This window comes from Thamnophis sirtalis, unplaced genomic scaffold (genome assembly GCF_051295495.1).
Source record: "Thamnophis sirtalis isolate CommonGarterSnake01/CBP01778 unplaced genomic scaffold, rThaSir2_p1.2 scaffold_14, whole genome shotgun sequence".
Taxonomy (NCBI): domain Eukaryota; kingdom Metazoa; phylum Chordata; class Lepidosauria; order Squamata; family Natricidae; genus Thamnophis; species Thamnophis sirtalis.
In genome coordinates, this window is record NW_028261394.1 from 37,164,606 (window position 1) to 37,421,072 (window position 256,467).

Genomic DNA, 256,467 nt, shown 5'->3' on the forward strand with positions numbered 1-256,467 from the left:
GAATGTGGCGTTTCAACTTGCTAACCTGAAACCCAAGAGTATCAAAGGGAGATTAGCAATGCGTAGATCCCTACAGCTAAAAATAATGATCTATGGGCTTCTGGAACGATAAAACGAAAAGCCCTTTCAATGGGAAAACAAATGCAGGCAGTCGTCAACTTAACATCATTTGATTAGGGACCGTTCAAAGTCTCAATGGCACTGTGACCGTTTTTCACACTTACGACCATTGCAGCACCCCCCAGGGTCATGTGATCAAACTTGGGATGCTTGGCAACTGGTTCATATTTATGACATTTGATATTTGTCCTGGGGGGGGGGGGGTCACATGATTGGCTTTTGCAAACCTCTGACAAGCAAAGTCCAGGGGGAAGCCATATTCACTTAACAACCGGGTTGCTGACTTAACAAGTGCAGGGATTCATTTAACGAGTGTGGCAAGCTAAGTGGTAACATGGGGCAAAACTCACTTAACAAATTATCTCACTTAACAACATAAATGTTGGGACTTAATTCTGGTCAATAAGTTGAGGACTACCTGCAGTATTAAGAACGCCTTGTGGACCAGTCCGATGGGATTAAAAACAAGCCTGAGAATTTCCCCCTTTGCACAGCATGATGCAGTATTCATTTATTATTTGCGACACAAAAGGATACTCTTGAAATATTAAAAAAATAGTTCCTAGCTATCAAAGAATGACTCATATTTAAAAGAGGATTCCTTTAGAATATGATGACCCGAGCAAGGAGTAGCCCTTTATATGATAGAAACAGGCAAGAGATTAACTAAGATTATTCAAAAACTCAAATTATTAATATTGTAAAAATGCTCTCTAGAATTGAATTATGGAATATTAAAAAATAGATGAAGCTGCTTCTCGAAAGGGGCAGAGATTGTGAGGGATCAAGGCCTTCCTCTTTGGAATTATCTATCCCTTGAAACATTATCTGTCTCCCTCTGGTCCACAAATTCAGAAGTTGGCAGCTCTCTTAACTTTGAGCTCTTTATCCGAAGTCTTCTGCTTGAACGTTTCATGTGAACGTGCTCGTTTAAACCCTTTACCTTTAAAAATATTATTACTGTGTGTTTCCAATTTTACGAGTCATTTTAATCTGCTGCTGGTAGCTGACACGACACAACATTTTCAATATGGAGAAGCACTGGCATGAAAATAAATCTACTGGGGGTCCACAAAGACCCACCAGGGCATCCAGAATTATGAGCTCTTCTGTGGATAGCTGCGTTTGAGAAATATGTTTCATTTTCTGTAGTTGAAACACATTCTGCTCAGGAGGAGCCTCAGAAAGTCAACAGAAAATAATCAAGGCTTACAATTCTAGACTTGTAAAGAAGCGTTTCCTCTCCTCTCAAATTGCCTGTCACTCCAACTGGTTATAAAACCTTTCCATTTTGAAAGGTTCTCTGTAACCCCTCTTAGCAGACCCTAAGAGATCCTTTCTGTGGGGTGACATGTTCATTCCTTCTGGGGTGAAATTATGCAGGTATGTTTGATAACAGAGTTTATATCACGAAGTAGATCTGCTGCATTTCTCCTGCTCAATACATTATCAGAAACTATAATGATGTAAAATACAGGTAGTCCTCAACGTACGAGCATCATTGAGTCCAAAGTTTCAGTTGCTATGTAAGACATCAGTTAAACGAGTTTTGCTCCATTTTACATTCTGAAACACTGCAGTTGTTAAGTTAGTAACATGGTTATTAAGTGAATCTTGTGTACCCACTGACTTTGTTTATCAAAAGGTTGCAAAAGGGGATTATGTCTCCCCAGGACTCTGCAACTGTCATAAATGAGTCAGTTGCCAAAGGTCTCTATTTTGATCACATGAGCATGTGGGATGCTGCTTACATCATAAATGTGAAAAATGGTGATAAGTCACTTTTTTGAATGGCTACTAAATGAACTGTTGTAACTCAAGGACTGCCTGCAGTTGTCCAATAAGTTGCTTAGTAAAGATAACCTATCTTTACGTACTGTTTTTATATGTCATTGTGTGTACTCCCTTCCCTATACGTTGTAAGCCGCCCTGAGTCCCCTCAGGGAAAAGGGTGGCCTATAAATAAATTTACCTAAACCTAAACCTATCGTGAATGCAAGAATGAAAGGATTAAATCAAAATAATAAGCGCTAACAAGAATTTATAACTAATCTGAGACAGTTCAGCCTTGACTTAATAAATAATCAAACAAAATCTAGTGCTTTAAGATCTCATGTTCCCAGAAACCAGTTTTGGATGTTGCAAAATTTTAATCCATAAAATGGTTTCCAAGTGACACTGAAATTAAACAAGGTAGATTTGCAACAAATTTCTACGCCGGAAGAGGCAGCACTGAAGTTCCACTTTATGTCAACCACAATGTACCTGAGCGATGGAGCCACCTGAACACTTATAAGATACGGAAATGTTAATGATGAAGGCAACTCTTTCAAAGCTCCAAGCAAAACACTGAATGGGAAAATCGGGTGTAGCTATCGCACAACAGCGATAGACAACTAGACACGAAACGCACCTCCACACTGGCGTAGTCACACATGGAACACTTGAATGGCTTCTCGTGGGTATGTTTATAGCGGCGATGTCGAACCAACTCTCCGCTGGTCACAAAGGCCATGTCGCAGTCAGGGCACTTGTGAGGACGCGTACCTGGAGGATTACGGAGATCGAAGAAAATTCAAACGGCTTCATTTGACTGAGACCACAATAACATGCAAGTCTCAATTGGGCTGCTTTATTTTGAAAAAGGAGATCGCTTTATATGTAATATTTGTGTTCTGGTTACAAATAACGGTATTTTTAAGACAGCAGTCTTCAAATCTTTCCAGCTCCGCAGTGGTAGTGGAGGGGATGGCTTCGCACATGAATGCCGCTTTCACAAATTTAGCTTCGCATTCATGTGTGCTCAGCCACCACTTATGCAGCCTGGTTCCAAATGGGCTACGGCCAGCCCCAGGCCACAGACTAGGGTAGAGGTCAGCAACCTGCGGCTCTGGAGCCACCTGCGGCTCTTTCTTCCCTCTGCTGCGGCTCCCTGTCTCCGGTTGGTTCCACAATTGATAGGGCTTTCGGTTAGGACAGGTAGAGGAAAAAGGACGCCACGCTACGAGAAGACTCTATGGTAGGGAAACCGGACTTCCGGTTGGCTTCAGAATTGAATGGGGTGGGGCCTTCCGGTTAGGACCTTTGTGGCTTTGAGTGTTTAAGGTTGCTGACCCCTGGACTAGCGGTTGGGGACCCGTTTTAAGATAGGAACCAACAAGTTATTTCTATACACAAACAATTTATGTGCTATATATTTCTGATACACCACAAATGCATGTACATTCACAGCAGGGGCTCGATCAAGCGTTCCATGTGTCCCTCCCAAATCAGCCTGTTAGAAAATGGCATGACAGCGTCCCCCCCTTTCTCGGTACCTGTGTGAGTATTGAGGTGATTTCTCAGCAGTGTGACTGTCCGGAAGGCTCGGCCACAAAGGTGGCACTTGTGTGGCCTCTCGTCCGTGTGGCTTTTCATGTGACGGTCCAGGTTCGAACGCCGGGGGCAGGTGTAGCTGCAGAGTTCGCACTGGAATGTCTTCTTCACCCCTATTCAGAAAGGGACGTTCATTGCTCTGAGGAAGAAACCTGCTGTCCGTCATTCCCCCCCCCACCTCCCGATTTCCGTTCCTAACAGACAATATTTGCCCAATTAAAGGAATAAATGTGCAGCGCATCTGAGGGAACCGAGAGAAAACTTCAGTCGTTATCAAGGACAACAACTTGATTTGTATCCTTATCCTTCTGCCTAACAGGCAGAATGTAGAGGATCAGCTGCATTAACTAGGCCAGTGTTTTTCAACCTTGGCAACATGAAGATGTCTGGACTTCAACTCCCAGAATTCCCCAGCCAGCATTTGCTGGCTGGGGAATTCTGGGAGTTGAAGTCCAGACATCTTCAAGTAGCCAAGGTTGAGAAACACTGAACTAGGCCATAAAACACAACAGAAATCACTTGGGGGAGCAATAATCCTCTTGGCTGAGGGGAAACGGCTTCTGGCTTCCACATCTGGCGCGTCGGTTAATGTGAAATCTACCCACCTGAATGTGAAACTTGGGTTATGTGAATCTCTGCGCAGAGAATCTTACCTTTCAAAGGAAGACCTAGTTCACAATTAAGCCATCCTCAAGACTAGTCTTTTTGAACCCGGCTGGGTTTTTAAATCAATTAAACTCCTGCCCTGGATATGTTCAAGAGCTGTGGGATAATTAATGTGCAGGGCAAATCGGGAAGGTCTGCCCACCCAGCCTCCAGGCTGAGCTGTTCCAACGTACCTTTCTTTTTAATTTTTGTCGGTTTGGGGGGCTTCATGTTGCCCACCACTTTCTCGGCGTTGACGTCCGAAAGCAAGCCCTCCTGCTGCTCCTCTTCAAAGTCATACACAGACACGTCCACGTCTTTGCCCTCCTCGGTGTAGCGGAGTTTGCTTTTTTTGGTCTTCTTTGTCTTTTTGGTGGGGGGCTGATAGTCGGGGTCTTTCTGCCAGTTGGGGTCCTCCTGAGGCTGAAGCTCCCCCTGCTCCAGGGTCTCCACCTCGCCATTGGCCCCAACCTTTACGACCTGGAAGCCTTCGGGCAAAGGGAGCGTGTGGCAGATCATGGGCTCCCCCTCCTGGAGGCCGCCCTTGGCCACCTCGTTTTCGTAGGCCCCCTGAAGTTCTTCCACAGAGGTGGTGGCCACGGGGACAGACACCGGGACGGGCACTTGGACAAGCTGGAGTTCGCCCAGGTTGATGGGCTGCTCTTCCATGTTCACAACCTGCAGGGTGATTATTTGGGTGTCGTCCACAGTGGCTTCTGCGTCTTGCGACACGGCACCTTCTATGACTTCTGTCTTCATCTGAAGCAGCGTTGGATCCAGCTGTTCCATCATGACCATCTGAACACCGGCGTTAACCTCCTGCACCACCTCAGTGCCGTCTGCTTGGTGGGGCGGCATCGGGCAAGCATCCTCTTCCTGCCCGCCTTCCCGGCGCCTCTGATAGGTCTTCCGTTCTTTGCCTTTAATGAACGTTTCAGATTCTTCCACAATAGTTTCGACTGCTTCGGCTTCCATGTCACCTTCCTGGGGAAGAAACAAAAGGAGAAGACCTTGCTTAAGCATTCGCTTTGGCACCTTGCATGAACTGATGGAGCAGATTCTCAGAACCCTTAAAGCAATCGGGGTCAGATAAATGCGAGTTTGCAGCTGCTGAAAAAATGATCAGACTTCTTGTATTGTTCACCACTGCTAAAATCACACAGGCACCATTGAGCACGGTGACTTCTGTTGTGGCCCACCAGTGTCCAGTGAAGCTGGCAGCAGATTTGGGCAGTGAGAAGGTTGGGGAGGAACATGGGCCAGTCCTGGAGTCTGGGGAAGGCTCTGATGAGGGCTCTGTGTCGGAGGCAGAGATGGGGCCAGAGCCACATGCCAGTTATCAGCTGCCTGAGTCAGACATCAGTGAGGCAGAAGAACAGCTGGAGCCTGTTCCCAGTGTGCGCATGAGCAGAGTTGCCAGATGAAGGGGATAGCTAAGGAACAAGGGTCGACTTGGGAGTAAAGCAACAGGCGGACGGTGAATGGCCCCTCCCATAGGGAATAAAAGAGCAAAAGGGGAGGGGTGTTTGCAGGTGACAATTAGTTCATTCCTGCATTCTTGTGGCGTCTGAAAGATATCGGCCTGGCCACTCTCCAAGCCTGATAAAGGTCGGTAATTGTGAACTATCTTGAAAGACTGTGGGCCGGGACTTTCTGGAGAGGAATTCACTGTAAATTAAATAAAAGGGGTTTATCGGGATGAGGACTCGGCTTCGTACAGCTGAGGAAGCCTAGGTTGGAACATAACTGCCAACCCCATTGCTCTTGGGCAGGACTAGAAGAGAAATGGGTTCTTGTAGAACAGATTTACTTTATAACTCCCTCAATGAGAACATGCCAAAAATGATGTTTCTTAAAAGTCCTGTGCCGCTTGCAGTAAGAGGATCCAACCACTAGGGATCAGTAATGCGACAGTATCTGCTTCAGAGCAGCGCCTCCCTGCAGGATCCAGCTCTTTCTCCAATGAAAAATTAGAAAAGCTACTAACGAGACAGTTTGTAGACAGGAACAGGGAAGTGATAAAAGGACAGAGGGAAGAAACAACACACGCTTCCCATATCCATGGCCACCGAAGCTATTCTTGGGTACAGAGAACAAGAAGGGCGATCACTGAAATGTATTGAGTTGCAGAAGGACAGGCTGTGCTGGGGGTGGAGCCAAGGGAGGAATCAGCCTGGAGTCATTATGTTCCCACAAGCAATCTAAACCCAACCCCCTTGAATTCCATTATCTGGCATCAATTTAGAGCTGACCATTAGTTGACTAGATTCTTGGGTATAGGCATTGGCAATAAATCAGTTTAACTGGAATTTAACTTGTGGTCCTGCTTTTTCGTGCTTGACAAGAGCCCCCAGAAATCAGAAATGTTAATATCCAGCTTCTGAACCAGGGACAACAGACTATTTTCTTTGCAACCCAATATTACTCTTTAAAAAAAATAATCCACACATAAAAGCAAACAACCTGCTCCTCCCATTCATTATACATCTGGAAAGGGGGGGGGGGCTTTTTTAAAGAAAAGGGGTGAATTAAGAATAGGAGTGGGTGATGATGTCATTTTATTTTAATGTTCTGATCTTGGAATTGCTGAGGTGATATCCAAAGGGAACGGGGGAGACGTAAAATTGGTATTGCAACATAGAATGTTCCTATGGTATTAACTAAATTCCTAGATATGTCTTTTAAAAAATATATGGAAACAGAAGGATTCAGATCTGTGAAGAAGCCTCTCTGAAAAACAGCTTATTTGTTTTAGTAAATCCCTTTTACCAGATAATAGCTGCTCACCATTGTGGCACATCAGTCACATAAAACTATCTTCTTTGTTTTCTTTTTCTCCCAAGATAATTTCTTTTCTTATTCTGGTATGACTTGTTTCGCCACAGGCATTGTACCCTGGTCTGGTTATCTGCAAAGATGAAGCAAGGCTTAGAAAGACTGAATAGCAATACACTTTTGGTCAAGAATAACTGACATAAAATGTAGCAATAATTATTTAGATATCTTTGAAAACAGGATAAGATCACCAATGTAAACTATAATTAAGTATTAGCCATGGTAATACACTGAAAACTGTTTATTTCAAATAAATATAACTCTAAATACCACTAAACAGAGGGAGATAATTGTGTCCAGAAGCCCTAGGTTTTTTGGTCACTGTTTGGAAATATCAGCCTTGCCAATGAAGAATCTTTTCCCTACTCACCCCATAAAATCAGCCTACGATTCCTGCAGGTTTTGTTTTCAGCCGAAACCTGGAACAACAAAAACATTTCAGGATTTATTTCTGCCAAACCAATCCAATCCAATGAAGGATGCATTGTTTATTCCATCCAAAACAAAATGCATTTTCCAAATGAAACACATGTTCTATTTTAGGGCTGTCAAACTCAAGACCCCCAGGGTGCTTAGATCTGGCCCGCAGGGCTGCCCTGGAAACAGCAAAGGACCAGCCCGTGATGCCCCTGCCAGCAACAATGGAGCTCGGGAGGGCACGGGTTGCAGGCAGCCATCGCAGCAGAAATTGCCAGGATGGATGGACCTATTGAGCTCCGTTTTCGCTGGCAGAGCGCTTGGGCCACCACAGGCACCCACAACACGAGTGGCATTGAGCTAGCCACGCCCCTCCCGGCCCCCTTGTGATGCAGCCCTCGATGAAATCGAGGGTTGACACCCCTGTTCTATTTGGTGTGTATTTTCATTCTCATTTTTTGGGGGTATGCAAATCTATTTGAATAAAAAACAGAATACGCCTAGCACTTGGTAGAAAGATGAGTGTGCATATGTAAAGATGGGAATACCACCCAGCCACTCATTCCCCCATTGTTTTTCAGCAGCCACACATGCTGTTTTTAGGAGAACAAGTTGAATTAAGGGATATGTTGTTAAAGCCGAAAGTCAAAGCTGGAGCTGCAACCAGAAGATACAGAAGGAGAACTTGCCTGAAGGTGCACCATTTAACTTATGGTACTCTCAAGTCTCCCTGTCTAGAATTGGAAGGGAAGGGAGGCCAAGCAGAGGCAGTCCAATGAAGAAGTGCCGTGATATTAAGGGGTTCAATGGCCAAGGGCCTGAAAGAGGACAATGGCAGACCAATGGTTGGTATGGGTGACCTACCAAAGAGAACCTAGCAGTCAAGTGTGACTGAAGAGGCCACAGTGCCGCCACCACCAAAGAGGGCCAAGTGGCTGCCAACTTCAAGATTTTGTCCATTATTGTAAACAAATAAAGAACTGGATCCAGTTGTACAGGTTGTCCTCGACTTACAACAGTTCACTTAGTGACTGCCTGAAGTTACAACAGCACTGAAAAAAGTGACTTATGACCGTTTTTGCTGACAGAGGGTTGCAGGAGGCCGTCACAGCAGAAATTGGAGCTCATGAGGACCGCGGGTGGCCTTATTGAGCTCTGTTTTTACTGGTAGAGGGTTGCAGGAAGCCGTTGCAACCAAAAACAGAGCTCGGGGGTCCAATTTCACTGGCAGAGAGCCTAGGTGGCGCAGTGGTTGGAGTGCAGTATTGCAGGCTACTTCACTGATTGCTAGCTGCAGTTCGGCAATTTGAATCTCACCAGGCTCAAGGTTGACTCAGCCTTCCTTCCTTCTGAGGTGGGTCAAATAAGGACCCAGATTGTTGGGGGCAAGAGGCTGACTCTATAAAACCGCTTAGAGAGGGCTGTAAATGCACTATGAAGCGGTATAGAAGTCTAACTGCTATTCCTGTTTTTCATACTTATAACAATTGCAGCATCCCTGTGGTCATGTGATCAAAATCTAGACATTTGGCAGCCGACTCATACTTACGATGGTTGCAGTATGCCAGAGTCACATGATCTATCTTTTGTGAACTTCTGATGATGTCAGTGGGGAAGCCGGATTCACTTAACAATGGTGTTACTAACTTAACAACTGTGGGGAATCACTTAACAACTGTGGCAACAACTGTGGAAATTGTACAATGGGGGAAAAACTCACTTAAAAAATGTCTAACTTAGCAACAGAAATTTTGGGCTCAATTGTGTTTGTAAGTCGAGGACTACCTGTAATTTGCTGTGTGTCTTTGGGCTTGACACAGCCTGAATTGGTTTTCCTACTCTAAGAATTTATTTATCGATCTGTTCTGACTGTACCATGTAAACAGTACCAGTTGCCTGTGACTTACATGCAGTAGTTCAATGCAGTTATTTATATGTGTCAAAAGGCTCATTTAATATTACAATGTAAAATAATATATTCGAATTTTTAAAATAAAATACTAAGTGGGATTTTAAACTACACATCTCATTTTCAGTCCAAATATTTGTACAGTAAATTCCTAAAATATTATTTATGGCTTAAAAGTATTCCGGATATTTCAATTAATCAATACATCCACTACTGTCAGAAACACTCAGGGTACATTCAGTCTTTTACAGAGCTGCTAACCGAAAAGCCAACACAATTATGTTAGAAGTACAGATTGATACTAGATAAATCCAGACATTGAATGTAAGACTAGATAAGTATCTGATTCCATGGCAATGTGAATGCAGCTAACCAATTGACAGGAGAGCTCAGGGATTTTAAAGGCCTACACAAAACCCAGGAGATTATTTCCGAAGTGAGGTAGAACATAACAGTTTGTAATTCTGAATCATATTTCACAATATGCTGCTATAATATCAGGTCACATGAAGAAAGTATCTCCAATTACTGTGAACCATTCAGCAAAATGTAGTAAGGAATAAGCCTCCTCTAAAATCAATGAAACTGCAATGCAGGTTAAAATTCTATTTGTTACGGTAATACAGAAGCCATGTAATACTTGCTAGATTGATTCAATCGCTTCCAAACTTCAACCAAGCCCTAACCTTTTGTTCTTGTGTGTTTTTAAAAATTCTTTATTGAAAGGATAAGTTACAGAATATAAGCAAACTACCAAGATACATAACCATAACAAAATTAAAGCAAGCAATAAATAAAAATGATAAAAAGACAAGGAAAGCAAACAAATCTACATTCTATATATTAAACTACAGCCACTGCTTTCAAAAAAACACAATATAATAGCATTATCAAATAGACTCAATACTATATTAACAGTATATAAAAAGTATAAAATATAACATTTATGTAAATGAACCTATTGATTTATCCTCTAATTAGTAGAAAAATATTGCCTTTTCTAAGACAGAGAAGTTATAGATTTCCAGAACCTAACCTTTAATATTTGGAATATAATCAGTTCTCAATTCTCAATATTGTTCTTTCAGTCACCACTACCATGCACACTAAAACAATGAATTCTCAAAAACAGAGATTCTGTCTATGTAAGTCAGGTTGTATTTATATAATATTACTTGGTACATAATTCAACATCACATATTTAACATTTAAATATTTTCCTCATTATTCATATACATTATTGAACTTCTGATAAAGATACGTTGTGGATTTAACTTTTCAACATTTAACTTTTTTGTACAATTCAGTATTAGGCTGAAGAGTTCAGAATTGTAATTTAAGGATCATATGATGCTCATGGTAGCCAAAGGATTAAAATGAAAAAGAAGCCAAGTGTAACAATAAAAAGAACAATTAATTTAGTTCTTTGGCAATGAAGCACACTTTAGAATAGTTGAGGAAATATGAAGAAATGGATAATATTTGAGAACTGTATTTTTTAATACAAAAAAATAGGCTATCTGATGAAAAGATCATATATAAAATTATCTAAAGGTAATTATCTAAAATTTGGAAACTTTTAATTGGTTTTTATATGTCAAAAGCAGAATTGTAAACCTCGGGGTAGAATAGCAATTGTTCCCACTGTCAAAAACCTGTTGAAGGTGCTGCTTTCATAATTATCCACCATCAATCTATGGATCCCTACTTTCACGTGTAACCTGGGCAACTCCAATAACTTCTATCCATCCTGAGACTTATTTTAGCCTCTTCATTCATTAACACACAAATCCTTCACTTCCCTGCATGTAATTGTATGTTTAATCCACAGTGCATCTCATTTTCCCTTTGGTTTTAATACTATTTATGCTATTCAGCTCACATACTGACTTTTTAAATTCCAATTCAGAGTATTGCCAGAGTGCCATGGTTATCACAGGGACCAACAGATAATGATCTCTTCCACTCTCCATGGCTTGGCTTAATTCAGGTTTTCTCCTAATACTTTTTAGTAATATAAAGTACAGATTAGATCATTAGTCACATCTTCATTACGTGCACATGTTTTGTGCTAATGGTAAGACAGTAATGCTTGATTTTGGCACATGTTGACTAGTATGCACAAAAGCAACTAAAGCCCAATTTTGCCCTAAACATATTAACAGAATTTTATGCAGGATGGGATTTCTATTTTCTAATCTAGAAATTATCTTATAGAACAATATATTGTGGCTCAGATCCCCTCAATCGAGAATTGGTATTTCCTGTCATACTGAAAGATACTAAATTCACGCTACATCAACTTATAGCCTAAAATATTCAAGGTAGTGTTGTTTTTATACTTCTAAATCGAATGCCAGTTAAAACGGGAAAGAACTGCTTTTGAACATGGAGGAACACCTTTGCTTCTCGGAGCAAAGCAAGCCAGTGATGTAACCCAAGATTTTATCAAAGGCAATTACCCTCCATCCTTCTCATGAGTTTTTCCCCCAGAAGCAACCTGCTGGCGATTGAGAAAACAAGACTTGAAGAGGCCCTTTGGTCTGATCCTGCCCAGCTTCTCCTGTTTATTACAAACGCTCTGGGCTATTATCATCTCTGATCTTGCCTAATTTGAGGAAGGGAGTTAGCAGGCCTACCAACTTTCCACCACCACCACCACCAGCTGCTTCCTTCCTGCCCAACTGTCAAACCTTCCAATCCAAAAAGCAAGGCAGCCCAAAACCGAGGGTAAAACCAAAAAATTAAATACCTGCATTTCTACCGAATCCCCGGCCCCAAACCGGGATCAATCCCTGCCCTACAATCAATGCAGAAAGGAGGAGGGGGCAGAGAGGGAAAAAGAGAGAGAGAGAGAGCGCACAGCAGATTTCAAGGCTGCCAGCATTAAATCCCGGGAACATATGGCACGAAGATGGGTAGAGAGAAAAAAAAAACCCCGAAGCAGTCTGTGCCTTTGCCTGGCCTCCATTTCCCGGCTGCATGAAATGCAAATCCAATGGATCCGAATCGAGGAAATGCAGATGCAACAGATCCGAATCAGGGAACTGCAGAACCACTAAGTCCGAATCGGGGAAATGCAGATCCAATAGATCGGAATTGAGGCAATGCAGATCCAATAGGCTCGAATTGAGGAAATGCAGAACTAATGAATCCGAATCGGGGAAATGCAGATCCAATGGATCCAAATCGAACGGGAGGGGGGGAGGAGGGGGAGAGCCGATGGGCCCGGAAAGGAGACGATCCGGGGTTCATTTGGGTGGGTGGTCGGGGGGGGCACACGGAGGAAGGGGATCCCTTCCTCCCCCGTCCCGCCCGCTGCCCTTCTCCCCTCGGGGGTCTCTCGGGAGGCGAGAAAGAGGGGGGAAAAGAAGGCGGCGGCGAGCGGGGCGAGCTCGGGCGTCCCCGCCTGGCGCTCCCCCGCGCTGCATGGCGCTGCAGCTCAGCCTGCCTTGCAAGAGGGAGCTCGAGTCCCGCTCTTGAGCTCGCAGCGCCTCTCACTCCGCAACGCGCACAGCGAGGAGGCGGCCGGCGGGAGCGGGCGGGCAGGGACGGACGGGCGGCCGGCAGCACCGATCGGGCGCCCCAGAGGACGGACACGGTCAGCCGGGACGGGAGGAGAAGAAGGCGGAGGCGGCGGCGAAAGAAACCCCGGTGGGGGGGGGGGAAAGGAGAAGGCGGCGGCGGGTGGAGGAAGCGGGAACCGGGAAGCCGCGGACGCCTCCGGGGAGCCAAGAGGGCGGTGCTGCTGAGGCGGCGGCGGGGAAACGGGGAAGGGCCGAGGCGGCGGCGGCGGGAGCGCCGGGGAGGCCGCCGTGTCGTAATGGCGGCAAGGCAGCGCAGCCACCTCCGGGGCCTTCCCCTCAGGCGGCGGGGAGGGATTGCGGGTCGCGCCTTCCTCGGGGCGGTCAGGGCTCGAGCAGCGCGGCCCCGGGGCTCGCCTGGCGTCGTGTGGGCGGCGGAGGCGGCCGGGGCGTCCTTGGCCAGGCGCGGCCTGGTTCCGTCAGAGGCGCTGCGCGGCGAGGCCGGTGGGCGGCAGTACCAGGCCGGCATCAGGGCGATGGGGACGGTAGAGGGAGACAAAGCCCCGCTCCCCATCCTCCTCGGCGGCGGCGGCGGCGCCGCGGCGAGTCCCAGCCCGAGCCCCATCGTGACACCTAGAGGCCGGAGAAAGCGACTGCAAACCCCCCGCGCCGCTTACCTGCCCCGGAGGCGCCTCCGGGCCGCCCCTGCTGCCCCGGGCCCCGCCCCGTTGGGCTCCGCCGAGCGCCCGCTGCCGCTGCCCCTGCCGCTAGCGGCCACCGCCAGCGCCCAGCACCAGCTCGCGGTTTAATCGCTCCACAGTCGCCTCGGACACAAAATGGCGGACGGGGCGCCGGGTGCGCCTGCGCGAGCCCCGGCAGCCGCGGCCGCCGGACCCGATCGAAGGGAGGAGGGAGCGGGAGAGGCGGCCGCGCGGGGCACCATGGGAGGAAACGCTGGGCGCTAAACTTTAAACGCCGACGGGGCCGATCGGGCGGCCGCCTTCGGGCAGGCGCGGGGAGGGGCCGTGACGTCACGCAACCCCCCCCCTCCGCACCCTCACCGCGGGCCGTGGAGGGTGGCTGTGACACGGGAGGGCCGCGCTCCGGATCCCTTTCGGACGGCCGCCTGTCCGCCTCTTTTTCCCTCGTGGGTCGGGGCTGCGGGGGCAAGAAGGGCCCTCTCATGACGGGTGTCGAGGCCGAGCGGTTTGGGCGGGAAGAGGGCGAGGCGGCAGTTAAAAAACCTGGAGGGCGGGGTGGGGGGGGAATCTTTCCCTCCTCGCCCTCTGGCGCCCCCTGTAGACGGTGCTGCCAAGCGGGCAGTTAACAGTAACAGAATTGGAAGCGGACATCATGGAGGTCATCTAGTCCAACCCCCTGCTCATGCAGGAGACCTATACTAGGGATTCGAACCGCCGATCTTTCTGATGGACAAGCTCAGCGTCTTAGTCACTGAGCCATCTAGCCAAGCTTGAGCCACCTCAAAGATGCCTGCCCTATTCCTATTTATTTATAAGTTTGTTTGCAGCTTATTTTTTATAAGGGGCGAACATACTCTTTATTTTCCCTACAACAACCCTGTGAGGTGGCTTGTGCATAGAGAGGGGGGGGATTGGGCTGGTCACACTGGGTTAGCATAAAGAAGCACCTATACATACATAAATGCCCATGCTACAAGTGTTTGTGTATGTGCATGTCTGTTAATTGTGTATGTGGATCTGTGTATGCATGGTATAGGGCAGGGGTCACCAACCCACGGCTCTGGAGCTGCATGTGGCACTTTCATCCCTCTGCTGTGGCTCCCTGTGGCTCAAAATATGCATCACAACTACACAATTGATCTTTTCGACCCCCAGTAGGCCAACCATGGATAAATCCAAGAAAAGAAAAGTTTCAGAAGGAAACAGAACGTTTAATTCAACTACATATGCTAGTTCTGTGGGCGCTCAGGAAATAGCCATGGGAAGGTTTTTGTGGCTCCTGGTGTTTTTTTCTGTGGGAAACGGGTTCAAATGGCTCTTTGAGTGTTTAAGGTCACAGACCCCTGGTATAGGTTTCCTTCTTGAGTAGGAAAGTTGGACTAGAACAGAGATGGTGAACCTTTTTCGGCTCATGTGCCATAAGTGGGGTCATGTGTGGGCGTGCTGCACCCATAATGCTATGCGCGATCCCCCAGTGTGCATTCGTGCACTACAGGCGCTCCCCCCCCATTTTTTTGCATGCTTTTCTCGCCCTCCCCAGGCTCCTTCCAACTGTTATTCTGTTATACCTCCACTTATCTTAAGCCACATGTAGTGCAGCTACAGACACATGGAATAAAACACACCCACAGACAATGCAGGAAGTCCTTGACTTATGACCACAATTGAGCCCCAACATTTCTGTTGAGAATTTGTCAATAAAGTTCTGTCCCATTGTACCTCCTTTCTTGCCACAGTTATTAAGTGAATCATTGCAGATGATAAGTTAGTAACCTGGTTATTAAGTGAACCTGGCTTCCCCGTTGACTTTGGTGGTCAGAACGACGCAAAAAGGAGGACCCTGGGACGGTCATAAGTACGAGTCGGTTGCCAAACATCTGAATTTTGATCACGTGATCATCCGGAAGCTGCCACGGTCACAAGCGTGAAAAATGGTCGTAAGTCGCTTTTTTCAGTGCTGTGGTAACTTTTGAAGGGTCACTAAATGAATCGTTGTTAAGTCGAGGACTGCCTGTATGTGCACCATTGCAAACTTTGGCTGACAAACATCAGAGATTGCCCACAGCAGGGCCAACGGAAATTTTGACCTTTCTTCATTTTGCAAGCAGATAGTCAAGATAAATGAACAAATCTGAGAGCAGCCTTGGTGGTTCAGCGGTGCCAGAATGGGTCTTAATTGTGGGCTACATGGTAGTTGCAAGACTATCATGCATATTTTGCCCGAGGCATAATACAGTAACCAAAAAACATGACCAACTGGTTGGAGGCCTTTAAAGGAGAGCGATTATTTTCCTTGAAATTTCCAAGGACAGTAGTACAGCATGTCCTTAATGGGCAGATTTCACATATCCCATTAATCCATTGATAATGTGCGGCTTTCGGAACAGGAAGTGATGGAGATTGGAAGGGGTTAAGATCCCTACCTTCATCTGCACCAATGAAAATCCACATTTCATTTGAAAGAGACCCGTCTTCCAATCATGTAGGAATTCATGCACCCGCTATTAGCATTTCTTAACCACTGAAAAGGTAAAAATGCCCGAGCTCCGGGATGGCGAACTTATGGCACGCATGCCACAGGTGGCACGTGGAGCCATTTGTCAAGGCACCCGAGGTGTTGCCCTGTCAGCTGAGTTCAGCCTTTTTTAAAGCCATTTTTCGCCCTCCCCAGGCTCCAGAGGCTTTATAATAGTCTGGGGAAGGCGAAAACAGCCCCTCCCCTGGAAGGCTTCAGGAGTTTTCCTGAAGCCTCCGGATTACAAAAAAAATGACTCTATGGGCAAACCGGAAGTTCGAGAACAGACTTCCGGTTTGCTCGTAGGGCTGGTTTAAGCCCTCCGGAGCCTTCAGGGAAGCCTCCTGAAGGCTCCGGAGGACTAAAAACGGCTCTACGAGCAAACCGGAAGTCTGTTCTCGAACTTCCGGTTTGCCCATAGGGCCAGCTTTTTGCACTCCGGAGGCTTCAGGGAAGCTCCTGAAGCTTTTGGAGGGCCTCCGGGGGTGGGGGGGAGGCTGTTTTCACCCTCCCCAGGCTCCTATAAAGCCTCTGGAGCATGGGGAGGGCGAAAAAAGCATGCAAAAAAATGGGGGGGGGGAGTGCCTGTCATGCGAGCATGCACAATGCGGGGGGCACGCATTGCATTATGGGTGTGGCATGCCCGCGTCTGACCCCCCCCTGCACTTCCCCCGCTTGTGGCACTTGAGCCAAAAAAGGTTTGCCATCTCTGCCCTAGCTGAAAATCAGTTCTTGGGAACATCATAGATCAGTGATGGTGAACCTTTTCGGCATCGAGTGCTCAAAACGGAACGTGTGGGCATGTGGGCACGCATGTGCACCCGTGCTGGAACACTGGAAACCTGAAGACCAGCTGGCGGGCGCATGTATACGTTGTCCAGCTGGTCTTCGTGTTTTTGGCACTCTGGCATGCGCAAAGACCAACTGGCAGGCCGAAACCAGAAGAGCAGCTGGCGACGGCGCACGTGCCCCCAGAGAGGGGCTCTGCGTGCCACCTCTGGCACACGTTGCCATAGGTTCGCCATCACGATCATAGACAAATCCATGTGGATTTCTTGTGGCAACATTACAGAAGCGGTTGCTGTTACCCTTTTCTGTTTTTCATTTTGTCAGTTTAGTGTAAACATCTGGAATCTGGTAGCACCCTTTCTAAAAACTGCTTTTTAAATTGCTTATATATTTTTTCTTCTTTAAAATACTTAAATGCTTAATGAAGTGTATTGTCTGGATCCATTTGTTCATACTAAGTATTAATAAACTGGTAATGAGAGTAATATTAATAACAGCCATAATTAAAACACTAATGCTTATAATAAAATTCTTACATCATTTACTTATAATATGCAATAGTAATATTTGTAATAATAACTAATATTGATACTAATGTTTGTTTGTATATAATACAGTTTCTTGCTTTATTTTTTTATATGTATTATTAATCTTTCATCTTCTAGTTTCCACCTCTTTTACCCTGTGACCCGTCAAAACCGCGGTCCACAAAAGCGCGATCGACGAAAGCGCGCATTTGACGTCATCACAGCGCGACGAAAAAAATTAAAAATTGAAATAAAAATAAAATTAAAGCAAGCTGATTCATATAAAGGTAAGGGTTAGGTTTAGGTTTAGGTTTAGGTTAAGGGTTAGGGTTAGGTTTAGAGCGTTAGGGTTATGTTTAGCGTTACGTTAAAGGTTAGCGTTAGGTTTAGCGTTAGGTTAAGGGTTAGGTTTAGGGTTAGATTTAGGCTTAGGTTAAGGGTTAGGTTTGGGGGGGTTAGGGTAAGGTTTTCACTTTATTTTTACATTTTTCGATCACAGCGCGATGTTTTCGTCGCGCTGTGATGACGTCAAATGCACGCTTTCGTCGTCCGCGATTTTGTTGTCCGCGGTTTTGTGGTGGAACCCTTTTACCCGACCATTGATAGAACATGGCCCATGTTAAAAAGTGTTGTTTCTTCCGTATCCTTTATAATTAATGTTAATCTATCCATCTCTGCACAGTCTAATATTTTTTTAATTATACTTTCATCTGGAGGCATGTCTTCATTTTCCCAATGTTGTGCAAATACAATTCTCACAATTTATTAAAGGGCATAAACTTTCCAAAGTGTAGATTTTTTTTAAAAAAAACCATGCTATTTGGAAAAGGCGCTGCTAGTCTTGACGGTTTGGGGGTGGGGTTTTTTTTTGCCACCATGTAGTGTACTAACTTGGATCTCCTCAATTCCTTCCACAGGCTGGGTCTTACAATTCCTCGGGTTTTCTTTAATTAGAAACGAATTTCTGGGTTTTACATCTGTCAGCAGAATGCACCTCAAAATGTCCTAAGCCAGGTTGGAAAAGGAAATCCATTTTACGCGGTTAAAAAATCACGATCTGTTTCTTTATTGCAACCAAGGGGTGATCAGGTCCATCAATTTGTGTAATTTGTTATTGCAAATTGCAGCGGCCAGTTATTTTAGGTGAAATTGTCCTCAGTGCTCACTAATTGGGAGGGTTGGATGGAAACCCCCGCTAACAGAATATCCATCACTGAACTCAAAGCAAGGGGTGAGCTGCTTTTAGTTATGATTCCCCCACCTCCCCATGGGCCCCTTGGTGGGCTGCATGTATTCCCGCAGGCCCCGTTTTTAGCTGCACTGGCCTCCTACAGTCCTCTGCCAGCAAAAATGGGGCATGGGGAGCCATGTGCGGCCCCCGGGCTTCATTCTCACTGGCAGAGGGCTGCAGGAGGCTGTCTTGGCTGAAAACCGCACACGCGCGGCCTTCCCAGGCTCCGTTTTTGCTGGCAGAGGCACCGTGATCGGATCCTTCACTGTTTTCAGGGGAGCCCCGCGGATTAGAGCTACGCACCGCATGGGCTGGATTTGGCCCGCGGGCCTTGTGTTTGACATCCCCGTTTTATAGCCTTTTGAAACACCCAGTTTAGTTCCTTCTTAACATTCTGTTCCCAACATTTTCCCTCCAGGCGTTGTTATTTATATATTTAATTGAATATATTAGCTGTCTAAATCCAATAGGCTTCTAAGGCCAGAACAGGAGCAAATGTTCTTGGACAATCTGAGGTGATCTTAATTTTTCTAAGTGACGGCAGCAAAGAATAGAGACGACGCTCAAGAATTCTCAGCCGGAGGAACCATTTTCCTTCATTGTTTTCCTTAGGATTGCTTCTTTCAGATCTAGTATGCAGGTAGTCCTCAAATTACAACTGTTTGTTTAGCGACCGTTTGAAGTTACAACGCACTTAACGGATGTCTCACTTAGCAACATAAATTTTGGGCTTAACTGTGGTTGTAAGTCGAGGACTACCTGTAGCAGCTCCTGAGTAGTTGTCTTAAGTAATCTATGAAATATTTTTGTAAGCGTGAATTGTGGTTCCCACCTCCCCATTGTTTTTTTTTTTTTTTTTGAAAACATTTTATTTCCATTTTCATAACATACAATCACATGTATACTATACATAGCCGGTATCATATAGTAAGAAATAATGATTACATCAGTTCCTCTTGTCATCAACGCCCCCCCCCCCCCAAATACCCATTATTAGGTCTTCTGCTCTCCATACACCTCTTTCTTCTACCTCTCTCCTACTTCCTATCTTCCCCCCCATCATCCTTTCCTACTCTACTTCCCCTTCCCTTCTCCTCCTCCTCTCTCTACATTCCACTCCTCCTTATCCCCATTGTTTTAATCTCTTTTTAAAAAACTATTTTGAATATTTTAAAGGAAAACTAGAAATGAATATTATACAGTTTTTCAGTCCTGAAAAATAGATATGCTAAGCTGTGATGTGTGTTCGATCCTCAGATTTGCCCACTTGCCTTCTGAGGGGAAAAGGAAAAAAAATATTTTTTTAATTTTTTGTTTAAATTTTGTTTAATAAATGATAAAATAAAGTGGTTATATTTTGCTGACCAAATTCATTTGCAGTACTCACTTCCTACAGCTTCTGAGGAAAGCTCTACATGGGGCTGCCCTTGAAGAGTGTTCGAAGACTCCAGTTAGTCCAGAACGCAGCCGCGCGAGCAATTGTGGGTGCACCCAGGTACACCCACGTCACACCTATCCTCCGCGAGCTGCACTGGCTACCCATTAGTCTCCGAATCCGCTTCAAGGTGCTGGTCGCTACCTATAAAGCCCTACATGGCATCGGACCTGGGTACCTGAGAGACCGCCTCCTGCCGATTACCTCTCTCAGACCAATTAGATCGCACAGGTTAGGTCTCCTCTGGATTCCATCTGCCAGCCAATGTCGGCTGGCGACCCCCGGGGGAGAGCCTTCTCTGTTGCAGCTCCAGGCCTCTGGAATGATCTCCCTGTCGAGATCCGGACCCTTACTACCCTCCCGGCCTTCCGCAAAGCCACCAAGTCCTGGCTGCTCCAGCTGGCCGGGGGGCCTGTGAAATATCCAGCCCCACGGAAATTGTGAATGTTGTGGTTTTGTTTTTAAAGTGTTGTCTTTGTCTAGTTTTCCCCCTTTCCCTTGTCTATTGTGAGCCACCCGGAGTCCTTCGGGAGTGGGCAGCATACAAGACAAATCAAATCAAATCAAAAATCAAATCAAGCTGCTCTCCCCCAAAAAACAAACAATCAAAAAGCCCACAAAACTACACACTTTCAACGTATATGCACAAACTTCTGTTTATTTCAGGCTTAAAGTCAAAATTAGCCAAACCTCTTGATAATTACATTATATATATATATATATTTATAGCTATGTAGATGTACAGATAAATTTATAGATACTTTGTAGAAAAGGACTTTTTGCTTCCATTTGGCGGCTGCATCCCTCCCCAACACGCACGCACGCACGCAAACACACACACGTACATAAAAAATATTAAAATAGCACAAGAAGAGGCAACTTCCGCCCGTTACGTTTCCATCTTCCATAGCATCGTCATTATAAAGACATTGGTTTCCCTTCCCCTCGCTGGGAATAAAGGACTCCTTCCTGTCGTCTTTTTTCCCTCCTCTCCACCTTTGCAATCCAGAGGAGAAATCTGCAATTTATCCAAAGTCCTAACATCTAGCTGGCCCCAATTTCCTGCAAGATTCACAGTCCCACAGGGTGGAGAGGACAGTGGACAACAGAACAGGTTAAACATTAAGCAGGATTTTCAACGGGCATCTTTCCCAGCGTATCTCAAACCGATGGCTTTTCCTACCGTTGCTGGGGTTTTCCCCCCCTAGCAGATCCAAATAGAAAGGGATCTATTTCGGTCCTGGCTATAATGATAAAATGCCCAGTTCAATACCATTCTCCAGATTCAGTAGGCTTCTGCAGGCGGAAGAAAACCGCAGAAGGGATCTCCTCCGTGCTGGAGTCAATGAGCTAAGGCTTTCTCCACATAAGGCAGCAGGCCAGCGGTGCTAATACTGTTGTGGGCATGCCCCACAAAGCGACGGAGCTGCCCACTCTGCCAGAGGCCGATTTGACTTCGGTTTGAAGGGCTCCGCTCAATTTTTGTGGCATGCAAGGTCCGTGCCCAACAAAGGATCAGCAGGTGGATTGAGGTTTCATCCTTCAGAATGCAGTACTGGCCATGCTGCCCGGGGCAAAGATCCGTGGCAAATTGTCCAGGGATTCTTCTAGCCTCCGATGAGCTGACTTGCCATCATCCCCTGAAAAACACAAACAGAAATCAGGTGCCCATCAGGATCAATTCTGCCTCAACTTGGGACACAAGTCCGTCAATGCTAAACTGCAGGCGCTGACCACAGGGTAGGCCAGGGGTGTCAAACTCGATTTCATTGAGGGCCACATCGGGGGTTGTGTTTGACTTTGGCGGGGGGGGGGGGAGAGAGGCATGGTCAGCTCGATGTCACTTGTGTCGGGGGCACCTGTGGTGGCCCAAGTGTTCTGTCAGCGAAAACGGGTTCCTGAGCTCCATTTCCTGCTGTGATGGCCTCCTGCAACCCTCTGCCAGTGAAAACGGAGCTTGCGACGGTAGCATGCAGCTGTCCCGAGCTCAGTTTCCGGCTGTGATGGCCTCCTGCAAACTTCTGCCAGTGAAAACGGAGCTCGGAAGGATTGCAGAGGCACCGTGGGCTGGTCTTCTGCTTTTTCCAGGGTGGCTCCGTGGGCTGGATCTAAGCACTCCTTGAGTTGGACACCCCTGGTCTAGCCATGTGCAAAAATCTGCCTTTCTTTGGCCATGTATAAAAATCTGACGTGGGTTTTTAAAAAAGTCCTACTTTCTTAGATGTTTCCTTTCCTAGCTGCTCACTTGCAGTGAAAATGGTGGCAGCTTTTCAGGAACATTGTTTATACCATATAGTGGTCTAATTGCCTCTTGAATTTTGACCCTGGTCCATGATCCAAGTATAATAATCGTTCACAATGTAAACGTTGACATGTCAAACTCCTTCTTTTAAGGAATTGTTTGTTAACTATGTTCTCAATTCTTAAACATTTTTGGTTTTGTTACCAACTCTCTTATTCTGTGCTAAGTCTCTAATATGCTGTACTTCTGACATCTCATTAGTCAGCACAAAATTTTGTTTGAATGGGCCCTGCCAAACATAATGTGATGTATGAAGCTCTGGAACTGTATTTCACTATATCTGCCCCTCTTACATTTCAGCCTGGGCTAGTCATATTTATCATTTGTTCCATGCTGATGTTTCTTTGAACCACATGCATGTAAATATGGGAAGGACGAGTGGGAGACATACATCATTAGGCTGACAAACTTGAGGACTTGGTGTGTAAAATTCACAGCAAGAGACATCTCGGCATGCTAAGCGGGTAACTTACATTTGAGAACACAGAATGGCTGGGTAGACATTGCCACAGAATCATGTATAGCATGTGGATTTAGAATCAGATGGCTGGTGTGCCTGCGCACACCGGTTTTCGGCACTGCCGCACGTGTGAAGGACAGCTGATCGTCGTGCACGCATGCATGCATGCCAGAAACCCAAAAGACAAACAGGCAAGGCCGCACGTGCCCGGCAACGTGGCTTTGCGTGCCACTTTGAGTATGCGTGCCATAGATTTGCCATACTAGATCCATGTTTGTTCTTCAGAGAGAAGGAATGTTCAGCACCCTCGCCCAATACTCCGATGTCTTCTGAGACACGTGAGCAGCAATTCTCAGAATTCCTGGGAACTCTGTACCTTTGAAGGTTTGCACTAGATTGGGGGAAGCCCATGGGAAATGAAATCATCTTGCTCGCTTTTCCGAATTCTGTAGAATTTGGGTGTAGCTCCATTCCACATTTTGAAAGGAATTAATGTCATAAACCTCTTCCGGCTGTCTTCAGACAACTTTTAAGAGAATTTGCAGATTAATAAAACAGTATGTTTTTAAATCCTGGTAAAATGATTATCACTAAGTGTTGTATCTTTTTATTCTTGATGAAGGTATTTTATTCTCCTTATGCACACTGAGAGCATATGCACCAAAGACAAATCCCTTGTGTGTCCAATCACACTTGGCCAATAAAGAATTCTTTTCTATGTAAAATTCAACCAGAAATTTTGGTAGATTTTACAGGATATTAGTCCGTGGATCAGATTTGGCTTTTGAGTGGTCCCACACCCTAAAAGAGCTGGGCAAGGTCGTGGAAAAAAAAATATGAATCCAAATTTACTTTAATTAAATATGGTCTCTTTGATAAGTATTCCTAGCATTGAGAAGCATGGGGAATTTCCACCCCATTGTTTCTGAGTTGCTTCTTGTTTAAACTAGCTTCTGTGGGTATCAGGATTGGGAGCAATGCAGTTGGAAGGAAGTGGTCAATTTCCTTTCCACTTGCTCTTCCACTCCTCAATAAATGAGGCATCTGTGCAGGACCTTTACTCTGCCAAACTTTTCAAGTTTCTTAAAAATGCAAAATACCCCCTGAGCTGAAAGGCCTGCAAAAAAAAAAAGTGCTTTCCTTAAAATCAAGGGACAATTGCAGAGAAGCCAATGAAAAAAACAATTTGCCTTCAAAAGAAGTAGGTTAAGACTTCTCTGATTAAAAAAATCAGGTGAAGGGAAAGGGAATTCTGGACATCTGAGCATGGCTTATTTCTTTGGCTCACTCACTTGCTCTGAAAAAATCTTAGGATCGAAGGTGAAGGTTCCCCTCGCACGTATGTGCTAGTCGTTCCCAACTCTAGGAGGTGGTGCTCATCTCCGTTTCAAAGCCAAAGAGCCAGCGCTGTCCGAAGATGTCTCTCTGGTCATGTGGCTGGCATGACTAAACGCCAAAGGCACACGGAACGCTGTTACCTTCCCACCAAAGGTGGTTCTCATTTTTCTACTTGCATTTTTTTTACGTGCTTTCGAACTGCTAGGTTGGCAGAAGCTGGGACAAGTAACGGGAGCTCATTCCGTTACGTGGCGTTAGGGATTCGAACCGCCAAACTTGCCAACCTTTCTGATTGACAAACTCCGCGTCTTAGCCACTGAGCCACCTGAGTCCCCTTCTTGGGATTCTACTGCAACCTAATTTATGATCTCTGATTCGTGCAGTTCATGAAATTGGCTCGTTTTATCGGGCCGAGGGGAAAGAGTCATCTGAAATCCTGAATCCAGCTTTAGATGAGCCTTCTCAGTGTGAGGGATCCTATCCAAAGCCATGGCAAGCGAAGGCTGCACAGCATGGGCAATGCAGTGCTAGGGGGACAAATATTCACACCGCATGCTAACCCTTAACAAAAAGCAATTTCCTGGGTTCATACCCGCATGCAAACACCTGAACAAATAAACCACATTTAGGGCGAACGGGATAGTGTGGTGGTTCACGTCTACTCAAAGACAGTTATTAAGAGTCACACAACACACACGGTTATTCCAATCTCGTTTTAGTCCGTCGTAGCATCTTGTGTGAACCTTTAATCTGGGACTAAAGCAGAGCCCCTCAACCCACGTGCCATTCCTTATGCAACAAAGACAAGAGACGTGCAGAGGCAGAACACAAGCACAGCTGGAAGATGCCTGCAAATCGGAGCCACGGGGAAGGCATCAACCCAACCACAACAGGTCCGATGAGACCCCAGGACAAAGAGACACCGGTTAAACATGCAACGGGGGGCAGGGAAGGGTAGCTAACCGACTGGCTACGAGATCCCGACCTGTGCAGTTGCTGTCCAGACCCAGAAGTCTACTGAGCCCATCAGAGGGATCTTTCAGTGCCATCTATCAAAGGATAATAAACAGCAAGGACTACGTAAGTGCCTTTATTCTCTTCCCAGGAAGCACTAGAACTTAAGATTCCTATACTGCTTCACAGTGCTTTACAGCCCACCTCTAAACGGTTTACAGAGTCAGCCTATTGCCCCCCAACAATCTGGCTCCTCATTTTACCCACCTCCAAAGAACAGAAGGCTGAGTTCCCCCTTAGAACTGAACTGCTGGCAGTCGGCAGAATTAGCCTGCAATACCGCGTCCTAACCCGTGACACGTCAAAACCGCGCTCGGCTAAGCCGCGCCCGATTAAACCGCGTCGCTGATGTCATCAACAGGGCGACAACAGCCAGCGCGGAGAAAGAAGGGCGCTTTAAATAGCGCTTTGAAAGCAAGCCGATTCAACTTAAGGTAAGGGTTAGGTTTAGGGTTAGGTTTAGGGTTAGGTTTAGGGTTAGGGTTAGGTTAAGGGTTAGGGTTAAGTTTAGGGTTAGGTTAAGGGTTAGGATTAGGTTACGGGTTAGGTTAAGGGTTAGGTTTAGGGTTAGGTTTAGGGTTAGGTTTAGGGGGGTTAGGTTTAGGGGTTAATTTTAGGTTTAGGGTTTACAGCGTGCTGTCTCCGCGCTGTTGTCGCCCTGTTGATGACGTCAGCTACGCGGTTTAGTCGGACGCGGTTTAGTCGAGCGCGGTTTTGTGGTGGAACCGTCCTAACCATGGTGCCACCATGGCCTGTGGTGCATCGCTTCTCCTTAAGCAAGCAGTACTGATACCGTGGGAAAGGCCAACCTCGGCTGTGGTACCAGCAGAGATCAAGGGAAGGACTGGAGATTTAGGAAGGACAGGGCTTTTATACAGGAGCACTGCAAAGCTATCTAGTATAGAATCAACTGAACTACCATGTTTTTTGGACTATAAGATGCACCAAGATTTCGAAGTAGTAAGAAAAAAAAAAGGGTTTTGTCCTCCTTGGCCCCCAGGAGCACCCTGCAGGCTTCAGCAGGGCTGGGGGAAGGCAAAAGGGCCCTCATTTTTTGCGAAAAACACCCCATTTTTCACAAAAATGGTATGTATGGGCGGGGCTTCGGGAGGCCAAAAATGGCTGTATTCGGTGTATAAGATGCACCAACATTTCCATGCTCTTTTTTGGGGGGGGGGGGTAAGGTGCATCTTATACTCCTAGAAATACAGTAGTTCTTTGTGTGCTGAGACCCCACACCCTCCGTCCCACCAGCAATAAGCCCTTCTCCTAGGGTAGGAGAAGATTAAGGCTGCCTGGAGAGAGAGCAAGGGAGGCACACACTTACCACACATAAGGAGGCTCTGTTTGGCTGCGTCCCGCACGGCTTCCTTGTCAGTTTGGCACAGGTATACCAGCTGTTCAATGCTCTCCTTGGCCTGTTGGTTGCGGGAGTGTTAAAATAAAGGAAATGACATCGTTCCTTAAGGATCTAAAAGGAGCTTGCACAGATCGCTTCCCTGATCCACCTTCCCAATTGCGGTTATTTGGGGTCACAGGTCCTCAGTTATGGGACACTGGGAAAACATTTCTTACAGGTAGGACACTTTGACACTGGAACCAATGACTTAACCTAGTGATGGAGCTCTTAAGCTTGACTGTATTCAAAGGGCAGCGGCCCCCCCAATTTTTGGGCACCAGGAACCGGTACCGTGGAGAGAGGTTTTCCCGCGGACTGGAAGCGGTATGGTTTCACATGCTGCCTGCACTCCCCAGAGGGGGCTTTGCTTGTTTGTGCGGCCCGGTTTCTGGCATGTCGCAGACCAGTGCCGGTCCATGGACCCCTGGCATAGGGCAGGGGGTCAGCAACCTGCAACTCTGGAGCCGCATGTGGCTCTTTCATCCCTCTGCTGCAGGTCCATGTCACCGGTCAGCTTCACAATTGATAGAGCTTTCAGTTAGGACAGGTAGAGGAAAAGGGGAGGTAGAGGTAGAGACTCTAAGGGGAACCTGACTTCTGATCAGCTCCAGAATTGAACGGGGGGCTTCCGGTTAGAACTTTTGTGGCTCTTTGAGAGTTTAAGGTTGCGAGCCCTGGTATAGGGGTGCTTTTCCAAGAGAAAAAGGAGCAAAATGCATCTTTCCCAAGGATGCTAAGTTAGTTTTTCGGTTCAGGCTGCTGCACAGACTGAAGTTGGCCGAGGACTCAAATTGAACTTGCAAGCTCCTAAAAGCTCTTAGAGAGAACAAGATAGCCACTGAAGGCATCTGGACAGCAAAACAGTTGATATCTACATTTTAGATATATAAATAGATGGATAGATAGATACATAGTGTAGATATAGATAGGTGATAGATATATAAATAGATAGATAGATAGATAGAGATACATACATACTGTAGATATAGACAAACAGATAGGTAGGTAGGTAGGTAGGTAGGTAGGTAGGTAGGTAGGTAGGTAGATAGATAGATAGATAGATAGATAGATAGATAGATAGATAGATAGATAGTTAGTATGATAGGATACGATACAATATGACAGATACATACTGTAGATAAAGATAAATAGATGATAGATATATAAATAGAAGATAGATAGATAGATAGATAGATAGATAGATAGATAGATAGATAGATAGATAGGCTAGATACATACTGTAGATATAGATAAATAGATGATAGATATATAGAGATAGATAGATAGATAGATAGATAGATAGATAGATAGATAGATAGATAGGCTAGATACATACTGTAGATATAGATAAATAGATGATAGATAGACAGAGATAGATAGATAGATAGATAGATAGATAGATAGATAGATAATGAGAGAGAGAGAGATAGACCGAGATACATACTGTAAATATAGATAAATAGATGATAGATATAAAAATAGATGATAGATAGATAGATAGATAGATAGATAGATAGATAGATAGATAGATAATGAGAGAGAGAGAGATAGACCGAGATACATACTGTAAATATAGATAAATAGATGATAGATATAAAAATAGATGATAGATAGATAGATAGATAGATAGATAGATAGATAGATAGATAGATAGATAGATAGATAGGAGAGATAAAACAATCTTCTTCCGAGTGCTGTCTCTACCCATCAAATTTATTGTGAGAATCGCATGGCAATAAATATCAGGAAAGACACAGAGTTACAGGTGATTCTGATCAGAAGACTCAGCCCTCACCTTAAGGCAGCCCAGAGCTGCACAGGCAGCCACCCGTGTCTGTGTCTCTTCATCCTCCAACTGCTCCAGGAAGCAGATAAGGGCCTGAGAAAAACATCAAACCAATCACTCTGCTTGGCCTCAAACAAAAACAACCTCTTCTTTCAGAGCGATGGGTGTCGTTGTGATTGTTTTAAAACCCTTGGCTTTGAACGTTTATACAAATAAAGAATAGGGGGGAACGGGTTTTTATAAATGACTTCCTTTATTCCATCATAAAACCTATTCCATGGAATCTGTCAACCCACAATACTGTTTCCTAAATTGATGAACAAGCCTCCCCATCTTGCCAAAATTGTGTTGTGGCCCACCAGCGGCCAGCGGAGCTGAGAGCAGTTTCGGGCAGTGAGGAGGTTGGGGAGGAACATAGGCCAGCCCTGGAGTCTGGGGGAGGCTATGACGAGGGCTCTGCATCGGAGGCAGAGAGGGGGCTAGGGCCGTCCGACATTTATCAGCTGCCTTCGGAGTTGGAGATCAGTGGGGCAAAAGAACAGCTGGAGCCTGTTCCCAGTGTGTGCATGCGCAGAACTGCCAGATGAAGGGAACAGCTAAAGAACGGGTCGACTTGGGAGTAAGGCCACAGGTGGACGATGAATGGCCCCTCCCAGAGGAAATAAAAGAGGAGTGAAAGGGGAGTGGAGTTTGCAGGAGACAATTAGTTTGCTTAATTGGTTTGTGACTCTCCGAGACTCCTTGCCAAGTTTTGCAGATATCGGCCTGGCAGCTCTCCAAGCCAGATAAGGTCTGTGATTGTAAATCCTCCCTTGAAAGATTTTGCTGGATTAAAATGAGCGGAATTCACAGTAACCTAATAAAAGGTTTTTTTGTCGGGACAAGTAGTCTGCTTCGTGGTTTGGGGAAGCCTCGGTCGGAACAAATTGCAGCCATCAAATTTCATCATAAAATCCCAAGAAATGAAACAATTCCATTAAGAAGGTGTAATGTGACTGCATGCAAGAATGAGTCATCTGTTCATCTATCCATTCCCATGCAACAGTAAAAATTAAAATACTTGCCCGCTCCCGAAAACTGGAGTTCTCCGACAGGTTGCGCAATTGTGCTGTTACAGCCCCAATAACTTTGGTGTTTCCTTCCACCAGAAGCAAACTCAAAGCTTTCAGTCCGTCCTTGCGTAGCCGGCTTTCGGGAACTCGCTTCAGCGCCTTCAAGACCACATCTTGGTCATCAGAATTCAGGTTCTGTGCTAGCAGCACTGCGGGCCAATTAAAGGACAAGCGCTGGTATTAACAGTACGATTCAAGCTGGATCTTGCCCAAAGCAGGTGATAATATTCCAACTGGGGAAATCTCAAACCCAATCACATTGCTTTCCTTCTGGATGGTTTTTAAGACGGTCCACATTGAAAAAAATCTCACTTTTGAGATCACACCCGAGACCAATTTATGGCACTTAATTCATGGCAGCTATTCACACAAGCAAATTTGTTTGCCACCATACCCTTAACTGGTGTCCAAGCATATTTGGGGATTCTTGTATCCCAAGAGAACTATCTGTGGTAGCGCCACCATATTTTAGGAGGGTCCAATCTTAAGGCTTATGAGCTTCTCAACTTCTAGAATTCCCCACCCGCCTGTAGTCCACAAGTCTTAAAAATTGCCAAGGTTGGACACTGTTAAAATATTCATGACTGGGACAGACATGGGAACAAGGTCAGCCAATGAATAGGCATAGCAACTAAGTCAGCCAATGGGAGCTTAAACAGATCTGAGTCTGTGCAGAGAATTGAAACAGAAACTTAAGCAGTCTGCTGCTCTGAGAAGTAAACTAGCAGTCTGTCTGGGCTTGTCTGCTGATATGAAACTAACTGTTTGTGTTTGCCTGTAACTCTCCTGCCTTGTGTTTTACTTGGAAGAACCACCTGTTGGTATTGTACATTTATTCATCTATTCTTATGTACATAAAGAAGTTAACGAATCCAGCTGACTCAGTTATCTGTGTGTGCTTTCTGGATTTGAATTTATGCAACAAACTCAGAACCACTGAAACGTAGGACCAACAGACTGATCTTCAGCAATACATTATTTTCTTTTTTGGAACTATTAGATCTTTTCCTGATGTCCCCCAGCTGCAAAACAGCTGCCCATCCCACCATAATGTTGCTAAACCCACATTACCTTCTTCAGCCAGCTCCATGATGTAGGAATCCAGTGTAACCACAGGCAGGACCTCAAAGTGGCTCCAGTATTGGAAGAGGGTGACTTGCTCGGCCTGATAACTGCCCTGACGCCTGGGCAGCCTGTGCCCCAGAAGTTCTTCCACCAGCTTTACGCACACTGCAACAGGAAGAAGGGCACACACAGAGATACTCCATGGATTAGTGTCATTTCTAGGAACAGAACTGTTTGATAATCTAGCACCACAGACACGAATCTTAGCCACAATGGAATAACTGCTTCTTGAGGAGGACTGAAAATATATAAATGATTGTGGATCCGCCCGCTTATGCCTCGAAACGAACAGTGTCCAACAAGTACGGATAGTCCTCACTTAGCAACCATTCATTCAGCAACGGATGGAAATTACGAAGCACTAAATTAAGGGACTTAAGACCAGTCTTTCAAGTTGCAAGTTTTCCCCCCACTGTCACATGATCATGTGGTTTAGATTCTTCGCAACTAGCTCGCAGTTACAGCCCTACAGTATCCTGTGATCACATGACTGCCATTTGTAATTGTCCCGCAAGTAGCAATAGCAATAGCAGTTAGACTTATATACCGCTTCATAGGGCTTTCAGCCCTCTCTAAGCCGTTTACAGAGTCAGCATATTGCCCCCCAACAATCCGGGTCCCCATTTTACCCACCTCGGAAGGATGGAAGGCTGAGTCAACCTTCAGCCGGTGAGATTTGAACAGCCGAACTGCAGAACTGCAGTCAGCTGAAGTAGCCTGCAGTGCTGCATGTAACCACTGCGCCACCTCGGCTCTCTCCCCAAGTCAGTGGGGAAGCCAAGAGGAAATCAAAAGTCATGTGATACCACACTTCACGACCTACAGTGATTTAGTTAATTGCAGTCAGAATCGGCAAACTTGACACCTGAAGTTGCACACGATCACATGTCTTTTCATTTAATGGCCACATCAATTAGCAATGGAATTGCCCGTCCCAATTGTGGTCAGTAAGTGAGGATCACTTATATTGGTTTAGCTGTACATTTAAGTCTCACGGGCTTCCTATATAGGTAATGAAACATTATTTTTGGTAGCAATGCGTTTTGGATGTGTTTGTTGAAATAACACTATGCCAGAGAGAGAGAGAGAGACTTAAAATTATCCTTAAGGTAATTCCTTTATGAAATCCGAGCTGACTACTTAATGTTGCTCATAAAAAAGGAAATTCATTAAAGGTAAAGGTTCCCCTCGCACATATGTGCTAGTCGTTCCCGACTCTAGGGGTGGTGCTCATCTCTGTTTCAAAGCCAAAGAGCCAGCGCTGTCTGAAGACGTCTCCATGGTCATGTGGCCGGCATAACTAAATGGCAAAGGCTTATGGAACGTTGCTATCTTCCCACCAAAGGTGCTCCCTATTTTTCTATTTGCATTTTTACATACTGTTGGCAGAAGATGGGACAAGTTACGCGGCACTAGGGATTCGAACCACTGAACTGCCAACCTTCTGATCGACAAGCTCAGCGTCTTAGTCACTGCGTCCCTCAGAAATTCATTAGGAAAGTGTAAAAAAGGTTGTCTCTAGCTCATAATTCAGCTCTTTGGGAGTCCCAGCTTAAAAGAAATCCCAAATATTCACTCCCTTAGGGCAGAAAATAAAATATCAAGCAGTTTCTTGCAAGGAAGGTGGCTGTGAGGGTCTTTGCTGCTCTCAAAGTTTGATTGTTTTCCTGCGGATGTTTCATTATCCATCAGTGACCAGTGATGTTACTTAGCTGTAAGGTGGCAGGCTGAACCAAAGTAGGCCTCAAGCCTGAACCAAACTAGGGTTTCACGATATTAAGCTTGAACTGTTCACATAGAAATTGCAAAGTTTGCTTTTAGGACTTAGTGTGGTTAGACATCGGTTAGAAGGAAGTCTGCACATGAAATATGCTGAAGTAAAACATCTGTTTTAGCCCATTTGCTGGCTTGGCTGTTAATCTGTTTGGTAGACACATATTGTTAGTTCCTCAAAATACGAGCTATGCATGTCCGTTAGCTGACCCATGTATTATGACATCCTGTAGACATACTTTCTGTAACTCAAGGGCAAATCTTGAGGGGTGTTTCCAAAACTAACAGATGGCTTTAGCTATCTAAGGAAGTTCCTGAATTTCACTCAATATTCAGGCCATTTATTCTGAACCTGCGCAAATTAACTTTCCTTCTCTGAAGAGCTGGCTTGAGTGTCCTGTCTTTTCCTACAACAGCTGGGCAATGCAACATCTGCAAGAAGACAACCAAGCTCAGAGAGCACCAAGAACCCCACAGTTCAACTCTAAGCTACACAAATATTCTCTCCTATTGGTACTCAGAAAGCTGCCATAGTGGCACAGTGGTTAGAGTGCAGTACTGCAGGCTATTTTTGCTGTTCACCGGCTGCCAGCAGTTTGGCAGATTGAATCTCACCAGGCTCAAGGTTGACTCAACCTTCCATCCTTCTAAAGTGGGTCAAATGAGGTCCTAGATTGTTGGGGGCGATAGGCTGACTCTGTAAACCGCTTAGAGAGGCTGTAAAAGCACTGTGAAGCGGTATGTAAGTCTAATTGCTATTGCTATTGCCTAGGAGTTAGCGATTTGTCCTTCCCATGTGACTCTGTCAATCATACATGATGTGTCTGTCTTGCCTCCCAAAGCAGATCTATGCTTTCACGGCAGACTACATTCAGCGCACAGAGCACTCCACCATTTGAAAATCTAGAATCTGGAGAAGAGAAAGAGAGAGAAATAAGCAGGAATTGTTTTGAATGTAATACACACTCACCTGAATCAGCCAAGCCCGGCTGACGGTCATTGATGCGTGCTGTGTATTCGGCCTTAAAGTTCTGCATGAACTTTTCTACGGCGCAGGTGTACACATTAGGGACAGCCACACATCTGTCCCAGAAAGAGAAAACTCCTTCCTTCCACTTGGAGAACTGGACCACTGAGAACAGAAGCAAGGACCACAGTTAACCCTTCTGGTTATCCCATCACCATCCGAAGGAAAGTCTTCGCCTCGATTCACGGCCTTGAGTTTATGAAACTTTTTTCATTGTCCCATGGAAGTAAGAAAGGTAAAGGTTCCCCCAGCGCATGTGTGGCTAGTCGTTCCCGACTCTAGGGGGCGGTGCTTATCTCCGTTTCAAAGCCAAAGAGCCACCGCTGTCCGAAGATGTCTCCATGGTTATGTGGCCGGCATGACTAAACACCAAAGGCGCACGGAGGTTATCAGCTATATATCCTCCCAACATCTTCTGATGGCTCAGTGTTGACCCCATCCTCCCCAAGCATCAGGGTATGCCAGGGCCTGATGTTGCCCCTGATCCTACCTTCCTCAGCAGAGCCGGCCATCCCTGCTCGGTCCACGATCAGACGACTGGCCATCTCTAGAACCTGCACATCTCTTCCCAGTCTGTCAAGGGCATACATTTCCTGGCAGCGGAGAGGACCAAAGTTGCCCAGTTTCTACGAATCAAGACACACATCGCAAAAGATGAGTCAAGAGAGAAGATGCAATGCCAATGTTTATGGGGCAACCGGGCTTTTAACGTACACCATTCTGCAAAAGTCAGGGTGAACAAAACCAGCATAGCGGTCTGAAGCGCTGGGATTGTGTGTGCCCTTCCAAACACTTAGCTGAGAACTTAGAGCAAAGACAATGTATATTTGATTATCCATGTTTAATAATATGTAGCAGCTAGAACTGTATTTGCACAAAACTGGAAAAGTGAAGAGATCCCTACCGGGAGAATGTGATTAGGAAAATATTAGAATGTGCAGAAATGAAGAGATTGACACGGGCAATTAGAGAGAAAGAACAGACTGATTATTATACTATGCAGGAATCATTTTATCGATGGTTAGAGAATTAATATAAGAATTAGAAGTAAAAGTAGATGAGTAAAATATAGAAAATGTATTACTAGAGTTAATAAGAGTTAAATAAATCAAGAAGAGGATTGTTATAGTATTAGACATTTAAGGTATTGGTATTAAGCTAGGAATAGATAAAATAATGAATATGATTGTAAATTCTATCTGTTATTGCACAAAATATTTGTACCCAGATGACACACTGTTTAATGGAAGATGGATTATTTATATTAAACTTTTTAAAAAAATGTAACCAAGGGGATGCTGCAACAGTCATCAATGTGAAAAATGGCCATAATGGTCACTATATGAACTGTTGTAAGTTGAGAACTTCCTGTACTTCATAACTTAAGATCCATGTAAAGGTAGTTGTCAATTTACAACCACATATTTAGTGGCCATTCAAAGTTATAACTTTGAAAATCTATCTTGGTGGGACCGAGAAAATGGAGCATTTCTGCTGTGCCCTCCCCCCCCCCCTGCTCAACGGAACACCATTTTCCCGTGTGAGATCGGCCCCATCCCTGCTTGTCTTCCGGAAAGCTCTCAAAAGATGCTTTTTCCACCAACCCTGGGGAGTCCCATGTGGAGCCAGCAAACAGTTGTGTGATGTCAAGTGACAATTGGCCTGCTGCCAATTACCTCCCACAGACCCATTAGATCTCACAGGGTTGGCCTCTTCCAGGTGCCATCTACCAGCCAATGCCATCTGGCTATTACCCGGGGGAGGGCCTTCTCTGTGGCAGCTCCGGCCCTCTGGAATGAACTCCCCGCAGGGATTCGGACCCTCACCTCTCTCCAGGCCTTCTGAAAAGCCGTCAAAACCTGGCTTTGCCGGCAGGCTTGGGGGTGATGAGTTCCCTCCCCTCTCGACATGTATGGTTGTGCGACTGTAGTTTACTTTTATTATTTGTATTTTGTTTTTTTTATGTTCCTCCTTTCCCCCTTGAATTGTTCGCTGCCCTGAGTCCTCCCGGAGAAGGGCGGCATACAAATAATAAAATTCTATCCTATTCTATTCTAATTATTTTCTTGCTATCTTGGGAGTTTGATAGCAACAGCACTTAAGACTTATATATCGCTTCATAGTGCTTTTACAGCCCTCTCTGAGTGGTTTACAGAGTCAGCCTATTGCCCCCCAACAATCTGGCTCCTCATTTTACCGACCTCGGAAGGATGGAAGGTTGAGTCAACCTTGAGCCGGTCAGGATTGAACTCCTGGCAGTGGGCAGAGTTAGCCTGCAATACTGCAGTCTACCACGGCTCATACTTGTATGTTTTCTATTCTCTTTGTTTGTTTTACAGTTGTACTGTTTCTTGTGAAATGGGTGGCTGTATGAATTCCCAAATAAACCGGCAAATTATGTCATTCCAGTCCATTGGGAAACTCCGATTTTAAAAAGATTAGGACAGACGCACGCCGGACGACAAAAACACATGTCTTCACACTCACTAGCAGCAAACGGTTGCAGTGGTTCAGGTGCAGGACCAGGGCCTTGTCAAGGAATTCGTTGCCAGTGGTCATGGGCTCCAAGCTGCCTTCGGAGCTCAGGCACCCAGCAGGGTCTTCAGACGCCGTGTCGGCAGTCCCTGGCACTTTGCCCACAGATGGAGCCTGGCCGTTGCTTGCCACCCTGTAAAGAGAGGCGGTAGATAAAATATAAGCCCCCTTCTTGTCTTCCATAAACCCCACCTGTGCTTGCCTATTGTACATGGTGGCCAGATCCAGCTTAGAAGGAAAATGCAAAGGCTCAACCTGAATAAATCTCGCCCGTGATTTCTGAGCACTTCCAGGGTGGAGAAGGCAGGATCAAATTGGTGAATATTAAGACAGTTGGTCAAAGCAGGTTTCGAAGGATTTCTAGCAGGACTACAGATTCTGTTAACAGCTTGGTTCCTTATGGCATCTGTCCGGTGAACTCACAAGATTCGTTTTTTCTTGCCATAAACATGTATAACTAGACTGTGTTGTTTCTCTGTGTCGTATACGTTGGTATGTACATAATTTTGTTATGCATTTATCTTGTCATGTTTGTGTAATGTAAAATTGGAGATGGTGACCCTTTAGGAGCTGTGTGCAATGAAATTTCATTTTTTTTAATGTATGCCAATTCGTATACATTCAAAATGGCAATAAAGTTATTCTATTCCATTCCATTCCACTCTACTCCTATTCCATTCCATTCCATTCCTACTCTTATTCTGTTCTGTTCTATTCTATTCCGTTACACTCCTACTCTTATTCTATTCTATTCCATTCCATTCCTACTCTTATTCTATTCCATTCCTACTCTTATTCTATTCTATTCCATTCCATTCCTACTCTTATTCTATTCTATTCCATTCCATTCCTACTCTTATTCTATTCTATTCCATTCCATTCCTACTCTTATTCTATTCTATTCCATTCCATCTCTTATTCTATTCTATTCCATTCCATTCCTACTCTTATTCCATTCCATTCCTACTCTTATTCTATTCCATTCCTACTCCTATTCTATTCTATTCCATTCCATTCCTACTCTTATTCTATTCTATTCCATTCCATCTCTTATTCTATTCTATTCCATTCCATTCCATTCCATTCCTACTCTTATTCCATTCCATTCCTACTCTTATTCTATTCCATTCCTACTCTTATTCTATTCTATTCCATTCCTACTCTTATTCTATTCTATTCCATTCCTACTCTTATTCTATTCTATTCCATTCCTACTCTTATTCTATTCTATTCCATTCCTACTCTTATTCTATTCTGTTCTGTTCTCACTTGCAAATAGGTGTGTGTGTTTGTGTGTATGTATTTGTCCGTGTGAGGGAGAGGGAGGGAGGGAGGGAGAACACAGAGAGAAAACAGATCTTGGTGGCAGTGTCAGCCATTGGCCACGGAGTGGTGCTGCTGCTGCATTTTCTGCCAGCTTCTACCTGTTAGACCAGATGGCTTTAGAATGGACTCCCAACAGCTGCATCAGCACCGTGGGAAAAGCCACTGGCATCCTGTGGCAAAACCTTGCCAAGATAATCGCTTGGAGGGAGCAGGGTCCAGCCAGACACAGGCGATACGGATAGTGCCGTGGGTAACTTTGAACGGTCCCCTAAATGAACTGCTGTAAGTCGAGGGCTACCCATATGCGGAGTTGGATATGGGTAGTTGCCGGCACCTTTAAACCAGCCTTTAGCCCAGCGGTCACCCAACTAGTGGTCCGTCGATCACTAGTGGTCCACGACAAAATTTTGGTGGGCCACAGAAAAATTATTTACATTTTTTATATTGCACTAAATCAGGGGTCAAACTACGGTCCCTGGGCCGGATACGGGCAATGAACGTTTGTGTTGCTGCAGAGAGTCTCCCCCTTTGGGGTCTTTTTTGTGCGGGTCGGAGGGCGGGCAGAAATTCCGACTTGGGGTCTGCTTCAGCCTCCTGGTGGGGGGGCTTTGGGCGAAGGCGGGAAGGAAGTTCCGCTGGTGGCAAAGAACCGGAGGGCCTCGTTCCAGGGGGACTGCATCATGGCCTGGAACTGGCTGACCATCTCAGCCCGCTGAGCCTCCAGGTGCCGATACCTGGCCTTGGACTCCCACGGGTCTTCCCTCTGCTTGGAAAGCCTATGCTCATAGTCTTCAGTGAGGTGTTTCTGCTGAGCCTCCTTCTCAGTCAGATCCAATTTGAACTGAGCTGCTTTGCCAACTGTTTCCGGTGGCGGCTGATTAGCTCCAGCAACTGCTTCCTGTTTGGGCCCTAAGTAGTTCTGGCGGGCAGGCGAGGAGTGGCTGGGAGTGGCAAGGCGCCCCTCGGGGGTGTGTGACATCGAGTTGGCCACGCCCACTCGGTCACATGACCACTTTGCCACGCCATTAGGGAGATCATATTAATGGTCCACGGGATTTAAAATTATGAATTTAGTGGCCCCTGAGGTCCGAAAGGTTGGCGACCCCGACTTTAGCCAGTTCACTTACTTGTCGTCCTCTCCTTCCGAGTCTTCTGATTCAGAAGCATTAAGGAAGCTGAAACTCTCAAGCGCATGTTCCACCGCCAAGCTGGTACTGGAGGCTCGGCTCAGGCACAGGCCTTGTTTTTGCTTGTGGGGTGGAAATTAAAAACAAGTATTAGACAGGTTCTCTTTTGGTCCCATTTGGGATCGAGCAATTCTCCTTACTCCTCTGCTTCTTTCCCTCCTGGGCCTGAGCATCCAAGTGCAAAAAGAGACAATACACCCACAACACAAAGACACAATCCGTGTCTAATAGAAAGAGTGCAGAGAAGAGCAACCAGGATGATTAGGAGGGGACTGGAGGCTAAAGCATATGATGGATGGTTGCAGGAACTGGGCCTGGCTAGTCTAGTGAAGAGAAGGACTAGGGGAGACATGATAGCAATCTTCCAATCTTTGAGGGGCTGCCACAGTGAGGAGGGGGTCAAGCTATTCTCCAAAGCATCTGAAGGCCAGACAAGGAATAATGGATGGAAACCGAACAAGGAGAGATTCAACCTGGAAATAAGGAGGAACTTTCTGACAGTGAGAACAATCAACCCATGGAACAGAAGTTGCCCTCGGAAATTGTGGGAGCTTCATCACTTGAGACTTTCAAGAAGAGACTGGACTGCCATTTGTCAGAAATGCTGTAGGGTTTCCTGCTTGGGCAGGGGGAGTGGCTGGACTAGATGACCTACAAGGTCCCTTATAATTGTTGACAAATGTATCTTGTATTTTTATGTATACTTGAGACCATCTGCACCAAAGACAAATACCTTGTGTGTCCAATCACACTTTGCCAATAAAGAATTCTATTCTATTCTATTCTATTCTATTCTATTCTATTCTATTCTATTCTATTCTATTCTAGGCTCAATTGTGGCCATAAGTTGAGGACTACCAGTATGCAAGCTGCCAAGAAACGGAAAGAAACGTAAAGGGAGGAGGAGGGGGGACCTGGCTTGGTAGCCAATATTCCCCCCTCCAAATTTGTCCCCCTGAAGAACGGTTACAGGAACTGGGCCTGGCTAGTCTAGTGAAGAGAAGGACCAGGGGAGACATGATAGCATCCTTCCAATCTTTGAGGGGCTGCCACAGAGAGGAGGAGGGTCAAGCTATTCTCCAAAGCACCTGAAGGCCGGACAAGGAATAATGGATGGAAACTGACCAAGGAGAGATTCAACCTTGAAATAAGGAGGAATTTTCTGACAGTGAGAACAATCAACCCATGGAACAGAAGTTGCCCTCGGAAATTGTGGGAGCTTCATCACTTGGGACTTTCAAGAAGAGACTGGACTGCCATTTGTCAGAAATGCTGTAGGGTCACCTGCTTGGGCAGGGGGAGGGGTTGGACTAGATGACCTACAAGGTCCCTTATAATTGTTGACAAATGTATCTTGTATTTTTATGTATACTTGAGAGCATCTGCACCAAAGATAAATACCTTGTGTGTCCAATCACACTTTGCCAATAAAGAATTCTATTCTATTCTATTCTATTCTATTCTATTCTATTCTATTCTATTCTAGGCTCAATTGTGGCCATAAGTTGAGGACTACCAGTATGCAAGCTGCCAAGAAACGGAAAGAAACGTAAAGGGAGGAGGAGGGGGGATGTGGCTTGTAGCCAATATTCCCCCCTCCAAATTTGTCCCCCTGAAGAACGGTTACAGGAACTGGGCCTGGCTAGTCTAGTGAAGAGAAGGACCAAGGGAGACATGATAGCATCCTTCCAATCTTTGAGGGGCTGCCACAGAGAGAAAGGGGTCAAGCTATTTTCCAAAGCACCTGAAGGCTGGACAAGGAATAATGGATGAAAACTGATCAAGGAGAGATTCAACCTAGAAATAAGGAGGAACTTTCTGACAGTGAGAACAATCAACCCATGGAAAAGAAGTTCCCTTTGGAATTTGTGGGAGCTTCATCACTTGGGACTTTCAAGAAGAGATTGGATCGCCATTTGTCAGAAATGGTGTATGGTCTCCTGCTTAGTCAGTGGGACTGGACTAGATGACCTACAAGGCACCTTCCAACTCTGTTAATCTGTTAATATTAATTTCCCTACCAATGTTCAAAGAGGAAGTGCCCAAAAGGTGCGTACACCTTTTCAGTTTTGGGCCTTAAATTTTCGGATGTAGAAGATCATCTGTTCATTTGGGAGATGCCTATATTAGAGCAGTTCAGCATCTCAGCAAACTGGGTTTTCATTAAAATTCAAAGATCGCTAGAAAACCGTATTTGCATCCTCATTGGTTTATGTGAACCCGGAAGCCTAAAACTGCAGTCTACCTGTTACAGCCTATGAACCACGCAGAATTCTCTGCATTTCTCTGCAAGGCTTTGTGTGTGTGTTATTTTCCTTCTCAAAACAACCAGTATGGGCCTCTAATGTTTAGGCAGGAAGTTAATCTTTAAAAGACAGCGGAAGCGTGTGTGAGTTGAAGATATCGCCTATAGTTTCCTTCCAAAGTTCACAGGCGCAGATGTGGTGAGAAATTTAACTGAAAATAATTTACTACGCACAGGAGGCATATAGCTACATCGTTCCCTTCCAGCTTTGTCTTCCTTCCTAGAACGGGTCAGAATTGTGCGAAACGTACATAAACAGAAAACAAAGATGCACAAATTGAGATAGCTTGCATCAAACCAGGTTTTGGATGGAGGAAGTCCAGAACTCCTAAAGGGGAGCAGTCATGCAAAATGGCAATTAGTAGATTGCAAAACATGAGTGGGGAATTTCCAAACTTAAATGCAGCCTTTGTTTTAAAAGCAGGAAAAAAATCTCATGGAATCGCTAACTCTCTTGAGATTTTGACAGATCTCGAGGAGGTGACTCAGAATCTTGTGATGTTTGGAATAAAGCCAAAAGAATGTCCCTGAGATAGAAAAGAGATTGCCAAAAATTGCAATGTTCAATTTGATATTTCTTCCACAATGGCAGCCAAACGATCCTTGTGATCTCCAGTGATTAATTGTTCTCACTGTCAGGAAAGTTCTCCTTAGTTCTAGGTTGCTTCTCTCCTTGATTAGTTTCCACCCATTGCTTCTTGTCTTGTCTTCAGGTGCTTTGGAGAAGAGCTTGACTCCCTCTTCTTTTGTGGCAGCTCCTCAAATATTGGAACACTGCTATCATAGCCCTTATTTTCATCAAGACTAGGCATACCCAATTCTAGCATCTGTTGGAATATGTTTTAGCCTCCAGTCCCCTAATCATCTTTGTTGCTCTTCCCTGCACTCTTTCTAGAGTCTCCACATCTTTTTTACATCATGGAGACCAAAACTGAATGCAGTATTCCAAGTGTGGCCTTACCAAAGCATCATAAAGTGGTATTAACACTTCACATGATCTTGGTTCTATCCCTCTGTTAATGCAGCCTAGAACTGTGTTGGCTTTTACAGCCGTTGCAGTTCACTCTCCTGGCTTAAAACACATCAGTATGAGAAGACCTCAGGGAAGTAGCGTTCAGTTTCTTTGCTGAAGTGCTACGAGAACCCCTCCGCTTCTGATGTGGTCCTAAGCTTTCTATCCCGCTCACTTACCAAGAGGATCTCCTCAAGATGCTTGAGTTCCTGCTCCAGAACTTGCAACTCAGGGAACTGGCCCCGATAGTCATCCAGAGCAGAAGCCAGTGTGTTGATGGCCTCCTCCAGGCCAGAGTCCACAGGTTTGGGCCTTGGAGCTTCTGAGATCCCTGATGGCTGAAGCTGTCCCGAGGCTGATGGGGCCAAGGAAGACTTGGGCTGTTGAACCTCTGGGGCTGGACCAGGCACGTCCTCACTCTCCTCTCCAACAGGGGCAGCCCCATCAGGCTCATCCTCTTGCTCCTCGTCCTCACAGATCTGAGCGTCCAGTGGCGAGCCCACACTTGGGGGCGTGGAGTTCATTTCCAAGGGTGGGGCACCCCAAGGGCCAGCCTCCTTGGGGACAGGACACTCCCTCTCTTCTGCGATGGGCGAGTCTACACTTGCTTCGCTGATCTGGCTGAGAGTCCGGGCATAGGGCACGTGTCCGTTGGCCATGGCGGCCTCCTCTCGGATTGCCGGCTCCTTGTCCTCGGGGTGGGTGAAAGCGATTTCAATGGCAGGTGCAGTGGCCTGCACTGCAGGTTGCACAATAGGCCTGGGCAATGAATGTCGGGCACCTCCGGACAGCTGCGGGCTGGAAGAGTCATCAGACGACTCTGAAGAGATGGACCAGGCTGCCCCATTCTCCAGTTCCTCCTGCTGCCGCAACATGTTCTGAAGAAAACAACGACATGGGTGAGATACGACTGCCCTGAGCATCGCACGTCAGAATGAGCTCACAAGCAGAACCTCTTCCACCCGCAAACACACTCGTTCACCCCCCCCAGGCCCAACTTTGCCTTCTTCTGGAACATCAACGGGTCTTCTTCCTTGACCTGATGTCAAGGAAACCCAAGGCTGCAGCTAAATTAACCAAAACCGGTTCCAGCTGCTGGGTCCCTTTGTGTCATCTTGCAAATGACCCTGGGGGGAGCAAAACATACATATTTGCATTTTTATAAGAGTGAAACCTTATGCTGACTATTCTTAATAACAGCCTTCATCGAACCTCTGAGAGGGTGAAAACTGCTTGCGCCAGGCTCCGGAGGCCTTCCGGGAGGCCCCGTTTTCCTGCGGGCCCTGCACATAGCTTGCATCCAAAACGGGCCGCATGGAGACTCCTGGGAGGTGAGGGGCAGGGCCAGCCAGGAGTCGGCTTTGGAGGTTCTCCGAACCGACAATAACGTTAGCTATGGGTTCTCCTGAACCCAGGCGGACTGTAGCAGGGGTCTGCACACAGCCCACTAACCCTAGGTTGCCAACGTCTTCTTTAAAGGAAGACCTTTCATGCTAAATCACATGATGTTCCGCCCCCCCCCCCCACCCAGTGGTGAAATTCAATTTTTTTTACTACCTGTTCTGTGGCCTTGGCTTGGTGGGCATGGCAGAGGAAGGATACTTCAAAATCTCCATTCTCACCTCACTCTGGGGCCAGCCAGAGGTGACATTTGCCGGTTCTCTGAACTACTCAAAATTTCCACTACCGGTTCTCCAAACTACTCAAATTTTCCGCTACTGGTTCTCCAGAACCTGTTGGATTTCACCCCTGCCTCCAACCCCCGGCCTGCAGGAGTAGCAGCTAGTAAACACATAATCAGGACTGACAACTACAAGCCGACAAGACAAAGGAAGCCCGTACAGTTCACTACTGTCAAGTACCACTCATCTACCTGAGCTCTGCCAGGTGCTATGGACTAAAGGAGAGGTTAAAGCCGAGGAAGCTCCACTGTGGGACACCAACGGTGCGGGCACTTACGCAACCCTGAGACGCCTTTGTGCTGAGCTGCACCGAGGAGACGTCGCTGCACGAACAGCTCCACGGCAGCCTTTCCAGGACGGTCTCTTGGAAGACGTCCATCAAAGCCCGCCTCTGCTTGGGGACCGCCTCCCAAGGCAGGCTCTTGAGCAGAGAGAGAGGGTCAACCATCAACACCCAGAACTTCCAACCTCGGTTGGGCTCTCTATTTTACTACCACTTATGGCAGGGGTGTCAAAACTCGATTTCACTGAGAGCTGCATTAGGGTTGTGTTTGGCCTTGGAGGGCTAGGGTGGGCGTGGCCAGCTCAATGTCACTTTTGTCAGGGGTGCCCGAGCGCTCTGCCAGTGAAAACAGGCTCTCAAGCTCTATTTTCAGCTGCAACGGCCTCCTGCAACCCTCTGCCAGTGAAAATGGGAGCCTGGGAGGGCCGCCTGCAGCCCTTGCGAGTGGTTTTTCACTGGCAGAGGGATCGCGGGCCGGTCCTTTGCCGTTCAGCCCCCGGGCCTTGAGTTTGACACCCCTGGTTTATGGGATCAAGGTGAAGAATGCCCTACTACTCTGCAATAAATCTAGCTGTCAGTTAGAAAGGTCGGAGTAGTTATTCTCCTTCCTTTTGGAGCGTTTCACGTATAAAGAGGAACATCCTTCACCTGATGAAACGCAGTTTGTTTTGGACTGCAAAGGAAAAGGTTTTGTTTTCTGTACTTTTTCTCCCCCCCCCTTTCCCCCCCCCTTGACGTGAATCAAAGCATTGACATCGTTTTTTCTGAGGTCCACATATGGAGTTCAAATGAAGTGCTGGAGATACACACACACACCGGAAATAGACAGGGCCAGGATTAAACGAGCCAGGGCAGATCAAAATAAAATTGGATTAAATCCAAGTAACTTAACCAGATTAGCACCATTTATTCCACCTATTTCATTATACGTTAAATTCAATTTTTGGAGAACAACTTTTTGAGATCTCTGGGGACTGCAGCCAAAGCATCAAGGGCTAGCATTAGTTGAATAAGCTCAGATTGCGTAAATCCCTGTCGTAATCAATCATTTCTAGAAGTGGTTAAAGCATAGATTTCTGGGTTAGCTGAAGCAAGAAGCTGTGTTTCAACCTCTGATTACAGATCGAGATTGCAGAAACCAATTCAAGATTACATCCTGGTTGTTTGGTTTGAATGCGCTAAGAGCTGTGATTTGACAAATTCTACCCCAAATCTAATGTCTAGAGCACTGATGGTGAATCTTTTTGGCACCAAGTGCCCAAACTGGAACTTGTGTGCATGTGCACGCACCAGACCAGCTGGCCGGCGTGTGCATGCCTGTTTTTTGGCCATTTTTGGCTTTTTTCGGGCCCTTTTCGGGCTGTTTTCAGGTCCTTTTCTGGGCCGTTTTCCGGGCCATTTTCAAGCCAAAAACAGCCCGAAAAATGTCCTGAAAACGGACCGGAAAACAGCCTGGTTTTTGGCTGTTTTTAGGCCGTTTCCTGGTGCCCCGGCACCTGCAAAAATCAGCTGGCATTGGAAACCAGAAGAGCAGCTGGCGACGGCGCGCATTCCCACAGAGAGAGCTCTGTGGCATGAGTGCCATAGGCTCATCATCACGAGTCTAGAGATATAAAAACACTTAAGTAGACAAACAAGTATGAAAATGTTCCGTGTTGCAGGATCCAGACTGATTCGGTCGCTAGGATGAAAGGTCTATTCTTCCAAATGGTCAAATTTGTGCTGAAGCCCATCATCAGTTAACTTCTCTCTCTCCAGAAAACGTGCATGGACTGTTGTATGTGTTATATTTGTATAAGTTCCAGGAACAAAAGACATCCAAGGGAGTCTGGGTCTGCTCTGACTTAAAACTTTTTTTTTTGAACACTAACAAGACTTTGTGGGTAAGACTGAAGGAGTAGAGTGATGCATAGTTTCTTACTGGACACAGATGACTTATTCTCTGGAAAAAAAAACCTTGGTGTATGTGTTCTGTTAAGATACAGCCTGTTGTGCCTTAAAATGGCTTCTATTGTACTGCTGTAAAATGGCTTCTACTGGGCAGCGCAGTGGAGTTGCCATGGTAACGGCTTCATAATACTCCACAAGGGGGCTCCCTCTGGTAAGGGGGGGAATATCCCACATTAGAAATTACGTTTGGTCTGGATATTTCCCCCTTATAATAATAAATAGCTGGGCAACGCCGGGTTATAGATTATTATCTTAATAAATGTAGCACCCACTGAAGGAGTACTCACATAAAAGGCTTGTTCTCTCATGGAAGGGGTATCAGGTGGGCTCTGGTTGTATGTGGAGAACCGCTTGTTGACTGTCGATGTCTTGTTCACAGTACTGGCAGAAGACGGCTGGTCCTCTTTATCAAACGGACTGATGGAAGGAAAGTGTCGTAGTTAGTGGAGAAGAGGGGAAAGTGAGCCGATGGGAGAGGTGGACCCACCTGCTCTTCACATCACTTGGAAGAGCTTCAAGGAGACACTATGGACGCTCTCACCGGAACCCTTCGTTCATCGTGGCCCACTTAAGACACCCAACAACGTCCTAACGTTAGAGGAGAACAGAACAAGCCCGAAGGCGCAGAAGAGCACTCACTTCCAATTGACCTCCAGGCTTAGCTTGATTGTGCCTAGGTCATTGATGTCAACTGCCACCACTTGGGGCAGGGCTGCAAAGAGATCCTTGGTCTCGCAGGAGACATTCCCCACCACTACATGGCTGGCCAAGCTCTTGAGTTCCGTCACCTGAAAGGAGAAAGAAAAAAGCGGAATTATCGTGAGTAAGGAAAAGACATCTTCTTCTAGGTAGGAGCTGTCTGACCAGGGAGACATCAATCACCTTGATGGACAGAAACTCTGTAATAAGAGGCAAGAAGATCATCTCCTCACTATCCCAGACTTGCTTGCTGTTGGCTTCAATGCGACCCCGTAGTTTCCATCGCTGGCGCCCATACCTCATGAAGATCTACCGAGAAGGAGGAGGAATTTGGGTAACAGTTAGATGACTAGCAATAAGATTCAGTCTCACAGTTTTAAGCCAGATTGACTGCAAGCCTTCCTGGGATAACAAACAGAAGGGACAAATTCACCCTATTCCTTAAAAGGTAAAGGTTCCCCTCGCACATATGTCGTTCCCAACTCTAGGGGGCGGTGCTCATCTCTGTTTCAAAGCCGAAGAGCCAGAGCTGTCCGAAGACGTCTCCGTGGTCATGTGGCCGGCATGACTAAACACCGAAGGTGCACGGAACACCGTTACCTTCCCACCAAAGGTGGTCCCTATTTTTCTACTTGCATTTTTCATTTTAAATGTGTTTTTATTTTCCATTTCATTTTCGTACAGTCACATATATACTGTGCATAACTGGGGCCCATATAACATTAAACAATAAACACAGCCATTCTTCTTGTCAACAATACCCACAAAAATAGAAACCCAATGTACCTCTTCGACCCTCCATACACCCTTTCTTTCGCCCCCCTCCAACTTCCCTTCTTCCCTCCATCATTCCCCTCTACCCTACTTCCCCTCCCCCTCTACCACTCCTCTCTCCCGATACGCTCCCTCCCTTCCTCCGCCCCCTCCCTCCAGTCCTCTCTCCCACCCTCGCTACCCCTCTTTCTTCTATCCCTCTACTCCTCCCTTCGGTGTATTTCTACAATCTATTAATATATTCAGCTCTACTTGCATTTTTACATGCTTTCGAACTGCTAGGATGGCAGAAGCTGGGACAAGTCATGGGAGCTCACCCCGTTATGCGGTGCTAGGGATTCGAACCGCCGAACTGCCGACCTTTCTGATCGACAAGCTCAGCGTCTTAGCCACTGAGCCACCTTCCCTATTCGCATTCCTTCCCTATTCCTTAAGTAATAGCAACTTTCCAACCTCTGGGGTGACTCTGATATGAACATCTGGAAGGCACCAAGGCAGCCACCCAGTGTCCAAACCCCCCAAGGCTGTCAGTGAGCAGAAAACAATCCCCTAACTAGCTCCCATTTGCAAATTCAACATTTCCCGCAACCCTACCCAATTCTAGAACCTGTATGTTCTATCCCCTCCATCACCCGTCTTGTTTTCACAAACCTCATATTGGTCGCCTGCACAAAGCCTAGCAAAGCCAGCCAATCCTGCAAGAGAATGACAAGACAAGGCATAAGACATAACAAGACAAGACACAGCAACATTAGGACTATCGAGGTGGCCCACCCAGGTAGTCCTTATGCTCCTTCATAAAGAATCAGAAAGCAATACATTATAAGGTCATCACCATCCCTGTTGTGGACCACCGGCGGCCAGCACATCTGGCAGCAGATTCAGAGGGTGAGGAGGTTGGGGAGGAACATGGGCTAGTCCTGGAGTCTGGGGAAGGCTCTGACGAGGGCTCTGCGTTGGAGGCAGAGATGGGGCCAGGGCCTTCTGACAGTTATCAACTGCCTTCGGAGTCGGACATCAGTGGGGCAGAAGAACAGCTAAAGCCTGTTCCCAGTGTGCGCATGCGCAGAGCTGCCAGGAGAAGGGAACAGCTAAAGAACAAGGGCTGACTCGGGAGTAAAGCTACAGGTGGACGGTGAATGGCCCCTCCCAAAGGGAATAAAAGAGGAGTGAAAGGGGAAGGGAGTTTGCAGGAGACAATTAGTTCAATTCATTAGGGTGAAAGATCTGTTCCTGACCTCTTGCCAAGTATCGTCTGCTACAGCATGGCGTTTGGAAGATATTAGCCTGGCAGCTCTCCAAGCCTGATAAAGGTCTGTAGTTGTCAAAATCTCTTGAAAGGCTGTTGGCTGGGACTTTGCTGGAACGGAATTCACTTTAAAACTAAATAAATGGGGTTTTACCAGGACAAGGAGTCGGCTTTGTGCTTTTGGGAAGCCCTGGTCAGAACAGTCCCATTGCTTTTCTCCAGATGCACATTTATGAGAAAACCTAGCGATCTGGAGGAGACATCCAAAGGCAAAAGTGTCTTCTCCTGCTGCTGCGCCAAACCATCTCCTATACTCCTCAAGGCTGTAGTGAAACCTGGCCCTGAGTTGAGGGGAGGATGAAATAGCCGAGTAGCCTTGAGTCCCTTGTGGGGAGGAAGAGACTGAAGAGTGATCGTCTCTAGAATTTCACAGTATTTCTCTAATCGTTATGCAATCTGTGCTTTAGTCAGGCAAGATTCCTGTCTACAGGCGAGCAGCAATAGACATTCCACTCTAATCGGCTCATTGTGTCATTTCTGATTCCTGACAAGGTGCTTTTAAAAATGGCAGATGTGGTTTGTCCTCTCCTACCTTTCATCTTGATATGGAACTCTCCCAACTGGCTTTCCAATTCACTCTCCAACAGACACATGTTCTGCATGGGGAGAACATCGACAACCAATTGTTAATGCCGTCAACACAGGAACTCTCCTCTTGTTTCCCCTTCCCCAACCGATTTCTCGCTCCCCGAGTGCCAGCCATCTCGACTCACTTCTGTGTACTCCTTGTAGCCCTTGCCAGCTTCAGCCAAGCTCTCCCGGGCCTCCTTGCTGCCAGGGGAACCGGCTGTGTAGGCCTTGACCATGTTGTGGGCTCCGTCCCGGAGCCGTCGCTGGATGCAATACGCCTCGTAGAGCTCATCGATCTATTGAAAAGAAACATTGGAGGGAGAACGGGCGTGAGGAGCTGCAAAGTGGTTGAGCAGAAAGGTGAGGCCGCTGTAAGGGCCCCTGCTGACGTATCCAGAAGGTTTGACTCGCAGACCACCCTGGGTTACGCAACAAACTATTTTGTCTTCAAAAGGCTCTTCCTTATCTTTACGGAATTACAACATATCAGGGGTGGAAGGTCTTCTTATCCATCCCCCTGCTCAAGTAGGAAACCCTATACCAGGGATGGCAAACCTTTCCGCCACCGAGTGTCGAAAAGGGAGCGCAGATGCGCACGCTCGGGGTCTCAACCTGGAAGAGCTGCTCAGGGGACTTGCGCATGCTGGCATGCCCAACGAACAGGCCAAGCAGTCTTCCAGTTACTAGCATGCATGCATGCGCGACAATCAGCTGGCCACGCGCATGCTCACGCCAGAAAATAGAAAACCAGCTCTTCCAGTTTCCTGCCACACGCACGAAGGCCAGCTGATCAGGGTGCGTGCATGCATTCCAGAAACCAGAAAGAGGAATGGGTGCCGTCGCACATGCCAGGCGACATGGCTCCGCGTGCCACTTCAGGCTTCGCCATCACGGCCCTATACCAATTCCGGACCAATGGCGCAGTGGTTAAATGCAGCACTGCAGGCTACTTCAGCTGACTGCAGTTCTGCAGTTCGGCTGTTCAAATCCCACCGGCTCAGGGTTGACTCAGCCTTCCATCCTTCCGAGGTGGGTAAAATGAGGACCCGGATTGTTGTTGGGGGTGATATGCTGACTCTGTAAACCGCTTAGAGAGGGCTGAAAGACCTATGAAGCGGTATATAAGTCTAACTGCTATTGCTATTGCTATCTTCAGTCTCTTTAAAATCTTCAGTGACGGAGTAGCCATAACTTTTGGGGAGCAAACCATTCCACTGCTTAATTGCTCTCCGGGATAGGAAATCCCTCTTTAGCTCTAGGTTGGATTTCTCTTTGATAAGCTTCCATCTGTTACTTCTTGTCCTGGTTTTTTATTTCTCCTTTTCCTTGGGAAAAGCCATGGCTCAATAGCTGAACCCGGATTTTACATACTAAAGAGACCTTAACATCTCCAGTTAAGAAGGATCAGGAAGCAGGGAAACCGCTTAGCCGGAAATCTTTGGAAAGTTGCAACTGAATCCCCCAGGACCACGATGGAGAACTTGTGGCACGTGTGTCACAGGTGGCACACGGAGCCATATCTGAGGGCACGTGAGGCATTGTCCTATGTCAGCTCCTGCACAAATGTGCACGCTGGCCCGCTGATTTTCGCCCTTCTGGAGGGCCGGAGGAGGCCGTTTTCGCCCTCCCCAGGCTTCAGGAAAGCCTCCGGAGCCTGTAGATGGCAAAAAAGGGGCCCAAATAGAAGCCTGGAGGCTTGAGTGAGGCCTGCCCACATGCGCAGGGGGAGGGGTGCTGTGCATGCATGCATGGGTGGGAGGGCATTGCATTATGGGTGTGGGCATGCATGCTATTGTGTGCGTGCATGCCCTTTTGGCACCTGAGCAAAGAAAGGGTCGCCACCACTGCCCTCGGATGCTCAAGGTTTCAACTAAGCAAAATAGGCCCATGTTTACACAAAGGCATAATTGATGAAGACAATTTTAAAAAAACGACAAGCTTTTCTTGGCACGGCAATGGTGGATTTCAGAAACGGCAGGTACCTTGCTAGCATGAAACTCCAAACGGCGCAGGAATCGCTCGATGGACTTGACTTGCTGTGAAAGTAAGAAAGGAACGTCATTTTGAAGGATCTGGAAACCCAACTGGGGAAGGAAGATAGCAAGATAAAAGGTTTCTATGTCCAGTCCAGAGGTGGGTTCCCTACCAGTTCGCACCTATTCGGTAGAACCGGTTCGTCAAATCTACCGAACCGGTTAGAAGAGGTTCCACCAGTGGACCCGGAAAGCAGGCCACACCTACAGAAGAGGTTCCAAACTTTTTTTGAAACCCACCACTGGTCCTTGGATATGATTATTCTACACTATCATGCTCATATTTATAAAACTCAGTGCTTCTGTGAAAGGTAAGGATGACTACTGCGTTTGTGGTGCAATCAGAACATTGCGTGTGTTGAAGTTGTTTTAACGCAAACCAAAGAGGCCTTTTAAAAAACAAGTTTATATCATATTCTTATGCATGCCAGTGCTGTGTGAGGTGATTTAAGTGGTTCTGACAAGTGTCGTTGGCATCTTCATATCCGGTCACATGGGCGGCAAGCCACTCCCATCCGGTCACATGGGCGGCAAGCCACTCCCATCCGGTCACATGGGTGGCAAGCCACTCCCACAAAGGAGGCCACACACACAGAGTAGGTTCGAACAATTTTTGAAACCCACCACTGGTCCAGTCGTGTCTGACTGTAGAGCGTGGTGTACTACGATAATGGCAGTGTGCAGCATCCTGAAGTCACACGCCTCTTCCTCCTTATTTACTGCCCAAACACAAGGAAGTTGCATGACTTAGTTTAGCAGAGTTACCCTGGCCCTCCTTCAGCTACTGATTCCAGGAGAGAGGAGCAAATTCCTACATCTTAGCTCTTTTAATCCTCTGAGGTTGCTTCGAGGAAGCAAAAGATTTGAGGCAGCAAATCCTAGAGGGAGGAGAGGGAAGGAAGGAAGGAAGGAGGGCGGAGGGTGCAGGGTTTCCACTGAATCAATGAACTGAACCAACGTCAGCAAGATCACTTGGCAAAGGCAGAGGGAGGGGAGACAGATCCAAGATCAGGTGGGACAACATTTTGTGCTCAGAAACAGACGAGATGCAAGAGGGGGCAATCCTGTCCTGCCTAACAGAGTCCCTTGGGTTCTCCGCTTCCTTCCCAGCGTGTCTTACCTTGTCAAGGTCATAGAGGAAGCCCTAAAAAAGAACAAGGGAAGAAGGAGACAGTCAGGCACTTGAAAGAACTGCTGAATACATGCCAATAGAAGAGAATATTTGTAGCTCAGGGCTGAACTGTGGAGTCCTTGATGCTCTCGGAGTTTGGTTGTCTTCTGGCAGACCTTTCATTATTCAACTAGTTGAACAGTTGGGTTATGAAACTGAAGATGTTCCCTAGCTGGGTAATGAAACCTCTGCAAGAAAACAACCAAGCTCCGAGAGCACCAAGGACCCCACAGTGAATACACGGCATCATATTACGCATTGCAACATGCTCTTCTGAGCGTCTATTTTAAAATTGCACCTCTGATGTTATGGAAAGATGGTTGGAAGGACCATCTTTCCATGGGCAGTGGGAAGTATGTACCGTGTAGGCTTTACTCATGTACATATTGGGTATCTGCACCGAGGTATTTTTGTGGGTGTCTACTGGGGAGATCCTGTGCACAAATATTCTGGCCAGCCAGCGGCCAGTGGAGCTCAGACAGTGGCAGACTCAGACAGTGAGGAGGTTGGGGAGGAACAGGGGCCAGTCCTGGAGTCTGGGGAAGGCTCTGACGAGGGCTCTGTGTCGGAGGCAGAAATGGGGCCAGGGTTGCCTGACAGTTATCAGCTGCCTTTGGAGTCAGACATCAGTGGGGCAGAGGAACAGCTGCAGTCTGTTCCCGATGTGTGCATACACAGAGTTGCCAAGAGATGGGAAGACTTAAGGAACAAGGGCCAACTCGGGAGAAAAGGCACAAGTGGACGGTGAATGGCCCCTCCCATAGGGAATAAAGAGGAGCAAAAGGGGAGTGGAGTTTGCAGGAGACAATTAGTTCATTTAATTAGTGTGAAGATTTGTTCATGACTCTCAAGAGACTCCTTGCCAAGTATTTTCTTGTACAGCAGTTGTGTTTGGAAGATATCAGCCTGGCAGCTCTCCAAGGCTGATAAGCTCTGTGGTTGTAAATCCACCCTTGAAAGGCTGTTTGCCGGGACTTTGCTGGATGTGAACGAGAGGAATTGACATGAGCTTAATAAAGAGGGGTTTTGCCGGGGCAAGGAGTCTGCTTCGTGATTTGGGGAAGCCTAGGTCAGAACAATAAAATGCATGCAAACCAGACATGTAGCACCATCACCATCTGGTCCACAGAACTGACTGGAAGGTCAGCCTATCTGCATGACTGAGGACTGGAGACTCTCTATTGAACCCTTACAATTTGCAGGGAAAGTCTTGCGTCCATCAGAGCCGGGCAGTGTCCGACAGCTACTACGCTGGCTAAGAGCCAAGGTGGCGCAGTGGTTAAAATGCAGCACTGCAGGCTACTGCTAGATCAGCAGGTCAGCGGTTCAAATCTCACCGGCTCAGGGTTGACTCAGCCTTCCATCCTTCCGAGGTGGGTAAAATGAGGACCCAGATTGTTGGGGGCAATATGCTGACTCTCTGTAAACCGCTTAGAGAGGCCTGGAAGGCCTATGAAGCGGTATATAAGTCTACTGCTATTACGCCACTCACCAAGCGAGAATTCCTCTTGGATTCACGGATCTGGATGCTCAGCTTCTCCAGTTCCTGCTGGTGCACTTCCAGGTAAGCACTGCAAAGAAGGAAGGAGAGGTGGAAGGGACTGAGCACGGAACGCAGAATAACACTCCCCTGCAATCGTTTGGAAGATTAGAGACAGCAGCAGCCTGGCTCCCCAATTCAAGGGATCGTTTGTGCAGGATGTTATCCTTGGCAGGAAAAGCCGAGAACAGAATATTTCCTTCCCGTCGATTCCCACCGCGCTATCCGCACTCTTGATCTACAAGTTGAACTTTAGGTTGGAAGGGGGGGGGGGAATCTGTGTCAACTGCATGTACACAAAGCTGAATTGCCTTCGAGTCAATGTTGACTCCTGGCAACCAGCTGGACAAGTCCTTGCAGGATTTTTTTGAAAAGTTTTTTTTAAATTTGTTTGTTCTCTATTTACAATTCTAGGCATACGACGACATAGTTATTATTCTTTTTTACATTCGTCGTTCTTATACCTTTGTCATTCCATTTAACAGGGTTATAAACATACCATTTGGGTTGCTTTGTTTACCATCCCTCGCCTGTTTTGACACCACCTTCTTTTCCCTTTCTTTTCTCCCTCCCTCCTTTCTCTACTTTCTTCCTCCCTCTCTCCTTTCCCTTCCTTCTTCCCTTACCCCTCCCCTCCTCCTCTCTTCCTCTTCCCCTTCCTACCCTCCCTCCTTCTCCCATCTTCCTCTCCTCACATCTATCTTCCTTCCCTCCTCTTCCTCCCCTCTCCTCCTCTCTTCCCCTTCCTACCCTCTCTCCTTCTCCCTTCCATCTTCCTCTCCTCACCTCTATCTTCTTTCCTTCCTTTTCCTCTCCTCCTCTCTTCCTTTCTTTTTCTATTGCTGTAAGTGTCAGTTTTCTTGACAAGATTTCAAAAGCGCTTTGCTGCCTAGGACTGAGAGAAAGGGAGTGACTGGCCCAAAGTCACCCAGTTGGGCCTAGGGCGGAACTAGAACTCCAAATCTCCTGGTTCTATAGCTTGGTGCCTTAACCTCTATAACAGTGAGGACAAACCTTTTCGGCACCGAGTGCTGAAAAGAAAGCATGCGCGAGGGGGGGGACCAAGTACCAAAAAGGGAGCACTGTGCATGTGCACGCTTGTCTGGGCCACGAAAAGGAAGAACATCTGCCCAGGGGACAGGCACGTGTTGGAAAATACACTTACAGTTTCGCGCGCATATGCGCCAGCCAGTGAGTCTTCCGATTACTGCCGCACATGTGCACTGCCAATCAGCTGGCCGGTGCACATGCACATGCGGGAAAATGGAAGCTCTTCCAGTTTCTGGCCCTGCCGCAGGCACAAAGCTGATCAATGTGTGCGCACGCGCACCAGAAACCCAGAAGAGGAACGGGTGGTGCTGTGGAGCTGACCTGAAAACCCATCACTTGCCATAGAGTCTCCTCCTAGCGCGCCCTGCCTCCCCCTCCCCCAAAACCGGAAGCTTCTGTCAAAATTGTGGTGCCAATTGGCGACAGGGAGCCGCAGCAGAGGGATGAAAGAGCCACATGCGGCTCGAGAGCCATGGAATGCTGACCCCTGCACTAGATCAAGGGTCTCCAAACGTGGCAACTTTAAAACTTGTTGACCTGAACTCCCAGAATTCCCGTGGCTGGCTGAGGAATTCTGGGAGTCGAAGTCCACGAGTCTTAAAAGTTGCCAAGTGTGGAGACCCCTGCATTAGACCCAAATGGTTCTCCAGGTCCTGCTGAAGACACTCCCCTTTTCACAGTTACTCCTCACAAACCTCCTCCGGTACCAACATGGGTTAGAAAAGCAAGCTTAGATGTTTGTGAATCGATGAACAGGTATCACCGCATGTCACAGGTGGAGCGTTTGAGAGTTGCCGGCAGCGAAGCTTACCTTAGGCCTTTCTTCAATGCTTCGTACACTTCATCGAGTCTCTCTGGCTGGGGCACCTTGGGTGGAGGGGATTTATGAGACATTGAAAACATCCTACTGACCCTGGAGCCAGACTTCCTAGAGACGGTGGGTGTACTGAACGCAGGGAAATTCCTACCAAAAAATAATAACAATAAGGATGATTAAAGCAAAAGAGGATATCGTAAGAGAATAGGCTGGCTGGCTGATTCTTAATAATGCAGGATGGTATTCTGCGTAGTTTGGGTGGGGGAAAAAACGGTCACTGCACACACACCCTGCATTAATACCAAAAAGCCTAAAAAAAAAACATGTTTCAAGGAAAATGCATCAGTAGAGAAAGGATGTTTTCCCACGCTTGTCATTGCTAAGTTGATTGCACAATCTAGAACAGGGTTTTTTTTAAAACAACAACAACAACAACAACTCTGCTCCGGGGAAACCTGGGTGAACTTGATAGGGTTTGTGCGGGGACTAAGAAAAGAAGGGAGGGGGAATTCCTTCAAATGTAGCAACGGGCTTCCATGGAAAGTTTTTTTTAAGGAAAAGCAATCAGATCCCACTTATTGAAGCTGGTGAAATTCAACTTTTAATTTTGGGACCGTGGAGATGTTTGAGGTTTAGGTTTAGGTTTATTAGATTTATATGCCGCCCTTCTCCCAAGGACTCAGGGCGGCGTACAACATTAAAAGAAACACATAATACAAAAGTTTAAAAAAAAATTAAATAGAATAGCCCAAACCCAATTAAAATTGACAATGGCATTTTTTTTAAAAAAATTCAAATTAAAATTAACAGTAATCAATAATTTATTTTGTTTTGTTCAGACCAGGCTGGCTTGCTGGAAAAGCCCATTTTTTAGGGCGCGTCGGAAGGACCGGAGGTCGGGGATTATACGAAGCTCCGGGGGCAGCTCATTCCAGAGGGAAGGCGCTCCCACAGAGAAGGCTCTCCCCCTGGGGGTCGCTAGCCGACACTGTCTGGCCGACGGCACCCTGAGGAGGCCAACTCTGTGGGATCACACTGGACGATGTTTAAACTGACATGTCTTCTTTTTTAGACATTATTATTATTATTTCTTTTATTCATTAAACATGAAAATCCGTCAACTGAACATTGGAAAATGCATCACAAATACCATTGACTGGTACCGATGGTTGATATGGATTGCTGCCAGAGTCCTAGGCATCAGCCAAGTATCTTCTTAAAATATAGGATGTTCCTAGTACCACAGTTTTTTTGCAGTTTCACTGGTGTTATTGCAGGAAGCTGCAACTTCTTGATGTGTATGGTAAAATTCCTGGACATAGTACCAAGTGCTCCGATGACAGTGGATATCACTGTGATATGTTTCATCCACAGCCATGTAGTTTCGATGGCCAAGTCGTGATATTTCATCTCATGATTGTTGTTATTGTTGTCATTCTATGCAATGGATGGAGGAACATTCTGGCATGCTAATTGGGCCATTGGCTTTTGTGAAATCCAAGTAATTTTAATATACCAATTTAATTAAAGACACTTCCTCACGCACGAAGGCTTTTTATGGTTAATTTTTTCTAGGGTTGATTTTTTTTCTAAAGTTTTACTTCTTGATCATGGGTTTAGGAATTTTTCTTTTCAGGCTTTGAGGTCTGAACAAGTTTGAAAACCCCATCATCTAGGAGACTGCATGAACTAGAAAAATAGCTTTGATCCCCTCGAAAACCTGTCATCTAGGAGATTGCATAAACCAGAAAAGTGGCTTTGGGCCCTTCAAAAATCCATTAAGTAAAGATCACACATAAGTGTTAGCCGTTCCCGACTCTAGGGGGTGGTGCTCATCTCCGTTTCAAAGCCGAAGAGCCACCGCTGTCCGAAGACGTCTCCGTGGTCATGTGGCTGGCATGACTAAACGGCGAAGGCGCATGGAACGCTGTTCCCTTCCCACCAAAGGTGGTCCCTATTTTTCTACTTGCATTTTTACGTGCTTTCGAACTGCTAGGTTGGCAGAAGCTGGGACAAGTAACGAGAGTTCACTCCGTTAGGCAGCCCTAGGGATTCGAACTGCTGACTGCCGACCTTTCTGATCAACAAGCTCAGCGTCTTAGCCCCTGAGTCCCCATGTCCCAAAATCCATTAGTGACAGACATAAAATTGTTCCTCCTTGTGTTGAAAAGCCAGCCATGTGGTGTGTTGCAGGGAGAAGCAACTCAGAAGGTAAGGACTATCAACAGATCTCCATCCCACACTTGGCTTTGAAAGTTGGTGCCAAATCGGCCAATGTTTTCCTTCTCAAACTAAGAGAAGAAATGTAGGCCTGAAGATGAGGGATTCCCACTTCTGCTTAAAAGAAAGCCATCCTCATCTCCAAAGGGCCCCAATCAAATCACTCCTCTAGATATTGGCCAAGTCTCATTCACCCATAGTTTGGTTTTAGGCCAGGATTTACTTCTCATCCCAATCTTGCTTCCACAGTAATTACGAGGGAAGAATCTTGTGTGCCTCTTCAGGCTTCTGAAGCAAGACAGAAAGGATTAAAAGATAATAGACAACTGCCAGGCATCAAGAGAGTTTCTTCTAAAGATGACACTCTCCAGAGGCCTTCAACCCCAGGTTTTTCGTTGGCCATTGGAGATTCATTATTCTCTTCTTCAGTCCAAACTAAAACCTGGTTTCTCCCAACAGTCAGGCACACCAACTCATCCTAAGCCGGTTTTACAAGCCACACTAGTTTAAACTGACATACCACTGTGCCTTTTCACTGATTCCAACCCCCCCCCCCCCCCAAATAAAATAAATTGTTGGCCATCTAGCTGTTCATTCATTTCCCAGATTCCCTCCTCGGAGAACACAGGCCTCACAAAAATTGAAAAAGGACGCAGGAAGGTGTTCAAGGATTTTGGGAAAAAAGGCCCACTTGCCCAGAGGAATAAACAAAGGTTACGTAAAGGGTAAAAGTTCCCCTGGCACATATGTGCTGGTCGTTCCAGACTCTAGGGGACGGTGCTCATCTCCGTTTCAAAGCCAAAGAGCTAGCGCTGTCCCAAGATGTCTCTGTGGTAATGTGACCGGCATGACTCAACGCCAAAGGCGCACGTAGCACTGTTACCTTCCCACCAAAGGTGGTCCCTATTTTTCTACTTGCATTTTTTACATGCTTTCGAACGGCTAGTTTGGCAGAAGCTGGGACAAGTAATGGAAGCTCACTCCGTTACACGACCCTGGGGATTCGAAGCGCCGAACTGTCGAACTTTCTGATCGACAAGCTCAGCATCTTAAGATACTGAGCCATGGAGAACAAGCAGAGCAAGCTTCTCTTCTTACCCAGTTTCATTGGTTTTGTCCCCAAATATCCGATGTCTACCCTTCCCCAGGCAGTGGTGGGTTTCAAAATTTTTTTGAACCTACTCTGTGTGTGTGGCCTCCTTTGTGGGAGTGGCTTGCCGGCCATGTGACCTGGTGGGAGTGGCTTGCTAGCCATGTTCTCTCTCTCTCTCTCTTTCTCTCTCTCTCTCATTCCTTCCTTTTGTCTCTCTGACCCTTTTTCCTTTTTTCTTTCATCTCTCACTCACTTTTTCTTTCTTTTTTTCTTTTTTTTCTTTCTTTTTTTCTTTCTTTCTTTCTTTCTTTCTTTCTTTCTTTCTTTCTTTCTTTCTTTCTTTCTTTCTTCCTTTCTTTCACTTTCTGTGTGTGTGTGTGTGTGTGTCAGTGGTGGGTTTCAAAATTTTTTGGAACCTCTTCTGTAGGTGTGGCCTGCTTTCCGGGTCCACTGGTGGAACCTCTTCTAACCGGTTCGGCAGATTTGATGAACCGGTTCTACCGAATTGGTGCGAACTGGTAGGAACCCACCTCTGTCCCCAGGGCTTCCTTAGTGCCATTCGCCAGCAAGAACTGTGCAGGAAATCCGAGGCTACCCTGATGACCTCCATCGCCCAGAGACGTTTCTGCTAAGCCTACCTGAAAGATTTGTCCTGGGTGGAGTTGACCCCTGCAAACGACTGGCTCCTATTGATCCTGACCACCAGGCTGCGCCGCTGGGGTCGTACAGAGAGGGACATCGTGGAATTCCACCGGGAGGGACTCCCTATAAAGAAAACAAACCAAGGAAGATTGAGCTGAGCTTCCAAATCGGTCACAACATTCCCCAGCTGTTTCTCCACGTGAGAGCTTATGTCAATAGCGATAGCGCTTAAGACTTGTATACCGCTTTGCAGTCCTTTACAGCCCTCTCAAAGTGGTTTCCAGAATCAGCCTATCCCCCCCCCCACCCCCAAACAATCTCATTTTACCAACCTCGGAAGGATAGAAGGCTGAGTCAACCTTGAGCTGGTCAGGATTGAACTGCAAAACACCCCATCCCGTCTCTACCAACATACCCTCAGACACCTCATGCTGTCTAGCAAATTTGGATTTAACAGGGAGGAAGATGAGTCAGTAACAAGGAAGGGACCAAAAGCACTCCATGATTTTCCCATCAATATTTATAATCACTGAGAGCCAGGAGAGTCCCACCTCTTCCAGAAATATCTGCTGGGTGGGGTTGCTAAGAAGCAAAGACAAGGCACAAGATGGATAAAAATAAGATCCAGCACTCCCATCAACTGGCTTTCACGCAGTCCTTGATTTAAGGCCAGATAGTTCCCATAGCTAAGCTTTGTTAAGTGAGGGGTGCCCAATTTTACGACCTTTTTTTGCCATAGTTGCTAAGCGAATCACAGCAGTTGTTAAGTGAACCATGTGAGTCAAGCAAATTGGGCTTCCCCACCCCCAATTGACTTTGGTTGCCAATGGCGATCACGTGACCCCCCCAGCAATAGCAATAGCAATCTTAGACTTATATACCGCTTTACAGTACTTTCCAGCCCTCTCTAAGCGGTTTACAGAGTCAGCCTCTTGCCCCCCAACAATCCGGGTCCTCATTTTACCAACCTTGGAAGGATGGGAGGCTGAGTCAACCTTGAGCTGGTGAGATTTGAACTGCCAAATTGCAGGCAGCCGGCAGGCAGAGGAAGTAGCGTGCAGTACTGCGCTCTAACCACTGGCCCATTCTGCAACTATCATTAAATGCACACCGGTTGCCTGAATTTTGATCACATGACCATGGAAAAAAATTAAAGGGCCACTAGTTACAATTTGAAGTTACTCAAATTGCCACTACCCGGATGATTGTAAGTTGAGGACTTGCTTAATTGGATATCCAGATTGTCCTATTTCAGTACTTGGTCCACGTGACCTGACAAATGTGCGCACGGCAAAAGCACGCCGACAAAACCACGGTGCTAAAACCGCAACATCATCAATGCGCCAACAGCAGCGTGCCGACAGAAGCGTGATTTAAGTTAAGGTAACGGTTAGGGAAAGGTTTAGGGTAAGGTTTAGGGTTAGGTTTAGAGCGCGCTTCTGTCGGCGCGCTGTTGTCGGCATGCTTCAGCGCTTATTCGTCAGCGCGGTTTAGAACTTGCGGTTTTGTCACTGCGCTTTTGTTGGGCGCGCTTTTGTCGGTGAACCCTTGGTCCATACTCTAATTTGGAAATGTAGGGGTTTTTTCACATCCAAGCACGAGACATCCTTTTGGTTTCTATTTTAGTTTCTAAAATAAAACAGCTACCCAAAGTTAAAAAGGCCAGATTCTGTATCCACTGGTATTGTGAGTGTACAAAACTTACAACACACATTCAGCCATGCACAACCCAAGCAGTCCAATGAGAACACTATTGCCCAATGGCACGAACCGAAAGGCAAAATAAAACAATGCAATGATGATTGATGATGTTCCTGTTTAGAAACAGACTAAAGCAGACCGATGACACAACAGGAAGTAATATCGCTACAGTTTCCTATCAAGTATAACCTGTAAATCGAGTCTAATTATAGACAAGTCGGATTTATTTTATGTATTCCTTACATGTATCCACTGAGGTGTTTGCTTAAACTGAATTTGTTTCAAGTCGATACTGGTGCTTTCTGTATCACTTATTTTACTAAGGAGTCAACTGATCAAGTGTTTCTATGGAGTGTTTTTGTTTTGCTTCTGTTCAGAAATATTGTTTCATTGTTTTCTACTGACTTCCCTTTCCTTACCAGTTATTTTCTTTCGATAATGCTGAGAGAGAGAGAGAGACAGAGACAGAGAGAGAGACAGAGAGAGAGGCAGAGAGAGACACACAAACACAAAGAGAGAGAGAGACAGAGAGAGAGAGACACTCACACAAAGAGAAAGACACACAGAGAAAGACATACACACAAAGAGAGAGAGAGAGACAGACAGACAGAGACACACATACACAAAGAGAGGGAGACAGAGAAAGAGACACACACACACACAAAGAGAGAGACACACAGAGAGACACACACACACAAAGAGAAAGACACACAGAGAAAGACATACACACAAAGAGACACACACACACACACACACACACACACACAAAGAGAGAGACACAAAGAGAGAGACACAAAGAGAGAGACACACATACAAAGAGAGAGAGACAGAGAGACACACACACAAAGAGAGAGACAGACAGACAGACACACACACACACACCAGAGACAGAGAGACAGAGACAGAGAGACCCACAGAGAGAGACAGAGAGACAGAGACAGAGAGACCCACAGAGAGACAGAGAGAGGGAGAGATGGAGAGGGAGGAAAAAGCCAGCCATAGGTTTGACATCTTTATTGGGTCCTTTATGAGATGGCATTAAGAAGGAAAGTTGTTCTACCAAGGACAAATCGCTAAGTATTTCCTTTTTCCAAGTGGGAAAGAAGGCCAACAGATAAAGAAGGCCATTAATTCAGGTAAAAGCACCCCGCTTTCAAAAGAAAAAATAATTTGGAAAGGGAGGCAACTGAAGACGAAAATCAGTGTGTCTTCTAGTCCAGAGTGGGAACTGAGACAGTGGCAATGCTCTAAAAACAAGGCTCAATCAATCAAAACACGCAATCAAAACCAAGTGGCCTACTCAAACAGATGGATTACGTGAAATTGTTCTGAATCTAGCTCTTTTTTTAAAAAAAATACTGACTGATGGGGAGTGGGGGGGAAATACACCACACAACAGAGTAAATGATACACAACCGACACCAAAGTCAATTTACTTTTGCCCCAGAGCTTTGAGAGCTGAATAACACCTTCCTGGTTGATAGAAGGAAATGAAGATACAGCAAACCATACCCCTTCTCCTCCCCCCTTCCCCAAGTTTTTATTTTTTACAAACATATCAAATCAATGTGTGAACAGTGTGGTACCTGGGTATCATATATTCCAATACAAGTAAAACTGATAAGGTTAATCACCATTATTACATTCAATCAACATGCTTTTCTGATAATGATACACATTTATATGAGGTTGCAATACGTTGTTACTCAATTAGTCCATATTTTCTCTTGTTGTTGTTTTTAATTTATGTTCTAAAAATGCATACACTAATATCCCCCCTTCTCTTATTTCTATCACTTATTCCAGCTTTCGTCCTGTCACCCTTTACTAAAAGGCTTTATCTAATTTCTAATCATGCCACCCACCTAAAAAAGAAAAGAAAAGAAGAGAGAGAGAGAGAGAGAGAGAGGGAGGGAGGGAGGGAGGGAGGGAGAAGGAAAAACAGATCAGAACGACAAAAAAGAAAAATCCCCCGCCCCACGGATTTGAACGACATCCAAACCAGGTTAACCCAAGTACCCAAGCCAATATACTTTGTTCAACAAATACTTCAACTACCACATTGCCAATTTAGCAGAGACGGGGCCACCACCGATATGCTAGCCCCCACTCGAGCCACCGAAAACAAGGCCCTAACAGAATCCGTGAGCCAACACCACCTCATTCTCGGTTTGGTTACAGAGCTGTAACCAAGAGTTGAAGACGTGTTGGGTCACAAGTGCAATCCTGGCTCAATTAAACAATTAAGGAGGAGTAGCAATTCCGAGCCAGGTTGACAAATGGCTTTCTGGTAGGCCCTTTAATTAGATCAACTCCGCAAATGGTGCCTGGCTTCTCCATCCTGTTACTCCTCATCCCAACCCCTCCAATTTCCCTCCCCCGTTTTCCTGAAAATAAGACCTCCCCAGATAAGAAGCCCAACCGGGCTTTTGAGCGCATGCGCTAAAAATAAGCCCGCCCCTGAAAATAAGCCCTCTCCGAAAATATTGCAACACAGCAGCAGCCGTGAGGTGACCACGCTCGCTGCCTCCTGCACCTCAAAAATTAACAAGACCTCCCTGAAAATAAGGCCAAGCGCTTATTTCGGGGGTCAAAAGAAAATAAGACTCTGTCTTATTTTCGTGGAAACGCGGTCATTTCAACTGGTCCTCAGAGGCTACAAGTTAAGAATGAAAATATTACAAAATCTTCATGATCTCATTCGCTGGTCTTCTCTGGGTGCCCGAAGGTTGCGTTGTACAGCTGATAGCAAGCACAGAAAACCAGCTTTTTTACATCCAAGACTTTATGGGCCCAGCGTGTGAAAGGACAAGGCAGTACCTGTCAATTCCAAAGACCTACCTGGAGGTTGAAAAGTACCTGTCAGATCCCCGGAGCCCCTTACGAATGTTGTAGGACCTCAATCTCAAGGAGGGGAGGTCCTAGGCTTTCCTGCGCTCTTCCCATTCAGCGGGGAAAGGCATTTTCCCATTTCTGAACAGGCAGTCTGCATACCGTTCAGCACGCAAGAGGCTTCCTGGTGCTTTCCGTCCAGGGCTGGGCTCCACTCGTACATTCCTAGCATTTCATAGATAATCAGCAACTGGTACTGTCAACAGCAGAGGTGTGGAAGGCCAGGAGGTCCTCCTGGCAGGCTGATTAAGAGGCAGGTGAGTAAAGCACCAGCACTGTAGTTTACTACACTGAGAATATGTTTCAGAGGAGTGGAGTGGATTCCTTTGGGCCTCGCGGATTTCTACATATTTCTTTTTTTATATATATATAAAAAGTTCAGAAAATGCTAGCTACAAACCTACTTGTGTCAGGATACCTTAGCAAAAAAGGGACGCGGTGGCTCGGTGGCAGTTCGGCGGTTCGAATCTCTAGCGCCACGTAACGGAGGGAGCTCCCGTTACTTGTCCCAGCCTCTGCCAGTTTGAAAGCAGGTAAAAAATGCAAGTAGAAAAATAGGGACCACCTTTGGTGGGAAGGTAACAGCGTTCCGTGCGCCTTCGGCATTTAGTCATGCCGGCCACCTGACCACGAAGACGTCTTCAGACAGCGTTGGCTCTTTGGCTTTGAAACGGAGATGAGCACAGCCCCCTAGAGTCGGGAACAACTAACAGATACTGTGTGTGTGAGGGGAACCTTTACCTTAGCAACAGCAGCTCGTAACCTGACCATCACCTCTTTAGACCAGGGGTCCCCAACCTCTGTGCCACAGACTGGTACCAGTCCGTGGTATGTTAGGAACTGGGTTGACAGCTGGAGGTGAGCGGCAGGCAAGTGAGCCACGTTTCATGTTTATGACGGTTGCAGTGTCATGCGACCTTCTGACAAAGTCCATGGGGAAGCCAGGTTCAGCTAAGAATGAAGTGTTGCTAATTTAAGAACTGCAATGATTCACTTAACGACTTTGGCAAGAAAGGTCGTAAAATGGGACAAATCTCAACAAATGTCTCACTTAGCAACATACATTTTGGGTCCGCTTAAGGTCGTAATTCGAGGACCACCTATATTGTAGTATTTTCCCCGTATGGGCTGCTGGCTGAGCACTGCTTCTGAATTCCCCTTGCTTCTCCCTTTTACCACCAAAGGAGACACCTAGATTTTTATCTGCTGAAATAGTAGTTCCACCTTGCTCCACTCTTTTCTGACACATTGTGGCTTCAATTTGTACCAGGCTTCAAAGCCTTAATTAAGTCAACGCAAACCCTAAAGGCTGCTGAAGTTAAAAACACACACATGCACGCACACACAAACACACACACACAAACACAAACACACACACACACAAGATGTTTCAAAAGATGTGCAAACAAAACTTCAGAAGGCGCGAGAGGCAGCGTATCTTCAGATGAATGCTGTCAAACCAGCAAGCTATGTTTGCTGGCACTCAATTAATCCCAAGAATTAATTGCTACTCCAGGCTAGGCTGGGGGAAAAAAAAAACCACGCAAGCAATTTGGGGACAAACTGTGAAAACAAAGCAAATTTAAAAACCCCACACCTTTGGTTTCAAGATTTGCTGTCTTTTTTTTTTAAAGAAACATATTTGTTGTCTTTAACATTGCATAATCACCACAAACATTGAACCGGAAAGGAATACACGGAGGCTAAACCACAGTGGAGTTTCTTAAAATTTTTCACCTAACATCTTACATAAATCCATGGTGGGCAAATAATGGGTTTATGGTTTACCGTGCCATGTGAACTCAGCTGACTATAAAGCAAACCATGGTTTAAGGCAGGGGTCAGCAACCCGCGGCTCTGGAGCTGCATGTGGCTCTTTCATCCCTCTGCTGCGGCTCCCTGTCGCTCAAAATATGCGTCACAACCGCCAATGTGCGACACACGATTTAGTATTTAGTATTTAGTATTTATTGCCACTTATAGGCCGCCCTTTTCCCTGAGGGGACTCAGGGCGGCTTACAACTCAAGGGAAGGGAGTGCAAAACAAGACGTAAAACAATATGTGAATACAAATACAAATAATAATAAAACACAACATTCATTCAACATTCGGGTGGGGTGTATAAAATCCTATCCCCAGGCCTGATGGGATAGCCAGGTCTTAAGGGCTATGCGGAAGCTCTGGACTGTGGTGAGGGTGCGAATTTCTACGGGGAGGTCGTTCCAAAGGGTCGGAGCTGCTACTGAGAAGGCTCTCCTCCGTGTAGTCGCCAGTCGGATGGAATTCGGAGGAGGCCCACTCTGTGCGATCTGATGGGACGAAGGGAGGTAAGATTTATTGAACCTTTCAACCCTGGGAGGAGAACCATGGATAAATCCAAGAAAAGAAAAGTTTTAGAGGAAAACAGAATGTTTACTTCGACAAGATATGCTAGTTTTGTGGCTGTTCAGGAAGGTTTTTGTGGCTCCTGGTGTTTTCTTTTCTGTGGGAAACGGGTCCAAATGGCTCTCTGAGTGTTTAAGGTTGCCGACCTCTTCGTTAAGGCAAAAAGTGGGCTTATCTATAATTATCACTATGCCTAAGAAACAATTTGCTTAGAGCTTTATAAGGGGAATTAAGAAGGAGAAAGGTTTTTAGAGACCAATATGAGCTGCAAAAAACAATCATGGCAGACAGGAAGACAAAGAATAATTTTCCTAGATATTCCTACTGGCTTTTTAGCCATGGAATATGAGTTTGGGCAACGAAAGAAATCCATAACTTTTCTAAAATGAACCCACCTATGGGAAGAATCCAAAATTGATCCTATCTTCATCTGAAAGTGATACAGTCTATTTTAGGACTACTATATATCTCAGGAATCAGCAATCTGCGGCTCTGGAGCCGCAAGTGGCTCTTTCATTCTTCTGCTGCGGCTCCCTGTCACCGGTTGGCTCCACAATTGATAGGGCTTTCGCTTAGAACAGGTACAGGAAAAATGATGCCCTGCTTCCGGACTTCGGGTCGGCTTCAGAACTGAACAGGGGGGCTTCCGGTTAGGACCTTTATGGCTCTTTGAGTGTTGAAGGTCGCCGACCCCTGGTATATCCCCTCATCCTGAGGCTTAACTCAGGATTTCGAAGCATCCTAACTAAATCTCAGAGGGCAATAAGAAAAACTTCCCAACGGCTGGCACTCTACTAACAGAAGGAAGAGGAAAGCTGATTAGGATGAGATTTATACTAATTCAGCCTGCTTCTTTGCTCATTCCAAGTTTAGCTGCTTGAATAGATTATCAAAGGCGATCATTTGGAAAAAAAAAACCTGGTGTAGTTTTTTTTTACTAAGTCCAATGAGTCACTGATCCTGATTTAATCAAAGACTGGCATGAATCATCCAGGATTTTCTTTTCTTTTCTTTTTAAGGAGTAGTGGGGGACGGCGAAAGGTGGGGGTCAAATGAGGAAAATGTGAGAAGAGCAGGCTAAAGGAATTCTTGACAAATGTGGTGGGGCAAGTCCTGAGCTGTCTTTCCATCCACACCCAGGGGCTTCTCTTGTGAGTCCTCTGGGGGTTTGCACGTAGGCTGTAGATAGAAAGTATGAATTTATTTCCAATGTTAGCAAAGCAAATGTGAACCAACATGTCTATTTTTATGGACATCAAGAAGGAGAAATGGGAAGCTGGAGAGAAAGTGTCTCCAAAGAAGGGGTGATCAACCTGACACAGATGCAGCTTAACAGAGTTGGAAGGGACCTTGTAGGTCATCTAGTCCAATCCCCAGCCCAAGCAGGAGACCCTACACCATTTTTGACAGATGGCAATCCAGCCTTTTCTTGGAAGCTTCCAGTGACGAAGCTCCCACAACTTCTGAAGGCAACTTCTGTTCCATGGGTTGATTGTTCTCACTGTCAGAAAGTTTCTCCTTATTTCCAGGTTGAATCTCTCCTTGTTCGGTTTCCATCCATTATTCCTTGTCTGGCCTTCAGGTGCTTTGGAAAACAGCTTGACCCTGCTCCTCTCTGTGGCAGCCCCTCAAATATTGGAAGGATGCTATCATGTCTCCCCTGGTCCTTCTCTTCACTAGACTAGCCATGCCGAGTTCCTGCAACCGTTCTTCATATGTTTTAGCCTCCAGGCCCCTAATCATCCTGGTTGCTCTTCTCTGCACTCTTTCGAGAGTCTTAACATCTTTTTTATAGTGTGGTGACCAAATCTGGATGCAATACTCTAGGTGTGGTCTTACTAAGCTTTATAAACCAAGCCCATCTCAGCGTATCTCCAAGTATTTTCAGTGAAGCCCATCATGTTCTTATTTCATAGATTTACAGTATCAATAAAATAACCGGAAGCTAGCATCTGCAAATCACCAGCTGAAATTTCATCTTTCTAAATTATTACCTCTGAGCTTTATGTAGCTGCATTCTTAAAAAAATGAACAGAATAGTGGTTGCTTTAAATGGTGCATGTCAACTCCCACAAGAAACATCAAAGTTGATTTGGGGAAGAACCCCACACAAATGGATTGATTGAGAGACTCTAACAGAAGCTGATCTTTGCAGTTACATGGACTACTTGTTGTTAGTTACAAAGTCGTGTCCAACCCATTGTGAACCCATGGACAACTTCCTCCAGGCCTTCCTGTCCTCTACCATCCTCTGAAGTCCATTTAAGCTCACATCAACTGCTTTAGTGACTCCATCCAGCCACCTCATTCTCTGTTGTCCCTTTCTTCTTTTGTCCTCAATCTTTCCCAGCATTAGGCTCTTCTCCAGTGAGTCCTTCCTTCTCATTAGGTAGCCAAAGTATTTGAGTTTCCTCTTCAGGATCTGGCCTTCTAAAGAGCAGTCAGGGTTGATCTCCTCTAGGACTGACCGGTTTGATCACCTTGCAATCCAAGGGATTTGCAGGAGTCTTCTCCAGCACCAGAATTCAAAGGCCTCCATTATTTGGTGCTCAGCCTTTCTTATGGTCCAATTTTCACAGCTATCCATTGCAACTGGGAAAACCATAGCCTTAACTATACACACTTTTGTTGGCAGGGTGATGTCTCTGCTTTTTAGTATGCTGTCTAGATTTGCCATAGCTTTCCTCCCCAGGAGCAAGTGTCTTTTAATTTCTTGGCTGCAGTCCCCATCTGCGGTGATCTTGGAGCCCAGGAAAATAAAATCTGTCGCTACCTCCATTTCTTCCCCATCTATCTGCCAGGAATTGAGAGGACCGAAAAGCTAAGAAATCTTAGTTTTCTTAATGTCGTGTTTCAAGCCAACTTTTGCACTCTCCTCCTTCACCGTATCAGGAAGCTTTTTAGTTCCTCTTCACTTTCTGCCATTAGAGTCTTTATCATCCGCATATCTGAGGCTGTTGATATTTCTCCCGGCAATCTTAATTCCAACTTTTGATTCATCTAGCCCCGCCTTTCTACTTAGCACCAGCAACAACAGGTTATCTATACAAACCAGGTCTTTGACTTTTCCATGAAGACTCAGGAGAGCCATTTGAGTTCCTAGTAGTCCACGAGAAAATTATTGTAGTCGGCTGGATGGAAATCTTGTCACAGGGTCTGAGGAGAATGATAGGGATTAACTTTGCTGGTTAAATAGTTGGGAGTTTTCTTTTTCACTTGCAACATGCAGATCTTGTTTTCTCCTCCAAGCAAATGACTGCCTTCATTTCTGCAGAGCATTTCTGTTTTAAGGTCAAGGTTTGTCTTTCAAAGGAGCCCTGATTTCTCCGGGAACAATGGGCTCAAAATGCTGAACTTTCTCCCTCGAGAACAAACAGCCGGAGAAGGCGAATAGGGGGATGATGTGCTAGGAATATGAAGTGTGGCTTTGAAAAAGAAGATGCTGTCATGCACAACATGAGTTGTGGCCCCAATGCACTTTGTCCCCAGGCCTCTCTTACCTTGGGAATGGCTTTCAACACCGTAACACATTTTCTGAACCCTGTAGTGAGTCGTAAGTTCAAACCTTATTTGCTTTCAAAGTTTTTTTTTTAAAGATAGGAATAACAGTGATTATCCAGAAGCCTAACCTAATGGAATACGATGGCAGGACTCACCACCATACATACACGACTGAGAAGAACGTTTGTGTGTGTGGTGAGGTGTGTGTGTGTGTGTGTGTGTGTGGTGAGGTGTGTGTGTGTGTTGTCTACTTGCCTGCTTTTCAGGTTTATAACCAGGGAGGGCCTTCAAAATTTTTAGCAAGGGAGGTCTCTGCCGGTTTCTGGGTAGGTGTGGCCATGGTGGGCGTGGCCTAGTTGGCCTCCTGCACCACAGGGGGGAGTGTTTTTCCCCTCCCAGGGCTCCGGAGGCTTTCCTCGAGCCTCTGGGAGGTCAAAAATGGTCTCCCCAGGCTTCGGAGCCCCTCTGGAGGCTGGAACAGGCCTATATCCAGCTTTTCCGAACCTCCAATAGGCCCATTTTTCACTCTCCCCGAGCCTCTGCATGCACCCTGCACTTACCTGCATTCAAAACAGGCCGCATGGGGACTCCTGGGAGGGGTGGGGCCAGCCAGGAGTGGGATTTGGGGGTTCTCTGAACTGCACAGAACCTTAGCTAGGGATTCTCCCAAATCCCTGCAAACCCCTAGCAGCCCAGCCTGTTTATAACCCCAAGGTTACACCAGAAACAAGAAATCCAGGAGCCAGAAGAGAAAGACCAGCAGAGCAAATCAACCGATTGACCAAAAGAGGTGAATGCAGCCCTGAGATCAGAAGGCATTTGAAAGAACTGCAATGCCCGGCATGAATAACATCTGGAAGAATACAGACATCCGCCTCACAGCCAAATGCAGATTAGTTCACGCAACATTTCCCCCCCCCCCCAATTGCTATTTATGGAAACACGGATTCTGGAAAAGGCTGATAGGAGAGAAGGGTGGATGCCTCTGCATTGTGGGGCTGGAGGCGATGATTACACATCCCCCTGGACTGCAAAAACAAAAAGGAAAGAAGTTCTAGGCTGAAGCTCACTAAAAAAAAAATCACTTGAAGCCAAGATCGCCAAGCAGAGGCTGTCATACTTTGGTCATGCCATGCGAGCTGACTCACTCGAAAAGTCACGTGTGCTGGGAGTGATCGGTGGAAAAAGGAGGTGCCACCCTAATAATACCTGTTGGCTGGACACTGTAAAGGAAGACACCAGTGTCAGGCCTGCATTTATATTCCTTTTAGAATTTTGGCCTGCCACACTTTCTCTTATTTCATTATGCTGTTTCATTAGTATGGTTGATGGGAGGGGGGAATAGAAAGGAGTAGGATTGTGGAATGTATTGTTTTTCATTCTTTACTAGAAGCCAAGGTCATCCTTTGTCTCTACACTTTCACACCTGGCTGGAAGCAGTTGGGCATAGACGCCAGCGTGGAAGAAGAAGATTGGACCATGTGATGGACTGTGGGTGTGGGGACAAGATCATGAACTTTAACTGGGTGGGATTCTGATGTAATTTCCAGAGTTGGAATCCCACAGTATGATGCCAACATGCCTGTCTTATTAAATTGGAACTTTAAGCATAGTTTTGCCTTCGACTCTGATTTAATTCTGCATGGTATTTGGAACGCTGACAACCGGGATACCCATGGTACAGGAGTGTCATTGAGGGCCGCATCAGGGTTGTGTTTGGGGTTGGGAGGGTAAGGAGTGGGTGTGGCCAGTTAGACGTCACTCATGTCAGGGGTATCTGTGGCGGCCCGAGAGCTCTGCCAGCAAAAAGGGGCTCCTGAGCTCCGTTTCCGACTGCAACAGCCTCTTGCAACCGTCTGTGTGCAGTCCTCCCGAGCTCCGTTTTCACTCACAGAGGCACTGTGGGCCGGATCACTCGCGGTTTCCAAGGTGGTGCCCTGCAAGCCAGATCTAAGTATCCTAGGGGCTGGGGCCGGCCTGTGCGCCTTGAGTTTGATACCCCTGCCACAGTGGATCTGAAGGGGGCAGTGAGAGACAGGGGGGCATGAAGAGTGCTGACCCATAGAGTCGGACATGCCTGAATGGCTGACAATGGGCCTAGCAGAAAGAAAACAGATTCTGGAGGAATGACTTATTCTTCTTATTCTTCTTCAGTGGTCATGAGCTCTCATTTCAATCTCCCCCTTGCCCGGTTTCCGGGCTTCCACCAAAATGAAAGAAACCCAGATTGTGGCAGAAGAGAAACTCTTTTTTACAGTTTTTAATTGGTTTATAATCTAAAGTACAAAAATACAAAAGCAAATAGTTGGAAAAATAAGGGAGGGAAAGGGGAAAGGAGGAGTGTAGAAAAGGAGGAGGGAAAGAAGAAAAAGGCATTGACTTCCGACTTCCTCTGGTGAAGTAGAATAAAACAGTAACAACAAACCTCAACTTTTTACTTTTACGTGATAGTACGAACTATCCATTTCTATAACAACCAGTCTTTCTAATCGGTAAAAACCAAAATCAACGTTTCATTCCCCCCACCACCACCTCAAGCACAAAGTCCAGAAGTGGTTTCCAGGTAGATACAAAAGTACTTATTGCCCCCCCCCCCCTGGATTAAAAAATAGTCAATTTAGCCCTCTCTGCTAGTTCCACCATCGTTTTTCAGCCATTCGACCACGGCGGGAATCGAAAGGCAGGAGAGAAGCTGATGCAAAGGTGAATTGTGAGTTCCTGCCATCCGGCCAATTAAACCAGCCGCGGGAGTGATAAGATCACAAACTGTGGGGGCGTGTGAGAATGAAACAAGGGAATGGGTTGGGAGGAAAGGCTGGTCTCCCTTTTAGCAGAGGGTAGGTGAGGTTTTGTTTTTTAAAGAGGGGCTTCTCCCCCCGCCCCCCCGCTCTCCTGCCTGATTAAGTCCTAGCAAGCAAACTGAACAATGGGAGGAAGTTGGGGCGTCAACAGGAGGCCGGCAGAGTGAAGGCGCCTGCGATGCTTGCTCTTCCTGCCGCACCAAGCTTAAGTTACACCACCTTCTTCCGGCTCTGCTGGTTTGCTGAAACTCATCTTGAAGGAGTCGTCTTCCTCCAGGCGCTTCACAGTCCTAAGGTCAACCATTTGGAGCGGAGAAAGCTGAACCGCAGTCCCTGTTCAGTTGTGGAGTCCCCGTTTTGCTCTGTTGCGCTTCCTTTCTTTCAGTAAAATGAGAACACCACGTAAAACTTCTCCAGCTGTGTGGAGCTGAAGGGCTCCCCTGCACAACAGCCGATGCTTTTAAGGCTCTGCATCGCACCGTCCATCTCCCATTGCAAAGATTACCGCTGATCCTGTATAGGCAACTTACTGCCTTTCAGATAATACTGCAATCCCCAGTATCCCCAACATGACCCATGGTGAGGGAGGCTGGAAAGACTGTTTAGCATGATCTAGAGAAGTACATGTAAAAAGACAAAGGTAAAGGTTCTCCTTGCACATATGTGCTAGTCGTTCCCGACTGTAGGGGACAGTGCTCATCTCTGTTTCAAAGCTGAAGAGCCAGCGCTGTCCTAAGATGTCTTGGTGGTCATGTGGCTGGCATGATTAAGCACTGAAGGCGCATGGAATGCTGTTACCTTCTCATCAAAGGTGGTCCCTATTTTTCTACTTGCACTTTTTATGTGCTTTCGAGCTGCTAGTTTGGCAGAAGCTGGGACAAGTAATGAGAGCCCACTCGGTTATGCAACCCTACGGATTCGAACTGTCGACCTTTCTGATCGAAAAACTCAGCGTCTTAGCCACTGAGCCACCACGTCCATGTACCTCCAGGTTATAATTGTTAGGAAGCAAACAAAGTCCATCGTTTTCCCTGTGCTGTCACAACCTCTCTGCACAATCCAATTTTCTGGCATTTTTAGGAAAACGCACCCATGTAATTTTAGTCATGATTATTATTCTGTCAGATGAGTCAATAATATGCACATTGCATGTACACAAATACACATAACTTAGACATCTTCGCCTGTCAAACTGTACCTCCGACAACTCTGGCCGGCACCAACTGCATATTTTCAGGATTTTGAGAGGGTGGCATGTAGCCATAAGGACTAGGTACTTTTTTGCATTTCAAACCAAAGGGCTTGGATCCTTTTTCCTAGTTTTGCAAGGAATCCTAAAGTTCCGAAATGAACAAGGGAAATCACTTTGGATCAGAAGCAAAGAGATGAGCCTCTCCGTGCCACATATTCCTTTCTCAAACTGTCATTCCTTTATTAAAAAAAAAGAGCATTGCTATCTGGGCCAGAGAGGGCTGAAGGGTGGAGATAGTTAAATCAAGAGATGGTGCAATGGTTCCCAACCTTTTTTTGGCCAAGCCCCACCTAAGCATCTCTAAAATCCTGATGCCTCCCCCTCCCCGTTTCATATAATTCTTACTTTACTCAGAAAGTAAACTCCATTCACACGGAGGAAGCCTAAAAGGCCATTCACTTGGTTTAAACAAGGTTCAAATTACCCCCATTAAGAATCAAATTGACTCCCTGTGGGGCGTGGGCCCCATGTTGGGAATCACTGCTGGAGTGAAACTCCAGGTCCAGAGGAAGTAGTTACCAATTCTTAAGGTGACTAATTAAAAAGTACTGGAGCAGATCATGGCAGACATGTCAGTGGAGAGCAAAATCACAAAATTGCCTCACACTTATTTGGGCCATGTCTGGCAGGGGGAATTTACTGGAGAAAGCAAATTATATCGGGAAGAGTTAGCGGTAAAAGGAAACCAGGCTACCAGCCCGCCAAAGAAGACGATAGCTGTACATTGTCAAAACTGACAGCAGGCAGAGCGCAGAACAACTCAAAGAATTAGTGTAAGGTCGGAAGAAAACTGGCCAATAGAATCGGCAAGCGTCAGACACAACTGAAGGGGTAACATCATCGTCATCATCACAATGGGGTGAGAGACGTCTGGACCAGTGTGGGTTAGAAAGACCGGGTGTCGGACAATGCAGTTACAGCTGTGACCCGGGAGAGAGACCCAGGTTCACTTTAAGTGTTCTGACCGAGGCTTCCCGAGAGCATGAAGCAAACTCCTTGTCCCGACAAAAACCCCTTTTTATTAATCTGCTGTGAATTCTGCTCATTCATATCCGGCAAAGTCTTTCAAGGGAGGATTTACAGTCACAGACCTTATCTGGCTTGGAGAGCTGTCAGGCCGATAGCTGCAAAACTTGGCAAGGAGTCTCAGAGAGTCACGAACCAATGAAGCGAACTAACTGTGTCTCCTGCAAACTCCACTCCCCTTTCGCTCCTCTTTTATTTGCTCTGGGAGGGGCCATTCGTCATCCACGTGTGGCCTTATTCCCAAGTTGACCCCTGTTCTTTAGCTGTTTCCTTCATCTGGCAACTCTGTGCATGCACACACTGGGAACAGGCTCCCGCTGTTCGTCTGCCTCACTGATGTCTGACTCTGAAGGTAGCTGATAACTGGCATACGGCCCTGGCCCCCTCTCTGCCTCCGACACAGAGCCCTCATCAGAGCCTTCCCCAGACTCCAGGACTGGCCCATGTTCCTCCCCAACCTCCTCACTGTCCGAATCTGCTGCCAGCTCTGCCACAACATTAAGAGGACGCCAGCTTGTTCCCTTGCAGCAGAATGAGACTGCGCCCCCATTCCCGCCAGCAAAGCTGAATCTCCTTGCCAAGAGGCCTCTCCATCTGCCATGACTTCTGCCAGCGTTTATTATTGGTAACTATCAATTTAACACGGGACGGGGAGAAGCCTCCTAGGAGGGAGAAAATATGAAGGGAAACTTTAAAGCAACCGAACTTGCACTGGATTGCTTTCTTAACTATCGGGACAAAAATGGGGCACACACACAGAGAGAGAATTGGTTGGAGGCAGCCAAAGGAGAGAAAAAGCAGGCACTGCCAAAGAGCTGGCATGGAGAACACAGATCTGAAACCAAAGTGAAGTTTTGGTTCTACCAGCAAACACAAAGGGGAAACCAAATGGCTTTGTGTCCTTCCTTGCTTTCTTTCCAAATTCAGATCTCCAGCCACCAAACTGCAACTGCATATAATGTCCATGATTTCCCTTTGTTTGCCAGCAGAGTTCAAAAGCTCCACAAGGCTCCTTTCGAGATGCAAATTAAGGTTTAGGATGTGAGCTCTGAAATGTCCACATGGCCTGAGAGTCCTTAGGCCCATCAGAAACTGGCCGGCTATTAAGATCTTCTTTGTGAAGTTAGCACCAACAGCTGGCAGCTACTAGCACCCCCAGTTCTTGGTGGGACTCTCTGCTGATGGCCCGCCTTGATTCTCCACATCTCACCGTGCCTTACATTCCAAGTTAAGACCACAGAACTTCTGCATCAAACACTAAGCGTCAACCCAGAGCACCAAGAGTAGAGATTTAGATGATTGGATAGACTTGGCATGGCCATATTTTTGGGAGGCCTCCAATCAAAATTATCAGGCACATCTGGCAGAATAAGAAGTCCTCGAGAAGGACACTGGAGTCAGCCCTGGCTCTGCAGACCATTCTCTTAGGGTTTCTACCTCCAGAGCTAAGGTAGGACTTATTTTCTTTAAGATGGTATCTTAGATGTAGAATTAGAATAGAATAGTAGAAGTAAAATTCTCCTTCAAAAAGGATCAACTTGGGCAAATGTTGATGGAGATTGTCAATCATCCAGGTCATGGTTGTTCCAAAGTGGCTTTTCGAAACCAAGAAAGTCCAGTTGACACCTTTGGGATGGGACCAACCTATGCCTGTTGACTTCATTGGAATCACAGTCTGTATTGTCCACAACCAATGTTGTTGTTAGTTGCAAAGTCGTGTCCGACCCATCAAGACCCAATGGACAACGTTCCTCCAGGCCTTCCTGTCCTCTACCATCCTCTGGAGTCCATTTAAGCTCACACCGACTGCTTCGGTGACTCCATCCAGCCACCTCATTCTCTGTCGTCCCCTTCTTCTGTTGCCCTCCATCGTTCCCAGCATGAGGCTCTTCTCCAGTGAGTCCTTCCTTCTCATTAGATGTCCAAAGTATTTGAGTTTCATCTTCAGGCTCTGGCCTTCTAAAGAGCAGTCAGGGTTGATCTCCTCTAGGATTCACCGGTTTGATCGCCTTGCAGCCCAAGAGACTAGCAGGAGTCTTCTCCAGCACCAGAGTTCAACGGCCTCAATTCTTGGCGCTCAGCCTTTCTTATGGTCTAATCTTCACAGCCATCCATAGTAATTGGCAAAACCATAGCCTTGACTATACGCACTTTTGTTGGCAGGGTAACCAATAATTTGGAGCTAATGTAACTGGATGGTGTGGGGAAAGAGTTAATGCTAATTCTTATAGGGAAATGGTCAAAAATCTCTTCCTTCCTGCTACTGAACACATCCTGAAAAATGTGTTGTTTGGAGAGCTAGCATTAAAGATACAAAGATATCTGAATTCCCAAAAGAGAAAGGAGGAAGAGGATATATCAAAAATGAACTGCAAGGACAATAGGGTTGAGAAGATTATTCAATCCTACCTTGTTCATCTGATTGCAAATACTATTTTTATTGTTCCTTGGTCAATTCTTCCTGCTGATATCACCAAGTAATTATCGTTTGAAACCTACCTTTAAAAGCTCTGAAAAACTTCCCCTAAGGTTAACTCCTACACAAAGAGGGGCCTTTTCACATCAGGCTGCGCCAAGGCCATTCAAATTATTAACTCTGTTGCGCTGATGCCAAGCCCTCTTTAATGGTCTTATTTCCTTGTGATAGTTTATTATACCGTATAAAACATAATGTGAGCTCTCTTGAATACTTTCCAACTCCAAAGGTGGGATTAAAAAATAAAGAACAATACTACTTTAATACTACATATAATTACAGCGGCAAGGATTGCCTTTGCCCAAAATGGAAAAACAAATTAATTCCAAGTGGATGAAATAATAAGAAAGGTTATGGATTGTGCTGAAATGGACAAACTAACTAAAGAAATCCAGGGAAAAGAAGAATCAGAATTCTACCAGATATGGGATAAATGGTATAGGTGGATGGAGGAAAGAAACAAAAATCAATGAAGGAATATAACAAAACTCAAAAAACAATAGTTATGAGTAAACGAAGAGGGTTAAGAATGGTGAAATCCAAATGAAATACAATAGAAGGGGAAATAATTGAGCGATTGATAATTGCTATTAGAAAGAACAGGAAGCTCCTGTTCGTATTGTATTGCATAAATATGGTGTACGTCTAAGTTTTGTGTGTGTGTGTGTGTGTGTGTGTATTTTACATGTTTGTTAATAAAAGAAAAGAAAAATGCAACAATCTTTTGTAAGTCAACAAGGAAGAAAGATTATATATTGTCTTGGGACTAGTTACAGGCCCATAAAATGTTTAAAAAAAAGAACAAGCATATTCTGAAGACTCTTTTTTCCTTCTTCAACAAAGTTTAGATCTGGGGTGTGTCCAACCTTGGCAACTTTTAAGACCAGTGGACTTCAATTCCCATGCTGGCTGGCTGGGGAATTCTGGGAGTTGAAGTCCACTGTCTTAAAGTGGCCAAGGTTGGAGACCCCTGGTTTCGACGCTTCCAAGAATCGTATAGTCATAGGAGCTAAAAACTTGCCCTTCTTTTCACAAACAAATACATGGCTTTTAGTGCTGAGTCTACTGTGGCCAGTGTCCAACTCTTCAGTCATGGAAAAGAGTCATATAAACTCACAACCCTGGAATTAGCTAGTTAGCAGAACAAAAAACAAAACCCCAGCAAGAGACTTGCAGAACTGATGGATGCCTTCATGCTTCTTTTACCACCATAAAACCATAATCGTTTATAGCAATAGCAATAACACGTAGACTTATATACTGCTTCAGAGTGCTTCACAGCCCTCTCTAAGCGTTTTACAGAGTCAGCCTCTTGCCCCCAACAATCTGGGTCCTCATTTTGCCCATCTTGAAAGGATGGAAGGCTGAGTCAACCTTGAGCCTGGTGAAATCCGAACTGCCAAATTGCAGGCAGCCGGCAGAAGTAGCCAGCATTATTGCATTCTAACCACTGCGCCACCACGGCTCTTATAGTTTATGCCGTGTTTATTCTCTTTTAAAAACATTGTAATTTCGAATGGTCACTAAATGAATGGCTGTAATGTCAGTGTATATTCATGAATTGGAATAAGACATGGTAACAAGGTCAGCCAATAAATAGGCATAGCAACTAAGTCAGCCAATGAGGGGGCTGTTTGAAAACTGAAACATTATTTGCTGGAGACAGCTAGGAGCCTGGCTGTGGCTTAGTACTATAGCTCTGAGTCTGTGCAAAAGTTAAAAAGTAGTTTGCTGAAGTGAAACCGAAAACCAATCTCTCCTCTCTACCATGTTGGAAGAACCAGGCATTGGTATTGTATATGATTTAGGTGTCATTATGTATATAAAGAAAATGAATCCCTGCTGCATCAGTTACCTGCATGTGCTTTCTGGATGTGATTTCTGCAACAAACTCTGACATATACGCTATTTTTCGAAGTATAAGACGCACCTTTTTCCCTCAAAAAAGAGGGTGAAAATCTGGGTGCATCTTATACACCGAATACAGCATTTTTTGTCTCCGAAACACCACCCCTTTTGCTAAAATGGCCATGCATAGCTTTTAGAAGGCTTCCAGAGTGCTCCTGGGGGCTGGGGTGGGCAAACATGAGCTGGGTTTTTTTTGCTTGTTTTTGCTCTCCCAGCCCCCAGGAGCACTCTATAAGTCTCCTAAAGGCTATACATGCCCTTTTGTGACAGAAAACAGGCCCATTTTTGCGAAACATGGGCCATTTTTGCTCGTTTTTGCCCCCCGGAGCACTCTACAAGCCTCCTAAAGGCTATGCATGCTCTTTTTTTGACAAAAATGGGCCATTTTTTCTCATTTTTGCCCCCCAGAGACTCTACAAGCCTCCTAAAGACTATGCATGCCCTTTTTTGATGGAAAACGGGCCTGTTTTTGCAAAAAACGGGCCATTTTTGGGAGGTCTGCAGAGTGCAAAACCTTTTTTTAAAAATTTGCCTCTTCAAAATCTTGGTGCGTCTTATACTCTGAAAAATACAGCTAAGTCAAGGTCTGTCTCTACTACATTGGGGAGGAGAGAGGAGGGAAGCCCTATCTTCCTTTAAAAACCACAGGGTAGTAGATTTTTCTCCTGACCATCCTGATGGATGCAACCTATTGAGGAATATGAAAGGCAACCAACCCTATGGCTGAAATTGAACATGGATCTTCCTGGAAAAATCTTCTCCACGACACCAGACCAAGGCTCTGCTTGCTCATAACCTAAGTCAGGATTTGTTTGTCCAACAAGCCATTGTCACAGCCTGTTCTGCTGATGAAGAAAGCAATCATCACTTGTTTATCCAAACCCTGCCTTGTTTTTCTTCCCCTTCCTGCGCCAGTGAATTGGGTGGGAACATAAAAACCAAAAACAACCTAGGGACATGACATGATGCTGGGTTCAAACACAACATGCTTTAGATAAAACAAGTCTGGATTGAGAAAAGAAACCCAGGGTTCAAATTCTGTTTCGTAGCCCAAAATAAATCATCCAGACTTAAAATGGGTGTGTGTAACACCTTCAGACAAAACCAAACTTCCCTTTATAAATTAGCCCTGTTCATGAACTAGAGATACTCAACTTACAACTGTTGGTTTAGTAACCATTCGAAGGTACAACAGCACTGGAAAAAAATGACTTATGACTCCTTCTCACACTTACGATCGTTACAGCATCCCCATGGGCATCTGAAACCAAATTCGGGCACTTGGAAACTGGCATGTATTTATTTTGATGGTTGCACTTTTTCCCAGGGTCATGAGATCACCATTTGCGACCTTCCCTGTTGGCTTCTGACAAGCAAAGACAATGGGGGAAGCTACTTTCGCTTAACGACCATGTGATTCACTTAACAACTGCAATGAATCGCTTAACCACCATGACAAAAAAAGTGGCAAAGAGGGGCACGACTTAATCAACTGCCTTGTTTAGCAACGGAAATGATAGGCTCAGCTACGGTTGCGATAAAGGTAAAGGTTCCCCTCGCACATATGTGCTAGTCATTCCCGACTCTAGGGGGCGGTGCTCATCTCCATTTCAAAGCCGAAGAGCCAGCGCTGTCCGAAGACACTCTGTGGCCGGCATGACTAAATGCCGAAGGCACACGGAACACTGTTCCCTTCCCACCAAAGGTGGTCCCTATTTTTCTACTTGCATTTTTACATGCTTTCGAACTGCTAGGTTGGCAGAAGCTGGCACAAGTAACGGGAGCTCACTCCGTTATATGGCGCTAGGGATTCGAACAGCCAACCTTTCTGATTGACAAGCTCAGTGTCTTAGCCACTGAGCCACCACATCCCTTTACGGTTGTGGACTCTCTGTAAATCTATTTCTTGCCCTTCCGCCCTTTTTCTGCCTCTATTCTGCCTTCTACCTCCCCCAAGGCAAGCATTTCCTGGGTAGCACCAAACCCCCTTTCTACTGTTCCAACCGTCTCAGCTAGTCGTACGAGCACTTTTGGCAAGCTGACCTCGCCCCGCCCAACTGGAATGGAGCTGCGCTAGTATCCCCAGAACTCCCACGATGCTTCAAAGCAACCCAACTAAATATTATGTAGGGATCCTGGCAAGGGCCAAGGGAAAGGCACAAGGCAGCTGGCGCTGAACGGATCCTCTCTTGAAAAACACAGCAGACTCGTGGCATCTTGGAGTTCAACAAGTCCATTATGGGAGAAGCTTTGGTGCCAAGGGTTTTTGCCACGTGGCTTTGGTGCTTTTGGTTTGACACCCCCCCCCAAATGTTTTTTTTTGGGGGGGGGCAGAATCAGCACTGTATAAATCTGCATGACAACGAAGAGACAAATGCCATGGCACTATGGCATATTTAGGGGCAACACAGCATCCTATAACCTGTGCCTCTATAATACCCTCAGGGTCAAAATCTCACCATCCCTCATTTTATGAACTCAGAGTAGTAGTAGTAGTAGTAGTAGTAGTAGTAGTAGTAGTAGTAGTAGTAGCAGTAATAATAATAATAATAATACCATGTTTCCCTGTAAATAAGACAGGGTCTTATTTTCTCCCCCCCCAAAATAAGTGATTGGCATTATTTTTGGGGAGGTCTTATTATTTTTGAGGTGCAGGAGACGGCAAACGTGGTCACCTCATGGCTGCTGCTCTGTTGCCATATTTTTAGGGAGGGCTTATTTTTGGGGAAACAGAGAGGATTCAACTTGAATGCCACCTAATTCTCAACAACTCCTTCCTACCCCCCTCTTTCAACCACCGGGCAATTTATAGATACATATATTTACAATGATAACACATACTGTTAAGCACAATAAAAATTTAATGTACCAGCATGCCACGAAAGGCCACATTTTAAACTGCCAATATTCATTTAATTTATTTGTCACCTTTCTTGTAACGTTAACAACTAGAGGGGCCTTACAGGGGGGGCCTTACAGCAGTATTAAGACATTTAAATCCTCACTAAAAATGCTTAAAATCACTGCATCAAAGTTGGTTAATCCGAGACGTTTCATTACTCATCCAAGTAATTTCTTCAGTCAAATTTAAAAAAAAAAAAAATAGGTAGAGAGTAGTTGGGCTGTAGCAACTCTCACCACACTAATACAGAGATTTCTCCCCAAAATATATTGCAATATGTCAATGAAGACTCAATTATCCAGGCCAAAAGTATCTGAAACAGGTTAAAAATCACGGCAATTGGAACAAGTGTGTGTTAATCTGAGACATTTCGTTAGTCATCCAAGTAACTTCTTCAGCCAAAATAAAATTTAAATGCTAACAAATATCTCTAAAACAATTTAAAAAACGGAAAGCTTTTCAGCAAGAGGGCATCTCCCGTGTGAACTTTCCTTACTTCTTCAGTCCTCCTGATTTAAGCCATCTCGAACGAGCCGGACAACTTAACAATTAAAGGTCTACCAATTTCTTGGAGCAGAATCATCTGTAGATATTACTGTAGCGGAACAAATGCTCATTAAGCCCACCAGCCCCATTCTGTAAATCTGAACTAGCCACAGCATTTTAGATTTTATATAGGTTGCTTCTGAAGGATTCCCCCCTTCAGGGAGGACTCTTTTCCATCTCCTTAGCAGAGATGAGCCTGAAACAAGAACCTATAAATTGCAGGATTCCAGTGTTTCAAGCTTTTGCTTTCCTAAAGTTCATCCCATTTTGGATTTGGAGATGGTGGAGGGGGGGGGCGGGTATCCTACTTTTTAAAGGAGCCACCATTACCTTTGTACTTCCCTCTCATCCTGATCCTGGGGCTTTAATCCATTGTTCTGAATTGGAGAGGAAGGGTCTGTCCCTCAAGGACTAGCAGAGGGGTCCTGGAAACTGGAGCCTCAGCTGCTCTTGCAAGTCCCCACGAACTGCATCAAAAGAAAAGTTCTGGCCGGCCAGCCGAACACTTTGTCTGTGTGCCTCCTCCCCATCTTTTCTGACATCACCAGAGTTCCTGCTGCTCCCAGGGTGAGTCAAAAGCCACACATCCCATGGAAGATGCCAGAAGGCGGGAGAGTGGAACAAGATTTCCCCAGGAAGAGCTGGTCTTTTTTCCACCGCCTTCTACTTGAAGACGTAACTCTATGTGTAGTTCAGAATACGGATCAACCATTCCCCTCCCTTCTTCCTGCATCATTTCTAAGGATTTTTTTCCCCAAGTCCTGGTATCCAGGATATGAGTCTGTTATCTATTTTTTTTTACGTTCTAAAAATGGGAGGATGAAATCACAGGTCTCAACATAGCCTATATTTAATTATGAGCATATGGATCGAATGAATTATATGCAATCAATAGTTCATAGATGGATCAGTTTTTCCTGCTAATTAGTTTTCCTTTTATTTTCCTGCCATGTTTAGACTTCAGTTACCATAATGTATCTGAGCTTTCTTTCTTTCTTTCTTTCTTTCTTTCTTTCTTTCTTTCTTTCTTTCTTCCTTCCTTCCTTCCTTCCTTCCTTCCTGTCTTTTATTTCCTCCTTCCTTCCTTCCTTCCTTCCTTCCTTCCTTCCTTCCTTCCTTCCTTCCTTCCTTCCTTCCTTCCTTCCTTCCTGTCTTTTATTTCCTTCTTGCTTCCTTTCTTTCTGTCTTTCTTTCCTTACTTCTTTCTTTCTTTTCTCCTTCCTTTCCTCCTCCTCCTTCTCTGTACAACCACTATTTACATTCCTTTTTTTTTTTCCCTGTTGGTGTGGCAGTTGTTTGTTTTTTGCTATTAATATTTTTTAATACAAACATGGAAAATCCTGTGGTTTTTCAACTACCGGTATATATGGGTTTCATTTCCAGATATCCAACCAGATTTGATGCACTGACCCTGCGTGCATCTGGACAAGATCCAGATGTGGAAGAGACCTCTGAGAATTTTAATCATCTTACTTGGAGGCCAACAGACTCAGGGTTTTGCTTAAGGTGATCACATGCAAAAGAGGGGAAATTGGCTTTTTAATAGCAAGAAGAGGGAGGCTTTGTTTTCGTTAATCAACCAAGCTCATTTTATAGAAGTGAGAAAACCACTTGTGAAAAACATCTGGTTCTGTTCTGCATTAAAGATCAAGAAATACTGTCCTTAATGGATTCCAGTCAACAGCGCTGCTTCTTTCAACTAAAAATCCCTTATCAAAGGAATTAATACGATACGAATGAGGAAGAGAATAAGGAATCTTCTATATATATGTAAAAGTGTGTGTGGTGTGTGTGTGTATGTGTGTGTCTGTTCGTTCCAGCATAACCCTGTAACGCTTCAAGCAATTCCAACCAAACTTGGTACACAGATGACTTACCCTATGGAGAAAAATATTGGGGGGGGGGGGGCGTAAGACACCCCTAAGGGTGTGTGTTCCATTAAGATAGAGCCTGGTGTGCCCTAAAATGGCTTCTACTGTACTGCCGTAACTCTGGAATGCCTTGAGCAATTTCAAACAAACTTGCTACACAGATGATTTACTCTCTGGAAAAAAACACTGTGGGGGTAAAACACCCCTAACACCCCTTTGGGGGGGTGTTCTGTTAAGATACAGCTTGTGGTGCCATACTGGCTTCTACTGTACAGAGCACTGGAGTTGCCATGGTAACAGCTTCACAGTACTCCATAAGGGGGCTCCCTCCGGTAAGGGGGAAAATCAAACATTAAAAATTACATTTGGTCCAGACATTTTCCCCCTATAAATAAATACCTGGGCAACACCGGGTTATTGGCTAATGAGGAATAATGTTCTCCACCATAGGGATGGGCACAATCCAGCAATGAATCCTACCTAGCATCTTTCTCTTAATAAATGAGATTTCCAATTCAGTTCTCGTAACCGGGGGAAATAAATCTTCCCTGGGAATGCCACCAGAGTCCATCCAAGATGCTGCCAAAAATCACATCTTAACCAGATGCACCATGCTCCATTTTGCTGAACACAACACTACCCACCTCCTGCCCATTTCATCGGAAGAAGAGAAATAGAATGGAATCGCTCCAGAGAAAGCCAACAGGTCAAGGGGGAAGAACAGGAAACAGTGTTTTCCGTTGTTATGAAGGGACAAAAGGAAACACAATTGAAAACGTTGCTTTTTAGGAGGCAATGATAACTTTTACCAGCCTGCTAATCCTTACTGAAGACCTCTTCTGTCAAGTTGCCAAATCCTTCCAAGACACGTCTTTGTCATCCTCAAAAAGGAAAAAAAAAAGCCCCTATATTTTCTTTGGAAAGGGGAAAAAAAGGGCATTAGGGACCAATTGAACTCATTTGCTGTGTAAAGGTAGAGTTGAGCTAATCCTGGCAACACTCCAGGTGTCTCCAATTCCTGCCATAAAATGCCACTCCTATTCTTTGCACACATCAATCAAGGTGCACAATGACAGATCCCAGATTTAAAATTCTTACAGAGTTGATGAGTATTGCTTCACTGAGAGGGGCTCAATTTGAAGTACAGGTACCGTGTTCCTCCGAAAAATAATACAGGGTCTTATTTTCTTTTGACCCCCGAAATTAGCGCTTGGCCTTATTTTCGGGGAGGTCTTATTATTTTTGAGATGCAGGAGGCAGCGAGCGTGGTAACCTCATGGCTGCTGCTGTGTCGCAATATTTTCAGGGGGGGCTTATTTTGGGGGGAGGGCTTATTTTAGCGCATGCACTCAAAAGCCCAATTGGGATTATTATCTGGGGAGGTCTTATTTTCAGTGAAACAGGGTAGTCCTCGGGTTATGATCGCAATTGGGGCAGGAATTTCTTGTCGCTAAGCAATATGGTCATAAAGTGCAACATCAAGTACCCGTATTGCTTAGTGACGACAATGCTGGCAGTCTCAGTTATTGTTGCAATCTCAGGAGCATGCGGGTCATTAAGTAAGGACCTCAAGTGACATGGGAAGGGGCAGGGATTCCAAGGCAACAGACTGGTGGACAAAAGCTACAGGCGAGGACGCTATGGAAAGCGAATGGGTGGGAGAACATGGTGGGAACTTCTGATTTCCTGCTGGCTTCCCCAATGACTTTGCTTGTGGGAAACCAGAGAGAAGGTCACAAGTGGTTATCACATGGCTAGGGAACACTGCAACTATTGCTAAGTGCAAGCAGCTTACCAGGCACCTGAATTGAGGTCATGTAACCATGAAGACACTGCCACAACTTTGAGGACCAGTCATAAGTCTTCCTGAGTCAGCACCACTGTAACTTTGAACGGTCACAGTAACCACAAGACAACCTGCAAGCGCTATTCGGCATTTGGGAAGGACGTTTAAAGAGCAGATCAACCAAAGGAACATCTGTCAGCCATGGGCATCTGCTCCACTGTAGATACAGGGTGGATAGACAGATGGATAGCTAGAAGAGAAACATGCACCCTGTTCAGGCAGGGGGAAAAAAAAACTCTTGAAGTATAAAGACAGGCACAAAATGAACATCCATAACCAGATGTCCAACCAGCCAACTACAACAACCCCCTTGAGGGAAAGGGGAATTATGACTTATCTCATAATACCTACATCAGTCCTGGAAGTGACACAGGGCACTCCCTGTTACCTCCCATTCTCTGCGACTTTGGAGACTTTCTCTTTAAGTCGTGAGATCCCAGAGACTCTGCTTTAAAACCGCAATACAACCTAGGCAGCGATTCTACAGCTTGAAAAACCCGAACAGGCCACTCAGCAAAGCTTCCTTGAAGCTCCGAAGCTCGGTTCTCCCACGAGAAAAGCTTGAAGAAAACAAAGGCGGTTTCTTCTCATTTGCAATCCACGCCACCTTAAACACGCATGCACGCCCCACACACAGAGAGCTGAGCTGGCCCACCCTGGCTTCCCGCAAACCTGATTGTCCGGAATCTTGTGGGCTGCCAACCAAGAGCTACACCTTTCCCCTAAAAGGTTAGCATGAAGTCAAAACTCTCCTCTTCTCAAAAGTCTCCCCTCGTCAAGCAGCGGGATGGCACAGCGCTTGACAGGAGCCAGGCAGTTCAATTCAAGCAAAAGGTTCTTTGTGGGTTCTCTAAAATGCTTGGAGGCGGAAGGGAGATTAAAGGTGCCCCCGTTTCTCTTCCTGGCTCACAGTGCCACCTAAAGGTCACAGTCTTTCTATCGGCAAAAGATTCAAATGTGGTTGGAAGAAATGACCAGACAGAAATTGGAATTTAAACCGGGACTATTCTTATTAGGAATTATAAAAGAAGGTCAAAGTAATGGGTTAACATATTTAACATTACATATCATAACAGCGGCGAGAATAGTTTATGCCCAACAATGGAAGAGTGAGAACATACCTCTAGAAAGGGAAATAATAAAGAAAATATTAGACTTTGCAGAATGTGAGTTGAATGCTGGGATTCAAAAACAAAAACATAAGGTGATGTTACAGTAGGCGCTAGGGATGGTAAACAAAGCAACTCAAACTGTATATTATAACCTTTTAAATGGAATAACAAAAGTATAAGAATGGCAAAGAAAAAGAATAACTATGTGAATGTATACCTATAATTGTATGTAAGAGAATAAATGACAGTATGAATATAAAGCACAATATAGGTAAACAATATATGGTTATAAATAGCTAAGTATAAATAAATATAGAATTGTACATAAAAATGGATAACGAATAAGGAGACCATGAATGCAAGATAGAAATGTATAGAAGGGAAAACACTAACTGCAAAGAAACCGATACGGAACTGCTGTATGATATATGATGGAACTTCTTGTTCCCATGTTGTTTTAAGTCATGTGTCTGTTTTTGTTGATGTGTTTATGTGTTTAAAATAAAAATTTATAATAAAACAAAAAACAAAAACAAAGGAGAGACAGAATACTGTGAGATTTGGAATAGATTTTACCAATGGTTGAATTTGAGGAATAGAAGTCGGAATGGAAAAGAACAAGGATGTATAGATCGAAAGAAGATGTAATATATGTATTATATTATGTAAATGTAATGTTGATAAGGGGTTAAGTATGTGCATTTGATTAGTAATGTATGGGGAATGCATAAGATATTCGTGTTATCTTAGTTTTGTATGGCGAAGGTAACGCCAGGACGGTTGCACAATGTCCAACTTTTATTTTTAACAATAAAGTTTTTTTTTTTTAAGCAAATAAATGTCAGAGTCTTTCACCATTTTTAGGGCCAGCGAAAAATAGTCTCCTGTCTCCAACCTGGCGCTCACCAGCCGTGCTTGATCTCAACTCCCACAATTAATCAACCGTATGGCCAAGAAATTTGGGGGATGAAGTGCAAGATATCTGGAGAACATCTGGCAGGGGAAAAGCTGAATCGAAGCATTTGGAAAGCCATTTCTGAGTTTATTTAGGTTGTGACTTGAAAAAAACAGAGAAGAAAAGGTCTGAGATGTTCAGACATAGAAAAAAATATTGCTAGGCTCGCAAACAATGAAAACAAAGGAGGGAAGAGTCCTAAGTGCTAATAAAAATGTATTATTGTTGACCCAATGCATGTCAGAAAACAAGAAAGACACAGTCTTAAATATGCAGTAGGTTGTAAAAGATAGTATGCATATATTAGGCCTCCCTGGTATGGTATTGCTTAGGTGTGCGTGTGTTTATCACATCTAATTTTCTTCCTTTCAATATTCAGTTTTTCTTGCTAAATATTCATAGACTTCCTTCGTGTGTACAATTTTTCTAGTTACCTTGAGTAGTCCCTAAATTTAAATTACACTACTTCTCCGATTTGAAAAAGAACCAACAAATATTTTCATTATCTAACATGGGTAAGACTGAGGCATGGCTCCATAAAAAAGAAATCCTTTGGGTTTACATATCAACCAACACCAGCAAATACTTAGAGGTCCCATGTGATTCTTCTTCATAATTCCTGGAATATTATTGTGTTTATATGTTTATTCGGCCACAAGTCAGGACGTGCAGCAATTTTTCAGATCGCGCTAAGCTCCCTGTAGATGACAAAAAATTGCTTATATTTGTGGTCCATCACAGCTGCTTTTTTCCATACCTTTTATTTTGAGAGTATAGCTGGAGCTGGCTGAACAAATACAAGATTCTTGTACCATGGTGGGGTTCAGCAATTTTAGCAAGTTGTAAGATGGGTGAACTTCAACTCCCAGAATTCCCCAACCACCATGGGAATTCTAGGAGCTGAAATCCACACACCTTAAAGTTCTTGAGGTTGAAAACACCACTATAGAAGACTCTTTATTTCATTTTGTTATCAAGCCATGATAACATGAGCCGTGGTGGTTAGAATGCAGTATTGCAGGCAAACTCTGCCTACAGCCAAGAGTTCGATCCTAAGCGACTCAAGGTTGACTCAGTCCTCCATCCTTTCTTCCTTGGTAAAATGAGGGCCCAGATTGTTGGGGGCAATAGGATGACTCTGTAAACCGCTGAGAGAGGTCTATAAAGCACTATGAAGCAGTATATAAGTCTAAGTGCTACTGATATTGCTAAGCACACTTTTCCCAGTCAAAAGGTTGTCCTGTGCTTTGAACAGATGAGGCCAGGGCAAAGCTAAAATTAAATTTCAGTTTGATTTCAGTTGCATTTAAAATAAACCTAATTACTATATCTGCTTCTCCAATTGCCTTCTTAATTTTTTTCCTCTTTGGCAGTACTCAGATTTGAAATTTTGGGGAAATTTGACAACAGAGTTTAACAAATTTGGGAATTCTAACATGGAATCTTTGGTGCTCTCTGATCTTGGCTGTCTGCTTGAAGATATTTCACTATCCAACTAGATAACTTCAGTGCTGCTGATCCTGGATATATTCAATACACAAGAAATTAAAGAAAACGCCAAATTCGTAGCAGACATTAAGGAAACAAAATTAGGCTGCTCCAGGGAGTTATTTTGTTCTCTCACTCCTTTCAAGAACTTATTTGTTAGATTTCAAAAGTTCAGGTAATATACCTCGCATCCCCTTCTCCAACGGTCACCTAATCTCGTGCCGTGGACTGAATTCAAAGGCCCAAAGTCATAAAACAGGGGTCCATGGGTTGAGAATGGACATGAATTTATTTCTTCTCCATCTTATTCTACAGACTTAAACACTAAGTCCTCAAAACACAAGCTGAGAAAACTTGGGACTGTTTAGTATCAGCATAAAGTAGGCAGACAATCTGATACAAAGATAAAAGTTTGTACATATGTGCTAGTCGTTCCCAACTCTAGGGGGCGGTGCTCATCTCAGTTTAAAGCCGAAGAGCCAGTGCTGTCTGAAGACGTCTCCGTGGTCATGTGGCCTGGCATGACTAAATACCGAAGGCGCATGGAACACTGTTACCTTCCCACCAAAGATGGTTCCTATTTTTCTACTTGCATTTTTATGTGCTTTCAAACTGCTAGGATGGAAGAAGTTGGGACAGGTAATGGGAGCTCACTCTGTTACGCGGCGCTAGGGATTCGAACCGTCGAACTGCCGACCTTTCTGATTGGCAAGCTCAGCATCTTAGCCACCACGTCTGATACTAGTCCAATGGAAAACAAGTTCTCCATTCCTTCTTGCTGTATTAACGGCAATAATACCAAACATGGAAATTGCATTTAGCCGGTGTGATTAGAACCTATCTAGCAGAAACACGTTGCGTTCCATAAGCAACATCAAAAACGCAACATCCCTTTCGCATTTCCTGAGAAAAGCAATTTGACTTGTAACAATTTTTTCCAGGGCTAAGTAAGAGTTCCACCAGGGCTATATGTACAGGCACCTATTTGATGCATAGCATGCAATGTCCTACTGATTCAGGACGCAAGTCGTAATTCCAAACCTCTAAGGCAGTGAGGGTGAATCTTTTCGGCACTGAGGGCCAAAAAGGTCACACAGAAATGTTGTGTGAGCAGTCATCATGGCCGCGCTCCGGAAAAGCTGAGCTTCTGGGTTCTAATGCACATGTGCGCCCGACAATCAGCTGACCGGTGCACATGTGCACACCAGTTTTCAGCACAGCTGCGCATGTGAAGGACAGTTGATCGTCGTGAGTGCATGCACACCAGAAACCCGAAAGGCAAACAGGCAAGGCCGCACATGCCGGGTGACATGACTTCACGTGTTACTTTGGGCACAAGGGCCATAAGTTTGCCATCCCGGTTCTAAGGCTTGGTGACACATTGAAGTCACAGGGATTGTGCAATGCAAACTACAGTCATCCCCAATTTTTAAACCTGCCCTCTCCCTCTTAAAATTTTGGATTTGGATTTTATTAACTTTTATAGGCCGCCCTTTTCCCCGAGGGGACTCAGGGCGGCTTACATAAAATAGGGAGGGGGGGTACAAAACAATAAACATAAAACAATACATGAGAGTAAAATAGTACACAACATTCATTCATCATCCGGGTGGGGACAGATTGTGGTCTTTATCCCCAGGCCTGACGGGATAGCCAGGTCTTAAGGGCTGTGCGGAAGGTCTGGACGGTGGTGAGGGTACGAATCTCCACGGGGAGATCGTTCCAAAGGGTCGGAGCTACTACTGAAAAGGCTCTGCTGAAAATGGGCACTGCTGAAATGTATCTATTTTGCAGGGAACGTTTACGTTTATTAGGATTTGTATGCCGCCCACTCTCGAGAGACTCAGGGCGGCTTACAGATAAAAACAGGGAGGGGGAACATATAAAAATTAAAAAAGAACAGACATTAAAATTGCACAACATTCATATAGCTTAGAATGGGGCTGGATAAATCAACAGCCCCAGGCTTGCTGGAACAGCCAGGTCTTAATCGCTTTGCGGAAGGCCGGAAGGGTAGTGAGGGTCCGGATCTCCACGGGGAGATCGTTCCATAGGGCCGGAGCAGCTACAGAGAAGGCCCTCCCCCGGGGGGGTCGCCAGCCGACATTGACCGGCAGATGGAATCCGGAGGAGGCCTAATCTGTGTGATTTTATAGGTCTCTGGGAGGTAAATGGCAGGAGGCGGTCTCTCAGGTAGCCAGGTCCTAAACCATCTAGTTCTCTTTTTGTTTAAAACCATTGATTTATATATTTTCACATTACATACATAGGTGCTTAGTAAACAGCGTTATTGTCAGGATCAATTTATTTATATACAGTAATACTTTTCCTAATTTCTACCTCTACCGTCCAACCATTTATAAAACAAGTCCCACGTTTGAAAATACTCTTCTTTTTCTTTTCTTTTTAATGTCAATCTGTCCATTTCTGCGCAATCTAATTTTTATTTTTTAATTACATCATCCTCCAACTTTCTCAAGCAGGCTTTGGGGTGGATTGCAAATAACAGACTGGGAAGCCGTGTGAGATGCTCGGTCTGTTTTGCAGAGATGACTAGCAAGCACAATATAAAGCCTAAGTTTATGTAAATAATGACGCAACGTGACATGTGAAAGCAATTAACAGGGCTGGTTTGGTTTTAGCTTCAAATCGTGTGAATGTTTGGCACTCTGGTGTGTAAGCCATTATTTACGAATTATAATTATGTACGAACTCAGCTGACGGTGATTTGTTTCTACAGATCAGTGTTAATCATAATGTAATTATGAATCCAGGCAATTGTGGATTAATGTACAAACCATGCTTTAGGAAACCACTGCTTAACACCATCTGGGCAGTTTGTCACATAATATAGGCACTGTAATCCACACCTACAGTAGCCATCCTAAGCCCTTTTCTTTTGTACAGTTATTGAATGTCTGAAAAATGCTGTCCTTGGATACTTTATCGCAGCAGGTGGCAGCACCTACCTGACCTTGGCTGAGTCCAAACAATGTTAAAAAGTACCTGATTTTATATTTGTATCCTGTGACTATCACTGGTTGTACGTTATGATTCATGATGAATGTGTTTATGATGACTATGATCGTGATTTAATCTTTATATTGCAAGCTTATGAACCAAAGACAAATTTCTTGTATGTCCAATCACACTTGGTCAATAATTCTACTCTACTCTACTCTACTCCACTCAACTCCACTCAACTCAACTCTCTACATTCTCTAGTCCTATTCCCATAACTATTCCCATTCCACTGTACTCTACTCTACTCTACACAACTCTACTCTCTACATTCTCTATTCCTATTCCCATTCCACTCAACTCAACTCTCTACATTCTCTAGTCCTATTCCCATAACTATTCCCATTCCACTGTACTGTACTGTACTGTACTGTACTGTACTGTACTGTACTCTACTCTACTCTACTCTACTCTACTCTCTACATTCTCTATTCCTATTCCCATTCCACTCCACTCAACTCTCTACATTCTCTATCCCATTCCTATTCCCATTCCACTCCACTGTACTCTACTCAACTCTCTACATTCTCTATTCCTATTCCCATTCCACTCAACTCCTCTACATTCTCTATTCCTATTCCCATTCCACTCAACTCAACTCTCTACATTCTCTATTCCCATTCCCATTCCTATTCCACTCCACTGTACTCTACTCTACTCAACTCTCTACATTCTCTATTCCTATTCCCATTCCACTCAACTCCTCTACATTCTCTATTCCTATTCCCATTCCACTCAACTCAACTCTCTACATTCTCTATTCCTATTCCCATTCCCATTCTCATTACACTCCACTGTATTCTACTCTACTCTACTCAACTCTACTCTCTACATTCTCTATTCCCATTCCCATTCCCCTCCACTGTACTCTACTCTACTCAACTCTACTCTCTACATTCTCTATTCCTATTCCCATTCCCATTCTCATTACACTCCACTGTATTCTACTCTACTCTACTCAACTCTACTCTCTACATTCTCTATTCCCATTCCCATTCCACTCCACTCAACTCTCTACATTCTCTATTCCCATTCCCATTCCTATTCCCATTCCACTCCACTGTACTCGACTCTACTCAACTCTACTCTCTACATTCTCTATTCCTATTCCAATTCCCACTCCACTCCACTCTACACGGGAAATCAGTGAAACATCCCACAGCTAGAAAATCAGGGTAATCACAATAAAAAACAGCAAGTCCTATTTCAGCCCTGCTATCAAGAATACGGATAGTCCTCGACTTATGACCACAATTGAGCCCAACCTTTCTGCCGTTAAGTGGTTAAGTCAGTTTTTCCCCATTTTACGATTCCCCCCCCCCCCGGTTGTCAAGTGAATCACTGCAGTTGTAAAGTTAGCCACCCAGTTGTTAAGTGAATCCGGCTTCCCCACTGACTTTGCTTGTCAGAAGGTCGCATAAAGGGGGGGGGGGGCAGACGATCCTGGAAAACTGGGAAGGTCATAAATAGGGCTCAGTTGCTGAGCATCAGAATTATGGTCACGCGACCATGGGGATGGCGGCAAAGGTCGTAACTGTGAAAAACGGTCATCGGTCACATTTTTCAGTGTGGTTGCAACTTTGAACAGTCACTAAATGAGCAAGGATTACTATAACATCCAGGTATAGATGTCATCCAAATGCAGGAGTTCCCATTTACCCCTTGTTGCTTTTGAGTGATAGAAATGATTTGATAGAAATATTGAGTGATAGAAAGGAACTGGGTATGTCTATTTTCATGAAAAGAAGAACTAAGGGAGACATGATAGCAGCCTTCCAATATCTCAGGGGTTGCCACAAAGAAGAGGGAGTCAAGCTATTCTCCAAGGCACCTGAAAGCAGGACAAGAAGCAATGGGTGGAAACTAATCAAGGAGAAAAGCAACCTAGAACTAAGGAGAAATTTCCTGACAGTTAGAACAATTAATCAGTGGAACAACTTGACTCCAGAAGTTGTGAATAGCAATAGCAGTTAGACTTATATACCGCTTCATAGGGTTTTCAGCCCTCTCTAAGCGGTTTACAGAGTCAGCATATCGCCCCCATAATCTGGGTCCTCATTTTACCCACCTCGGAAGGATGGAAGGCTGAGTCAACCCTGAGCCGGTGAGATTTGAACCGCTGAACTGCAGATAGAAGTCAGCTGAAGTGGCCTGCAGTACTGCACTCTACCCACTGTGCCACCTCGGCTCTGTGAATGCCCCAACAATGGAAGTCTTTAAGAAGATGCTGGATAGCCATTTGTCTGAAATGGTATAGGGTTTCCTGCCTAGGCAGGGGGTTGAACTAAAAGACCTCCAAGGTCCCTTCCAACTCTGCTATTGTATAATTGTAAAATAAAATTTTGCATAAATTAAAACTAAGCCAGGTTTCCCATTCTTCCTTGATTATAAGCCTATAAAGTTTTTTCCATGTCTACTTATGTTGTTGTTGGGGGGGTGGGTGGGTTTGGATGCTCTCACTGTAATCACAAGGATTGGCTGCTTTCCAGATCCGAAGCCTATGGAAAAAAAAAAATCTTTGATCTACTCTGCAAAGCTTCAAAGCAGCTTCTGACACAAGAGCAGCTGCAGGAGAAGAGAACAGATTGCAGCTTTTGCAAATCCTTCTTTTCCTCCCATCTCATCAAGACTTGTGGGGGTGGAGAAAGGGAAGGAGGCTCTTCGAAAGAAAACCAATGGGGCATAATTTATTTTAAGTGCTAGCTACGGACCTGCCTCGCTGGAGCTGCTAATTACCTATCTACTCTCCTATATTTATTCTGAGTGGAATGGCCCAGGACTCTCACCCGTGAAATTCTACCCAGAAAACACAATATAATTTGAAACAGGGGGTTTCAAGAGTCTTTCTCTAGGGTGGCAGTGCCACCGAGCCGCAAAAAAAGGTTAATGGGTGCAAATTAGCTTCCTCCCTTCCCACTAACTCCCTCCAGATGGCTTTAAGAGGACAATGACATTCATTACACCTTCATACACACACACACACACCTAGTTGAAGCACGTTCCTGAATGCTGAACACTTTACAGGTAGTCCTCCACTTACGACCACAATGGACCCCCAACATTTGTTGCTAAGGGAGATATCCGTTAAGTGAGTTTTGTCCCGTTTGATGACCTTTCTTGCCACCGTTGTTAAGTGAATCACTGCAGTTGTTAGTAACACCGTTATTGAGTGAATCTGGCTTCCCCCTTCATCAGAAGGTGGCAAAAGCGGCTCAGTTATAACCCTGGGACACTGCAACCATCATAAATATGAGTCAGTTGCCAAGCGGCCGAATTTTGATGACATGGGGAATGCTGCAGCGACTGTGTGAAAAATGGTCGTAAGTCACTTTTTGCAGTCTCTGTAACTTCAAACGGCCATTAAATGAATCGTTATAAGTCAAGGACTACCTGTGGTTTCATTGGAGATATCTAATGTAACTAAAGAGTACTGATTTTTTTCCCCCCTCTCTCAAGCAAAATAAGTAAATCTGGAACACATTTCCAACATCTGTGCTAAGCCTCTACTGGAAGACACTTGTGCATAGGACAAAGAAACAGTAAAAAAAATATATGGAAATAACCAGTACAGGATCTTACTGCAAGATTCATTTGGTACAGTTTTAGGATGCGAGTCCAGCTACTAAAGTTTGTCAACCACGCTTTGCAAAGTTGCATCTACAATCCAGCACCAAGAATGATTCAGCCGAAAGGATAACGCCAGCAAGAGAGAGAAAAAATCAATTTATTGTAAACAACAATAGGATCTATTTTATTTTTTTCTAACCTTGAAGTAGTGTGACATTAAAAAAACAACAACACTAAATACTGCAGCCCGCTACTATTGTTGTCAGAAATAGGGTCCTTTACGTGTGGAAGAACAGAACAGAATAGATAATGGAACGAAACGGAACAGAAGAATAGAATAGAATAGAATAGAATAGAATAGAATAGAATAGAATTCTTTATTGGCCAAGTGTGATTGGACACAGAAGGAATTTGTCTTTGGTGCAGATGCTCTCAAGTGTACATAAGGAGAATAAAATACATTCATCAAGAATAAAAAGATACAACTTAGCGAAAGTCGTAGGTTACTAATAAACTATCAAATCTACTGGGAAAGAAATAAAAACAATATAAATTGAAAGATAGTTATAGTTATAGTCATAACATAGTTATAGTCATAAGTGGGGAGAGAGATACTAGGAAGGAAAAGAATAATAATGGTAATACAGTTATAGTAAATTATTGACAGTGTTGTGGGAATTAGTTGTTAAGCAGAGTGATGGCATTTGGGAAAAAATTGTCCTTGTGTCTAGTTGTTCTGTTGTGCAGGGCTCTATAGCATCGTTTTGAGGGTAGGAGTTGAAACAATTTATGCCCAGGATGTGAGGGGTCTGTAGATATTTTTACAGCCCTCTTTTTGACTCATGCAATGTATTCAACTGCACAAAACCGCGGGGGCACACTAGAGAAAGCTTATAATGGAGTGTCTTGCACGTTTGTTCTCATTCACTTTCAATCAGAACATCACAATTCGGTAGGGAAAGTGGAGGAAAGCAGAATTTCCAGGCAGCATGGCCGCTCCCTACCCCCTCCCTCTATTTCTTTCTCATTTTATGCTGTTTAAAGTCACCCCCGTCCAGGCAAAATCTCCCTGGACTATTTCAAGAGTCTGCAGCATCAGAAGGTGCAAAGCATGGATGCAAGCACAGCGCTCTTAATTTTACTTTCTCTCTGTGGCTCATTGCCACATCGCAGGCAGTTCTGACTTGAGCACCACACAAAGGATGGGGAGAAAAGTTGTCCAGCATGCACACATTCAGAAGAGCAGCCAAATGGATTGTCATTAGACAAATGATCCTAAAATGGAAACAGTTGTTAAGCCCCGAGACAGATCCGCGCAAGCTGCTGAAGATTAAGAAGAGGAATCGTTCAATGTACACGTCAGTAATTCTTAAAGCAGCTCTGTGAAGAAGAGCAATATTCCATTTTGCTAAAAGGTCCAGGCAAAGCCCTATTATTTCAGCTATTATTTTTAAATTAAATTCGCATTGCCGCCTATTCGCCCATGGTGACTTAAGGCGGCTTGCATACTGTATTTTCGGACTATAAGATGCACCATAAGATTTTGAAGAGGTAATTTTTGAAAAAAAACACGTTTTTGCCTCCCAAAATCTTTGCATTCCGTTTTTTTTGTGGAAAAAATACAGAAAGTTTGAGAGGCTCCTGGGGGCTGGGGAGGGCAAAAATGTGACACGTGGGGGGTTTGGGAGGGCCCCCCCTTTTTTTTTCACAAAAAGGAGCCATGCAGAGGGAGTGGGAGGCCTGCAGAGTACTCCTGGGAGCTTGGGAGGGCAAAAAAGCCCTGTTTTTGTGAAAAACAGGCCCATTTTTCGCTCGTTTTTACCCTTAGGATCACTTTTCAGGCCTCCCAAACCCACTGTGAGTCCATTTTTGCAACGGGATGCATGGGGAGGATTTCGGGAGGCCAAAAATGCTGTATTCAGTGTATAAGACTAACGTGCTCTACTTGGGGCTGCCCTTGAAAAGTGTTCGGAGACTGCAACTGGTCCAGAATGCAGCCGCGCGAGCGATACTGGGTGTGCCAAGGTACACCCACGTCACACCTATCCTCCGCGAGCTGCACTGGCTGCCCATTGGTCTCCGAACATGATTCAAGGTGCTGGTTATTACCTTTAAAGCCCTACATGGCTTAGGACCTGGGTATCTACGAGACCGTCTCCTGCCACACACCTCCCTTAGACCAATAAGATCACACAGGATGGACCTTCTCCGGGTGCCTTCAGCAGGACAATGCCGGCTGGCGGCGCCTAGGAGTAGGGCCTTCTCTGTTGCCGCTCCGGCCATATGGAATGAGCTGCCCCCAGAGATCCGGGCCATCCCCACTCTCATGGCCTTTCGCAAAGCCATTAAAACCTGGCTTTTCCGGCAGGCCTTCTGATGGGTGTTTGTTGTGTTCTTTTTTAACTTTGTGTGTCCTATTGTTTTTAAGTTCTTTTAATTTCTTTTTATTCTGTAAGCCGCCCGGAGTCCTTCGGGATTGGGCGGCATAGAAACCTAATAAATTCAATTCAATTCAATAAGACACACCCAGATTTTCATCCTCTTTTTTTGGGGGGGGGGAACAGTTCTTATACTCTGAAAAATACGGCAATTAAAAACCACATTAAAAAACAATAAAACTAATAAAAGAGACAGATAAATGAATATAATTTCCTCCAATCACGTACAATATATCAAGAGACGCAGTCTCGTCTATCTTTGACTGAATTTCCTCTTCAGGAGTTCCTGCTCTGGGAAGCCTTAAGGAAGGGCGTACCTGGAATACGGCATCCGGTTTTGGTGACCACGTTATATAAAAAGAGGTAGAAACTTTCGAAAGAGTACAGAGAGGAGCAACAAAGATGATTAGGGGCCTGGAGGCTAAAACCAAGAATGGTTGCAGGAATTGGGTATGTCTAGTCTAGTGAAAATAAGATGTGACATGATAGCAGTGTATTTGAGGGGCTGCCACAAAGAAGAGCCGAGGTGGCGCAGTGGTTAGGGTGCAGTACTGCAGGCCACTTTAGCTGACTGTGATCTGCAGCTCAGTGGTTCAAATCTCACCGGCTCAAGGTCGACTCAGCCTTCCATCCTTCCGAGGTGGGTGAAATGAGGACCCGGACTGTGGGGGCAAGTTGCTGACTCAATTTGCTAAAAAAAATTGTAAACCACTTAGAGAGGGCTGAAAGCCCTATGAAGCGGTATATAAGTCTAATAAATAAATAAATAAGAGGAGATCAACCTATTTTACAAAGCATCCAAAGGCCAGACAAGGAACAATGGATGGAAACCGATCAAGGAGAGATTCAACCTGGAAATAAGGAGACATTTTCTGACAGTGAGAACAATCAACCCATGGAACAGAAGTTGTCTTCAGAAATTATGGGTGTTCCATCACTGGAGGCTTTTAAGAGGAGACCCAACAGCCAACTGTCTGAAATGGTTTAGGGTCTCCTGCTTGAGCAGGGGGCTGGACTAGACGACCTCCAAGGTCCCTTCCCACTCTTGTTATTCTGTTAGTCACCCAGAAGCATACCAAGCCTTTTTCTTTCCTGATTAGCTCCCTGGACTCCAAAAACAGTCAGCTCCAACTCTGGAACGCCCTCCCAAGAGCGCTGCCACAATTATGTCACCTCATTAGACTGTCACTTGGTGGAATCCACGTGGCTCTTCTGTATAATCAACCGTGGCGACATTGTGTGCTATTGAAAGCTGCAGTCTAATTATTCTTAAACCTCCCATTAAAAGAGCAGGGAGAGGGGGGGAAGAAGAAAAAGAACTCCGAGTAAGAGAATATTTAAAACCAGCCTTTGCAAAAACCAGAAGTATGTTGTTGTTGTCCTCTTCCACCCTCTGGAGTCCATTTAAGCTCACGCCGACAGCTTCGGTGACTCCATCCAGTCACCTCATTCTCTTTCGTCCCCTTCTTCTTTTGCCCTCAATTTTTCCCAGCATGAGGCTCTTCTCCAGTGAGTCCTTCCTTCTCAATTACCAATTACCTCCAATAGACCGATCAGATCCCACAGATTAGGCCTCCTCCGAATTCCATCCGCCGGCCAATGCCGACTGGCGACTACCCGGAGGAGAGCCTTCTCTGTGGCTGCTCCGACCCTCTGGAACGAGCTCCCCGTGGAGATTCGAACCCTCACCACCCTCCAGGCCTTCCGCAAAGCCCTTAAAACCTGGCTGTTCCGACAGGCCTGGGGCTAAAGAGCTTTTGCCCCCCCCCCCCTCGAATGGTATGGTTGTTGTGTGCTTTTAAATTGTGTATTGTTTTGTTTGTCTTTTTATCCCTTATCTGTATCCCCTTCCCTGACTTGGATTGTGAGCCGCCCTGAGTCCCCTCTGGGGAAAAGGGCGGCATATAAGTGCAATAAATTCAATTCAATTCAATTCATTAGGTGGCCAAAGTATTTGAGTTTCATCTTCAGGATCTGGCCTTCTAAAGAGCAGTCAGGGTTGATCTCCTCTAGGAGTGACCAGTTTGATCACCTTGCAGTCCAAGGGACTCGCAGGAGTCTTCTCCAGCATCATCATTCAAAGGCCTCCCTTCTTTGGTGCTCAGCCTTCCTTATGGTCCAACTTTCACAGCTACACATTGCAACTGGGGAAACTGTAGCCTTGACTAGACACACTTTTGTTGGCAGGGTGATGTCTCTGCTTTTTAGTATGCTGTCTAGATTTGCCATAGTTTTCCCAAAACACAAGATAGTTACACCTATGTGCATGGTTCTTGTGTTAAAACTGCTGTCTCCCAAAATTGATTTAAATATCTATGGATTCCACGAGCCAACAGCTGTTTTAAAATCTGCACTGTATCCTTGTTTCTCTGTATTTCAATCAGCGGAGTTATCAAACAGACTCAAACTATCCAGGCACCTCTTAGCATAATCCTGGGTAGATAATTGTACTAAACCTCTTAAGGCGGAGTTTCCCCCCGTGAACCATTTCAAGTTCATTACAGAAATAAAAGCAAAAGGCTTCCACTTTTTTTTTAAAAAAAATCCAAAATCAATATAGAAAGTTGTTCCGTGCAACGGTAATAATAGTATTACTATTAATAATAGAGTAATAAAAGTAAGAGTAATAAAAGCAAACAAAAATCAGAGATGAGGCAACATTGGAATGGTACTCTGATCTGCAAACTTTTCAGATAGTGAGAATGTTTTGCAGACTATGCAGTGAGAAAGAAAGACTCGTTGCAACAGTCTACCTGTTATGCTACCTTTCTGCATGCAGGGACAATTTGATTGATTTAAATCAGGGAGAACTGCAGAAGCCACCATATACTATGTCAGTGATGGCTAACCTTTTTGCCAAAACTGCCAGTATCGATAATGCAAAGCGTGCCCCCACTTCCTGATGCACACACAACTCCCCCACGCTCCCTCCCCCCACTGCTCGCCTCCAAGCTGAGCTTGGTATTTCCTTTGGGGGAGGCCATTTTTGCCCTCCCCAGGCTCCAGGAAAGTCTCCGGAGCCTGGTGAGGACAAAAAACAGGCCGGAAGTTTGGAAACGATCCGTTTCCAGCTTCCAGAGGGCCTCTGGGAGTGAGCTCCCGTTACTTGTCCCAGCTTCTGCCAACCTAGCAGTTCAAAAGCAGGTAATCCTGTAACTGTGTGCTCTCGCTCGCTGACTTGCATTAATGGACCAAACGGTCACTTCTGCCTTCCTATCCAAGATACAAAATTGGAAGCTTCAGTAGAGAATAGGTAAAGGCTCCCCTAGCACATAAGTGCTAGTCGTTCCTGACTCTAGGGGGCGGTGCTCATCTCTGTTTCAAAGCCAAATAGCCAGCGCTATCCGAAGATGTCTCCGTGGTCATATGGCTGGCATGACTAAATGCCGAAGGGGCCTGGAATGCTGTTACCTTCCCACCAAAGGTGGTCCCTATTTTTCTACTTGCATTTTTACATGCTTTTGAACTGCTAGGTTGGCAGAAGCTGGGACAAGTAACTGGAGCTCACTCTGTTATGCGGCGCTAGGGATTCGAACCGCCAAACTGCCAACCTTTCTGATTGACAAGCTTAGCGTCTTAGCCACTGAGCCACCACATCCCTAAAGGGACAATAAAGGTATTCTAAGTCTAATCAATATATTTAGTAAAGGAATAGCCCTATTTCACTGAAGGAGTTGTATTCCTAGGGCACACTTTCCTGTTTCTCGTCCCCCCCTCCCTTGCCCCTCTGATGTTCTTCACCCAAAGTCCCTTGCCCCTCTGATGTTCTTCACCCAAATCAACATTTGTCCTTTTCTACTAACATCATCAGTGGCACAAGAGATCCGCTGGGCTAACCTTTTTATCCTTCTCCAAAAAAGTTCCTCTATTTTGTAACCAACCTAAAAGGCAGAGAGCCATCCCTCCTCGCTCAGGAGCAAAACTGGTTAATGTTGAGCAGGAAACAGATATTTGTTCAGACAAACCAACTTTTGACTTCCTCCACAGCTGTCTTCTTGGCAGGCACAGACCGGAGGGGGGGGGGGAAGGGAAAAGAAAAACCCCTTAGCTCGGCGAACAAAGCGTAGCCTATTATCTTAATTCCCACCACAAATCAGAAACCGCAAAAGAGGAGAAAAAGTGGAACTAGGCCCATGGGTCAGGCTGCAATTAGCAAGGCTCTCCCTCCCTTTTAATCAGATGGAGAAGTTCCATCCTCAATGGCCTCACTGTATCTTTACATCGCCCGCTGTTGTGGCCCGGCGGGAGCCGTTGGAGCTGCCACCAGACTCCGACAGCAAGGGGTTCCTATGAGTCGGCCCTGGAGGATGTGGAGGACCCTGGACAGGGTTCCGACTCTGAGCAGGGCGCAGAGACTGGTTGGCCACCAGGTGGCGCCTGAGTCTTGGATCAGTGGGGAGGAGACAAGAGAGAGTGATCCAGAAACCACCTGTGAGTTGTTCCGGGATGCACGCCGTCGAAGGGCTACTCGGCGGCAAGAACAACGACGTAATTACAGGAGGTAATTACGCTCAGCTGATGGTCATTAAGCTCCTCTCCCAGACTATAAAAGAGACTGCTTGTGCCACGCCCTTCTTGCAGAAGTCAACGCTTTGACTAAAGAGAAACAAACTTGGCAGGCTGGATTGCTGCCAGAGTTTGTTTGCATTGCTGCCAAGGTTTGTCGGACTTGCTGTCAAAGTCCTTATCTGTTTGTTTATTTGGCTTTCAGCCACCGAGAGTCTGGTCTTGTTATTAAAGGACATTCCATTTTACTCTTGTCTCAGCTTTTGTTACTGGATGGAGGAGGGGGTCAGAACACCCGCTAAAGTGAGATGCAGCATTATTTACTTGGTTCTAAATTGTCAAGCATCTCAGTGGTTTTTCATGGGGCTGTTCAGACATTGGGACCTCCATTCCTCACCGGCCTCGTTGTTGGCAGATTTTTGGAAGCTGAAGTCCACCCTGTTGGGGGAAGCCCAGTCTGGGGAGAAGTTGGGCAAAAGTTATGCAATCAACGAAGTAGCTAAGGAAGCTTGAGGAGTTAATCCTCGACTTACAACAAGTTCATTTAAGGACCGTTCAAAGTTACAGCAGCATGGAAAATAGTGACTTATGACTGTTTTTTACACTTACGACCATTGCAGATTCCCCGTGATCATGTGATCAAAATTCAGAGGCTTGGCAACTGGCTTTATGACGGCTGCAGTGTCCCAGGGTCAGGTGATCTGGCTTCCTCATTGACTTTGCCAGAAGGTCTCAAAAGGTTTTCTCTCTCTGTCTCTGTCTGTCTCTGTCTCTCTTTCTCTGTCTTGTTTCTCTCTCTCTCTCTCTGTCTGTTTGTCTCTGTCTCTCTGTCTTGTTTCTCTCTCTCTCTCTCTCTCTCTCTCTCTCTCTCTCTCTCTCTCTGTCTCTCTCTCTCTGTATGTTTGTCTCTGTCTCTCTCTCTCTCTGTCTTCTCTCTCTCTGTTTGTCTCTGTCTCTCTGTCTTGTTTCTCTCTCTCTCTCTCTCTCTGTCTGTTTGTCTCTGTCTCTCTGTCTTGTTTCTCTCTCTCTCTCTCTCTCTCTCTCTCTCTGTCTGTTTGTCTCTGTCTCTCTGTCTTGTTTCTCTCTCTCTCTCTCTCTCTGTCTCTCTCTCTCTGTATGTTTGTCTCTGTCTCTCTCTGTCTCTGTCTTCTCTCTCTCTGTTTGTCTCTGTCTGTCTCTCTGTCTGTCTTGTTTGTCTCTCTATCTGTCTGTCTGTCTGTCTCTCTCTGTCTTGTTTCTCTCTGTCTTTCTCCCTGCCTCTGTTTCTCTCTGTCTCTCTGTCTCTCTGTCTTGTTTCTCTCTGTCTCTCTCCCTGCCTCTGTTTCTCACTCTCTCCCTCCCTCTCTCTCTCTGTCTGTCTCTGTCTTTCTCTCTCTCCCTAACACACACATACCTATCCAAAGACATGTGGCGAAAAATTATTTTTGAAGGCTATATCGGGAAGTGCGTAGTAAGGATGATAAATGCAGCAGCTGAAAGCCTTGTATCTCCCCAGGAGTGAAAGACCAAGAACTTTCTGCTGCATCAGTGAGAAATACGCCAGACACAGAGACTCTGTTTTCCACTTAAAAGTTGCCAGCTCATGCCTTTAAGCATAAATTTGAACTGAGGATCCCGGTAAGTTGATCCCCCCCAAGTTCCTCTCAAAACCAGGAACTGCTTGGCTATGCTTCTGCTTCCTATATGACAGGGATGGCGAGCCTTTTCGGCACCGAGTGCCCCAAAGAGAGAACGCATGTGCGCGCGTGCTTGTCGGACCCACAACCCGGAAGAGGAGCTACCCAGGGGGGCATGCGCGCACGCAAAAATGAGCTTCCGGTTTCCAGCACATGCATATGCACTGGCCAGCTAGTCTTCCAGTTTCTGGCACAAAGGTCAGCTGATCATCTCGCTGCGCATGCATGCCAGAATTCCAGAAGAGGAACAAGCAATGCCGCATGTACCAGGCAACATGGCTCTGCCTGCTACCTCGGGCACACATGCTACAGGTTCTCCATCATGGCTATATGACATAGTTACCCCAGGAAGACCCTGACTTTCGAGTCCAAATTAGCACGCCCCCAGTAACACATGGTAGCTCAACATAGATTTATAGCAGAGTGAAATGGCTGATGTCCACCCTTATCAAGGGGACTGATACAGCACATGCTTCTTTAAACCGCAGCAAGGCTCTAAATGCTGACCTATCCAAAGTTATATTCCCCCCCCCCCACTTCACCTTAATGAAATAGCAGATCAAACACGTCCTCCATTAATTCTCCCAGCGTTGTGCTGATTTTTCTCGCCACCTGAGATTTTCTGCCTTTGGAAGTATGTTCTCTCGTATCACCGTTAATGCTTTATATTTCCTTCCTCCAATTCAGGACAAAGGCAATAACGGTTTCTATGAGAACCGAGGATGCGTCTGATTAGACAAAAGATAAATCGCTGGAACTGTCTTCTGGACTCCCCCCCCCCCAATGAAACAGAAAAAAAAATGTTCTTATGATTTAAGACAGGATAGATTACGGAAAGAAGATAGCCGTGATGCAACTTTAAAGAAAGAGGGACATTTGTGATTGTCCTTAAAACTGCTATAAGGAAGGATCAGAAGATATTCCTTTGCATCATTTTCTTTCCCTTCTATTTCCCTTTTCTATCTATCTATCTATCATCTATCTATCTATCTATCTATCTATCTATCTATCTATCTATCTATCTATCTATCTATCTATCTATCAATCATCTATCTATCTATCATCTATCTATCTATCATCTATCTATCTATCATCTATCTATCTATCTCTATCATCTATCTATCTATCTCTATCATCTATCTATCTATCTATCTATCTATCTATCTATCTATCTATCTATCATCTATCTATCTATCTATCATCTATCTATCTATCTCTATCATCTATCTATCTATCTATCTATCTATCTATCATCTATCTATCTATCTATCTATCTATCTATCTATCTATCATCTATCTATCTATCTCTATCATCTATCTATCTATCTATCTATCTATCATCTTTCTTTCTTTCTTTCTTTCTTTCTTTCTTTCTTTCTTTCTTTCTTTCTTTCTTCTTTCTTTCTTTCTTGTGCTTTTAGCCCCTGGTTTCTCTTTTTCCCCTTCTTCTGTCTTATTCTGTATTAGTTTGTATTCGCTTTCAGCTTCGTTTTTAAAGCTTTTTGATAAAATTAGGCATAAGGTGTAAAAATTGAAAGAACTAAAGGATGCAATGGACTGTCCCATTCAATCTACACCCTGAAGTCTAATGGGAATAAATCTTGGGTTCGAATTACTGCGTGACTCGATTCAACGGACAATATGCTCTCATTTCAAACCACTCGCCGCCAAGACGGAAGAGTTAGATCCACGGACACGGAAAACCCTGCTTTGCTTTCTTTATTCATTCATTCTATTGATTTATATCTCGCCTTTATTATTTTTATAAACAATGAAAGGCAATGAACGTCTCTCGCACTCTTTCCTCCTGTTTTTCCCCGCGACAACAACCTTGTGAGGTGAGACGGGCTGAGATTGTGTGACTGGCCCAAGGTCACCCAGTCAGCTTTGATGCCTAAGGTGGGACTAGAACTCACGGTCTCCCAGTTTGTAGCCTGGTGCCTTCACCACTGGACCAAATTGGCTGTCTATGATATGGGAAAGACTGGTCTGCCCTCAGGGCTTCATCTCCGCATCAAACCCAAATCTCACGTAGGAACACTTTGTGGCTAATGATCGGACCTTCTCTATCTACTGTCGACGAGGGGGGGAAAAATATATATATCAAATTCACCCGATCAGCCTCAGCTGGCTGACTAGAGCAAGAGAAACACCGAAATGCGGTTTTAGAAGAACCTGGAATAAGCAAGTCACCAAAGTATAAAAATCAAAGGCAAAGAGGAAATAACAAAACTGAAATGAGTTTTCTCCTGATCCCCTGAAGGAAGGGGTGGAGTGGGGAGAAAACCCTTCGAGAGGACGCTTCTGCAACTGAACACTTGGGGGGGGGGGTTGAGATTTCCATTCTCAGCAGTGCAGATATTTCTCCCCCATTCCTGCCGGGGGAGATGGAGAGAAAACCTGTTATAATTCAATGGATACTGTGTCAATAAATGCTAACCTAGATCAAGTACTTAGCTACTCAATCCCCCCCTTGGTGGACACCTGTGCCCTCACCTGGATTCCAGAGAAACCAGGAAGATATATCTGCATAGAGTACACCCTGAATGCACCCCCAGGCAGAGCATAACAAAGCTTTCCACCTATCCAGTTTGACAGTGTCCTCCAGGTGGTGGACCTGACTGCCTGGGACTTGCCTACTTCCAATGCCAACCTTTTTGCACACAAGCACACATTCACACCACTCCTGAAGCACCTCTGCTCCAACTTCAAACGAGACCCCTACCTACGACCGATAGAACTGACGACCTTCGGAAGAAAGGAGAGGATGAAAACCAGGGACCTCCATCATTCCAGAACTCCTGCCCCACGAAAGAATGCAATCCCTCCAAAGGTTCTGGTGATGTTGGGGGAAAGAAGACTTACATATCCACGTCCGGGGAAGAGCAAGCAGGAAGGGGAAGAGAGAGAGAGAGAGAGAGAGGAGTCAGGATCCAGCTGTGGTATTTCCTTTGTTCCACACTATGGACAGAGGGAAAACACTGAAGTCTTCCAGGCGTTTTTGCTCCGGAGAGTCCATCAACCCCACCTCCTTGCCTTCGCCATGGAAACCGGCCAAAGCCACGTGATTTAAGGCAGGAAATTAAGGAGAAGCGCCTCCTTCCCACATCTCCCGCTTCCCATCCATCCCTCCCTCCGTCCAAATAGAAAAGGGAAGAGGACGGAGGCATCTTGTCGCACCACATGGAACGTAACAAAGGAAGGCTGCTTAAGGAAGATCGCCCGAGGTTTTCCAAGTATCTGCATCCACGTTGGGCAAGCTTAATGGAAGAACAAGGATGGACACACCCACACCCCCTCACCCCCTCCCCATCCCATTGAATTTCAGGCATCGTAGTAACCTTTTGCTGGGTGATCAACTTTAACCAGCTTGGAAGACAAGAAGTGGGGGGGGGGAGGAATTGGCATTTTTATCATGTTATAAGAATTTATAAAACTAGAGAAATGGCAAAAACTTGGGGACAGAAACTACAAGTTGGCAATGCTTCGGCTTACAAAGAAAATGTCTTTAAAATGTTTTTACAAAGTGAGATTTGAGATTTGAGATTTATTAATATTTGTAGGCCGCCCTTTTCCCTGAGGGGACTCAGGGCGGCTCACATAAAACCAGGGAGGGGGAAATACAGACATTGACATAGAAACATATAATAAAATAATAAGCAACATACATTCATCATTCGGGAGGGGCGGCTATCCTTGTCCCCAGGCCTGACCGGGCTAGCCAGTTCTTAAGGGCTGTGCGGAAGGCCCGGACGGTGGAGAGGGTACGAATCTCCATGGGAGCTCGTTCCAAAGGGTCGGGGCTACTACTGAGAAGGCCCTCCTCCTTGTAGTTGCCAGCCGGCATTGGCTGGCCGATGGAATACGGAGGAGGCCTAATCTTTGTGATCTTATTGGTCGCAGGGAGGTAATTGGCAGAAGGCGGTCTCTCAAGTATCCAGATCCACTACCATGGAGGGCTTTATGGGTGACTAATAGCACCTTGAAGCGCATCCGGAGCTCGACAGGTAGCCAGCGCAGCTCGCGGAGGATAGGTGTTATGTGGGTGAACCGAGGTGCACCCACAATCACTCGCGCGGCCGCATTCTGTACTAGCTGAAGTCGCCGGATGCTCTTCAAGGGCAGCCCCATGTAGAGCACATTGCAGTATTCTGCCACCTGCAAGACTGGCGAAAGTGTTTAGTAACCTGTCTGCTAAGAGTCGGAAATGCAATCAGAGGCCGGGGTACCTACTACCACATGTGATGGATGTGTAGAAAAGCGAGATATCATTGGGAGAAAATAGAAAACTGGCTGGAAATGATAATCAAGCAGAATATTGCGTTGAAACCAGAAAAAAATGTCTCCTGTATATACTACGAGAGGACCATGATAAAGGGACCACGTATTTAGTTTTACACACACTGAGAGCAGCAAGGATCATATATTGGAAAAATATAAATACCTTATCAGAGGAAGCTGTAATTCGAAAAATTGACTGTGCCAATTAGAATATAGATTAATCATTAAAAGGAAAGATCAACATGATACAGAATATTTATGATGTGGAATAAATTCTACGAATGGACAGAAGCAAGAGGCAGGAATTAGAGAAAAGTTTGATCATAAATATTAATACTGAAAATAGGAAGGTAAATAATTACAATACTCTAATGTAAGAAGAAACTTAGCTAAAAGCTTTTTGGTTATAGTATTTACTATTGTTACTATATCATTATTTCTGTTATTAGCTTGTATGACAATGTTTAACCACTCTTCTTTTTTTGGTCTTTTTCATTTGTAAATGGTATACCCTAACAATGCACTGTTTTTCAAAAAAGTGTTTATAAATAAAATTTATTTAAAAAAAAAAAGAATTTGTGTAGCATCAGCATAGATGGGGAGGATTAGTTGGGATAGAGTTCGGTGTCCAGGAAATAATTTACCTTCCTTCTCTAATTGGCTCAAATCTCCAGGGTGATATTTGGGATGGTGTCATCCCATATTCACCTGACTTGTTTAGTAGAAGCACCAAGCATTTCCACTCTTCAATCATCTCTTGCAGTGTACTCCTGGTTTGATCGTAGTGAGTATGAATATACAGGTACTTTACTCTTGGAAGCTGAATTTGAGCTGTTGTTTTTTTTTAAAAAATCCCTTTGACCCCAGAAGGTTGTTCATCCTGAGCTAAACCCCTAAAATTCTCATCCGATAATTTTTAAACACAACGGGCAAAGCGTTTGTCGTGTGTTCTTGCAAAGCAGGAGAGATGGAAATTTTTATTCATCCATTTCCCCCCCCCCCTGCTTTTAAGCTATGATTCCCAGCTGGAATTTTAGGCGTAAAATTCCAGCTGGGCACTGGATCACTGGTGCTATATAGAGGTTATCCTCGGCTTGCGACCACATTTGAGCCCAAGATTTTATGCGACTAAGTGAGTCATTTGTTAAGTGAGTTTTGCCCCATTTTATGACTTTTCTTGCCACTGTTGTTAAATGAATCGTTGCAATCGTTAAGCGTGTAACACGGTTGTTAAGTGAATCTGGCTTCTCCATTGATTCTGCTTGTAATAAGGTCACAAAAGCGGATCACTGTGACCCTGGGGGACACCGCAAACGTCATAAATATGAACCAGTTGCCAAGCATCTTGAGTTTTGATTGTGTGACCATAGGGACGCTGCAACGATCGTGTGAAAAATGGTCATAAGTCGCTTTTCTCAGTGCCTTTATAACTTTGAACGGTTACTAAACAAAGTGTTGTAAGTGGAGGACTACCTGTGTTCTCTTTAAAATGCAGTGGGAAGAAAAGGTACCAATTACCAGGTTTCAGGTTTCCTTTTATTTATATGCCGCCATATTCCCAGCAGGACTCAGGGCGTCTCACAAACCCAAGAGGGGAAGGGAAACACAAGAACTACAAATACAAGCATTTAAAATAACCAACAGACACACAATCGAGAGGGGAAGGGAACTCATCGACCCCAGGCCTGCCGACACAGCCAGGTTTTAATGGCTTTTCGGAAGGCGTGGAGAGAGGTGAGGGTCCGAATCTCTGCGGGAGTTCATTCCAAAGGGCCGGCGCTGCCACAGAAAAGGCCCTCCCCCGGGTAGTGGCCAGATGACATTGGCTGGTAGACGGAACCCGGAGGAGGCCAACCCTGTGTGATCTAATGGGTCTTTGGGAGGTAATTGGCAGCAGGCGGTCTCTCAAGTACCCAGGTCCAATACCATGAAGGGCTTTATAAGTGACGACTAGCACCTTGAAGCGTATCCGGAGACCAATCGGTAACCAGTGCAGCTCGCGGAGGATAGGTGTAACGTGGGTGTACCGAGGTGCACCCACAATTGCTCACGCGGCTGCATTCTGGATGAGCTGAAGTCTCCGAATGCTCTTCAAGGGCTGCCCCATTCAAGGGCACTCAACCGAGAGCAACTGAGAGCAAGAGGAATGACCAGAACAATCAACACTTGCCAGTTACAAGCACAAAACTGAACCGAAGCCAAGGATTTGGCAGGCAGCCTCCAAGTGACTTGTGCATGGCTGGTTGATGACAAGTGTGCTTTAAAGTCCAGGCCCTGGGCAAAGCTTGGCCAACAAACACTAGCTTGCTAACTTGTGGATAAAAATAAGCATGTATCCACATCTCTCTCAACAACACACATGCAAACTTAGCAACCCAAAGGAGAAAGTAAACAGTCATAAAAAGAATCTCATGTGGGCAGGAGGAAAACTCTTTCTTTCTCCTTCCTTCCTTCCTTCCTTCCTTCCTTCCTTCCTTCCTTCCTTCCTTCCTTCCTTCCTTCTTCTCTCTCTCCTATTCCATCTATCTCTGTATCAATCCATTATATCTATTCTCTCTCATCATCATCATCTTCTTCTTTTAACGATCCCATAAATTCCTTGCGGGGTGGAGTCTGGGCAATTGAATGGCGCTAGCGGAGTGTTTTAATGGCCGAATGCCATTCCTGTCGCCAATGCGGAATCTATCTATCTGTCTGGTCTCTCTCTCTCTCTATCATCTCTTTTGTCATCTAACTCTATTATTTCTATTATCCATCTATTATCATTGTCATAATTTCCCTTTCCCCCTCCCTCCCACTTGGAACTAGGGAATGTTCAAGAGAGTGCTTCAACAACGTGCCGCCCAAATTTCCAGACACAACTGCTGAACATATTTCTGAAGGCGTAGTCCACCCACTGTTCCTGAGTTAGATGTGCCTAGCAGCTGGAGGCCGTGGGCATCGGTAAAAGCATCGTTAAGCAAGCTTCCTTGCGTGCAACTCGCAGCATCCTTAAAAATCTAGGAACAGGGATATTCTGTTCCAGGACCACATTTACCCGGAAGAAGGATGCTAACTTTTGGTAAGCATCTTCCTCCACTACAAAGAACAAAAGGCAGTCCTAGGCTGCATAAACAGAAGGGTACAATCAAGATCACATGAAGTGTTAATAATACCACTTTATAATGCCTTGGTAAGGCCACACTTGGAATACTGCATCCAGTTTTGGTCGTCACGATGTAAAAAAGATGTTGAGACTCTAGAAAGAGTGCAGAGAAGAGCAACAAAGATGATTAGGGGACTGGAGGCCAAAACAAATGAAGATAGGTTGCAGGAACTGGGTATGTCTAGTTTAATGAAAAGAAGGAGTAGGGGAGACATGATAACAGGGTTCTAATATCTCAGGGGCTACCACAAAGAAGAGGGAGTCAAACTATTCTCCAAAGCACCATGAAGGTCTTCTAGTCCAACCCCTTGCTTAGACAGGAAACCCTACATCACTTCAGACAAATGGATATCCAACATCTTTAAAACCTCCAGTGTTGGAGAATTCACAACTTCTGGAGGCAAGTTGTTCCAATGATTAATTGTTCTGTCAGGAAATTTCTCTTTAGTTCTAAGTTGCTTCTCTCCTTGATTAGTTTCCACCAATTGTTTCTTATTCTATCTTCAGGTGCTTTGGATGTTCAACTCAAGTAGGGGGGGTTAGACTAAAAGATCTCCAAGGTCCCTTCCAACTGTATTATTCTGGATTCAATTTTTATGGGAATAATTCCCCCCCCCCACCTGCCATTTTTGTGGGCTGTTAGATCTCTTCCTACATTTGTCTGATTCTGTACAGATCCTCTTCCAGCCAGCATAAGCAAACAATTTATCAGGAGAAAGGTATGAGGAGCTGGAAGCTGTGCCAACTCGGCTTACGGTTTTGCAATCCGATTGTAGACAAAGCAATAGTTAACCTGACCTCGAATATCGGAGACGGCTGCAGAGAGAACTGTCTTGTGCACATGAAGAGACTCAACCACGCAAAAACCGCTCTTCTTCCAAAAAGGCATAGCTTTGCAAAGAAGCTCTAAATATCACTTGCATTAAGTTGACCACGCCCACCCAGTCACACGACCACCTAGCCACGCCCACCCAGCCAGTCATTAGGCAGATCACGCCAGTGGTCCATGAGATTTAAAATTATGAATTTAATGGTCCCAGAGCAGTGGTGGGATTCAAATAATTTAACAACCGGTTCTCTGCCCTAATAACCAGCTGGGTAGGCAGGGCTCAGTGGTCATGTGACCATGTGGGCATGGCCAACTCAACATCGCTCAGGTCAATGGGCGCTTCGCCTTAACTGTGACAATGTCATAAGGGTTAATCGGAGAGGCAGTTTCTGTAAGCAGGGCAATAAAGATTAGGCTAGAAACAACATCAGGATGTTTCCTTCCTGCCTTCCTTGCAGGATTAGCCCTGTAAAGTGGAAACAACAAAATAAGATTTCTTCCAAAAACCGGTTCTCCGAACTGCTTAGAAAGTTAACAACCAGTTCTCCCGAATAGGTGCAAACTGGCTGAATCCCATCATTGTCCCAGAGGTCCGAAAGGTTGGGGACCCCTGCATTAGACGATTGTCTTCTGTAGACCCCAGAAAGAAGTTCTCGAGCCAAGAAGACTCTGCACCGGGAATCCAGTTCCTTCTGGGTGACTGTTTCCTGTGGAGGGAGGGGGAGAGGAGGGAAGCCCCTTTCCCAGTTCCATCCCTGCCTTGCACATTTGGGACCCCCAACTGACCAGTCAGTGACCAGGGGAAGTAGATTTCTCTTCTGCCTCATTTTTCAATATCTTAGCAGTTGCCGTTACGCTCCTGATCCAGTGTGGCAGGTACCTGTTAGGTAACTTACCTCAGCTGGCCTAGAAATCTTGTTATTGAAGAAGCAGTTAACTTTTGCTAGATAAATATTAACTCTGGGAAGGCTTTGTATTCTCGATTGGCAGGGTACAGGCTGTTCCGTGACTAAACTCTCTCCTCTTAGGCCTTTCCAATTAAGCCAGCCTGCGGAAGAAAACTCCGTAGCAATCGCGTGCTTTAAACGTCCAGAGCTTAGGATAGGGAGACGATGCCTGTCAACACAGCTGCATTTCCCATCTTGAAGCTTTAGATGAGAAGGGAAACTTCTTCAAGGAATTGTCCGGCTGCCTTTTTGAAAAAAGCACCTTGGCGACAACCCTGACCTGGATGACTGAGAATCTCACATAGACAAGGAATGTTTAACGCCGAGTTTTCCCACGCTATTAACCAGTGATGAAATGAGCCAACCGAGACTCAGGGGCAGAAACCCCAAACTATCCCAAAGAAACCTCAAATCCAGGGCAGTTCACAGAGTGGGTTCCCTCCATAGGGAAGCTGTGGTGCACAGTGGTTAGAGTGCAGCACTGCACATCAGATCTGCTGATTCCCAGCTACCAACAATTTGGCAAATCGAATCTCACCAGGCTCAAGGTTGACTCAGCCTTCCGTCTTTCCGAGGTGGGCAAAATGAGGACCCTGATTGTTGGGGGCAAGAGGCTGACTCTGTAAACCACTTAGAGAGGGCTGTAAAAGCACTGTGAAACGGTATATAAGTCTAAGTGCTATTGCTATTGCCCTTCCTTCCTTCCCCTCTTCCCTTCCCTTCCCTCCCCTATCCATCCATCCATCCATCCATCCATCCATCCATCCATCCATCCATCCATCCATCCATCCATCCATCCATCCATCCATGATGTGCAGTGGTTAGAAGGCAATGTTGTAGGCTGGCTCTGTCCACTGCTAGGAGTTTGATTGTGACTGGCTCAAGATTGACTCAGCCTTCCACCCTTCCGAGGTGGGTCACATGAGGACCCAGATTGTTGGGGGCACGAGGCTGACTCTGTAAACCGCTTAGAGAGGGCTGTAAAAGCACTGTGAAGTGGTATATAAGTCTAAGTGCTATTACTATTGCTATAGCCCTGTAATGGCGAACCTATGGCAGGTGGAGGTGGCACGCGGAGCCATATTTGCTGGCATGGCATCCTTCAGCTGTGGTGCGCCAGTTGATTTTCGGCCTTCCGGAGGACTGGAGGAGGTCATTTTCGCCCTCCCAGGGCTTCAAGAAAGCCCTCCGGAGCCTGGGGAGGGCGAAAACTCCCCCCATGCACACGCAGGGGGGAGGGTGTCGTGCACACATGCACCAGGGGGAAGGGGCACGGTGCATGTGCAGGTGGGTGGGGCATGCATGCAAGCGCAATAGTGCGCATGCACACAGTTTGGGCACACCTTTAGAAAAAGGTTAGCCATCGCTGCTATAGCCTGATATGTGCGAGTTTTAGGCTGAAATTTGAATGGACATTTTCTCCCACATTTACCGTGTTACAAAGAAAGAAGCAGATGGCATCACCTGGGCAACTGGGGAGGAAATGCAACTTCAACAGGTTTCTTTTGCTAACTTGACTCAACACCTAGTAACCAAAACACACGGTACAAAACAACACGGATAACTGCACAAAATAGATCCATAACACAGCCCCTTGCAGTGGATGTTACAGAGCAATGGACATTATATATATATATATATATATATATATATATATATATATATATGTATGTATGTATGTATGTATGTATGTATGTATGTATGTATGTATGTATGTATGTATGTCTGTCTGTCTGTCTGTCTGTCTGTCTGTCTGTCTGTGTGTGTATGTATGTATGTATGCATGCATGCATGCATGCATGCATGTTATATTTGTGCTGATAAATAAATAAAGGGAGACTAGTATAGATCTATTTCAAGCTATTTAGCTCTCATCAGCTAGCCATACCCTTACTGGGAATCGAGCCTGTGCTGTATTGCCTCTTAGGCAGATGTGTTAACTACTGAGCTACAGAGCTCGACTCCTTGATGAGAGCTAAATAGCTTGAAATAGATCTATACTAGTCTCCCTTTATTTATTTATCAGCACAAATATAACAAATGTAACAAAAAGGCAACAGTAAAAAATATTGGCTTTCTGTCTGGATGGTCTCTTGTGACGAGCCGAAGGACAGAGAATGGAAGTAGTGACCTTCCTCCCATATTTGGGCATACCAGGGTAGTGCTTTGCAGCTCTCTCTAAGCCGTTTACAGAGTCAGCCTATTGGCCGCAACAATCTGGTTCCTCATTTTAAGCACCTTGGAAGGATGGAAGGCTGAGTCAATCTTGAACCAGTCAGCATCAAACTCCTTGCAGTGGGCAGAGTTAGCCTGCAATACTGCATTCTAACCACTGCGCCACGACGGTTCATACCTATTTTGAGTCATACTGCCGGGTCCGTGATAATTTGCCAGGAATACAATAAACAGGTAAGCAAGTTAAGCTCTTGCTTAGCTGTCTATTTCTGAAACGTGGAACATGTTGTCTGTTTCTTCCACCTATGTGAAGCTCAGTTTTAAAAGCTCCTCCATCTGTTGAGAGCTCCTCTAGGGCTTGAGTAAATGCTTGTCGCTCCAGAGCACAGGGTGGGTTGTATACCGTAGTTACAATTCCACCTGAACAAAGGATGCAAAGGATGGGATGCTACAACCTGGAGGTAATGAACTCTCCATTACAGGTTGTTCCTGAAAAGTTGGGACAGAAATAACTTTATTTTACCACGGTTGTTAAGCGAATCACGTGGTCATTAAGCTTGTTGAAGTCCAGTTGCCCAGTTGCCCATCCCTGGGTTAGAGATTGAGGGACTGCAAAATAACAATGCTTTCTTTCCCCATTCCCCCCCTCCCCCGCAATTGTTCAGCCCGCTAGAAAAAGCAGGCAACCAATATTGACATGGGAGTTTGAGTTGGCAAGGTAACCAGGGTTGAGATTCAGCTGGTTCGGATCGGTTTGGGCAAACCAGATGTTAATTTTAATCTGTTTTGCTGAAACAGTAGTTGCAAGAACTGGCTGGCCCTCCCCGCCCCTCCCAGGAGTCTCCACGCAGCCCATTTTGGATGCCAGGTAAGTGCAGGGCCAGCACGGAGGCAAAAAATGGGCCTACTGGAAGTACCAGAAGTGGGACAGTTTCCGGCCTCCAGGGGCTCTCCAGATCCCGGGGGAGGCTGTTTTCACCCTCCCGGAAGCTCAAAGAAAACCTCCGGAGCTTGGGGAGAGCGAAAATGCCCCAACCCCTTTTTGAGCCAAGGTGGCGCAGTGGTTAAATGCAGCACTGCAGGCTACTGCTAGATCAGCAGGTCAGCGGTTCAAATCTCACCGGCTCAGGGTTGACTCAGCCTTCCATCCTTCCGAGGTGGGTAAAATGAGGACCCAGATTGTTGGGGGCAATATGCTGACTCTCTGTAAACCGCTTAGAGAGGCCTGAAAGGCCTATGAAGCGGTATATAAGTCTACTGCTATATATTGAAGAACCCACTGTGGTGCAGGAAGCTGACTAGGCCACGCCCCCATGGCAGTGGTGGGTTTCAAAAATTTTTGGAACCTACCCTGTGGGTGTGGCCTCCTTTGTGGGAGTGACTTGCCAGCCATGTGACCTGGTGGGAGTGGCTTGCCGGCCATGTGTTCTCTCTCTCTCTCTCTCTCTCTCTCTCTCTCTGTCTCTCTCTCTCTCTCTCTCTCTCTCTGCCTTTCTTTTGTCTCTCTGTCCCTCTTTTCTTTTTTTCTTTCATCTCTCTCACTCTTTTTCTTTCTTATTTCTTTATTTCTTCCTTTCTTTCTCTTTCTCTCTCTGTGTCAGTCTGTGTGTGTGTGTGTGTGTGTGCGCGTGTGTGGCAGTGGTGGGTTTCAAATTTTTTTGGAACCTATTCTGTGGGTGTGGCCTCCTTTGTGGGAGTGGCTTGCCGGCCATGTGTTTTCTTTCTTCTTTCTTTCTTTCTTTCTTTCTTTCTTTCTTTCTTTCTTTCTTTCTTTCTTTCTTTTCTTTCTCTCTCTCTCTTGCCTTTCTTTTGTCTCTCTCTGTCCCTTTTTTCTTTTTTTCTTTCATCTCTCTCTCACTCTTTTTCTTTTTTCTTTTTTTTATTTATTTCTTCCTTTCTGTTTCTTTCTCTCTCTGTGTGTGTCAGTGTGTGTGTGTGTGTGTGTGTGCGTGGCAGTGGTGGGTTTCAAAAAATTTTGGAACCTCTTCTGTAGGTGTGGCCTGCTTTCCGGGTCCACTGGTGGAACCTCTTCTAACCAGTTCGGTAGATTTGACGAACCGGTTCTACCGAATAGGTGCGAACTGGTAGGAACCCACCTCTGCCCCATGGCCACACACCCCAGCAACTGGGCAGAGAACTGGTTGCTAAAAATTTTCAATCCCACCCCTGAAGATAAGGTAAGAGGTCTGGGACCGGAAAGGACCATTTGGTTAACAGAAGAACAAGCAAGCAACCAGCTAGATTGAGAAATGGACTGCCAGACAGTTCATTACAACAAAGCGGAAACTCCCATCTCTTATCAGAACTAAATGTTTTGTTATTGTAGAAATTCTCCTTCATCATTTTAACTACACTTGCTTGTTAATGACAACCAAGCATCTTATCTCTTCCAGCCAAGAGTCCCCCGTTATGAGATCACAGCCACGGAGTTCCTGGAGAAATAATCATTAATTAAAAATGCTTGAAGCTGGATTTCTCAACCTTGGCAACTTTAAGCTGTAAGGGCTGCAACAACGCTGACTTTGGGAATTCTAGGAGTTGAAGTCCATGCAGCAAAAAGTTGCTAAGGTTGAGAAATATTGGCCTAGATTAGAACCACCGCTGACTTTTAGGTTGAGAAAGAAGAAAGAAATCAGATGCCTAGGAACACAAAATCTCGAAGGAAGTTTTTATAATAGGTTCTACCATTAAAGGCAAAGCCACCAAAAAGTCTGTAGAGATTCTCAGTCATCCAGGTCATGGTTGTCCCTAAAGTGCTTTTACAGGTGTCGGTACCTGGCCTTGCACTCCTACAGGTCTTCCCTCTGCTTGGAAAGCCTATGCTCGTAGTCCTCAGTGAGGTGCTTCTGCTAAACCTCGGTCAGATCCGATTTGAACTGAGCCAGCTGTTTTGCCAACTCTTTCTCATGGGGGCTGCTTAACTCCAACAACTGCTTCCTGTTGGGGCTTTAAGGAGCCTGGGTGAGCAAGTGAGGAGTGGCGAGTAGAGGCTGGCAAGGCACCCCCCCCCCGTGAATGACATTGAGTTGGCCACACCCACCCAGTCACATGACCACCTTGTCATGCCCAACTAGTCAATCATTAGGCAAATCATATTACCACGCCTTGGTAAGGCCACACTTGTATTCAGTTTTGGTCGCCACGATGTAAAAAAGATGTGGAGACTCTAGAAAGTGTGCAGCCAAGACAGGGGTGGGTTTCTCGCCCCGTTCCAACCGGTTCGGTTGGAACGGGGCCAGCGGCGTCCTCGTGCACTGCGCTAGCGCCTGTGCGATGCTCCAGCTGCTCCTGGAGGATCGCGCAGGCGCTGTATGCGTTCTGTGCACGCGTGGAAGCGCAGAACTCGTCAAAACCGGGTAAGAAACGCGGTCGGTCGGGTGGATCCTTCGGCGTTCCCGGAAGTTACTTACTCCCGGGTTCGCCGACCAACCGGTTTGCGGGGACCGCCGCGAACCGCCTGAAACCCACCCCTGAGCCAAGAACAACAGAGATGATTAGAGGACTGGAGGCTAAAACATAGGAAGAATGGTTGCAGACGTAATAATTGGATATGAATAATGAATGTTACCTGAGAAGGGAAGGTTAGAAACATTTTTGGACTATATATAAAAATTATTAATAACAACCATAATAAAAAAGAACAAAATTAGACACAGTTAAGTTTTAACTAATAGGGGGAAAATGTTATGATATAGGATATAGTTAAATGAAGAAAGGATAATGATAATAAATTATATACATGGAGGATTAGAAAATTTTGGTATTAAATATTATGGATGTTTAGCTAAAACAGGATATAAGGATTTAATGTTAATGGAGGATTTTATAAATAAGTAAATGAAATGCCAGCATGTGGTTATGTATTAAATCTTGGTATATTTTAGGATGAAGGACGTTTAAAGAACTATTGTCAAATAAAAGTGGAGGTATGATGATGGTAATATAATAGATATTTCAATGAATATGAATTATATTTGATGACGGTGGAAGAGGTGCACAAAAGCCTTTTGTAACCAGCTGATACACTTTCGACAGTATGTAAAGAAGGAGGATTTGTATGTTTGTTTTGAAAATAAATAAAAAATCTTTACAAAAAAAAAAAAGAACGGTTGCAGGAACTGGGTATGTCAGCATACAATTTCTATCATGCACAGAAAGATTAGAGACAGAAAATAGCAGAAATGCCATGTTCCCCTCGTACCATATTTACAAAGATTTCCAATGGCAGGACTAGAAGGAAAAAATGTTAGGGTTAAACAAAATGAAAGTGCTTGTACTGGACATAACATCAGACGCAAGAGAATTTGCAAACAACCAAAACAGGAGTAAAGAAAGAGGAAATGCATGTGAAGGACCTCTTCCCGTTTCTGGTAGGAAGATGTCCAAACTGCAGGCTCTGTCGTGCCTTATTTGACAGAACATGGCACAGAAGGAAGAACCAGGGCTGTTTATTTCATGTTTTAGACATTTCTTTGGCAGAACTTCCTAAAGAGTAGAGAAGAATTGAGGTTAAGGAAGATTTACAGCTCCAGAACTCAAGATATTTGAGAGACCGCCTTCTGCCAATTACCTCCCTCCGTCCCATCAGATCGCATAGAGTAGGCCTCCTCCGAATTCCATCCGCCAGTCAGTGCCGACTGGCGACTACGCGGAGGAGAGCCTTCTCAGTTGCAGCTCCGACGCTATGGAACAATCTCCCCGTGGAGATCCGCACCCTCACCACCGTCCAGGCCTTCCGCACAGCCCTCAAGATCTGGCTATCCCGTCAGGCCTGGGGATAAGACTTTATTCTCGCCCCTCCCGAATGATGAATGAATGTCGTGTTTTACCGCTAATTATTTTTACTCACATTTTCTTTTTGTGTTTTGTCCTGCACTCCCCTCCCCTATTATTGTAAGCCGCCCTGAGTCCCCTCAGGGAAAAGGGCGGCCTATAAATGTTTAATAAAATAAAACAAAAAAACAAAACAAGATATGAAGGGCTGCCACAAAGAAGAAGGGGGTCATTTTTTTTTCTCCAAAGCAGCAGAGGGCAGGACAAGAAACAATGGATGGAAGCAAATCAAAGAGAGAGAAAAAACCTGGAATTAAGAAGAAACTTCCTAAGAGGGAGGACAATTAACCAATGGAGCAGCTTACCTCCAGCAAATGTGCGTGCTCCATGATTTTTGGAGCACCCACGGGTGTTTTTAAGAAGAGTCCAGACATCTAAAATGGTGTAGGTTCTCCTGCTTGAGCAAGGGGCTAGACTAGAAGACCTCCAATGTCCCTTCCAGCTCTATTCTAGGCCCAGGGTACCTGCAAGACCACCTACTGCCACCGGTAGCCTCCCATCGTCCAGTGCGATCCCACAGAGTTGAATGTTGAATGTTTATTTTATTTATATGCTGCCCATTTCCCCTGAAGGGGACTCAGGGCGGCTCACAACTCAAACCAGGGAAGGGGGGATACAGACAAAATTAAAAACGACACAAAACAATGCATGATTTAAAACACACAGCAGTCATACCATTCGAGACGGGGGCAACGGTTCTTTAGCCCCAGGCCTGTCGGAACAGCCAGGTTTTAAGGGCTTTGCGGAAGGCCTGGAGGGTGGTGAGGGTTCGAATCTCCACGGGGAGTTCGTTCCAGAGGGTCGGAGCAGCCACAGAGAAGGCTCTCCTCCAGGTAGTCGCCAGTCGGCATTGGCCGGTGGATGGAATTCGGAGGAGGCCTAATCTGTGGGATCTAATCGGTCTAGTGGAGGTAATTGGCAGCAGGCGGTCTCTCAAGTACCCAGGTCCAATACCATGAAGGGCTTTATAAGTGACGAGTTGGCCTCCTCAGGGTGCCATCGGCCAGACAGTGTCGTCTAGCGACCCCCAGGGGTAAAGCCTTCTCTGTGGGAGCGCCTTCCCTCTGGAATGAGCTGCCCCCAGAGCTTCGCATAATCCCCGACTTCCGATCCTTCCGACGCGCCCTAAAAAGTTGGCTTTTCCAGCAAGCCAGCCTGGCCTGAACAAACAAACAAAAAAAAAAGTTATTCATCACTGTTAATTTTAATTCGAATTTTTTAATAAAAAATGTCATTGTCAATGTTAATTGGGTTTGGGATATTCTATTTAATTTTTTTTTTACTTTTGTATTATGTGTTTCTTTTAATGTTGTATGCCGCCCTGAGTCCTTGGGAGAAGGGTGGCATATAAATCTAATAAACCTAAAACTAAACCTATTCTAAATTCAATATTTGATCAAGCAGGAAAGTGACCGAGAAAGAGTCTCCTCTTCCTCCTCCCTCCCTGAATCGACAACCCAAGCAAAAAGTCTGCATCTGGCCTTGGGGAGCAGCGGAAGCCAGCCCCACTGGACACCCGAAGGAATGTGAGAAAAATCCAGCTCCAGCTGCCACTTCTAAAAACAGAAGGCAACTGTTGCCTGGTGCTGTTGGCCGTTTCATCATGTTGCAAATGAAACAAAAAGAAAGAAGAGAAGCCCAGCTATTTTAGTTGCCTCGGGGGTCTCCCTGCTGCCTCTCCAGCCCACGGCTATTTCATCGAGCTACTCAGAGGTGGGCTTCTACCAGTTAGAGCACCAGTTCGGTAGAATCGGTGCGTCAAATCTACCGAACCCGTTAGAAAAGGTTCCACCAGAAAGCAGGCCACACCTACAGAAGAGGTTCCAAAAATTTTTGAAACCCACCACTGACACACACACACACACAGACTCATACAGAGAGAGAAAGAGAAAGAAAGGAAGAAAGAAAGAAATAAAAAAGAAAGAAAAAGTGAGAGAGAGATGAAAGAAAAAAAGGAAAAAGGGACAGAGAGACAAAAGGAAGGAAAGAGAGAGAGAGAGAAAGAGAAAGAGAAAGAAAGGAAGAAAGAAAAGAAGGAAAAAAAAGAAAAGTGAGAGAGATGAAAGGAAAAAAGGAAAAAGGGACAGAGAGACAAAAGGAAGGAAAGAGAGAGAGAGAGAAAGAAAGAAAGAAAGAAAGAAAGAAAGAAAGAAAACACATGGCCGGCAAGCCTCTCCCACCAGGTCACATGGCTGGCAAGCCACTCCCACGCGCCATGTGCGGGGGGCATGCATGCATTGCATTATGGGTGTGGGCATGCACACGCGCTGTTACACCTGCGCATGCATGCTTTTAGCCCGTGACGACAAAAAGATTAGCCATCCCTGGTATCGGGTCTCCTGCTTGAGCAGGAGGTTGGACTAGAAGACCTCAAAAGTCCCTTCTAACTCTGTTATTCTCCTTCCTCATCTCATTTCTATATCAAATCTTCTTTTTTTAACTCACGTCTGAGAACAAGGATTCCTCACCCCAATTTTTCATTAGCTGCATTGAGAAGATTGGGTGGATGAGCAAAGCAATATCAAGAAGGAGCAACTTGAAAGCGTGACCCGACAAAAGCGCGAACGTCAAAAGCGCGCCGACAAAACCGCGGCGCTAAAACCACAATGTCAAAAGCGCGCCGACAGAAGCGCAATTTAAGTTAAGGTAAGGTTTAGGGTTAGGTTTAGGGTTAGCTTTAGGGTTAGGTTACAGCGCGCTTCTGTCGGTGCGCTTCAGCGCTCATTCGTCGGCGCGGTTTTGTCGGCACGGTTTTGTCACCGCGGTTTAGTCAGGTGCGTTTTTGTCATTCGCGCATTTGTGGTGGAACCACTCGAAAGAGTACTTGGGGGGGAAATAACCACCCTGATTTTCTCTGTACTTTCATCAGGATAATCCTGCCAATGCGTAGAGTATCTCCTCTGTTGAGTTGATGTTAAGACATAGTGAAAACTGGGCAGCCTGGAGTCTGAGTGTTGTCTTTCCTTGGCCTCCACAATTTCCCAAAAGAGAAGAGAGCCAACCGTTTGTACACATATTTCAGGGGGCTGCAAGGTTTAGGGGCCAAATGGATTCCAGAAGACTTGCCAATATTTAGTGCACCAATTTTAACTTCTTAAAATGCTCACTTCCCTATTCAGAATGATCCCTGGCTCTCCCCGTAAAGTGGGACCCCCACAAAGCCTTGATAATCTTCAAAAGAAGAGGAATTCTGCACCAGAGCTCTCCAGATCTTTTGTGTGTCGCATTTCTTTAGTTCAAAAAAGCTACCTGGGAGACTGCTGAAATCCTAATTGAGCTGAAACCAAACTAAGCTCCTTTAATCTCAGCACGGCTGATGATACTTGATGACCTTTGAGAGTTTCGCTTGTTTTTATCTTCATTCTCCCCCCCCCCCCCGCCCCAACGTGAAGCCTACAAACTTGAAATTTGGCACCTATGTTCCTCTTGGCTCCTAGGTGCTCGCTAAGAAAGGATTTTTCAAAATGACCATCAGATCATTAGCATTTCTTATACAGTAATTAACACGCTCTGATGCCAAGGAGTTGTACTCCCCCTCCCCACCTGAAAAGAACTCTGTTCCAACTGCCAGTTGCCTCACATTCCGTTACCTCAGTTCAAACTGGGAAAACATTCCACTCCTTCACTCGGGAGCGGTCTGGAGTACTGTACTCCTTACAGTACTAAACATCGGTACCTCACCAAAATGTCTACACCTTCCACCTCTGGAACTGCTTCCGGACTCAAAGTAGCGGGAGCGATATTCCCTTATGTGTTTCAATCACCGACCACCACTGAGCTAACAGATTGTGAACCAAATTTCTCCTGCATAACCTGATCACATAGTTTTGTCACAAAGCATGGGTATCCAGCTAGTAGGTCCATAAAGACACCAGGAATCAAGTCTGACTTGAAGGAATCTAAAATTTACTTTAGCTTATATTTTCAAATCCACCAGAGAGCCCCTTAACATCTAGAACCTTAAAAGAAGATATTATTGTCTTCCAAGAATTAAAGGGAGCGAGAGATGTTTCTGCCTTTCTTTTTTTGCAATATTATATCCTTAGGGAAGCCTTCAAATGTTACGTTGACTTTTCAACAGGCCTAATCAAGATTGTTCCATTATGACGGCCATCCTGATTACCTTGGCATTTTTCATCTTCAACAGATGTCTGGAAAGAGCTCAGCTGGTCTTACGAGAAATTCTTCATAGGTTTCTTATTATGGTGCCAAGTATGGCTAATAAATGAATTTCCTGAAGCAATATCTGGAATTGCCACGAGTGTCAATCGCCTGGTAATCTGTTGTCATGGGAACTAACTGGTTAGCCGATGATTTCTCCCAAATGGGCTATTTCGGGAGAAATCTGAAGAAAGAAAGATGGCTCGGAGAATTCGAGGCAGATTTTAGAATGATGTAAGTGCTACTCATCTGATTTGCCCATTGTTTAACCTGTGTCTTATTGAGCAAGCAGGTACCAGAGTTCGCACAACTTAAATTATAAACCCTAACAAATCCCACCTACCATGTTGCATGAATCTAGCCATTATTAGTTAGCTCAAACTGTGAATCTTGCTATTGTGATATCTATATATCATGATTTATTGATTAATGTATTGGGTAATCCTAGTCACAAATAAGCAAACCATATCTTGGCATTTTTATTTTATTTTATCTTATTTGCTGTTCAGTCTTGTTCCATTCTCTAAGATTGCTGAGGCAAATCCCTGCAGTTTTCTTGGCAAGGATTTTCAGAAGTGGCTTGCTATGAGCCGTGGCGGTGCAGTGGTTAGAGTGCAGTCCTGCACGCTACTTCTGCTGACTGCTGGCTGCCTGCAATTTGGCAGTTCAAATCTCACCAGGCTCAAGGTAGACTCAGCCTTCCATCCTTCCGAGGTGGGTAAAATGAGGACCCAGATTGTTGGGGGCAAGAGGCTGACTCTGTAAACCGCTTAGAGAGGGCTGTAAAACATGGTGAAGTGGTATATAAGTCTAAGTGCTATTGCTAACTGTCATCCATCATGTATATGTATATGTATGTGTATGTGTATGTGTATGTGTATGTATATGTATATGTATATGTATATCTATCTATTTTCTGTTGATCTACAATATTTATCACTGTCTGTCTCTCTAGCGCTTTATATTCTATCTATCTATCTGTCTATCTGTCTGTCTGTCTATCAATCTATCAATCTATCAATCTATCAATCTATCAATCTATCAATCTATCAATCTATCAATCTATCAATCTATCAGTCTATCAATCTATCTATGTATCTATCTCAAGAGCTCTGGTGCAGTGGTTAGAATGCAGTATTGCAGGCTGATTCTGCCCACTGCCAGCAGTTCAAACCTCACCAGGCTCAAGGTTGACTCAGCCTTCCATCCTTCCAAGGTGGGTAAAATGAGGACCCAGATTGTTGGGGGAAATAAGCTGGCTCTGTTAACCGCTTAGAGAGGGCTGCAAAGCACTATAAAGTGGTATATAATTCTAGGTGCTATTGCTATTTTCTAGGGCTGAGAGAAAAGGGCTGGCTCAAGGTCATCCAGCTAGCTTTGTGCTAATTCAGAACTAGAACTCACCGTCTCCCAGACTATAGCGTGATGCCTGGTTAACCACTGCACCAGACTCAATGGTGCTTTTTCAAGAGGCAACAGGACTTCCTGGTTTTTCTTTGAAGACGCTTCGCTTCTCATCCCAGAAGCTGCTTCAGCTCTGACTGGAGAAGAGCTGAAGAAGCTTCTGGGATGAGAAGAGAAACGTCTTCAAAGAAAAAAAACCAGGAAGTCCAGTTTTCTCTTGAAAAATCACCTTTGGGACAACCATGACCTGGATGATGGAGAATGGTGGACTTGTAAAAAAGGTAAAAGCATTTTGGATAAAAATATGGTGGATTATGCAAAATGTTCTTAAAAAAAGGATAAAGTTTACCCCTCAGTTATTCTTGTTAGGTATAATTACTGATTGTACAGTTACAGAGATTAACTTGATTTTGCATTTAATAACGGCCGCAAGACTGTTGGTGGCACAATACTGGAAGAAGGAAGATTTGCCTACTATTCAAGAATGGATGTTAAAAGTAACAAACCTAGCAGAGATGGCTAAAATATCAGCATATCTCAAGGATCACTCAAATGAGAGATATAAACTGGAGTGGAGAGTGGAGTGGAGATGGATTGACTATACTCAAAATAAATATGGGACTAAGAAATTCCAGATAGTTTCTGACTAAAGAAACAAGGAATGATATAATCTGTTTAGACTTAGCCTAACAAAAGAGGAGTTAAAGCTCAAATGAAAGATGATACTAACTTTTTTAAAGTTTATTTTAGAACATCTTTGTTAAAGATTTATACCCTGTATTGGTTCTGGGAAGTCGGGGGAGGGAAGGTTGGGGGGTGGTGGTTCAGGTGGGGATGGCGGTGTGTGTGTGAGGTAAACATTTGTAAAAGTTTTTTTTTCTAAAATTTTCAAGAAAAAAGAAAAAAAAACAGGAAGTCCAGTTGTCTCTTGAAAAAGCACCTTTGGGACAACCATGACCTGGATGATGGAGAATCTCCACGTACTGCAAAATATCTGAATCTACCTACTGGGAGGTGAATTTGGTCTCAGCAAAAGAGCTTATGAGGTATCTTTGTTCCTAGAAGATTAAAGGCAAAGCTAGCAGACATTTCCTACACTGCCCGGATGCTGAGCCTAAAGGTCCATAACAAATATTTACACTGGGGTAAGCACTGTGGTTTCCCTAACCTCTTTCTAAAGGGAGCCCAACCACAGTAAGCATAGAAGCCATCAGATTCTTGGTTATCAGAACTGTTAGGTTTTGCCAAAAACAAAAGTGTTTCCTCTAGAGACACTGAGCCGACGAAAGACAATGTCATCTTATCTACAGGATTCTTATCGGTTGCAAGATTTTTGTCTTTTCATCCTGCATTGCTAAATCAGTTGTATGTTGTAACCATACCACCCTATTTCATATTAGGATCTCTACTTTATTGAGATATGAGGAACCTGATTAGCAAATTGGATAGACCACGACCGTCACCCTCTCTCAATAGCAGGGGTGTCAAACTCGATCTCACTGAGGGCCACATCACGGTTGTGTTTGACCTCGGGGTGGGTGGGTGGGGTCAGGGGGGCACGTGGTCAGCTCAACGTCACTCGTGTCAGGGGGGTCTGTGGTGGCCCAAGTGCTCTTCCAGTGAAAATAGGTTCCAGAGCTCCATTTTCGGCTGCCACAGTCTCCCGCAACCCTCTGCCAGTGAAAATGGAGCTCGGGAGGGCCACATACAGCCCTCATTGAGTGCCGTTTTCACTGGCAGAGGGTTGCGGGAGGCCATGGCACAGTGGTGGGTTCCAGATCCCATTGCAACCGGTACGGTGCAACAAAGCCGGGTGTCCACCATATGCATGCGTGCAGCGCGCTCATGCGTACTTACCACCCACAATGCTCCGCAGCAGTCCAGCTGCTTGGCGGAACATTGCACAGGTGCCGTACGCTCTGTGCATGTGTGCGCGGAAGCCCGGTCGGCTCAAATACCGGTAAGGAGAATGGGTGGGCCCTCTGGAGCACCGTACTGCTGCCGTGGCAGCTGAAAACAGAGCTCGGGAGCCCATTTTCACTGGCAAAAGCACCGTGGGCCAGTCCTTCGTTGTTTCCAGGGCAGCCCCGTGGGCCAGATCTTAGTACCCCGCAGGCTGGATCCTGCCCCTGGGCCTTGAATTTTGCACCCCTGACGCTACAGACTAGATTGGAAAGTTGAAGAAATATCTGGGGGGAAAGGGAGGATTCTGTCCTGTTAATTCAGCCCGGGTTGAGCTTTCAACCCAGAGAGTCTTTTATTTTCTGTTCCTTGAAGGAAGCAGACCCAGATGAGGTTTTGGAAAGAACAGGAACGTCACTGCCCGAGCCAAAATATCTTTCCCAAGTGTTCCAGGGCAGCTGCAAAATATTCCACTGGCTCAGTCTTATTTTAAAAGCAATTACAGAGAAGATAAAAAAAGAAAAGGTCAGTTTATCCAGCTGCGGGCACGTTCCTTTAAACAATTATTTGAAATTTGCTTTTTCAGCAAAATAGCCATCTAAAAGAATAGATATCCGTGCTTGGGAAGGCAGTCTCTCTACTCTTTTCAAGACCGTTGGGCCTTCTCAAGTAAGGAAGCAATAAGATTGAAAATTGTCAGCAATCTCATGCAGACAACCCACAAAAAATGGCTGAACAAGCTATGGTGGTTACTCAATAAATCCTCATCTGGAAACAGATTGGATTCAAAGCACAGAGGGAGTCCTTGACTTTTAGTAACTGTTCAAAGTTACAACAGCACTGAAGAAAGTGACATGACCATTTTTTCAGTTTGGGCCATTGCAGAATCCCCATGGTGATGCGATCAAACTTTGGAGGCTTAGCAACTGACTTATATTTATGACGATTGCAGTGTCCCGGGGTCATGGGAATCTCCTTTGCAACCTTCCGACTGTTCTGACCTAGGCTTCCCCAAAAGGCACAAAGCAAATTCCTGGTCCCGACAAAACCCCTTTTATTAGACGAATGTGAATTCCTCTCATTCACATTCAGCCAAGGCCTGGTAAACGGTCTTTCAAAGGCGAATTTATGACCACAGACCTTATCTAGCTTGGAAAGCTGCCATGTAAATATTTTTTCCAAACGCAGTGCTGTGCAAGAAAAGACTTGACACAGAGTTTCAAAGATTCATGGGCAGATCTTCATACTCCTGAAACAAACAAATGAGCGAATCGTTTCCTGCAAAAGCCCACTACCCTTTCGCTTTTTAATTTCCTATGGGAGGGGCCATTCACCATCCATCTGTGGCCTTACTGCCAAGTTGACCCAGATTTCTTAGCTGTTCTTTTCTTCTGGCAGCTCTGCGCATGCGCAGACTAGGAACAGGCTCCAGCTGTTCCTCTGCCTCACTGCTGTCTAGCTCCCTCTCTGCCTTCAACACAGAGCCCTCGTCTCAGCTTTCTTTGGCCCCAGGACTGGCCCATGTTCCTCCCCAACCTCCTCACTGTCGGACTCTGCTGCCAGCTCCACTGGCTAGCCACAACATTGACAAGCAAAGTCTAGAATGCAGCCGCGCGAGCGATTGCGGGTGTACCTAGGTACACCCACGTCACACCTATCCTCCGCGAGCTGCACTGGCTTCCCATTGGTCTCCGGACGCGCTTCAAAGTGCTAGTCATTACTTTTAAAGCCCTACATGGTATCGGACCTGGCAACTTGAGAGACCGCCTCCTGCCAATTACCTCCCTAAGGCCTATAAGATCGCACAGATTAGGCCTCCTCCGGATTCTATGTGCCGGTCAATGTCGGCTGGCGACTCCCCGGGGGAGGGCCTTCTCTGTGGCTGCTCCGGCCCTCTGGAACGATCTCCCCGTTGAGATCCGGACCCTCACTACCCTTCCGGCCTTCCGCAAAGCGACCAAGACCTGGCTGTTCCGGCAGGCCTGGGGCTGTTGAATCGTCCAGCCCCACCCTCAGTTGTGAATGTTTTTTTTTTTAATGTTGTCTTGTTTTTGTATGTCCCTCCCTCCCCCTTTTTTATTGTAAGCCGCCCTGAGTCTCTTTGAGAGTGGGCGGCATACAAATTAAATCAATCAATCAATCAATCAAATCAATCAATGGGGAATTAAGATTCACTTTGCAACCGTGTTACTGTTAACAACTGCAGTGATACTTTTAACAACTCTGAAGCCTGGGAAGGGCGAAAATGGCCTCCCGCTGCCCTCCGGAAGGCCGAAAATCAGCTGGCCATCTGACATAGGGCAACGCCTCGCGTGCCCACGAATATGGCTCTGCATGCCACTTGTGGCATATGTGCCATGGGTTCGCCATCACGGATGTACAGTAATTGAGAATCTCTACCCATAGGGCTACATTTGCACACCTGTGGGTCCCTTTCCTTTTGCATCATGCAATGTTTGGCCCAAAGGACATCTTTACAACCCCCTTCCTCCAAGACCTTAGAACAGTGTTTCTCAACCTTGGCGACCCTAAGTCCTGTGGACTTCAACTCCCAGAATCCCCCAGCCAGCACAGGACTTAGGGTCTCCAAGGTTGAGAAACACAGCCTTAGAACTTTCATAAGTCTTTCATTCTACATCTCCACCGTGGCAGCTGGAAGGCACGTGGACTTCAACTCCCAGAATTCCCCAGCCAGGAGGAATTCTGGGAGTTGAAGTTCCCACATCTTCAAATTGCCAAGGGTGGGGGAAAAAAAACAAACCACTGTTCTAGATTCGTGGGAAACAAAGGAGCCAGTGTGCTTTTTACTCATTGGCAAACGGTTTCACCTAAGATTCCTTCAGCGTGACAGGAAAAAAGAAAACACGAAAGACCAAAAGAGCCAGCTTTTGGCATCAAAATCACAGCGAGGACGTACAAAAGCTGGAAAGCGAAGCAGCAGGGATGCCAAAGGGCTTTCATCTGGAAATTACACCCTGCCAATCTCCTCACACCGTGAAACCCACGCTTAAAATTACATCCTCCACGGAACATGTTGCAAGGGGGCAAGCAGTGAGCCAGCCCCAGCCAATCGACAGCCAGGCAGAGGCTTCGGGTACCGATAGAAGAGAATATGTGTAGCTTAGGGAGGAACTGCGGGGGTCCTTGGTGATGTCCGGGTTCTCTCTGAGGACCCCAGAAACTTTTTAAAAAAAAACTTTTTATTTGGTTTATGCAAACTTCACATCTTTGCAACACGTTACACTTCTTTTATATATCTGTTGTTATTCTTTTATCTGTACGTATAAGTACGTATAAGTCAGAGGTGGGTTCCTACCAGTTCGCACCAGTTTGGTAGAACCGGTTCGGCAAATCTACCGAACCGGTTAGAAGAGGTTCCACCAGTGGACCTCTTTCAAAATTTTTGAAACCCACCACTTACACACACACAGACTCACACAGAGAAAGAGAAAGAAAGGAAGAAAGAAAGAAATAAAAAAGAAAAAAGGAAAGAAAAAGTGAGAGAGAGATGAAAGAAAAAAAAGAAAAAGGGACACAAAGACAAAAGGAAGGGGGGGGGAGAGAGAGAGAGAGAGAGAGAGAGAGAGAGAGAGAGAGAACACACATGGCCGGCAAGCCACTCCCACCAGGTCACATGGCTGGCAAGCCACTCCCACAAAGGAGGCCACACCCATAGAGTAGGTTCAAAAATTTTTTGAAACCCACCACTGGTATAAGTCATGTATATCTATAACTTTATATACTGTATATGTGCATTTATATTATTTCATACCTCTTTTTTTCTTCATTCTATATATAACATTCTATATATTCTATGTGTAACAACCTTTATTACATTTGCATCGTTTTGCATTTATTTCCCATTATTTAAATGCTACCGTCTATTTTGTATTTCTATCTTTTAATCATTTTCCGGTTTTGCAGTTGTTTTTTTTAATTTGTTGATCTTCCTTTCTTTTTTGCTTTCCTGCTCCCCCCCCCCTTTCCTCTAGCCAATTATAACATAAATCCCATACGGAGTAATGTTCAGAGTCTTCTTCAAGGATGCAGATATGTCACCGGGTGCTTCCAGAGGTTGCCCACGAAATGGGAGAAATGAAGAAGTTCCACTCAGTAGTGAAATTTTAAAAATTTCCTGACAAGTTCTATGGCCGTGGCTTGGTGGGCGTGGCTTGGTAGGCGTGGCTTGGTGGGCGTGGCTTGGTGGGCATGTGACCAGGCGCGCAACAAGCAGGAACCTCACAGAGTCACAGAGAGCTCAAAAATCAACCATCACACTTTACACAAAAACAACACAAGAGCTACACAACTGACTCACCATCCAAAAGCAGCTGGACTTCACACACACACACAACACACACACAAAGGAGGTTGGACTAGAAGACCTCCAAGGTCCCTTCCAGCTGTATAACTCTATGCTTCTAAATGAAGAACAGCTTAGAACCCCCAAGCACAGGGGTTGCACACAGTAGGTCGGGAACCCCCTCCCCCAAAGGGCCACAACGCAACTTGAAAGGCAGAAAAATGACATTAAAAAAAAATTGATTCCCCCTCGCACAACCAGTGAGAAACCTCTCACAATTTCTGCTGGCTTGGCTTAGCCGTGAAGACTGCCCATAACCATTAAGGTAAAAGTAAAGGTTTCCCTTGCACATATGTGCTAGTCCTTCCCGACTCTAGGGGGCAGTGCTCATCTCCGTTTCAAAGCCAATGAGCCAGTGCTGTCCGAAGACGTCTCTGTGGTCATGTGGCCAGCATGACTAAATGCCGAAGGCGCACGGAACACTGTTACTTTCCCACCAAACGTGGTCCCTATTTTTCTCCTTGCATTTTTTACATGTTTTCAAACTGCTAGGTTGGCAGAAGCTGGGACAAGTCACGGGAGCTCACCCCGTTATGCGGCGCTAGGGATTCGAACCGCCAAACCGCCGACCTTTCTGATCAACATTTCTGAAGCCCTTACAGGACTGCAATTATGCACCGCTTTAATTATTAAAAGGAGCTGGAGTATTTCTCACCCAATTTTAAACTAAAAAGAAATATTTGATTTCATGGACAGGTGGTCTTGCAAAGTCTCTGATCACTTCAGCATGACAAAGTTAGAGGATCACACCAGCTTCCCACAACAGACAGCAACATCACTGGCTGGTGGTTGGTGGGGGGATATCCATCCAAACATTTCACCTTAAGGAAGTTGTATCTCAACAGCACTGACGACGTTACCTAGTTTGGTAATGAAACGTCTGCAAGAAAACAACTAAGCTCAGCGATAATCAAGGACTCCTCATTTCAACCCCGGGCTACAAATATTCTCCTTGATTGGGTTCCATGATTTTATTCCTTAGAGTGGATTCATTTGTGTTAATCTCCCTTTGTTTATTGTGTTGTGGAAACCCAGCCAACTGCAGTTTATTCAGTAACCGTGATTCAGCAGGATGTGTGAGGCCGGCCACTTCGTCTCAATCTCTTTCTGCCTCCCCGTCGCCACACCATTTTTGCAGCTAAAATCACAGGCACCTGCCTTCTCCTCCCTTTGTTTGCAAAACACCAATTTGTGCCTAAACACCAATTCGGAGAAATCCTTTTCTAAACTCCGTGCTCCAAGCAAGGGATTCAGCCCCAGGGACTCACAATGCAATAAACTGAACACACAAGGAACACTGTCCATAGGAACAAGAAGACCTTCTCCACATTGCCAAAATGAATTTGGTAGTCACCACAAATTTACAACAAATTTGTTATGTGCTTTTGCCTCCTCGGAGAGAATAACATTTCCCAACTCCAAATTTGAATACAGGGGAAAAGAGGCGAAAAGGCCTGGCTGAGTTTACATTACACACTGGATTATAAAAAGTACCATGTTTCCCTGAAAATAAAGACAGGGTCTTATTTTCTTTTGAAACCTCCCCCCTTGAAATAAGTACTTGGCCTTATTTTCGGGAAGGTCTTATTATTTTTGAGTGCAGGAGGCGCCGAGGAGTGTGGTCACCACATGGCTGCTGCTGTGTGGCAATATTTTCGGGGAGGGCTTATTTTAGTGCATGCGCTTAAAAGCCCGATGGGGCTTGTAATCCAGGGGGGTCTTATTTTCAGGGAAACAGGATAGAATTGGGTGAAGAGATCTGGTTCACCATTGTGGGAAATCCACGTCTTCCTAAGCACGTTGTGTGAAACAGCCCGCATACTAAATTTCTGAAAACACATTTTTTTTAACTTTAGTAAGGAAAATAAATACCTAAAAAAGATACTACAGATAGTGGTTGACTTACAACAGTTCATTCAGCGACCATTTGAAGTTACAACAGGCCTGAAAAAAGACTGTTTTTTCACACTTATGACCATAGCAAGCATCCCCATGGTCATGTGATCAAAATTTGACTGGTTGGCAACTGCTTCATATTTATGACGGTTGCAATGACCTGGAGTTGTTACATGGTCCCCTTTTGCAACCTTCTGACAAGAAAACCAAATGAGGTTTAACAACCTTCCTACTAACTTAACAACTGCAGTGATTCACCTAACGCCTCTGGGCAAGAAAAAAGAATCATACCATGGGGCACAAAAGTCAGTTCACAAATGTCTCATTTAGCAACATAAATGTTGGGCTCGATTGTGGTCGTAAATTGAGGATTACCTGTATGCTAGCTAGACCCTAGATTGGCTTTATTAGAAGCATTTGAGGGAGTAAATAAGACTGGCTGCATTAAAACAAAATGAATATATTTTTGTCAGCGGCTGCTACGCCGTTTATCGCTAGAGATGGAATAATGAAACTGGGGAGAAACAGAAAAAGCCTCCTTGAGCTGAAGGTGATTCTCCAACAGTTCAATTACCACTTTATTGATGTATCTATGAAAGTATCAGACTACATTTTCCTAACAAGACATAATCCATCCTTCCAGGTCACCCTTCCCAGGGAAAAACCTCTCAAAGTCCCAACTGAAAGGGAGACTTCTACAGATCCCAAATAATAACCATCTTCATTTCATTAGACAACACAGTTCCCTTCTTTTAGAAGAGCAGCCCGCCAAATTGAAGCCCATTCCGGATCTGAAGGGAAACCCCCAGATCTTAAATACCAGCTAAGGGCTTTGGTGCTCTGTCTCAACCCCGTCACACTTGCGCCTTAATCCCTCAATCCTGGTGCTGGTGCTGCAGAAGACATCAGGAAGCCTGGCTTTGCGAGCCCCCCCCTGCCTACTGCGCCCCCCCCCAACTCTTTCAAACTCTGATCGCCTTTGTGGGCAGCTACACAAATTTGATTAAGGAATGAATAATAAACACGATAAAACCCGAAGGAGGAGGAGGAGAAAAAAGGAGAGGAGGAGGGGAGGAGAGGAGGGGGGGAGGCGAGGAAGAGAAGGAAGAGTGGGAGGAGAGGGGGAGGAAAAAAGATGGAGAAAAGGGTAGAGAGAAGGAGAAGGAAGAGGAGGAGAGAAGGAAGAGTGAGAGGAGGAGGAGGATTGGAGGAGGAGGAGAGGGAAGAGAGGAAAAGGAAGAGGAGGAAGAGGAGAAAAAGGAAGAGGAAAAGGAAGAGGAAAAGAGGAGGAGGACAAAATGGAAGAGGAGGAGGAGAAGGAGGAGGGGAGGAAAAGAAGAAGGAGAAAAAGGGAGAGAGAAGGAGAGGAGGAGGAAAAAAAGGAGAAAAGGGAAGAGGAGGAGAGCAGAAGAAGAGAAGGAGAAGGAAGAGGGGAGGAAAAGGAGAAGGAGAAAAAGGAAGAGAGAAGAAGGGAGAGGAGGAGAGGAGGAAAAGAAGGAGAAAAGGGAAGAGGAGAGCAGAAGGAGAAGGAAGAGGGGAGGAAAAGGAGAAGGAAAAAAGGAAGAGAGAAGAAGGGAGAGGAGGAGGAGGAAAAGAAGGAGAAAAGGGAAGAGGAGAGCAGAAGGAGAGAAGGAGAAGGAAGAGGGGAGGAAAAGGAGAAGGAAAAAAGGAAGAGAGAAGGAGAAGGAAAAGAAGGAGAAAAGGAAAGAGGAGGAGAGCAGGAGGAAAGCAGGAGAAGGAGGAGGGAGAGGAGGAGGAGAAGGAGAGAAGGGAGAAAAAACTCAAGGACGGCCCTTGGGCAAAAGCTCCAGCCACCTCCCAGAGCAAACCTCGGGCTCCGGCGCGCAACATCCCCAGCCAGCGTGGCCCAGGAAAACGGGAGCTGCCAGAGCCCGCCAGGGACGGCGGAGGGGAGAGAAAGCGGGGGTCGCAGCGCCGCCTTCTCCCCCTCAGAGCCGAGCCGGCAGGGTCCCCGCCTGGCCGGGGAAGCCCGGGATGGAGCCCTGCGCCCGCCAGCGCCGCCAGCTTCGCCCCGGGACCCCCACTTACATGGCTGCGAAGAGTCTCCGAAAGCTGCGCCGTCAATCCCGAGGCCGCTGCGCTCTCCGCCCGATGGCCAGCCGCCCACCCAGCGATCCAGCCGGGGAGGAGCCGGAGGAAACGTCGGGAGAGTCAGCGAGCCAGCGAGCGAGCGAACGGGCGGCAGGCGGGGTGGAGCTTCCCCCCGGGCGGGGTTTTCTGGGCACTAAGCGGGGCGGGGAGTGACGCGTGGGGGGGGGAATGTCCTGCGTGGCGCCTGCTGGGGAAAAGGGGTCCCGAGCGTGACGTGGAAGGGGGGGTGGGTCCTCTAGGACTCCAGCCGAGCTCGGAGATCGCAAGGCGAGGGTCCCAAGAACTTGGGTGAGCCAGGCATTGTTGTGACTTCCACCAACACAACTTTCCCAGGATAATAAAGTTGTTGCAGCTGCAGCTAGCAAAACGAGAACACAGGGTTGGAACAGAGTTGAAAGGGACCTTGGAGGTCATCTAGTCTAACCCCCCCCCCAAGCAGGAGACCCTACGCCATTTCTGACCGATGGCAGTCCAGTCTCTTTTTGAAAGCTTCCAAGGATGAAGCTCCCACAACTTCCGAAGGCAACTTCTGTGCCACAGGTTGATGGTTTAAAACTTGTTTATTCCATAGTGAATTGGGTTTTGCTGTTCGTGAAACAATCGGTGGAACGACTTGCCACCAGAAATCATGGGTGCTCCATCACTGGTAGGCCGAAGAAGGATCATCAAGAAATGACTGCAATCCATAGTTGTTGTTAGTTCCGAAGTCATGTCTGACCCATCGTGACCCCATGGACAACGTTCCTCCAGGACTTCCTGTCCTCTACCATCCTCTGGAGTCCATTTAAGCTCACAACGACTGCTTTAGTGACTCCATCCAGCCACCACATTCTCTATCGTCCCCTTCTTCTTTTGCCCTCAATCGTTCCCAGCATGAGGCTCTTCTCCAGTGAGTCCTTCCTTCTCATTAGGTGGCCAAAGTATTTGAGTTTCATCTTCAGGATCTGCCTTCTAAAGAGCAGCCAGAGTTGATCTCCTCTAGGACTGACCGGTTTAATCCATCTTGCAGTCCAAGGGACTCGCAGGAGTCTTCTCCAGCACCAGAGTTCAAAGGCCTCCATTCTTTGGCGCTCAGCCTTCCTTATGGTCCAACCTTCACAGCCATACATTGCAACTGAGAAAACCATAGCCGTGACTATAGGCTCTTGTGTTGCCAGCGTGATGTCTCTGCTTTTTAGTATGCTGTCTAAATTTGCCATAACTTTCCTCCCCAGGAACAAGTGTCTTTCAATTTCTTATAGTCCCCATCTATAGTGATCTTGGATCTCAGGAAAATAAAATCTGTCACTACCTCTATTTCTTCCCCATCTATTTGCCAGGAATTGAGAGGATTGGATGCCATGATCTTAGTTTTCTTAATGTTGACTTCCAAGCCAACTTTTGCACCTCTCCTCCTTCACCCGCATCAAGAGGCTCTTTAGCTCCTCTTCAATTTCTGCCTTTAGCCCATAGTTAGGAATCTATAATCCGAGTAGGCAAGGATTATTTCAAGCTAACATTAAATCTCACTCACCCCACATTTCTATTGTCGGGGGAGGTACGAGATGTTGAGATCCAAAAATATGAAACAAGAAACTTAGTAATCCTCCTGTTTGTATATTAGAAAAATCTGCAGAAATTAATTCATGTCCTCACCCTCCTTTCAAAGAAAAAAAATATTTAAGGAAAAAGAAACATTTCCGTTGATGCAGTCAAGTGAAGGGAGGTGCTGTTCTAACCAGAACAAGCAAGAAGGGAGCATGCAGGCCGAACAGAATGGAAACGAAGACATGACGACAGATGACAAACATCTGCAGTTTTGATTTTGCTGCCTTCAAGTCGAGGCTGCTGTAGCCTTGTTATTCTCTGGAAGCAGGAATTCTTTCTCCCAAGGACAGCTGACTTCCGCTGCCCACTCTCCTCTCCAGAATCAAACTCCTCTTTCTGAGTCCTCTTGTTATTCTCCAGCCCTCTCCTTCATTCCCGTTCCTGTAACAGGATGAGTCACCCTTGCTTTCTTCTTCTCCTCCCTTGTAAAGTTTTCTCTCTCCCCCCCTTTTGAACGCTGCTGTGAAGCCTCCAGCAAGTGAGGTTAATTAGGAAGCCTTGAGCGAATTGCAGGCATCATTTTGTCTGTTTTTAGAGCTTTCTGGCCAACTGGTCATATGGATTCCTTCAGCATTATGCCAATTTGATATAGAATAGAATAGAATAGAATAGAATAGAATAGAATAGAATAGAACAGAATGAAATAGAGTAGAATAGGGAATGGGATGGGATAGGAAAGGAAAGGATAGGAAAGGATAGGATAGGAAAGGAAAGAATGGATGGATGGAATAGAATGGAGTATAATGGAATAGAATGGAATAGAATAGAATAGAACAGAATGAAATAGAGTAGAATAGAGAATGGAATGGAATGGGATAGGATAGGATAGGAAAGGAAGAAAGGAAAGAATGGAAAAGAATGGAATAGAATAGAAGAATAGAATAGAATAGAATTCTTTATTGGCCAAGTGTGATTGGACAAACAAGGAATTTGCCTTTGGTGCTTATGCTCTCAGTGTACATAAGGAGAATAAAATATATTCATCAAGAATAAAAGATACAACACTTAGTAATAATCAAGGTTACTAATAAGCTATCAAATCATATTTGGAAAACAAATAAAAACAATATAAATTGTAGAGCCACAAGCAACAAGGTTATAGTCATAAATGGAAAGAGATAGATACTAGGAAGGACGAGAAGAAGAATAGTAAGACAGTCTTAAATTATTTGACCGTGTTGTAGGAATTAGTTTGTTAGCAGAGTGATGGCATTCGGGGAAAAACTGTCCTTGTGTCTAGTTGTGCTGGTGTGCAGTGCCCTACAGCGTCATTTTGAGGGTGGGAGTTGAAACCATTTATGTCCAGGATGTTGAGGGGTCTGTAGATATTCTCTTTGCTCCTTGGTGCTCCTTGGTAGTCCTGGGCTATAGTGGTAGCTTAGAACCAAGATTGGTGGTTAGCATGCAGAACATAGAGAGAGGTACAGTTAATCCTCGATTTAGGATCCCAACTGAGGCCAGAATTTCCATCGCGAAGTGAATTTTTTATCCCATTTCACGATCTTTCTTGCCACCGTCGTTAAGGAAACCACTGCGGCTGTTAAGTTAGCAATACAGTTCGTGGACTTCGCTCGTCAGAAAGTCCCCAAAAAACTAGATGGCATGCCTTGGGACACTGCAACAGTCATAAAACCCTGCCAGTTGCCAAGCCTCTGAATTTTGATCACGTGACCATAGAATGCTGCAAGGGTGGGAAAGCCCCTTTTCCCCATTGCTGTTGTAATTCTGAACTGTCCCGCAACGAATAGCTGTTAAGTTGGGGACTTATCTGTACTGCGGTGGCTCAACAGCTGATAACATTTAGTTCATCTTCTCTGGCCACAGAAGCTCAAACAAGACAGACTTTGGCTAGTAAATGAAGGGGAGATACCCAGACACTACGGAGGCTTCAGAATAGACTGGGAAACATTCCGGAAGAAGGCTGTAAAAATTTGTTGAGTAAACAAAGGAAGAAATAAATAAGGCACTTTTTAAAAACACACCTACTCTGTTGCCAAAAAAAATCCCCACTACATTCCTTGTAATCCTTGACACTTTAGAACAGGGATGGCTAACCTTTTTTGTCGTCGTGTGCCGAAAGCGCATGCGCGCATCCATAATGTGATGCGCGCATGACCTCCCATGTGCCCCACCCATGCACATGTGACCCCCAATATGTGCCCTGCTCCCAAGCATGCACATGTGTGACCCCCCGGCGCTCCCCTGCACAAGTGTGTGTAACCATCGCATGCACCACACACCTGTGCATGCTGCCTATACCCCCATGCATGCGAGTGGATCTCCCACATGCACCCTCCGCCGAGGTGGCGCAGTGGTTAAATGCAGCACTGCAGGCTACTTCAGCTGACTGCAGTTCTGCAGTTCGGCTGTTCAAATCTCACCGGCTCAGGGTTGACTCAGCCTTCCATCCTTCCGAGGTGGGTAAAATGAGGACCCGGATTGTTGTTGGGGGCGATATGCTGACTCTGTAAACTGCTTAGAGAGGGCTGAAAGTCCTATGAAGCGATATATAAGTCTAACTGCTATTACTATTGCTATTGCTATGCACAGCAGAGACCCGAAAACCAGCTGGCCGGCGGGAGGCTCGCGCGCATGCACAGTGGAGCTGAGCTGGGGCGCATGCCCACAGAGAGGGCTCTGTGTTTCCCAGGTTCACCATCGCGGCTCTAGAACAATTCAAGGGTACCTTGATTTTCTGATATTTTATTTATTTTTTTTCAGTTCAAAAGTTTTATTTCTTTTAAAACAAACATTTCATCATTCCTCAATCAGTAAGACATCGAAGTACAATTTTTTGTGTGTCAAAATAGTTCTAGTTTACCACCAAATTCTTGTTTAACCTAATGTATACGATTTTCCGATATTTTAGTAAACCAGTGGCTGGGTTCACATATCAGCTGTCATCTGTTTGGCTTGTCGTGCAATCTTGTCTGAATCCAATTGTAGCTTGTTTAATGAGCCCTGCACAAACTCTGGCTTTTGCACGGTGCCCAAACTTTGGTTCTGAGATCCCTTCCACACACACAGACATGCACACACCCCGGCCTGAGGGCTTTATGGTTCTGCCTTCAAAACGTTTGAGAAAAGCTAGAGCGGGATTAAATGAATTAAATTAAATTAAAAGCTGTTGCTATTCAATTTCTAAACTGCCACAATCAACCGGCTCAGAAAGGTACAAAAGTCATTAGAAAATATGCAAACATGGAATATCCACAGCACAATAATAAGACTTCAGAAAGTAAATATAGTAACTTAGAGCAACAAAATCATGTACTCGGTGTTCCCTCAATAAATTAAATGTGCAAAGCTCTCTGGGAGGAGTCAACTTTAAATTTGTTTCCAGAAGGACAATAACATGTTATGTGCAGAATTTTGCATGGCGTAGATCAAGTAGACAGGGAAAAGCTGTTTGCCTCTTCCCAAAATATTAGAATCAAGGACCATCCAATCAAATGGAATCCTGGGAAGAATTGAGCCAGACAATTCTTTTTACATAAGGCATACAGGTAATCTTCAATTTACGACCAATTGCTTAGTAACTGGTCAATGTTATGATGGATCCCGAAAAATTCAAATTCTAAATTCAAAATGTTGATGGCCATGCCCCCTTCAGCAGTCATGGGATCACATTTTGAGCACCCAGCAAACAGCCCACGTTGAAAATCCCTGGTGGCACAGTGCAGTCCTGCAGGCTACTTCTGCCTGCAATTTGGCAGATCGAATCTCAACCAGGCTCAAGGTTGACTCATCCTTCCATCCTTCCGAGATGGGTAAAATGAGGACCCAAATTGTTGGGGGCAAGAGGCTGACTCTGTAAACCGCTTAGAGAGGGCTGGGAAGCGGTATATAAGTCTAAGAGCTATTGCTATTGCTCTTTGTGGCGCACTGTGCTTGGGCAATTATAATTTACAGTACAATGGGAATTTTTTTTCCTGGAAACCGGCATTTATTTCAGTCCTTCAGCCAAAGATGGCAAATAGTGAACAATGGGTTCACTTAACAACCACCACATTTGCTTAATGACTGCTCCAAAAAGGTCATAAAATCAGCTGACTTTATAGCGAAAGAGAATTATCATATCCATCCATGTGTGGCTTTTTGGAGTTCTCTATGTATCTACACAAAGTAGATTCCCGTTATTTGCTATTTGGTGAATGTTCTCTTGTTTGAGGATGAATCTTCTTCTTCCTCTTGTGCCGTATCCATCATTGGAAGTTGGCGATCATGGTGGTGATCCACACTAAAAAGTGCTGCTGAGTTTTGCCCAAACCAGTCCCTTAGATTTTCAAGCCATGATGTTCTTCTTCTGCCTGGACCTCATTTGCCTTCAATTCTTCCCTGGACGATTAAGTGAAGGATGCCGTATCTTTCTGGGTGTGGCATCCCATGTCCAAAATACTCTAACATGTATTTATTTGTTTGTTTGTTTGTTTGTTTTGTCACTCATGTACAAGTTAACAGGAATAAGAATAAACATGAATAAGAACACAGGAAATGGGTACAAATAAATGGGGGCAGTAGGATAGAATGTTAGATACTTTGCTGCACTTATGCACGCCCCCTTTACAGACCTCTTAGGAATGGGGTGAGGTCAACAGTAGACAATTTAAGGTTAAAGTTATGGGGGTTTGAGGATGAAACAACAGGTAGAGCATTCCAGGCATTGACCACTCTGTTGCTGAAGAGTTTGGTGCGGTTTATCTTCAGTTTGTATCTATTGTTTGCTTGTGTATTATTGCGGTTGAAGCTGAAGTAGTGGTTGATGGGTAGGACGTTGTAGCAGACAATTTTGTGTACTATGCCAAGGTCAGACCTTAGTCGGCATAGTTCCAAGTTGTCCAAGACCAAAATTTTGAGCCTGGTGGCATAAGGGAGTCTATTGTGAGCAGAGGAGTGGAGGACTCTTCTCGTGAAATACCTCTGGACTCACTCAATTATGCTAATGTCTGATATTCAGTGCTTTTTAGTGGATTTGATGGTTTCCCTTGGCTTTCCCAGGCGGCGTATCACCTCGTTCCTGATTTTGTCAACCCAGTTTATACGTAACAGCCTTCTGTAAATCCACATTTCAAAGTCAAACATTTGGGGATTCATATCACCGAGCAAACGTATGTAGAACTAGTCCACAGTTTGGAGTTTAACGTATGCTGTGAAACCCGTCAGGTTTACTTTATCCTGTAAACTGTAGCTAAGCAAAGCAGGGTTTCGTGTGAGTTGGGAAAATCCATTCCCAGAAAAGCACAGAGCTGTTAGCCATATATGGATTCTGTCTTTGTGCACGCATATCTTGTATTGAACGGTTCCCTGAGAAACCGCATTGTGCCAAATACACAAGTCTGCAAACTTTGATTCAAGAGTGGGTAGAGAGTTGCGAAGGTGTGCCAACACAGGCATGTAAGCACCTGGGGTGCTTCAGAGGGCAACGCTGGGTGAACTTAACTGCTTGAGGAATGTGCTGTAGTGCAGCCAAGAGGGAACACATTCTGGTATCCAGCAGGTTTCGGTATGAATTACTTGGGAGAGAAAACAAACTGAGATTTATGCCAGATGGAATACTTATTAGAGAAATACTGGCTCTCCAACGTGATCTATATATATATAAATAGGTCTGTTTGTGTATATGTTCCAGCATAACTCTGCAACGCCTTGAGCAATTTCAACCAAGGTTGGTACACAGATGACTTGCCCTCTGGAAACAAATACTGTGGGAGTAAGACACCCCTAACACCCCTCGGGGCATGTGTTCTGTTAAGATACAGCCTGTTGTGCCTTAAAATGAATTCTACTGTACTGCCGTAAATGGCTTCTCTTATGCAGCGCAGTCGAGTTGCCATGGTAACGGCTTGACAGGACTCCTGCAGGGGCTCCCTCTGGTAAGGGGGGGGGGGAATCCAATATTAGAAATTACGTTTGGTCTGGACATATAAATAAATACCTGGGCAATGCCAGGTTATCAGCTAGTTAAAAATAAATATTGAGAATGGAAATTTCTATTATTTACCTATTTCTTATATTTAATTATTTTTCTTTCCTCTAATTCAGTGTTTCTCAACTTTAAAATAAGGGGACTTCCCATGGCTCACTGGGGAATTCTGGGAGGAGAAGTCTGCTTATCTTAAAACTTGCCAAAAGTTGAGAAACACAGCTCTAAGCTTTTGGTGCAACATGCTAAATAACTAACTAGCTTTTCGTTTTCACCATTGTTAACGTGTGATTCAGTGAGATACTGATAAGAATGGATGAATTGCTGGCTGAAAGTAGAAATTTAAAACTAACATTCAGACTAACATTCACATGTTGCCCTGAACTCGGTTGACTGAGTTTGCATAACGGATCAAGCCACAAATCATGGCTTAGAAGACACCCTGGTTGGGACCACAGGAAACATTGAGCCGAAAGAAAGTAAGTGACATTAATTATAGCATGGCAGCCAGAAATATTTATAAAACCGGTTTTACTTTCGTGCCGTTGGTTTGATCTGTTGAATTTCCCACCCCGCATCATTCTGGCCGTTTCTCTTTTTTGCTTCCTGGATTACTTAACAAACCACGGTGCAATTCCCACTGCCTGAAACCGAGACTGTTTGTTTCCCCTTCGGTTTGCAAAGCTTTGTAACATTCTGGGGTGATTCTGATGGATAAGTAACTACATTGGGAAAAATATACGAAAGGTAACTTTGTAAGGCTACTCTTCTAGGGTGACTTCGAAGAGTTTTAATGCTACCAAAAGATACGACGTTCAAGTTGAGGGCAGGGGTGAAATGCTACCGGTTTGGACCGGTTCGCTCGAACCAGTAGTAAAAATGCTATTAGTTCGGGAGAAATGGTTTTTTTCCCAATGATCAGCTGTGCCACGCGATTTATATTAAGCAGGATTTCCTGCTTTCTATCTAATCTAAATCGCGTGGCACAGCGGATTCCCCCTCCCTCGCTGTTGGCTTACCTCTGCAGGTGTGCTTTGTAGCAGGCTCCATCCACCCACCTGGACGTCATTGCATCCAATTTTGACGCTCTGCGCACACACAGAAGGTCGTGCACATGCGTGAATTGCAGAAGTGGGTTCCTACCAGTTCGCACCTATTTGGTAGAACCGGTTCGTCAAATCTCCTGAACCGGTTAGAAGAGGTTCCACCAGTGGACCTGGAAAGCAGGCCACACCTACAGAAGAGGTTCCAAAATTTTTTGAAACCCACCACTGGAGGAGAGAGAGAGAGACAGACAGACAGACAGAGAAGCAGAGAGACAGAGAGACAGAGAGAGACAGAAAGACACAGAGAGAGAATCACATAGAGAGACAGGGAGGGAGGGAGAGAGAGAGAGGCAAAGACACGCACACAGACACACAGAGAGACAGACTCACAGAGAGAGAGAAAGAGAAAGAAAGGAAGAAAGAAAGAAAGAAGAAAGAAAGAAAGAAAAAATGAGAGAGAGATGAAAGAAAAAAAGAAAAAAGGGACAGAGAGACAAAAGGAAGGAAAAAAAAGAGAGAGAGAGAAAGAGAGAGAGAGAGAGAGAGAGAGAGAGAGAGAACACATGGCCGGCAAGCCACTCCCACCAGGTCTCATGGCTGGCAAGCCACTCCCACAAAGGAGGCCACACCCACAGAGTAGGTTCGAAATTTTTTTGAAACCCACCACTGGAGGAGAGAGAGAGAGAGAGAGAGAGAGAGAGAGAGAGAGAATCACATAGAGAGACACGGAGGGAGGGAGGGAGAGAGAGGCAAAGACGCACACAGACACACACACACAGACACACACACACACACACACACACACACACACAGACAGACAGACTCACACAGAGAGAGAAAGAGAAAGAAAGGAAGAAAGAAAGAAAGAAAAAATGAGAGAAAGATGAAAGAAAAAAAGAAAAAAGGGACAGAGAGACAAAAGGAAGGAAAGAAAGAGAGAGAGAGAGAGAGAACACATGGCCGGCAAGCCACTCCCACCAGGTCACATGGCTGGCAAGCCACTCCCACAAAGGAGGCCACACCCACAGAGTAGGTTCGAAAAAATTTTGAAACCCACCACTGGTGAATTCCTACCGAACTGTTAGCAAAGCTAAGCAGAGTTCACCCCTGGTTGAGAGGTTTTCATTTTAAGTTTCATTCCTGAAGGTTCCTTGTTTACCCAACCCCGGTTTAGGAGTCTACCCAACACAACCACAAATGTGTAAAAAACCCTTTTACATTAATGTGTTAATTGGCCCAAGCCTATCTGGTTAGTTTATACTAATATAAGGGTAGTCTTCAACTTACAACAGTTTATTTACTGACCATTCGAGCACAGAGGCACCAGAAAAAGTGACTTATGACCGTTTTTCACCTTGACGACCATTGGTCATGTGATCAGAATTCGGACGCTTGGCAACTGGCTCGTATTTATGACGTTTGCAGTGTCCCGGGGAGCCAAGATGGTGCAGTGGTTAAATGCAGCACTGCAGGCTACTTCAGCTGACTGCAGTTCTGCAGTTCGGCTGTTCAAATCTCACCGGCTCAGGCTTGACTCAGCCTTCCATCCTTCCAAGGTGGGTAAAATGAGAACCCGGATTGTTGTTGGGGGCAATATGCTGACACTGTAAACCGCTTAGAGAGGGCTGAAAGCCCTATGAAGCGGTATATAAGTCTAACTGCTATTGCTATTGCTATTGTCACGTGGTTCCTCTTTTGAAACCTTTTGACAAGCCAAGTCAATGGGGAAGCCAGATCAACGTCATAAACGTGTTACTAACTTAGCCACAGTTCACATATCAACCGTGGCCAGGAAAGTTGTAAAATGGGGCAAAATTCACTTATCGATTGCCTTGCTGAGCAGCAGAAATTTTGGGCTCGGTTGTGAGCCGAGGACTCCCTGTATTGTGTGAGCGCCTAAAGTTGTGTCGATGGGTTAAACCCCGATTCCGTTAATTGCAGGGAATTGTGACGTCCGACAACAGCCGCACAAGTTATCTCCATATTTGTAGATTAACTTTAGGCCGTTTTAAGGTGGACGTTACTTTTAGCTTGTCGGTGACTCTGGTCCCTTCCTTCTGTTTGCAGTTACTGAGATAAAAGTCCTTTCCCCAAAGCCAGTTTATCACCCAGTGACTTATTTAATCACATGCTTGTTTTCTGTCTTTCCTCCTAGAGACACACTTCCTTTTGGGACACAGTTTTATTTATATCCTGCCCTTGGAACACACAGAAGCCTTATCTGCAAAAAAAAAAAAAAAGGGGGGGGGAGAGGGGAAGGGTAACCTCAAGCAGCAATAAATGGGCTCCGAAGGACATTTCTGCAAACCTGCCCAGCCAGGTTATGCCTGCAGTTGACCTTTTCAACTCTTGGGTTCAAGCATGTTCAGCCTTGCAGATGGTTTTTTTTCAAGCAAATAGGGTTTTTATTTTTATTTTTTCCCTTTCAAATTCATTCATAGATATACATTATTATAATTGCTATTTAACATTCATCTATTCATCATTAATCTCTATACTCATTGTGTATATCACACCAGGTGCTTTGACATAACACTTTATATATATATATATATATATATATATATATATATATATATATGTATGTATGTATGTATGTATGTATGTATGTATGTCTGTCTGTCTGTCTGTCTGTCTGTCTGTCTGTCTGTCTGTCTGTCTGTCTGTCTGTCTGTAGTTATTCGGGTTTTCTCCCGCGTAAAATTGGAGATGTCTTGGCGACGTTTCGATGAAGTCTCATTCGTCATCTTCAGGCTTCTTCAGGCTTGGTGCTTCCAGGAGCAATGTGAGATCTCGGCTGTTTCTTCCTTTTAACTGCCAGGGGGGGGGTTGAACTGATTGGGTGGGAGCTTGGCTTTAAGGTGTTGGACCAGGGAAGAAAGCCACAGGAGATAACATTGATTTTAATAAGTCTAGAACTATCGCCAAGGCTGAACATTTCAACAACCGAATAATCAGAGAAGCCATTGAAATAGAAAAACGCCCACACAGCATGAACAGGTGGGATGATACTTCCCGCCTGCCAGCCATTTGGAAGCCTGCCCTTATTGATAAACGAGTCCCGAACATGATGAATGACACCAGGCCCACACTCACAAGAGCCACACAGAATATCACCACCAAACATCCACAAAGAAAACTGCAAAATCCGCATTACCTCCCCATCAGCTAGGACTCGGGAGGCGGAAAATAGATGGCGCTGGGGCCACTCACAGGTGGTATTTACCAATTCTCCGAACTACTCAAAATTTTCGCTACCGGTTCTCCAGAACTGGTCAAAACCTGCTGAATACCACCTCTGGCAAATTGTTCAAATTGAGGCATCTGAGTTAATTCAATAAACCAACAGATTAACAAGCTAGGAAAGCCTTCGGCTCAAGTACATGGTATGTCTGGATCAGTGGTGGGTTTCAAAAATTGTTCGAACCTACTCTGTGGGTGTGGCCTCCTTTGTAGGAGTGGCTTGCCGCCCATGTGACCAGATGGGAGTGGCTTGCCGCCCATGTGACCGGATATGAAGATGCCGACGACACTTGTCAGAACCACCTTAAATTACCTCACACACAGCACTGGCATGCATAAGAATATGATGCAAACTTGTTTTTTAAAAGGCATCTTTGGTTTGCGTTAAAAAAACTTCAACACACGCAATGTTCTGATTGCACCACAAACGCAGGAGTCATCCTTACCGTTCACAGAAGCACTGAGTTTTATAAATATGAGCATGATAGTGTAGAATAATCATATCCAAGGACCAGTGGTGGGTTTCAAAAAATTTTGGAACCTCTTCTGTAGGTGTGGCCTGCTTTCCGGGTCCACTGGTGGAACCTCTTCTAACCGGTTCAGTAGATTTGACGAACCAGTTCTACCGAATAGGTGCGAACTGGTAGGAACCCACCTCTGGTCTGGATGAGGCAGTGACTTGAACAAGATTTCCAACAAGGCTGCCAAGCTGGGCTTTTGCAGCAAAAGTGATTTTCTCCCCCATTAAAGTGTGGGGGGGAAAACTGTTGTAGCATAAGCTTTTGTAGGAAAAAAGAAAAACACCACCAGGAAATGAGCTGTCGGTGTTTGTCTTGAAGTTGCTGCCATCTGCTGATTTCTGACAGTATTATTATACTGAGATCAATATTTTTTTAAATAAAGGATGTAGCGTTTGATAACACCGCACTGGCGTACAAAAACACATGCTAGAGTTTAAGAAGTTAGAATCATTTTAAGCACTTCTAGACTGCCTCAAAATAATTGTACAATTGTAGAAATAGAATTGCACAATTCATGGATTGTATGCAATTGATGCAAAGCATTCTGTTGTTTTCTTGTAGCAATGAATGTTTCCTGTGATTTTTCCTCTTAGGGTGGAAAAATAAGTCCCAGAGTTAGGTTCAGATCAAGTATCTATCACTAAGCAACTCCATAAATATAAATTTGCCAAAACAGTGATGACTCGGAACGTGGTTTTTATGTTATTCATAAATAATTGCTTTGATGGATTGATTTTAGCGGTGACTAAGATGTCTGTGATGCCTCATTCCAGTCTGTTTTATACTTTCCAGGTTATTGGGCAAAGCATCACATACTAGAGGGCATAAAATGTAGGCCAGAACTTATACATTTATTTCATTTGTTTAGCTAATGCAATATCCGTCCCCTCCCTAGCACTGCCTTAGGCTTCAGGAAAACATAGATAACTCAAAAAGAAATGGAAACAATAAACATAGATCACATGTGCCCCAGTAACACACTTATACAGCTCACATTTCAACAGGAAGAGAGGGTGTGTCAGCATGCCCCAACAAGGGAGTATTTTACTACACATGGCTTGGGGCAAAAATGCTGCCTGAATCACCGCAACAGTCAGCAATTTGATGCCCGCTGGCCATTGGGCTCCAAAAATGGGTGGGGCTCTCTGGATATGCATTTTGTTCATGAGGACTGCTCCCTCCGAAGTCGAATAGCAATAGCAGGTATATACCGCTTCACAGGGCTCCACAGCCCTCTCTAAGCAGTTCACAGAGTCAGCCTATTGCCCCTAATAATCTGGCTCCTCATTTTACCCATCACGGAAGAATGAAAGGCCGAGTCAACCTTGAGCTGGCCGGGATCGAACTCTAGACTGTGGGCAGAGTTTGCCTGCAATGCTGCATTTTAACCACTGCGCCACCACGAATCATAGAGCTAAGACTTATAAGAGCTTAGCCTAAGAGGGACCTGTTAGAAGTCTTCTAATTGAATCCTCTGCTCAAGTAGGAACTTCATAGCATAGCAATAGCAATAGCAGTTAGACATATACCGCTCCATAGGGCTTTCAGCCCTCTCTAAGCGGTTTACAGAGTCAGCATATTGCCCCCATAGTCTGGGTCCTCATTTTACCCACCTTGGAAGGATGGAAGGCTGAGTCAACCTTGAGCCGGTGAGATTTGAACCGCCGAACTGCAGCTTAGCAGTCAGCTGAAGTGGCTGCAGTACTGCACTCTAACCACTGCGCCACCTCGGCTCCTGAAAGTCAAATGGCTCTCCAGTCTATTTTTGAAAACCTCCCATGATGGACCACCCTCAACCCCAGAAGGCAAAGCATTCCACTTATTAGTTGTTCTGTCAGGAAATTTCTCTTTAGTCTTAGGCTGTATCTGTCTTTAACAAGCTTCCACCCATTTGTCTGTAGAGATTCTCAGTCAGATAAACCTCCAAGTGCTTCAAAGGCCCTCTAAAAGGATGCAAATGACCAGCTGTCTGCAAGGAATATAAATATAAATGAAATATCCTGGGAAATATTGAAAAAGGACACAATATTATATTTCCCTGGATAAGAAATGGAGAAACATGTTTTTAGGCAGGAAACAGACTCACTCTTAATAGCCCCCACCTTTGTCCATTAAAAGGCCAAGTCACTCTATTCTACATAACAAAGACCTCCCCCCTTCAGCCCCGGGGGGGTTGGGATTAAGGCATAATAGTATTAGCCCTTTACCCATCTCACTACAGGGCACCTGGGAAGAAGCAAAGCTCAACCAAACTTGGACTCAAAGCACAGCCTACAGAGTTGCCCCTGCATGGCCCCACGGGACTCTGACAACCAATCGGAATACAAGCTCAAGATCAAAGGCCAGAGAAGGCATAACACCAGGGCCTTCAGCATCTCAGCCTCTTTTTTTCTTCTGCACCCAACATCTGGAAGCATGTGATCCCCCTTTTCTGTTCAGGAGGTCAAGCCTTGTGATCCTCTCCATCATTAAACCATCTTTTCAAGCAGCCTCCATGTTTCCGGTGTCTTTTTCCCCTTTTGGAACTGAACCCAGAATGGAATGGGACTGTTCCAGGGACGTACAGTCAGGGGAGGCAGGGCCTCACCACTGTCATCATAAAAAGAAAAACAAATTTAAAAGGAAAAAGGCTGAGGTAGTTGCTGCCAGAGTTACAGTGGATGATTCTACTTAGTGCTTAACTGCAGGAGGAGGCGAGAGAACCACGTGCCTCCTTTAGTCTATCTTTATGATCACTTGAGCAGAGTTAAGCAAGGGTTAAAAGGCGAAAACTTCCTTATGCAAAGGAGGCACGGGGTTCTCTCGCCTCCTCCTGCAGAGGGCACTTTTTTTAATAGCAATAGCAGTAGACTTATATACCGCTTCATAGGCCTTTCAGGCCTCTCTAAGCGGTTTACAGAGAGTCAGCATATTGCCCCCAACAATCTGGGTCCTCATTTTACCCACCTCGGAAGGATGGAAGGCTGAGTCAACCCTGAGCCGGTGAGATTTGAACCGCTGACCTGCTGATCTAGCAGTAGCTTGCAGTGCTGCATTTAGCCACTGCGCCACCTTGGCTCTTAAGAGGCTTTTTTAAAACAGTTAAGCAGAGTCATCCATTGGAGCAGTGTTTCTCAACCTTGGTGACTTGAAGTCCTGTGGACTTCAACTCCCAGAATCCCCCAGCCAGCATAGCTCACCAAGGTTGAGAAACACTGCATTGGAGGCTCTGGCAGCAGCTAGCCCAACCTGGTTTCAGCAGCTTTTGCCTTTTTCTTTTTACATTTTTTACATTTTCATCATTGCAGACAAGAGGAGAATTGAAATCCTCTGTGACACAGCTGGAAAAGGTAGGTGGTTCCTGGGTCGGAGGGAGGGGGGAGGAATTCAAAATTATTGTAATTTGTAAGTAATTGTAATTTCTAATTTGTATTATAAGTAATTTAGAGAGAGACCGCCTGCTGCCAATTACCTCCCACAGACCCATTAGATCTCACAGGGTTGGCCTCCTCCGGGTGCCATCTACCAGCCAATGCCACCTGGCTATTACCCGGGGGAGGGCCTTCTCTGTGGCAGCTCCGGCCCTCTGGAATGAACTCCCTGCAGGGATTCGGACCCTCACCTCTCTCCAGGCCTTCCGAAAAGCCGTCAAAACCTGGCTTTGCCAGCAGGCCTGGGGGTGATGAGTTCCCTCCCCTCTCGACATGTATGGCTGTGCGACTGTTGTTTACTTTTATTATTTGTATTTTGTCTTTTATATTCCCCCTTTTTCCCCCCCTTGAATTGTTCGCCGCCCTGAGTCCTCCCGGAGAAGGGCGGCATACAAATAATACAATACAATACAATACAATACAATTTGTGTGTGTGTGTGTTTGTTTGTTTGTTTGTTTTATCTGCCTCGCCATAGAGCGGGACACGCCGGCTTCCAGCCATACAGCGGATCCCACTGTATGGCCAGGGCGGCATGCACTTTAAAATGCTGGCGCACCTTCCAGTCATGAAGTGGGACGTGTCGGGGCTTCGGGGGCGGCTGGTGCTGGCAGGCATAGGGCAGCTTTTGCCCGCTTGCCTCACCGGCCGTGAACCTCACCGCACGTCACTGGACTGTTTGCTTCGTACCCTTCACCGCTCCTTGTTCTCCCCCAGGGTTTTGCCCCCAGTCATTCACCTCTACCATTTGTCCTCCGCTGAAAGGACCCTAGCGGTTCGCCCTGGGCAATGGGACCCCATCTCTTCCGATCCAGACCCTTCTTCACGGGTCATTCGGTGAAATACTGCTCACCCTGGGCTTTTGGGCACTGGGGGGGGGGCGAAACCCTGGGGGTGAACAAGGGGTGGCGAAGGGTATGAGGTGAACAGTCCTAGACCCAACCCAGAAGGACGTTTCTTCCAACAGGACTTCCACTCATTAATTCTTTCCTTGCTTTTGGGGTGCTTTGGAGAATAAATCAAATCGTTTTAGAGTAATCGGTGGCGCTATTTCTGACTGAAGTTAAACCAGTCAAGATTTTGCAACCTCGTCAGCTGCCATTGCTAGATGATGGTCTGTGGCATCTGCCAATTGTTATTCTGGACATGTCAGCTGTAGTAGGAGGGTTAGGCTGAGAGGCACTTGGACTCCCCCGGGCAGCAGGGCAGGGCAGAGTTAATTTCTGAAAGGATGAGGAATTTGTTATTTGCTGAGCCACTTCCTTTCCACTAACAATAATAAATCAGCCCACAAGGAAGGACCCACGTGGGATCTGGGCGATGGATACAGGCTGGCTGACCCAGGGCAGGCCGAGAGGAAGCCTCTCCGCATTATCTGCCGTTCACATTTGGTCTCCTTGGCAAGCCTGGGCTTTTACAACGGCTGCAGAAATCAAGATGTGCTTCCTTCCAAACAAGGCCAGCTCTCCCCAAAGGCCTGTCTCTGCCATGGCAACCATCTCTTCTCTATCCAGCACCCCCCTCCTCAGTCTTTCTATACACAGATGCTGCGTAAGGCAGGATGCCAGATGGACACAGGTTCACACACGCTCGCTCGCTTGCTTTCCCAGAAAAGCTGCTTGCAAAGCCATCTACCTCTGAAGGGCGGTTGAAGGCACTCGGGCAAGGTTGAACAAGAGGGCTGCTGCCAAACACTGCAGGGCTGGTGTGAGATTAAAACTATTCCTCAGGGTTGTTGGCCTGGGGTTAAAATTGGGGGAGCCCCTGTCTAAGTTGCCAGTAAGTCCACTAATTCCATGATGGCAGTGTTGGACGTGACACAAGTGAGTTTAACAGGATGAATTGCCACAAAGAAGAAGGGAGTCAAGCTGTTCTCCAAAGCACCTGAAGGCAGGACAAGAACAGATGGAAACTAATCAAGGAGAGAAGCAATCTAGAGGACTTCTAAGAAGAAATTTCCTGACAGTTAGAACAATTAATCAGTGGCACAATTTGCCTCCAGAAGTTGTGAATTCTCCAACACTGGAAGTTTTAAAGAAGAGATTGGACAACCATTTATCTGAAGTGGTGTAGGGTTTCCTTCCTGAACAGGGAGTTGGATTAGAAGACCTCCAAGGTCCCTTCCAATTCTGTTCTGTTCTGTTCCATTCCACTTTCTTGTGTTCTGTTCTCTTCTAGTCTATTTTCAAGATAAAAGAGACCTTTATGGATGACAGATGTTTTCAGAAATGTACCTGCACTGGTCTTCGCCTAAGAAATAAACCCACATACAGTAAATCAGAGCTGGGAGATCTGTAGTAGCATTAAGATGTCCAGAGAACTTGCTTTCCATGGGTACATTATTACCCAGGCTCATATATTAAGATATGATTTGGTTTTATTGAATTAACTACAATCGGCTGAGTTCGTTTGGTGCCGTACACTGAGCTAAACTAAACAGCCCACACGATATCTTCCTATGTCATGTGTGAGCCTCATTTTAGTCTGTTCCATCACATGAGATCTTCCAGTTTGTCTTTGACCACAACCTTCTTCTGCCTTCCCAACAACATCCACCAAATTGCCTGCTAAATGCAGAAGATGGGAACAAGAATCCAGCATTTCCAGATGCCAAACTGGGGATGATTGCTCTGTGGACCATCTACCGAACTAAGCGGGGTCAGTAAACCACTTCACTGGACCAACATTAGTGTACATGTTTTCTTGCAAGCCACGATTTTAGTTTTTCTCATTATCCCCCTTTTTTTTAAAGCCAAGCCCAGCAGGTCCCACTGGCTCCAAATCCTACGGATAAGTTTCATAATGTTTATTTTATTTATTTATTTCGTCAGGAATGTATTAGATAACATATATAAGTATAAGCATGAATTTTGAATACCTGAAATGGATACGAATAAAAGGGAACATTAGGATAGGGATGGTAGGCACATTGGTGCGCTAAGCATGCCCCTTACAGACCTCTTAGGAATGGGGTGAGGTCAACAGTAGACAGTTTAAGGTTAAATTTGTGGGGTATGGAAAAGAAACCACAGAATCAGGTAGAGCATTCCAGGTGTTGACCATTCTGTTGCTGAAGTTGTATTTTCTGCAATCGAGAGGTTTACCTTAAGTTTGTATCTATTGTGTGCTCGTCTGTTGTTGTGGTTGAAGCTGAAGTATTCATTGACAGGTAGAACATTGTAGCAGATAATTTTATGTACTACGCTTAAATAGGATTGAAGGCGGCATAGTTCTAAATTGTCTAAGCCCAAAATTTCAAGCCTGGTGGCATAAGGGATTCTGTTGCGAGCAGAGGAACAGTTAACAATTCTTAATGCCTTTTTGGCAGTGTTGTTACAGTGGGCTCTGTGGACCATGATTCTGATCAGTTGTAACATTTCAGTGCCCAAAGGTGTTCCAGTGCTGGCCAATAGAAAATTGGGTCCAAGAGATAAGGATAATCTATAGCTGAGAAAAAGGAGAAACCTGACATACACCAAACGATAAGAAAAGAGGGAGAGAGAAAAATGGACCCTGGATGGATATTGTTCTCAGGTGCACTGATACCTGCTGATAGTTTAGAGCAGGGGTCCCCAAACTTGGCAACTTTAAGACTTGTGGACTTCAATTCAATTCTGGGAGTTCAAGTCCACAAGTCTTAAAGTTGCCAAGTTTGAAGACCACTGGTTTGTTTAGATAATACCCTAGATCTGAGCCAGCATTTCCTAGCCCCAGGGGGCGCTGGGTCCCCCTTCAAAGATGAGCGAAGGCTGCTTTACAAGGAAAACATGGAGCAGGTCTGATAAACAGGACTTCAGATTAAAGAAATGACCCATCCTTCAATGCCACACTAGATGCCACATCAACTTAGGCTACCGCACTTCAGCCCAGCTTATCCCAGCCTTCCTGCCTCATTCCAGTCTTCCTCTACAAACTCTGGGTGGAAATCTACTGGGAACCCAGATCCTCTCTCCTACATTTCAGAGATTTGGTTTGGTCTTCTTCCCAGAGGAACCCTTAAATCAAGTACTCACCAATCCCGGGGATTTCTTCCAGAGGCTGAAAATCCAATTTATTCTTGAGTTCAGTTAGGGATTGACCGACCAGGGTGTGAGAACCGTCCTTTCTGGTCTGGATGTGTTCGCTGGTGCATTCCTTTCCCTCCGATTAAAACAGGGCAGGCTGAAAGAATTTCCTTTCACTCTGGACACTGCCGATTTGCCTCCTGCACTTGAACGCTCCACCTTCCGCTGAAGTCTTTTAGTTTCTATCCCATTAAAAAAAAAAAAATCAGAGGGGTATTTCCTGGTAAGCACATGCATAAAAATACCACACTGTGCTACAATCTGTAGCCTCGTTTCTGCCCTTGTTCCATTGCACAACAATTAAGCATGACGCTGCACCATTATATCCTGAAACAAAAAAACCTTTTTGCATTATTCATATCTTTTTTTTGTCCTGTTTCCATCTCCAAAGTAATATATTTGTTTAATGGATTTAATGGACCTTGCATACTTCAAAAATGATTCAGTAAAAGCACCACGCACCTCACTGCATTACTGCAGCTCATTAAAGCAACCACCTCCTATTTTCAGACTTCGGTTTGTTGACTTAATAGTCCTAGTAACCTCAAAGTGTTTGCATCCATGAGCGATGAGATGTTCTGCTGGAATGGGATCCTAAGTATAAATATGTTCTATACATTGGGATCAAAGCACACACACTACAATCAACCCATATCAATTATAAAAATACTAGCTGAATACCTGTGCTTCACGCCAAAACTATGTGATCGGGCTATGCAGGAGGAATTTGGGACACAATCCGTTGGCTCAGTGATGGTCGGTGATTGAAACACATAAGGGAATATTGCTCCCGCTGCCTTGAGTCTGGAAGCAGTTCCAGAGGTGGAAGGCATAGACATTTTGGTGAGGTACCGACGTTTAGTACTGTAAGGAGCCCCAGACCGCTCCTGAGTGAAGGAGTGGAACGTCGGCTACTTTGAACTCAGATAATGGAATGTGAGGCAACTGGCAGTTGGAACAGAGTTCTTTTCGGGTGGGGAGGGGGAGTAGAACTCCTTAGCATCAGAGCGTGTTAATTACTGTATAAGAAATACTATGATCTGATGGTCACTTTGAAAAATCCTTTCTTAGTGAGCACCTAGAAGCCAAAAAGAACGTACGTGCCAAATTTTAAGTTTGTAGGCTTTACGTTCTGGAGATTTGGTGATGAGTGAGTGGTATTTGATATTTCAGGCCTGTCACATTTTTTTGCTAGAGGAAAATGGGGGGGGGATTCAATGGCGTATAGGAGATCTATAGCCTAAATAACATTCCTTTCTCAGAGAGTCAAGGACGTTTTGCCTTGCAGCTGCGATGAAATGACTGGGAGGCATCTCCAGTTTTGGATGGTGCCTGATTGGATCGTGGGATGGACATCTGGGTGCTGGGCAGGGACTTTTTTTTAGGTGAGGAAAACCTGGAAGCTTTCAGATTCGGGTTTTCCCAGGTGTGCCAATAGGACATCTCTAATAAAAATGAAACTTTGAGGAACCTCAAGCCTCGGAGTCTTCTTTCATTGGGGGGTGGGGGGTTACTTGGGACTCTAACATTTGGTTCTGGGTGAATCAGTTGTTACAGTAAGTAATGCCCACCTCTGTGGTTTCTTTTTTTGCATTTAATCTATGGACGTTCTCTCTACATGTATAATTTTTACAGTTCTGGATTGCTAAAGGGTTCCCTTGTTCTGTATCAGTCTATATATAGAGAATTAAGAGGCATTTTTAGCTGAACTCCAATGGCTGGGTCAATGGTGGTTAAGGGACATAGCACTGTCCATGTTGTGGACCAGTGGTGGGTTTCAAAAATTGTTCGAACCTACTCTGTGGGTGTGGCCTCCTTTGTGGGAGTGGCTTGCCGCCCATGTGACCGGATGGGAGTGGCTTGCCGCCCATGTGACCGGATATGAAGATGCCGACGACACTTGTCAGAACCACCTTAAATTACCTCACACACAGCACTGGCATGCATAAGAATAGGATGTAAACTTGTTTTTTAAAAGGCATCTTTGGTTTGCGTTAAAACAACTTCAACACACGCAATGTTTTGATTGCACCACAAACGCAGTAGTCATCCTTATCTTTCACAGAGGCACTGAGTTTTATAAATAGGAGCATGATAGTGTAGAATAATCATATCCAAGGACCAGTGGTGGGTTTCAAAAAATGTTGGAACCTCTTCTGTAGGTGTGGCCTGCTTTCTGGGTCCACTGGTGGGACCTCTTCTAACCGGTTCGGTAGATTTGATGAACCGGTTCTACCGAATAGGTGCGAACTAGTAGGAACCCACCTCTGTTGTGGACCTCTTATTAAACATTCCTGAAGTCTTGTTATGTAGTCCTTCCGAAGTCTCCTTTTCTTTTTCTGGAAACTTGTTTTTATATGTTGCTGAACTGCTTAATTTTTTTTTAAAAGTTGTTGGTCGTATTTGGAGCAACATGTTTACTTGTCCTTTGCTTATTCACAACTGCATAAACAGTTTCCCTGCATTTACACATCATACCAAAACAATAAACTAAACTACAGAGGTTGAGTTTGCATAAAATGGTTAGCTACTCACTGGTTCATGTGCCATACACATCCAGCCCTTTTGTGTCAATGTTGTTGTAAACTGGACTAGGAAATTCAGCAAGCTGGGGGGTGGGTGGGGGACCAAGAGAAAATAATAGCCACAAATATTCAGTGAGGAGGGGGCAGCTTCATCGTGCTTGGAGGCTGCCCTATAAACACAAAGATCGCTTTAGCAATCAAAGCAGATATCATGTTCTTATTCTAGTCCATGGAAACGTTTGAGAATAGTAGTAGAGAAACTAAGTGAAACAATGTGCTAGGAGGGACTAAACAATTGCAAAAAGATTGTGGCATTGATTTCTGCAAACAAATAGACATTTTTTTTGTTCCAGTAGAGAAAGCTGAGTTTTCTCCATCCTGGTTCACGGAAACAAAACAAAAAAAAAACAGTTGTGTAAATGCTTCTTTAGGACCCCTAATAACAAGATTCAGAGTAGTTTTATTCAGTAATCATTTGGGAAAGAAAGAAAGAGAAAGAAAGTAAGAAAGAAAGAAAGAAAGAAAGAAAGAAAGAAGGAAGGAAGGATGGAAGGATGGAAGGATGGAAGGATGGAAGGAAGGTCTTGAAAATACATGAGCACCCAGACTATCTCTTAATTTAGATGAAAATCCAAGACTTTGGCAGAGCAGAAGTACAGCAGAGCACAGAAACAGTTTATAGGAGAAAAATGTGTTAGTTTTGGGTGGCAAAACACCAAAAAAAATATGCATGATGAAATAAATTGCAGCCTACAAAAACGTACGCCTTTTCATGAGTTTGTTAGTCAGAAAAGGTGCTAGCAGTCTCCTGGTTTTTTTTTTATTTTGCCAGAAACTGATGATTACAGATTCTTAGGGAGAATATTTTAATACAAACCCCTTGGAAACCCTGGTTTTCCTTTTCTTATCACAGACCCCGATCTCACCATTACTTCATCCAGAAAACAAAAGTTGGAAGGGAGGAAAATAGAATCCCGTGCAAGCAAAGAAAGCCACTTTCCCCCTCTACCTTCCCCACCACCACCACTTCCCTTGAAGCACCGAGGATGAATAAGCTGACCGCGAAGCCAGCAGGAAGCCGGTTCCCTCTTTCAAAAACAATGCAGATGTTTCCGTTCCCTGCTATCAAGATCCAGCAACAATAATAGAAGCTGCGCTTGAATGCACAGGTGGCCCCAACTGGTTTAGAAGAGGGAAATCCCAGGTGGCAAGAAACAGCAAGAAAAATGCAATCCCCGTGGAAGAATTTGTTCTTTGCAGATGAGTTGGAAAGTCCATCTCAAAAGGCCTTTTGCTTTCAACAGAGTAACAGAGTTGGAAGGGACCTTGTAGGTCATGTAGTCTAACCCAAGCAAAAGACCCTACACCATTTTGGACAAATGGCAGTCCAGTCTCTTGTTGAAAGACTCCAGTAATGGAGCTCTCACAACTTCCGAGGGCAACTTCTGTTCCATGAGTTGATTGTTCTCACTGTCAGAACATTTCTCCTTAGTTCCAGGTTGAATTTTTCCTTGTTCAGTTTCCATCCATTATTCCTTGTCTGGCCTTCAGGTGCTTTGGAAAATAGCTTCACCTCCTCCTCTCTGTGGCAGCCCATCAAATATTGGAACACAGCTATCATGTCTTCCCTGGCCCTTCTCTTTACTACATTAGCCAGGCCCAGTTCTTGCAATCGTTCTTCATATGTTTTAGCCTCCAGTCCCCTCATCATCTTGGTTGCTAGCATAGAAACAAGGAGATGATGAATTCTAGTCCCACCTTAGGCATGCAAATTTGGGGCTTGGACAACCTATAACTACACCACCTACGGTCTGTGTACACAAAATTGTCTGCTACAAAGTCCTACCTGTCAATGACTACTTCAGCTTCAACTGCAATAATACACAGGGAAACAATCGATACAAACTCCAGGTAAACCGCTCCAAACTCGATTGCAGAAAATACAACTTCAGCAACAGAGTAGTCAACGCCTGGAATGCTCTACCTGACTCCGTTGTTACAGCCTCAAAACCTCACAGCTTTAACCCTAAACTGTCTACCATGGACCTCACCCCAGTCCTAAGAGGTCTGTAAGGGGGTGTGCATAAACGCACCAGCGTGCCTACCGTCCCTGTTCTATTGTCCCCATTTCCTGTATTCATGTCTATGTTTACACTTATACCTGTTATTTCGTACATGTTTCACAAACTAACTATCTAAGTAAACAAATAAACAAACAAAACACTAAGACAGGGACGGTAGACACACTAGTGCATTTATGCACACCCCCTTTTTAATGGTTGGTAGTTGTGAAGTCGTGTCCGACCCATCGCGACCCCATGGACAACGTTCCTCCAAGCCTTCCTGTTCTCTACCATCACCCCCTTCACGGACCTCATAAGAATGTGGTGAGGTCCACGGTAGACAGTTTGAGATTGAAGCTGTGAGGGTTTGAGGCTGTAACATGTAGTGTGTTTCCTTCTCTGGATTTAAGAAGACGGTTTTTGGGGCCACCGTGTGGCTGTTCAGCAACATCACCATCAGTTTATAACCTTACCAAGGAGAGAAGTGTGGTTGGTGGTCCAATGCCAGCCAGCAGGCCAGAGGTGGGTTCCTACCAGTTCGCACCTATTTGGTAGAACCGGTTCGTCAAATCTACCGAACCGGTTAGAAGAGGTTCCACCAGTGGACCCGGAAAGCAGGCCACACCTACAGAAGAGGTTCCAAAATTTTTTAAAACCCACCACTGGTCCTTGGATATGATTATTCCACACTATCATCCTCATATTTATAAAACTCAGTGCCTCTGTGAAAGGTAAGGATGACTACTGCGTTTGTGGTGCAATCAGAACATTGAGTGTGTTGAAGTTGTTTTAATGTAAACCAAAGATGCCTTTTAAAAAACAAGTTTACATCATATTCTTATGCATGCCAGTGCTGTGTGTGAGGTAATTTAAGGTAGTTCTGACAAGTGTCGTCGACATCTTCATATCCGGTCACATGGGCGGCAAGCCACTCCCACAAAGGAGGCCACACCCACAGAGTAGGTTCGAACAATTTTTGAAACCCACCACTGCAGCAGGCCAATATAATGAAAGGACGCTGGGAACTAAAAGTACAGCAGGGTGCTAAAATATTTGAAGGCAGAAGTGGTTCAAGCCAGAGTTTTAATTTACCATGGTTTACAAAACCAAACTCAATAGGGTTGTTTTGCATTCATGGCCCAAATGTGGAAGTTTTAACCAGTGGAACAAATTGCCTTCGGAAATTGTGGGTCTCTCAACATTGGAGGTTTTTAAGAAGACACTGGACAGCTATCTATCAGAAATAGTATAGGTCTCCTGTTGAGAGCGGGGTTGAACTAGATGACCTCCAAGGTCTCTTCCAATCCCTATGGAAGGGATTTCCTTCCAGTATCAAAGCATAGGAAGAAAAACCGATATAAATAATCAGAGAGAGCTTTGTTTTATATTTAGCTACCCCCACCATAATTCAATACAAAAATCATTGTAGACTTTATGTGAAGCTTAAAGTCAACAAGAAAGAATTTCACAATACACTGCTACCTCTTTGCTTCTTTTGGAGGGAGAATACTTCATAAGGTACTCCTTGCAGGAAAAGGAAGTTAATCAGAATTATCCTGGACTGCAGCGAGCATTTTCAGCCAACAGGGATGTCAGAGTGAAGGAAGGAAATGCCATCACCTTCTGGGACAGAATTTCTGTTGCAACAGGAGCCGCATCCCAGACTGAAATCCCAGACTTTCATTGCTTCTGTCTATTCCAGTGTTGGAAGAAATGGCCAAGATCACGTGAAGTTTTAATACCACTTTATAATGCCTTGGCAAGGCTACACTTGGAATACTACATTCAGTTCTGGTCGCCACGATGTAGAAAAGATGTGGAGACTCTAGAAAGAGTGCAGAGAAGAGCAACAAAGATGATTAGGGGACTGGAGACTAAAACATATGAAGAACGGTTGCAGGAACTTGGTATGTCTAGTTTAATGAAAAGAAGGACTGGGGAGACATGATAGCAGTCTTCCAATATCTCAGGGGCTGCCACAAAGAAGAGGGAATCAAGCTATTCTCCAAGGCACCTGAAGGCAGGACAAGAAGCAATGGGTGGAAACTAATCAAGGAGAGAAGCAACTTAGAACTAAGGAGAAATTAGCAGTTAGAACAATTAATCAGTGGAACACCTTGCCTGCAGAAGTTGTGGATGCTCCAACACTGGAAATTTTTAAGGAGATGTTGGATATCCCTTTGTCTGAATTGGTGTAGGGTTTCCTGCCTAAGCAGGGGGAAGACCTTCAAGGTCCCTTCCAACTGTGTTATTCTATATATCTATATCTGTTGTGGCCCAGCAGAAGCCATTGGAGCTGCAAACAGACTCCAACAGCGAGGAGCCTTATGAGTCGGCTCTGGAAGATTTGGAGGACCCTGGACAGGGTTCTGACTCCAAGCAGGGATCAGAGAGGCTGGTTGGCCACCAGGAGGCGCCTGAGGCATGGAGCAGCGGTGAAAGCCAAAGGGAGTGTGCTCCTGACGTCAGGCCTTGGAGCAGTGGGGAGGAGACAAGGGAGTTGGTCCTGGACGCCCGGCAATGGCTGCCAGATCGACGTAGAGAATAACTACACAGGTACAGAAGATAATTGGACCCAGGTGGTTGTAATTAGGCTCCTCTCAAGGTAGTATTTAAGGAGATACTCTGGGAGGAGTCTGGTTGCAGGATTCAACTTAATTATCGACGCTGGAGAAGCTGTTATCTGTATCTGTCAGAGTCTTGTTTGCTGCCAAGGTTCTTTATCTGTTTGTCGTGTTTGGGCTTCCAGCCATCAAGATTTATGTTTCCTGCTAATAAAGTGTTGTGGCATTCCAGCCAAGCTTGTCTTGGCATTCGTTACTGGATGGAGGAGGGGGTCAGAACAATATCTATATCTATATCTATATCTATATCTATATCTATATCTATATCTATCTATATCTATATCTATATCTATATCTATATCTATATCTATATCTATATCTATATCTATATCTATATCTATATCTATATCTATATCTATATCTATATCTATATCTATATCTCTATATCTATATCTATATCTATATCTATATCTATATCTATATCTATATCTATATCTATATCTATATCTATATCTATATCTATATCTATATCTATATCTATATCTATATCTATATCTATATCTATATCATCTATATCTATATCATCTATATCTATATCATCTATATCTATATCTATATCATCTATATCTATATCTATATCTATATCTATCTATATCTGTACCCATACCCACACACATACCCATACCCATATCTATATCCATCCATCCATCCATCCATCTCCACCTGGGTTCAGGTCCAAGTGGGGAAAAAGACAGAGGATTCATAGAAGTTGCTTGGACTGAAGGTTTTAATGGTGGACAGGATCACATGCCTTGAAGATGTTGGATGAAGAAAAAAAGGGAAGAGAGGGGAGAGTGCCATGCAGGAGCAACTCTGTAGGCTGTGTCCCAGGCTCGGTTGAGCCTTGCTGGGTGATGTAATCTCCCCAGGTGCCATGTGGTGAGATGGGTAGAGGGCTAATCCTATCATGTCCTAAGGGTGAAAATCCCATCACCCCTGAAGGGTGGGGGGCAGGGAGCTGCAAGGAGCTGCTTTGTTTTTAAAAACATGCTTCTCCTTTTCTCATCCGGGGAAATATAATATTTCCTTTTTAATATTTCCTAGAATATTTTATTTTTCTAGGAGAGGGGTGGGTGCTAATCTCCTACACCAGTTCACAAATGTTTTAATGTGCTCACCACTGAACTTTGGAAACACCTGGAGAAGGCCCAACATGCTTTGTTCTACCGTGTTTTCCCCAAAATAGGACAGGGTCTTATTTTCTTTTGACCCCTTGTTTTCAGGGAGGTCTTATTGTTTTTGAGGTGCAGGAGGCGGCGAGCGAGGTCGCCTCATGGCTGCTGCTGTGTTGCCATATTTTCGGGAAGGGCTTATTTTAGCGCATGTACTCAAAAGCCCAATTGGCCTTATTATCCGGGAAGGTCTTAATTTCAGGGAAACAGGCAGGGGTGGGTTCCTACCAGTTCTAACCTTTCTATAAAAGAAGTTCCACAAATCTACAGTGCCGTTTAGAACTGATTCCAGCTCCCTCCCCCCACCCATCCGCACATCATCAAGATGAAGAGCAAGAGGAGGAATTCTGGGAGTTGAAGTCCACAAGTCTTAAAGCTGTCAAGTCTGAACACCCCTGGGGATTTTTTTCTAAAGGGTTAGGGGTGCAAGTGTCTTGTTACTTGACAGCTTTAAGACTTGCGTGCTTCAAATGCCAGAGTTTCTGAGCCAACATGACTGGAGGAGGAATTCTGGGAGTTGAAGTCCACAAGTCTTAAAGCTGTCAAGTTTGAACACCCCTGGGTTTTTTTTTCTAAAGAGTAAGGGGTGCAAGAGTCTTGTAACTTGGCAGCTTTAAGACTTGCGTGCTTCAAATACCAGAGCTTCTGAGCCAACATTTTGGTTGCTAAGCAAGAGCATTGTTAAGTGAGTTTCACCACATTTTACACGTTGGCCACACCCAGTCATGTGGCTGGCAAGCCACTCCCACCCGGTTTTATGACCTTTCTTGCCACTGCTGCTCAGTGAATCCCCATCGTTGATAAGTTTAACTCAGTTGTTAAGTGAATCTGGGTTCCCCATCGACTTTGCTTGTGAGACGGTCACAAAAGGGGAGCACGTGACTGTCAGATACAGCCATCATCATAACTACAAAATAGCTGCAAAGCAGTTGAGTTTTGGTCATATGACGACAGGAATGCCGCAAAGGTCATAACTGTGAAAAATGGTCGGAAGTCAGTTTTTCAGTGCCGTTGTAATTTTGAACGGTCGCTGAATGAACTGTAGTAAGTTGAGGACTACCGGTACTTCTCTGATGCAGCCAACAAATTCTCTCTTCTACTGTTCTCCCCAACAGTGGTCCTCAACTTACAACAGTTCATTTAGTGACCGTTCAAGCTTACAACGGCACCACAAAAGTGACTTATGACCGTTTTTCACAGTTATGACCTTTGAAGCATTCCCATGATGTTCCCGTGATCCAAATTCAGATGGTTGGCAACCGGTTCCTACTTATGACGGTTGCAAGCACGTGATCCCCTTTTGCGTCCTTTTAGACATGCCAAGTCGATGGGGAAACCAGATTCACTTAACAGCCAAGTGACTGACCTATCAACCGTGGTGATTCACTTAACAGCTGTGGCAAGGAAGGTCATAAATTGGGATCAAATTCACTTAACAAATGTCTCACAGCAACAGAAATTTTGGATTGTGACCGTAAATCAAGGACCAGCTGTGTAAGGAACGTAACCCAGTAGATACCTAAAGAGACCACAAGGGGGCGGATTTTCATACCAGAAAAATGACTTCACCCCTCGATAAGCCAAGATGGAATTACATCAAGAGGAGAAATAAATTGTCCCCCTTTTTCGCTCGATATTTGCTCTTTTGATAGAAGTAGCAACAATTTATTTATTTAGTTCATTTGTCACTCATGTACAAGTTAACAGGAATAAGAATAAACATGAATAAGAACACAGGAAATGGGTACAAATAAATGGGGACAATAGGACAGGGACGGTAGGCACGCTGGTGCCCTTATGCACGCCCCCTTTACGGACCTCCTAGGAATGGGGTGAGGTCTACACGAGACAGTTTAAAGTTAAAGTTATGGGGGTTTGAGGATGTAACAACGGAGTCAGGTAGAGGTATAGGTATAGGTATAGGTATTTTATTTGTATGCCGCCCTTTTCCCTGGGGGGACTCAGGGCGGCACACAGTTCAAGGGAGGGAGGACAAACCAAGTTAAACACATAAGACAATACATTGTTAAAAGCACAACATTCATACAATTCGGGTGGGGTTAAGGTCTTTAGCCCCAGGCCTGTCGGGACAGCCAGGTTTTAAGGGCTATGCGGAAGGTCTGGAGGGTAGTGAGGGTACGAATCTCCACGGGGAGTTTGTTCCATAGGGTCGGAGCTGCCACCGAGAAGGCTCTCCTCCGCGTGGTTGCCAGTCGACATTGACCGGCTGATGGAACTAGAGCATTCCAGGCGTTGACCACTCTGTTGCTGAAGTCGCATTTTCTGCAATCGAGTTTGGAGCAATTTACCTTGAGTTTGTATCTATTGTTTGCTTGTATATTATTGTTGTTGAAGCTGTAGAAGTCGTTGACAGGTAGGACGTTGTAGCAGACAATTTTGTATACTATGCTTAGGTTACACTGTAGGCAGCGTAGTTCCAGGTTGCTCAAGCCCAAAATTTCGAGCCTGGTGGCATAAGGGATTCTGTTGCGAGCAGAGGAGTGGAGGACCCGTCTCGTGAAGTACCTCTGGACTCGCTCTGTCCTCATTTATCATAAAGCCAGATTTAACATTCTTCCTTCAGCATTCCTCCAGGGCAGGTATAAGAGAACCCCTATAGCAGAACGGGTTTGTATAGGTGGTAAAGGAGAAGTGGAAGATGATTGACATGTTCTATTACACTGCGAGCTATACAGAGCTTGTAGGTCTGCACATATTCTCCCCTTATTAGAGAAATTGCCAGGGAAGGCAGATCATTTTTATCTAGGCTTTCTCCTCCAGGACATTAACCCGGTTACCATGTATGCAGTGGCAAAGTTCTGTGCTGCTGCAATGTCCATAAGAAAAAAAATTGGCTACAGAAGTATAGTACCATCTTGCACCAATTATCTGGACATACCTGTAACAATCTTTGGACCATTATGTTAATTATCCACTTTTAATGTCTTTTTAATTATATTTTAATGTTAGTATTTTTTAACATAGTGTAAAAACTAATGTGTATTGCTGGTCTTTGGCCGTAATAAAGATTTTACTTACTTACTATCATAATCCCTTTTTAAAAACCTCCAGTGTTGGAGTACCCATAACATCTGGAGGCAAGTATTCACCATATTTGACTAGAAGTCCTTGAAGCAAGCATGGTAGATGACCCAGGATTAACCCTGTATAAACTGAGCCCCTTTGGAAGAAAGAGAGACTAATTTAAGTAGCTTTCGTGTTAAGTTTTCAAGGGGCGTGGTGGCTCAGTGGCTAAGATGTTAATCAGAAAGATCGGGAGTTCGGCAGTTCGAATCCCTAGCCTCACATGACCGAGTGAGCTCCCATTACTTGTCCCAGGTTCTGCCAACCTGGCAGTTCAAAAATGCAAGTAGAAAAATAAGAACCACCTTTGGTGGGAAGGTAACAGTGTTCAGTGCATCTTCGGTGTTGAGTCATAGCAATAGCACTTATATACTGCTCAGTGGTGGGTTTTAAAAATTTTTCGAACCTACTCTGTGGGTGTGACCTCCTTTGTGGGAGTGGCTTGCCGGCCATGTGTTTTTTTTCTTTCTTTCTTTCTTTCTTTCTTTCTTTCTTTCTTTCTTTCTTTCTTTCTTTCTTTCTTTCTTTCTCTCTCTCTCTCTCTCTCTCTCTCTCTCCTTCCTTTTGTCCCTCTGTCCCTTTTTCCTTTTTTCCCTTCATCTCTCTCTCACTTTTTCTTTTTTTCTTTTTTTATTTCTTTCTTCCTTTCTTTCTCTTTCTCTCTCTGTGTGAGTCTGTGTGTGTGTGTCAGTGGTGGGTTTAAAAAAAATTTGGAACCTCTTCTGTAGGTGTGGCCTGCACTGGTGGAACCTCTTCTAACTGGTTTGGTAGATTTGTTGAGCCGGTTCTAACGAACTGGTGCGAACTGGTAGGAACCCATCTCTGATCCCGCTTCACTGTGCTTTTCACTTCACTGTGCTTTTACAGCCCTCTCTAAGTGGTTTACAGAGTCAGCCCCCAACAATCTGGATTCTCATGATTTTACCCACCTTGGAAGGATGGAAGGCTGAGTCAACCTTGAGCCTGGTGAGATTTGAACTGCTGAACTGCTTCGAGAACAGAGTCGAGAACAGCTAGCACATATGTGCAAGAGGAACCTTTACCTAAGTTTTTGCTAATTGAACAGGCTGAATCAAGAATGTAACAACTTTGCCAAAAAAGGCATTTGGAGTTGTCAACCTTATTTTACGTAGTTTTCTCTCTGGTAACGCTATGCTGCGAATTAGGGCATACAAAACCTTTGCCACACCAATCTTTGAATACTGCTCACCTGCCTGGAACCCACACTGCATTTCGGACATTAAAACATTACAGAGGGTCCAGAGATATTTTACAAGAAGAGGACTCAACTCTTCTGCTTGTAATAAAATCCCGTATACCACTAGGCTTGAAATTTTAGGTCTTGATAACGGAACTACGTCATCTACGTTCCAACTTGAGCTTAGTGCACAAGATAATCTGTTATAACGTCCTACCTGTTAATGACTAATTTTACTTCAACCGCAATAACACGAGGGCTATCAATAGATACAAACTAAATGTAATCAGTTCTAATCTTTTTTTCCTTTGAGTATACTTTTTTATTTTCCATTTTCATAACATACAATCACATGTGTACTATTACATAGCCAGTATCCTATTGTATTAAGAAGCAATTACATCAGTTCCTCTTGTCATCAACACCCAAAAAGATAAAAACCCATTATTAGCTCTTCTGCTCTCCATACACCTCTTTCTTCTACCTCTCCCCTACCTCCTTTCTTCCCTCCAGCATCCTTTCCTACTCTACTTCCCCTTCCTTTCTCCTTCTCCTCTCTCTACATTCCACTTCTCCTTATCCTCCTCATCTTCCCCCCTTACCCTCTCTCCTATCCCTCTCTTCCCATCTTTCCCTTCTGTTTCCCACTCTTCCTCTCATTGGTGTATTTCCGCTTCTGAGCAAACTCCAATCTATGTTGATGGTATTTATACGTCCATAACAATATACTTAACATATCCTAGTTTTAAAGAAAAATCAGAGAAGACAGTATACATGTGCAATCATATTACATTAAAATCTAACACCCCTCGTCAAACCTCCCTCCCTCCCACCCTCCCCCAACCCCCTTCAGCCTTCCCTCCCCCGACTTCCCAGAACCCATACACGGTATAAATCAGTTCTAATCTTGATTGCAGGAAAAACGATTTTAGCAACAGAGTAGTAAATGTGTGGAGCACCCTAACTGACCCTGTTGTTAATTCCTCTAACCTGATACCTTTTATCTTAAGCTGTCTACCATGGACCTTGTTTCTTAATAGGTCCCTAAGGGAGCATCTATAAGTGCACCAGCATGCTTACCATCCCTGTCCTACTGTCCCCATTTATATGTAATCTTTTTATGTGTTTATGGCTATGTTTTTTGCTTATTTATATCCATTTATTTGTGCCATTTTGTCATGTGTTTTCATACGTTTCCTTGTACTTGTTGACAAATCAAAAATAAAAATAAAGAACCAACTTATTGCTTGCCCAGATGCTGTAAAGACTTGCTAAGCTCCTGGAGAAAATCCAAAGCCCAATGCTCATTATGGCGTGTTTATTGACTTTAGATTACGCATTCAAGGAACTTGGAGTAATAGATATAACTTTCAAAAATTAAATAGGAACATTGGAGCAAAGTCCAATGAGGAATAATGCTAACCAAGAGGTAATTCTCTGGCTTTCCAATATGTTTGTTTTAGGAACACTCTTTGAAAATATGTTCCAGGCAAGGGGCCCATATGGTTCTGTTGGAAGAAATGTCCTTCTGGGTTCGGCTCCAAGTGGGGGAAAAGACACTGGAGACATGGAGGCTGCTTGGAAAGATGGTTTTAATGATGGACAGGACCACATGGCTTGAGCCCTGAACTGAAAAGGTGACCACATGCTTCAATGTTGGTGGAGAAGAGAAGAGAAGGGAAGGCAAGGAAGGAACAGAAGCTGAGTCCCTGGTTTTATGCCCTCTCTGGCCTTTGATCTTGAGCTTGTATTCTGATTGGTTGTCAGACTCCCATAGGGCCATGCAGGGGCAACTCTCTAGGCTGCGTTTTGAATCCAGGTTTGGTTGAGTTCTCAGATGCCATGTGGCGTGTTGGGTTATGCCTTAATCCCATCACTCTGGAGCTGAAGGGGAGAACTCTTTATTATTTAAAGTGGACTAGCTCAGGCTTTAATGGCTCATTGACAAAGGGGGATGGGGCAGGAAGATGCAGGCAGCTATTCTGTCTTTTAAAACATGTTTCTTTCTTTTCACATCCAGAGAAATATTCTGCCCTTTCAATATTTCCCAGGATATTTCATTTTTTGTGGGAGAGGGCTGGGTGATAACTTCCTACAGTTCCTTGCTTCCTCCAGAGCCAAATTTAGATAGAGGCTGTAGCCTAGGGCCTCACAATTTGAAAGGACCTTGCAAAAATTCAGAGTTTAAAATTTTGTTACCCTTTTGACATAAAATCACATGTAAACCTTTCCATAAATGATGCCCTTTGTATGGCTCATGTGATCCTTATTAACTAAGAACAATTTTGTTTCAGCGTGAATGAATGCCAGGTAGAGAGATGGTCCTTCCCCCATTCCATCACCTGTCGGTTATACATTTTGACATGTTCAGATGTTCCCCATTCTTCTTCTTCTCTGCTAACACTTTCATAACCTACATCTTCAAGCCCCATCTCATAAAAGCACAGTGGTTAGAATGCAGACTAATTCTGCCAAATGTCAGCAGTTTGATCCTGACTGACTGAAGGTTGACTCAGCCTTCCACCCTTCCGAGGTCGATAAAATGAGGATCCAGATTGTTTGGAGCAACATACTGACTCTGTAAACCATTGAGCGGGGTCTGTAAAACACCCTAACACCCCCCCCCCCATGTCTACATCCAAGCCTGGATCTATCCAAGTCTTTCTACACACTTGCAATTTCAGAAATGTTGAGGTTTTACGTTACTACCTTATTCTACTGCACCAAAAGGAGGGTTACCTGCTGCTAACTCTGCTTGGTGTTAGGAAGGGTATCCGGCCAGCAAACGCTCAATTCCATCCAGTCACCCTGACTCTACCACAAATTATTACAGAATTACAAGCTCATAAAAAGGGAGGTTTCTTTTTTTAAAAACTTGGATCATCCTCCCTGGCTTGATCCCTTTGCAATGCCAACTCTAAGTTGCCACAAGGAGGCATAGGGAGATGTGGGTTTTCCATTCACAATGCAAGCAGAAAGTTGTATAAATTTACAACTACCAAACTCACTTTCTCTTGCCCTCTTCTAAATGTCAATTTTCTTCCCCTTCACAGCTTCCTTTCACAAGAGAACAACATATTCTTTGGTGCAGATTCAGGATAGACCTGTTTCTCTGTTTTGTATTTTCAAACAGAGAATGATTGCCAAGGACGGAATGTAAGTTGACCCAAAAGCTAAATGCACAAGCTTGGAAATCAGATGGGGTTGGGCTGGTGTAAATTGGGAGTAAAACAACATGTAATGTTTCCACTGTACCAGAGGTGGGTTCCTACCAGTTCGCACCTATTCGGTAGAACCGGTTCATCAAATCTACCGAACCGGCTAGAAGAGGTTCCACCAGTGGACCCGGAAAGCAGGCCACACCTACAGAAGAGGTTCCAACATTTTTTGAAACCCACCACTGGTCCTTGGATATGATTATTCTACACTATCCTGCTCATATTTATAAAACTCAGTGCCTCTGTGAAAGGTAAGGATGACTACTGCGTTGGTGGTGCAATCAGAACATTGCGTGTGTTGAAGTTGTTTTAACACAAACCAAAGATGCCTTTTAAAAAACAAGTTTACATCATATTCTTATGCATGCCAGTGCTGTGTGTGAGGTAATTTAAGGTGGTTCTGACAAGTGTCGTCGGCATCTTCATATAGCAATAGCAATAGCAGTAGACTTATATACCGCTTCATAGGCCTTTCAGGCCTCTCTAAGCGGTTTACAGAGAGTCAGCATATTGCCCCCAACAATCTGGGTCCTCATTTTACCCACCTCGGAAGGATGGAAGGCTGAATCAACCCTGAGCCGGTGAGATTTGAACCGCTGACCTGCTGATCTAGCAGTAGCCTGCAGTGCTGCTTTTAACCACTGCGCCACCTTGGCTCTATCCGGTCACATGGGCGGCAAGCCACTCCCATCTGGTCACATGGGCGGCAAGCCACTCCCACAAAGGAGGCCACACCCACAGAGTAGGTTCGAACAATTTTTGAAACTCACCACTGCACTGTACCCCATACCCTTTGCCTTAGTTGTTGGACTGGACAACAACAATCAAGCTACCACTTTGTCTTCCTTGTTGACTCCTGATTGATTTTTCGTTTTGTGTGAGACCTAGGACAGGTCTTCACAATGGACACAATAGGCTGAATCTCCAGAGCAGCCTTCTCCCCAACCCAAAAGGAAAGCTAAAATAATAAATGCCTGTGAAACACTGTTTAAAATCCTACAGATTTTGTTCTGCAAAGATGGAGGTGAGATCATGTAACATCTTGCAAGTTCGCAGACAGGCTCGTCATTATCTTGAAGTAGAATACTACAGTCTTGGCAGGTGGTGGGGTGGAGAGATTCTGGAGTCTGTAAAGATCTTGAAGTCTGAATATGTTAAGTACCTTGCTCAATAGTAGTAACTGTGAGAGGGAACTTGGAGTTCTAGTGGACAACCATTTAAATATGACCCAGCCGTTTCCAGCAGCTGCCAAAAAAGCCAACACAGTTCTAGGCTACCTAAACAGAGGGATAGAATCAAGATCACCTGAAGTGTTAATACCACTTTATAATTCCTTGGTAAGGCCACACTTGGAATACTGCATCCAGTTTTGGTCGCCACGATGTAAAAAAGATGTGAAGACTCTAAAAAGAGTGCAGAGAAGAGCAATGAAGATGATGAGGGGACTGGAGACTAAAACATATGAAGAATGGTTGCAGGAACTGGGTATGTCTAGTTTAATGAAAAGAAGGACTAGAGGAGACATGATAGCAGTCTTCCAATATCTCAGCAGCTGCCACAAAGAAGCGGGAGTCAACTATTCTTCAAGGTACCTGAGGTTAAGACAAGAAGAAATGGGTGGAAACTAATCAAGGAGAGCAGCAACTTAGAACTGAGGATAAATTTCCTGACAGTAAGAACAATTAGTCAGTGGAACAGCTTGTCTCCAGGAATTGTGAATGCCCCAACACTGGAAGTCTTTAAGATGTTGGATAGCCATTTGTCTGAAACGGTAGAGGGTTTTCTTCCTAGGCAGGTGGTTGGACTAGAAGACCTCCAAGGTCCCTTCCAACTCTGCTATTGTATTGTATAAGTGAATCTGATTTCCCCACCGACATTGTTTATTCGAAGAGTCACAAAAAGTGATCACATGAACCCCGGGGACATTGCAACCGTCACAAATACATGCCAGTTGTCAAGCATCCGAAATTTGATCACATGACTCTGGCGATGTGGCAACAGTCATAAGAGTGAAACATGGTCATAAGTCACTTTTTCAATGCTGCTGTAACTTCGAGTGGTCACTTAACGAATGGGTGTAATTTGAGGAATACCTGTAAAAAGTATTTAAGCATTGCAAAAGAGTCACACATATAAAAACAAAAGGAGTATGTTTATGTAACAGTTCCTTTTAAAGAATACATTGCATAACGAGTTAGCCGTAAGAATGCCAGGTTTCTCTTAGGAACAATCAAAATATTTTGACAAATGCCACAACTTTATGCTGCGCAGAGGCAGCCCACTCCCTCAGTGAACTAAAAATAAGAATTTATAGAAGTTGTCAACTAATTCTTTTGTTAAAGGTGGAGATCATCTTTAGTTAGAACGGAATAGGAAATAGGAATAACAGGAATAGGAATAACAGGAATAGAAATAACAGGAATAGGAACAACAGGAATAGGATAACAGGGATAAGAACAACAGGAATAGGAATAACAGGAATAGGAATAACAGGAATAGAAATAACAGGGATAAGAACAACAGGGATAGGAATAACAGGGATAGGAATAACAGGAATAGAAATAACAGGAATAGGAATAACAGGAATAGGAATAACAGGAATAGAAATAACAGGGATAAGAACAACAGGGATAGGAATAACAGGGATAGGAATAACAGGAATAGGAATAACAGGAATAGGAATAACAGGGATAGGAATAACAGGAATAGGAATAACAGGGATAGGAATAACAGGGATAGGAATAACAGGTCCTTTTTTCATTAAACAAGACATACCCACTTCATGCAACCATTCTTCATATGCTTTATGAAGCATATCCTCTAATCATCTTTGTTGATCTTCTCTGCACTCTTTCTAGAGTCTCAATATCTTTTTTACATCGTGGTGACCAAACTGAATGCAGGATTCCAAGTGTGGCCTTATAAAGTGGTATTAACACTTCAGATGATCTTGATTCTATCCCTCTGTTTATGCAATTTGGACTTGTGTTGGCTTTTTTGGCAGCTGAAGCACACAACTGGCTCAATAGAACAATGGCTGGGTTAAGTTGCTTATACATTTGGTGTAATTGCAGGAGTGCGGATGTTTTAATAAATCTGCTGGTAATGAATTGTGCTTTAAAAGTGGCCCCGTGGGATTTTTACTTCTCTCTTAAAGGCACAGGAGATAGAGACCCAAGGGGATTCATTGCTAGGCAATGAAGAAATCAGTTTATTATGATCCGGCTCAGAATGGGTTTTATTACTGTGTACATTCAGACCAGTGGTGGGATTCAAATTATTTTACTACCGGTTTGTGGGCATGGTTTGGTGGGCGTGGCATGGCTTAGTAAGTATGGCAGGGAAAGGTTACTGCAAAATCCCCATTTCCTCCCCATCAGCTGGGACTTGGGAGACAGAGAATAGATGGGGCGAGGCCAGCCAGAGCTGGTATTTACCAGTTCTCTGAACTACTCAGAATTTCCGCTACTGGTTCTCTAGAACCAGTCAGAACTTGCTGAATACCACCTCTGAACTACAGGTAGTCCTCAATTTACAACTGTTGCAGCCGCTCATAGCCTTTATCACATATCAATTATAAGAACGGGACATAAGACCCCGAAGGTAAAAGAGATACAGGTTTATTGATGCATCGAGTTCAGAGTGTTAACACACCAAGATCTGAACTGCCTGGGCTCTGCCCAGGACGTTAGTTTTATACTGTGCTACAAACTGCTTTCTAACGGCGTTTCCATACATGAGGCAAACATGACATTTTGAAAAGGGAGAAGTTCATTTTGGAATGTTACAAACAGAGAAATACATAGGAAAAATACAAAAAGAGAAATTGCTATAATGTCTTAAACTATCGGCAGTTTCACTTCTGTTCTATCTTACACGCTTTGCTTCCTGTGCCCCTCCTTCACAGCTTTAGAGCCTGGGGGCTCATATACCCAGGCGATATGGTCATATTTTGGCCGTTTTCTCCCAGCTTCCTCACAATCATTAGTTAAGTGACCGTTCAATGTTACAACATCAGTGAAAACAGTGACTGATGACCATTTCCCATACTTAAATGACCATTGCAACATCCCTGTGGTCACCTGTTCAAAACTGTTAAGTGTCATGTATTTATGACAGGTGCCGTGTCCCTGGGGTCATGTGATCCCCGTTTGCAACCTCCTGACAAGCAAAGTCCACGGGGGAAGCCAGAACTGCTTAACAACTGGGTGAAACGGTTGTTTCACCTGGTCCAACGGGGCAAAACTCAATAACTATCTTGCTTAGTAAGAGGAATTTTGGGCTCTATTGGGATCATAAATTGAGGACTACTCTATATTGAAAGAGTTCTACCTGTGATTGAAGAGAACATGGATAAGCAATAAAAGTGGCTAGAGATGATGATGATGATGATGATGATGAAGAAGAAGAAGAAGAAGAAGAAGAAGAAGAAGAAGAAGAAGAAGAAGAAGAAGAAGAAGAAGAAGAAGAAGAAGAAGAAATGTTCAACTTGTAGACCAGAGGTGTCAAACTCGATTTCATTGAGGGCCATATCAGGATTGTGTTTGACCCAGAGGTGGGTTCCTACCAGTTCGCACCAGTTCGGTAGAACCGGTTCGTCAAATCTACCGCACCGGTTAGAAGAGGTTCCACCAGAAAGCAGGCCACACCTACAGAAGAGGTTCCAAAAATTTTTGAAACCCACCACTGACACACACAGACACACACATAGGCACACACAGACAGGCAGACAGGCAGACTCACACAGAGAGAGAAAGAGAAAGAGAAAGAAAGGAAGAAAGAAAAAAGAAAGAAAAAGTGAGAGATGAAAGAAAAAAAAGGAAAAAGGGACAGAGAAACAAAAGGAAGGAAAGAGAGAGAGAGAAAGAAAGAAAACACATGGACGGCAAGCCACTCCCACCAGGTCACATGGCCAGGAAGCCACTCCCACAAAGGCCACACCCACAGAGTAGGTTCAAATTTTTTTTGAAACCCACCACTGGTTTGACCTCAGGGGGCCAGGATAAGCATAACTGGGGTGGGCATTACCAGATCATCACTCATGTTGGTGGCACCCGTGATGGCCCGAACGTTCTGCTAGTGAAAACAGGCTCCCGAGCTCAGTTTTGCACTGCGACAAACTCCTGCAATCCTCTGCTAGTGAAAACGGAGATCAGGAGGACCACCCATAGCCCTCACTGGCACCGTTTTCAGCTGCAATGCCCTCCTGCAACCCTCTGCCAGTGAAATTGAAACTCGGAAGTGCCGCCCATGACCCTCCCAAGCTCCGTTTTCGCTAGCAGAGGCACCGCGGGCTGGTCCGTTGCTGTTTCCAGGGTGGCCCCGTGGGACAGGTCCAGGGACGTGCAGTCAGGGGAGGCAGGGGAGGCAGAGCCTCACCACTGTCATCATGAAAAGAAAAAAAATGTAAAAGGAAAAAGGCAAGAGCTGAGGTCAGGCTGAGCTAATTGCTGCCAGAGTCACCCTGGATGACTCTGCTTAGTGCTTAACTGTTTAAAAAAGCTTCTAAAAAAGTGCCCTCTGCAGGAGGAGGCAGAAGAATGACGTGCCTCATCTAGACTGGCTTTAGGCGTTTTATGATCACTCGAGCAGAGTTAAGCAAGGGTTAAAAGCCTAAAAATTCCTGACGTAGATGAGACATGTCATTCTCCTCTCTCCTCCTGTAGAGGGCGCTTTTTTAGAGGCTTTTTAAAACAGTTAAGCAGAGTCATCCACGGTGACTCTGGCAGCAACTAGCTCAGCCTGACCTCAGCTCTTGCTTTTCTCCTTTTACATTTCTTTTCTTTTCATGATGACAGGCAAGAGCAGAGTTGAAATCCTCTCTGAAACAGCTGGAAAAGGTACGTGTGGGTCGGAGGGAGGGGGAGGAATTCAAACTTCATCCTCAAGTGTAGATCCCTCCCCAAGTGTAGTTTGATTGCAGGCAGAGCCACGTTGCCTTTTCAAAAACACACACACACACACACACACACACCTGGATAAAACTATATAAGCCCAGTTTCACTGATTACAAGTTTGAAAAGGCAACGTGGCTCCACCTGCAATCAAAGGCTCGGATCGGCTCCAATCCAACTTCTGTGTTTGTGTTTGTTTGAGAGATAGTGAGTGAGAGAGGGAAGGGGGTAGGAGAGATAGTCCAATCCAACTTCTCTGTGTGCATGTGTCTGTTTGAGAGAGGGGGGAGGGAGGGAGAGAGGGAGGAAGGAGGGGGAGGGAGAAGAAAAAGAATGAAGGAAACTTTTTCGCCAAGAAGAAAAACAAATGCTGTCCCTTTAAATCGGAACCGAGCATGCCTGGCTGTGGAATTCTGGGAGTTGAAGTCTAAGAAAATTTGAAATCCCTGTGTCAGTGCCTCAACAGCCATAAACCTCACCGCACGTCACTGACTAGGTCTGTGGGCCAGATCCGCCCTCCCAGGCCTTGAGTTTGATACCCCTGTTGTAGACTGCCACTCAATGCCTGTGTGTGTGGGGGGAGTGGCATTCTGTGACTGTTTCTCAAGCTTTAATCGGGGATGGTAACACCTGAATCTCAGAGATAACTGAATAAATATTGCGCCACTGAGCACCGTAAGTGCCTCTCTTGTTTCAGTTCTTTCCACTCTGTGTTTAGTGAGCCCCTCCCTTGTTATATATATTTACAGTACCTTACACCATAATGCAGCTGGCTTACTTTTCATTTCTTTTTTCTTTTTTTAATGATCCAAGGCTTATCCTTTAGCTAAGTTGTTCACACCGAATAACTGTGGCTTGCATTTGTCTTTGCATTGCTTTCTCTTTGTCCTCAATTTCCCTGTTTGTCCCTTGTGGCAACTTTTAAAAGGCCGTATGGAAAAGTGGGGCGGTCACACAGCCCATTGCTCAGTTAGGAAATCTGCAAGCCAGTAGGAGGAAGCCTGAAATGTCCAAGGTCACCTAGATACTTATTAAATCCAGGCGTTGCACCAACCTATCAGTTCCCTTTTCCTCTTCGTTGCATCCGCGAGCATTATATAAGATTAGGTGTTTGCAAACACTTGGAGCTGCGCGCGTGAGAGAGAGAGGGAGGCGAGCAAAAGTGTAGAGAGAGAAGGCAGCCACCAGAGTTATTTTTCTGGAGTTGTTCTAGAATCTAGATTATCTGGCTGTCAAGGAAATATGGAAGGGCTGAATGCACGCAGCGTCCTGGTGACAGGATCAAATCGGGGCATTGGTCTGGAGATAATCAAACAACTGGCTGAGAAAAGCAACCCACCACAATGGATCTTTGCAACCTGCCGGGATCCAGAGGGATCACGTAGTCAGGTATGCCATGGGGTGAGATCTGTTACTAGAGGGAAGTTGACTCACAATCTTTAAATCTTGTTTAACCTTGGAATCAGGGCCAGCGATAGATAGGAAGCCAAATACTGGCGTAACTCTTGGGAGTCTTGGCGTTTTCACACGTGGGTTTTATTGCCTTGAATCAGAAGTACGATCTAGCCAATTAGTTCCGAGATTAAACTTGCCTTTGGATGCCCCGAGGGCTGCTAGAAAGTTGGAAACAAACACCAGATATTAAGACACTTTATCTTTTGAACGGACAACGTAAGAAATGTGCAGGCTTGTTGAATCGAAGGATTTGGTCGCCTTCTCATAAAGACCTTGGGGGAGGGTTGTTAGGTTTAATAATATTAATTAATTAATTATTATTATTTTTATTTATTTTGGTTCGTCAAACATGTATGAGAAAACAAGCATAAGTATGAATGTAACATGTACACATATAAGTATAAGCAGGTATACGTATATATGCACAAGGAATGAGTACAAATAAATGGGAGCAGTAGGACAGGGATGGTAAGCACGGTGGTGCACTTATGCACGCCCCCTTTACAGACCTCTTAAGAATGGGGTCCATGGTGGACAGTTTGAGGTTAAAGTTTTAGAGATTTGAGGATGTAACAACGGAATCAGGTAGAGCATTCCAGGCGTTGACCACTCTGTTGCTGAGGTCGTATTTTCTGCAGTCGAGTTTGGAGCGGTTTACCTTGAGTTTGTATCTATTGTTTGCCCGGGAATTATTGAGGTTGAAGCTGAAGTAATCATTGACAGGTAGGACATTGTAGCAGATAATTCTATGTACTACGCTTAAGTCGGATCGCAGATGGAAAAGTTCTAAATTGTCCAAGCTCAAAATTTGAAGCCTGGTGGCATAAGGGATTCTGTTGTGAGTAGGAGTGGAGGACTCTTCTCGTGAAATACCTCTCGGCTTGCTCTGTTGTGTTAATGTCCGTTATCCAGTGTGGATTCCAGGTTTAATAGTTTAATAGATAATATAACTTGAGCGGGGGGGGGGGGTACAGTTGTTCAATATTGACTGTACCCCACTGGACCATGATAAAGATTTGGTGATAGTTACTGAAGATAACAGAGCCGAGGTGGCGCAGTGGTTAAATGCAGCACTGCAGGCTACTTCAGCTGACTGCAGTTCTGCAGTACGGCTGTTCAAATCTCACCGGCTCAGGGTTGACTCAGCCTTCCATCCTTCCGAGGTGGGTAAAATGAGGACCCAGACTGTGGGAGCAATATGCTGACTCTGTAAACCACTTAGAGAGGGCTGAAAGCCCTATGAAGCGGTATATGTCTAACTGCTATTGCTATTGCTAAATTGAGATTTCTGCAGTGAGCCGAGGCAGAGCGAAGCACAGCCTTTGAAAATAGTTAGTGAGATAGCCGAATGCCAAAATTAGCAGGATGTGAGAATCGGCCCATCGGCTGGGAGTCTTTCCTAAACCTTTGGTTTCCGTATCTTTCAGGATTTGAGGAATTTGGCTGCTCAGCACCAGGAAATTGTGATCATTCCACTGAGTAAGTGACTGGTCCTGATGATATCCTGGGAAAGACGCTAGTACCCTATCACTATCCATGCAAACTTCATTTCTAGTGTTGTGGCCTGCCAGTGGCCAGTGGAGTTGGCAGCAGATTTGGATAGTGAGGAAGTTGGGGAGGAACATGGGCCAGTCCTGGAGTCTGGGGAAGGCTCTGATGAGGGCTCTGTGTCGGAGGCAGAGAGTTACAACAGCACTGAAAAAAAGGGACTTATGACCATTTTCACACTTATAACCGTTGTCATGCCCCCATGTTCGCACGATCATACATTCAGACGCTTGGCAAGGGAATCATATTTATGATGAGCCCTTTGTGTCCATCTGACAACCAGAGTCTATGGGGAAGCCAGATTCACTTAAACACTAACGTAACAACTGCGGCGATTTGCTTAACAACTGTTGCAAGAAAGGTCCCAAAATGGGGCAAAACCCGCTTAAGAAATGTCAGTGGCAGAAAGTTTCGGCTGTAAATCGGGGCCTACCTGGACCTTCTCCCTGTTCCCATAGACATTACCGATCCATCCAGTATCGAGTCGGCTGTAAAGATGGTCACGGAGAGGCTGAATGGGACCGGGTTGAACCTGCTGATCAACAACGCAGCAATTGCATGCCTTGATTGCAAACTCGAGACTCAAAAACCTGAAGACATGGCTGAGGTCTACCAAACCAACGTCATTGGGCCCTTGATGATGAGCCAGGTAAGGGAAGCACCTCTTCATCCTCATCCTCAGTGGTGGGATTCAAATTGCAAAATCTCCATTCCCTCCCTACTCCAGGGGAAGGATGCTGCAAAATCTCCATTCCCTCCCTACTCCAGGGGAAAGATGCTGCAAAATCTCCATTCCCTCCCCACCCCAGGGGAAGGATGCTGCAAAATTTCCATTCCCCCACTACTCCAGGGGAAGGATGCTATAAAATCTCCATTCTCACCCTACTCCAGGGGAAGGATACTGCAACATCTCCATTCCCTCTCCACTCCAGGGGAAGGATACTGCAAAATCTCCATTCCCTCCCCACTCCAGAGGAAGCATACTGCAAAATCCCTCCTCCCTCCTGATCAGCTGGGACTTGCTGATGGGGCGGGGCCAGTCAGAGGTGATATTTACCAGTTCTCCGAACTATTTTTTTATTTATTTATTTATTTATTTATTTATTTATTTATTTATTTATTTATTTATTTATTTATTTATTTATTTAGTTAGTTAGTTAGTTAGTTAGTTAGTTAGTTAGTTAGTTAGTTAGTTAGTTAGTTAGTTAGTTTGTCGTTCATGTACAAGATTACAGCAATAAGAATAACCATGAATAAGAACACAGCAAATGGGTACAAATAAACTGTAGTCAAAACTACTCAAAATTTCCGTTACCGGTTCTCCAGAACTGGTCATAATCTGCAGCATACCACCACTGCTCATCCTCCTCTTCTTCTCCTTGAACCGTTTCTTCTTCTGCTAACGTTCAGAAAGAGAAGTCATTGATGGACAGGGTTTTCTGGGAGAGGGACAGAATAACAACATTTTGGGTTTGTTACTTGAAACCCTGATGGTGCCTTTTCCAGCCAAAGAAGGTACAGGGTCAAATATTAAGAGGAAGAACTTCCAGAGATGCAGCTTCGAAGTGTGGCGAGTTGCCCCTATTGAAGCCGTCAAATGAAAAATAGCAATAGCAATAGCAGTTAGACTTACATACCGCTTCATAGGGCTTTCAGCCCTCTCTAAGTGGTTTACAGAGTCAGCATATTGCCCCCACAATCTGGGTCCTCATTTTACCCACCTCGGAAGGATGGAAGGCTGAGTCAACCCTAAGTCGGTGAGATTTGAACCACTGAACTGCAGATAGCAGTCAGCTGAAGTGGCCTGCAGTACTGCACTCTACCCACTGTGCCACATATATATCAGACCATTTGTGAGTCATTGCTGGATTACGGTTTGTTTTTAGACCATAGACTTTGCAATGGGAAGAGACGGTCAGAGATTTCCTGCGATGAATCCATAGTTCTGCAGATATAGCAATATTAATAGCACTTATGACTTAGACTGTGATCATGATTTATCACTTATAGCTTTTATGTACAGTGAGAGCTTATGCACCGGAGACAAATTCCTTGAATGTCCAATCATACATGGCCAATAAAGAATTCTATTCTATTCTTAGACTTATATACCACTTTACAGTGCTTTTCAGCCCGCTCTAAGTGGTTTACAGAGTCCCCAACAATCTGGGTCCCCATTTTACTCACCTTGGAAGAATGGAAGCAGAGGTGGTATTCAGCAGGTTCTGACCAGTTCCGGAGAACCAGTAGCTGAAATTTTGAGTAGTTCGGAGAACCGGTAAATAGCACCTCTGACTGGCCCTGCCCCCATCTATTCTCTGCCTCCCGAGTCCCAGCTGATGGGGAGGGAATGGGGAATTTGCAGTAACCTGTCCCTGAAGTGGAGAGGGAATGGAGATTTTACAGTATCCTTCCCCTGTCATGCCCACCAAGCCACACCCACCAAGCCACGCCCACAGAACTGGTAGTAATTTTTTTTATATCCCATCAATGGATGGAAGGCTGACTCCACCTTGAAATTGCAAAATGATAATCCCTAATGCTGATATGGGACGTGGTGGCTCAGTGGCTAAGATGCTGAGCTTGTCGATCAGAAAGGTCGGCAGTTCGGTAGTTCAAATCCCTAGCACCGAGTAACCGAGTGAGCTCCCGTTACTTGTCCCGGCTTCTGCCAACTTAGCAGTTCGAAAACCTGTAAAAAATACAAGTAGAAAAATAGGGACCACCTTTGGTGGGAAGGTAACAGCGTTCCGTGTGCCTTTGGCATTTAGTCATGCCAGCCACATGACAACGGAGACGTCTTCGGACAGCACTGGCTCTTTGGCTTGAAATGGAGATGAGCACCGCTCCCTAGAGTCGGGAATGACTAGCACAGGGGTAGGCAATCTTAAACACTCAAAGAGCCATACAGGTCCTAACCGGAAGCCCATTGTTCAATTCCGGAGCCAACCGGAAGTCCAATTCCCCCATCATAGAGTCTCCTCCTAGCACAGCATCCTTTTTCTTCTGCTGACCAGAAGTTGATTCTTCTCCTAATGTGGCATCCTTTTTCCTCTACCTGTCCTAACCAAAAGCCCTATCCAATGGTGGATTCCGGATTCCCTTCCAACCGTACCGGAGTTACCCACATGCACATGCGCAGCACGCGCATGCATTCTAGCATCAAATGATGCTTTCGCAAGTCTCTACGATGCTCCAGCTGCTCCGCGGAGCATTGCGCAGGTGCCGTACACGCCATGCTCGTGCGCGGAAGCACCAAAAGCATAAAGCACAGGTAAGGAGTGGGGGGGGGGGCGGGAGGGGGCCCCTCCGGAGCACCGTACCAGAATGGCAGGATCTGGTATGCCCGTACCGGGGCATCCTGCCTGCAACCCATCACTGGCCCTGTCAATCGTGGAACCGACCAGTGACAGGGAGCTGCAGCAGAGGGATGAAAGAGCCACATGCGGCTCCAGAGCCACAGATTGCTTACCCCTAGACTAGCACATATGTGCAAGGAGAACCTTTACCTTAATGCTGATCGATGCCGGGAATGGATATTTAGCAACAATTCGACTCTCAAGCCGATGAATAAGGTGGCTGCCCTAAGTTCTGTCCGTCTTTTCTAGGCATTCCTGCCTTTGCTGAGGAAGGCATCTCAGGACAGCCCCAAGAAAGGGATGAGCTGCAGCAAAGCCTCCATTGTCAACATGTCCAGTTATGCAGGTTCCATCACGGACGTTTACCTGTGGAAGTACGGAGAAGTTATTCCTTACCGTTGTAGCAAGGTAGTAAATATACATTGGCGCAAAGCGTGGAGGGTAATTAAAATAACTCTGCCCAGGTAGTCCTCATTTACTGCCCATAATTGAGACCAGCAACTTGGTTGTTAAGTGAGTAAAACCGTGACCAAGTCTGCGATTTTACTTCGGTTCTCTTTAGCTTTAGAGACCGCAAAGGTCCTCAATGCAAGAGCTGGTTAGGAAGTGACTTTTCATTCACTGGCATAACTGAGTGGTCCCTGCACGAGGATTACCTGTACTTTACGATACCAATCCTGTTTTTAGAAAATGCTTACGGAGTAAATGATGCATTAGCATACATTGGCAAGCATAAAATAATTCAGAGGTATGTTCCTGAATCCTGAAGAAGCCAACATTCCTTTTCAAAGAAGCATCAAAAAGAGAATCCAGGGATTATTATGCTAATGTAATACCTGTCACTTGCCTATCTCGTGTTCCCTTTATTTGTGAAATCTCTCCTCTTCCTGTTTCTTTTTTTCCTTTCCTTTCCTTTTCTCTTCCTGCTTCTTTTTTTCTTTCTTTCGTTTCTTCTTCCTGTTTTTCTATTTCCTCTCCTCTTCCTGTTTCTTTTTCCCCTTTCCATTCCTTTTCTCTTCCTGCTTCTTTTTTTCTTCTTCTTTCGTTTCTTCTTCCTGTTTTTCTATTTTCTCTCCTCTCCTCTTTCTGTTTCTTTTTCCCCTTTCCATTCCTTTTCTCTTCCTGCTTCTTTTTTCTTCTTCTTTCGTTTCTTCTTCCTGTTTTTCTATTTTCTCTCCTCTCCTCTTTCTGTTTCTTTTCTCCTTTCCTTTTCTCTTCCTGCTTCTTTTTTTCTTTCCTTTCTTCTTCCTGTTTTTCTATTTTCTCTCCTCTCCTCTTTCTGTTTCTTTTCTCCTTTCCTTTTCTCTTCCTGCTTCTTTTTTTCTTTCCTTTCTTCTTCCTGTTTTTCTATTTTCTCTCCTCCCCTCTTCCTGTTTCCTTTTTCCTCTCCTTTCCTTTCTTTTCTTTTCCTCTCCTCTTTCTGTTTCTTTTCTCCTTTCCTTTTCTCTTCCTGCTTCCTTTTTTCTTTCCTTTCTTCTTCCTGTTTTTCTATTTCCTCTCCTCCCCTCTTCCTGTTTCCTTTTTCCTCTCCTTTCCTTTCTTTTCCTCTCCTCTTTCTGTTTCTTTTTTCCCTTTCCATTCCTTTTCTCTTCCTGCTTCTTTTTTTCTTTTTCTTTCCTTCTTCCTGTTTTTCTATTTTCTCTCCTCTTCCTGTTTCCTTTTCCCTCTCCTCTCCTTTCCTTTCTTTTCCTCTCCTCTCCTCTTTCTGTTTCTTTTCTCCTTTCCTTTCCTTTTCTCTTCCTGTTTCTTTTTTCCCCTTTCTTCTTCCTGTTTTTCTATTTTCTCTTCTCCTCTCTTCCTGTTTCCTTTTTCCTCTCCTCTCCTTTCCTTTCTTTTCCTCTCCTCTCCTCTTTCTGTTTCTTTTCTCCTTTCCTTTTCTCTTCCTGCTTTTTCCCCCTTTCTTCTTCCTGTTTTCTATTTTCTCTCCTCTCCTCTTCCTGTTTCCTTTTTCCTTTCCTTTCCATTCCATTCCATTCCTTTTCTTTCTTTTTCTCTCCTCTCCTCTTCCTTTTTCTTTTTTCCCTTTCCCTTTTTTCCTTTCCTTTCCTTTCCTTTCCTTTCTTTTCCTTTCTTTTCTTTTCCTTCCCTGCCCTGCCCTCTATCCAAAGTCAAACCCCAATCTGGCATGGAATAAACTACAAAGATTTTTCTGGCACTCAAAAATGATTGTAAACATTGCATTTTGTCTTGCTCACGGAGCCTGCTTGACATGCTCCTGGCATGTCTCTCTTCTAGGCTGCTCTGAATATGCTGACACGGTGCCAATCGTTTGCATTTAGCGCCGATGAGATTCTGTGCATCACATTGCATCCAGGATGGGTGCTCACAGACATGGGAGGCCATATGGTAGGTTTTTTTCTTCTGGAAACTCATTCATACCTTTGGAGCAGGATCGTTGGGGCTTATGACCAACCAAGGCCCAGAGCATATAACATAAATTGGCCCAAATCCGAAACAGAATTACCTTAAACCTGTTTAATTCATTGATAAGTTTTCACTTGGGTGGAAAGGTAGCTTGATCTCCCGAAAAATTTAAAAGAAGTGAAGAAAAGTTATAGTTTGCCTCTAGCAATGAACAATTCGGTGGTACTTTGCTTTGGGCATGGATCCTGTGTAAAAGAGATGCGGTGGCTCAGTGGTTAAGACGCTGAGCTTGTCGATCAGAAAGATCAGCAGTTCAGCGGCTCGAATCCCTAGCGCTGTGTAACAGAATGAGCTCCCGTTACTTGTCCCAACTTCTGCCAACCTAGCAGTTCAAAAGCACGCAAAATAGGAACCACCTTTGGTGGGAAGGTAACAGAGTTCCATGTGACTTTGGCATTTAGTCATGCCGGCCACATGACCACAGAGACGTCTTTGGACAGCGCTGGCTCTTCGACTTTGAAAGGAGATGAGTACCACCCCCTAGAGTCAGGAACAACTAGCATAGATGTGCGAGGGAAATGTTTACCTTTACCTAAATATTATTCTCGTTTCTCTAGGCTCAGATGACAGTGGATTCAAGTGTAGCGGCCATCCTAAACCTTCTGGCTCATCTTTCTGAGAAGGACACTGGCACTTTTCTGAATTGGGATGGGAAAGTCCTTCCATGGTGAACAATATGTTTGAGGAACTGGATGAACCTCTTAGTTTGGCCAATGTGAATATTTATCTTGTGTTAGTTGTTGTTGATTAAATTGACTTTTGTCCCCAAATTGTTTTGGCTGGTTCCTCTTTGTTTTTTTGCTGTCCTGGGGGCTAAAGTCACGAGACTGAAAAGCATCTCCTTGGTTTTCATAATGTCCTCAATGATTTTATGCATTAAAAGCAATTGCGTCCTTTTTGCCGATGATGTCAAATTATAATTACAGCTAATTCTGCTGTTTTGAAAAATGATCCCGGCTACGTGTCTGAATGGTCTAATCTATTTGGCAACTTCAAATTTAGATCAATAAATGGACTGTCTTACATATTGGTAAACGGTTGGAAGAAATGTCCTTCTGGGTTCAGTTCCAAGTGGGGAAAAAGACACTGGAAACATGGAGGCTGCTTGGAAAGATGGTTTAATGGTGGACAGGATCACATGGCTTGAGCTCCTGAACAGAAAAGGGGATCACATGCTTCCAGATGTTGAGTGAAGGAGAAAAGAGAAGCAAAATAGGGGCTTGCTGGGGTTTTTAATACTCTGTTCGGCTCCCACCTCTCGGTTTCCTGTTCCTGTGTAAGAAATGTATTCTGATTGATTGTCAGACTCCCATGGGGCCATGCAGGGGCAACTCTCTACGCTGTTGTTTGAGTCCATGTATGATTGAGTTTTCAGATGCCATGTGGTGAGTTTCTGTAGAAGGATAATCCTACCTTTATTATGTAAAGTAGACTAGCTTAGGCTTTAATGGCTCATTGGCAAAGTGGGGGGTGGGGGGGGGAGGAAGCTGCAGGGAGCTACTCTGTCTTTAAAAACATGCTTCTCTCTTTTCACATCCAGGGAAATATAATATTCTGCCTTCAGTTTTCTGGCAGAGGGGTGGGTTTTAACTTCCTGCAATACGTAATCAGAATGTCAAATATAAGCTAGGTGTCATTGAACCAGCTCATGGCCCCCACTTTGTCAAGGACCTTATCTCTGACAAGCTATGATCCAAAGTTCACAGTTGCTAAAACAAGCATCAAGAGTTGTAAATTTAATTTTGCAGGTTTTTTTTTCCTGGAAACATTGTATTGCTAATTAGGGCTTATAAAACTTATTCTAGACCAATCTTAGAGTATTGTTCAACTATTTGGAATCCTCACCATGTATCTGACATCAGAAGAATCAAGCGGGTTCAGAAGCATTTCATGAGAAAAGTCTTGCACTCTTCTGTGCACGACAGAATTCCCTATGCGATTAGGCTCGAAATTCTCGGTTTGCATAACTTAGAATTGCATCGCTTGTGGTCAGACCAGGGGTGGGTTTCAGGCGGTTCGCGGCGGTCCCCGCGAACCGGTTGGTCGGCAAACCCGGAAGTAAGTAACTTCCGGGAACGCTGAAGGATCCACCCACCCGCCCGCGTTTCTTACCCGGTTTTGACGAGTTCTGCACTTCCACGCATGCACAGAATGCATACAGCACCTGCGTGATCCTCCAGGAGCAGCTGGAGCATCGCACAGGTGCTAGTATGCATGCGTGCAATGCGCCCATGCATGAGGACGCCGCCGGCCCTGTTCCAACCGAACCGGTTGGAACGGGGCGAGAAACCCGCCCCTGGGTCAGACCTATGGGTATTGCACACAAAATTATACGTAGTAATGTTTTACCTGTAAATGACTTTTTCTGTTTTAATTGCAATAATATGTGCGCTAACCAGCGCTCTAAACTCAATGTTCGTTCTAAACGTGACTGTAAAAAATATGATTTCTATAATAGAGTTGTCGAAGTCTGGAATGCTCTGCCTGATTCAGTTGTCTCAGCTACAAATTTTCAGTTTCAGTCACAAATTAACTTCCGTGGACCTTACATCAGTGGTGGGTTTCAAAATTTTTTAGAACTCTTCTGTAGGTGTGGTCTGCTTTGTGGGAGTGGCTTGCCGGCCAAGTGACTGGGTGGGAGTGGCTTGCCAGCCATGCTACCGAGTGGGAGTGGCTTGGCAGTCCTGTGACTGGGTGGGCATGGCCAACTTGCAAAATGTGGTGAAACTCACTTAACAACGCTCTTGCTTAGCAACCAAAATGTTGGCTCAGAATCTCTGGCATTTGAAGAACGCAAGTATTAAAGCTGTCAAGTTACAAGACCCTTGCACCCCTAACCCTTTAGAAAAAAAACCCCAGGGGTGTTCAAACGTGACAGCTTTAAGACTTGTGGACTTCCACTCCCAGAATTCCTCCTCCAGTCATGTTGGCTCAGGAACTCTGGCATTGAAGTGTGCAAGTCTTAAAGCTGTCAAGTTACAAGACCCTTGCACCCCTAACCCTTTAGAAAAAAAAACCCAGGGGTGTTCAAACTTGACAGCTTTAAGATTTGGCAGTCATGTTAAAGTAGAAGGTTAACATATAGGTAAAGTTAAGCTGGGCAAGAACGCCCCGACACTTTATCCATGCAACAGGAGATTGATTACCTTATATACCTGACTGGGTGGAACCAGGAAATTGGTAAGATTATATCCTTATAAGGCAATCAAGATATCCTGTCCCTAGTGGTTAATGGGCACAAGGCATACGTGACACGGGAGGAATGTGCACTAAGGAGAATGATCAATATCCTGGTTGATAAAGTATAAAAACCTGTAACCAGCTGCCCTTCGGGGTTCAGATTCTGCTTGAGCTACCACTGCTGCACCTTGCGCAATAAACCTTTCCCTTCGACAAAGAGCTGGTTTGGTCTCATTTCTACAACAGTAACTGAGTGGGCGTGGCCAGCTTGTAAAATGTGGTGAAACTCACTTAACAACGCTTTTGCTTAGCAACCAAAATGTTGGCTCAGAAACTCTGGCATTTGAAGCATGCAAGTCTTAAAGCTGTCAAGTTACAAGGTCCTTGCACCTCTAACCCTTTAGAAAAAAAAACCCAGGGGTGTTCAAACTTGACAGCTTTAAGACTTGTGGACTTCAACTCCCAGAATTCCTCCTCTTGCTCTTCATCTTGATGATGTGTGGACGGGCGGTGGGAGGGAGCTGGAACCGTTCTTAACGGCACTGTAGATTTGTGGAACCTCTTCTATAGAAGAGATTAGAACTGGCAGGAACCCACCCCTGCCTGTTTCCCCGAAAATAAGACCTCCCTGGATAATAAGCCCAATTAGGCTTTTGAGCACATGCGCTAAAATAAGCCCTTCCCAAAAATATGGCAACACAGCAGCAGCCATGAGGCGACCTCGCTTGTCTCCTGCACCTCAAAAACAATAAGACCTCCCTGAAAACAAGGGGTCAAAAGAAAATAAGACCCTGTCCTATTTTCGGGAAAATATGGTAGAACAAAGCATGTTGGGCCTTCTCCAGGTGTTTCCAAAGTTCAGTGGTGAGAAGAGGTTAGAACTGGCAGGAACCCACCCCTGCCTTACATCATACTGAAGTGGTCAGTAGAGGGGGCGTGCGTAAGTGCACTAAGGTGCCTATTGTCCCTGACACTCTATTTTTATTCTTTTATTCTCGTTTTGGTTTGACACATTCTAATAAATAAATAAAATAAATTTCAACGGGAATGGGCACAAAGCCTTGTGGCACAAGCAGGGGTGAAATACTCTGAAGTCTGCTACCACTTCGCTTCGCGCACACATGCGCACCGCAGGCACTAAGAAGCCTTTTCTTGAGTCTGCAAAGGTAAGTAGAACAGCGGAGGGGGGGGAAACAGCTGTGCCACGCAATTTAGATTCACTAGAATCTAATTCACTAGCACCGCCCCCTACAGTCGGGAACGACTAGCACATATGTGCGAGGCGAACCTTTACTTTTAGACCTTAGAAGCATCAGATGCAGTGGGCTGGGTGTTTTTTGGAAGGGGTGGTGGTGAGGTTTTATTTACAGTTGTGTAATGTGTTCTTTCACACAGATATTCCCGTTACAAATTCCAGCTTGGGCAAGAAAAGTTTTATGTTTCAGAAAGCTCTTTCAGCGAGAGAGGAAAATAAACCCTCACTTTTACGTCCTGGATATACAAAACTGGCAGCTGTGCTAAGAAAGGGAAGATAACATAATGCCATGTGACTGAAGGATATTAATGGAAAGTGAGTGGAGATTGATTTAATCAAAAGGACAACAGCTTGGCATAAGAAAAAATAAAACATTTAGAAAAAACAGCATCTGGAAAATATACCAGAGAGATGATTGTCTGTCTTTTGTTTAAACCAGATGTCAGAGTGCTGGGATAACTCATTTTAGGCAATAGCCTTAGGATATGTTTCCTGTCTTTAATGTTCATTATGAGTCAATTATCGTTTTTTTTTCTGCGTTGCTTGCCAGAAGTTGAACTTACAGAATAACAAAAGTAAAATGTAAATGATCACATTTTTGATATTACTGCCAAAAAAACTCTTGAGATGGGCATACTGTACTCATTGTGTTTAGGTCAATGGGCACATTTGGAAATTTATGAGCATGTTATAAATTAAGCAGATTGTATGTGGGCTGCAAAACTTTAGGCAACCACCAGTTGGCAGCAAAGAGAGTCTGAACAATTCCCTCTGCTACCATCTAGTGGTCATATAGTGCACTATAGACCAGATATGATCAACTTACACAAGTGCTCTTGCAAAGTAAATGATATAGAATAAATGGCTTTCCTCCTCACAAAATGTTTTGCCTTTTAGGTAAGATTAGTTCAAAATTGCTACTCAAGTGAAGCAAGGAGCTTGGAGGAGGAGTCCATAAGCACCTTCATGTCCAAAGCTGCCAAGATCTAAACTTACATGCCAAGTTCTTGACATCTAAGTACACTTACAGAAACTTCTCTAATCAGATTTATTAACGGAGGAACAAAAGATAAGGTTACATAAACCTCAACAAGCTATTACCTTTAAGATCCAATTTAACTCTGAGTTTACAAGGTTGGAGCTTTCTTCATTCTTTTGGTTGCCATCATTTGAAGAGATGGTTCACCTGTGGTGCCAATAAACAGATAAACTACCTTGGCAGCTTGATCTCTTGCTGGCTGGGGAATTCTGGGAGTTGAAGTCCACACCTCTTCAAGTTGCCAAGACTGAGAACCAGCAGGTTTTGACAGGTTCTGGAGAACCTGTAGCAGAAATTTTAAGTAGTTCAGAGAACTGGCAATACCACCTCTGGCTGGCCCCAGAGTGGGTGGGAATGGAGATTTTGCAGTATCCTTCCCCTGCCAGACCCATCAAACCATGCAAAAAATGAATTTCACCACTGCATGACATGTATCAATTCTTCCAAGCTGCGTTTTTTATTGTTTCACACCTATAGAAAAAAAAATCTTGTCAGACTGAGGAGTCTACTGTCTGAATCTACAATATACTCCGTCAACTATTAAGGAGGGTCTGTCTTCACCCTCTTTCTCTCACACATAATATCTGGGCTAAGTTGCTTCTTAACTCCTCTCCATTGCTCCTCCATCCATCCAGGAGATCCACCTCCTCATCACATCCCACCAGACTAGCTCTAAGAGTTCCATCTCACTTCTGTTTTAAAAATAATTCTGAACAGAGGTGGCATTCAGCAGGTTCTGACGGTAGCGGAAATTTTAAGTAGTTCAGAGAACCGGTAAATACCACCTTTGGCTGGCCCCGCCCCCATCTATTCTCTGCCTCCCAAGTCCCAGCTGATTGGGAGGGAATGGGGATTTTGCAGTAACCTTCCCCTGGAGTGAGAAGGGAATGGAGATTTTATAGTATCTTTCCCCTGCCACACCCACCAAACCATGCCACGCCCACCAAGCCATGCCACACCCACAGAACCGGTAGTAAAAAAATATGAATTCCACCACTGATTCTGAAGCGTGGCATTCCCACTGGCATTTTTGGACAACTTTATTTCTTCAGGGGGATGACAAACATTTTTAAATGGGTGGACTCTTTATCCAACTTTACACAAAGAATCAATTTTTGACAGGAGAGGTGAAAAGCAGATCATGTCCTTCGATAGCAGCATTATATTTTCCTCTACAAATAAAGCATAAAGTGACTTGGCATGATTTATGCTAAAATTGCTTCTATTAATTTAGACATTTGAAAGTTTACGGGGAGCAGCCAAATGAATTGAAGCCCCCATAGTGTTGTGTTTAGCGCATTGTAGTTCATTATAATCAAAACGTATTTTTAATTCTGTGCACTTAGAGTTGACAATGTATAAATATTGTAAAGAAAGAAAGAACTGAATAGATTTAATAATGAGAAGGCAACGTCAATTGTGGGCACTCCAAAGTGTCCTCCCCCCCCTCCCCCACATGTTCTGCCCTTAAAAAGTTGGAGATTCAAGAATTTGTGTTAGTTTAGCAACTGGTTGGAAGCAGCAATTCCCAGAATGAATCTTTGCCAAATAAATTGTATAACATATTGTGAAAGCATCTCATAATACGCCCTCTCTATTTCCCCCACCCCGCTCTCGTTTTACTTTTTGTAGTACTTTTTTTTTTTAAAAAAAATAGTTTTTATTAAACATTATTTACCTTTAAAAACAGAAAGAAAAATACAACAACATAAGAAAGACAAAACATACATAACAATATAAAGTAAATATACAGCCTTTTGTATCGGCATTCATTAGTTATACATTTTTTTAAGCGTAAAACAGACAGATACAAATACAATTTTAAACATACAACCCCCCCCCCCCCCCCCCCGCGGTGACAGTCATTCACAGCCCAACTTTTTTCTTTCCTTCCTCATTGTTAGGTCTCTAAGCCACATCTTCTCATTACAAAGTTCAGGGATCTATTACAATGTTCACTTTTAACTTTCCCCTGCTGTTCTCCTTGTCGCCCACATATACCATAAGTTCCAGCTAAGATAATGTTCCGTTTCTCCTTTGTCCCTCAGCCAACCCGTCATTCTGTCCATTTCTGCACATTCATAGATCTTTTTAATTATAGCATCTTCCGACGGTATGGTAGTGGATTTCCAAAATTGTGCATAAGTTATTCTTGCGGCCACAATTATATGTAGGCTCAAATGCCATATTGAACTGCTTATGTTTTCTGGTTTAATGCTTAGCAGAAGGTTCTCGGGTCTCCATTCCATGTTTGCCCCGGTAACCTCTTTTAGCCATTTTTAAATCCTTTTCCAATATTTCGTGGCCTCAGTACAGGTTTCTCTTCAGATCGTATAAATCTTTCGCCTTTTTGTAGTACTTTTGTGCCTTGGTTATCTTTGCCCGAGAGAAAGACAAAGTTAAAAAAAAAATCAAACAATGAATAACAAATTTAACATTTTACACTTTGTGAAACGTTGTAAAAAGGGCCCAATCCACTTGGTTGTTTGATACCAAAGCTCAGTGATGCCATGTCACCAATTTCAGAATGAAATCACCCTACCAAATGTTAGTGTAAATGGTCCCTGGATGTCCTAATCAATCCACATCTGACTTTTAGCTATTCCACAAGGATCCACACAGAGATAGAAAAGACCAGCAATTAGGAGCAAGAATAATTAATCAGTGGACAGTCTTCCTCTAAAACTTGTGGCTGCTCCATCACTGGAGGTTTTAAGAAGAGATTGCACAGCCATTTTTTCCCCTGAAATGTTAGTTATGTTAGTTAAATGTTAGTGTCTTTTGCTTGTGTAAAGGGTTGAAATAGAAGACTTCCAATGTCCATTCTAACTGTTATTCCTTCTTCCTTCCTTCCTTCCTTCCTTCCTTCCTTCCTTCCTTCCTTCCTTCCTTCCTTCCTTCCTTCCTTCCTTCCTTCCTTCCTTCCTTCCTTCCTTCCTTCCTTCCTTCCTTCCCTCCCTCCCTCCCTCCCTCCCTGCCTCCAGATGTTTTGGGTGCTCCGTCACTGGAGGTTTTAAGATGGACATCCACTTATCTGGAATGGTATAGGGTCTTTTGCTTGAGCAGGGGGTTGGACTAGAAGACCTCCAAGGTCCCTTCCAACTGTTATTCTATTATCCTGTTATCCTGATACTCCACAGAGTTAGCCGAGCAGCCAACAACCCATGGTTTGAACCCCTAAACTCGTTTCTACACAAACAGCAGTCGCATTGATTTTTCAGTTAGGGAGGGAGGCAGACAGATCAGTAGAGGTGCAACCAGTGGTGGGATTCAAATAATTTAACAACCGGTTCTCTGTCCTAATGACCAGCTGGGTAGGTGTGGCTCGGTGGTCACGTGAGTGTGGGCATGGCCAACTCAACGTCACTCAGGTCGATGGGAGCTTCGCCTTAGCTGTTACAATGTCATAAGGGTTAATCGGAGAGGCAGTTTCTGTAAGCAGGGCAACAAACCAGAATGTTTCCTTCCTGCCTTCCTTACAGGATTAGCCGTGTAAAGTGGAAAAAAAGCAAAAGGAGATAGCAATAGCAATAGCAGTTAGACTTATATACCGCTTCATAGGGCTTTCAGCCCTCTCTAAGCGGTTTACAGAGTCAGCGTATTGCCCCCAACAACAATCCGGCTCCTCATTTTACCCACCTCGGAAGGCTTGGAAGGCTGAGTCAACCCTGAGCCGGTGAGATTTGAACAGCTGAACTGCAGAACTGCAGTCAGCTGAAGTAGCCTGTAGTGCTGCATTTAACCGTCACTTATTAAGCCCTTCATGGTATTGGACCTGGGAACTTGAGAGACCGCCTGCTGCCAATTACCTCCTCTAGACCGATTAGATCCCACAGACTAGGCCTCCTCCGAATTCCATCCACTGGCCAATGCCGACTGGCGACCACCTGGAGGAGAGCCTTCTCTGTGGCCGCTCCGACCCTCTGGAACGAACTCCCCGTGGAGATTCGAACCCTCACCACCCTCCAGACCTTCCGCAAAGCCCTTAAAACCTGGCTATTCTGACAGGCCTGGGGCTAAAAAGCTTCTACCCCCTTCTCGAATGGTATGACTCTTGTGTTTTAAATTATGTATTGTTGCGTGTCATTTTAATTTTTGTCTGCATCCCTCTCCCTTGGTTGAGTTGTGAGCCGCCCTGAGTCCCCTTCGGGGGAAAAGGGTGGCATATAAATAAAACAAACAAACAAACAAACAAACCACTGTGCCACCTCGGCTCTTAAGATTTCTTCCAACAACCGGTTCTCTGAACTGCTTAGAAAGTTACCAACCGGTTCTCCTGAATAGGTGCGAACTGGCTGAATCCCACCACTGGGTGCAACGTTAAGAAACCATACACCTCTATTTATTGTGAATCAAGGAGCATCTTATTTCACTAAACCTGAGCCCAAGAATGCAGCCTGTTAATGGAGAAAGCAAGGTAAACATTACTTTCATCAGTGGTTTCATTGCTTGAGGTTTTCAAACAAAATTTGATCTGTTCTTTCTTTTAAAAAAAAAGATTTACCAATTTGTTCATAAGCTGTTTTTTTCAAGACGGGAAACAGAGCAAACATCCTTTAGATGTGTAAACATTCGCTATGGGAAATGTCAAAAATGTATCCCCTCACACAACTAGGGCAGTAAAACATGACCTGAGCACTTGGATGAAGGGCCAATCATCTCCCCCACCCCTCACTGTTCTCCAAAGAACTTGGACACTGGAGCCAAGTATGTTACATAACTTGGGGTGGAGGGATTGGAGGCCAGCGAGGACTGGAGGAGATTTAATTGGGTTGAGCACAGTACCGTTTGTTAGTTGGATCATAGCCGGCGAGAGAGATGGATCAACTGAATCCATCCAGCGTTCTGGTAACCGGGGCCAATCGGGGACTTGGCTTGGAGCTGGTCAGGCAGCTGGTGGAGAAGAACAACCCCCCAAAATGGATCTTTGCCACTTGCCGGGACCCAGTGGGACCCCGCGCTCAGGTGAGGCCTGGGGTGCTTTCAGTTTTAGTGGGAAGAATGGCGTTTTTATATCGTTAAGGGCAATTCACTTGTCTTTTAGAGCCGAGGTGGCGCAGTGGTTAAATGCAGCACTGCAGGCTACTGCTAGATCAGCAGTTCAGCGGTTCAAATCCCACCGGCTCAGGGTTGACTCAGCCTTCCATCCTTCCGAGGTGGGTAAAATGAGGATTGTTGGGGGCAATATGCTGACTCTCTGTAAACCGCTTAGAGAGGGCTGAAAGCCCTATGAAGCGGTATATAAGTCTACTGCTATTGCTATTTTAGATGGTTATGGTGGGGACATGATGGGGCTAGGCATGATGGAGATAAAGAAATTATATCAATCATAATAGAGCTGGAAGGACCTTGGAGGTCTTCTAGTCCATCCCCCTGCTCAAGCAGGAGATCTTTTACCATTTCAGATAGGTGTTTCTTCAGTCTTTTCTTAAAAACTTCTAGTGATGAAGGGAAGCTGTTCCATTGCTTAATTATCCTCAGTTAGGAAGTTTCTTCTTAATTCCAAGTTGCTTTTCTTCTTGATTAGTTTCCATCCATTGTTTCTTGTCTTGTTTTACTGCTGCTTTGGAAAATAAGTTGACGCTCTCTTCTTTGTGGCAGCCCCATAGATACTGGAACACTGTTTTTATATCCTTTTCTCTAGACTAGCCAAACCCAATTTCTGCAACCGTTCTTTATATGTTTTAGTCTCCAAGCCCTTAATAATCTTAAGTTGCTCTTCTTTGCACTTCCCCCTCCCCCAAAGTCTCTGCATCTATGTGGAAAGGGCGTGACCAGAACTGGAAGCAATATTCCAGATGTGGTCTTACTAAGGCTTTATAAAGTGGTACAAATACTTCACATGATTTTGATTCTATGCCTCTGTTTATACAATCAAGGATCGTATTGGCTTTTTTGGCTACTGCCATGCATTATATAAGATTATTAAATAAATATCAGTTACAGTCCAATTGTTTTTGTGATGGCTATGGATATTCTCAATCATCCTGGTCATAATTGTCCATAGGTGCTATTCAAAAAAGCAATTGGCCTTTCATAGAATAGAATAGAATAGAATAGAATAGAATAGAATAGAATAGCAGAGTTGTAAGGGACCTTGGAGGCTTAAGCAGGAAACCCTACACCATTTCAGACAAATAGATATCCAACATCTTCTTAAAAACTTCCAGTGTTGGAATGTTCACAACTTCTGGAGGCAAGTTGTTCCACTGATTAATTTTTTAACTGTCAGGAAATTTCTCCTTAGTTCTAGGTTGCTTTTCTCTTTGATTAGTTTTCACCCATTGCTTCTTGTTCTACCCTCAGGTGCCTTGGAGAATAGTTTGACTCCCTCTTCTATGTGCAACCTCTGAGATATTGGAACACTGCTATCATGTCTCCCTTAGTCCTTCTTTTCATTAAACCAGACATACACAGTTCCTGCAACCGTTCTTCATATGTTTTAGTCTCCAGCGCCCTAATCATCTTTGTTGCTCTTCTCTGCACTCTTTCTAGAGTCTCCACATCTTTTCTACATCGTGGTAACCAAAACTGAATGCAATATTCCAAGTGTGGCCTTACCAAGGAATTATAAAGTGGTATTAACACTTCACGTGATCTTGATTCTATCCCTTTGTTTATGCATCCTAGAATTGTGTTGGCTTTTTCGGCAGCTGCAGCACACAGCTGGTTCAGTAGCACAATGGCTGTATTAAGTTGCTTATACATTTGTTGTAACTGCAGTAGTGCGGAATGTTTTAATAAATCTGCTGGTAATGAATTGTACTTTTAAAATGGCCCATGCGATTTTTACTTCTCTTTCTGCACGCTTTCTAGAGTTTTGTTGTTGATGTTTTTCACTCAAAAAGTTTTGCATCTCATTCAAGAAGTCTCTTTGCAGAATTAGAAACAGATGAAGTGCAGCAAGGCTAATTTTCCCAATCAACTGATTAGGAAAGCAGAAAACTGGTTGAAGCGAGCTATTAGGTAATGATAGCCAAATCTGGCCCTTAGGTTCTGCCACTTGGAGCTGAAGCCAGAAGGACATTTCTTCCAACATAATATTCTGCCTTTTTCATATTTCCTAGGAGGTTTCATTCTTCTAGGAGAGGGGTGAGTGCTAACTTCCTACAAGAGCTTTTGCTCAGAGCAGAAAACAGATCTCTTTGAAATAAAAACATTCCCACTGAACGTAGCCAAAGAGAGAGAGAAAAAAACACGCTGATTAGAATGGGGGGGGGGGGGAAGAAAGGAATGTGTTGTGTTGCAAGATTGGACAAAGCCAGAGGCGGGGGCAGTGTTTGCTAAAACCCTCTCCCTTGATTTTCTTCGGGAAAACTGTTTGCAAGTGATGTAACTTGGGTGGAATGACTAGGAATGAATGGAGGGTTCAGGCAATATTTAAGGGAGCGCATAAAAGTCGTTTCTTGGTTAGTTCTGGGCGGTCGAGAGAGATGGATCAACTGAATCCATACAGCGTTCTAGTGACCGGTTCCAATCGTGGGCTTGGCTTGGAGCTGGTCAGGTAGCTGGCAGAGAAGGATCTTTGCCACTTGTCGGGACCCGGCTGGATCCGGAGGTCAGGTGAGGCCCAAGGTGCCTTCAGCTGTTGGTGGGATGAACAAAGGTTTTGTCTTTAACAGAAATTTGCTTGTGGTGACAGTGCAGGCAAAGTTGGAGATAAAGATAGACCAGAGTTTTTTTTAAATGAAGACTGGTTATCTTTACAATGTTTTTAAAGGATGCTTCTCTTTGCAGAATTTGGGAGAGGGGGACAAGGGTGAGACTAATTTCTCCAGTCAATTGATTGGAAGATACTTACAATGGCTGCGTCTTTGCAAAATTTAAGAACCCGTATCAGATGTCACCACCTTTTGTTTTAAATTCTTATCCCATTTCAAATATGTCATTTGCAAAATGGGCTGCTGCTCCAGGCTAAGTGTGTGGATTTTTTCCCCCCTTTAGGATCTGAAGAATTTGGCTGCTGAACACCCACAAATTGTCATCATCGCATTGGGTATGTGTCCTGAAAATCCCCTTGTATGCAGTGGTGAAATTCAGTTTCTTTTGCTACCGGTTCTGTGGGCGTGGCAGGGGAAGGATACTGAAAAATCTCCATTCCCTCCCCACTCCTGGGGGAAGGATACTGCAAAATCTCCATTCCCTCCCCACTCCTGGGGGAAGGATACTGCAAAATCTCCATTCCCTCCCCGCTCCTGGGGGAAGGATACTGCAAAATCTCCATTCCCTCCCCACTCCCGGGGGAAGGATATTGCAAAATCTCCACTCCCTCCCCACTCCTGGGGGAAGGATATTGCAAAATCTCCACTCCCTCCCCACTCCTGGGGGAAGGATATTGCAAAATCTCCATTCCCTCCCCACTCCTGGGGGAAGGATACTGCAAAATCTCCATTCCCTCCCCACTCCTGGGGGAAGGATATTGCAAAATCTCCACTCCCTCCCCACTCCTGGGGGAAGGTTATGGCAAAATCTCCATTCCCTCCCCACTCCTGGGGGAAGGATATTGCAAAATCTCCACTCCCTCCCCACTCCTGGGGGAAGGATATTGCAAAATCTCCACTCCCTCCCCACTCCTGGGGGAAGGATATTGCAAAATCTCCATTCCCTCCCCACTCCTGGGGGAAGGTTATGGCAAAATCTCCATTCCCTCCCCACTCCTGGGGGAAGGATATTGCAAAATCTCCACTCCCTCCCCACTCCTGGGGGAAGGATATTGCAAAATCTCCACTCCCTCCCCACTCCTGGGGGAAGGATATTGCAAAATCTCCACTCCCTCCCCACTCCTGGGGGAAGGTTATGGCAAAATCTCCATTCCCTCCCCACTCCTGGGGGAAGGATACTGCAAAATCTCCACTCCCTCCCCACTCCTGGGGGAAGGATATTGCAAAATCTCCATTCCCTCCCCACTCCCGGGGGAAGGATACGGCAAAATCTCCATTCCTTCCCCACTCTGAGGTAATCCAAAGGTGGTATTTGCCGGTTCTGCGAACTACTCAAAATTTCCGCTGCCGGTTCTTGCAGAACCTGTCAGAACCTGCTGAATTCCACCCCTGTTTGTATGATGTACAAAGCCAGATATGGGAGAATGACCATTAATTTTTCCTCCTGAAGACACAAATGATCCAAGCAGCGTTAAGGATGCTGCAGCCAAAGTCACAGAACATCTGAAGGGGGCTGGACTGAACCTGCTGGTTAACAACGCAGGGATTTTAAAACTGAGCACCGTAGAGACAGAAACGCCAGAAAACATGTCGGAGGTATACAAAACCAACGTCATCGGGCCCATGATCGTCAGTCAGGTAAGGATAATATATTCTCTATTTATGGGGCGGAATTGGCTATTTGGATGGGAAGATTACGCAGAACAGATATTAGGAAGTTTGGATTTTGTCCTTGACTAAAAAAACCCGCTGTGTTGATGATATATTTTTGTCCACTGACTTTGGGCCACTCCCTCCCTCTCAAACTCCAAAACCTACCTCACAAAACTGTGAGATTAAAAAGCTAAACTTGTGGTTAGTTGTGAAGTTGTGTCCGACCCATCGCGACCCCATGGACAATGTTCCTCCAGGCTTTCCTGTCCTCTACCATCCTCTGGAGTCCATTTAAGCTCACACCGACTGCTTCAGTGACTCCATCCAGCCACCTCCTTCTCTGTCACCCCCTTCTTCTTTTGCCCTCAATCGTTCCCAGCATTAGGCTCTTCTCCAGTGAGTCCTTCCTTCTCATTAGGTGGCCATAGTTTCCTCTTCAGGATCTGGCCTTCTAAAGAGCAGTCATGGTTGATCTCCTCTAGGACTGACCGGTTTGATCACCTTGCAGTCCAAGGGACTTGCATGAGTCTTCTCCACCACAATTGTTCAAAGGCCTCCATTCTTTGGCGCTCAGCCTTTCTTATGGTCTAACCTTCACAGCCATACATTGCAACTGGAAAAAACATAGCCTTGACTATAGTCCTGGTAGACGCCACAAAATGTTCTAAAAGATTATTGTCAGTCAGTAACCAGTTAATCTACCTAAAGCAGCATTCTTCTGCCTTGGGACAGCTCAAAAAATGTGTTCACAACTTCATGTACATATGCCCGGGATGATTGCGGCTAGGTGAAAGTTAAAACTAGATAGAATTGATAAGAGCCTCTGCATCCAAAGTGCCTGAGCATGTTTTTTAAAAGTACCAGCACAAAAATACTGTTTAAACCAAGCCCAAGAAGTTGCCAGAATCACCATAACGTCATGTCTTTGGCCCTCTTCTTAGAGATGGTCCTGGTAGTTGTTGTTAGTTGCGAAGTTGTGTCTGACCCATAGCCTTCCTGTCCTCTACCATCCTCTGGAGTCCATTTAAGCTCACGCCGACTGCTTCGGTGACTCCATCCAGCCCCCTCCTTCTCTGTCACCCCTTTCTTCTTTTGCCCTCAATCGTTCCCAGCATGAGGCTCTTCTCCAGGGAGTCCTTCCTTCTCCTTAGGTGGCCAAAGTATTTGAGTTTCCTCTTCAGGATCTGGCCTTTTCAAGAGCAGTCAGGGTTGATCTCCTTTAGACTAACTGGTTTGATCCCCTTGCAGTCCAAGGGACTCACAGGAGTCTTCTCCAGCACCATAGTTCAAAGGCTTCCATTTTTTGGCGCTCAGCCTTCCTTATGGCTAAACTAGGAGCTAAATTAGGAGCCCCTAAACAGAGCATAAATAGATAAAATTTAAAACAAATTTGCCTCATAGTTGACATTTGATAGGCTATGAATATCATCATCATCATCATCATCATCATCATCATCATCATTATCATCATCATCTTTTAATGACCCCATAATCCCTTGCGGGATGAAGTCTGGGCAACTGAATGGAACTGAGTGTTTACTGGCCAGATGCCCCTCCTGTTGCCAATGCAGAGTTTTGTTCCGCAGATATATTCTCAGTGTGCCCAGAGAGAGAAATATCTATAGGATCAAACTCACAACCTCCTGATTGTGAGGCGAGAACTCCACCTCTAGGCCACCGCACCTGTCTTGATAGGCTATGGATATAGTGAGGATGAAATGATCGGGTTGGTTGGAGCAGAGATGAAGGTGGGGAGGATCTATTTAATCTCTTCTGGTGTTTCTTGGGGAGCAGCTGAAGGATTCTTTTGGAGCTTTGCATCACGAAATTTCACTGGTTAGGACTGTGATGGCGAACGTATGGCACATGTGCCGGAAGTGACACGCAGAGCCATCTCTCCGGGCATGCGAGCCATCACCCGTTGCTGTTCCGTGCTCCAGTGTGCTGACCAGCAAGTCTTCACGCTTGTAGGAGCTCCGGAAACTGGAAGAGCATCCTCCCGGTGCACATGCTCGTGCTGGGAAGATGATCTTCCGGTTTTTGGTGCATGCATGCGCACTGGCCACCTGGTCTTTGCCCGCGCATGCACGCTGGAAACCGAAAGATCATCTTCCTGGGGCGCGCATGCGCAGTGGGCGGCTGCTCATCCAGTTTCTGGCATGCACCCACACACACGCTCCCATTTCGGCCCTTGGCGTTGAAAAGGTTCGCTAACGCTGGGTTAGGAGATATGTTGGTGCCCTTCATTTGTCTGTTTTTTTCCCTAACCCTTTTGGTTATTGTCAGTCAGTAACCAGTTAATCTACCTAAAGCAGCATTCTTCTGCCTTGGGACAGCTCAAAAAATGTGTTCACAACTTCATGTACATATGCCCGGGATGATTGCGGCTAGGTGAAAGTTAAAACTAGATAGAATTGATAAGAGCCTCTGCATCCAAAGTGCCTGAGCATGTTTTTTAAAAGTACCAGCACAAAAATACTGTTTAAACCAAGCCCAAGAAGTTGCCAGAATCACCATAACGTCATGTCTTTGGCCCTCTTCTTAGAGATGGTCCTGGTAGTTGTTGTTAGTTGCGAAGTTGTGTCTGACCCATAGCCTTCCTGTCCTCTACCATCCTCTGGAGTCCATTTAAGCTCACGCCGACTGCTTCGGTGACTCCATCCAGCCCCCTCCTTCTCTGTCACCCCTTTCTTCTTTTGCCCTCAATCGTTCCCAGCATGAGGCTCTTCTCCAGGGAGTCCTTCCTTCTCCTTAGGTGGCCAAAGTATTTGAGTTTCCTCTTCAGGATCTGGCCTTTTCAAGAGCAGTCAGGGTTGATCTCCTCTAGACTAACTGGTTTGATCCCCTTGCAGCCCAAGGGACTCACAGGAGTCTTCTCCAGCACCATAGTTCAAAGGCTTCCATTTTTTGGCGCTCAGCCTTCCTTATGGCTAAACTAGGAGCTAAATTAGGAGCCCCTAAACAGAGCATAAATAGATAAAATTTAAAACAAATTTGCCTCATAGTTGACATTTGATAGGCTATGAATATCATCATCATCATCATCATCATCATCATCATCATCATCATCATCATCATCTTTTAATGACCCCATAATCCCTTGCGGGATGAAGTCTGGGCAACTGAATGGAACTGAGTGTTTACTGGCCAGATGCCCCTCCTGTTGCCAATGCAGAGTTTTGTTCCGCAGATATATTCTCAGTGTGCCCAGAGCGAGAAATATCTATAGGATCAAACTCACAACCTCCTGATTGTGAGGCGAGAACTCCACCTCTAGGCCACCGCACCTGTCTTGATAGGCTATGGATATAGTGAGGATGAAATGATCGGGTTGGTTGGAGCAAAGATGAAGGTGGGGAGGATCTATTTAATCTCTTCTGGTGTTTCTTGGGGAGCAGCTGAAGGATTCTTTTGGAGCTTTGCATCACGAAATTTCACTGGTTAGGACTGTGATGGCGAACCTATAGCACATGTGCCGGAAGTGACACGCAGAGCCATCTCTCCGGGCATGCGAGCCATCACCCGTTGCTGTTCCGTGCTCCAGTGTGCTGACCAGCTGGTCTTCACGCTTGTAGGAGCTCCGGAAACTGGAAGAGCATCCTCCCAGTGCACATGCTCGTGCTGGGAAGATGATCTTCCGGTTTTTGGTGCATGCATGCGCACTGGCCACCTGGTCTTTGCCCGCGCATGCACGCTGGAAACCGAAAGATCATCTTCCTGGGGCGCGCATGCACAGTGGGCGGCTGCCCATCCAGTTTCTGGGATGCACCCACACACACGCTCCCATTTTGGCCCTTGGCGTTGAAAAGGTTCGCTAACGCTGGGTTAGGAGATATGTTGGTGCCCTTCATTTGTCTGTTTTTTTCCCTAACCCTTTTGGTTATTGTCAGTCAGTAACCAGTTAATCTACCTAAAGCAGCATTCTTCTGCCTTGGGACAGCTCAAAAAATGTGTCCACAACTTCATGTACATATGCCCGGGATGATTGCGGCTAGGTGAAAGTTAAAACTAGATAGAATTGATAAGAGCCTCTGCATCCAAAGTGCCTGAGCATGTTTTTTAAAAGTACCAGCACAAAAATACTGTTTAAACCAAGCCCAAGAAGTTGCCAGAATCACCATAACGTCATGTCTTTGGCCCTCTTCTTAGAGATGGTCCTGGTAGTTGTTGTTAGTTGCGAAGTTGTGTCTGACCCATAGCCTTCCTGTCCTCTACCATCCTCTGGAGTCCATTTAAGCTCACGCCGACTGCTTCGGTGACTCCATCCAGCCCCCTCCTTCTCTGTCACCCCTTTCTTCTTTTGCCCTCAATCGTTCCCAGCATGAGGCTCTTCTCCAGGGAGTCCTTCTTTTGCATCTTGGAGCGAAGGGAAGGACGCGACAAGCGGGTATGCAAAACAGCAACCTTTATTGTGAACAGAGTAACTACGATTCAACGTGGCATGGTTCGCGCCAAACATTTATACCCCCGGGTTTGAACGAGGAGCCAATGGGGCGTCGAGTAGCTCGACCTATCAGGGCGAGGATTGAACCGGCTCCGCCCGGGAACCAATCAGAAAGGGAGTCCTTATTCCCGCGCTTGTATTTCCCGCGCTAGTATTCAACACCCCTCCCCCCCTAGTCAAAGAGTTCCTTAGGAAGGGCAAACATAGTCTTTCAAGTAGGTGGGACGGTGACGTTCCCGTCCCGACCTTCGTGGCTCCCCGGCGGTTATCGTCGGGGGGGAAACCGCCGGCGGAGGTGTGTCCGTGGTGGGGCGGTGAATCTGCGACGCGGTCCCAAGAGATGACGCTGGCCCCGGGCCCGGTGCCCGATGTCCGTTTGCCCGGGGTGGCGTCTCCGTGGCAACAGGAGCGTCCGACAGTGGCCCCGTGCAGTCTGGTTGGGGTGTAGGTTCAGAGTCTCGATAAGGGCTTCGAGGAAAGGAGTAGCCGGGTGAGGCGCGTCTGTCCGCAAAGTTCGTATCGGCTTGTCCCCTGTTCCCCGGGTGGAGGCGGTCTGTTGGGGGGAAAGTCATCGAGGGTGGCTCATGCTGAGAGCGGGTGTCTGAGAGGTTCGGGCCGTCTGTTTCCGCGGGGAGGCGTCGCCTTAACTGGTCCACGTGGCGCCTCCATTGTGTTCCGTCGGCCAGGCCGACCCTGAAGGAACAGGGGCCAGTCCAGGCTGTGATGGTTGCGGGAACCCACCGTGGATCCCCAGAAAAGGAGCGGGCCCATACAGGATCCCCTAACTTAAATGTGTGGGAAGGGAGGGCCCCCAGGTTGCTCGGCAGATCCCCTGCGTAAAGTGGATGGAGCCTGTCTAGGGGGGTTCGCAATCTCCTACCCATCAAGAGCTCCGCGGGACTTTTATTAGTCGTTGGGCAGGGAATGGAGTGCTGGCTCAAGAGGTAAGCCGCCACTCTTTCTTGCCAGTCGCCCTGGTCCATGCGGCCCAAAGCTTCTTTGGCAGAGCGAACTGCGCGCTCCGCCCGGCCGTTGCTAGCTGGGTGATAAGGGGCTGTGGCTGCGTGTCTGATTCCTTGTTCGGCCAGGAATTCTTGGAACGTGGTGGAGGTAAACTGGGGCCCATTGTCCGAGACTATCACATCCGGTAACCCATGTGTGGCGAACATCTTACGCAGGGCCCTCACTGTACTCTCTGCTGTGGTGGAGGTCATGATTACCAGCTCCACCCACTTGGAGTAAGCATCTACTACTATCATGAAGTTTCGGCCGTGGAAGGGGCCTGCAAAGTCAATGTGTAAACGGGACCATGGGCCTCTAGGGATTTCCCACTCACGAGGGGCGGCTGTGGGGGGATTCGGCCTGGAGTTTTGGCAAATCCTGCATCGGCCTACGTAGTCTGCAATTTCCGAATCTAGCAAGGGCCACCACACATAGCTACGGGCTAAGGCTTTCATTCGCGCTATGCCTGGGTGGTTTTTGTGGAGTGCGGGCAGGATTCGTGCCCGCAGAGCTGTGGGAATCACTACCCTATCCCCCCAGACAAGACAACCCCCGTGAAGGGCGAGTTCGGCTTGTCGTGCTTTAAATGGTCGGAATTCTTCCGCTACCTTTTCCGCGGGCCAACCCCTCAAAACCCATGAAGCTACTTGGGATAGGACGGGGTCAGCCTTTGTGCAAGCTGCGACGTCCGCGGCAGAGACTGGGAGGTCGGATTCGGCTATGGACAAAATAGAGAGCGCGGGCACGTGGGCTGTGTCCGTCTCTGGCAAAGGGCAACGGCTCAGGGCGTCTGCGTGCCCTAGCTGCTTACCCGGACGGTATAACAGCGTATACGAATATGCCGTTAGGAACTCCGTCCAGCGTGTCATGCGGGGAGACAAAATGGGGGGGGGGTTGGCTTGTCGCCTGCCAGTAGCCCCAGGAGCGGCTTGTGATCCGTGACAAGGGTGAAATTCCTACCATAGAGGTAGTCATGGAACCGCTTAATGCCGGACACTGCAGCCAGGGCTTCTTTATCGATTTGGCTGTAGTTCCGCTCCGTGGAGGAGAGTGTCCGGGAATAGAAAGCTATGGGGGCCTCTGAGCCGTTCGGGAGGGCATGGCTCAGGACCGCCCCTATACCATAGGGAGAGGCGTCGCAAGTCAGAACTAGGGGCATCCTGTCGCTGTATTGAATTAGGACTGCCGACGAGGTCAAAATGTCTTTTATAGCCGCGAACGCGTGCGCTTCACGGCTACCCCATTGCCAGGCCGCTGACCGGTCAAGCAGTCGGTGTAGCGGCTCAGCTAGCGACGCCTTGTGGGGAATAAAAGGGGCGTAGAAGTTTAAAAGCCCCAGGAACGCCTGCAATTCCGCCCTAGAGGTGGGTGCGGGTGCGTTTTTGATGGCGGCGACTTTGGAAGGAGTGGGGTGGATGCCTTGGGCATCAATGAGGAACCCCAAGAATTCTACCTTGGGTACGGCAATTTCGCATTTGCTGCGTTTTAGTTTCAGTCCTGCCTCCCTAAAATGTGTGAGAACCTCCCGCAGTGTTTTCAGGAGTTCCGAGTGGCTGGGGGCTGCGACCAGGACGTCGTCGAAGTAGGGAACGACGCCAGGGAGCCCGTGGAGCAACCGCTCCATGAGGCTCTGAAAAATCCCCGGGGCAACCGAAACGCCGAATTGGAGGCGGCGGCAACGGAAGGCCCCGCGGTGGGTGACGATGGTCTGGGCTGTAGCCGCATCGTCGTCTACGGGAAGCTGCTGGTAGGCCTGTGCCATATCTAGCTTGGCGAAAATGCGGCCTTGCCCTAAGGAGTGGAGTAGGTGTTGCACTACGGGAACCGGATATGGATTTGCCTGCAGGGCCAAATTGATGGTCGACTTATAGTCGGCACATATTCTCACCGATCCGTCGGGTTTGACCGGGAGGACTATGGGGGTTTCCCAACGGGCGTGATCTACGGGCTCGAGTACCCCCTGCTCTATAAGCTTATCAAGTTCAGTGTCTACCTTTGCTCTCAATGCGAAGGGGACCCTGCGTGCCTTCAGCCTAATGGGAGCGACCTGGGGACCAAGGCAGAGGGAAATGGGGGTGCCCCTATAACAGCCCAATTTCCCATCGAACACATCTGCGAACTCATCTAGAACGCTATCTACGGTGAGGGGAACTACCCTGTGCACCCCCTCTATGGTGAGGCCCAAGGCGGGAAACCAATCCAACCCAAGGAGAGCGGGCAGATCGTTCCTGACGATTAGAACTGGGAGTTTCCCCTTAAAATCCCCGTATTCCACCTGGATGTGGAATATTCCTGCCGTGGGAATCCCATTTCCCTGGTAGTCTAGGAGGGAGACCCCGACGGGGCGCAATTTGCTCTGGGGAACCCCGGGACAAAGGCGGGAAAACAAGGCCCAAGATAGGAGAGAACGGGAAGACCCGGAGTCCACCTCCATTCGACAAAGCTGACCTTCGAGTCGGACGGCGGTGCTGATTTTGCGGTCGCCGGCGGGAACGTGGGACGCCTGGTAGACCACGCAGTCGGCGCTGGAGGGCTGGTAGGTTGAGTGGCAGTCCTCAGCTCGCCTCGCCGGACGTGGCTGTTGGCGGCGTTGCGGTGCCTGGCGCTGGTCGCTGGGCTGCATAAACGATGGGGCTGGCACGAGAGCCCGGCAGACCCTGGCGAGGTGTCCTTCTCCTCGGCAGCGGCGGCAGACGGCGGAACGGAACGGGCAGGATGCGCGGCTGTGGCGGCCGCCGCATCCGCGGCAAGGTGCGTTTGAGGCTGGCTGAGCGGGCGTCGGTGGTTGCTGGTGTGGCCTCCGCTTCGGCTGCGTCCTCATTTGTCCGACGGTTTCCTCCTCCTCGTCTTCAGCAGGAGAGAGGTCGTCGACGAGGTTCGTCTGGGTGGAAGGCCCCGCGGCGGTTTGCGCGGGGGTTTTCAGCTGGAGGCGTTCGATGTCGGCCGTGGATTGTTCGGAGAGCTCCGCGGCTTGCGCGGTCTCCACGGCTTGCATCAAGGTAATTTTGTGATTCCGGAGCATGCGGCTGCGCAAATGCACGTCGCGGACCCCGCATACAAACTGCTCCACGAGGTTCTCCTCCAGGTCTGCAAAATCGCACTGGGCGGCCACTGTGCGCAAAGCCTCTAGAAACTGGCTGATGGATTCGTTGGGCTTTTGCACTCGGCGGCGGAAGGTGAAGCGGCGCGCGATCAGAGAGGGTGAGGGAGCGTAGTGGTTCCTCAGCCTGGACATCAGCTCGTCCCACCCAAGTTTGTAGGCTGGCCTCGGGGCGGCCAGGGCTCTCGCAGAGGCGAACATGGAAGGCTCACAGCAGGACAAGAAGAAGCTGCATTTCTCCTCGTCGGTCTGTGCCTGGTTCTTCGAGGCGATTAAGTAGCACTCGAAACGCTCCATGAAGCCGTCCCATGATTCTCCGGCGGCTCCGAATGGCGCGAAAGGAGGAAGCGATGATGCCATCGTGGTGTGGAGCCAGAGAGAGGGAGGAAGAGGGCGGAGAAAATTTTGCGTTCGCTGCCGGAGTTCTCAGCCTGAGGATAGCGTTCGTGCTGGTTCAGACGCGGTGGCAGCTGGCTTGTTCTTCTCCGTGGTCGCGGGAATCGGTATCCCATCCTCGTCGCCAGTTTTGCATCTTGGAGCGAAGGGAAGGACGCGACAAGCGGGTATGCAAAACAGCAACCTTTATTGTGAACAGAGTAACTACGATTCAACGTGGCGTGGTTCGCGCCAAACATTTATACCCCCGGGTTTGAACGAGGAGCCAATGGGGCGTCGAGTAGCTCGACCTATCAGGGCGAGGATTGAACCGGCTCCGCCCGGGAACCAATCAGAAAGGGAGTCCTTATTCCCGCGCTTGTATTTCCCGCGCTAGTATTCAACACCTTCCTTCTCCTTAGGGGGCCAAAGTATTTGAGTTTCCTCTTCAGGATCTGGCCTTTTCAAGAGCAGTCAGGGTTGATCTCCTCTAGACTAACTGGTTTGATCCCCTTGCAGTCCAAGGGACTCACAGGAGTCTTCTCCAGCACCATAGTTCAAAGGCTTCCATTTTTTGGCGCTCAGCCTTCCTTATGGCTAAACTAGGAGCTAAATTAGGAGCCCCTAAACAGAGCATAAATAGATAAAATTTAAAACAAATTTGCCTCATAGTTGACATTTGATAGGCTATGAATATCATCATCATCATCACCATCATCATCATCATCATCATCATCATCATCATCATCATCATCTTTTAATGACCCCATAATCCCTTGCGGGATGGTCTGGGCAACTGAATGGAACTGAGTGTTTACTGGCCAGATGCCCCTCCTGTTGCCAATGCAGAGTTTTGTTCCGCAGATATATTCTCAGTGTGCCCAGAGAGAGAAATATCTATAGGATCAAACTCACAACCTCCTGATTGTGAGGCGAGAACTCCACCTCTAGGCCACCGCACCTGTCTTGATAGGCTATGGATATAGTGAGGATGAAATGATCGGGTTGGTTGGAGCAGAGATGAAGGTGGGGAGGATCTATTTAATCTCTTCTGGTGTTTCTTGGGGAGCAGCTGAAGGATTCTTTTGGAGCTTTGCATCACGAAATTTCACTGGTTAGGACTGTGATGGCGAACCTATAGCACATGTGCCAGAAGTGACACGCAGAGCCATCTCTCCGGGCATGCGAGCCATCACCCGTTGCTGTTCCGTGCTCCAGTGTGCTGACCAGCTGGTCTTCACGCTTGTAGGAGCTCCGGAAACTGGAAGAGCATCCTCCCGGTGCACATGCTCGTGCTGGGAAGATGATCTTCCGGTTTTTGGTGCATGCATGCGCACTGGCCACCTGGTCTTTGCCCGCGCATGCACGCTGGAAACCGAAAGATCATCTTCCTGGGGCGCGCATGCGCAGTGGGCGGCTGCTCATCCAGTTTCTGGCATGCACCCACACACACGCTCCCATTTCGGCCCTTGGCGTTGAAAAGGTTCGCTAACGCTGGGTTAGGAGATATGTTGGTGCCCTTCATTTGTCTGTTTTTTTCCCTAAGCCTTTTGGTTATTGTCAGTCAGTAACCAGTTAATCTACTTAAAGCAGCATTCTTCTGCCTTGGGACAGCTCAAAAAATCTGTTCACAACTTCATGTACATATGCCCGGGATGATTGCGGCTAGGTGAAAGTTAAAACTAGATAGAATTGATAAGAGCCTCTGCATCCAAAGTGCCTGAGCATGTTTTTTAAAAGTACCAGCACAAAAATACTGTTTAAACCAAGCCCAAGAAGTTGCCAGAATCACCATAACGTCATGTCTTTGGCCCTCTTCTTAGAGATGGTCCTGGTAGTTGTTGTTAGTTGCGAAGTTGTGTCTGACCCATAGCCTTCCTGTCCTCTACCATCCTCTGGAGTCCATTTAAGCTCACGCCGACTGCTTCGGTGACTCCATCCAGCCCCCTCCTTCTCTGTCACCCCTTTCTTCTTTTGCCCTCAATCGTTCCCAGCATGAGGCTCTTCTCCAGGGAGTCCTTCCTTCTCCTTAGGTGGCCAAAGTATTTGAGTTTCCTCTTCAGGATCTGGCCTTTTCAAGAGCAGTCAGGGTTGATCTCCTCTAGACTAACTGGTTTGATCCCCTTGCAGTCCAAGGGACTCACAGGAGTCTTCTCCAGCACCAGAGTTCAAAGGCTTCCATTTTTTGGCGCTCAGCCTTCCTTATGGCTAAACTAGGAGCTAAATTAGGAGCCCCTAAACAGAGCATAAATAGATAAAATTTAAAACAAATTTGCCTCATAGTTGACATTTGATAGGCTATGAATATCATCATCATCATCATCATCATCATCATCATCATCATCATCATCATCATCTTTTAATGACCCCATAATCCCTTGCGGGATGAAGTCTGGGCAACTGAATGGAACTGAGTGTTTACTGGCCAGATGCCCCTCCTGTTGCCAATGCAGAGTTTTGTTCCGCAGATATATTCTCAGTGTGCCCAGAGAGAGAAATATCTATAGGATCAAACTCACAACCTCCTGATTGTGAGGCGAGAACTCCACCTCTAGGCCACCGCACCTGTCTTGATAGGCTATGGATATAGTGAGGATGAAATGATCGGGTTGGTTGGAGCAGAGATGAAGGTGGGGAGGATCTATTTAATCTCTTCTGGTGTTTCTTGGGGAGCAGCTGAAGGATTCTTTTGGAGCTTTGCATCACGAAATTTCACTGGTTAGGACTGTGATGGCGAACGTATGGCACATGTGCCGGAAGTGACACGCAGAGCCATCTCTCCGGGCATGCGAGCCATCACCCCTTGCTGTTCCGTGCTCCAGTGTGCTGACCAGCTGGTCTTCACGCTTGTAGGAGCTCCGGAAACTGGAAGAGCATCCTCCCGGTGCACATGCTCGTGCTGGGAAGATGATCTTCCGGTTTTTGGTGCATGCATGCGCACTGGCCACCTGGTCTTTGCCCGCGCATGCACACTGGAAACCGAAAGATCATCTTCCTGGGGCGCGCATGCGCAGTGGGCGGCTGCCCATCCAGTTTCTGGCATGCACCCACACACACGCTCCCATTTCGGCCCTTGGCGTTGAAAAGGTTCGCTAACGCTGGGTTAGGAGATATGTTGGTGCCCTTCATTTGTCTGTTTTTTCCCCTAACCCTTTTGGTTATTGTCAGTCAGTAACCAGTTAATCTACCTAAAGCAGCATTCTTCTGCCTTGGGACAGCTCCAAAAATGTGTTCACAACTTCATGTACATATGCCCGGGATGATTGAGGCTAGGTGAAAGTTAAAACTAGATAGAATTGATAAGAGCCTCTGCATCCAAAGTGCCTGAGCATGTTTTTTAAAAGTACCAGCACAAAAATACTGTTTAAACCAAGCCCAAGAAGTTGCCAGAATCACCATAACGTCATGTCTTTGGCCCTCTTCTTAGGGATGGTCCTGGTAGTTGTTGTTAGTTGCGAAGTTGTGTCTGACCCATAGCCTTCCTGTCCTCTACCATCCTCTGGAGTCCATTTAAGCTCACGCCGACTGCTTCGGTGACTCCATCCAGCCCCCTCCTTCTCTGTCACCCCTTTCTTCTTTTGCCCTCAATCGTTCCCAGCATGAGGCTCTTCTCCAGGGAGTCCTTCCTTCTCCTTAGGTGGCCAAAGTATTTGAGTTTCCTCTTCAGGATCTGGCCTTTTCAAGAGCAGTCAGGGTTGATCTCCTCTAGACTAACTGGTTTGATCCCCTTGCAGTCCAAGGGACTCACAGGAGTCTTCTCCAGCACCATCGTTCAAAGGCTTCCATTTTTTGGCGCTCAGCCTTCCTTATGGCTAAACTAGGAGCTAAATTAGGAGCCCCTAAACAGAGTATAAATAGATAAAATTTAAAACAAATTTGCCTCATAGTTGACATTTGATAGGTTATGAATATCATCATCATCATCATCATCATCATCATCATCATCATCATCATCATCATTATCATCATCATCTTTTAATGACCCCATAATCCCTTGCGGGATGAAGTCGGGGCAACTGAATGGAACTGAGTGTTTACTGGCCAGATGCCCTTCCTGTTGCCAATGCAGAGTTTTGTTCCGCAGATATATTCTCAGTGTGCCCAGAGAGAGAAATATCTATAGGATCAAACTCACAACCTCCTGATTGTGAGGCGAGAACTCCACCTCTAGGCCACCGCACCTGTCTTGATAGGCTATGGATATAGTGAGGATGAAATGATCGGGTTGGTTGGAGCAGAGATGAAGGTGGGGAGGATCTATTTAATCTCTTCTGGTGTTTCTTGGGGAGCAGCTGAAGGATTCTTTTGGAGCTTTGCATCATGAAATTTCACTGGTTAGGACTGTGATGGCGAACCTATAGCACATGTGCCGGAAGTGACACGCAGAGCCATCTCTCCGGGCATGCGAGCCATCACCCCTTGCTGTTCCGTGCTCCAGTGTGCTGACCAGCTGGTCTTCACGCTTGTAGGAGCTCCGGAAACTGGAAGAGCATCCTCCCGGTGCACATGCTCGTGCTGGGAAGATGATCTTCCGGTTTTTGGTGCATGCATGCGCACTGGCCACCTGGTCTTTGCCCGCGCATGCACGCTGGAAACCGAAAGATCATCCTCCTGGGGCGCGCATGCGCAGTGGGCGGCTGCTCATCCAGTTTCTGGCATGCACCCACACACACGCTCCCATTTCGGCCCTTGGCGTTGAAAAGGTTCGCTAACGCTGGGTTAGGAGATATGTTGGTGCCCTTCATTTGTCTGTTTTTTTCCCTAACCCTTTTGGTTATTGTCAGTCAGTAACCAGTTAATCTACCTAAAGCAGCATTCTTCTGCCTTGGGACAGCTCAAAAAATGTGTCCACAACTTCATGTACATATGCCCGGGATGATTGCGGCTAGGTGAAAGTTAAAACTAGATAGAATTGATAAGAGCCTCTGCATCCAAAGTGCCTGAGCATGTTTTTTAAAAGTACCAGCACAAAAATACTGTTTAAACCAAGCCCAAGAAGTTGCCAGAATCACCATAACGTCATGTCTTTGGCCCTCTTCTTAGAGATGGTCCTGGTAGTTGTTGTTAGTTGCAAAGTTGTGTCTGACCCATAGCCTTCCTGTCCTCTACCATCCTCTGGAGTCCATTTAAGCTCACGCCGACTGCTTCGGTGACTCCATCCAGCCCCCTCCTTCTCTGTCACCCCTTTCTTCTTTTGCCCTCAATCGTTCCCAGCATGAGGCTCTTCTCCAGGGAGTCCTTCCTTCTCCTTAAGTGGCCAAAGTATTTGAGTTTCCTCTTCAGGATCTGGCCTTTTCAAGAGCAGTCAGGGTTGATCTCCTCTAGACTAACTGGTTTGATCCCCTTGCAGTCCAAGGGACTCACAGGAGTCTTCTCCAGCACCATAGTTCAAAGGCTTCCATTTTTTGGCGCTCAGCCTTCCTTATGGCTAAACTAGGAGCTAAATTAGGAGCCCCTAAACAGAGCATAAATAGATAAAATTTAAAACAAATTTGCCTCATAGTTGACATTTGATAGGCTATGAATATCATCATCATCATCATCATCATCATCATCATCATCATCATCATCATTATCATCATCATCTTTTAATGACCCCATAATCCCTTGCGGGATGAAGTCTGGGCAACTGAATGGAACTGAGTGTTTACTGGCCAGATGCCCTTCCTGTTGCCAATGCAGAGTTTTGTTCCGCAGATATATTCTCAGTGTGCCCAGAGAGAGAAATATCTATAGGATCAAACTCACAACCTCCTGATTGTGAGGCGAGAACTCCACCTCTAGGCCACCGCACCTGTCTTGATAGGCTATGGATATAGTGAGGATGAAATGATCGGGTTGGTTGGAGCAAAGATGAAGGTGGGGAGGATCTATTTAATCTCTTCTGCTGTTTCTTGGGGAGCAGCTGAAGGATTCTTTTGGAGCTTTGCATCACGAAATTTCACTGGTTAGGACTGTGATGGCGAACCTATAGCACATGTGCCGGAAGTGACACGCAGAGCCATCTCTCCGGGCATGCGAGCCATCACCCGTTGCCGTTCCGTGCTCCAGTGTGCTGACCAGCTGGTCTTCACGCTTGTAGGAGCTCCGGAAACTGGAAGAGCATCCTCCCGGTGCACATGCTCGTGCTGGGAAGATGATCTTCCGGTTTTTGGTGCATGCATGCGCACTGGCCACCTGGTCTTTGCCCGCGCATGCACGCTGGAAACCGAAAGATCATCTTCCTGGGGCGCGCATGCGCAGTGGGCGGCTGCTCATCCAGTTTCTGGCATGCACCCACACACACGCTCCCATTTCGGCCCTTGGCGTTGAAAAGGTTCGCACAGCCCTGAAGAACTGGCTCGCCCGTCAGGCCTGGGGATAAGGATAGTTACCCCTCCCGAATGATGAATGTATGTTGCTTACCATTTTAGTATATGTCTCTATTTTGTTGTCTGTATCCCCCCCTTCCTAGTTTTATGTGAGCCGCCCTGAGTCCCCTCAGGGAAAAGGGCGGCCTACAAATTCTAATAAAACTATAAACTATAAACTATAAAACTAACGCTGGGTTAGGAGATATGTTGGTGCCCTTCATTTGTCTGTTTTTTTCCCTAACCCTTTTGGTTATTGTCAGTCAGTAACCAGTTAATCTACCTAAAGCAGCATTCTTCTGCCTTGGGACAGCTCAAAAAATGTGTTCACAACTTCATGTACATATGCCCGGGATGATTGCGGCTAGGTGAAAGTTAAAACTAGATAGAATTGATAAGAGCCTCTGCATCCAAAGTGCCTGAGCATGTTTTTTAAAAGTACCAGCACAAAAATACTGTTTAAACCAAGCCCAAGAAGTTGCCAGAATCACCATAACGTCATGTCTTTGGCCCTCTTCTTAGAGATGGTCCTGGTAGTTGTTGTTAGTTGCGAAGTTGTGTCTGACCCATAGCCTTCCTGTCCTCTACCATCCTCTGGAGTCCATTTAAGCTCACACCGACTGCTTCAGTGACTCCATCCAGCCACCTCCTTCTCTGTCACCCCCTTCTTCTTTTGCCCTCAATCGTTCCCAGCATGAGGCTCTTCTCCAGGGAGTCCTTCCTTCTCCTTAGGTGGCCAAAGTATTTGAGTTTCCTCTTCAGGATCTGGCCTTTTCAAGAGCAGTCAGGGTTGATCTCCTCTAGACTAACTGGTTTGATCCCCTTGCAGTCCAAGGGACTCACAGGAGTCTTCTCCAGCACCATAGTTCAAAGGCTTCCATTTTTTGGCGCTCAGCCTTCCTTATGGCTAAACTAGGAGCTAAATTAGGAGCCCCTAAACAGAGCATAAATAGATAAAATTTAAAACAAATTTGCCTCATAGTTGACATTTGATAGGCTATGAATATCATCATCATCATCATCATCATCATCATCATCATCTTTTAATGACCCCATAATCCCTTGCGGGATGAAGTCTGGGCAACTGAATGGAACTGAGTGTTTACTGGCCAGATGCCCCTCCTGTTGCCAATGCAGAGTTTTGTTCCGCAGATATATTCTCAGTGTGCCCAGAGAGAGAAATATCTATAGGATCAAACTCACAACCTCCTGATTGTGAGGCGAGAACTCCACCTCTAGGCCACCGCACCTGTCTTGATAGGCTATGGATATAGTGAGGATGAAATGATCGGGTTGGTTGGAGCAGAGATGAAGGTGGGGAGGATCTATTTAATCTCTTCTGGTGTTTCTTGGGGAGCAGCTGAAGGATTCTTTTGGAGCTTTGCATCACGAAATTTCACTGGTTAGGACTGTGATGGCGAACCTATAGCACATGTGCCGGAAGTGACACGCAGAGCCATCTCTCCGGGCATGCGAGCCATCACCCCTTGCTGTTCCGTGCTCCAGTGTGCTGACCAGCTGGTCTTCACGCTTGTAGGAGCTCCGGAAACTGGAAGAGCATCCTCCCGGTGCACATGCTCGTGCTGGGAAGATGATCTTCCGGTTTTTGGTGCATGCATGCGCACTGGCCACCTGGTCTTTGCCCGCGCATGCACGCTGGAAACCGAAAGATCATCTTCCTGGGGCGCGCATGCGCAGTGGGCGGCTGCCCATCCAGTTTCTGGCATGCACCCACACACACGCTCCCATTTCGGCCCTTGGCGTTGAAAAGGTTCGCTAACGCTGGGTTAGGAGATATGTTGGTGCCCTTCATTTGTCTGTTTTTTTCCCTAACCCTTTTGGTTATTGTCAGTCAGTAACCAGTTAATCTACTTAAAGCAGCATTCTTCTGCCTTGGGACAGCTCAAAAAATGTGTTCACAACTTCATGTACATATGCCCGGGATGATTGCGGCTAGGTGAAAGTTAAAACTAGATAGAATTGATAAGAGCCTCTGCATCCAAAGTGCCTGAGCATGTTTTTTAAAAGTACCAGCACAAAAATACTGTTTAAACCAAGCCCAAGAAGTTGCCAGAATCACCATAACGTCATGTCTTTGGCCCTCTTCTTAGAGATGGTCCTGGTAGTTGTTGTTAGTTGCGAAGTTGTGTCTGACCCATAGCCTTCCTGTCCTCTACCATCCTCTGGAGTCCATTTAAGCTCACACCGACTGCTTCAGTGACTCCATCCAGCCACCTCCTTCTCTGTCACCCCCTTCTTCTTTTGCCCTCAATCGTTCCCAGCATGAGGCTCTTCTCCAGTGAGTCCTTCCTTCTCATTAGGTGGCCAAAGTTTCCTCTTCAGGATCTGGCCTTCTAAAGAGCAGTCATGGTTGATCTCCTCTAGGACTGACCGGTTTGATCCCCTTGCAGTCCAAGGGACTTGCATGAGTCTTCTCCACTACCATTGTTCAAAGGCCTCCATTCTTTGGCGCTCAGCCTTTCTTATGGTCCAACCTTCACAGCCATACATTGCAACTGGAAAAAACATAGCCTTGACTATAGTCCTGGTAGACGCCACAAAATGTTCTAAAAAATTATTGTCAGTCAGTAACCAGTTAATCTACCTAAAGCAGCATTCTTCTGCCTTGGGACAGCTCAAAAAATGTGTTCACAACTTCATGTACATATGCCCGGGATGATTGCGGCTAGGTGAAAGTTAAAACTAGATAGAATTGATAAGAGCCTCTGCATCCAAAGTGCCTGAGCATGTTTTTTAAAAGTACCAGCACAAAAATACTGTTTAAACCAAGCCCAAGAAGTTGCCAGAATCACCATAACGTCATGTCTTTGGCCCTCTTCTTGGAGATGGTCCTGGTAGTTGTTGTTAGTTGCGAAGTTGTGTCTGACCCATAGCCTTCCTGTCCTCTACCATCCTCTGGAGTCCATTTAAGCTCACGCCGACTGCTTCGGTGACTCCATCCAGCCCCCTCCTTCTCTGTCACCCCTTTCTTCTTTTGCCCTCAATCGTTCCCAGCATGAGGCTCTTCTCCAGGGAGTCCTTCCTTCTCCTTAGGTGGCCAAAGTATTTGAGTTTCCTCTTCAGGATCTGGCCTTTTCAAGAGCAGTCAGGGTTGATCTCCTCTAGACTAACTGGTTTGATCCCCTTGCAGTCCAAGGGACTCACAGGAGTCTTCTCCAGCACCATAGTTCAAAGGCTTCCATTTTTTGGCGCTCAGCCTTCCTTATGGCTAAACTAGGAGCTAAATTAGGAGCCCCTAAACAGAGCATAAATAGATAAAATTTAAAACAAATTTGCCTCATAGTTGACATTTGATAGGCTATGAATATCATCATCATCATCATCATCATCATCATCATCATCATCATTATCATCATCATCTTTTAATGACCCCATAATCCCTTGCGGGATGAAGTCTGGGCAACTGAATGGAACTGAGTGTTTACTGGCCAGATGCCCCTCCTGTTGCCAATGCAGAGTTTTGTTCCGCAGATATATTCTCAGTGTGCTCAGAGAGAGAAATATCTATAGGATCAAACTCACAACCTCCTGATTGTGAGGCGAGAACTCCACCTCTAGGCCACCGCACCTGTCTTGATAGGCTATGGATATAGTGAGGATGAAATGATCGGGTTGGTTGGAGCAAAGATGAAGGTGGGGAGGATCTATTTAATCTCTTCTGGTGTTTCTTGGGGAGCAGCTGAAGGATTCTTTTGGAGCTTTGCATCACGAAATTTCACTGGTTAGGACTGTGATGGCGAACCTATAGCACATGTGCCGGAAGTGACACGCAGAGCCATCTCTCCGGGCATGCGAGCCATCACCCGTTGCTGTTCCGTGATCCAGTGTGCTGACCAGCTGGTCTTCACGCTTGTAGGAGCTCCGGAAACTGGAAGAGCATCCTCCCGGTGCACATGCTCATGCTGGGAAGATGATCTTCCGGGTTTTGGTGCATGCATGCGCACTGGCCACCTGGTCTTTGCCCGCGCATGCACGCTGGAAACCGAAAGATCATCTTCCTGGGGCGCGCATGCGCAGTGGGTGGCTGCTCATCCAGTTTCCGGCATGCACCCACACACACGCTCCCATTTCGGTCCTCGGTGTTGAAAAGGTTTGAGATTGAGATTTGTTTTATTTATATGCCGCCCTATTCCCGGAGGGACTCAGGGCGGCGAACAACTCAAAGGGGGAAAGGGAACACAAAAATACAAGACAAGCATTTAAAATAGCCATCAGCCACACAAGTCAAGGGGGGAAGGGAGCTCATCAACCCCAGGCCTGCCGGCACAGCTAGGTTTTAACGGCTTTTCGGAAAGCCTGGAGAGAGGTGAGGGTCTGAATCTCTGCGGGGAGTTCGTTCCAAAGGGCCAGAGCTGCCACAGAGAAGGCCCTCCCCCGGGTCATAGCCAGATGGCATTGGCTGGTAGATGGAACCCGGAGGAGGCCAACCCTGTGTGATCTAATGGGTCTTTGGGAGGTAATTGGCAGCAGGCGGTCTCTCAAGTACCCAGGTCCAATACCATGAAGGGCTTTATAAGTGACGACTAGCACCTTGAAGCGTATCCGGAGACCGATCGGAAGCTAGTGCAGCTCGCGGAGGATAGGTGTAACGTGGGTGTACCGAGGTGCACCCACAATCGCTCGCGCGGCTGCATTCTGGACGAGTTGAAGTCTCTGAATGCTCTTCAAGGGCCGCCCCATGTAGAGCACATTGCAGTAGTCCAGTCTTGAGGTCACGAGGGCATGAGTGACTGTTGCGAGTGCCTCCCGGTTCAGGTAGGGACGCAACTGGTGCACCAGGCGAACCTGGGCAAATGCCCCCCTGGTCACAGCCGACAAATGATGTTCTAAGGTCAGCTGTGGGTCCAGGAGGATTCCCAAGTTGCGAGCCCTGTCTGAGGGGTGTAAAATTTCACCCCTCCAGCCTGAGTGATGGAATGCTAACCAAATTTTTGGGAGGGAAACACAACAGCCACTCGGTCTTGTCTGGATTGAGCACAAGCTTGTTTGCTAACACTGGGTTAGGAGATATGTCGGTGCCCTTCATTTGTCTGTTTTTTCCCCTTTCCCCTCCTCCAGGCGTTCCTTCCCTTGCTAAGGAAAGCATCCCAAAAAAGTCCGCAGAAAGGCATGAGCTGCAGCAAAGCCGCCATCCTCAACGTAACTAGCGAGTGTGGCTCCATCACAAACCTCTTTGCCTGGAATATGAATGAGCTGATCTCTTATCGTTGCAGCAAGGTAAGGGAAGGCCTTTTGTTACGATGAGTGTTACGGGTAGGAAGTCGTAGAAGTCATTGACAGGTAGGTCGTTGTAGCAGACAGTTTTGGGTGCTGTGCTTAGCTCCAACCGCAGGTGGCACAGTTCCAGATTGTCCAAGCCCAAAATTTCAAGTCTGGTGGCATAGGGAATCCTATTGTGAGTAGAGGAGTGGAGGACTCTTCTTGTGAAGTACCTCTGGACTCACCCGATCGTATTAATGGCCGATGTACAGTGTGGACTCCACGCTGTAGCAGCAATTACTTGGCAAGAAGTTAGGAACAGATCTTCGCCCTAATGAATTGAACTAATTGTCTCCTGCAAACTCCACTCCCCTTTCGCTCTTCTTTATTCCCTATGGGAGGGGCCATTCACCGTCCACCTGTGCCTTTACTCCCGAGTCAGCCCTTGTTCCTTAGCTGTTCCCTTCTCCTGGCAGCTCTGCGCATGTGCACATTAGGAACAGGCTCCAGCTGTTCTTCTGCCCCACTGATCTCTGACTCCCAAGGCTGATAACTGTAGGACAGCCCTGGATCTATCTCTGCCTCTGATGCAGAGCCCTCATCAGAGTCTTCCCCAGACTCCAGGACTGGCCCATGTTCCTCCCCAACCTCCTCACTGTCCGAGTCTCCTGCCAGCTCTGCTGGCCGCTGGCAGGCCACAACCGGCGATCCTGAGTGCTCAGATGAACCACTCATTTATTTTCTCTTTCTTTATCTCCTTCCCAGTCTGCTCTGAACATGCTCACTCGATGCCAGTCCATGCACTTTGCCAAAGAGGAGATTCTGTGCATTACATTGCACCCTGGATGGGTGCAGACTGACATGGGAAACGAATTGGTAAGTGAACCAGGGGAAAAACAACCTTCATACAATGATCAGAAAACAAGTGTGGGCAAGATTAATCGGATTAGGAGTGGAACCTTCTGAAGGATTTCTGAAACGTTTTGTTCCTTCTGAATCATGCCACGCCTGCCATTTCTCCTGGGAATTGTTTGATAGATTTTGAGAAACAATCTCTGATTTGGAAGAGTCCCAAGGTTTCCAGAGGTACTTCAGAGAAGGCTGTTTTATTTATTTGGTTTTCAAACTTGTACAAGGTAGCAGGTATAAGTATGAACATGGATATGAACAAAGGAAATGAATACAAATAAATGGGGACAGTAGGACAGGGATGGTACAAGGGATGGGTTTCAACCAGTTCACGACGGTTTCTGCGAACCGGTTGGTCGGCGAACCTGGAAGTAAGTAACTTCTGGGAACGGCGAAGGGCGCACTCGCCCGCCCGCACTCCTTACCCAGTTTTGACGAGTTTTGCGCTTCCACGCATGCGCAGGATGCATACAGCGTCTGCGCGATCCTCCAGGAGCAGCTGGAGCATCGCACAGACGCTAGTACGCATGCGTGCGCCACACGCATGCACGAGGATGCCGCCAGCCCCGTTCCAACCGAACCGGTTGGAACGGGGCGAGAAATCCACTCCTGGACGGTAGGCACACTGGTGCGCTTATGCACGCCCACTTTATGGACCTCTTAGGAATGGGGTCCATGGTGGACAGTTTGAGGTTGAAGTTATGGGGATTTGAGGATGTAACAATGGAGTCAGGTAGAGCATTCCAGGTGTTGATCACTCTGTTGCTGAAGTCGTATTTTCTGCAATCGAGTTTGGAGCGGTTTACCTTGAGTTTGTATCGATTGTTTGCCCGTGTATTATTGAGGTTGAAGCTGAAGCAGTTGTTGACAGGTAGGACGTTGTAGCAGACAATTTTGTGTACTGGACTTAGGTTAGACCTTAATCGGCGTAGTTCCAGGTTGTCCAAGGCCAAAATTTCAAGCCTGGAGGCATAAGGGATTCTGTTGTGAGCAGAGGAGTGGAGGATTCTTCTCGTGAAATACCTCTGGACCAGTTCAATTGTATTAATGTCCGATATACAGTGTGGATTCCAGGCAGACGAACTGTATTCAAGAATTGGTCTGGCAAAGGTTTTGTATGCCTGAGTTTGCAGTACAATGTTGCCGGAGAAGAAGCTTCACAAAATTAGGTTAACAACTCTTAATGTTAACAGTGTCTGTGAAACAACTTGAATGATTTGAAGTCTGGAAAATGTATTCACTGAAACCACCAAAGCACCCCAATAATGTCAGGGCCCCAAAGGAAATATTTCAGAATTCTTCAGGATAATCCATTCCCAGATCAACAATTCTGCCCAGCCCTAACAATCCTACCATTTCAGCCAACACTGGAGTAATGCAAAGAGGTTTGCCGCATCCTGAAAATGTTTCTAGACAAAGATTTTATTGCACAGTTGCCATAAAGAATGGATGGAAAACGCAGATGGCTTTGTTTTCCAGTTGCCATTTTTCCTTAAGCTTTTTTTCCCTACTGGTTTTAAAAATTGGTTAAAATTTAAAAACAGCTGGAGAATGGAATCCAGGTAGACTCTCATTCAGCACCGAGTTTCTGTTTTGACTTCATTGGCTGTTAAGGAATTCACTGTCACTTGGTGTTGCCTAAGCTTTTAGATGTTCTCCCTCCGCCCCCACCCCCCACTATGAACTTCTTTTATCCTGTTGGAAGGAATGTCCTTCTGGGTTTGGCTCCAAGTGGGGGAAAAGACACTGGAGACATGGAGGCTGCTTGGAAAGATGGTTTTAATGGTGGACAGGACCACATGGCTTGAGTCCTGAACAGAAAAGGTGATCACGTGCTTCAATGTTGGTGGAGAAGAGAAGAGAAGGAAAAGCAAGGGTGGAAGAGAAGCTGAGTCCCTGGTTTTATCCCCCTCTGGCGTTTGATCTTGAGCTTGTATTCTGATTGGTTATCAGACTCCCATGGAGCCATGCAGGGGCAACTCTCTAGGCTGCGTTTTGAATCCAGGTTTGGTTGAGTTCTCAGATGCCATGTGGTGAGTTGGGTAAAGGGCCAATATTATCATGCCTTAATCCCATCACTCTGGAGCTGAAGGGGAGAACTCTTTATTATGTAAAGTGGACTAGCTCAGGCTTTAATGGCTCATTGACAAAGGGGGATGGGGCAGGAAGCTGCAGGCAGCTATTCTGTCTTTTAAAACATGTTTCTTACTTTTCACATCCAGAGAAATATTCTGTCTTTTCAATATTTCCTAGGATATTTCATTTTTCTGGGAGAGGGCTGGGTGATAACTTCCTACAATCCTTTATCTGTTTTTTTTCCCCAGGGAACACCCCCACTGACAATGGAGCAGAGTTTGAGAGCTATTGTGAACACCCTTGGCCATCTCTCTGAGAAAGATCATGGCACGTTTGTTAACTGGGAAGGGAAACTTATTCCCTGGTGAGATAATCTGCTTCACTGTACTGCAGAATAAAGTTCTCATCAAGGGCAATGCAGCTTTACGCCTTCAGCGCATAGTGTATCCTGTTCTGCTGTATGTGCTCCAGTTCTCCCTTTCTTTAGTTACTCTGCCCATAAAACCTTGCTCGCTCAGGGTCCTTCAGGCCCTGTTTGATCTGATCTGATCTTCCAAGTATCACTGCAGAAGACTGCTAAAGCGTCCACTTCTTTCTTGCAAGCTGAAGATAACTTTTTTTGTCCAGACCTCTGGAATCTAAACCACACAGAGGGGAAATCTCTAACGTCATTGCAATTGGGAGTAATATTCTGGAAAGAGAATATTCAGAGTGAAGTCTTAGGGCAGAGAATTGGTTGAATTGAAGACGCGTTCAAATAGAATAGAACAGAATAGAATTCTTGGTTGGCCAAGTGTGATTGGACACACAAGGAATTTTTCTTTAGTGCAGATGCTCTCAGTGTACACAAAAAGACAAGGGACAAAAAGACAAAAATTAGATCCATCCAAAAGCCATCTTTGCTACCATGCCATGCCATGCCTGCTCTATTGGACGAAGAAGCAAAAGCTATGTTCAAAAAAGCACATGAAATGTTTTAATCAATTTTCAATGCAATACAATAAACTTTTAAAGTAACCTAAGTGATTAGTTTCTTAAATCTTTTTTTTTGGGGGGGGGGTAGAGAGATGCCATCTAATACTCTATTGACAAATGCATTTTCTTTCTGCCAAAAGTCACTTTAGCTTAGAGCAAAAGTGACCCAACATATATTTTGGGTATATATTAAATAAATTCCTACTTTGTAGGCACTGAAGGAGAACATCTAGATAACAAATGCACTTTTAATTGACATAATGCTAACTACACACACAGAGAGGTATTCATTATTTATTTATATTGAGCCAAGGTGGCGCATGAGCCAAGGTGGCGCAGTGGTTAAATGCAGCACTGCAGGCTACTGCTAGATCAGCAGGTCAGCGGTTCAAATCTCACCGGCTCAGGGTTGACTCAGCCTTCCATCCTTCCGAGGTGGGTAAAATGAGGACCCAGATTGTTGGGGGCAATATGCTGACTCTCTGTAAACCGCTTAGAGAGGCCTGAAAGGCCTATGAAGCGGTATATAAGTCTACTGCTATTGCTATATTGATTCAGATTCTATGAAATTGCACAGAACAATCTTTTTCTCATTCCTAAAGAAGAGTATCGGCTAGAATTTGAATTTGAATTTCCTTTATTTGTATGCCACCCTTTTCCCTGGGGGGACTCAGGGCGGCTCACAATTCAAAAAGGGAGGGTGGGAAAGACAAACAGTATTCCAATATGGAAACAATACAACATATTAAAAGAGAGCACAACAGTCATACAATTCGGGTGGGGTTGGAATTAGAGTTCGTTGGCCACTGAGCTTTCAACTTTATAAATTCTTGATGTAAGCTTGCATATACTCACAATTCCAGGCATGCCCTTCCAAAGATAAACACACAATTCATTTGAGTTCTTTGTTTCTATACTTGCTCTTAATGCACAGAAATGGCTGAATTGATCTTCTACCTTTTGAGCTCCTAGAAGAGCAAGAATCACCCTGGCTGGGCCTGCGGAAACTTGTCCAGGCAATTTGGATGCAGAGAATCTTTTTAAAATATTGTTTTAATTTTCACTAGCCTTAATCAACCTTGGTTTACATCCCTTTTGGGGGTTCTCCAAGGTACTATGAAAAGGCAGAAGAAGAATGCTCCTTTAGGGTGACTGCTTGGCTACCAACTGATAGTAACTTTGAGAACATCAAGCATGGGTAGGCTTCAACAATTTCAGCAATGCTCGGTTGCTAGGTGAGTGTGGCTATGGCGGGCATGGCTTAATCGGCACCATAGTCGTGTGTGTGTGCGTTTTTACCTTTCCTAGGCTCCAGAGGCTTTCCTTGAGCCTCTGGGAGGGCAAAAACCTGCCTCACCTGGGCTCTGGAGGCCTTCCGGGAGGCCTGATTTCCCCCCTCCCTGAGCCTCCATGCGAGCCCTGAAGTTACCTCGCATCCAAAACGGGCCACGTGGAGACTCCTGAGAAGGGTGGGGTGGCAGGCAGGAGGTGGTGGGCGGGGCCAGCCAGTGGTGGGATTTGGAGGTTCTCAGAACAAGCCATAATGTTAGCTATGGGTTCTCCTGAACCCAGGCGAACCCATAGTAGCCCACCCCTAATATCAACATGTGGTGTCTACCGGAGCTATCTTGACATGACGTTATGGTGATTCTGGCAATTTCCAGGGCTGGGTTCACGCAGTAACATTCCTGCCCAAGAGGAGAAAAAGCTTGTCTTGGATTATTTTGAAATACCATAGAAGCAAATGAGATACCTAATGGCCTTCCTGGGTAATTTGCTCTTCCAAAGTGTGTGTGTGTGTGTGTGTGTGTGTGTGAGGTAACCTCTAACAAATAGGAGATGTTTATTCAACTCAGTGTAAGTGTCAGGGTTCTAAGTAACACCCCCAACAAAAGAAGACTCCGAGGCTCGAGTTTCCTCAACCTTCCATTTTATTAGAGATGTCATATTGGCACATCTGGGAAAACCCGAATCTGAAAGCTTCCAGGTTTTCTCCACCCAAAAGAAAGTTCAAATCCCTGCCCAGCACCCACATGTCCATCACATAGTCCAATCAGGCACCATCAAAAACTAGAGGTCCTCCCAGTTACATCATCGCAGCTGCAGGGCAAAGTGTCCTTGGCTCTCTGAGAAAGGAATGTTATTTTGACTATATCACCAACACTCCATATAATTCCCCCTCCTATTTTCCCACAGTAGAAAATGTGGCAGGCCTGAAGGACCAATGCAAAAGATAGCTTCCAGGTCTGACAGTAAGAGAATCAAAGTTGACACTCTGGTCAAAAACCAAGTAATTATTTTGATAGAACTTGCAGCAGTATTGCTGCTTGGAAATAATTTGGACACTTGTTAAGTTTACTTAAACGTGAGAGCCCAAGCAGAGCAGCCAAATTTTAATTCCTGATATCTAATCTGCTTTATTATGTTGCATTTTATTGTAATCCAACACATAATTATGCTTACAAATAACAAGTGAGAGATAAACGTTTCATGTAAACGAATAACTAAATGATATAATCAGGGGTGGGTTCCTGCCAGTTCTAACCTCTTCTATAGAAGAGGTTGCACAAATCTACAGTGCCGTTAAGAACCGGTTCCAGCTCCCTCCCCCCGCCCTTCCACACATCATCAAGATGAAGAGCGAGAGGAGGAATTCTGGGAGTTGAAGTCCACAAGTCTTAAAGCTGTCAAGTTTGAACACCCCGGGGGGCTTTTTTCTAAAGGGTTAGGAGTGCAAGGGTCTTATAACTTGACAGCTTTAAGACTTGCGTGCTTCAAATGCCAGAGTTTCTGAGCCAACATTTTGATTGCTAAGCAAGGGCCTTGTTAAGTGAGTTTCACCACATTTTATAAGTTGGTCACGCCCACCTAGTCACATGGCTGGCAACCCACTCCCACACGGTCACATGGCCGGCAAGCCACTCCCACAAATCAGGCCACACCTACAGAAGAGGTTCTAAAAAAATTTGAAAACCACCACTGGACATAATGATTGCTAATGAAATTCTTTTTCAATGCTCTCATGTAGAAACATCTTTTATGAACCTTAATTATACTTCTTCAGTGTAAAAATAATGGCAATGTCATAAATGAGTAAATATGAAATAAAATATCTCAAACTTTATAAAACGTTGCAAAAGAGCTTACCTTCATACTTGGTTCTTTCCTGAGGTTTGTATGATGCTTAAATCACAAGCGAGCCAGAAATTCTTGGTTATCTACTGCCAAACATCAATACCAATTCTTCTCCTAAGAGTCAAAGCAAATTTTAGTATTAATGGTTGATAGAGATCCCATCCTTCATTAATTGTCTTCTGGTTGCAACTCTTCCATCAGAATCCTACAGAAAAGGCAGAAGGGAAACTGGGACACTAGATGGAATTAGCATGGAATTATTTGTTTGGTCTCGACTCCTGAACTACTTTCTATTCCAACCGATAAAAACAAGGCAGGGTAATATTAAGAAACAACTCTTTTGCCTTTTTTACTTGATCTGTTCTGACCCAGCTGTAGCAGAAACAAGAAGCAGACTCCTTGTCCCGGAAAACCCCTCTTTATTTATCACCTGTGAATTAATGGCATTCACAAACCAAGCAGTCCAGGCAATAGTCCTTCAAATAGCAATAGCAATAGCAGTTAGACTTATATACCGCTTCATAGGGCTTTCAGCCCTCTCTAAGCGGTTTACAGAGTCAGCATATTACCCCCACAGTCTGGGTCCTCATTTCACCCACCTCGGAAGGATGGAAGGCTGAGTCAACCTTGAGCCGGTGAGATTTGAACCGCTGAACTGCAGATAACAGTCAGCTGAAGTGGCCTGCAGTACTGCACCCTAACCACTGCGCCACCTCGGCTCTAACTTCAAAGAGTTAACAGCAATAACAGACCTTAGCAGTTCCTTGCAATAATTGCCAGGCCGTGCGCTCCCAGCCGAAAGGCTGCAGATTAAGTTCTGGCAAGCAGTCCCTGAGGCACAAAACACCATGAGCAAAATCTTCAGAAATGCAAACTGTTGTTTACTACAACAACCACTATTTCTATTTATTCCCCAGCCAGGGAGGGGCCATTCAGCATCCACGTGTGCTTTGCTTCCCGGGTCAACTCCTTGTCCTCCGTTGTTCACCTCTCCTAACTGCTCTGTGCATACACGTGTCTGGAACAGGCCCCAGCTGTTCTTCCTCCTCCTCACTCATCTCAGCCTCCAAAAGGCAGTTGCCTCTCCGGTGGCTGGGAAAGTCCAGATGTCCCTGGGCTCTATCTCCGTGTCCAATGCAGAGCATCCATCAGAACCTTCCCCAGATTCCAGAACTGGCTCAAATTCCTCCCCAACTTCCTCGTCATCTGAGCCAGCTCCTCTGGCAGCTGGTGGACCACAACATGACCAGCCAGACACTTTTTTTGGAATAGGAATGCAAGATATATCTTTCTTCACTGATTAGAAGTCGTATTTCACAAGCATGGGTGGGGTTTGTTTGTTGACTAGGTCTGGCTTCGAAACCAGCCCTAGTTAACAAACGAACCCCTCCCACCACTCAGGTCGTTACAACACAAAAGAAAACACCAGCCTAAAGATGGCGAGTGGGACCTCGCCGAAATGTTGCCAAGACAATCTCAATCTTACGCGGGAAAAGACCCGAATACAACAACACCAGGGGTGGGTTTCAACCGGTTCGTGGCGGTCCCTGCGAACCGGTTGGTCGCCGAACCCGGAAGTAAGTAACTTCCGGGAACGGCGAAGGGCGCGCCCGCCCGCCCGCGGTCCTTACCCGGTTTTGACGAGTTCTGAGCTTCCACGCATGCGCAGGACACATACAGCGCCTGCGCGATCATCCAGGAGCAGCTGAAGCGTCGCGCAGACGCTAGTACACATGCGTGCACCACGCGCGTGCACGAGGACGCTGCTGGCCCCGTTCCAACCGAACCGGTTGGAACGGGGCGAGAAACCCACCCCTGAACAACACCTTCCAAATTACCTAGGTGTATCTGAGAATAGATGCTATTTTAATCCAGAAAGCATTCAGATTTTCAGCCTAAAACCATCTTGGGTTTGATGGGATTAATTGCTTTAAGCCCTTTTTTTTCAGGGCAGGAAACACAGAAGATATTCTTTAAATAAAAACACACCCAACTGAAGATGCCAAAAGAGAAACAGCTGCACAGAATGGAGGGGGGGAAAAAAGGGAAAGAAACCCTACTAATGCATAATTGAGAAAAACCCTGGAGGTGTTTGCCAAATCCCTCCTTCCAGATTCCCTTCAGATGTATTGTTTCCAAGTTATATAACGTGGGTGAAAGTACTGGCTCAGTTGTGGCAATATTTAAGGAGGTGCACAAGGCAATTTCTTAGTTCGTCTGGGCTGGCAAGAGAGATGGATCACCTGAATCCCCACAGCGTTCTGGTGACCGGCTCTAACCGCGGACTTGGCTTGGAGCTGGTCAGGCAGCTGGCAAAGAAAAGCAACCCCCCGAAATGGATCTTTGCAACTTGCCGGGACCCGTCTGGACCTCGTGCTCAGGTGAGGCCTGGGGTGCCTTAGCTTGAATGTGGGAAGAACAAAGGCTTTTTTCTTCTTTTTCTGTAATAGAAATTTGCTTGTCTCTTAGGTAGTGATGGTGCAGGCATGATTGGGTTCGACGTGATGGAGAAATATATACATACATACATACATATACATACAGGGATTTGAACCTGGGCTATATTGCATACTAGGCAGGAATCTTAACCATTAGGCCACAGGCTCTTATCCGTTATCAGCGAAGCCAGGGTGAAAGGTATCTATTAGATTTTTTTTTTTTTTACAACCCCTGGTAAGCCCCAATTATGGGAGGAAGCTAACTGCTTCCATCATCTGTCAATCGGCTCGTCACAAGAGTCCATCACGACAGAAACCCAATATTTTTACTGTTGCCTTTGTTATATTTGTGTTTTTTTATTTGTGCTGATAAATAAATAAAGGGAGACTAGTATAGATCTAATCTGTTTCCAGTCATTTCCTCCTTTCTCAATGACTTCCCTGCAGATTGTGCCCATGGAAAAGATCGACTGAGATATGAAGAAGAAAAAAATGTGGTGGAAACGTATTTGCCATGGTTAGCTGTAAAGTAAAAGGCACTAAGTTTGTGATTTTTTTCCCCCTTTCAGGACCTGAAGAATTTGGCTGCTGAACACCCGCAAATTGTCGTCATAGCATTGGGTATGTGTTCTGATAATCCCTTTGGTTCCTTCTTTATCTGAGAGGGAAAATAACTGAAATTCAGCAACACAGTAGATTCGCATGCCAAGTAAGCAATATTTCCATACACCTCACCTCAGGGCAGATAAACATTGCCTTGCATTACAATTGGTAGTTTATGCAATTTAGGCAGAATTCAAAAAATGGATTCCAGAAACAGCTCAATCTGCAACCAAACAAAGAAACAAGCATTCTGCTCAGCATATGCATTGGAAGATCAGTATCGAAGCAGTAACTGATGACTTTTTGTACCGTGCTTCCCTGAAAATAAGACAGGGTCTTTTGACCCTCGAAATAAGCGCTTGGCCTTATTTTCTGGAAGGTCTTATTAGTTTTGAGGTGCAGGGGGGGAAGAGCATGGTCACCTCATGGCTGCTGCTGTGTTGCAATATTTTCAGGGAGGGCTTATTTCAGCACATGCGCTCAAAAACCCGATTGGCCTTATTATCCAGAGAGGTCTTATTTTTGGGGAAACGGGGTACTTTCTCTTCCATTTCTGTCAAATGTATATATTTCATTTCATTCCATTTATTGAATTTCTATGCCGCCCAATCCCGGAGACTCCAGGCAGCTTACAGAAATGAAAAGAATTATTAAAAACAATGAGACACAACAAGGTTAAAAAGGAACACAACAGACACCCAATCAGAAGGGGCTGGACCTCAATCAAGGGGTCAACAGCCCCAAGCCAGCCAGAAAAGCCAGGTTTTAATGGCTTTGCGAAAGGCCATGACAGAGGGCAGGGCCTGGATCTCTGGGGACAGCTCATTCCATAGGGCCAGAGCGGCAACAGTGAAGGCCCTACTCCTAGGCGTCGCCAGCCGGCATTGTCCCGCTGAAGGCACCCAGAGAAGGCCCATCCCGTGCGATCTTATTGGTCTGAGTGAGGTATGTGGCAGAAGATGGTCTCGTAGATACCCAGGTCCTAGGCTATGTAGGGCTTTAAAGGTGATATATATGGTATTAGCAGCAATTTTGGGGGTATTATTGGGAGGAACTCTCACCCAAAGCTCGGCGGTGAGTTTAGTGGTTTGCATATCTAATAAGGGTGATGATTCACCTAGATGCACCATTCAGCCTTTGATTCAGTTTTTCAGCCATTCAGTCCCCTCTGAGCCACATAACTGGCCAAACAACATTTCTGTATCATCTATTTATGTGAATTGCAATTTGGTAGGCTTTAAGGGTTCCCTTTGCACATATGTGCTAGTCTTTCCTGACTCTAGGGGGCAGTGCTCATCTCCATTTCCAAACCAAAGAGCCAGCGCTGTCCGAAGACACCTCTGTCTTCATGTGGCCGGCATGACTAAATGCCAAAGGCGCACAGAACAAGGTGGTCCCTATTTTTCTACTTGTATTTTTACATGCTTTCGAACTGCTAGGATGGCAGAAGCTGGGACCCGTAACAGGAGCTCATTCCGTTATACGCCGCTAGCGATTCGAACCGCCAAACTGCCGACCTTTCTGATCGACAAGCTCAGTGTTTTAAGCCACTGAGCCACCGCGTCCCATTTGTGATATGCTAAGCTGTAAAACAGAGTTACAAACATTAATTAAATTCAGTAACATAACACAGAAACCTATCAATCATGCTGCTTTCATACATGCTTTCTATTTCGGAGTGGAGTGGTTGGGGCATGATTTCGGTAAATAATGGCTTCAGGTCAAAGCTTTATGCCATCCATAGTTTAATAAAAGGCATGAACTCAGCTACTTCCCTTATCTTTCTTGGCTTCCCGAAGAACACCGGGCATGTTTCAAAAGTATAAGGAGGTGACAAGTCTCTACAATCTTGAGATTACTCTCACATGTTTCTACAGGAAAGTTGTTTTATTATAAAAGAGATGAGAAAATAGAAAGAGCGGACTCAACAAAATGCAAGTATATTTATTGGATCACTGTGTGGTTTGCAAAGTTGGAGAGGGAGGCAACCTACGTTTCTTTTTCCCATAGACACAACTGATCCATCCAGCATCAAGGCCGCCGCAGCCAAAGTCACAGAATGCTTAAAAGGGGCTGGATTGAACCTCCTGATTAATAATGCCGGGATTGTAAATATGAGCAGCCTGGAGACTGAAACACCAGAGAACATGGCTGAGACCTACAGAACCAATGTGATTGGGCCCATGATAATTGTCCAGGTAAAGAAACTTTCTGGCCCTTGGAGTAAAAAGAATATGTAGATGCAGTCATTCCATACAAGAAGTTTTGGCTTGTTCGGGTTTGTTTTCCCTGGATTAAGAAATTCTAGGGTGAGGCTGAACTGTTTCCAGGGAATTGTTCCAATCATGGTTCCAGAAAGCATGAAGCAAACTCCTTGTCCTGACAAAAAGCCCTTTAATTAATTTACTGTGAATTCTGCTCATTCACATCCAGCAAAGTCTTCCAAGGAAGGATTTACAGTCACAGACTTTATCTGGCTTGGAGAGCTGCCAGGCCGATATCTGCAAAACTTGGCAAGGAGTCTCGGAGAGTCATGAACCAATTAAGTGAACTAATTGTCTCCTGCAAACTCCACTCCCCTTTTGTTCCTCTTTTATTTCCTCTGGGAGGGGCCATTCATCATCTGTCCTTACTCCCAAGTTCGACCCCTGTTCTTTAATTGTTCCCTTCGTCTGGCAACTCTGTGCATGCACACGCTGGGAACAGGCTCCAGCTGTTCATCTGCCTCACTGATGTCTGACTCCAAAGTCAGCTGATAGCTGGGATACGGCCCTGGCCCCCTCTCTGTCTCCAACACAGAGCCCTCATCAGAGCCTTCCCCAGACTCCACAACTGGCCCATGTTCCTCCCCAACCTCCTCACTGTCTGAATCTGCTGCCAGCTCCACTGGACGCTGACGGGCCACAACAGGAATTCTCTGAAGAACTTTGGTCGGCTCTCTCCCACTCTGCTCAACCATCCCTCCTTCCATGATTCATGATTTTAAGAATAAATCCTGAGCTCCCTGAACTCCTTGAATAATGGGATATCGGGAACTGAAGAGAAATGTTGCCCAGTAGCTGCTCAGACTATGATAGACTAGGGATATAAGATGGAAAAATTGTATTGATTGAAAGAGGGATGCTGTGGGTTCCATTTGGTTAGATTAAAGGACAATTCTGATATTTTCCAGTAAATTATTGGCAAATCTTTGGAGTCTTTTGGTAGAATTTTTATTGATTGGGAAACGTCCCAACCCTCCTGCCACAAAGAAGATGGGTTTCCACAAAGAGGAGGGGATCAATTTAGTTTCCAAAGCACCCGAGGGCAGGATAAGAAACAATGGTTGGAAACTGAACAAAGAGAGAAGCAAACTGGAACTAAAGAGAAACTTCCTAATGGTGAGAACAATTAACCAGTGGAACAACTGGCCTTCAGAAATTGTGGGCGCTCCATCACTGGAGGTCTTTAAGAAGAGACTGGACAGTCATTTGTTTAAGATTGTATAGGTTCTCCTGCTTGAGCAGGGGGACGGACTAGAAGATCTCCAAGGTTCTCTTCTCTTCTCTTCTATTCCAGTTCTATTCCAGTTCTATTCCAGTTCTATGCTATGCTATGCTATTCTATTCTATTCTATTCTATTCTATTCTATTCCATTCCATTCCTGTTCTGTTCCATTCCAGTTCTGTTCTGTTCTGTTCTGTACCATACCATGTCCTCCGGGATTGGGCAGCCTATAAATTTAATAAACAGTTAAACAGATACCATACCATACCATACCGTACCATTCCATTCCATTCCATTCCATTCCAATGCTGTTTGTTTCTGTTCTATTCCATTCCATTCCAGTTCTGTTCTATATCTATTTCTATTATTTCTATTTCTATTATTTCTATTTCTATTATTTCTATTTCTATTTCTATTATTTCTATTATTTCTATTATTTCTATTTCTATTTCTATTATTTCTATTTCTATTTCTATTATTTCTATTTCTATTTCTATTATTTCTATTTCTATTTCTATTTCTATTTCTATTTCTATTTCTATTTCTATTTCTATTTCTATTTCTATTTCTATTTCTATTTCTGTTCCAGTTCAGTTCAATTCTATTCTATTACATTCCAGTTCTGTTCTATTTCCATTTCTATTATTTCTATTTCTATTATTTCTATTTCTATTTCTGTTCCAGTTCCAGTTGAATTCTATTCTATTCCATTCCAGTTCTGTTCTATTTCTATTCCATTCCATTCTCCATTCCATTCTCCATTCTCCATTCTATTCTATTCCATTCCGCCCCGTACCATTCTGTTCCATTCCATTCCAGTTCTATTCTATTCTATTCTATTCTATTCCACTCCATTCCAGTTCTGTTCTATTTCTATTATTTCTATTTCTATTATTTCTATTTCTATTATTTCTATTTCTATTATTTCTATTTCTATTATTTCTATTTCTATTATTTCTATTTCTATTTCTATTATTTCTATTTCTATTATTTCTATTTCTATTATTTCTATTTCTATTATTTCTATTTCTATTATTTCTATTTCTATTATTTCTATTTCTATTTCTATTATTTCTATTTCTATTATTTCTATTTCTATTATTTCTATTTCTATTATTTCTATTTCTATTATTTCTATTTCTATTGTTTCTATTTCTATTGTTTCTATTTCTATTATTTCTATTTCTATTATTTCTATTTCTATTATTTCTATTTCTATTATTTCTATTTCTATTATTTCTATTTCTATTATTTCTATTATTTCTATTTCTATTTCTGTTCCAGTTCAGTTCAATTCTATTCCATTACATTCCAGTTCTGTTCTATTTCTATTATTTCTATTTCTATTATTTCTATTTCTATTTCTGTTCCAGTTCCAGTTGAATTCTATTCTATTCCATTCCAGTTCTGTTCTATTTTTATTCCATTCCATTCTCCATTCCATTCTCCATTCTCCATTCTATTCTATTCCATTCCGCCCCGTTCCATTCTGTTCCATTCCATTCCAGTTCTATTCTATTCTATTCCACTCCATTCCAGTTCTGTTCTATTTCTATTTCTATTATTTCTATTTCTATTATTTCTATTTCTATTATTTCTATTTCTATTATTTCTATTTCTATTATTTCTATTTCTATTATTTCTATTTCTATTATTTCTATTTCTATTATTTCTATTTCTATTATTTCTATTTCTATTATTTCTATTTCTATTATTTCTATTTCTATTATTTCTATTTCTATTATTTCTATTTCTATTATTTCTATTTCTATTATTTCTATTTCTATTATTTCTATTTCTATTATTTCTATTTCTATTATTTCTATTTCTATTATTTCTATTTCTATTATTTCTATTTCTATTATTTCTATTTCTATTTCTGTTCCAGTTACAGTTCAATTCTATTCCACTCCATTCCAGTTCTGTTCTTTTTCTATTCCTATTCCTCCTATTCTTACAGAAGGTTTGACTGCCCTTCATTTGTTCTTTTCGTCCTCCAGGAGTTTATTCCTTTGCTGAGGAAAGCAGCTAAAGAAAGTCCCCTGACAGGCATGAGCTGCAGCAAAGCTGCCATCGTGAACATGTCCAGTGAAGCAGGGTCCATCACAAACGTCCTTGAATGGCAACGGGGCCACGTCATTGCTTACCGCTGTAGTAAGGTACAGACGAACCCATGATCTGAGAATGTCAATTCTGTTGTTATCCCAAGTAGGAGAAGAACACATTTGAATGGTCTGGCATCCTTCAGAACCGAGATGAAGCATTCATTGATCATCTTCTTCTCTCTCTTCCTCATAGTGTGCTCTGAATATGCTCTCCAAATGCCAGTCCTTGCATCTGGCCAAAGATGAGATCTTGTGTGTTGCCTTGCATCCTGGATGGGTAGCGACTGACATGGGGAATGTAATGGTAAGCAAATGGGAAGCGGGGGGGACACCAGATGTGGGTTCCTACCAGTTCGCACCAATTCGGTAGAACCAGTTCGTCAAATCTACTGAAGAGGTTCCACCAGTGGACCCGGAAAGTAGACCACACCTACAGAAGAGGTTCCAAAATTTTTTGAAACACACCACTGGTCCTTGGATATGATTATTCTACACTGTCATGCTCATATTTATAAAACTCAGTGCCTCTGTGAAAGGTAAGGATGACTCCTGCGTTTGTGGTGCAATCAGAACATTGCGTGTGTTGAAGTTGTTTTAACGCAAACCAAAGATGCCTTTTAAAAAAACAAGTTGACATCATATTCTTACGCATGACAGTGCTGTGTGTGAGGTAATTTAAGGTGGTTCTGACAAGTGTTGTCGGCATCTTCATATCAGGTCACATGGGCGGCAAGCCACTCCCATCTGGTCACATGGGCAGCAAGCCACTCCCACAAAGGAGGCCACACCCACAGAGTAGGTTCGAACAATTTTTGAAACCCACCACTGGGGGATACCTAAATTTTATACAGTGGAAATAAACATGGACCAAATTATCAGTACCAGAATCTTTTGCTGAATCTTTTCCTGGATCTTGCCATTCCAGGGATGGTTCAGCAGCTACTTTTCTAAACCATTTCAGGAAGTAGCGCTTGGGTTTTTCGTGAGATACTGTTGTGTTATCTTAAATCAGGCTTCGTCTGAAATAATACGTACCATACACCATGAAATACCATGGAATCCTGTGGTCCCACAAGAGGTTTCAGTATGGTCCTGAAGGAATCTGAACATTTCTGTGATCAGCAGAATATTACATTTTGGCATCAACTTTTCTACATCGCTATCAGCCAATTTGGTAGCTGCTATTGGTTAGGTTTTTTTTTTCTATTACAGTGGTACCTCAGCACTCATCCTTAATTGGTGTCCCGGAAGCACAATGAATACCAAAAATGATGAGTACCAAACCAATTCTTCCCATAAGGAATAGTGTAGTGAGTCAGAAGGCAGCCAACATCAACAAGTCAAAGTTTGTGCATTGAGTACCAAACACAATGAGTACTGGGGCAACATTTTGGCGTAAAAATGCATTGCGTATTAAATTTGATCAGTTTCAAAGCAGTTGAGTACCAAGGTACCACTGTATTCAATATATGCACTAGACCAGTGTTTCCCAAACTTTTGACATATGTGTACCCCTTCTATAATTTTCGTAACGCTGAGTACCCCTCATAAAAAATGCTGAGTACCCCACATAACTACATTAAAAAATGTAGTTAATGATTTTCATGCTTTCACCCAGAACTTTCTGTAGATCAGCGGGCATCTTATGTGTTGCCAAAGCCTCTCTGTGTATGCAACAATGTGTGGATATGACATTTGGAGCAACATTTTGAATTCTTGCATCGAGTCCTTTATTAATTCCGACCATACTTTTTGCTCCATCTGTGCTTATTCCAACACATCTATTCCAATCAATTTTGTTCTCTTGCATAAATGTATTCATAACATTAAAGATATCTTCTCCTGTTGTGATATTCCCACGTGATCCCCACCAAACTCTGGTGCAATGCGTACCCCCACCAAACTCTTCCCGTACCCCTGGGGGTACGCATACCACACTTTGGGAAACACTGCACTACACCATGGGTCGTCAACCTGGTCTCTACTGCCGACTAGTGGGTGTTTCGGGATTTCAGGTGGGCGGTAGGGACTTTGGAGGTTAAAACCTCCTTTTGAGTGACTCGGCAAGCACGAGCGCACACATCAATAAACCAACGTGCACATGCACGCAAACAAGCTAACAGGTGGGAAGAGGAAGAGGAGGAATGGAAACTGATAGCCGGGACAGGCAGATAAGTTTTGTTATCTTATGAAATAAAGTGGAGCAGAGCAGTTGCAAAATAGAAGAAAGAAAAGTTATAGGCAGGAGAGAATTGTTGTTAGCTAATAATAATAAGTGGGCTAACTAGCTCAGCCTTACTTTTGTACATTGCCCTAAGGAAGGTTAAAAAAAGAAGATAAAAAAGAAAAGATCAAAAAAATAATAACAAAAAAGGGAAGAAAAATAGAGAAAAGGGGATAAAATAAAGGAGGAGAGTAAGTGTTTAGTCTGGCTCATAAATTAAGTTTTGTTATCTTACAAAATAAAAGAAAGAAATAAGTAAAGGAAGAAGGAGAAAATAAAAAAGGAAAAAGAGATCCTTGATATAGTGAAATACTATAAGAAAGGTAAAGAAGAAGAAGGAGGCAGGAAAAGGAATTTTGTTTTGATGGTGACACGTAATAAAAATTGGCACCCAATACAGCATTGTTTTTGGTGTTTGTAATAAAAGGGAAAAGAGGAGGGGAAAAAGCACTGTGTGGAGTGCAGATCAAAATGTAAGAGTAAAAGTAGTTGTTAAATTGTGAAACAAATTTAGAACCCATGGTCTAAAAAAAAGAAATATGCTCATGTTCAGCATTTGGGCAAAAGGTGGGGGGCGGTAAGGAAATTTTTCCATCAAGAAAGATCCATTAGTGGGCGGTAGGTAGAAAAAGGTTGACTACCTCTGCACTAGACCAAAAACCAGTCATGTGAAGTTGAGCGTCTTCAATTCTGTAAACTTCCAGTGGTTCTTTATGATGCAGTGGCCAATGTATTTATTTATTAAAATTATATGCCATCCCTCTCACCATGGGCGGCATATAATTTGGGTCATGAATTTTGAGGGTGACGTAAAAGCATATCTGTTCAATAATTTTGTGATCATTTTTAATTGCCTTGAATTCTCCCAGTCGATGTTACTAGGCCTTTGGGCATTTTCACTACCAACTTCTTTCATCTCTTGCCTGTTTTTTTTTTTTTTCCTCCAGGGAACACCCCCAATGAAAACCGAGCAGAGTTTGCGAGCTATTCTGAACACCCTTGGCCGTCTCTCTGAGAAAAACACGGGCACTTTTATTAACTGGGAAGGAGATCTTGTGTCCTTGTGAGACAACCAAGATTTTGCTTCCCTGCAATTGAAAGAAAACATTCTCATCAAAGGCAATGCAGATTTCTCTCTTCAAGGCTCATTATAGCATGCTCTGCTTCATGTGCTCCCATTCTCCCTTGCTTCAGGTCATCTGTCTGGTGTGCCCATAAAATATTGCTCAACCAAACTCTTTCAAACTGCAGGTCCCAATGCAGGGATGGGTTTCTCGCCCTGTTCCAACCGGTTCGGTTGGAACGGGGCCGGCGGCGTCCTCGTGCACACGCGCAGCGCACGCATGCATACTAGCCTCTGTGCGATGCTCCAGCTGCTCCTAGAGGATCGCGCAGGCGCTGTATGCATCCTGCGCATGCGTGGAAGCGCAGAACTCGTCAAAACCGGGTAAAGAACGCGGGCGGGCGGGTGGGCCCTTCGCCGTTCCCGGAAGTTACTTACTTCCGGGTTCGCCGACCAACCGGTTCGCGGGGACCACCGCGAACCGGTTGAAACCCACCCCTGTCCCAATGATATGTCTGAATCAGTGGTGGGACTTGCTTGCTTACCTTCGCTACCGGTTCGCGTGAGCATGCTCGCATGTGCAGAAGGTCGCGCATTAAGTCGGGGCAGGTAGGCGGAGCCTCCAGCCGCCGCTACTGGTTCGCCTGAACCGGTAAGAATGGGAAGAATACCACCACTGGTCTGAATACTTCTAGATGTCACTGGCAGCGGTTGCCAAGCAGCCATTTCGTAGTAGAAAATTTTCTTTCCAGAGGTTTAGAATCTAAAGCACACATTTATGAGATGCATACATTCAGGAGGATGACCTTTCCCCCCAATTCCACATCTGGGGATGCGAGTCTAGTCGCGGGCTGTAATTCTCTTGCAAAAAGGCCATATGGAACATTTTATACTTCAAATATGTCTATTTTTTAAAAAGACTGTTAAGCATAAAATAAAACTGATTAAAAACCTTGGCAAGATTTTTAATTTTGTTAATTTTTGGTTTTGTGAATGATAAATTGTCAATTCATTTGAAGTATTGGCCAAGGAAGGAAGCAACCAACTAACCAACCAGCCATGGTCTTGGAATTTGAGATTCTCGCAAGGGATTTGTTGAGCGGACCCCCATAAAAGACTTATAGATGTATTACCGATGACCTATCTATGAAGTCTGATGAATCGGATTCTTTTCTCAATTTCCTCAATTCATTGCATAGCTGGAAGGAAAAAAAAAACCTGTTCTCCTCTTGAATTGTAAAGGTAAAGGTTCCCCTTCAGAGGTGGTATTCAGCAGGTTCTACCTGGAGAACTGGTAGCGGAAATTTTGAGTAGTTCAGAGAACCGGTAAATACCACCTCTGACTTGTCCATGCCCATCTATTCTCTGCCTCCCGAGTCCCAGCTGATCGGGAGGAAATGGGGATTTTACAGTAACCTTCCCCTGCCCTGCCCACCAAGCGACACACCCCAAACCACACCCACAGAACCCATAATAAAAAAATCTTCAATCCCACCACTGTTCCCTTGCACATATGTGCTAGTCGTTCCCAACTCTAGGGGGCAGTGCTCATCTCTGTTTCAAAGCCGAAGAGCCAGCGCAGTCCGAAGACGTCTCTGTGGTCATGTGGCTAGCATGACTAAACGCTGAAGGTACATGGAATGCTGTTACCTTCCCACCAAAGTTGGTTCCTATTTTTCTACTTGCATTTTTATATGCTTTTGAATGACTAGGATGGCAGAAGTTGGGACAAGTAATGGGAGTTCACTCCGTTATGCGGCACCAGGGATTCGAACCGCCGAACTTCCAAACTTTCTGACCAACAAGCTCAGCGTCCTAGCCACTGAGCTACCATGTCCCTTTTTATCTTCTTGAATAAAGAAGCCAATTGCTCTACCATTCCTCCAGTCTGAGCATCTGGAAGACGCTAGCTAGAATCAGTGGAGACATTGCTTCATCTTGATTGGGAATCCCATTTTCTTTAAGCGAATGAGTTTCAATTGACTTTTACCAGATATTCTGGCAATATTGCTCAGCCTTGAAGTTCATGCCTCATGCATTTTATCAGGATGGCGCACAGATCTTGTCTCATTCTCATATAACATCACTTTCCATTTTGTTCCCTTCTTTGCTCCCCCAGCCTGAAAATGACATTATGCCATTTGAATATTTCGAAGGAGAGTAAGTGAGGTATGAGGGATGTGTTGGCTCAGTGGCTTAGATGCTGAGCTTATCGATCAGAAAGGTCAGCAGTTTGGCGGTTCAAATTCCTAGCCCCACATAACAGAGTGAGCTCCCGTTACTTGTCCCAGCTTCTGCCAATCTAGCAGTTCGAAAGCATGTAAAAATGCAAGTGGAAAAATAGGAACAACCTTTGGTGGGAAGATAACAGCGTTCCGTGCGCCTTTGGTGTTTAGTCATGCCAGCCACATGACCACGGAGATGTCTTCGGACAGTGCTGGTTCTTTGGCTTTGAAATGGAGATGAGCACCGCCCCCTAGAGTTGGGAACTAATAGCACATATGTGCAAGGGGAACCTTTAAGTGAGGTATGTGAAAGCTACAGATATTCCTTGGCTTACACCCATTCATTTAGTGATTGTTTGAAGTTACAATGGCATTGAAAAAAAGTGATTTATAACCATGTTTCACACTTACAACTGTTGCCGCATCCCCATAGTCACGTGATCAAAATTCAGACACTTGGCAAATGGCATGTATTTAAGACAGCTGCAGTGTCCAGCGTCATGTGACTACTTTTTGTGACCATCTGACAAGCCAAGTGAATGGGGGAGCCAGATTCATTTACAGCTATGTTACTAACTTAATAACTGCAGTGATTCAACTGTGGCTGTCTCACATAGCAATGCAAATTTGGAATTCAAATGAGGTCATAAATAGAAGATTACCTACATAACAGGGGTGAAATTCAGCAGGTTCTGAAGAACCGGTAGAGGAAATTTTGAGTAGTTTGGAGAACCAGCAAGTACCACCTCGGGCTGGCCCCTGAGTAGGGTAGGGATGGAGATTTTGCAATATCCTTCTCCTGTCAACTCATAAAGTTGCCATGGTGAGGAAAGGGGGGGGGAACACATTCCACGCATACCTTCGGCTAGAGTCGGATCTCAGATTACTCCAGCAGGCTTGTGAGGAGTGCACCTCATTGGAGAATGTGATTTATGACACAGACTGAGGGGAGGGAAGGAACTGGGGTTCAGCCATAATTCAAATGAGGTTTAGATCTGATTGCAATAGGGTATTGCCGAAATGGTGCTCCTAATAAATGACTGGTTTTCTTTTGAAACTTGGCTCAAGACTCATGAATCAATTAGGGCATCTTTCTGAAACCTATCATCCCCCAGGCATGGGGTGGGAATGGAGAGTTTACAGTATCCTTCCCCTGCCACGCCCACCAAGCCACGCCCACAGAACCCGTAGTAGAAAAGTTTGAATTTCACCACTGCTGCATACCAGTATAATCTGAAGGTTTTAGCACTCTTCAGATAAGAGGTTAAAAAGAGGCATCATACCAGACAAATAGAGAATGTTCAAGAGAAAATCTTGATAAGTCTTTTTTTTTACATACTCGATAAATGTCCACAATATTAATTACACAAACATGCATTTATTTATCCTCTCGCAGATTCTAAGATGTTTCACAGAGCAAAACTGTTGGTGTAAGCTTTCACAGTACTCACAATATCTGATAAGCCCTTCCAAATCTGAATGCATAATTGGTTTTAGCTCTATATATCTATGCCTGCTCTGAATGCATAGACATGTTTGAGTTGATCTTTTAGAAAGAAGTGAAAAGAAGTGAACCAAGAATCACTTTGAGGTGGGCCAAGGGAACTTAAGGTACTATTAAAAAACACGCTCAGGCACTTTGGATGCAGAGGCTCTTATCAATTCTATCTAGTTTTAACTTTCACCTAGCCGCAATCATCCTGGGCATAAGTACATGAAGTTGTGAACACATTTTCTCAGCTGTCCCAAGGCAGAAGAATGCTGCTTTAGGTTCATTAATTGGTTACTGACTGACAATCATTTTTGAGAACGTTGTGTGGTGTCTACCAGGACCATAGTCAAGGCTATGGTTTTTCCAGTTGCAATGTATGGCTGTGAAAGTTGGACCATAAGGAAGGCTGAGCGCCAAAGAATGGAGGCCTTTGAACTCTGGTGCTGGAGAAGACTCCTGTGAGTCCCTTGGACTGCAAGGCGATCAAATCGGTCAGTCCTAGAGGAGATCAACCCTGACTGCTCTTTAGAAGGCCAGATCCCGAAGATGAAACTCAAATACTTTGGACATCTAATGAGAAGGAAGGACTCCCTGGAGAAGAGCCTCATGCTGGGAAAGATAGAGGGCAAAAGAAGAAGGGGATGACAGAGAAGGAGGTGGCTGGATGGAGTCACTGAAGCAGTCGGTGTGAGCTTAAATGGACTCCAGAGGATGGTAGAGGACAGGAAAGCCACAGGTCGGACACAACTTCGCAACTAACAACAACTACCAGGACCATCTCTAAGAAGAGGGCCAAAGACATGACGTTATGGTGATTCTGGCAACTTCTTGGGCTTGGTTTAAACAGTATTTTTGTGCTGGCTTTTTTGTAATCCCTGCCTAACCGATGACAAAAAGATTATTTTGGAGTAGATTAATGACCTTCTTGGATATCTTTATGAAATAGGTGGTATCTGTTTAGCTCAGTGTGGGAGTTTGACACTGCAAAAAAACAAAAAAAACAAAACCCAAATCCTTGTGATTTTTGATGCAACTTGCAACATTATTGCTTGCTGGAAATAATTCTGGCAGCTGCAAATCACAGTTCTAACTTCTTGTACCTAAATACACAAATCAGGTAAAGGTTAAGGTTCCCCTCGCACAGATGTGTTAGTCATTACTGAATCTAGGGGGCAGTGGTCATTTCCATTTCAAAGCCAAAGAGCCAGCGCTGTCCGAAGACGTCTCCGTGGTCATGTGGCCGGCATGACTCAACACCAAAGGCACATGGAACGCTGTTACCTTCCCACCAAAGGTGGTTCCTATTTTTTTACTTGCATTTTTTACAAGCTTTCGAACTGCTAGGTTGGCAGAAGCTGGGACAAGAAATGGGAGCTCACTCCAATACGCGGCTCTAGGGATTCAAACCGGTGAACTGCCAACCTTTCTGATCAACAAGCTCAGCGTCTTAGCCACTGAGCCAACATGTCCCTTTAAATACACAAACCAATACTTAAAATGATACATTTAACAAGGGACAACGTGAAAGACTTTCTTTCTCGGTGCCTGTTATCTCAGTGTACCCTTTTTGTACCCGAATTATCTTCCTCCCATGGAAATTGATTAAAGAACAGCTACAGCCTATAAAACTTTACAAGCTTTGTGAAAGATCTCACATTTGGGTTTGAAGCAGGATAAAAGAATAACAGAGTTGGAAGGGACCTTGGAGGTTCAATAGTTCAATCCGAATAGAGCTGGAAGAGACCTTGGAGGTCTTCTAGTCCAACCCCCTGCTCAAGCAGGAGAACCTACAAGTGACTGTCCAGTCTCTTCTTAAAAACCTCCAGTGATGAAGCACCCATAAACACACCCACACACACACAAACACACGTTATATAAGAGTAGGAATAGAATGGAATGGAATAGAATGAGTAAGAATAGAATAGAATAGAATAGAACAGAACAGAACAGAACAGAACAGAACAGAACAGAACAGAACAAGAGTAGGAATGGAATGGAATAGAATGAGTAGGAATAGAATAGAATAGAATAGAATAAAACAAGAGTAGGAATGGAATGGAATGGAATAGAATAGAATAGAATAGAACAAGAGTAGGAATGGAATGGAATAGAATAGAACAGAACAGAACAGAACAGTAGGAATGGAATGGAATAGAATGAGTAGGAATAGAATAGAATAGAATAGAATAGAATAGAATAGAACAAGAGTAGGAATGGAATAGAATAGAATAGAATGGGTAGGAATAGAATAGAGAAGAATAACAGAATTGGAAAGGACCTTGGAGGTCTTCTAGTCCAACCCTCTGCTTAGGCAGGAAACCCTACACCACTTCAGACAAATGGATATCCAACATCTTCTTAAAGACTTCCAGTGTTGGAGTATTTAATTGTTCTCACTGTCAGGAAATTTCTCCTTAGTTCTAAGTTGCTTCTCTCCTTGATTAGTTTCCACCCATTGCTTCCTGTCTTAACCTCAGATGCCTTGGAGAATACTTTGACTCCCTCTTCTTTGTGGCAACCCCTGAGATACTGGAAGACTGCTATTATGTCTCTCCTAGTCCTTCTTTTCATTAAACTAGACATACTCAGTTCCTGCAACCGTTCTTCATATGTTTTAGCCTCCAATCCCCTAATCCTCTTTGTTGCTCTTCTCTGCACTCTTTCTAGAGTCTCCACATCTTTTTTACATCGTGGCAACCCAAACTGAATGCAGTATTCCAAGTGTGGCCTTACCAAGTCATTATAAAGTGGTATTAACACTTCATGTAATCTTGATTTTATCCCATTTTTATGCAGCCTAAAACTGTGTTGGCTTTTTTGGCAGCTGCTGCACCCTGCTGGCTCATATTTAAATGGTTGTCCACTAGGACTCCAAGATCCCTCTCACAGTTACTACTATTGAGCAAGGTACCACCTATACTGTACCTGCGCATTTCGTTTTTCTTGCCTAAATGTAGAACCTTACTTGTAGAACCTTACTGTTGATTGTATTTCGTCTCTGTTTGGATCCTTTTTATTTTTATTGCTGCTGTGTTGCTTTGTTGTATGTTTACCATTACTGTTATTGTTTTTTTAAAAAATTATTATTATTGTTATTATGTGATTAATCTTTGGTGAGATTCACAGCCTTTGGGGCTGGTTGGTAGCTCAACAGCTTGAGTCCTAACCAATGACCTAGGAACTGTTAAGGTAACGTCGGAGGATATAAGCTGTTCCAAGTAGGGTGGTTTTTTGTAGAATCAGAATGTTCAAGTCAGGTAAATTTAGAATTTCCAAATAGCGAGGTAGCCCTTTAGGTATTGCTTCAAGGGCTCCAATTACAATTGGGACAACACACAATTTCTTTTCCCACAGTCGCTCAACTTCAATTTGCAAGTCCCAGTACTTTGTGATTTTTCTTGTATTTGATTTTCAATTTTGATCATAATTATCTCTATTATTATTATTATTTTTTCTGATCCTGTGGGCCAAGACTTCCAGTGGAATTTCAAAGAGCAATGGAAAGTGTAGACACCCTGGCTTGAGGCTTTGCTAACTGAAAAATTTGCAGAAAGGGTTTGGCTTTGATTGCCGGTATCTGAGCAGTTTAACATTTGTTAAACACAATGAGCCAAAGGGCACTGTAGACTTCTAATCTTTCAAATGGCTTTTTAAAATTGTTCCTGTTGTGGCCTGTCGCAGCTGAATCAGAGGAGGAAGAAGAGGTGTGGGAGTCAGAGTCAACATCAAGGCAACCTGAGAGCTCTGAGGGGGAAGAGGGAGTGAAGCTTGCAGAGAGATGGACAGTGACGGAGTCTGGACCGTCCGTGAACCCTCAGATGGAGAGTCAACAGCCCCCAGGTCTGGAGGTGGTTGATGAGGAAGAGGAGGAACAGCTGGGTCCAGTGCCTGATGCACGGATGCACAGAAGGCAGAGGAGAGGAGAACAGTGGAAATCTATGGGCCGGTCCTTGGGAAGGAAGTCCCACCTGAGCTCTGGGGATGAAAGGCAGGGGATGGAGATGGATAGATGTGTCAGTCAACCACATCCGGCCAGCCGGACTTGTTATCCTGCATTGAGAGAAAAACTTTTTGCCGGAGCTGCTGGCACTTCTAATTCAAGGAATCTTTGAGTTAACTTTTGTTGTGTTTGGAGAGCTGGGTCGGAATAGTTTCATGTCATCAAATTCATGGCACGACAAAACCATGGTCCACTAAAGCGCGCCCGATTAAAGCGCGTCGCTGACGTCATCAGCAGCGCGACAACAGCAACCGCGGAGAAAAACGGGCGCTTTAAAAAGCGCTTTGAAAGCAAGCCGATTCACATTAAGGTAAGGGTTAGGTTTAGGTTTAGGGTTAGGGTTAGGGTTAGGGTTAGGTTAAGGGTTAGGGTTAGGGTTAGGGTTAGGGTTAGGTTAAGCGTTAGGGTTAGGTTTAGGGTTAGGTTAAGGGTTAGCGTTAGGTTTAGCATTAGGTTAAGGGTTAGGTTTAGGGTTAGGTTTAGGGTTAGGTTAAGGGTTAGGTTTAGGGTTAGGTTTCGGGGGGTTAGGTTTAGGGGTTAATTTTAGCTTTAGCGCTCACAGCGTGCTTTTTTCGTCGCGCTGTGATGATGTCAGGTACGCGGTTTCGTCGAGCGCGCTTTAGTCGAACGCGGTTTTGTGGTGGAACCATCAAATTAACAGAAACCTTAGTACAACCTCTTTAACTGAAGGAGTTAAGTGATAATATAATTATGCTGTGAAATAGATTAAAAACGATACAATGAAAGGCTGATACATATATGAATTGAATACTTTAGAACTTTTTGTTTTAAAATGGTTAAGGATAACAATGAATTTATGTATGCTTGATAGAGGATTGGTGATATAATGTATAACTCTAAGTATATATTATAAAGATACCTTGTTGTTGATAAATAATTTTAATAAGGAAGTAATTAAAAATTGGTATATATATGAAGTGACTATTTAGAATACCTCGTTGAAAAATGAAGAAATAACATCTTTGTTTGAATGTATGATGTACAAGGACAATAATGAGCATAAGCATACTCGATAGCTGATTGGTGGGATTATACATAATTGAAAACAGTGATATACAAATATAAATGGTTGGTAAATCTTTTTCATATTGGATGTCAGCCTCTGCTTTGCTGTTGCTTCGGCTGCCATGAAACGGGGAGGGAGGGCATGGTATTTGGGTGGGGTTACTAATTGTGCTGGAGGAAGTTTCTGGAGCTCAGCTGCCTGTTGGACTACGCATGCGTGGGAGATTCCCGCCAGGACTAACGGCACCGACATTCCATCTTCGTGATGCCTTTTGAAGTTATCTCACACCTGACACTTGGGAGAATTATGATTGGACTGTAACTGTGATGCCAAGGGGTGGGGAATGGGCTATTCTATATATCAATCGCTTTCGCGCCTAAATAATCAGACTTCACTTCACTATGCCTTTAATCATTTATAATTAGTAAAAGTACACTTGATTTCTATTCATGGAGTCTCGTGGTCTTCTTTCCTAATTACCTAATGGAGAGGTTCTGACATTGGGATCTGTGATTACATAAAGGTATACTGTTATTAAACAGACAATCAAGAATGTAAGGGAATTGGGTTATTGGAAAAAAAATATTAATCGTAATTGAATATACATTGTACAATGAAAGTGAGGTATCTAGTTATATTAGATGAAACATTTGTGATTGTAAATGTAATTGAGAATATGGATGCAAAAACACTTGTAACCAAACGAGATGCTGTATGTAATGGATGAGAATTTTTTAATGTTTTTTTTAATGTTTAAAAATAAAAACAAATTGCAAAAAAACCCCAGAAACCTTAGTACAGGTACTCCTTCAACTCAACATTTCTGTTGCTTAGTGAAACATAGCAAATGACAACGTGGATGATAAGCAGCCTTTTTCACAACTTGAGGGAGATGAAGAGAAAGTGGTTTGGGTGAAGGCAAAAAAAGAACTTTATATAATTTAGTTAGATTTTAAAATATTACTCTGTTCTGTTTCTCTCAAAATTACATCTTATCAGCATATTTTGGTGTGCTACATCTCAGCAAAGAAACCTGATTTTAAGCCATTTTGCAAAGTTTTATAAAGTTTATTAAATTTCCATTGTTGTTCCGTTTGAGAGGTTTAAGATACAAAGACCTACTAAAAAGAAAGCACTGAAAAATATTTTTATTAACCATTATTACCTATTTAGTCATCAGTTTATATGCAATATCTAGATAACACTTGTCATTTTTAAGCATAATTAACATTTATTGGATTACAATAGAATGCAACATAATAAAACAGACCATACAACAAAAATCAAAATTAATTTGGCGGTTCTGTCTTAGGCAACCTTTTTTTATAGGTGAATTTAGCAAGTATCCAAATTATTTCCAAGGAGCTATAATGGTTATGGAGATTCTCAATCATCCAAGTTATGACTGTTGTAAAGGCACTTTTTCCAAAGGGAAACTGGACTTTCTTGGTCTTTTTCTCTGAAAATGTTTTGCTTCCCATTCAAGAATCTCCTTATCTAAGAACTGAAGAAGTTTCTTGGATGAGAAGTGTAACATTTTCAAAGGAAAAAAAAAACCTCAAGTAAACCCAGTAGCCTTTTGGGAAAAACGCTTTGGGAACACGGAGCTATAATGTTGCAAGTGCTATCAAAACCGCAACTTGCTTTTGGATTACAGGGTCTTGGGGAGGAGAGGAAGGCGCACTTATCCCAGTCGCGCAGCACCAACAAGGCCTGGAAGAAACGCCGATGAGATCCAGCAAGAGATCCCGGCCTGGAATATGGAGCAAATTTTCATCCCTTGCCCTTCCTTTCTCAGGCCAGCGAGGAGTGAGGGGGAGAGCCGAGCCAGCCAGTGATGGGTTCAGCCAACAGGAAGCCACACAGAGGTGGGTTCCTGCCAGTTCGCACCAGTTCGGTAGAACCAGTTCGGCAAATCTACCGAACTGGTTAGAAGAGGTTCCACCAGTGGACCCAGAAAGCAGGCCACACCTACAGAAGAGGTTCCAAAAAATTTTGAAACCCGCCACACACACACACACACACACACACACACACACACAGAGAGAGAGAGAGAGAGAGAGACTCACACAGAGAGAGAAAGAGAAAGAAAGAAAGAAAGAAAGAAAGAAAGAAAAAAAGAAAAAAGAAAAAAAGAAAAAAGAAAGAAAAAAAGAAAGAAAAAAAGAAAGAAAAAGTGAGAGAGATGAAAGAAAAAAAGGAAAATGGGACAGAGAGACAAAAGGAAGGAGAGAGAGAGAGAGAGAGAGAGACGAGGTGGTGCAGTGGTTAGAGTGCAGCACTGCAGCACTGCAGGCTACTTCAGCTGACTGTTAGTTGCAGTTCGGCGGTTCAAATCTCACCGGCTCAGGGTTGACTCAGCCTTCCATCCTTCCGAGGTGGGTAAAATGAGGACCCAGATTGTTGGGGGTGATATGATATGCTGATTCTGTAAACCGCTTAGAGAGGGCTGAAAGCTCTATGAAGCGGTATATAAGTCTAACTACTATTGCTATTGCTAGAGAAAGAGAGAGAGAGAAAGAAAGAAAGAAAGAAAAAGGAAGGAAAGAAGGAAGGAAGGAAGGAAGGAAGGAAGGAAGGAAGGAAGGAAGGAAGGAAGGAAGGAAGGAAAAAAGAAAACACATGGCCAGCAAGCCACTCCCACCAGGTCACATGGCCAGCAAGCCACTCCCACAAAGGAGGCCACACCCACAGAGTAGGTTCAAAAAATCTTTTGAAACCCACCACTGAAGCCACAGCAGGGGAATGAAAGAGATGCAGATTGCCAACACTTGTTGCTTTGGCCTGCCTGCACTGCAACCTCCCCTTGCTGCAACAGCACCATTACCTCATTACGGCCAGCAAGGGCTGCACTACTTCTAGTACGTTGCAACTTGCACCTCCTGCAAAGTTGCAAGTTTCACGTACCTCCCTCTATGGAGGAGATTTCCAGCCCCACCGTGAGCTGCCTGGCGGGTCCCATATTTCAGAGCACTGTCACAGGACTGGGCTAGTGGTCATCCTGCAGCAACTCCTCCACCCTGGACCACCAACATTTTCTCATGGACCACCAGTAGTCCATGGACCATCAGTTGGTGACCTCTGCCTTAGAGAAACTCAGAAAAGGTGTGTGCAACTGCGTGCCCCTAAATCCAGGAAGATTGAGGCCATGTGAAAATTAATTCTTTAAAAAAAACTTTTGGCATCCAAATTGCCTGGACATGTTTTCTTCCCTTAGCTTCGGTTCCCCAAGGCACACCCAGAATGGTTTTCCTTTCATCTCTTCTTCTATAAGCTGAAAAGAAGGAAGATCAACTCAGACTTTGCTAAGCCTAGCCTGAAATATGGACACATGGAATTAAAGCCAATTATGGGTTCAGGGCATGCTTGGTGTTGTGGGTATTGTGTTGCCTCAGCAAGGAGAGCAGTTTCCTTTCTAAGGAAGGATGCAACAATATACAATGTCTCATTGTTGGCAGGGCGCATTGGCTGGCATTACGGGAGCATATTCAGAGGAGACTGGGTGGGAGAGATGGAGGGAGAAGATAATTGAACGGTTGGTCTGAATCCTTTGAGATTCCAGCCTGTTCAAAGGTATCTTTTGTAGCTGAGAAATAAGCTGAGCGCTAAGGCCAATGGAGCAGAACATTCATATCTGATATTGGTAGGAATGCACTCCTATTGTCAGCACTGACTTCATTTAGTAATCAGGAAAGAAAACCACTGGACTCCATTTGCATTGAAATCATGTGTACTTTTACTAATTATAAATGAACAGTTGCAAAGCAAAGCTGAGTCTGGTTAATGAGGCGCGAAAGCGGATAATATCAAGTGCAATTCAATCCCCTCCCCTTGGCACCCCTGAACATAGTCCAATTATAACGCACCCAACTGTCAGGTGGGAGATAACTTCAAAAAGTCTCATCAGGATGGAATGCCGGACAGTTAGCCTTGGTGGGAAATTCCCTTCTTCCACATGTGCAGTAAGGTGGTCAGATCAGCGACTAGAAACTTCCTCCAGCACATAATGATTCCCCTCCCAAATACCATGCCCCCCTTCCCCGTTTCAATGACAGCCGAAGCAGCAGCAAAGCAGAGGCTGACACCTATTGTCTCTCAATCTCCTCCAAGTTATTTCACTTCCTCCTCTCCCCAACTCCTGTTAGCTGCGATTCCATGTTGATCGTGACCCGACAAAAGCGCTAATGTCATAAGTGCGCCAACAAAACCGCGGCGCTAAAACCGCGATGTCAAAAGCGCACCGACAACAGCGCGCCGACAACAGTGCGCCGACAGAAGCGCGATTTAACTTAAGGTAAGGTTTAGGGTTAGGTTTAAGTTTAGGTTTCGGTTTCGGGTTAGGGTTAGGGTTAGGGTTAGGGTTAGGGTTACATTACAGTGCGCTTCTGTCGGCACACTTTTGTCAGCGCGCTTCAGGGCTCATTCGTTGCTCATCCGTCGTGCGGTTTTGTCGGCACGGTTTTGTCACCACGGTTTAGTCAGGCGTGCTTTTGTTGTTCGTGCATTTGTGGTGGAACCCATGTTGATTACCAGAAAGTGGAAAATATCTATTCAGAACTTTGCTAGATCTATTCAATCAATAGTCTCATCCTTATCTGGAGAAAGCTGTCCTGTTGGGAAAATCTCATGACGCCCCCCACAAACCTCGTGTTTGATCACACACCTGGAGGGACCACAACACTCCCAAAGTCTTGCCTCTAAACGATCTGGGATCTGGGATCCTTTTCCATCAACCGACTGTTGATGGAAAAGGAGGATGGAATGGAACCAGCTAATGTATTCTATTATCTTAAGATATAGGCGGCAGATATTGACTTATTTGTAAAAATAATACTAGCGGGATACAAATAAATATCAATAGACATTTTATTACGCTAAATAAATAAATAAATAAATAAATAAATAAATAAATAAATAAATACTGCCAAGCTCCAGTAGAGACTCATGGTTGCCTACTGCCAAGCATCAGTACCAATTCTTCTGCTGAGAGTCAAATCAAATTTTAGTGTTAATGGTTCTTGGAGGTCCCATCCTTCATTAATTCTTATCTGGTTGCAGTTCTTCCATCAGAGTCCTTCCATCAGAGAAAGAGAAGAGAGGAGAAGTTGGGACACTCCATGGAATTAGCATGGAGTGAGTTGTTTGGTTTCAACACCTGAATCCTTTTCTACTTCAACTGATGAAAACAAGCTTTGAAAGGGGGAGCAATGGGAAGAAACCGATCTTTTCACTTTTTCCTCACTTGACCAGGAAATCTTTCTTTTGAGTGGTTTATCTCTTCCTTCACTGAATCATATAATCTATTTCACAGGCATGCCAAAAGAAAAGGAGGTGTTTTCTGACATACCTTCCAACCTACCTGTCTGTGCCTGAGAGTAGCTATTGTTTTAATCCATTAAAGCACTGAACATTCAGATTTCCAGAAACCTAGAACCACCCTAAGCTGGGTGGATTTGTTAATTGGCTTGAAAGCTTTGCTTCGGTGCCGATAAAGAAATAAAAGAAATAAAAGAAAAGAAAAATAAAACCAATAAAAGAAAATTGAGCAAGTGAAACAACTACTTAGAAAATTAAATCCCCACTACAAGACCTGACAGA

General features: G+C 45.1%; 5 protein-coding genes and 1 long non-coding RNA gene across 12 annotated transcripts in view; 3 read left to right on the top strand and 3 right to left on the bottom strand.

Moving 5' to 3' along the window:
• CTCF (CCCTC-binding factor) overlaps positions 1-13,717 on the bottom strand; it is a 21,632-nt gene extending 7,915 nt beyond the window's left edge. The window contains exons 1-7 of the mRNA XM_014076064.2: positions 13,503-13,717; positions 7,346-7,394; positions 6,928-7,048; positions 4,335-5,124; positions 3,438-3,608; positions 2,534-2,667; positions 1-25 (exon numbers count right to left, since the gene is read on the bottom strand). The exon at positions 1-25 is cut by the window's left edge and continues 96 nt beyond it. Of these exons, the coding sequence (XP_013931539.1) occupies positions 1-25; positions 2,534-2,667; positions 3,438-3,608; positions 4,335-5,124; positions 6,928-6,930 (1,123 nt within the window). The 5' untranslated portion in view covers positions 6,931-7,048; positions 7,346-7,394; positions 13,503-13,717. The remainder of the gene's footprint in view (positions 26-2,533; positions 2,668-3,437; positions 3,609-4,334; positions 5,125-6,927; positions 7,049-7,345; positions 7,395-13,502) is intronic.
• A 6,946-nt stretch (positions 13,718-20,663) lies between these two features.
• RIPOR1 (RHO family interacting cell polarization regulator 1) lies at positions 20,664-157,354 on the bottom strand. 7 transcript variants are annotated; one of them, XM_087728813.1, is made up of 23 exons: positions 83,279-84,001; positions 59,554-59,680; positions 55,597-55,749; positions 53,688-53,766; positions 52,145-52,168; positions 50,974-51,027; positions 49,135-49,287; positions 48,954-49,017; positions 47,764-47,807; positions 46,522-46,647; positions 46,279-46,427; positions 45,927-46,056; positions 41,904-42,602; positions 38,348-38,469; positions 35,847-36,027; positions 33,850-33,985; positions 33,303-33,464; positions 30,506-30,664; positions 29,387-29,583; positions 28,332-28,415; positions 26,465-26,555; positions 25,109-25,172; positions 20,664-21,663 (listed from the first exon to the last, which is right to left on the bottom strand). In XM_087728813.1, exons 1-22 carry the CDS (start codon positions 83,295-83,297, stop codon positions 25,150-25,152), a joined length of 2,976 nt encoding a protein of 991 aa, XP_087584939.1. In that variant the 5' UTR covers positions 83,298-84,001; the 3' UTR covers positions 20,664-21,663; positions 25,109-25,149. The 7 variants fall into 7 exon arrangements, with proteins under 7 accessions (XP_087584939.1, XP_087584935.1, XP_087584940.1 ...); XM_087728809.1 differs by lacking the exons at positions 25,109-25,172; positions 83,279-84,001 and adding an exon at positions 157,218-157,354; XM_087728814.1 differs by lacking the exons at positions 25,109-25,172; positions 83,279-84,001 and adding an exon at positions 137,414-137,559.
• A 22,739-nt stretch (positions 157,355-180,093) lies between these two features.
• On the top strand, positions 180,094-188,602 carry LOC148042794 (uncharacterized). The gene is made up of 6 exons (XM_087729412.1): positions 180,094-180,435; positions 181,929-181,980; positions 182,508-182,698; positions 185,658-185,816; positions 187,644-187,754; positions 188,390-188,602. Exons 1-6 carry the CDS (start codon positions 180,289-180,291, stop codon positions 188,501-188,503), a joined length of 774 nt encoding a protein of 257 aa, XP_087585538.1. The 5' UTR covers positions 180,094-180,288; the 3' UTR covers positions 188,504-188,602.
• Positions 188,603-198,081: 9,479 nt separating this feature from the next.
• On the top strand, positions 198,082-227,118 carry LOC106545466 (uncharacterized). The gene is made up of 6 exons (XM_087729034.1): positions 198,082-198,271; positions 201,251-201,302; positions 202,418-202,605; positions 222,971-223,129; positions 223,877-223,987; positions 226,345-227,118. Exons 1-6 carry the CDS (start codon positions 198,125-198,127, stop codon positions 226,462-226,464), a joined length of 777 nt encoding a protein of 258 aa, XP_087585160.1. The 5' UTR covers positions 198,082-198,124; the 3' UTR covers positions 226,465-227,118.
• A 1,746-nt stretch (positions 227,119-228,864) lies between these two features.
• LOC148042795 (uncharacterized) lies at positions 228,865-231,934 on the bottom strand. Its single transcript, XR_015698464.1, has 3 exons — positions 231,082-231,934; positions 230,219-230,320; positions 228,865-229,197 (listed from the first exon to the last, which is right to left on the bottom strand). It is a non-coding gene; the product is annotated as an uncharacterized LOC148042795 (long non-coding RNA).
• Positions 231,935-232,188: 254 nt separating this feature from the next.
• On the top strand, positions 232,189-242,390 carry LOC148042796 (uncharacterized). The gene is made up of 6 exons (XM_087729036.1): positions 232,189-232,587; positions 233,214-233,265; positions 235,258-235,445; positions 238,734-238,892; positions 239,032-239,142; positions 242,010-242,390. Exons 1-6 carry the CDS (start codon positions 232,441-232,443, stop codon positions 242,127-242,129), a joined length of 777 nt encoding a protein of 258 aa, XP_087585162.1. The 5' UTR covers positions 232,189-232,440; the 3' UTR covers positions 242,130-242,390.
• The last annotated feature ends 14,077 nt before the right edge of the window (positions 242,391-256,467 follow it).

Excerpts from the sequence above, each read along its gene's own strand:
- RIPOR1 (XM_087728808.1), bottom strand. Across the intron at positions 49,288-50,973 it reads TGGAGTTTCATGCTAGCAAG|ATCGATGAGCTCTACGAGGC; the intron begins GTACCTGCCGTT and ends TCTTTTCAATAG. Across the intron at positions 46,428-46,521 it reads CAGAGTTTCTGTCCATCAAG|GTGACGGAACTCAAGAGCTT; the intron begins GTGATTGATGTC and ends TTCTCCTTTCAG.
- LOC148042794 (XM_087729412.1), top strand. The coding sequence starts at position 180,289 with ATGGAAGGGCTGAATGCACGCAGCGTCCTGGTGACAGGATCAAATCGG. Across the intron at positions 181,981-182,507 it reads AATTGTGATCATTCCACTGA|ACATTACCGATCCATCCAGT; the intron begins GTAAGTGACTGG and ends CTGTTCCCATAG. Across the intron at positions 182,699-185,657 it reads GGCCCTTGATGATGAGCCAG|GCATTCCTGCCTTTGCTGAG; the intron begins GTAAGGGAAGCA and ends CGTCTTTTCTAG.
- LOC106545466 (XM_087729034.1), top strand. The coding sequence starts at position 198,125 with ATGGATCAACTGAATCCATCCAGCGTTCTGGTAACCGGGGCCAATCGG. Across the intron at positions 198,272-201,250 it reads CAGTGGGACCCCGCGCTCAG|GATCTGAAGAATTTGGCTGC; the intron begins GTGAGGCCTGGG and ends TCCCCCCTTTAG. Across the intron at positions 202,606-222,970 it reads GGCCCATGATCGTCAGTCAG|GCGTTCCTTCCCTTGCTAAG; the intron begins GTAAGGATAATA and ends CCCCTCCTCCAG.
- LOC148042796 (XM_087729036.1), top strand. The coding sequence starts at position 232,441 with ATGGATCACCTGAATCCCCACAGCGTTCTGGTGACCGGCTCTAACCGC. Across the intron at positions 232,588-233,213 it reads CGTCTGGACCTCGTGCTCAG|GACCTGAAGAATTTGGCTGC; the intron begins GTGAGGCCTGGG and ends TCCCCCTTTCAG. Across the intron at positions 239,143-242,009 it reads CTGACATGGGGAATGTAATG|GGAACACCCCCAATGAAAAC; the intron begins GTAAGCAAATGG and ends TTTTTCCTCCAG.